At 43.3% G+C, this 279,949-nt stretch overlaps 4 protein-coding genes and 2 long non-coding RNA genes across 51 annotated transcripts; 2 read left to right on the top strand and 4 right to left on the bottom strand.

Moving 5' to 3' along the window:
- Positions 1-50,708: 50,708 nt before the first annotated feature.
- Positions 50,709-53,430, bottom strand: LOC310690050. 2 transcript variants are annotated; one of them, XR_014517842.1, is made up of 2 exons: positions 53,313-53,430; positions 50,709-51,061 (listed from the first exon to the last, which is right to left on the bottom strand). It is a non-coding gene; the product is annotated as an uncharacterized lncRNA (long non-coding RNA). The 2 variants fall into 2 exon arrangements; XR_014517843.1 differs by lacking the exon at positions 53,313-53,430 and adding an exon at positions 52,506-52,628.
- A 74-nt stretch (positions 53,431-53,504) lies between these two features.
- PALS2 (protein associated with LIN7 2, MAGUK p55 family member) lies at positions 53,505-94,670 on the top strand. 30 transcript variants are annotated; one of them, XR_014517682.1, is made up of 14 exons: positions 53,505-53,981; positions 56,390-56,463; positions 73,824-73,927; positions 75,511-75,663; positions 76,148-76,300; positions 76,889-77,116; positions 79,101-79,232; positions 83,457-83,556; positions 83,927-83,995; positions 84,851-85,012; positions 85,607-85,809; positions 86,275-86,403; positions 87,806-91,245; positions 91,639-94,670. XR_014517682.1 is itself a non-coding variant. In XM_083468287.1 (13 exons), exons 3-13 carry the CDS (start codon positions 73,829-73,831, stop codon positions 87,980-87,982), a joined length of 1,605 nt encoding a protein of 534 aa, XP_083324413.1. In that variant the 5' UTR covers positions 53,679-53,981; positions 56,390-56,463; positions 73,824-73,828; the 3' UTR covers positions 87,983-94,670. The 30 variants fall into 30 exon arrangements, 15 of the variants coding, with proteins under 15 accessions (XP_083324413.1, XP_083324412.1, XP_083324418.1 ...); XR_014517683.1 differs by having other exon boundaries at positions 53,532-53,981; positions 73,827-73,945; positions 87,806-91,190; positions 91,622-94,670; XR_014517684.1 differs by having other exon boundaries at positions 53,538-53,981; positions 73,824-73,945.
- Positions 94,671-95,418: 748 nt separating this feature from the next.
- On the bottom strand, positions 95,419-121,714 carry GSDME (gasdermin E). 2 transcript variants are annotated; one of them, XM_083468353.1, is made up of 11 exons: positions 121,552-121,714; positions 119,721-119,758; positions 112,730-112,969; positions 111,728-111,920; positions 108,963-109,134; positions 106,732-106,852; positions 100,462-100,638; positions 97,677-97,804; positions 97,331-97,526; positions 96,602-96,675; positions 95,419-95,895 (listed from the first exon to the last, which is right to left on the bottom strand). In XM_083468353.1, exons 3-11 carry the CDS (start codon positions 112,938-112,940, stop codon positions 95,656-95,658), a joined length of 1,512 nt encoding a protein of 503 aa, XP_083324479.1. In that variant the 5' UTR covers positions 112,941-112,969; positions 119,721-119,758; positions 121,552-121,714; the 3' UTR covers positions 95,419-95,655. The 2 variants fall into 2 exon arrangements, with proteins under 2 accessions (XP_083324479.1, XP_083324478.1); XM_083468352.1 differs by lacking the exon at positions 119,721-119,758 and having other exon boundaries at positions 121,552-121,682.
- A 718-nt stretch (positions 121,715-122,432) lies between these two features.
- LOC310689970 (uncharacterized protein) lies at positions 122,433-136,864 on the bottom strand. Of its 5 annotated transcripts, none has more exons than XM_083468602.1 (14): positions 136,757-136,864; positions 135,443-135,478; positions 133,317-133,365; positions 133,155-133,221; positions 132,114-132,164; positions 129,415-129,442; positions 129,118-129,148; positions 128,597-128,654; positions 127,713-127,743; positions 126,073-126,109; positions 125,681-125,716; positions 124,079-124,114; positions 123,232-123,259; positions 122,433-122,578 (listed from the first exon to the last, which is right to left on the bottom strand). In XM_083468602.1, exons 1-14 carry the CDS (start codon positions 136,839-136,841, stop codon positions 122,564-122,566), a joined length of 588 nt encoding a protein of 195 aa, XP_083324728.1. In that variant the 5' UTR covers positions 136,842-136,864; the 3' UTR covers positions 122,433-122,563. The 5 variants fall into 5 exon arrangements, with proteins under 5 accessions (XP_083324728.1, XP_083324731.1, XP_083324730.1 ...); XM_083468605.1 differs by having other exon boundaries at positions 136,601-136,819; XM_083468604.1 differs by having other exon boundaries at positions 135,443-135,516; positions 136,601-136,802.
- A 6,116-nt stretch (positions 136,865-142,980) lies between these two features.
- Positions 142,981-242,173, bottom strand: OSBPL3 (oxysterol binding protein like 3). Of its 9 annotated transcripts, XM_083467934.1 has the most exons (25): positions 242,037-242,121; positions 240,677-240,809; positions 205,922-206,139; positions 191,521-191,637; positions 191,317-191,370; positions 190,996-191,109; positions 189,120-189,293; positions 187,868-187,994; positions 184,779-184,882; positions 184,574-184,666; positions 182,981-183,079; positions 181,647-181,803; positions 178,484-178,614; positions 169,981-170,088; positions 162,252-162,386; positions 161,646-161,739; positions 159,978-160,228; positions 158,205-158,342; positions 157,011-157,074; positions 154,720-154,798; positions 153,302-153,446; positions 152,931-153,075; positions 152,203-152,329; positions 151,679-151,801; positions 142,981-149,842 (listed from the first exon to the last, which is right to left on the bottom strand). In XM_083467934.1, the coding sequence occupies exons 3-25, from the start codon at positions 206,012-206,014 to the stop codon at positions 149,746-149,748; spliced, it is 2,769 nt and encodes a 922-aa protein (XP_083324060.1). In that variant the 5' UTR covers positions 206,015-206,139; positions 240,677-240,809; positions 242,037-242,121; the 3' UTR covers positions 142,981-149,745. The 9 variants fall into 9 exon arrangements, with proteins under 9 accessions (XP_083324060.1, XP_083324061.1, XP_083324065.1 ...); XM_083467935.1 differs by lacking the exon at positions 240,677-240,809 and having other exon boundaries at positions 242,037-242,173; XM_083467939.1 differs by lacking the exon at positions 182,981-183,079 and having other exon boundaries at positions 242,037-242,120.
- A 27,352-nt stretch (positions 242,174-269,525) lies between these two features.
- LOC310690025 lies at positions 269,526-275,244 on the top strand. 3 transcript variants are annotated; one of them, XR_014517800.1, is made up of 3 exons: positions 269,526-269,759; positions 271,244-271,307; positions 275,022-275,244. It is a non-coding gene; the product is annotated as an uncharacterized lncRNA (long non-coding RNA). The 3 variants fall into 3 exon arrangements; XR_014517801.1 differs by lacking the exon at positions 271,244-271,307; XR_014517802.1 differs by lacking the exon at positions 271,244-271,307 and having other exon boundaries at positions 275,026-275,244.
- The last annotated feature ends 4,705 nt before the right edge of the window (positions 275,245-279,949 follow it).

A 279,949-nucleotide genomic window follows, 5' to 3' on the forward strand; every position in this document is an offset into this window, starting at 1 on the left:
ATGGTATAAAGGATGTCGGGGGTGGCGGAGGGAAGCCACACGGGTGTAAATTATAGTTTTTTTATTCTGGTGTATACGGGTTTGCGTTTGTGAAGTACGGTACATAAAGTGTAATTATGTTTTTTCTTTTTTGAACAATAAAAAACATTATTGTTGCAAAAATTAAAAAATTAAAAGTAATTCAACAGCATTTTAGGGCACATTTCTGTGAATATACACATTTTTGCCTAATATACACATAATATACACATATATACACGTGAGCGATTTCCCCCTAATATAATGCATGTTTGTATTTTCACAAATATATGTGTGTTCATGCATGCTTTCCCTAGCACAGGCATGTCCAACCAGTCAATCACGATCTAGTGGTTGATCCTGGTCGATCTTTGGGATCTGAATGTTCTCAACCAACACCCCCCCCCTCAAAAAAAGCTCAACAACTCTGGTCAATCATCCAATGACAATGGGTAGATCACTGGCAGTTCTTTTATACTGGGAGCAGATCACAGTCTGAATGTGCCTGCCTAGCTTATGCATTTTTGTAACATTACATGACTGGAGAACTACACTACAAAATTCAGAGAAATACGATTTTTGAAAGACGGCTGTGTTTTCATTGACATATTGTTTCAGGAATGTTCCCGCTATCTTTTGCTCTTAATTTCATGAGGACTAGAAGCATGCCTCAAAATCATTCCTGAGATTCTCAAGGGAGGTAGGGAGCATGAAACAGCACCTACCTCAGTTGGCTAGAGCGTGGTGCTGATCATGCCAAGGTTGTGGGTTTGATCCCCGTATGGGGCAGCTGCATATTCCTGTTTTGCAGGGGATTGGAACAGATGATCCTCAGGGTCCCTTCCAACTCTACAATTCTACAATTCTACGATTCTATATTCACAACTAACAGTTAGGCCTTGCATATATTTAACTGCAAGATGTAAACAGATGGTGTACCTATTTGGTCAAAACAGAGCAGAATATGACAACGATTACACTCCTAATGGGCGGCTACAGAGGAAAAACGATTGTAGTGCAAAGAGAAAATGAGATGCGCACACAGACAAAAACAGGAAACCTTTCAAAAGCATTGTGATCTGTTGGTTACACGTTCAAAGTAAAAGTCAGCAACAAATAAGCAGACTAGACTTTATGTGGATTTGATGGGCTTAGAAGATTGCTAGTGCTTTTGTCTTTCTGTTTTCCTGTTTTGGATCTATTCCCGAAAAAGTAATGACTATAGGTTTTCACCAAGCGCTGGCTGTTTAGAGGTGTCTGAAAATGACTGGGAGGGGGTCTATCTAGAGTATTGCTGTCACTGAGTCACACTTTGCCATTTTGTGACATCTCGTTCCTAAATGGGAAACAGGAGAAGAAATTGAAAGCAGAGCATTTCCTTAACTCCTGCGATCATTTCTACAGCATGAGATGCCTGCAAGGAGATGACTAACCTGGCTGTACACTCCATGGACATTGAGCTGCAAACCATCCCATGTATCAGGGTTTCTTGGCAGCGAAGGAAAAGCGCTCTCTGCACTAAAGCTGTGCACCTGTGTTTGGGTGAGACCTAGAATACCTTGGAAGTTGAACGGAATCCATTCCGGAAGTCCGTTCGATTTCCAAAACATTTGAAAACCAGAGCGTGGCTTCTTTGGTTTGAAAACCAAAGCGTGGCCAATCGGAAGCCCCGATGGACATTCGGCTTCCAAAAACCATTCAAAAACCGGAACACTCACTTCCGGGTTTTGATTGTTTGGGAGCTGATTTGTTCGGGAGCCAAGGCGTTCGAGATCCAAGGTATGACTGTACATTAAACTGGCAACACTTTGTAGGGATGGGGAAAATGTAGCCCTTCAGAGGTTGTTGGATCCCATCGTTAGCCTCAGCTAGTATGGCTAACAGACTGGGATGCTTAAGTTGGGAGAAGTTGCACACAGCTAGTATGGCTAACAGACTGGGATGATCTAAGTTGGGAGAAGTTGCACACAGCACCCATTAATGTGAGGAAAAGATGGCAAAGGCTCCAAGGAGGAGAAAAAGACCACAAGGGGAAGGGCAGAGGGGCGGGGGGGGAGTGAGGGAAGAAGACGAGACCCCCATTGGCTGAAGCCATCATGCAGTTGACAAGCTCCACACAACCCCAGCCTGCCTCACATAGTTTATACATCATAGAACTGTAGAGTTATGAGAGACCCTGTGGGTCATCTAGTCCAACCCCAAAAGTCACGTTCCCTGATTTTCATCAGAGGAATGTTGGAGGGTATGAGGATACGAGACAGCAGATAAGTAGAGGCATCAGGCTGTGCTCGAGATAAGAACCAGCATGAAGGCCAAGAAGGGACTGACCAGCAAACCTACTCTACCCATGAGCAGGATCTGAATCCTACACCTCATTGCACAGCCTCATGAGTCAGGATGTACTCAGAGGCATTTTGTTCTTTACCAACATTTCTTCCATCCAAAGTCTGAGCCCTGGTATTGAGAAAAGAATCAGGAAATGAGCTCTGGTGAATATTAAGTTCGGCATGTCTGGAAATAACTGGAGAGCTTTGACTCAGACAGGCATTAATTCTCCACATCCTGATTTGAAAAAGTGCTACATTAGCAGGATCCATTAATCAGTAGTATCAAGGAGATTTCTCCATGTTTACTGGATGTGTTCTACTGCCTGGGAACCTGGAATGAGAAGAAGTTTCTGGAAGGCAATCATCTGTGTATTGTTTTGGGCAACGCCACACAGGGAGAAGCATTTCCTGCTACCTGTAACAACAATATATATATATATATATATATATATATATATATATATATATATATATATATATTGTTTTGGCAACAGAAGAGGTATTATGGTTTGGGGTATAGAGTTAAAAACAGTTTTTATCTCTTTAATGCCATTAATTGTTCTGCTGTATGACCGATGATGAATACAGAGTATTGTTTCTATAAATAGGATCTGTGTGACCATGCTGTTCCTCCTCCCAGAACATGTCCCCACAATATCAAAGAAAGTAAGCAACAGAGAACAAGGAGCAATAATCCTTCGTGCGCAGAATGCTGGACTAGAGAGTGCGGACATAGTCAAAGAGATATGGTATTGTGCTCTTTTAACAGAGGCCAGGCCTTGTGGGAGCTTGTCATTTTGTCAAAGGTGCCTGTAAGCCAAGAACAGTGTCAAAGTAAGAAGCTTTCATTAGCATGTAGTATCTATTGTGTGCAAAAATTCTGTTCCCTGCAAAATGACAGAATTAATGTTTGGCTAGGAAGCAGGCTACTAAGGATAGCAAAGTGCTGTTAATGAACATTTTTTAGCATTTGAGAGTTTGGTTTGGACTGCATAACCATCTAAGGTTGCCCTCCATCCTTAGAAAAATGGGATCTCTCCGATTTTGGGCAAAAGTGTCCCCTGTCTCGTTTGGACTTCTTCCCGTATTTGAGCTCGGCCTGCCCAAAATGGCGGTTGCATCGCTGTTGCTGCGGCTGATGAGGAACCTGGCCCAAAGCAAGCGACCATAGAGAGAAGAAGAAAGGAACGACCTCCTCTGTCTCTCTCACCCCTTCCCTCCTTCCCTCTCGCTGGTGCTCCTCCTCAGCCACTGCCCACCAATCTAGCATGGTGCAGATCTGCCACCGCTTGGCCCCTTCCTCCACCCCAACCTGACCTCTCCTCCTCCTCCATGCTCAAGTCTCTTCCGACTTGATGTAGCCTGATGTTTTTGGACTACAACTCCCATAAACGCCAGCCAGCGTGATCAATGGCCAGTGATGATGAGAGTTGTGGTCCAAAAGATCTGAAGGGCTGTGTTTTGGAGAAAGCTGGTTTACACACTCAGTGAAGGTGGCAAGTACAAGGGGAATCACCAGGCTGTGACATGGAAACTCTCTTGACAGGTATTCTGGTTTTGCTCCTCTTTTTTTGCAATGAAACCAGAGCACCCAGCCTATATGAAAGCGTCTCATCAGCTCCTACAACAACAGATAATTTTAATGGAGTTTGTAGCTCAGTGGCAGAGCACATCTTTTTTTGTATGCAGGTCCCATGCTTAGTCTTCAGTGGGGAAGACCTCCGCCTGATATCTTAGGAAGCTTTTGTAAGTCAAAGTAGACAACGCTAGACCAGAAAAACCAATCATCTGACTCAGGATAATGCACCTTCATATGCTGTGTCTCATAAATCAAGCCTGAGTAATTATATTAGACCCTCAATAACATTTGCATAATTGATGTCATTTTTCTCATTTACTCCGCATGCGGCGAAACTGCACAATTTGTCTTTCTCGGTTGCGGATCTTTGGTTTGTGACGTGCAGTAAACCAGCAGTGTGGAGCGTTGCCGGTTACAAAATGAGATCACGGTGAATGAAAAGCAGGGCAAAAGCAGGACAATAAGTATTCCAGTCAGGCATAAGTGTTTCGTGGGTTGTGGTTGTTTTTGGGTGGAGGGGTAGGAAAGCGTAAAGAGAGGTCAATAAAAATGACAGCAACAAAATGTAGGCGCCACGTCCTACCTGGAACAGAAATGTCAAATAAAATGGAGAAAGCAGGTGTCTTCATGATGAGGGTCCATCTTTGTGAGGAGATGCCTCTGTGGAGATTAAGTGTGTGAGAGAAACATAAATGTTGCTGAATATACAGGCCGGCCAGGGAACGAGTCAGCCTCCCACAGCAATCTTGAGGAAAATTGCCACCGTAGATCTTGAGCCGCTTGCCTCAAGCTCCCCAGAGCTTAAAGGACACATGGCAGCAAACACTGCAGTGCGGAAATGGTTTGTACACAATGCGTAACCAAACCATGATGGGGGGGGGCTCACTGTAGGTTAGATAACCACAAGGACCTAAGTGCAGCGACATTACCTCTCAGATTATATCTCTCTCATATCACTTCTCCCACTGCAAATACAGTGCTCCAGATGCCAGGGGATCAGGGAAATGTGATTTTCCCAGGGGTCCTAGTCCTGGTGCCAGGGAAAGAAATGGGAGTGGAGGGGAAGAGAGCAAGGGAGGGGAAAGGGAGACTTACCTCATGGCTGTGTTTGCTGTTTCTGTAGTAAACAGCCACAGTCAGTGGGTAACGGCTGGAGGGAAGAACAACTCATTCTTCCCCTTAATTCTTCTCTGGTTTATATTATAATCCAAGCCAGAGAAGAACTATGGAAGACATATTCTCTATTCAGAACATAAATGTGCATTACAGGAGTGCCCAATTCATATTCTGAATCTGAAAAATAGATCAGCGTCTGTAGTCAACAGATATAGAGACCTCTTAATCTACTGTATCACCCCAGAATCCAGGTGGGGGGGATTTATTTCCTTTTTTTGGTAGAAATCACACATATCAGGAAGACGTCTTCTGGACCAATTAAAACGTTTTTGAAGAATACGTGGTACAGTCCTCACAGACCAGTATCACCTTGCAGTATATTGCATAAAGGGGATAACAGATTTGAAAGTGTCTTGATGTCACGGTCCATGTGGAAAGTACCATCCCATGGTCTCCTTCTAAGAGGTTGAACTCGCTTTCCAGCCGTTGCATTCCAAGCAATATTTTACACTTGGAGCTTCCTGGAGACAAGTCATCCTCACAGGTCTTCCAGGGTGACTGAGAGGACCGTGCCACTTAAGTTAAGTGCTGGCAGGTTTGATTTGACTCTAAGCCTAGCTGGAATTAGAAGCTGTTGTTGATGCCAGCGAGCTGAGGCAAGGGTGTTTTGTCAACCTGTGCAATCGACTCCAAATTGCTTCCCAGCAGATCTCTAGAGGCCAAAGAAGAGCTCAGGCCAACTGCGATGGCTGCCACAACTGTCGACGAATGTGCTCGGATAGAGCCTCTCTCATGACAGTCCTGTCAAAAGATAACAACCAGCCCTGTTTGGCTATATATCCTTTAGGCACCGACAACCCTAATAGGTTGGTATGAAAAAGAAATGAAAAGCTCAGCTGTTCATAAAATGTCTGGTCAGCTTATAAACAAAATCAATCCAAACCAAGCAAGGAGAAAGTGAATGTGGGGAAGGGGGGAGTTTGACATCTGGAACTGCTGAGTTGCCCTGCCTGCACAACAGGCACAAATTTAACTCGGGCAGTTTATTTTCTCATTCAGTTCATTTCCATGCTGGGGAAAGCCGCATGCTGAATTTCTATACATTATGCAGTTATTAAAGGCACATGAGTCCTGGAAGACACGAGAGAGAGAAAGGAAGCAGATTAGATAGCTATGCTTGGCATTAACTCGTTTTTTTAAATGCCAATTCAAGGTGAATTGATGGCTAGAATAACAGGCTGAATGATTTAATGAGCCCAGGCTATTGGCACACTGCCTTAAATATCTACCTTCAGGGTACAAATCAATCAATCAGTCAATCATATGGGTAGGGAGATGTTCAGTCAAAACCACATTATTTGTCTGTGATGATCTTGGTTTCTTTATTGGCATGTGGTTTCATAAAGCCAGAACTATGTAAAATTTACAACTTTTAATCGACACCATCATTCCCTTGTAAATTATTGCTGCCTTTTATGTTTTTTTCCTTCTCTTCTGGTCTATGACCGTAATAAATTTATTCATTCAGTTTTCTGCCACAGAGATAGACTTTGGGTAATAAATGTGCCCAGGTAGCTTATATTTGCATTACATGAAATACAGGCTGTCCTTGACTTGAGAAAGTCTGCTGGATGTGAAGTGAATATCATTCAGCGTCATGTACTGTGCAGCTTTGGGTCTTCCTTTCCCATACGCTGTTAAAGTGTTAAAAACTCCCCTAACTAGAGAGAGGAAGGCGTCCTGTTCTGGATTCAACTCAGGTGTGCAGTCTGATGGAACTACTGCAGTTGCCAGCAGAAAATTAAAACAACTTTGGCTTGGCTAATAAAAGCTGTGGGCATTAACGTGTTTCTTTCACGCTGTCAGAAGCATTGAATGTTCAACGTACTGTAGGCAGAGCATGTAGAGATGGGGTACAGAAAGACGGATGGTGCCGTGAGTTTGGTTTTATTATGCAAGAGGCATGTTTTAGAGTTCCCTCCCCCTCCCCTGGGGGTTGCTTTGAGATTTGGTAAACAGTAATTAGAAAGGGATGCAGGTTTGTCTGTTACCTTTGCAAACAGGTTAACGGCACGATCAAAATCCAAGAGCATCAGGGAGGATGAGCGAGTGGGCTGTCCTGGCTAAGACAGCATAACTCCTTCAACCTGGCTTAGCCAGGGCTATGCCAGGGGGGCTTACTTTGTTGTTGTTGTTTAGTCGTTTAGTCGTGTCTGACTATTTGTGACCCCATGGACCAGAGCATGCTAGGCACTCCTGTCTTCCACTGCCTCCCGCAGTTTGGTCAAACTCATGCTGGTAGCTTCGAGAACACTGCCCAACCATCTCCTCCTCTGTCGTCCCCTTCTCCTTCTGCCCTCCATCTTTCCCAACATCAGGGTCTTTTCCAGGGAGTCTTCTCTTCTCATGAGGTGGCCAAAGTATTGGAGCCTCAGCTTCAGGATCTGTCCTTCCAGTGAGCACTCAGGGCTGATTTCCTTAAGAATTGATAGGTTTGATCTTTTTCCAGTCCATGGGACTCTCAAGAGTCTCCTCCAGCACCATAATTCAAAAGCATCAATTCTTTGGCGATCAGCCTTCTTTAGATGTATGGCAGGAGCAAAATGGGTCAAGGAGGGGCTTATGACCCAGCAGCCCTGCAGAACCTACACTAACAAAACGGATGGCGTAAGCCTAGCTCTGTTTCAAAGGTTTGTTTTCCCTCTGCCACACAGGCTGGCTCAGCCGGCAGCAGCCCAGCTCCTGAATGGAGTTCAGAATAGGGGTGACTTAAACGGGCTTAACATAAGCTAGTGTTAAGTTCCACTAACTTCCTATACTTTGCATTGCTCTGTCAGACTGGTATCTGAGGGTACCAGAAATAAAAATGAATGGCAGTCTGAACAGGAACACACACAAAAAGGAGGGGGGGGCTTAATGTAGGTCTACACTGAGAACCTCAAGGGCAGGTTCAGATACAAAACTGGGTGTTTTCAAATGACCACACTGCAAATTAATTAATTAATCAATCAATCATACTTTTCTTTTTGTATTAAAATGCAAGTGAGCACATTAAAATCAGAAGAAACTTTGGGATATCTCCGGGTTGACAACAGTAAAAACAACGCGTAAACTGCATTGAATTCACTTTAAAATGTAGTGTGTACACAGCTTCGCCTCATCTGAAAATTATTGGTTCAGGTGGCAGAAGAGACTCCTTGAGTGAAATACCTACAAGTCAAAGGAATAAAAATAACGGTGCCTTCCTGGCCTGTTTTTTTCAAGAACTGCTGAACGCTCGTGGAAGGCAATCATCATGACAGATTTTCATCCTATTGCTCCTCTGCTTTCATAGCTATGATATGGATGACTATAATAATACATTTTCTTTATCTTGCCTATCTGCCTGGCATACTAAATCCTTTGGAGGAATGATGGATGGCAGCCACTTGACAGGCTCTGGCAGTCGTTCAGGAACAGAGCTGGCCCGGCCACAATGTGTTGCCCCCAGATGAGGCTCTACACTCCACAGAAGGGGCGTTGGAGATAACCGGCCAATCTGCTTCCCCCTATCTGAAATCCAGAGCCACAAGGGGCTGCTCTCCATCCCTGAGTGCCAGCCTTCCAGCCCATCTGCTCTTCCTTCCTCCTCCTCTTTCAGCCAAATCAGGCTGATGGAGCAGAAACCACCCATGACAGCATACCTTTTTAATCTGTAGTAAGGATAATTGCGTGGACAGACGGAGTCCCCCCAACTCCAGGCAACTCCCGAGTGGAATAACGACTTCAAGACAATGTGCTATGGGATTAAAATTGGCCAAAACTTTATTAAAGTTTCAGATGTAGGGAGACCTTGGCTTAGACATTGGGCGTTTATCCCTCCCAGTCCCCAGCCGGGGAGCTGGGGAACATCAGGGTTGTCCAGAGTGTGTGGGGATTGGGCTGGCTCTGGAGAACATATGTTAAAGCAGAGAGCCTGCCCCCCATTTTGCCGCCGTCGCAGGAGAGAGCAATGACAACCTATCAGCGTATGGCCAGTGCCTCCCCTCAAAACAGCCCCTTTAACGGGGAACCCTGGGATCTCCACCGCAACGGGGGCATGGGTCACAGCTTCATGCCCCCCCCCATTAAGGGAAGATAGACTAAAGAAGAAGAAGTTTGGATTCGATATCCCACTTTATCACTACCCGAAGGAGTCTCAAAGTGGCTAACATTCTCCTTTCCCTTCCTCCCACACAACAAACACTCTGTGAGGTGACTGAGGCTGAGAGACTTCAGAGAAGTGTGACTAGCCCAAGGTCACCCAGCAACTGCATGTGGAGGAGCGGAGACACGAACCCAGTTCCCCAGATTATGAGTCTACCGCTCTTAACCACTACACCACACTGGCTCTCAAAGGATTCCGCCCAATGTCTGAAACCGCCAAATTTGTGACATTTTGCTATAGGGAAGGCAAAACCTGCCAATGCAGGGGAATTCCCTTCCAGCCCTTCAACAGCAACCATGACATAGCAGCGCCTGCGTACCTGTGGAGAACATGTTAACCTGCAAAGGAAGGCTTAACTGAGGGAGGGCAGGTGGGAGAAGCTCTGGAGCCAACTGACGATTCCCAGGTAAGATCCACCCTCCATTGTGTGGGTGTGGTGGTCCCTCCCCATACCTGTCCAGGTCCCCTGGCAACGCCTCCCCAGGTGGGATTGGGTAACTGCTTGAGGTAGGCGGAGACCTCCAGATATCCAGCCTGGGGAGGGCAAAGCCAGGCTATATGGCCAGGAAATGCATAGGATCCCGGGGGCTACGCGCCATTTGATGTGGGGAGTGGTCATTGTTTTAAAATTATCAATTTTATTCTATATATTGACGATTTGTGTAACTTAAATAAAATGCTTGATTTTATTGGTATTTGTAAAAGAATCTTTTAGATGGTCTTTTTTCAAAATGCTTAGAGGTCTCCAGATTGACAAAGCAGTATATAAGTTTTCAAATAACTAAATAAGTTAGTTCAAGGACAAATAACACAGGATGTTAAACCCACTGTAGCAAGTGCTGCAGGTGTGTGCATGTGTGTGCATGTGTGTGTGCGCACACACATATGTATATAATTTATTTGATTAATAATAATAACAATTTTATTACTTATACCCCGTCCATCTGGTTAGGGCTCCCCAGCCACTCTGGGCGGCTCCCAACAGAATATAAAAAATAGAATCAAACATTAAAAACTTCCCTAAACAGGACTGTCTTCTAGAAGTCAGATAGTTGTTTATTTCCTTGACATCTGATGGGAGGGTGTTCCACAGGGCGGGTGCCACTACCGAGAAGGGCCTCTGCCTCGTTCCCTGTAACCTCACTTCTTGCAGTGAGGGAACTGCCAGAAGGCGCTCAGAGCTGGACTTCTTTGTCTGGGCTGAAAGATGGGGGTGGAGACGCTCCTTCAGGTATCTGGGCCAAGGCCGTTGAGGACTTTAAAGGTCAGCACCAACACTTTGTATTGTGCCCGGAAAGCTTCATCATAAGATCCCAGGGTTGTTCTCAGAAATACAGGATAAAAACAAAGTAAAGCGAAACAGCAAAACAATAACCTCCCTTTCCCACAGACAAATTTAATAGGCTGTAGAATATTAATTAGCCAAAGACCTGGTTGAAAAGGAATGTTTTCACCTGGCACCTAAAAATATATAATGAAGGTGCCAGGTGAACCTTTCTGGGGAGACCATTTCACAAATGATGTACAGTGGTACCCCGGGTTAAGTATTTAATTCGTTCCGGAGGTCCGTTCTTAACCTGAAACTGTTCTTAACCTGAAGCACCACTTTAGCTAATGGGGCCTCCTGCTGCTGCCGTGCTGCCGGAGCACGATTTCTGTTCTCATCCTGAAGCAAAGTTCTTAACCCAAGGTACTATTTCTGGGTTAGCAGAGTCTGTAACCTGAAGCGTATGTAACCCGAGGTACCACTGTAGATGTATCTGCACACACATGACATTAAACAGTTTCACATGCAAGCCCTGATCAGCATCATGTGTGTGATTCCTGCCGCTGTCCTGATGACAATCCTCCCCCCACCTTCTCATTGAAAGTCTACTCAAAATTGATCCGGAGTAGATTCCAATGTATAGTTAGCAGAGTAAAAACTTAAACACGGTGCAGTATTTCCCAAAAATAGACCAGAGGCAATTGTATTTCATCCAGCAGAGCTTTACTGCTACTGAAGGTAAATGAGCATAATAGTCACAAATCCAATACAATCAGGATTGGCACTGCCCATAAAAAATCCAGTTGCAGCAGATTTAACTTAAACTTACAATACCGTATAATAAGTCTAAATCTCAACACTATATACAGAACACCTCACCAGAAGGAAAAGAGATAGAAAAAGAAAGAGTGAAACCCAGGCTCCTTCTGGCCTTACTTTTATAGTCAGCATGACCTTGACAGAAAGAGATGACAGAACCGGTTTAAACCAGCTATATTCAGCTTCTCTGAAGCTATAACCCAATCATGAACCTTCTGCTTTCTTCTTTCACACAGAGAAGCTTCCAGAAGCTTCCAGAACCCTCTTGAATTGAGTAGAATAGGAAAGATCTCTACACATCAGATCAATACTTTCTGCACTAAGAAATGCAAACTGACACACCTTTGCTGTTAACCCTTGACTGGAAGTGCTTGTTGGCATCTCGGTGTTGTGATTAGCAATAACAGGATGGACTTGTGTTAGCTCAAGCTATCCTAACCATGCCTTTCCATCACCCCCATGGTCCCAAAGACATCTTGCTGAGTGCAAGATTGCACAGGCCATGCAATCCTATATGTGCTAACTCAGAAGGAAATCCCACCATGTTCAAAGAGCAATCGCTCCCAGGTAGAGATGTGGGGAAATTGGAGGGAGGTGAGGATTCAGTTCCGTTCAGATTTGAAGACACATTAGTAGCACTTTCGTCTCAGGCAACACAGTTGGGGGGAAGAAGATGGGGGGGGGGCAGAGGAACTACTTCAAACGGCTTGCAGGACCTGATCCAGACAGTGGGCCACCCCTGATCTAAAGGATTAGAGAATAAAAAGCCTAGAAGCTGACCGTCGAGGAGCCCTGACGGACAGAAGAAAGGAAAAGGAGAATGAATTATTGATGGTGGGAAAGCATGGTAACTATGGTAGAAATATAGTGTGAATTTCACAGGAGTACTAAAACTAGAGTATACAAAAAAAGAGAAAAGAATGATCGACTGTGTCAAAGACACTGAATATGAAGAAGCATCTGCTTCTTAGACAGTTGAATACAATTAAACCAAAAGAGTAACCAGTTTAGAAAAGATCGAAAAAGAGTTCAAGGCAGACAGCAAAACAGACAGTATTAGCAGAACGTTGGGAGTGTGGGAACTTCTGAGCATGGGCAGAGGGATAAATGAAGTTGCCCTATTAGGAATAGCAAAGGGAAATAGGAGTACACACAAGAAAGAAAAACAATAGCAGAGGGTTTGGGCAAAGGAAAGCAGAGCAACGTGTTTGACACCAGCTTGGCTGCAGGAGTTGCTGGAAGGAGGCATACAAGACGCTGTCATGGGGCCTCCACTCTAGATTTGTGTAGGATTTACTCCTTAGCCTTTTCTTCTTCCGAAGAGATCGCACAAGGCAGCAGAGGTTTAGGATCAGAGTTTTCTTTCCCCCTAGATGGGCTACCTTCCCAGGTTGACGAGCCCCAACTGTGATGTACCGTTGGTATCTAACACCAAGTAAAATTGCTAAAATGTAGAAAAACAAGTTCAAAATTGTGTTGGAAATGTAAAGAGAAGGAGGGTACTTTTTATCATATGTGGTGGACATGTACATTGGTAAAGGCTTTCTGGGAAATGATATATAATGAATTAAAGAAAATGCTCTAGAATACTTTTGTTAAAAAACCAGAAGCCTTTTTACTAGGTACTGTATAACAGGAGAAGAACTACCAAGAGAAGACAAAAGACTTTTTATGTATGCAATAATGGCAGCGAGAATGCTACTAGCCCAGAGATGGAAAGAAGGAGAAGTACCAACAAAAGAAGAATGGCAGATGAAACTGATGGAGTACGTGGAGATGGAGAAACTGATGGGGCAAACCCAAAACCAGGAAGATCAAGTATTTTCTAAAGACTGAATATGTAACTTATTTAAAAGACCACTGTAACAGTTAAAATCTTTGGCAAGGATGTAATGACGCTTGTAATGTGCAATTATTTATGATAATTATGGTTATATAACAGATGGATAATGGTAAGAGATGTAGCAAATTTAAACTTAAATATGGAACCCATGGAGGGAGGCAAGGAGGTCCAAAAGAACCTTGTATTTTAATGTTTGAAATGGTAATGTTTTATATGTATAAAATTATCGAAACCCCTACACACACACACACACACACACACACACACACACACACACACGATGAGCCCCAACCCTAACCCTAACCCACACTTCTCTCTACAGCATGTGCAGAAACCGCCTTTTTGACCATTGGACCCACTATTGGTCTTGTCCGCTCAATCCTCCAGAGCCTGTCTTCACATGCAGGGGGAGTCCCTAACTCACTGAGGGTTTGAGATCCGTCAGCTGCCCTCACCTGGTTTGGCCGACCAATGGAAGTCGTTTCCGGGGTGCGCTGTCTCATGCTGACAGCTTCTAGGAGCTACAGGTGGGAGCAGAGGGCAGGTTGGGGACCAAAGGTGGACAAACTACTCCAGAAGGAATATGACGTGTTCCTTCTCCCCCAGAAGTACTACCCCTCTCTTAACACCCCACACACCCTGGAGGAAATAATATAGCACAATGATATAAGACAGATAACACTCCATAGAGAATGAAAAAATTACACGCAGAGAAAGAGAAAGCTAGCAAAATTATAGAAAGAAATAGATATGGAAACACAAGGGCCTGGCAGTTAGAAAACCATAGATAAGATATCCGTGTTAGGAAAGAAGCAATTATAAAAAGTTGGGAAATAAATTATAGGAGCTTAAACAAGAAGGAGAAATGCAAATGTGTCTGCTAAAATTGAAATCCTGTGGGGGGGGGGAGGAACTACTTTGTGGAAGAAAAGGAGCACCCAGCTGTTTAGAAGGTTAACTCAGTGCGGGGGAAATAGTATTTTTTTATTAAAAAAAATAACCAGGGTGTTCATATACTTCATTCCTTCCAAAGGCAGGAAGATATAGAGGCAATAAAAATAAGTGGGGGAATCATAGGATTCAATTTAAGCTACATTCATGGTTTTTAGAAATTAATAATAGCATAAAATAGACTGGCATAAATGTGAGCAGAAAAAAGACATGTGCAGAGAAAAAATAAGAAAGTTTCTGGAATAGACTAAAGTGTTTATAATTATATTGTCAAACCAAGAATAACTCCCCACAACAATGAATAATAAGAATGAGCGGCTCTTTTTCTGCTGACTGCTTACAGATCTGCATTCCCTCTTTTTAATATCACATTTTTACAATGTTTCTTTGTTGAAATGAAGTTAAGCAGAAAAAAACTGTGGGGAAGCTGAATGCAGCATTTTATTATTAAAACATTTTGTTAAAAAGAGGTGCTAAAATAGTAGAGAGGGGGAGAAATTAGATTCAGTTTGCATTTAAAGGTGAATCTACCAAATTCACACTTTTTGAAACAATGCACAAAGCAAAGCAAAACCATTCTCCAAAATTCACACTTTTGAGAATTTTGCATTGAAGTTCTCCAGTCAAGTCATGTGTACAAAAATACATCTGATAAGTGCATTAAAATGCATGTACTGGTGAAAATAACATATGAAATACAAAAATACGTTTTATAAGGGGGGGAATTACTTGCAAAAAATATGTATATTAGTCAAAATTGCATACAGAGAAGAAATTTGCACTAAAATGCTGGTGAATTTTCACCAGCATTTTATAAAATAACTACAACAACTTGCATATTGTTGCAGAAATACTGTAAAGGGAAATAAATTCAAGATTGGAAATAAGGAGAAACTTGGAGAACCAAAACTGACAGATTTGTTTAGCCACAGTGAGAAGCCATAAACGCATTAAAAGAGTTATTTTCATTTCTCCTCATCAAACATGGGATAACAGAGCAATTCAAACCACCAGATCCACAGGCTGAGAGAGGTGATGATGTGGTGGATCACTCACACATCTGATGGAGAGATCATGCTGACAGAAAACCCACACACCAATGGAATCATATCTGCCCACCAAGGGAGAGCATGGCGTGTGGAAGTTTTGCCTAGTGGGAGCCACATCAACGGAAAGGTCAAAAATAGTGCTGAATCTTGGATGCCAAGATCCAAGTACGCTTTGGTGAGAGAACCCCAGCAGAGATTTAACATTGCAAAACACGCAGCAAAGAAAAATGTAGAAATATAGGCTGTAAAACCTTTTAAATATGTCCTTCCCTTGAGTCTCAAAATATCCCCCTTTAAAGTCTCTTTCCAAGCTACCCCACTTCTCTAGCGTAGAAAGAGACCACATGTTTGGCGATAAAATACCTACAAAACTCTTCAAAGGTCAGATTCATGGGCTTTTCCATACAGCAGTCAGAAAAGTTGCACAGGCAGTCAAAATTTGCTTAGTTACAAAATGTAAAAATGCCCAACTATTGGTATAGAAAAAAACCCCCACTCGTTCTGGACTCTGTTCTGGTCTTAACCAAAGAGGCTGGTTAAAGCCATGCTCAGAGCTCCTTACATATTGAAATCCACACACACATACACACCCACCCACCCACACACCCACCCACACACACACAGAGAGAGAGAGAGAGAGAGAGAGAGAGAGAGAGAGATCTCAAAGACTTGATGACTCATTTCTTCTCAAGGTGGGAAACGGTGACATAGGCGAAGCCTGGCAGGACAACCTACTCTATGGCTTAACCCCTTCGTGCACTAATTAGATTCAAACATGAGGCTGGAATCCTACAAATGGGGTTACTGAGGGTTGGGAGTGGGCATGGTCAAAGCTAGTAGGCCAAATCTTCCACAGCCAAATCTTGTCAAGTAGTTACTGCTTCCTCAGAACCTGGCAGGACTTCCAAAAGGCCATTCAAAAGGGCAGGTGTAAATAAATCCAACCCACAGGAGAAAATGGAAGGGAGGAAATTAATTTCACAGAGTGCCTCCCCGCACTTCCCCATCTCATCCATGTAATGTTAAACTATGGTTACCATTACGTGGATAATGCATAACCACAGATTTCAGTGTCTGTTTTCAGAAACCCAATGGAAGCTCCAATAGTTCGATGAACATGCAGGACAGGGGAGTACTGTATTTTTCACCCTATAGGACGCACTTTTCCCCCTCCAAAAATGAAGGGGAAATGTGTGTGTGTCCTATGGGGCGAATGCAGGCTTCAGGAAGCTATCCGCAAGCCGTGGGAGCCCGCGGGAGTCCCCCCGGGCTCCCATGGCTTGCGCAGCGCTGCCTGCACCCCGAAGCCCTGGCGCGCTGAGCAGTCACACCGGGGCTTCGGGTAGCTCTGCGCAAGCCGCTGGGGCTTGCGGAGAGCAGCCTGTTCTGGGGGCTGGGGTTGGGGGAAGCTCGGGCTTCCCCCGCCCCAGCCTAGCACCTTGGGGGGGGGGAATAAAATTCATTTTCTTTATTTCCCCCCCAAAAAACTAGGTGCATCTTATGGGCCGGTGCGCCCTATGGGGCAAAAAATACGGTAGGTAAAATTGCTGCACCAAAAGATTCTACCTTGCCTTATATGCTTTCCAAAATACATCTGCCTGCGGTGCAGGGTCGTAATGCGGCATTTAAAACATGGCTTAGCATCGCTATATAATTTAAGTAAAAAGTCAAATTTTTCTGCAAATGAAGCACACATTTCTGCATGCGAAATCCATTATGTTATTGCTCAAACTCTTGTAAATAAAAATTGGAAGCAACACCTCCGCTCTGTCCTGGAGAGGTTCATTCTAAGGAGTTTCAGCACTCAGCGACTGCCAGGAATGCCTTTGGCAAACAACAGCCTCTTTCGCAGATGAACCAAGGGAGATTATGTGTTTAATGAGGATAATGATACATTTTTGTTGCGTTGTGCCCATCTGAATAGTTCTGAGAAGGCTTCCCGGTGTGCCTAGATTACTTTTTTAAAAAGTAAATTAAATCATGTAAAATATGAGAGATATATGAATTACAGAGCCTGGGGTAGTCAAGTAATTATTTTCAAACGCCATGACAACAAAAGAAATGACTTGTGCACCCTGTAACTATCCTTCCTCTGCAGAAATCTGATCTTTGCTGACATCAGTCCAACACAGAGTCCAAACCACAACCACCCCCGCAACGCATGTATTGCAACGAAAGCATTCATGACTGATGGCCATCCAACCTCTGCTTAAAAACCTCCAATGAAGGAGAGTCCTGAATCTGTCTTCTGCAACATTAACCACCCTTCCCAGTTTGGCATCATCTGCAGATTTGACAAGCATCCCCTCAATTCCTTCAAGTCATTTAGAAACACACTGAACAACAATGGGCCCTAGGCAGAACCCTGTAGCACTCCAATGGTCAATTATCCCAGGATAATAAGGAACCATTAATGAGCACTCATTGGATTCAGTCAGTCAACCAGATACAAATCCACCTAACAGTTACCTTGTCCAGTCCATATTTTACCACAGGTGAGAGCTGAGTGCTGGGTGGGGACCAAAGGTGGGTAAACAACCCCAGAAGGAGCATTATGTGTCCCTTACCAGTATAAGATTATTGTATAATCTTAGAAGTGACATGGCTTTTAGAAGTGGCATGGCTATGAGGGGGCATGGTTGTGACTATCATGAAGAGACCCTATCCTTCTGAATTTGCTACTACACCACTGTGTACAATGCAGTTAGATGAACCAATAGCGTGAATAAGCACAAGTCAATTCCTATGTTCTTATTTCTCCACCTGCTTACAGAAACCAAATGGGGCATAGTTTGTCCCTCTTCAGAAATGCCTTGTGCTCTTGCCACACCCCTTTTCTCCCTCCTGGTGCTACCACAGGAAGAGCCTTGTAAGTAAGCCCCAGTGCTGGATTTATGTATAGGCTAAGTAGGTTGAAGCCTAGGGCCTCTAAATCTAGGGGGAATCGTACGGCGGCAGTGGGAGGCCCCATTAGCTAAAGTGATACCTCAGGTTAAGAAGAGTTTCAGGTTAAGAACAGACCCCCGGAACAAATTAAGTTCGTAACCAGAGGTACCACTGTACTCACCAGCACCTCTTTTTTTAATTCATGGCTTCCCACAATGTGGAATGAAAACATACACCGTCGTGTGATATAAACAATCTCATGACTGCAACACGGGAAAAGAATCCTAACATGGGGATGGGGAGGGGCCTCACAAGTGGAGTAGCCTGGGGCCTCTCTTCATCTAAATCTGGCCCTGGTAAGCACTAGAGATCCATTTAATTTTCTTAAAGGCTAGTTCCTGGCACTATAAAATATGATCAGAGTGCAATCTGAGGAAATAACAACCTCTGCAAATTTTGTGGGAGAAGAGACAGTTAAAGGCTCTGACAGAGACAATTTTTAAGCTCAAGGGTGGAAGTCTAAGAATAATGATGATGATTAATATCGTTGAATTAAATCTTTATAGCCTATTAAAGGGGCTCTGGTTTTTTAAGTTAAGTTCATTATCTAGGGCATCTTTGTCCATTAGATTGCTTAGATGGAGTCAACTGTAGCCTATGGACTATGATAAAATCCCTAATTCCTGCATTTTCTCCCTGCCTTTGGAATATCCTTGCCTCTTGGATTTTGAGAACCAAGAGGCAAAGATATTCCAAAGACAGGAAGAAGATGCAGAAATTAGGGATTTTATCATAGTTTATCATACATTGCATAGGAGACCATTCCTAAATTAATTTTTTTCCAACTTTTATTGCCTAAAACGAAAATACCACTGGGCTCTACTGAAGCACAATAGATTGGATGACCAGCATCTAACACAAGTCACATCCATACTATACAAAGAATCTTAGCAACTATAGTTAACCCTCCCCAGGGCTACAATTCGCAGCACTCTTAACAAATGACAGTTCCCAGAATTCTTTGGAACAACCCATGTGCTTAAAATGTATGGTGTGTTTATGACCCAGGACTGTATTGTACCACTTCAGGTTCTAGTTTTGTTTTTCATTTTTCAACGCTTCATAATATATAAATTTGATGCATCCATGTCACAAACTGATATATTAAAGAGAGAAGTTTAGCATAGCCCTCTCCTTGATAGGGACGTGGGTGGCGCTGTGGGTTAAACCACAGAGCCTAGGACTTGCCGATCAGAAGGTCACCGGTTCGCATCCCCGTGACAGGGTGAGCTCCCATTGCTTGGTCCCAGCTCCTGCCAACCTAGCAATTCAAAAGCACGTCAAACTGCAAGTAGATAAATAGGTACCGCTCCGGCGGGAAGGTAAACGGCGTTTCAGTGTGCTGCTCTGGTTCACCAGAAGCGGCTTAGTCATGCTTGCCACATGACCCGGAAGCTGTACGCCGGCTCCCTCGGCCAATAAAGCGAGATGAGCGCCGCAACCCCAGAGTCAGCCATGACTGGACCTAATGGTCAGGGCTCCCTTTACCTTTTACTCCTTGATATAATAGGAAGAAAGTGTTCTATTGCAAGGCCACATTCAAAAATATGTCCCCTTCTACCTGCATCCTGAAGTAGCACAGGGTTAACTGTACAGCATGCCAACAAGTACCCTTTAGCTTATGAATTGGGCATTAATAGAATTGGTTATGCTTCTCACACCTTCCATGAGAAATGTTTCTTTATGAATGATTGCATTTTGAGAGACGTTTTCTCGTTTCTTCAGAGGACCCGAAATACTGTGTGCAGCAGGAAGGATACTGCTAAAATCAGAATACTTGGTTCAGAGAAATGTAGGTTGTATTGCCTTTGAAATACATTAGAAGTCCCATAGAGCCACATTGCTCACTCCAGGCTACTCCAACTGTTATACATACAAATGTGAAAGCACAGCAATGGAAATTATATTCCAATTTGATGGGCTGCTGAGTATGTCCTCTGATCTTGCAGGTCAGCGACCATGCTGTCACTTTGCCTTGTGGGCAAGTTTTAAAACATTAATCACTTAAAAGTATTAAGCTGTGGATGGGGGTGGGGATTGCAGGGCAAGAGCCACCCAAAGTTGAGCACTTTTCAGTCTCGTTGATTCAGATCTAGGCTTCCGATCTAAATTTACCTGAGAGTAGATCCCATTGAACTCAGTAAGATTTACTTCTGAGTAGAAGTAGAAAGACGTAGGATTGCACTGTTAAGCACCAGGTTACTGTCTTTCTGCAATTAGCTGAAAGTGGAATTAGAGCTTCTACAAAGCACTGAATTATCTCAACAGTCAAGTTCCTTCAAGAATTCCTATTCACGTGTAAATTCCATTGAGCAAAGATCCTTTCTTTTTTTTAATATATATTTTATTAAGGATTTTCTTGTTTTACAGAAGTGTAGTGCCTCGTATTTTTTTTTTTATGTAACATTTTTACAAGTCTGTTTCATTTGTTAAGGCATTAGGGGGAGAAGAAAAGAAAAAAGAAAGGGGGGTGGAGAGAGGGAAGATGTATAGGGGTGGGGTCGGGTGGCGGTGTTTCTATTATGTTTAATGTATGTAGAGTTTGGTGTCAGCGTTGCTTGTGTTGTTCACTTGTGTTCCTTTGGTGGTGAGAGAGGTTGGGGTTGGCCTAGGGTGTGATTGTTTGCTGTGGTGATCTTTGTTTTCGTGTGTGAGTGAGGTGGGTGGGTGTTAAGATCCTTTCTAAAGCTGACTGAAAGCTCCCAATTTGCAGATTCTGTTTGTTTTATTGATTCTTGTTGAACCAGCCTAGGGGATTAGCAAGGAATATCTGCTGCTTTGCCCCTTGTATAGCCCAAGTCTGTCCTGTTATATCCTTTAAGTAAGTCACACTGAAATCAAATATTTCTGATTTATTTTTATTTTTACTTTTCTTTGTTTATTTGTTTGCTTATTGCACAAGAAAAGCCTCAATAGAAACCAATTCAAAAATAATAATAATTCAGAGTAACAAAAGAAAGCTCAAACACTTCTTTACTCATTCATTCATTTGTTCGTTCGTTCGTTCGTTCGTTCATTCTAGGGTCCTGTTTGCAAATCACTCTCCTCACTAACATCAGAAGCGCCTTTCAGTTCTGCATTTATAGCAACAAGGGCAGTGCCTACTTGCACATCTTCCTCATCTGACTGGACCACAGGTGATTCTCCGTCACTGGAATCTTGGCTGGCAGAATCAGTCCAGGCTGATGTTGTGGAAGACAACTTTCTTAATGCGATTGAGTAGGAACTTGAAGGCTGATTTCATTTTGACCAGTTCTACAGTCTGATCCAAAGGGACGCGGGTGGCGCTGTGGGTTAAACCACAGAGCCTAGGACTTGCCGATCAGAAGGTCGGCGGTTCGAATCCCCGCAATGGGGTGAGCTCCTGTTGCTCAGTCTCTGCTCCTGCCCACCTAGCAATTCGAAAGCACATCAAAGTGCAAGTAGATAAATAGGTAACACTCCGGTGGGGAGGTAAACGACGTTTCCGTGTGCTGCTCCGGTTCGCCAGAAGTGGCTTAGCGAGATGAGCGCCACAACCCCAGAGTTGGTCACGACTGGACCTAATGGTCCTTTACCTTTTTTACAGTCTGATAGGAGATGGCATAGTACTGTCCTCTCCTCCTGAATTAAGGAAGATATCTAAGGCTTCTTGGTCACACATATCCACAAGGTCCATTTGTTCCAACGTGTCCATATTTACTTCCATAGAAGCAATACTATTTTTCTAGAAACAGAGGTGCCAGAACTCACCATGAACGCCTCCCTCGTTTTCTTAGCATGGCAGTGGTGCCCACCTGAGAGGTACCAGAACCGAGAAGCCCTGCATAGAATACATGCTTCTGATCTGACAGGCATCATAGTGTGCTGCAATTCCCTCAATGTCAGTTTCTGCTGGGGTGTAGGGAGGAAATTGTAATACAGTGGTACCTCAGGTTACATACGCTTCAGGTTACAGACTCCGCTAACCCAGAAATAGTGCTTCAGGTTAAGAACTTTGCTTCAGGATGAGAACAGAAATCGTGCTCTGGCGGCGTGGCAGCAGCAGGAGGCCCCATTAGCTAAAGTGGTGCTTCAGGTTAAGAACAGTTTCAGGTTAAGAACGGACCTCCGGAACGACTTAAGTACTTAACCTGATGTACCACTGTAATGTAATAACTGATATCATGACATGTTTTTTTTATGGTGAATAGAAAAGTTGGAATGAGTAATTAAAGCTTTCCACCCCTGTGGGAAGAGAAACTGACAATGAAGCCACTTAGAGAAGCAAACAAAATGATTATATATATATATATATATATATATATATATATATATATATATATGAACATTTTGTTTGCCTCTCTATTTCTTTAAAATTTCTTTAAGAATTTTCTTTAAAAATTCATAGATAGATAGAATAAAGAATTTTTAAAGAAAATATGAATACATCTAACAAATCACACGTTGACTGTATTTTAATTCAATACCTTTGAAATATGTTTTAAGTATGTTTTCTTGTGTGACGATGCAAGAGAATATATGGATAGTACCACATCCATAAGGGAACTGCAATAGTTCCCTCTGTATGCAATTTAAATAAATAGAGTAAGAAGAGAGACAGGCTATCAGTGTTTTGAAATACTGACTGTGAAGTACAAAAGATGCTGAAATGAACCTCCATAAAGGGTGATGGGAGTTGGAGTTCACCAGCAATTGATGGACCACAGCCCCCCACCCCACCTCCGCTTCCTAAATCTTAGGCAGCACGGATGCTGTTCCTCAGCCACAATGTTTCCTTTCTAGAAAAGAAATGTGCCAGTACTCACTATGAAGTTGTTACAGTAAGTGCCACAGTTTTAAATCAGTACTTTACTTCTAGAAAAATGAGGTGCCAGTACTGCACCAAAAACTTAGGAAAGTTTTTAATGCTTGATATTTTATCGTATTATTATTATTATTATCATCATCATCATCATCATCATCATCATCATCATTACCATCATCATCATTATTGATACAGTGGTGCCTCGCAAGACGAAAATAATCCGTTCCGCGAGTCTCTTCGTCTATCGGTTTTTTCGTCTTGCGAAGCAACCCTATTAGCGGCTTAGCGGATTAGCGCTATTAGCAGTTTAGCGGATTAGCGGCTATTAAAGGCTTAGCGGCTTAGCAGCTAAAAGGCTATTAGCGGCTTAGTGGCTTAGAAAAAGGGGGGGAGCGGAAAAAAATCGGAACACTCGCAAGACGTTTTCGTCTTGCGAAGCAAGCCCATAGGGAAAATCATCTTGCGAAGCAGCTCAAAAATGGAAAACCCTTTCGTCTAGCGGGTTTTCCGTCTTGCGAGGCATTCGTCTTGCGGGGCACCACTGTATTCTGTCGGGAGCTGCCCAGAGTGGCTGGGGAAACTCAGCCAGATGGGCAGGTTATAAGCAATTATTATTATTATTATTATTATTATTATTATTATTATTATTATTATTACTAAGTACCCCCAGAAAAGAAGCACAGGTTATACCTGCCCTCTGTTTCTGACCCTACAAATCTTAAGCTCCTCAACCTTACGTTGCAAAAGGAAGTCTCTACAATGATCTCATTGCACCAGCTTTTAGAAACAGCCACACTATAACTTAAGTGCAATAGAAACAACAGAATGGAAGTAACAATAAAAATGGAAGATGATTGGCATACCAGGTTGAGTTCTAAGATGTCCAAGGGCATTCAGTTTCTTATAGCAATATCCTCAGCTCCCTCCCCCCCCCCCCCGCATTGAAAAACAGTTCCAGGGCAATGCTAAGCTGTGGCTGAATGATGCTATGGACTCCTTTTTGTATCTTGCTGTCACACCTGACCCTTCAACGAAAGAGGGTGGAGCATCACTCCCAGCTAAAGAAGATAATCAAAGCATTGCTCAAGGAGCCGTGCAAGCTCAGGGCGATGTCATGGAGCAGAAATAGCAATTCTAAGAATCAAAATGACCTCAGGTTCATGCCTAAGCATGAATCACCTTATCTCTGGCCTCCATCTTACTTTCTGAGGAAAGCCAAAATTACAATGGGAAAGCATAGCTATTCCGAGGACTGTAAACAGGCTGAAATGTCTGCCAGGGGCAACACAATGGAGTCTACAGACTAGGACTGGGACGTAGCGCCAAGTCAGCAATGCTGCAAAGAAGCGGGAGGTTTGTTAGAAGGAAAAGAGTGCTCTGACTCATTCTGTACTCTTGATTCCTGTGAATCAGTAGTCACGGACTTGACTAAGCAATGTTAATCTTTCTTAATGTCTGTGGATGACTTCCTCCGGGCATTCCAGCTGCAAGGGCGGGGTCCGAAATGAATGTCTCTTGGGTGTGTCTACATACCTTCCAACATTTCCCCGATGAAAATGGGGACGTCCTATTTCATGATAATATTAATATTAATAATACCCCGCCCACCTAACTGAGTTGCCCCAGCCACTCTGGGCAGCTTCCAACATATATAAAAACATAATAGAACATTTAACATTAAAACCTTCCCTATACAGGGCTGCCTTCAGGTGCCTTCTAAAGTTTGTATATCTACTGAACTCCTTGGCTCAGGGGGTCGCAGAACTCCATACCCTCCAACATTTCTCCGATGAAAATAGGGACATCCTAAGGAAAAGCGGGACATTCCGGGATCAAATCAGAAACGGGGACAGCTTCTGTAAATCTGGGACTGTCCCTGGGAAATAGAGACACTTGGAGGGTTTATGGCATCCTTTCTCAACCTGTGGGTCCCCAGATGTTGTTGAACTACAACTCCCATCACCTCTAGCTAGCAAGGCCAGAGCTCAGGGATGATGGGAGTTGTAGCCCCACAACATCTGGAGACCCACAGGTTGAGAACCGCTGGTCTATGGGATTTCTAATTCTTACATAGGAGAGTGTGTGGGAGGGCTGGCTTGGGAAACTCTGTCAATATCCAGTGTGGTCAATGGAGGTGCCTGTCTTCCATACTGCAAAGTAAGCAGAACCAATTATTGTCTACCTGCTGCTGTCCTTGAAACCCTACTGAGGAGAGGCAGGTTGTCACTCCACTAAGGTGGAACTGGTATAAATTAATGCTGACAATGTTGGAAAAGCGCACCTGTAACACTGCAGTGGCTGAGCTCTCCTGCTAGCATCCCTTCCTCGTGCTCCCCTCCCTCAGCCTGCCAGCATCTATTCCCTTGCCTGGATCAGCAGTTTCTTCTCTTCCATTTGGAGCGGCTAAGAAAAGCGTGTGGCTTCACACACATCCATCTATGCTCCCGCTGTCCTTTCCTGTTGACAGTGAAACAATCAACTGTAGCCTGTGTGTGTTAAAAACCCTTGCCATCTTCCGTTTTGCTTTGCATGGCTCTATGAGCTTGTATATCAACTGGGGAGTGGGGGGGTGGAATTTGTTTGAATACTGAAGAAGGCATGACTCAGAAGGATATGCAAAGCTGTCTAATTTAAATCACTGTCCCAACAGGTAAATAAAATCCCACTTCTTAACATGGATTGCTCATACTGAAAGGGCAACCAAAGGATACGTACGATTTGCTAAAGTCAGCATTGACATTTTTCAGGGGATGTAAAAGGGCCTGAATTTTCATAGCACGGCTAGGCATATGCAAATAGGCAATTAGTACACCACTCAGAGGACTGAAGCTATGTACTCTGCACACAGAAATCGCATGTTAATAGGCCATTAATGTATGTCCTGTTGAGCTTCATGGCAGAAGTAATGTACTGCAAAATGTGCCGAGACCATTTATTGAGCAAACCAAGTGATACCTCAAGCTCAATCCTATGTTCATGGGCAGAGGTGCAATAGGTTCCAGGTGTATGAATTCTACAAAGGTGACCTGGAAACTACAACTAATCCACAATGTGGCAGCCAGACTGGTGACTGGGAGTGGCCGCCAAGACCATATTACACTGGTTCTGAAAGATCTTCATTGGCTCCCAGTACATTTTCGAGCACAGTTTAGTGTTGGTGCTGACCTTTAAAGCTCTAAATAGAAGTTCCCTCACTGCAAGAAGTGAGGTTACAGGGAACCAGGAAGAGAGACTTCTCGGTGGTCATCAGGACAGCGGCAGGAGTCACACCCATGTTGCTGATCAGGGCTTGCATGTGAAACTGTTTAATGTAATGTGTGCGCAGATACATCTACATCATTTGTGAAATGGTCTCCCCAGAGAGGTTCACCTGGCACCTTCATTATATATATTTTAGGTGCCAGGTGAAAACTTTCCTTTTCAACCAGGTCTTTGGCTAATTAATATTCTAAAAGGTAAAGGTACCCCTGCCCGTACGGGCCAGTCTTGACAGACTCTAGGGTTGTGCGCTCATCTCACTCTAGAGGCCGGGAGCCAGCGCTGTCCGCAGACACTTCCGGGTCACGTGGCCAGCATGACAAGCTGCATCTGGTGAGCCTGCGCAGCACACGGAACGCCGTTTACCTTCCCGCTGGTAAGCGGTCCCTATTTATCTACTTGCACCCGAGGGTGCTTTCAAACTGCTAGGTTGGCCGGTGCTGGGACCGAATGACAGGAGCGCACCCCGCCGTGGGGATTTGAACCACCGACCATGCGATCGGCAAGTCCTAGGCGCTGAGGTTTTACCCACAGCGCCAGCCGCGTCCCTGATTAATATTCTACAGCCTATTAAATGTGTCTGTGGGAAGGGAGAGGTTATTGTTTTGCTGTTTCATTTTACTTTGTTTTTATCCTGTATTTTATTCTGTGAACAACCCTGGGATCTTATGATGAAGGGTGGTGTCAGGGCTGCCCGAGGTCCCAGCTCACAAAGGACCAACGCCACTCCGTTGTTATGTACAAAAGTTTTTATTGAAGTTCATTTTCGTTTCCACAGCCGCAGCGTGCAGCTCTACGTCTGAAACTCTAGACCGTTGAAGCTCCGTCTGAGTCCCCTCCCCCCAGACACCAGTTTAAGACTCTAGCCTTGCTCCACCTCCTCCTTTGCTCTCTCTTCCTCTGGGTCCGCCTGTCCTCTGGGGTTTCGCCCTTCCTAGATTCTTCTGACGCTGATTCCCCTGATTGTTCCCCCTCCCTCCGGCAGGCTTTAGGACCTGGTTCCGAATCCGGGCTTTCTGCTGTCCCGCGCGCCAGTACATTTGAACTTGGCGCGCGCGCCCAGCCCCCAACCTTCCTTCTGACCGTTACACTGCTCCTGTCGCTGCTTTCCTCCTCTTCGGGGAGGTTAGCTGGCTCTGACCTCCCCTCCATTCCCCCTCTCTCCGATGGAGGCGTGGTCAGCCCTGACTCATCTCCTCTCCCTGCTGGAGGAGACGCTGGCCCTGACACACGGGAATCTTCTCCCCCCCCCGCTACGCTCTGGTGGGGAAGCTGGTCCTGATCTCCAGCTGCTGCTTTGGGAGTCCCCGCTGGCCCCTTGCTTCTGGTGCGTCCCCCCTGGGACCCCCCTAGTCCTGACCACCGGCGCCCCCTTCTGGGAATCCTCTGATTCGCTGGAGAGGCTCATGGAATCTCTCGGGTCACTGTCATTCTCTCCCCCCCCCCGCTGCCCTCAGATTCTTCCCATTCGCTCTCCATCTCCTGTCTCCGCTGTGCCTCTGCCCCTGAACCCCTGACAGGTGGTATATAAAATACGTTTCCCAGTACGTTTCTGAGCACAATTCAAAGTGTTGGTACTGACCTTTAAAGCCCTAAACGGCCTCGGCCCAGTATACCTGAAGGAGTGTCTCCACCCCCATCATTCTGCCTGGACACTGAGGTCCCACTCCGAGGGCCTTCTGGCGATTCCCTCACTGCGAGAAGTGAGGTTACAGGGAACCAGGCAGAGGGCCTTCTCGGAAGTGGCGCCCAACCTGTGGAACGCCCTCCCATCAGATGTCAAGGAAATAAACAACTACCTGACTTTAGAAAAGATCTGAAGGCAGCCCTGTTTTAATGTTTGATATTTTATCGCTTTTTTAATATTCTGTTGGGAGCCTCCTGAGTGGCTGGGGAGGCCCAGCCAGATGGATGGGGTATAAATACAGTGGTACTTCGGGTTACAGACACTTCAGGTTACATACGCTTCAGGTTACAGACTCCGCTAACCCAGAAATAGTACCTCGGGTTAAGAACTTTGCTTCAGGATGAGAACAGAAATAGGGCTCCGGCGGCATGGCGGCAGCAGGAGGCCCCATTAGCTAAAGTGGTGCTTCAGGTTAAGAACAGTTTCATGTTAAGAACGGACCTCCGGAACGAATTAAGTACGTAACCAGAGGTACCACTGTTATTTTATTTTGCACATTTAAAAAAAACCCAAACTGTTAATTTTATTGATTTTTAAAATCATTTGTATTATGCCTACTGTGTTGAAAGTCTGCTTTTATTGCTATTTTTAATGAATATTCTATACGATTTTATGTCAACTGCTTACATTTTTTAAAATTTAGTGGCATATACATTTTGTTCAACAAACAAATAAATAATTCATTCCTAGCCTCAGCTGAACATACATTTCATGATAGGACTCAGATGTTGCACCTACTGTGGCTCCAGAGGTTTCAGCTGTAAATGGAAATGGAAATATCCCCCAAATGGATTTTCCCTTTAGAGTTTGCAAAGTCTTGAGTGCTTTTCAGAAAGAAAGGAAAAAGTTTTCATTTGTATGGGTCTCTCTGGCTCTGTGTAAAATGGGATAGAGAAGAAATTACCAGCAGAGTGTTGCTAAGAGGTTTTAGCAGTGAACACTCTCAGCAAAATAATGATAGTAAGAAAAAAGGATGGATTATACACATTGCCCCACTTCTGTGAACAGCGAGAAGTTCCACGATGGCTGTTGCAACACTTAGTTTTCTTTGGATTAAGGGGGGGAGTACTGAAAACTTATAGTGCTTTTTGCTATTGTTGCTTTATTTACAAAGATGCATACAGAGCCCACTCAAAACAAACAGACTGATAAAAACAAGCAGCAGGTCTCCCAGGAGCAATTTGTGCAACCTCCCCAAAGTTGCGCCCTGAGTTTCAGTAACCTCTAGATAGAAACTCTCCGCTCCTGCTGTCTCTAGGCCAGGGGTCAGCAAGGTTTACCAGCCATGGGCCAGATTCTTCCCATGGAGATCGTCCGTGGGCTGGACTGGTGCAGCGTGATGCCAGAAATCGTGTCTGCATATGTCTGCAGTGCCGGAAATCGCTTCTGTGCATGCCCCGATGCCGAAAATCGCACCTGCGCAGGCGCGATTTTTGGCGCCACTCAGTGAGCAGGTGGCTCAGTTTGGGGGCAGCTCGTGGGCTGGTAAAATGGTCTTCGTGGGCCGCATGTGGCCCATGGGCCGCACGTTGCCAACCCCTGCTCTAGGCCAAGGATCTCTGCAAAGCAGATGCTGTTATCATATATGTTTTTCCTATTAGGGCAAACACCAGTTTCAGAAGGGGTATGTAAATTAGTAAATAAAGAAAACACATGACTTTTTCTGTCTGCCATTTTTAAACTTTGATCTGCCCGCTTCTCACAGATCCTATTTTGCAGGATTTACAGAAGCCGTCCAGGTTTCTGATTTGATCCTGGAACGATTCACAAATAGGGTCCTTTCAGGCATCTTCTTCTTCTTATTATTGTGCATTCATGATTATTTGTGCCAGTGATGATGGTATCCCACAAAAGTTATGGGGTGGATGTACTGCGTTGCTCACAATCAAGTCATGGTGACTTCCAACTCTGCAGTTTTATGATTCCAGTCTGGCCCAAGCCTCTTTTTTAGGTTATGTCCGCCAACACCACAGAATTTTATTTACAGATCACTCATAAGTGGTACCTCATATCTCGTAAAATGCCTCTGGTGGTTCCTGAGTCCCCACTAGACTAGAGAGGATGTCATCTTATTGGTTGATATATGATTATGGCGGGAATGGGGCAAAGTGCAAAGTTTATGGGAACTAGTATTCAGAGCAATTGGATGAATTGCGAAACTATCAATCTTGCCCTCTCCACAATCGGCATTATTGAACTCTTTTTTTTGGAACAATATGCTGATTTTGAAACCACTTCTTGCAGCAACGGCTGTTGCTGCCAGACTTATGAAGAACATCAGCATTACTACATTGAAATCTTGTTTCCAAAGGTCTAACAGGTAGCGCTTCAGGAAAAAAATTATCAACAAAATGAAAATATTAAAATGGCCAAAGTTAACAATATATTTTTGTTAGAACCTGCTTGGATTTTACTAAACGTACCAGTGGAAGTGGTCCTTTTCCAGAGTATGCCCATTTATGGACCTGGTAGTGAAGTAGGATTGTTTTCCTCTTTTTGTAATTAAATATGAATTCGGATGCAAATAAAAAAAAAGGGGTAGTGATATATGTAAAAGAGAAGTGGGACCCCGTACAAATTTGCAAAGACGAGGAAGGAAGAATTTTAGGGATCCAACTAAATTTTAGAGGGGAAAAAATTAATGTAGTGACGGTCTACGCCCCAAATAAAAACAGAGCAGAATTTTATGAGAAGCTTGAAGGAATCCTACTAGAATTGGAAATACATAAATTAATCCTGCTTGGGGATATGAATGGTGTGCCAGTACCGGAGTTGGACAGGAGCGTAAAAAGGGGGAAACCTAATAGAGGAAAATTGCCGAAATCTTTCAAGGACTTAGAGGATAATCTAGATTTAGTTGATGCCTGGAGACACAAAAACCCTACTTCTAAACAATTCACTCATTATTCAGAACCACACCAAAGTTGGGGTCGAATTGACCAAATTTGGGTAACGAGAAACCTTACCTTAAGGGTGAAAAGATGTGAAATTCTACCCAGGACACTTTCTGATCACTGCGCGCTGGTAATGGAAATTAAGGGTGGGCTTAAGGGACAATATAGATGGAGGATGGAGGAAAATCTACTGGACAATGAGGATGTGAAAGAAAAGGTTAAAGGCTCCTTAAAAGATTATTTGGATTTGAATTTGAAGGGGGAACCCACTATAGATATTGTATGGGATGCCAGTAAGTCAGTCATGAGGGGGGTCTTGATTCAACAGAATAATCTTAGGAGGAAACTAAGAGAACAAAAGAAAGAAGGAATCCTCACACAATTGAGAAATTACGAGAGGAAATTGACTACAAATCCAGCAGATGTTGAGGTCACTCGTGCCTTAAAGGTGTTACAGGCCCAATATTCAGCAATACTAAATCAAGAAATAGATTGGAGAATCAAATATATGAAGCAGAGGTTTTTTGAATCGGCAAATAAAATGGGGAAGTTACTCGCGTGGCAGCTGAGAAAGAGGAAAAAGCAAAATGTGATAAGTAAAATAATAATAGAAGATAACATCATAGAAGCCCCAGATGAAATAGAAAAAAGGTTCGTTCAGTTTTTTGAAAAGTTATATGAAAGAGGAACTGAAGACAGATCAGAAATTGAAAGATATTTGGAGCAGGAAAGAGGAAAATATATATCGGAAGAGGATAGAGTAAGTTTAAATAAGGAAATTACTGTAAATGAAGTGAAGGAAGCTATTAATAGGATGAAAAATGGAAAGGCCCCAGGGCCGGATGGTTTGCCCGCAAAATACTATAAAATATTAGAAGAACTCCTTGCTCCAGTACTCAGAGATGTTATCAATAACATCCTCCAGGGAGGGGAAATTCCCGGCTCCTGGAAGGAGGCATTCATAACTCTAGTTCCAAAATCAGAAACTGAGAAAACTGATATAAAAAATTATAGGCCAATCTCTTTGCTTAACAACGACTATAAGATCTTCGCCGATATAATGGCAAGCAGACTCAAGAAGTTATTAATGAAATATATTCATAAAGACCAAGCGGGATTCCTCCCTAATCGACAGCAGAAAGATAATGTGCGTCATATATTAAACATCATTGAATATTTAGATACAAGGATAGACATCCCAGCCGCACTAATCTTTATAGACGCCGAGAAGGCTTTTGATAATGTTTCCTGGGAATTCTTATCATTATGCTTGGAAAAGGCAGGTATAGAAGGCCCATACTTGAGAGGAATTAAAGCAATTTATTCGGAACAACAGGCTATGCTGATTATGAATAACAGCCTAACAAAATCATTCAAGATTGGGAAAGGTACAAGGCAGGGTGTGATGGCCTGGGATTCCGATTCGGAGGATGAAACAGAGGAATCCCAGCCTGCACAAGAGTCCCCGCCTCCAGGGCCGGCTGAACTGGGGCAAGGCCTAGATGCTGAAGAACCTGCACCTGTGGCAGTGCATCAGGAGCTGGCCCCAGGTGAAACCCTTCTGGCCCCAGAGAGGCTTGACGACTCAGTGGCCACAGGTGAGCCTCCTCCAGGGCCCAGTAACCCTTCGGCCTCTCCTGATCTGCAGAGGCTTAGGGCAGAGAGGCGAAGGGAACTGGTTGCCCCCAGGAGGAGTGCTCGCCTTAAGGCCAGAGGAGGCGGGGCTCCTGGGGGCCGGGACCGCCCCTGGCCTTAGAAGAGGATAAAAGCCCAGTCAGCCTGGCCCCAGGTTGCGGGAGCAACGTCGTTGTTGGCTTCGGACCTTCCTGTGTTCCTGATCCCTGCCCGGCCTCCTGTTCCTGACTATCCGGTACTCCTGTTCCCTGCTCGGCTTCCTGTTCCCGACCATCCGGTGTTCCTGTTCCCTGCACAGCCTCCTGTTCCAGCGTTCCTGTTCCCCGCCCAGCTCTCTGCCTCGGACCTTGCCCCTCTTCGGGTGGACTCTGCTACACCCAAGGTACCTTACCCCCGGGACCAGCACAGTTTGCTCCCGCCACACCCGCACTCCCCCTTCGTAGGGGTGCGTTCGGGAAGAGCCAGAGGCCATGGCTGAACAGGCGGCTGCACTGGTGGCTTTGGCCCAGGAGAACCAGGCCTTGACTCACACCGTGCAGCAGCTCAGCGACGCGGTTGTGGCACTTCAGCAACGCTTGGAAGCCCTACCGGCTCCTGGGGCCGACGCCCCGGCTCCGGGCAAGTACCCAGTGGCTTTGCCTGAGAAATTTGATGGAGCCCCGGCCAGCTTTCCCATGTTCCTGGCCCAGGCCAAGCTGTATATTCAGGGGCGAGCCCGGAACTTTCCTGACGACCGCACCAAGGTGCACTTTTTGATTAGTTTGTTAAAGGACCAGGCGGCCAAATGGGCGTTGCCACTACTCAGGCAAGACTCCCCCTTGCTGGCAGACTATACGGGGTTTTGCAATCGTTTGGAGGCCGCGTTCGGCAACCCCCAGAGAGAGAGCCAAGCCAACCGGGCGATTCGGCGTTTGAAACAGGGCAAGTCCACGGTGGCCACATATACCACGGAGTTTCGGCTGTTGGCACAGGACTTGACCTGGAATGACTCGGCACTGCGGGACCAGTATCTCGAAGGGCTTTCGGACGAGGTACTGGACCAGTTGGCCACAATGGAACGCCCCACCACGCTGGACACTCTCATTCAACGGAGTCTACAAATAGACGACCGGTTGGAGGATCGTCGTCAGTCCCGGGGTCGCCGACACTTCCAGTTCACGGCACCAGCTTTTTCCGGCAGCCCCACGGTCACAACTGATTTAACGGAGGAGCCTATGCAGCTTGGGGCAGTGCGGCCACACCTTTCCCCCGCAGAGAAGGCGCGGCGTCGGGAGGGAAACCTCTGTCTTTACTGTGGCGGAAGTGGACACTTCGCTCGGTCCTGCCCTGAGAAACGCCAGCCGCAGGGAAACCGCCAACCCCAGTAGCTGATGGCCCTAGCTACCGGGGGTCCCAAACCGTACAGAATGGGCCCGCACCAATGGACTTGCAACATCTTATGGTTTCGGTACGTTTATACCCTCCAGGTGGGCCCTGGATCCTCACCCATGCTTTGGTAGATTCAGGGGCAACCCGCTCCTATATGGACGCTGCTTTTGCCGCCCAACATCAGGTGCCACTTCGGAACAAGCCAGTACCGGTCCAGGTGGAAGCGATTGACGGACGACTTCTGCGTTCAGGTGCCGTTACTCAGGAGACCCAGCCCCTGATCCTGTGTCTCCAGCAGCACCGGGAGTTGCGAACTTTGGACATTGCCTCTATGCCCCGCTTCCCCCTGGTGCTTGGGATGGACTGGCTGGAAGCCCACAACGTTCAGATTGACTGGGTCAAACGGACCGTGCACTTCCCAGACCCATGTTCCCATGCTCAATCCGGAACGCTGGCGGCCGCGCCCTCAGAGGAGGCAGCACCCACGCTCCCAGCCGTGTACCAGGACTACCAGGACGTGTTCGAGGAACGGGGGGCAGACCAGCTGCCGCCGCATCGGCCTTTTGACTGCGGCATAGACCTCCAACCCGGAGCGCCTTTACCAGTGAGTCGCTTATATTCCCTAACAGAGCCAGAGCGCGAGGCTTTGCAGGACTTCTTGCGCAAGAACCTGGAGCGTGGGTTCATTAGGCCTTCCACCTCGCCTACCGTGGCACCAGTGCTTTTCGTTAAGAAGAAATGTGGGGAACTCCGCCCTTGCCATGATTACCGAGCCCTGAACAAAATTACCGTCCCAGACCGGTACCCCTTGCCCCTTATCTCGGAGCTGCTGGAGCGGGTGCAAGGGGCACAGGTGTTCACCAAGCTGGACCTCCGGGGGGCCTACAACTTGATTCGGATCCGAGCCGGGGATGAGTGGAAGACAGCGTTTGGGACCCGGTACGGGCAGTTCGAATATTTGGTTATGCCTTTCGGTTTGTGCAACGCGCCTGCTGTGTTTCAACGCTACATCAACCACGTGTTTCAGGACTTGTTAGACAAGTACGTGGTGGTGTATTTGGATGACATACTGATTTACTCCCGTGACCCGGCTCGCCATGAGGGACATGTCCGGACCGTGCTGCAGCGCTTGCGTGAGCACCGTTTGTACGCAAAGCTCAGCAAGTGCGAGTTCCATCAGCGGACTGTGGACTTCCTTGGTCACCGGCTCTCTCCAGATGGGGTGCAAATGGACCCGGGGAAGGTGACAGCGGTTCAAGAATGGGCGGCACCCCGGAACCGCAAGGACCTACAGCGTTTCCTGGGGTTCGCCAATTACTACCGGACCTTCATCGCTGATTATGCTCATCGCACCACCCCGTTGACCCGGCTACTGCGCCCAAAGACGCCGTTTTCCTGGGACAAGGAGGCAGAGGAGGCGTTTCAGGGGTTGAAGGCCTGTTTCCAGAGGGCACCAATCTTACAACATCCTGACCCCTCTCGACCCTTTGTGGTGGAGACCGACGCTTCCAGTACGGCTCTCGGTGCCGTCTTGTCTCAACAGATTGGTCCTGAAGCGCCACTCTTACCCTGTGCCTTCTATTCCCGCCAGCTCCTACCAGCGGAGCGTAACTATACTGTGTGGGAGCGGGAACTACTGGCCATCAAGGTAGCCTTTGAGGTCTGGCGCCACCATCTTGAGGGGGCACGACATCCGGTGGAGGTGAGAACCGACCACCGGAACCTGGAGTACCTCCAGACCACCCGCAAGCTGAACCAAAGACAGATCCGGTGGGCGTTGTTCTTTTCCAGGTTCCAGTTCCGGATCCGCTACATCCCTAGCTCTCAGAATCAGAAGGCGGATGCCCTGTCCCGGAAGCCTGAAGACAACACAGACACGGTACAGCAAGCAGAACCCACCACGATCCTACCTCCGGCTGCATTCCTGGCCACCCAGGAGGCGCAGCCACTGCAGGTTCGGGTGCGGGAACAGCAGCGGGTCGACGCTTGGGCCCAGGAACGACTCCGGGAGCTGGCTGAAGGGTCCAGCCCACAGTATCCGGGGCTGGTCCTGCATCAGGGCCTTCTGCTGCACCACGGTCGTCTGTACATCCCGCCAGGGCCACTACGGCTGGAGGTTCTCCGGATGGCCCATGATGCCCCAGCAGCGGGGCACTTTGGACGGTATCGGACCACCCATCTGGTCAGTCGAGAGTTTTGGTGGCCCCGCCTGAAGGCTGACGTGGCTCGCTACGTTGCTGGTTGTGATGTCTGCCGGCGCGCCAAGGGACCTACCGGGCGACCCCCCGGCCTACTTCAGCCATTGCCAGTTCCACCGCGCCCTTGGCACACGGTTTCGTTGGACTTTGTAGTGGACTTACCTTCGTCTCGTGGCTGTACCTGCCTTCTGGTTTTCTCCGACCACTTCACCAAGATGGTGCACTGCGCTCCCTGTCCATCTGCACCCACAGCCAAGGAAACTGCTCAGCTGTACCTTCAGCATGTCTTCCGCCTGCATGGCCTACCTGAGCGCGTGGTGTCCGACCGGGGCGTTCAGTTCACATCCCGGTTCTGGCGAGCATTACACCAGACCCTCGGGACAGAGGTCTGCCTCTCGTCAGCCTACCACCCACAGACCGATGGCCAGACGGAACGGGCGAACGCGGTGCTGGAGCAGTACCTCCGGTGTTACTGCAGCTACCAGCAGGATGACTGGGTCGACCACCTGGCATTGGCAGAGTTCGCGTATAACAACGCGGTGAATGCGTCCACCCAGCAGACCCCGTTCCAGGCCAGTTATGGTTATCATCCACGGCTGTTTCCAGAGGTGCTGCCGGCGTCCGCGGTCCCGGCGGTGACGGAGTGGCTTCAAGAGCTCCAGTCCCAGCAACAGCTTTTGGTGGAGCAACTGCACCAGGCCAAGGAAGCGTACAAAGCCCAGGCCGACCGCCACCGCCAGGTGGGGCCGGAACTTCGCGTCGGTGACCTGGTTTGGCTCTCCACTCGCCACCTCCACCCCTCTCGACCTTCGCGGAAGTTGGACGCCCGCTTCACCGGCCCGTTCCCTATCGTAGACCAAGTCTCTCCTGTGGCATTTCGTCTCCAGTTACCCGCAACCCTGAAGGTTCACCCGGTCTTCCACAGGTCCCTTTTGAGTCCGGTGGCCCCACCCGACGAGTTCCACCCGAACCGTCCCCAACCGCAGCCAGTGTTGGTTCGGGGAGAGCCTGAGTACGAGGTGGAACGCATCCTGGACTCCCGATACCGCAGGGGAAAGCTGCAGTATCTCATTGACTGGAAGGGGTACGGACCGGAGGACCGTTCCTGGGAACCAGCGGCCAACGTCCACGCACCTGCCTGCCTCCGAGAGTTCCATGCGACGTACCCCGGCAAGCCGGGTCCGGACCCTCGGTTGAGGGGGGGGCCTGGGAGGGGGGATGGTGTGATGGCCTGGGATTCTGATTCGGAGGATGAAACAGAGGAATCCCAGCCTGCACAAGAGTCCCCGCCTCCAGGGCCGGCTGAACTGGGGCAAGGCCTAGATGCTGAAGAACCTGCACCTGTGGCAGTGCATCAGGAGCTGGCCCCAGGTGAAACCCTTCTGGCCCCAGAGAGGCTTGACGACTCAGTGGCCACAGGTGAGCCTCCTCCAGGGCCCAGTAACCCTTCGGCCTCTCCTGATCTGCAGAGGCTTAGGGCAGAGAGGCGAAGGGAACTGGTTGCCCCCAGGAGGAGTGCTCGCCTTAAGGCCAGAGGAGGCGGGGCTCCTGGGGGCCGGGACCGCCCCTGGCCTTAGAAGAGGATAAAAGCCCAGTCAGCCTGGCCCCAGGTTGCGGGAGCAACGTCGTTGTTGGCTTCGGACCTTCCTGTGTTCCTGATCCCTGCCCGGCCTCCTGTTCCTGACTATCCGGTACTCCTGTTCCCTGCTCGGCTTCCTGTTCCCGACCATCCGGTGTTCCTGTTCCCTGCACAGCCTCCTGTTCCAGCGTTCCTGTTCCCCGCCCGGCTCTCTGCCTCGGACCTTGCCCCTCTTCGGGTGGACTCTGCTACACCCAAGGTACCTTACCCCCGGGACCAGCACACAGGGCTGCCCCTTATCCCCCCTGCTCTTTATAATGGTTTTGGAAGTTATTGCAAATAGAATAAGAGATGCAGTGGGTGTGAAGGGGATAAGAATTGGAAAGAAAGAATTTAAGCTAAAGGCATATGCCGACGACCTAGTCCTATCCCTGGAAGATCCAGTGGACAGTGTATGTAAGGTGATAGAATTATTAGAGGAATTCGGCAGACTGTCAGGATTTAGATTAAACAGGAAGAAAACAAAAATTATGATAAAGAATTTGGCTATTGAGGACAAAATTCAATTGGAACAAAGGACTGGTATAAAAATAGTGAATAAGGTAAAATATTTGGGAATTTGGCTATCTCCAAAAAATATAAATTTGGTCGAAGACAATTATGATAAGACCTGGCAGGAAATAAAAAAAGATTTGGACATCTGGCAGAGGCTGAAGCTTTCTTGGACGGGGAGGATGGCGGCGATTAAAATGTGCATCCTCCCAAGGTTATTATTTTTGTTCCAAAATATCCCGATAATCAAAGGTACTACCCGTTTTAGGAATTGGCAAAGAATTATGACTAAGTTCATTTGGCAGGGGAAGAGAGCCAGGATAAAGCTCAAATACCTGACAGATGCAAGAGAGAGGGGCGGATTTGCGGTACCGAATATAAGGTTATACTATGAGGCAGCTTGTTTAAGCTGGTTAAAGGAATGGGCCACCCTTAGAAATACTGATCTATTGGATCTGGAGGGTTTTGATATTAGGTTCGGGTGGCATGCCTATCTGTGGCAGGGGAAAGGGGAGATTCACAGAGGGTTTTCTAGTCACATAATCAGAGGTTCACTATTGGAGGTGTGGAATAGATATAAAAAGCTGATTGAAAAAGGGACCCCTTGGTGGCTCTCCCCAGTGGATATTGTTAAAATAAAAAAACCGAATATGTTGGGAGAAAGATGGACTTATGAAGATCTGTTAACTAAGACAGAAGAGGGGTGGAAGATGAAGTCCTATGACGAGTTGAAAGATAAGATAAAAGAATGGTTTCACTTCCACCAGATTAATGCACTGTGGAGTGAGCATAAGAAACAGGGGATGAGCGATAAAAAATCAAGATTTCAGATAGAAATTTTAGAGAGCAATGATAAACACCTCTCCAAATTATATAAACAATTATTGGAATGGGACACAAGAGAGGATTTGGTGAAGGGCGTGATGGTGAAGTGGGATGGAGACCTTGGATATAATATTGATTACAATAGATGGCAGACACTCTGGAGGAAGGGCATAAAATTCACAGCGTGTGCAACCCTCAGAGAGAACCTAGAGAAGATGATGTACCGCTGGTACTTGACCCCAGTTAGGCTGGGAAAGATGTATAAAAATGCCGATAATAGTTGTTGGAGATGCAAAGAGAAGGTTGGGACCTTTTTCCACATGTGGTGGACATGTGAGGTAGTGAAGGAATTCTGGGGAAAGATCTATGATGAGCTGAAAAAAATTTTAAAATATAATTTCCCCAAGATACCTGAGTTGTTCCTGCTAGGTATGATTGGTGAGGAAATAAAAAAACCAGATCAAACCTTTTTCCAATATGCGACAGCCGCGGCGAGAATCCTAATTGCACAAAAATGGAAATCCCCCGACATGCCTACGACTGGAGAGTGGCAAGTGAAATTATATCAATATATAGAACTAGCGAGATTAACACAGAAACTCAGGCAAAATAATACAGCGAAACTTAAAGATGAATGGAAGAAATTTTTAATTTATGTTGAGAACAATATGGGTATTAGTAATATAACAGCAGAAGATAATTAAACCGCTGATGTATAAACGCTACTGTATGTTCTACTGCAAAGTATATTCAATGATTGTGTATTCCTGGACCAAGCCGAACGGAAGTCTGTCTTTTTTATCGTTTTTCCTTTTTTCTCGTTCTTTTCTTCTTTGTTTTTTTTTTCCTTTGAATGTTTTCTTATTTGTAATTTTCTTTTTTCAAGATTGTTTACTTTCTCTTTTTCTACTTTTTAATGATATGTATATATGTATCTGAAGTTTGTCATGTAAAGTGAATTCTTTTTCTAATAAAACTTTAATAATAATAATAATAAAAAATCTTGCCCTCTCCACAATCGGCATTATTGAACTCTTTTTTTTGGAACAATATGCTGATTTTGAAACCACTTCTTGCAGCAACGGCTGTTGCTGCCAGACTTATGAAGAACATCAGCATTACTACATTGAAATCTTGTTTCCAAAGGTCTAACAGGTAGCGCTTCAGGAAAAAAATTATCAACAAAATGAAAATATTAAAATGGCCAAAGTTAACAATATATTTTTGTTAGAACCTGCTTGGATTTTACTAAATGTACCAGTGGAAGTGGTCCTTTTCCAGAGTATGCCCATTTATGGACCTGGTAGTGAAGTAGGATTGTTTTCCTCTTTTTGTAATTAAATATGAATATAACAAAAACATGACTGAGGAATGTGTTTATATGCATTCCCTCCTCCTTTCCATGTAGCTCATTTAAACTTAATTTAAACTGCTTGTTGTATATTCTGATGAAACTTTATCAAAATAAACCTAATAATAACCTGCTACTTCTGTTTCCTGCCACACCAGAATGGTGGATACAGAAGGTGCAGTCACAGTTAACTTGTTACCAACGGTAAGAAAAAGTATCGATTTCTCTCTCGCACACACCAGTTGCCATCAGAAATAATTGTAATATGAATGCTGCTGCGTTTGTTATTTTTAAACTTTCCATGGCTCGTGTGTCTGCAGGCGCATTCCTTAGACCAAAAATCGAGCCCACATAGAAAAATAAGCAGATAGTTCCCACAATGACTTCCTAATGTAGAAGCACTCTGGGGATCGCTTGTGTTAGATGGTATGACACTATTTCAGAGTAAGTTACTCATACTTTTAGAACTCTCTAGAGGACTAAGAGAAGATCTGCGAATGCAGAGTTTCCTGCAGTTATTCAACTGCACTCAAAATACCGTGTACCTCAAAAAGGATATTGCAGAGATGGAAGAGTTGAGGGAAAGAACAATCGAAATGATCAAGGGAGTGAAGCAACTCCCCTCTGAAGAAAGGCTGAGTTTGGGAAATTTTATTTTATTTATTTTAAAGTGAGTAAGAAGGGTATAAAATGGATGTGAAGAAAATGGGTAGCAGTAGTAGTAGTAGTAATAATATATTTATTTATAATAATAATTATTATTATTTATACCCTGCCCATCTGGCTGGGTTTCCCCAGCCACTCTGGGCTGCTCCCAACAGAATATTAAAAACATGATAAAACAACAAACATTAAAACAGGGCTGCCTTCAGATGTCTTCTAAAAGTCGGATAGTTGTTTATTTCCTTGGCATCTAATGGGAGGGAGCTCGCCTTCTGCCTGGTTCCCTGTAACCTCACTTCTTGCAGTGAGGGAACCGCCAGAAGGCCCTTGGAGCTGGACCTCAGTGTCTGGGCTGAACGATGGGGGTGGAGATGTTCCTTCAGGTATACTGGGCCGAGGCCGTAGTTCTTCTCCCTCTTTTACAAATTTAGAATTTAGGGCCATCCGATGAAACTGAATGTTGCAAGATTAAGGACCAAATTAAATCCTCACCTGGTGCTCAGCTAACTGTGGAACCTCATACCCTCCAACATTTCTCCGATGAAAATAGGAATGTCCCATTCCATACCAACAACAACAATTTTGTTATTTATACCCTGCCCATCTGACTAGGCTGCCCCAGTCACTCTGGGCAGCTTCCAACATATGTAAAAGGAGAATAAAACATTAAACATTTTTTTAAAAAACCTCCCCCTAAGGGCAGCCTTCAGATGTCTTCTAAAGGTTCTATGGTTACTTATCTCCTTGGCTATTGGGTCACACAACTCCATACCCTCCAACATTTCTCTGGTGAAAATAGGAACATCCTAAGGAAAAGTGGGACATTCCAGGATCAAATCCTGGGAGCAGTCTCCCTCAGGAGGTTGTGGACTCTCCTTCCTTGGAGGTTTTTAAGCAGAGGTTGGCTGGCCATCTGCCATGTTTGTTTAAGCTGAGATTCTTGCATTGCAGGGGGTTGCACTAGAAAGATGATCATTGGGGTCCCTTCCAACTCGACAGTTCTTTGAAATCAGAAACCAGGGTGGCGTCTGTATATCCAAGACTGTCCCTGGAAAATAGGAACACTTGGAGGATCTGGTCAACCTGCTTCCTTGGGATGTAGTGATGGCATCCAACTCAAAGGCTCCGAAGGGAGATTCGGCAAATTCATGTAGGATGAGGTTACCACCCCGATGGTTGTGCACTGCCAGTGTTGAAGGCAATTTGCCTCTGAATACCAGTTGCTGGGAATTGTGAGTGGGAAGATGAGTGCTGTTGTGCTTAGGTCCTGCCTGTGGGCTCCCCATAAGTCCGCTGTGAGAAACAGGATGCTGGCCCAATTAGGAATTCTGTCTGATCCATTTGAGCTTCTCATGCATATATATTTCTCCTGATTCAGAGACTCTTGTCTACTATGATACACACAATGAACTCCTTCCATGTTGTGAGTCATTATTCGCATGATCTGGCTTAGCTTTTGGGTCGCTTATAACAAGGCACTGCTGTTCACTTTCAGTTCCTTGCGAAAAACCATTCAGTTAAAGAAGTGTTTAATTTGTTAGATTTACAGTAGCTCGTCTCCAGGAAGAATAAAAATCCTGCTTGACACAGCCACAGATGAATGGCACACAGCTAAAAAGCCACCGGCAGTCTCTCTTTCTTTCTCTCTCTATATATAAAAAAGACTTTCATCCTACCTTTTGAAGGTAGGAGGTCAACTGTGGCTTTCAGACAATATTCCCCTACCTTGACTCTAGTTGGCAACTTTCCTGCTTTTTTATTTTCCAAAAAGAAACCAGCCCCTTAAGCTTTAAACACCTCTCACAAGTTGCCTTTTATGTTTCACCCAAAGGTTTCAAAGTGCCTCGGTTGTTGGTAAAATGCATTTTAACATTTTTGTTTTTAAAAAAATTACTGTGTGTGTGTGTGTCTCCATGATTAGGGAAATGGAAAAAAAGGTAAGGAAAGAAATTATGTGACAGGCCAAAAAGGAAAAAAAGAGGGGGGACGAGAATGAACATTCAAAAAGGAATCCTGTCGTTTTGCTCTAATCATTTGAAAGCATCCTCAGTGTTTCTAACAGAGACTGGCAAGCACAAGTGAGCACGTTTTGGACCAGGCAAGGAGATCAAGGGCCTGTTGGCAGGTTGCACGCGGCTTCCCAGGAAGAACATTTGGCAGCAACGAAGCTGTTGCTGGAGGGTGTTTGCTTCCCCCTCTCTGCCAGTTGCCCTGGGACTGATAAGGCTGTTCACACACCATCCATTTATAGTGCATTTTAAGCATGAAACTTCTTCCCAAAGAATCCTGGGGTCTGCTGTTTATTCCTCGCAGGGCTACAATTCCAAGCGCTCTTAACAAATGGCAGCTCCCGGGATTCTGGGTGGGAAGACACGTCCTTCAAATGTGCTTTGCGGCATACAGTATTCATCCTACAACACACATGTTGACCTGCATGGAAATTCCAAATGGAAATGCTCTCTGTGTGGGAAGTTAGTCATACGGGCCCTGGCAGTGCTTTTTTTCTGGGGGTACTCAAGAGTATGCAATACCGAGAAGCTTCTCCGTTAGGTATAACAGGTGAAGAGATACCAAAAGAGGATAAAATACTTTTTATTTGTGCAACGACGGTGGCGAGAATGCTTCTAGCCCAGAGATGGAGGGAAGGAGAAGTACCAACAAGAGAAGAGTGGCAGACAAAACTGATGGACTATGCAGAGATGGTGAAGATCAGAAACCAGGAAGATCAAGTATTCTTAAAAGACTGGAGTAAATATTTAATTTATTTAAAAGACCACTGTAAACAGTTCAAATCACTGGCAGGGATGTAATGTCACTTGTAATGTGGAACTAACTATAGTAACTATGGATATATAACAGATGGATAATGGTAAAAGATGCAGAAAACTTTATTTTAAATATGGAACCCATCGAGGGAGGGAGGGAGGTCCAAAGGTTCAAAAAAGGAACCTTTCAATTTAATGTTTGAAATGGTTAAAGTTAGAATGCATAAAATTAGGTAAACCCCCCCCCCCCTCTCTCTCTCTCTCTGCAGTACCGGTACATTTTCTTCTTTTTTCTTTTAAAAAAGCACTGTCCTGTCCTTGAGAATCATTCATGTGAAGGCAGGTTGAAGGAGCTGGGTATGTTTAGCCTGGAGAAGAGGTAATTAAGAGTGGATATGATTGCCAAATGTTTTAAGGACCGACACACAGAAGATGGAGCAAATTAGTTTTCTACCACAACAGAGGGTGGGACATGAACCAACAACTAAACATTGGAATGAACTTCCTGATACGTTGCAAGCTATTTGGCAGTGGAACTAGAGATGAGGAAATATACCAATTTTGTTTTCTCATTTCTCCAGTCATAAGTTTGATTTTCCACATCTGCATCAGTTTTCATTTTTTAAAAGTCCCCGTGATATTTCAGCAGCATTTTAATATGAATTTTGCATGCATTTTTGCCTAATATACATATTTCTGCAATTGGCCCTTGAATAATGCATCTCTGAACATTACTTCCACTAATATTTGTGTTTTTTATGCCACACTACTCTAGCTTCTGCATTTTTGCACACATTACTTGGCTGGAGAACATCACTGCAAAATTCAGATAATTGCAAATTTTGAAGGATGGCCATGTTTCGATTTGTGTAATTTTTTGGAAAGTCAAATTAGTGATCCAAACTGGATTTATCTCCTATCTTGAAGTGTAGCAGACTGCCCTGGCAGGTGGTGGAATCTCATTCTTTAGGAGGTTTCAGGCAGCAGCTAGATTGTCACTTCTACCAAGGGGAGAATTACTAATGGACTTCCTGCATGATCAGAGAGTTGGATGAAATAGCCTTTGAAATCCCTCCAAACGCTATGATCTTATTATCTTTGGCATGGCCTAAGTCCAAAGTGTGCAGGATTGGGATTGCAGGGAGGTGAACGCATGCTGTGCAGGTCTTGAAGAAGCACCAGTCTTAGTGGTGTGCTGACCACAAACGAACTCCTCAACTACCTATTCAACTGCTGAAACAAATAGCACCAACAGTTCATCTTCCTTTGTAAAACTGGCGGCGCTTGTGCTGTGTTAACAGTAGGGTTCCCCTCCCCCTTTATTCATGAGAAAATTCACAGTTCAACGAAGAGTGTGCATGTGAACAATTGTGATCAGATCCACGCATGGACATTTATCGTCTTATATGGTGATGTATGGAAGTGAGAGCTGGACCATAAAGAAGGCTGATCGCCGAAGAATTGATGCTTTTGAATTATGGTCTGGAGGAGACTCTTGAGAGTCCCATGGACTGATCAAACCTATCCATTCTGAAGATCAAACCTATCCATTCTGAAGGAAATCAGCCCTGAGTGCTCACTGGAAGGACAGATCCTAAAGCTTTGGCCACCTCATGAGAAGAGAAAACTCCCTGGAAAAGACCCTGATGTTGGTAAAGATGGAGGGCAAAAGGAGAAAGGGACGACAGAGGACAAGATGGTTGGACAGTGCTCTCGAAGCTACCAGCATTCGTTTGACCAAGCTGCGGGAGGCAGGGGTAGACAGGAGTGCCTGCTGTACGCTGGTCCATGGGGTCATGAAGAGTGACTAAACAACAACAACAATGGTGACAGGAATAAATTGTGCATCAAATTCAGGAAATGGGAAATAAAAAAAGAGAGCAGAAGGCTTGTTCATCATGTGCTGTACCATTTGGCCAAGGGCCAGTCCTGCAAGTACACTCCCTTCAATCAACCTTGCATCTAAAAACAAAGAGCAGATTTATTTGTATGCCCTCCAAGTGTCCTTATTTTCCAGGGACAGTCCTTGAATTAAGAAAGTATCCCAGCTTCTGATTTGATCCCGGAATGTCCCCCCACTGCCAGTGCCAGCACCACTCAGCTCAGGGAGGAAGACCTGGCACTTGTCCTAAGCTGCACCACCAGTGGTGGTTGTGAGGCAGCTTCCCATGGCTTCTCCATGGCCACTGCTGGATGCCACCCTTGGGCTGCTGGAGAGCTGGCAAGGAGGAGGAGAGGCTGCCACTGATGAGGTCCAACCCCATGTGATGCTTCATGTGCAGCCTTTCAGCCATGTATGGTGAGCGCTCAACAGCTCCCTCCCTCTTTCGATTACCCCATGCAGGCACCAAAAGCTGGACTTTTCTCAAGCCGCTGCTGCATGTTGCTGACGTGCTACATTTGGGTCAGCGGTAAGGATGGGGGAGAAAGTCAGTTTTGTTTGCACTTTAACGAGAAACAACAGCCTCATTCTCACCCCAATGTGAGAACTGAAACACAGCGGGCCGTCGAAGTTTGCACTTATCCAAATTTTGTGATGCAATTGGAGAAAGCGTGCATAATAATGAATGCATTCAGGAAAATATTGTTTTTTAAAAAATATTGCATGGCGAAATTGCTTGAAAAAAATGTGTATATTAGCCAAACTGCATGGGGAAAGTGTTGATTGGGGGAAATTCCCACTACGCTGCTGTGAAATTTTCCTGTGAAAGTGGTGCTCTCCGGATGATTTAGGCTACAATTCCCATCAGCCTCAGTACGACTCTTCCTGACACAGAAATGAAAGTTTTCTATAGATGGCAAAGCTTAATTCCCTGGGCTTTGTACAGGAGGGGGAATGCAAAATAACCAAATCAAACCAAACTACCAGGATCTTAATGCCCGAGTGTGAAAGAAAAATCTAGTTTCTGTGCTGTTAGTTTGAGACATGTGAAGCATGAATACTTGACAGGATGCCTACAAAAATGTCTATCATAGGAATTTTTTTGTGTATTTTTTATTTTGTAAAGGCCCCTCATATGTGCATCTGGCCTTGGTGGAGGGTGTTCAATGGATAAAATACCATTTTAGGTTGTGTGTGGCAATATCTGACCACACCCAATGAGTGAAAGGCGTTTAGCTCACCACACAGTTATAAAACCATGAATAGCAGGGTTTGTGAAAGCTTTCTTTGGTATATGCACAGGATTACTGTTCAGAGACACTCCTGTTGGCTCATAACACTTATACAATTTCATTCAGATTTAGATCCTAGCAAGGGACCCTTGTGTGTATTTTCTGAACTGGCCTTTATGAAATTATTGGCTTCCATGTAAACTGTTCTCGAAGGGGAAAACATGGAGGTGTTATTAAAGAGATCAAGGCTGCAATCCTATACAGACTTACCTTGGCTGTAACTTCTATCGAACTCAATAGTTTTACTTCTGAGTCAAGTGGGCAGGCTTGTATTATGAAGTATTGCATCTTATCCCAGTCCCCAATTTCTTTATCAGACTTGTCTGAATTTCTTTTTTCTTTTTTGCACTGGCATATTCCCATGGTCCCAGAACATGCTCTGAAGACCCGTGATACAGCAGCCTTGATGAAACCAAGCAGATCTTGTTCCAGTCAGTACCTAGATGGGTGACTGCCTTGGAACTTTATGTATACTGTCTTGAGATACAAAGGAAGATGAGAAATACAGTGGTACCTCGAGTTACAGACGCTTCAGGTTACAGACTCCGCTAACCCAGAAATAGTACCTTGGATTAAGAACTTTGCTTCAGGATGAGAACAGAAATCGTGCGGCGGCAGCAGGAGGCCCCATTAGCTAAAGTGGTCCCTCAGGTTAAGAACAGTTTCAGGTTAAGAATGGACCTCCGGAATGAATTAAGTTCTTAACCCGAGGTACCACTGTAGATGTGTTTTATGATGTTTGTCATGGTTAACTTAATCCTGTTGATATGCCTGGTGCGTAAGAACATAGGAAGAATCCTATTAGATAATAACATCTGGCTCAGTATCCTGTTCCCACAGTGGCCAACCAAATGCTTATGGGAAATTCACTGCAAGAAGAAAAAGTTACAGGGAACCAGGCAGAGAGCCTTCTCAGTAGTGGCGCCTGTGCCCTCCCATCTGAGGTTAAACAGATAAATAACTATCTGACTTTGAGAAGGCATCTGAAGGCAGCCCTGTATAGGGATGTTTATAATGTCTGGTGTTTTATTGTGGTTTTTATATTTTGCTGGAAGCTCCCCAGGGTGGCTGGGGCAACCCAGTCAGATGGGCAATATATAAATAATAAAATTATTATTAAGCCTGTAAGCAGGACGCGAGCACAATAGCACTATTGCCACTTGTGGGGATAGTATTTGGGTATGTACAGCCATTATGACTAGTGGTCCTTGGTAGCTTAATCCTCCATAAATATGCTTAATTACCCTTTTAAAGCCATCCAAGTTGGCAAGCATCACAATATCTAGTGAGAACAAATTCTGTTAGTTAACCATGCACTGTGTGAAAAGAATGTTATTTCTTCTGTCCCAAATCTTCCCTGTGTGAGGGAAGGGGGGGGGGGGAAAGCTTCTCTTTATCCACTTTCCCCACAACATGCATAGCCTTATAGACAGTTTTTGGGTTCTCTGTTGACTCTTTTTCAAAGCTAAAAAGCTCCAGTGTTGTAACCTTTTCTCAGAGAGGAGCTTGAACATTTTGGTTGCTCTATTCAGCACCTTTTCCAGCTCTACAATATCCGTTTTGAGGAGAAGCCACCAGAAAGGTAAATGGTTTTCCGAGTGTGGTTGCGGCCTGCTTGCCAAGGACTCCCTTAAGACTCTCATTGGTTTCTTTGCCTCAGTGTCTTTACCTGCCCCACACATATAACATCATGTGTAGCAATAGGTGAGCATGGTTGGTGGGGGAATGTCTGATGGGCTTGATTTGGTTTGTGGTCTGGAGGTTGCCCACCGCTGCTTTAATGGGAATGTTTGCTATGGACTTACAGGCAGTGAAAATTTTGTGTGGGGGTTTCATTCCTGGCCTTCACATGTGTTGGCAAAGTGCACATAAGTGCCCTCCGCCCTGTTACGCCCCACTCCACCCTTGTGCTGCCTTCTTCCAGGTCCAAAAGGGCCCACACATTGGCAATTGCACATGAATTGGGTGAACCTAAAATGGTCACCGCCTGTATTTAGAAAATTTACCGTATTTTTCGCTCTAGACCACAAGACGCACCTAGTTTTTGGAGGAGGAAAACAAGAAAAAAAATCTGAATCTCAGAAACCAGAACAGTGAAAGCAGCAATCCCTCTTGCTGTTCTGGCTTCTGGGATAGCTGCGCAGCCTGCATTCACTCCATAAGACGCACACACATTTCCCCTTACTTTTTAGGAGGGAAAAAGTGAGTCTTATAGAGCAAAAAATACGGTATATACAGTGGTACCTCGGGATGTGAACGGGATCTGTTCCGGAGCCCCGTTTGCATCCTGAAGCGAACGTAACAAAAGATGGCGCATCTGCGTGTGTGCGGATCGCATTTTGCCGCTTCCGCGCATGCGCGTGATGTCATTTTGAGCGTCTGTGCATGCACGAGCGGCGAAACCCGGAAGTAATGCACTCCATTACTTCCGGGTTGCCGTGGAGCGCAACTTGAACACGCTCAACCCGAAGTACATTTAACCCAAGGTATGACTGTACTGTGTAACGTTTTTGGCAGGGACATGGGTGGTGCTGTGGTCTAAACCACAGAGCCTAGGGCTTGCCGATCAGAAGGTCGGCGGTTTGAATCCCTGCGACAGGGTGAGCTCCCATTGCTCGGTCCCTGCTTCTGCCAACCTAGCAGTTTGAAAGCACGTCAAAGTGCAAGTAGATAAATAGGTATTGCTCCAGTTGGAAGGTAAACGGTGTTTCTGTGCGCTGCACTGGTTCGCCAGAAGCGGCTTAGTCATGCTGGCCACATGACCCGGAAGCTGTATGCTGGCTCCCTCGGCCAGTAAAGCGAGATGAGCGCCACAACCCCAGAGTCGTCCACGACTGGACCTAATGGTCAGGGGTCCCTTTACTTTTAACATTTTTGGCAAAAATCCCTTGGTGATTCAAGCCCCTAAATAATTGATGTTTGAAAAGTTGTTTGATATTTCTTTAAAAAAGCAACTCACGCTTGATTTCTTTTTACAAAAATATGGTTAAAAGAATGTTGCTTGTTTTACTAAAAAATCATTATTTTTCCTTGTCTGCATCCCATGCTCCTCGTTTCCCCTGATGTTCTGGGCTGGCAGAGCCTTCCAGTGGATTTGGTACAGTCACAATATCAGAGCACAGATCATGGAGCCACAGTTGCTACTGTAATTCAAGCAATTGCCACATAGGCAATTTTTCAGTCCCTTGACACAGGCCTCACTCACGTGCAGCAAGGCTTTATATTCCTGGTTTTCGAATCTACAAAAGGGTTGTTAAGGGTTGTTTACCGTTTCAATTTCTTCTGGTAGGTCAAATGTAAATCTGTACCTTTTGGGACTCCAGGTATGTGAAATTCAGCTTGTTTGTTGTCAGGTGGAAAGGGCTACTGCTGCCTAGCAAATTAAAATCAATATGTAATAAATTTTGTTTGCAAGTGAACTTTAATCCCGAATGGCTGTGTTCCTGCACCTCATTATTCTCCCCCTGCCACACTTTCTGAGTTCCAGTCTGTCAATATGTATCATCCTCTTTGACTGCAATATGAAGGCTAAGTAAGGATGCATTCAAGTTCAGCTCATTTAACAGCACAATCCTCACCTCTTCGGCTCCGAAATAGGTCCTAAGGGGGCTTACTTCCCGGTAAACAAGGTTAGGACTACAGCCATAGGCTCATAGATTTTGGTGGGAGAACATGCAGGTGTGTTTTTTATTAACTCAGCTATCAAAATTAATGAGAGTTGTTCAAACTGCTTACATTTGGGTGCATTTAGCCCCATATGTTCACTGTGATCTCGTTCTCTCAATAAAGTTCATTACCATGTCTATGTGCATTCCTAAATGCCATCACAAGAGCCAACGACAGTGGCGTTTTGGCATGGAAATAGAAACATGAAACAACATCTGATTTTATTTTTGCTCACTTGACAGTTTAGATTTTCTCTTGATGGATCAAACTCGTTCCCGAGCCATGAATGCTGCGCTGTGGCCATTTGTTTGGATGATTAGCTCCTTTCTTCTGCTTGGATACTTTCCTTGGTACCATTACTGTTGGTCACTGGCTCTGCCTTTTCTCTAGTACAGTGTGTTGATACTGCTGTTAGTGTCAGCATAAACGATGCGGTAGGGCACACACTTGCGCTTGGTTATTCTCAAATGCCGCCAAATTTTGCAGAGAAATGCAAGAGAGTAAAAGGCAAATGAGTGCACTTGGCTGCAGTCCATAATCTAATTGTCGCAGAGTAGTCCTATTAAGGCAAATATAATGAATACCACAATGAGTGCATAACAACAACAACAACAATAAAAGTCCTTGAGTCTCAGTTCTTTCTAAAAACTTCATCTATGCAATGGGCATTTTAGTATCTCAAAACATTTTGCTAAAATATTATATAATAGAAATGACTCTCAGTATGGCCATTCCCAAAGGCAAAAGTAGGGAAGATCGGTTTTGTTAATTTCAGCAAAGGTCAGTGTCATCCTAACTAACTTGTGCCCACTGGGTAGGATTAAGACTCCAAATCTCTGTGTCAGGAAGGCACAGCACTAAACCAGGTAAAAAAAGGTAAAAGGTAAAGGACCCCTGGACAGTTGAGTCCAGTCAAAGGTGACTATGGGGTTGTGGTGCTCATCTCGCTTTCAGGCCGAGGGAGCCGGCATTTGTCCACAGACAGCTTTCTGGGTCATGTGGTCAGCATGACTAAACCACTTCTGGAGCAACGGGACACCGTGATGGAAACCAGAGCGCACAGAAACACTGTTTACTTCCCCGCTGCAGCAGTACCTATTTATCTACTTATACTGTTGCTTGAGGTGTGGCTAGGCGGGTCTCACGTTGCTACACCTTCTCTTCCAGCAAGACAACCATCTTGCACTTGCTACAAGTGTACTGTTGCTTGTTCTCTGACAGAATGGCAAACATGGCAACAGTGTTACAGGTCACTGCAGCAGCTCCCTTGCCCTCCATGTCTCTGGTCCTATGCACACCGAGAGACAGAGCTAATAGTTTTGGATAGTGTACAGCAGCCACCCTCTCATTTGCTTTAAATCTGGGTTGCAAACTGTATCTGTTACAAGGAACATTTTGTTTTTGTCTTTTATTGTTGTTTGGGAATTACTGTGTATTGTATTTTTAACATTGCCTTGCTCATAAGTTGCTATGGGGATATTTATTGATGAGATGGTTACATGCATTTTGTAAATAAATAAATTCTGTTTCTTGAATGAGCCTTATGCCATGCACACACTCAGGAGTGTATGCCTGCACACACTCAGGAAAAAGCCACATTGAAATCAGTTGTACTAGGCTGCCAAATCCTTTCTTCAGTACATAGAAATGCACAGAGGCTCACAGCACAAGAGCTTTTCATCAAATTTCCCTCTAAGCCCTTAACTTTGTTTCCCTCAAGATTTCTGTTGAGGTTATCAGGTTAAGATATGCACTAAAACACACATATTGGGCCCCCAGATCAATAACTAAGCACACCTGTCTGCCATTTTAGTAGAAGTGTCAATCTGAGATTGGCACACAGGCCTGGGGCGTGGACTTCACTGAACAAGAAAAAAGGGGGAGAACAATATATTTGTGACTGTTCAGTCAGAAAACATGTTGAAGCCAGTCTGTAGTATACAATGATATAGGAACAGGAAGTATAGCTATACTGTACTAAAACAGAAAAAGTACTCTGCTACCTCATGGTTGTTTCCTGATTTTAAGAACGGCCTCTTTCCCTGCTTTTAATACCATTTCCATAGATTATGAAAATCCTCCTGGATCTTTAAACGAGGGAAACAAAGCCTCATATTTGTTATTCATAATTCATGTAGCCTAGGGTTTTCCATTTGGATTTTGTTTGTTATACAGTAACATTATAACACATTGTTATTATCATGGCTATTAATGCTAATATTGCTATTATTAATTATTATTATTATTAAACAAACAGGCTGTATTGCAAGATCATCCACACAAACTATGAACAAGTGATTATCCATTTGAAGGTCAACTGTATGGAAATCAATAGAGCTTATTGTCAAGAGTATACGTTCGGTCTTGGGTGTAAAAAAAAGTACTGCATGAACAACAGGAGCACATTCTCACTTAGCTCAGATAAAAAGAAGAAACAATCATTTTAATTTTTCATTTTATTTTTAGTATTACACCATTTATGTCCTAACAACAGGTTCAAGGTGGTTCCCTCTTCCTCCTTTTATTCTCACAGCAACTCTGTGAGGGGGGGGGGGGGTTAAGCTGCCTATGCACCATGCATTTAAAGCACAGTCTCTCCCTTTAGCATCCTGGGAACTGTAGTTTAAAGGTGTTGGGAACTGTAGTTCTGTGAGGGGGGCACAAACTACGACCCCCAGCATTCCTTGGGAGAAGCCATGCGCTTTAAATGCACGGTGTGCCCGCAGCCTACATAAACCCGAGCTACCTTTCCCCCACATCGCGCCCTGCAGTGGGGGGGGGGGGAGCCTCAGATAAGAAATCCTATTTACAGTGAAATTCTTGCGACGTTTACTTAGATATTAAAACCTGAAGCGCTTTACTTCTTCAATCAGGCAACCCTTTGCTCCCAAGAGAAGGGAGGCTGGATCCAACCCACACCAAAACGAGTTGTTAAAAATAAATAAATAAGGGGTTAAAAGGGGAGGAGCCATAGAAGAAAAGGGGTGGGGTTTCCCCGTCCTTCCCGCGCGCTCGCTCGCTCCCAGCAAGATCAATTGGCGAGCCGAGCGGGAGGGAAAACTTTCGCGCGCGCGTCTCCATCGGGGCGCGCGCGCGAGAGAGCGCGAGGGCTTCCCGCTTTCTCCTCTGTGCGTGTATTGTGGGAGTGCGCGCGCGCGCTCGCGCTCTCACAGAGCCCACACACGCGACAGATACGGTGCCTCTCTCAAGAGGCAGGGAGCGCTCTACGCGCGCGCGTGCGCCCTGCTGCCGCTGCTGCTGCTGCCGGCGGTAGTGGCGGTGGCGGTTTCGCGGGCTCCTGGCTGGAGACTTCCAGAGCGTTAGATGGGGCTGAGGCAGAGCGGCGCCCACTGAGGAGGAGGAGGCGGAGGGTGCGCGCGCGCGCGCGAGGGAGACGAGGCCAAGGCAGCCGACCGACCAACGTTCCAACCAACGTTCCAACCAACGAACCAACCAACCAACCAACGGCCGCCTCGCCGGTAACTGCCCCAACAGCAGCAACTGCCTTCTCAACAGTCCCGGCGCGAGCTGGGCGGGCGGGCGCCTGCGCCTCTCCACGCGGAGGGGCGGTGCGGCGGTCCTGTTGCTCTCCCCCCCCCCCCCGGGGTGTGGGTGGGTGTTTGTGTGTGTGGAGCCGGGAGTTTCTCTACTATTCGGGCTGAGGAAAGAGAGGCTCATGTGGGACTAGGAGGAGGAGGAGGCGGCAACTGCCCCGTGACTCTCCTCTCAGCGCGAAGGGAGCCATGGGGCGGCCTCCTCGCCTCGCCAGCCTTGTGCTGAGAGGGGCTCCCTCAGGTAGAGAGACGACCCTTTCTTCCCCCTCCTCCCCGTTGTGCCATAGGGGCTCCTGGCGCCTCTCTTTTGCCCCCCCCCGCCCTTTTTGTCGGGCCTCGTATGGCCCCTTCCTCTCCTAGCGCTCCCCTGGATTATCCCCGGTGGTGGAGCAGGAGGAGGAGGAGAAAATACTTGCCGGGGGAGGGAGGGGAGATAATCTTTTCCCTCCCGCCCGGGATTATCTCCCCGCCCTCTGCGGGATTATCCTGTCCGCCCTCCCTCCCTCTCCCCCCCTTCCCTCGCTCACCCCGCCTCCTCCAGCAAATCCTCGGGGCGGCGTGGGGACAAATCCCACCCACCCAAGAGTCGCTCCCGCGCGCTCTTCTTTCCCTTCCCCAAAAATCTTGGCTTCTTCCACCAGGTGAAAGGCACGTATTTTGTTGGGCTGTTTGTTATTAATTTATTTTTTTTTGGTTGGTGGTGGTGGTGGGGAAACCGGTGGCTGCGATCCGCATTGAAACTGAAGGTGGAAAGGGAGAGAAAAAGGGTGGTGGGTGGGCTGCGATTGCCACGGCGGTGCTGTCACCTCGCTGGATTTGGAGCTCAGGAGGGCGGGAGGCAGGGCGAGCGCGTGGATTGGCCGCGGGGGAAGGGAGGCTGGGGGGGGGGGAAGAAGGTAGGTAAGTGTTGCAATCCGCCACTAATGCAGCGAGGTGGGGGGTTGCGGGTGGCAACGTGCCGGCGGCCCCCCCTCCCACGGTAGCATTTCTTGAGTGCCCAGGGTGTTGCTATACGGAGGGGGGGGGGCGGAAGGGAGCCAGTCGGTTCTTTGGCTTGATCATGCTTTCTTGGTGTGATCGGCTTCGTCCTTACGAAACTGTAGAGCGAAGCTTTCTCCCACCCACTAACCCACCCCCGCCCCCCAATTTTTTTGGATTTTAACTCTTCGAAATGCCTTGGGTGCCTCGCACGCCACAGCAGTTGAAATAGTTTTACTTAAGGCACAAAATGTGAATGGGGGAAAAACCCCCCGCATGGATGTCATTTGTTGTAAGTTGGGCTGGGCTCTGAATGGAGTGGACTTGCTTCTGGCTTTCCGCCAATTGGTTGTGGCTATTGCTGACAGAAGGAAGGGCGGGCGTCATTTAAATTAATGCTCTGACGACACAGCAGTATAAGATAATCACGTTTGGCTCGTGGTAGAACCAGTGGTGGTGATCTGGTTATGTGGTTCCTTTTCACCTGTTTGAGCTAGGTGCAGCGATCTGGATGACTGGTGCTGCAGAGCTTCTTTTCAATTCTGCTGCACAGAGCTCAGGATTACATCCATCCATTAAACTTCATTTTATTGGCTTTGGGAAGAGGAGGGGCCTTTGGAAACTGAACAGAGGCAGGGTAACTATAAATAGACCTTTGGACTAGAGGAAGCTTTGAGCAAATTCTGGTATATTGTATTTGAACCACTAGTATCTGTTTATTGGATGACTGTCATAATGTTCTTATTATGGCTGATGGCTTCTATCATGTCAGTGAGGGGTTGTTTCTAAAAGGCCAGCTACTGTTCTCTGTCATTATAATAATCTTGTACTTGATATATAAGCTGATAAAATGGTAGACGGTTCAACCATCTCCTTTTTGCTGTTTGTGGACTACTTGGAAATTATTAATTAGAGCTAGATGTTTATTGCAGCAGGGCATTGTGCCCTGAATGATAATGGAGTTTGTTTTTGGATATATAGGCCACTTAATTTTGTTAAATGTTCCTTTTAGTAACTGTCTTTTGTATATTAATATTACAGTGACATCTCAATATTTCACTGTATGTACACTGTCTCATCTGAGCCTTGATCATATCTAGAGTTTTACTCTTGGATCGTTATTCTGACCATATTTATGTTGTCAATAATTTAATATGGAGACTGACAGAACCCTGAAGAAGTGACTGTCTGCTGTACTGGGACAAATTTTGCAAGCCAAAAATCTTTATGAAAAGCCTGAATAGCTCTTGTAAAATTGGTACAATAGTGTTTCTTCTAAATGAAGCAGCTGTATTTACAAATGGCAATAAATTAGTATCATGTATTAATTAACTTCCTATTCCCTTTCATTAAAGGGAATGGCTGTGTGGAAGAAAAAATGATGTCTCACGTATTAGCCTAAAATCCTGATGAAGACGTGTCTAAGCAGGTGTGTTGCAAGCTTTATTAATGAATTGCAGTGTTAGATATGTATTCATATATAATTTTTTGATATTATTTAACAGCTCATTGAAAATAATTCCTTGTCAGAAAACATTGATAAGAGGAAGTCGTTTTATGCAAACTGCTTAGAGGGTTGAAAAAAAAATTATGCTGTATATAAATACTGTTGAAATAAATAAATGACATATGTGGAAAGCTGTGCATGTAGGGATGAATTTTATTTTCACAATGATTTCCAGGTTTCAGTGCATGCTCAGGTACATTTGGATAAGATTTAAATTATCAAAGCAACTTGTAGATCATAGCACATTATTAGTATGCAGCTGTTGATTGCTGCTAAAAGGACAAGTGAATATTATGTTTGGAGAGAAAGTATTTTCAGATAGCATGAATATGGAATTTGAAGTATCTAGGGGGCTGTTGGATAAGCCGATTTTAGACCTTAGACTTCTTCTTGTGTCTTGTTTGCTTTCTCAATCATTTTTAGCCTACTTCGGGAGGGTGCACTGTGTATGTATGATAAGTAAAAACATGTAAATATGGAATATGATATCCGTTCGGTGTCATAGTTTCGAGTTTTGAGAAAAAGGCATAGCGGGATCTAGTGGGGGGTCTCAAGGGTATGAACACTTTTAAATGTTGTAAACTGACAAATGATATATTGACTTGTATGGTAATAGTGTGTTGGGGGGATTGAAATGCTACCAGAACATGTTGCAATCCCCAGAATCATTGCCTTATGATGGTGTTCCTTTCTTAAACTTGAAAGCTGGAGCCATAGTGCAATATAGTGCCTATGAAAGTGGATGTTAGTAAAGACTAGTACTTCTGCAAATTGGCATTGCATTGATACAATGCCCTGTGGTGTGTTTGCCAATCGTATATCTTTGTCAAATGTGTGATGTGTTTGTCTGATTGTCTTTTGTCACACAAAATCCAATTGAATAAGTCATTCTCTTATGTCACTGGCCTGTGAGTTTTGTACACACATGGTAATACAATGGCCTGAATCTATACATAGTAGACAATCAATAGGGCTCTTGAAAAACATTTCATTGGAATGCTGATGTTAATAAATGAAATGGAATAGATACAATAATAAAGTCACAAAATCTCATCAAATGTTTTATATCAATTTTAAAAATATTAACTTTAAATAGTGTACTTGAAATAAGTGTGTTTCACTGGAACTTCTTATGTGTCCTTCGGTGCATATCCTGAAATTAAATCTTAAGTTGACATTCTCTCTGTGTTAATCATCAGTTTAAAGCAAGGATTGGGAACTGGGTGACTTCCAGATGTTGCTGAACTATAACTCACATCATTTCCACCCAGCACCAGCAATGATGGGAGTTACAGTCCAACTATCTGGCAGTCACCAGGGTCCCCTTCCCTTCTTTAAAGCAGTGAAATACTTTTGGAGGGTTAGAAAAGGCCGTTGTAACTTGACATTGCCCACCTGGATTGGGTTAGACCAGAAGTTGTTTTCACGGCCATGCTAAGTGACTATACATCTAAACCAGGGTTTCCCAAATTTGGGCCTCCAGTTGTTGTTGGACTACAATTCCCATCAGCCCTAGCTAGCATGAACAGTGGTCAGGGATGATGGAAATTGTAGTCCAAAAGCAGCTGGAGACCCAAGTTTGGGAAGTCCTGATCTAAAGATATTCTGGATGGCAATAATTAGCTTGACAGCCTTTCCTATTACAGTAGCAAGTAGTGTAGCATTGAAGTAGTTTCAGCATTCCAAATAATAAAGGAAACTAAAAACTGACTTTAGCTAATTCAGTAGGACTCTTATAAACCCACCTTACTTGCCAGGCACTGTGAACCTGTGTTCCTCCAGATGTTGGCTGGACTACAACTGGAGATCACCTGGAGAAGGCTGGGCTACATGTTACTCTGGGGTTATCCAAACACTAGTTACTGACAACCCTTACAAATGTTCAGTCAGCCAAGATTCTGCTAATTTAAGGCACTCCATACACCCAGTCAGTCCAAATGATGAAAGTAACAGCAGTTAACAAACCTACTAAGGACATGCCTTTAATTGTTAGACAGATCTTATATAGATATGGCTGACTCAGATAATCATTCTCTGATATATATATATATATATATATATATATATATATATATATATATATATCAGATGGCTGCTGGTTCTTTGGTGAGAGGCTTTTCATGAATGAATACATCAGATGATATCAAGGCGCAGTGTATATAAGAGAGCCTTTGATGTAAGAGCTGGCAATAAAGCTTGCATAGAATACCAACCTTATTCAGTGGTTCGTACCACAGATCAGTCTTGTAATGTAAAGGGAAGTTTGGTCGAAATGTATCTCAGAGAAACAAATGTACTGAGTTGTCTTACAGAAGATCTTGATTACTAGGAGCTGACTTATTGCCTAGCACAATGACCTAGAAACTACTATTAGAAGCAGGAGTGATGACCTTTGCTCTGCATTGTTTTGGTTGAAAGAACTTTATTACACTTGGCATGGGGGATATCAGTTTTTCCTATCATCATGTTAAATCTTGCTGTGGAGGATGCAAAACCTTCAGGAGCAGCTTTCAGGGGTGAACTATATGCCATTGGAAGATAAGGTGCTGGAAAACTACACCCATAAATGGTATTTGGCTCTTGGCCTCTGTTTTAGTTTTCTCTTCCTCTTAATTATTTTGCATACCAAGCAGAGTCAGCAGCATCTAATGGGGCTCACATATTCCCCAAATGCAAATAATAATTCAGTCAAACTTAGAGGAGTTATGCATGTATTGTGAACAAAGGAACTGTACAAAGCCTCCAAAACATGCAGAAAAAACAATGTTAGAGTAAAATGTTAAGGGTTGTGGATTAAAATGCTTTTGGCTACACCCAAACTGCACTGGAAATTATTTGTTTAGAAGGACTTTTCATAAAAAAATATTCTGAAAAACCCAGTATATGGAGTTCCTTTTGCTGAAACCCTTGGAGAATTCAGATAGTTTGGTGGGATGTTACTTACTTTGCTGAAGCTGTGCTGACACTTCTATGCATGGCATGTACATCTATTTTGAACAATTCTTGCCTTGGTGGTTTCCCCCATAATGCTTGTCAAATGTTTGGTTGATGTCCTGTGTACTGGTAGCTCCCTGGGTTCTTTTTGAAAGTTTTGTGCTGGCTACCTTCTATTATCTGATAGGGGCTAAGATTTTGTTAAAAGTTAAATTGCCTTGTCATTTCAGATTTTAAGTGACACCTGATTCTTATGCTTTCTTACAGTTTAATTGATTTTCCTTTCCTTTCCCTTTATTCCCTCTACATGAATGTATGATTCTGTTGTATTGACAAAGTTGTAGCTTAGGTGGTTATTTTTCTTCAGTAGTGTCTGTGATGAAGCAAATAGAATTTTTAAATTAAGGTTTTTCAGGGTTGCTTTTATGACCTTCATCTAATCCTTTCTGTGTCCTGAGTTAGTGCTGCTACTGAGTGTTCTTAAACAGACATCTTGGTGCCCTTTAAAATATAGTTACCTTGCTAGAGTTGTGTTCTTCCGTTTCATCAATTTGGAGAAGGTTTTTCCTTCTATAAAGTCTTCCTTTGCTTTGTAGCTCTTCCTTGGCTCTGTTTAATTACCGGTATATTGGTATTTTCTGGCATTTGTCCTTCGTCAACTGAGGTCTTGATTTTCCAGAATGCATGACATTTGCACCAGTGATACAGATGCAGGTTTGCCTGGGGTACCTGGTCTAGCAAGTGAATATGGATCTTCATAATTTGATTGGATACGTGTATTTCTTTTCCTTTGCATCAATCTTCAGTTTTATTATTTATTTATTAAATTTGTATACCGCCCTTCATTTGTAGATCTTGAGGCGGTTCACAGCATAAAAATACAAGATAAAATATATAATACATAACAAGCACAAAACAAACCAGTAACCCCCCTCCCACAAACACATTTAAAAGGGCATAAGATGTTAATCATCTTATGGTTGAAGAGCTATATAATGAAAGTGCCAGCTGAACCTCCCTGGGGAGAGCATTCCACAAATGGAAAGCCACTGCAGAAAAGGCCTTTTTTCACATTGCCACCTCCACACCTCTCATGGAGAAGACACATGAAGAAGGGCCTCCTATTTAATCCTTTAGTAATTCCCATGCTCTCTGCAGTAATCTGATTCTCAACTGTGCATATTTAGGTTGTTTTTTTAAGCCAATTCTCTTTCTTTCTGGTGCTGTTCTCCTTGAAATTGAATGACTGATACCCTGCCCACATACATGTTGAACTAAATAGTATTATTGTTGTTGCTAGGAGACTTAAGCTGCAATCCTAAACTTACTTGCTTCTTTTGGAGTAAGTACCATTGAAATATTTCTGAGCAAACATGATTAGGATTGGACTGTTAGCAGATTCTCGGCACTATTTGAGTTATTTCTGGTTTGGTTGACTTTCTATTTGTGCCTATCATGAGTTGCCATATGAATGTGTTAAGTTACTCTCTTGTTTGTGTAGCATTTCTGATTTGTTCCATTTCAGTTCACTATAACCATATGACTGAATTGGTTACAAGATTGTAGCCAGATCTTTCTGTTTATGATACAAATTTGTCTCCTCCTCCTGTTCCAAATGACCCAGCCTCTGAAGTTCCCTTAACTTAACTTCCCTTAACTCCCTTCTCAGTTCATTCACATAATTTTCTTGGTTAATGGGGTCTGGGCAGCCATGTATTTTACTTCTGCCTGGTTCTGGAAATGAGAGCCCAAACCATTTGAAGGTACAATAAAGGTTTACATTTGTGTGGTGTGTGCTCCTTGTTCAGACCTCAACTACATCAGGTACTCTTGTCAAAAAATTGGTCTAGGCTACAAGCTACCCCACAAGTATGAGTGAGCAAGACACCAGTTTCTAGAAGATGCTTGAAAAGCAAGTGATTTAAGCAAGCAGACTTAACTGCTAGAGTGAAGGCAGAAAGCCTGGAACAAAACTAGGGAGAATGCAGGAAATCAACCAAGTGCTCTTACTTATTTAATGGCTTTGTATGAATGACATTGTTTACTCGGAAGTCCTATTGAGTTAATGAGGCTACCAGGTAATTGGGGTTACGAATGCAGCTTTAGATTGTTTGGGATGTAATTAGACAAGAAATATGAAAATATTTAAGACTGAACTAACACAAAACAGGATGCTGCTAATCAGTCTTACATAGTAGCTCAGTCAACAGTTGCCACATGACACACTTTCATCAACCTGTGTAGGCAGGGTTTGGCAGAAAAGCCATCCTATGTTGGATGACACAAGCTTCAGCTATAGCTCTTGCTGGATTCTTTCCTCTGAGGAGCTTACGACAGTGTTTAAGCCAGACTTGTCCAGTGTATTAATTGAGCTTCTTAGCTGAACAGTGGTTCATTTTTGGGATTCCTACAGCTAAACTGATGACTATGCCAGGTATACAAGACTGGCTGTTTTCCACCACCTGAGAAATCTGAGTTTGATACAAATTAAATGTACAAATTGTCTGACACACCCTAATCTGCCTTTCAGATAATTGCTTTAACAAACTAAATGTGGATATCTGTTTTCCAGCACAGGGAAGCTTTACAGTGGATGCTCGGGTTGCGAACGTGATCCATGCAGGATGCAAGTTCGCAACCCACAGCGTTTGCAATCCACAGCAGCACGTCTGTGCACACACGGGTTGTGATTCGGCGCTTCTGTGCATGTGCAAAGTGTGATTTAGCGCTTCTGTGCATGCATGACTGCCGAAACCAGGAAGTAACCCATTCCGGTACTTCCAGATTTCAGCGATTCTGTAACCAGAAAAAATGCAACCTGAAGCCTCTGTAACCCGGGGTTTTAATACTGAAAAAGCCCAAACAGTTTGATTTAAATAGTAAACTTTAGACCATTTCCCTCATCAGCAGTTTTTGACGATTGTAAGTTAATTGATGTGGCTAAATACAAGAAACAGCATGTTTTGTTTTGTTTTTAAAATACTCATGTCTGATGTCCCATTATGTATCATACTGAGACAACAAAAGACATGAACCCCACTTCTTACAAGTGGTAGATTGAGATGAGAAAATTAATTTTAAAGGAATGTGGATTCATTGAAAAATTGTCAAAATGTCTTCCTTTTCAGAAGCACTTCAACTTTCTTTAGTACGTTCACTTCCTCAGTTGGCAGTCTCTTGGAAGTAAGCACTGCTATTGTTCTTTCCAATAAAATTTATTTAATAATAATCAAAATATTACATGCATTTGCAGCTCTCAGTTTGAAATTTGGAAGGAAAAAAGTTTTCCCCCTGAAAAAGGATGGAGATAGCCAAGTTTTTAGACATCTAAATTTAGCCACTGATGATGACATACCACTTACATCTGTACAGATTGAAAATCTGTTGTGCTGCTCATCTGAAAGATTGTAGTCACATTTTTGGTTGGACCTATCTTTTCCTTCAGACATTAGCAGTTACTTAGTCACACACAACATAATCAGGAATATTGTTAAAGTTTTGGCTGTTAAATTAGAAAGCCTGGCCATTAATATATATTAATACACACACACACACACACACACACACACACACACACAGAATTGCTTCCTGCATAGGTACTTTTGTACCTAAGATTAGAATAAATTTGTCTTCTTGTACAGTCTTCTGACTATGCAACTATAATAAGTGTGGTTAGAAAGTATCAATTAAAAACAATACAGTGTTCAAAGGTTTTTTGGCAGGGTGCTGAAATTAGACTTGAATACATTGATGCAATCTTTTATATACCTTGATTTATTCTTGATGAGCTGCATAATTTTTGGCAAAAGATTCACTATCATTCCTAACAAAGGGTTTACAGTCTTCTGGATAATGTTCAAATGGATTTTAGAACATTATTGGTGTTTTCAGCAAGAACCAATTTGGCATGTGGGTCTTGGAAGTGGCATACAATTCACTAGTAAAGCAATTAGCATGATAAGTAACTGAGTAACTGAATGTTAATACAGGATCAGGTGAATTGAATAAGGGTGATTCTTAGTATTAGATGACGCATTTCCTCTGCCCTAATAGGAAGCTTTGTTGTTCAGTGTTTTAGATTTAGCATTGGAAGAGTGTATTTTAAGTGTTGAAAACCCCGCTCCAGGTTTTGTGAGGAAACTCATTTAGATCTTGAAATCTGTTTTTTGCACTTACTTTGAAACTGAAATTGCCTTAGTTGCCCTTGCAGATTATCAGTGCTAGGAGATGAGCAGGAGGAACATGACCCTATTATCTTTTTTCTTTTGTAACCTATCAGTATCTTATCTTTCTGGACTGCCTAACTGGGATATTAGTGGCACAGGTCACAATGTCCCTGCATCTTGGCTACCACTGAGTCTTCTGTTTGCTTTAGGGAGGAGAGACTTCTGTGTGAACTGCATCATGGTTTGTAAAGCTTCTGGGAGGAATCAGTCAAGTGTCAATCTGTCAGTGCTCTTATTACTAGAATTGAAACTCTTGAGGCTGATGCTCCTTTTCAGGCATTGTAATATTTCATTTCCTTTCTTTTCCGCTGTAACTATAGGCTTTTTGCAGCTCAGATCTTCTCTCTGTTTATCAGCATGGATTTTCAATAGGTCTGAATCTTACTGCATAATCAGTGACTCCACCAACCCAACCAGCATAATTAAAGTCAGAAACAGGACATGGCTTCCATTGTCATTGTGTGTTCTCTTCCTTCTCCTTGTTTTCCATCCATAATAAGCTTCTTTATGTGATGTAGCCTTGGGATTCTCAATCTCTGTTATTTAGGCTCTTTATCAGGAGAGTAAAATCACCCAAGAAGCCCAGATGCAGCTTTATTTCCTCTCCTGTCACTGTAATTGTGCGCTCCATATCAGTTGCTAATAAGGCACACGTGCAACCAGAGTGCAAACTAATATTTTTCTAGTTATGTTTATTGAATTATTTAGAACTTACTGAACTTGCTGCCCTGTTAGATTTCTTTTGGGATAGTGGTACAGCTTTGATATCTTTTTAGCAACTTTCAGTAGATTTGGCTTCAAATGACTAAAGGTAGAGTTCTAGTAGCAGTGCAGCCTACTTCTGTGGTCATTTCATCTTATACATGCAGCTATACAGCGATTGAAATCGCCTATGGCCCTTTGATTACTCCTATTGCTGTGATCATGCCCCTTCCATTTCATAAGCCATAGAAAAACTTTTACAGCTTCAGGCAGTTTTTAACACTTTAATGTATTATTGGAGCATGCATTAAATCAATAGTCTTAGAAGCAGGAGGAAAGAAAAACTACGGCAGTAGGTGATGGCAAAAGCAGATGCTGAAAGTTAAATTGTAAAAATGGCCATTTAAACACTGAAAGCAAGGCTTAAATTTTTCCTCGGAGGACAATTCAGAAAACTTTAAAATGTCATGGATTTTTAGCAATTGCTCAGCTTGTGAATGTGTCAAATAAGGAATACACACACCTAATAAGGAACACACACACTAAGTTGGACATACACACTTCATTCCAGAGCCTTTCATAATGATAGCATGGATAAGGGGTTCCCTAGACAATAAGCAGTTTGCTCGGGGAGAGCCCCAGTTTGCATTCTGTATAAGCTGATCATTTCTGTCTCCGACAATGATTTTTCTTGCATGACAGGTCCTTTTGGCTCTACTCTTTGCACACACACCCCTTTGTACCCATGTGTGCACATACATCTGCGTCCTGAGAACACTTCATGGCATGCATCTGACAGAGTCGGCTCTAATCCATGAAACCTTATGCTACCACAAATCTGTTGCTCTTGAAGGTGCCAGAAGACTCATTAAATGTTCACAGGAGTCATCTAAAACACTTGAGGCAATCACTTAACATTTTTGTAACCCCCAAAAGGCATCAGCTAGTATCAGCTTTGCATCTTTCATGGAAAAAAGACCCCTGTGGTGGTTGTTTGTATCCATATATTCATCCCTAGGATCTCCACATAGCTGCTATATATTCCTCAAAATTACTAGAGGCTCTAACCACAATGTAACATTATCTGAAATATAGGGAACTAAACCTTAACTCACCCAGTCCTCTTGGGTACAATTGCAAAATAGAGAAATAGTTGTGGGTAACACATAATCTATGTTGGCTACAATGGGATGCTGCTTTCAAGCTTATAATGTGGGGAGAGGACCCTGCAGGCACTATGTTGGTAATCCCTGCCTTAGGAGAATCAATATAGCTGAGTCGTAGAACACATTCTTGGCATGAAAAGGTCCTAGGTGCAACCTGGCATCTCAAGGCTAAGAACATAAAGAGACCTGCTGGGTCAGACCAAAGGTCCAGTATTCTGTTCCCACAGTGGCCAACCAAATGCCTATGGGAAGCCCACAAACAGAAAATGAATGCAATAGCACTCATGTACTATAGAGAGGGCTGGAAAAGGCTGACCTATAGGAAAGCAAAGTCTGAAACCCTGGAGAGCTGATGCCAGTCAGTGCAAACACTGAAATAGATTGGCCTGTGGCAACTTGGTATAAGGCAACTTCCTGTGTTCTTCCTTAACTGAATCAAACTGTAATACTTGAGGTGATTCCACTTAGACCGAAGCCCTGGTTTTGAATGATCAATAAACTGTGATACTTGCATGCAGATCAAGGGTCAGCTTGCACTCTGGCGCAGCATGTGCTCTATGTTCATGGTAGGGTGCCAGGAACAAGTCAGATGTGCCCTACTCTCCAAGTTTGGATGTGGATTTATTCTGTGTATACATATGCTCAGTCAACTTATTTGCCCACTTTTCTGCCTGTCAAACCTGATGTGGCACATTAACATGTTTGTATGCCACACTAATGTGTGAACTGCTGTGAAACAGCGTGGTGGGTGGGAACAAGCCTGGAAGACCATTCTAACATTTGTGACATTTTCAAACTGAAGGCTTGTATTTGTATGATAGGAGCTGTTGTAACCCAGTTAGGGACCCAATTGGAAATCTAGCAGATAACAAATAATGTTACCGCATCTGTGTTGCTTTCTGATGGGAGTCACTGCTTGTATTGAATTATAAGATTGTTTTCTGTCCTTCAGATGTTCAGTTTTCTCCAGTAGCCTACAAAAGCCATAAATGTCACAGTTGATGTAGAATTGTGGCTGTGATAACAACTGTTGGGAGAACTACATACATGATAAATAGTACGGGCAGATTACTAATGGCAAGCATATTCTAAATATCATGGAGTCCTAATCTATATAGAACATAGTTTTGTAGCTAGGGTGGGAAAATAGAAAGATGTAATCTGTTTAAAGCTTCATTCCTAAGTGCACTTACTTAGAAGCAAGTCTCATTATACTCAGTGGGATTTTGGAGTAAGCATGCCTGGAATTGCATTGGGAATTTTGACACTCCATAGCTGCTGTGGATTATGAATAGGTAACTATGCGAGCTTGGAATAAGCAAAGGAGTGGCCTAATTTTGGAAAGCATTTTTTAAAAGAATGGCATTGGCTATACTTGTATTAATGCGTAAGAAACAATATTTAAGACTTTAATATATCCACCGTTCTTTACACGGCTTCTGCTGGAAGCATTGAATTGAAGCTACTCTTGATGGAAAAAATGTATCATTTCCTTCAAAATTGTAGAGTAATAGTGTGTGTGTGTGTGTGTGTGTGTGTGAGAGAGGGAGAGAGAGAGAGAGAGAGAGAGAGACCCTGAAATGAGAAACAGTTGCCTTCAACCTTTTACATTGTACCTTAAGATGAAGAATGTTTGAAATTTCCTATGTTTTGCTGTGCCTCTAAAATATGTGGGGAAGTGCCATACCTCAGTGGTACCACGTCTGCTTTGAATGCTGTAAGTTCCAGGTTCAATTCCTGGCATATCCAGGTAGGAATGGGAAAGACTCCTTCTCTGAAATCCTGGCGAGCTGCTGCCAGTCAGTATTGAGATAGATAGACCAGGGCCATTTTCCTAAGACGTGTGTAGCTTTCAGATTAGATGTTATAGTATCACATGCAATCACATGTAAAGGCTTAGGGTTTATAACCTTGATAAATGTGAATTGGTGTTCATGTGGAATATGATGGGCATAATTCATGATGATAAGTAATTGGTTTCTTTAAAGATAACTTGTTTCAAGAGAATTGTATAATTTGTATATTTACTTTAAAGAAAAGGCCTTCATGCATGGTAGTAAGGAGCTATTGATTAATTGCTGAAGGATATTATCATGGCCAATAGCATGACTGGGTTCAGAAAAAGATTAGACATATCTAAACTGGTAATCCTGACTTATAGCTATTAACCAGTATGATGAAGCTCATTTGTATGATGCCATTAAAACATTGTCTTCCTTAAGCTTAGAGGGAATTACAGTTCCATATAACTTTTCTTGTAATACATGCCCTTAGAAAGAAATTAGTATACTGGCCACCACAGTTGAATATTACATTCTGGGCTGGACGGACATTAACCTAACCTGTTAGGATCATTTATATCCTGTTGAGGAAGTCTGTGCTTCCTCACAAAGATAAATGTCAGCCACTGCATTTTAATAGTATAGAGTAATATAATTTATACAAGACTGATAGTATTGTTGGATACACCACCACTGCTTGAAAATGGTTGAGATAGTCTTAATTGCCTGTATGTGGAGCTTTATATGAACAACTGTTGATAGAAGTCTAATATGAAGTTGTTTTTTAGAATGGTGGACATGAACATAATGGATTGGGCTGGTTGCCATCTATCTCTGGATTTTGAATAAACGGAATCAACATTCATTAAAATTGCAGACCTATTCACACACTAAATTATTCTTTTATATAATCCAAATGACAGTGTGTTAAAATAAAGGACAAATGTCTGTTGAGCAAATGAGTTTTGAAGAGCCAGCCAATCTACACACAGCAGAGAAAGTCAAAATAACTCTAGAGATACCATGGTGTCTTTCCTTGTTCCAGCTATAGCAACTGGACAGAGCTGAAATGAGAAGCTGTTGCTCCTCAGACTTCCAGTGGAGTGGCGAGGATATGAGGCAAGATATGAGCAAGCCTGGTGGTAGTGGTATGAATGTGCAGAATTTGTGGATCTGTCCCTGAGATGGGATGGGATGGGATGTTGGGAAAAGAAGCCGTGGTGATTCACTGCCAGTCACACTGTAATAGGTTATGTTCTAGCCATGGAATTAATTGGGTCATCTTGGGCCAGTCTCATTTCTCAGAATATCTTCTACCTTACAGGGTTGTTTGGATTAAATAATTGGAATAGAGAGGCGGTGTCATGCACATGCTTCCAAATTTATTAGAAGGAAGTTGTCCCAGCCCACTTTGAGACATCTTCTAAAAACCAAACTGTTTAGATAGGCTTTCACAATATGAGTTTTTCTTTAAACCAACCAGTATCTGCTGATGCTTTATTCAGTCTATAGGTATCTATTAAACATAATTAAAGACTGATTTTATTGCTACTATTATGTTGTAAGCAGCCTTGTTACATTTTATGAAAGAGCATATTATTCATTTTCTAATAATAATTCATTTGCTTTTATAACAGTTAACAGTTATAATGTGGGCTCATGTTGCAAGATGTGTACCTGAAATGGGCCATATCAAATAAATTACAACAGCAAGACTGATTGTGTTTTGTACAATTGGCACAATATAAATTTTCAAGAGCTACTATATATATTGATTAGGATGTGAGCCTTGGGTTTAGTGAAGTAGAATTTTTTAGCCCCCCCCCGGTATATTCTCAATTATTATACAAATTGGTTCCAGTAATAGGTATTATACAAACATCATTTGTCCCTACCACATGACTCCCTAAGACAATGGCAACTTCAGGTACTTGGTGAAATATAGCCATTAAGAGACATTTTAGCTGTGAGCCCAGTGAAGAATTACTTTCTTTTGTCTGTCCTGAACTGTCCTTGCAATATTCAGCTTCTCTGGATGGCCCCTGTTCTAGTATGTCTGTTTTTGTTCACACCATGCATAATTTTACACACGTCTGTCACGTCCTTCCCCTTCCTTTTTCTTGTTTTCTAAACTAAAAAGCTCCCGATAGTGTAACCTTTCATCATAGGGGAGTGGATCATTTGGTTGTCCTTTTCCAGGTGTATAATACCTTTTTCTGAGGTGTAGAGACTAGAATTGAACACTACAGTGGTGCCCCGCAAGACGAATGCCTTGCAAGACGGAAAACTCGCTAGACGAAAGAGTTTTCCGTTTTGGAGGTGCTTTGCAAAACGAATCTCCTATGGGCTTGCTTCGCAAGACGAAAATGTCTTGCGAGTTCCTGCGGGTTTTTTCCCCTTCCCCCCTTTTTCTAAGCCGCTAAGCCGCTTATCAGCTGATCCGATAAGCCGCTAATAGCCGCTAATAGCGCTAATCCGCTAATCCGTCAATGGGCTTGCTTCTCAAGACGAAGAAACCGCTAGACGAAGAGAATCACAGAACAGATTCTTTTCGTCTTGCGAGGCACCACTGTATGTAGCTTATACATTTGTCTCAAGCATGTAGAAAACCTGTGGGTATACACAGACATATTAGATGTGAGAAAAATTTCTGTGCATCTTTCAAGATCTTTGGGTTTAAACAAGGTGGCAGCTTACACTGGTTGTCTTGGTTTCTTTAGGCAGAACTGGAAAAATATTTTAGATGGCTAGGTGTTAGTATCTGTTTCTTCAAGTTCCAGAACAGCCTGGATTATTAACTTGAATTTTCTGCTATGCCTGCGTTGCTCCCCCTAATTTTTATGTTAACTAGCACAACTGCATTATGTTTCAGAAACCTTAAGAGTGATTGGCAACAACCTTGGTTTATCCACTAAAGAAAAAAATCCCCGTTGCTGTCAGAATTTCTGAAAGCATAATGTGACTGTCATTAGCCTCCTACACATGCTTTCAGTGAGAACTTGTTTGCTAGGAAGAAATGGGATGCATTTATTAGAAAGTGTGGGTATAGCAGCTATTCCTTTAAACCCAACTCCATTTCACTTTGAGAATGGTACTATATGGCTGAAAAATTGTACTTAGTACAACTGGCTAGAAAAAGAAATAGTTTTTTTGAAGAAGGGGCTATTAAGAGTGTCTTCTGTTCATCTTATACAATAAAGGCAACTGGATTACAACAGTGCAGAATCTATTGGAATTTTCTCAAATGAGATTCGTGTTCTTAACAGACTTTTTGATTGTGTTTTTGTGGTTTTGAAAGGGGTAGCTGCTTTTTCTTCTCAGCTTATTTCTGAATACAGTGGTGCCTCGCAAGACGAAATTAATTCGTTCCGCAAGTTTTTTCTTCTTGCGAGTTTTTCGTCTTGCGAAGCACGGTTTCCCATAGGAATGCATTGAAAATCAATTAATGCGTTCCTATGGAGACCGCCTTCAGACCAGGTCCGGGGACAGTCTGTCCCCAGACCTCTTCTGAAGGCTGGCAGGGGAAGAAGGACTTTTCTCCCCACCGCCAGCCTTCAGAACAGCCTTCTGAAGGCTGGCGGTGGGAAGAAAAGCCCTTCTCCCGCCGCCAGCCTTCAGAAGAGTTCCCGGAGGGCTGCCTAGGCTGCAGATAGCAGCCTGCTGCCCGGTGCGAGGCAGACATCTGCAGCTTGGGGTGCCCTGCAGGACTTCCCCGCAGGGCTCTCCAAGCTGCGGATAGCAGCCTGCTGCCCCGCACGAGGGGCGCTCTTTAGCAGAGCACCCCTCGCGTGGGGCAGACATTCGCAGCTTGGGGAGCCCTGCAGGACTTCCCCGCAGGGCTCTCCAAGCTGCGGATAGCAGCCTGCTGCCCCGCACGAGGGGCGATCTTAAGCAGAGCGCCCCTCGTGCGGGGCAGACATCTGCAGCTTGGGGAGCCCTGCAGGACTTCCCCGCAGGGCTCTCCAAGCTGCAGATAGCAGCCTGCTGCCCCGCACGAGGGGCGCTCTTTAGCAGAGCGCCCCTCGCGCGGGGCAGACATTCGCAGCTTGGGGAGCCCTGCAGGACTTCCCCGCGGGGCTCTCCAAGCTGCGGATAGCAGCCTGCTGCCCCGCACGAGGGGCGCTCTTTAGCAGAGCACCCCTCGCGTGGGGCAGACATTCGCAGCTTGGGGAGCCCTGCAGGACTTCCCCGCAGGGCTCTCCAAGCTGCGGATAGCAGCCTGCTGCCCCGCACGAGGGGCGATCTTAAGCAGAGCGCCCCTCGCGCGGGGCAGACATCTGCAGCTTGGGGAGCCCTGCAGGACTTCTCCGCAGGGCTCTCCAAGCTGCGGATAGCAGCCTGCTGCCCCGCACGAGGGGCGCTCTTTAGCAGAGCGCCCCTCGCGCGGGGCAGACATTCGCAGCTTGGGGAGCCCTGCAGGACTTCCCCGCAGGGCTCTCCAAGCTGCGGATAGCAGCCTGCTGCCCCGCACGAGGGGCGCTCTTTAGCAGAGCACCCCTCGCGTGGGGCAGACATTCGCAGCTTGGGGAGCCCTGCAGGACTTCCCCGCAGGGCTCTCCAAGCTGCGGATAGCAGCCTGCTGCCCCGCACGAGGGGCGCTCTTAAGCAGAGCGCCCCTCGCGCGGGGCAGACATCTGCAGCTTGGGGAGCCCTGCAGGACTTCCCCGCAGGGCTCTCCAAGCTGCGGATAGCAGCCTGCTGCCCCGCACGAGGGGCGCTCTTTAGCAGAGCGCCCCTCGCGCGGGGCAGACATTCGCAGCTTGGGGAGCCCTGCAGGACTTCCCCGCAGGGCTCTCCAAGCTGCGGATAGCAGCCTGCTGCCCCGCACAAGGGGCGCTGTTAAGCAGAGGTTTAAGCGAGGGGCAGCAGGCTGCTATCCGCAGCTTGCAGAGCCCTGCGGGGAAGTCCTGCAGGGCTCCCCAAGCTGTGAATGTCTGCCCCGCGCGAGGGGCGCTCTGCTAAAGAGCGCCCCTCGTGCGGGGCAGCAGGCTGCTATCCGCAGCTTGGAGAGCCCTGCGGGGAAGTCCTGCAGGGCTCCCCAAGCTGTGAATGTCTGCCCCGCGCGAGGGGCGCTCTGCTTAAGATCGCCCCTCGTGCGGGGCAGCAGGCTGCTATCCGCAGCTTGGAGAGCCCTGCGGGGAAGTCCTGCAGGGCTCCCCAAGCTGCGAATGTCTGCCCCACACGAGGGGCAGCAGGCTGCTATCCGCAGCTTGGAGAGCCCTGCGGGGAAGTCCTGCAGGGCTCCCCAAGCTGCGAATGTCTGCCCCACACGAGGGGCGCTCTGCTAAAGAGCGCCCCTCGTGCGGGGCAGCAGGCTGCTATCCGCAGCTTGCAGAGCCCTGCGGGGAAGTCCTGCAGGGCTCCCCAAGCTGCGAATGTCTGCCCCGCGCGAGGGGCGCTCTGCTTAAGAGCGCCCCTTGCGCGGGGCAGCATGCTGCTATCCGCAGCCTAGGCAGCCCTCCGGGAACTCTTCTGAAGGCTGGCGGCGGGAGAAGGGCTTTTCTTCCCACTGCCAGCCTTCAGAACAGCCTTCTGAATGTTGGTGGTGGGGAGGAAAACCTTCCTCCCACCGCAAGTCTTCAAAACAGGTCCGGGAACAGAGGAGAAGCGCTGCGTGCCTTCCCCTCTGTTCCCGGACCTGTCCTGAAGGCTTGCGGTGGGAGGGAGGGCTTTCCTCCCCACCGCCAACATTCAGAATGCTGTTCTGAATGTTGGCGGTGGGGAGGAAAAACCCTCCTCCCACCGCAAGCCCCGGGAACAGAGGAGAAGCGCTGCCGCCTTCTCCTCTGTTCCCGGACCTCCCACCACAAGCCTTCAGGACAGGTCTGGGAACAGAGGAGAAGGTGCGCTGCGCTTCCCCGCTGTCCCAGGAGATTTCCCTATGGGCTTTCGTCTTGCGAAGCAAGCCCATAGGGAAATTCGTCTTGCGAAGCCTCTAAAAGTCGGAAAACCCTTTCGTCTTGCGGGTTTTTCGTTTAGCGAGGCATTCGTCTTGCGGAGTACCACTGTACCGCCATACCTCCTTTTCTCAATATTATGCACTTAAGATGTTTTGTTTAATGGTGGTGGGATTTTGATCAGCTAAAATTTAATGCAACTGTGAGTGTATACTTGTGCCTTCAAATACAATTGTGGGCCAGTAATTACATCCATTTAGGTTCAGCACTACTGACCATGTCTTTTATATCTCTGTTCTAAGCATACAGATCGGTCCACTTACAACAAAATACACAGTAACTGGGTTTGAACTGTGCCATAAGCACTAATGATGAGTTTTTTACACACTTATATGTAAACTGTTGAAATGCTTCTTTAAAAAATAATCAGATGACGTGAAAACAGTGTGCTTGGGCCTTAAATAGTTTAATGACAGTTTAAAAGGAAAAATCGGCATGCTAAATTTATTTGATTAAGCCTAACTTTTAAAAAAATGATCTCTTGCTCAACTTCTCCCTTTTCATCTTTGTTTTCAGCAGCAATGCAGCAAGTTTTGGACAACCTTACGGACTTGCCTCCATCAGCAGGAGCTGAAGAAATAGACCTTATTTTCTTGAAAGGAATTATGGAGAATCCTATTGTAAGATCGCTTGCTAAGGTGACAGTGTTGTTTAAATATATATAAATAAATATATATTTAATATATATATTAATATTAACTTCAGAATTTAGCATGAAGGTGGGGCTGGAAAGAGCTCAGTATATGGAGAGTTGCTGGACTTTATCATGTGTGCAGTGGGGTCTAGATTTCTGCCTCTATAACCCTCTTGGTATGGACTAGCAAGATTCTGCAGGGCAATGAGTGTGAATGAGTGTGAAGAACTTGCCTCACACTCACACCTGAATATGCTTCAAGTCCCTGTGTACAAAGTGTTGTCATCCAGCATAGAAAGGGGATTGTAATGTTTTAGTACTGGATTGTAGTATTTAATGTTTTAATGTGTTGAAAACCGATTTCAGATTATTTTTCCTTAATAATACAAAGTGATATAGAAACGAAATGAACTATAATTATAAGCCTTTTGAAAGGCCTGAGCATTTCGGGGGGATTTTGTCTGCTCCTTTCAACCCGGTGTTCTACTCTTCCCACAGACACTCTAGATATGTTTTTGGTGACTGAGTTCACTGACAACTATTACTTAAGGCAGTTTCCCATATTATAAACAGTTAGGATCACAAAATTGTATACATAATTTCAGTAAAGGAACGCTGATCTGTTTTTCTAAAACTTACAATGGTTGAGGATACATCTATACTTGTGCCAAAAAAGAAAAAATGAATCGAGTAGAGAATCTGATGGCTGCTTAAAGAGAGAAACTAAATATATGAGTTTAAAGTTTCCATATCAGAATTCTTCAATGCACTGTTAACAGACTTTTAAAGATAAAATATGTATATGCTGGAAATCTGGATATCCAGATTACACTTTGCTAGCAACACTTTCCTTGAATCAAGATCTCAAGGATTGTGATTACAATTTATTTGTATGCTGGTTTTTTAGCTCAAAGGCACTCATAGCAATGAAGAGCAGACTAAAGTAATAAAGTGCCATAAATAGATCAGTGAGCAAAACAGTATACAAGACAGCAGCATCACAATTCAGGAAGGCCAGAGAAAACCCTTCCCAATGAGGATTTATGATAGCTCAGTTGGGTAGTGCATGGTGCTGATAACACCAAGATCTCAGGTTCGATCCCCAGACAAGACAGCTGCATACTCCTGCATTGCAGAGGGTTGGTCTAGATGATCCTCAGGGTCCCAGCTCTACAATTTTGGGTAAAAGGTGCTTTCACTAACCATATATCACCTACAGCTGCCAACTTGGTTGGCCTATTTATGCTTTAAGAAATCAGTTTCGCATGTATGATGGTGGTGCACAGAATTAAGTGAACACTAGTCACCATAACAGTTGCCAAGGTGAGGAAAAAACCTGCTAACCTTGTTTCTGTGGCTAGATACATTTTATTGCTCCCACAGAGCTGTATGCTAGCCATAGTATCTTGCTTGTATTGCTAGAGGTAGGGGAACCAAATAACTATTCAGAAGATAGAGTTGTATGCTAGACTATCTGAACAAGCAACCAGAGGCAATGCAGTTGGAGAAGCAGAGTTGTTAATCAAAAATTTTCCAGTCAATCTAAGGTCTATTTTCCGATCTTCACAGGCTCATGAACGACTGGAAGATTCTAAGCTTGAGGCTGTCAGTGACAACAATCTGGAATTGGTAAATGAGATTCTTGAAGACATCAGTCCATTAATAAACAAAGATGAAAACATTGCAGAGTTGGTTGGTATACTGAAGGAACCACACTTTTTGGTAAGATTACTTCATTCTTAACAATAAAAAATACTTTTGTTCACTTACTATAATGTATCAAAATCAATTTTCATCTAATTAAAGATAAAACACTGTGTCCTTTATCTAGAGAGTTAGTTATGTTTTGTGTCCTGCTGAAATGGAAGAAACCTCTGTTGATCTTAAACAATTTGTTGCTCTAGTTTAAATGAGATTTAAGCACCACTTTCTAAACTGCAGAACATGCATAGGAAGAATTACCTTAAAATGAAAACTAGTAAAAAAGGATTAACTAGAAGCTTACTGTCTTGCTCTTTTGACATGCGAATTGAGCTTATGAAATTTTGCAGTGTCCACTTGTTCACAGAAATGTTGAGGAGTTATTACATTTCTCCTTTTCTGACTGTTGGGGCAATTATCACTTAGATAGAAACAAATGTAACTTTAGTAATTACACTGCTACACTCCATTACATATGTATGTATGTATGTTTTGTTTTTTGCAGTCACTCTTGGAAGCCCATGATATTGTGGCATCGAAGTGTTATGAATCTCCTCCCTCAAGCCCAGAAATCAATAATTCTTCAGTGAATAATCAGATAGTGCCCGTGGATGCCATCCGTATACTTGGCATTCACAAAAGAGCAGGGGAGCCGCTGGTAAGTAAATTGTGAAAGAACATTCCGTTTTCCCACCTTCCCTACATACAGAGGGGAGGGATATTCGACATGTCTGTGTGTATTGACTTTCTTGCTTCTCTTAACCTATGTTGTAAGAAGATAAATCCATTCTCAACTGAAGCTATAGCCTAAGGTGGAACAGAAGTAGGGAAAGGAAAACTTCCTAAGTGCATCTGAGTAGTTCAGAGTTTTCAAGAGCTGTTGAAACCTTTAGCTATGTTGGGTAAAATAATGCCATTTACCAGAAACTCCTCAGGGGCCTTGGTAACTACAAGCTTGATTTTATATATGTTAACTGGGTAGCATACATTCTTGCTACCTACACCGTGGAATAAACCTTAATGAACTCAGAATTGTCTGGAATCATTCCTGTCAGCTGAAAGCCTGACAAATAGATTTTTGTTAGTCAGTTCCTTATTTGAAGTACTTTTCATTTTTTGGATTTCAGGAACATAAAAGTTTTAACAACTCTCATGTGATACACAATCACAGTATTAAGAGTCTAGTTTTAAAATGTGGATATATGTTGCAGAGATAAACTCTGATGCCCTCCCACTGTTCATTTAGGGTGTGACATTTAGGGTGGAGAATAACGATCTGGTAATTGCAAGAATCCTTCATGGAGGAATGATAGATCGACAAGGTCTTCTACATGTGGGTGATATTATTAAAGAGGTTAATGGTCATGAAGTTGGAAACAATCCAAAAGAGTTGCAAGAACTTCTGAAAAGTATTAGTGGAAGTGTCACTCTGAAGATTCTTCCTAGCTACAGAGATAATATTATTCCCCAACAGGTGAGTAGTACTATGTTTCACTTGAAGGGACTTCATTTGTTTCCTTTCCTTTACTCTAATGTTAATTAAATCAACTATTGCAGGGGATAAATTTGGTTATATGTTTTATTTTTTCTTTATATTTGTGTGTGTGTGTGTGTGTATTCCCATAACTATAGTAATCAGTTGTCTACAGTCAGTGGCTCACCAATGGCCACTTGATGGAATATAAAATCCTTATGTAGAGTGTATACTATGCAGAATTAATATGACTCTCTTGTTAGATTATAATCTAACATAATTGCACAAGGTTTTCTTTCACTTAGAGTACATACGTTGTCAGTGTATCAACAGAGCAGGAGATCACCTCTGAAGCTGCTCTTTACTGTCTACAAAAGGGCTTTATATTACTTTCCTGAAGGAGTTAAGTTTTTGTGAATTCCTCTTAAATGAGAAAAAGTATATCATTTACTTTGATACTTTTGTGTCCAACATATGCTTAAACTATATACAGTTTATAGTTAAAACAAAAAATGAGCTACATTCAGTCTTCTTTTATAAATTCTTAAGTTAGCATTTTGTTTTTGCTCAAGATTACAACTTTCTATATTTAAAAAGTTTATGAAAAATATTAAGTCTACACAGTACTAACATGTTGTGAAGCTACATTTGGCTGGCTGGGCTCTGATCCAGTTCTCAAATATGCAGAGTAGAAAAGAAAAACTCATTGCATAAGAAGTGAGCCCATCTTTACAGAAGAAGGATTTGCTGGATCAATTTGTTATGTCGAAAGGGATATTTTTCTTTGAAAAGCACAGAACAAACTATACTGATGAAATGTTTGGAAAGTATTAGTTTGGTCATCAAATGTAAGTTGTTGGTAGACATTCAAAGTGTTCTCAATTCTTCAGTAATGTGTATCTGACTAGTGTTTACATTTTGGTTTTGATTTTTCCCTAGTATTTTCTCTAAAAAGGCTCTTGGCAGTTTGCATTTTATAAAAAAATTAATAACGCAATATGCGGCATAAAGTATAGAACCACCCATATATGCTCTGCTGACCTGCAGAAAAACTGGAATAAGGCACACCACATAAATTTAAACTTTAAATGCATTCAAAAATAAGTCTCTTAAGGCTTACTATTCCATTGATAACTGAGGTGGTTGTAGTAGGAGGAGGAAGGAAGCCATATTAGCTGAGCATGTAAAGAGTACATTCCCTCATTCCATTGGTCAACTGCAGTCTTTCTGCACTTGGAACTAAGGAGCAGGTTTCTTTTCATGGTAGATAGCAGGGATTGCCACACAAGTTTCAGTCTTGCACCCTTCTTAATTAAAAATTAAGCATTGCTCTCACCTCCTATGATTATTCTTAGCTAATGTTTGGGAAATATTTTAAACACTTTAAAACATAGTTTATGCAGCCACTAAGTTTAATGCCCTCATTCATACATCACACAAGTCAAATGTGCATGAGTGAATGTGTGGGCACTCAGAGGGGAAATTGTAGCTGCTGTGCTGCTCCCCAGTTTCATTAATGTGCTTTGCTAAAACAAGTTCATGGTTTGGCTTAGTGTGTTTGAGCCCAGGCTTGTGCGTCAGCTCTTTCTAGACAAGCCACAATCTTTAACCACTGTTTACCCTATGGTGTACAGCTTGTGATTTGCTTGGAGTGAGCTAAAGCGCAAGTTTGGGTTCAGACAACAAGTTCAGCAAAACAATGGCTTAGCAAAACACAACAACAAAACAACCAGGGAGGACCAAGCTGGTTGTGTTCTGCTCTCTGGGAGCCCACACGCTCACTCATTTGGGCTAAGCCATGATTAGCCATGGTCGGGGCAAGTGTGATGTGAAAAGCAGACCAATGTCAGTAATTTGTGCCCATTTGGGCTAACTGCTTTTATACTTGCTAGAAACTTAATTGTCTTCTTAAAAATGTGCATTGTCTGGAGTTAAGCAGTAAGCATCATGTGAACTTGCTAAGCCCTTTCATTATTTGTTACAGGTATTTGTTAAGTGTCACTTCGATTATAATCCATATAACGACAACCTGATTCCATGCAAAGAAGCAGGGCTCAAGTTTTCTAAAGGAGAAATTCTTCAAATTGTGAATCGTGAAGACCCAAACTGGTGGCAGGTTAGAAGACAATAAGTTTAATTCAATCTTCTCTAGACTTGTCATTTCCTCAGCTTTATTCATTTATTTGTTGCATATTTTATCGTTGTGCAAAGTCTTCCTATTCAAATGCACATAGACAGACTGATCTGCCTATGATTCAGTGTCATAAGGGATTGCTTTCAAACTTCAATTGTAGGCAGCTATTTTTAATGTACATCCCCTCGTGGTCAGAATTAGTTCATTCCAAATGGTTGCAATGAATTTTTATATCAAGAAAAATAATGGAATGAGAGAGACAGGAATGTTTTAAATTGGTCCACTGCTGATTACTAGGGAGCCAGGTTACCTGAGGCTGCTTGATTCAATCGGAATATAGCATGAATGTTTTACAGAAAACCTAGTGAGGAACAATGTGTGAGGTGGTAGGTTTCTTATATAACTTTAGGCTAGCGAGGTTGGCAGATTTTGTGTATTTATTGAGCAAAAAAGGATGTGATAGAACTTTGATATTACCTTGGCTCTATGATTCAAAGCATCTTATTTCACTAGGCTCACGGCTGGCCATGCTCTAGAAGCTGTGGTTCATCCTAGCATTCTGTCCACTGCATTCTAGGTTTTTTTCTAGTTTTCTTTCCAGAGCTTGACTGGGAATCCTGCTGTGTAAGTGGAGATCAACCCAGATATTTCAAGAGAAATGGAGGTGGAAGAAACACTTCCTATGGAATTATTTGCCTTATTTCCATATAGCTTAGTACTATAAGCAGCTTTGCTCTGTTTTTGCTCCATTTTTCCTCACTCTCTCACCCCTTGCCAGAATATGAATTTCATGTGAATATTGTGATTTTATTCAAGTTGATTGGATTAGATTGGTTTGCATTTTCTTACATTATTTACGGGCTGTTGGCAACTTATGCAAGTTTTTGAATTTGAACTGGATTTAAGTTTATACACCAGTATTAGGAATAAGTATAAGGAGAAAGAACGACACCTGCTATCTTCAACACTTATGGTTGGGTTACAAAAGTCAAGCTTGTTTATCTTTCTAAGAACACATTCTACTGAAATTAGAGGAAATAGTTGTGGTTTGTGTTGCTTTCTGTTCCAAATAAATTGGTAGAAATCTTTATTAAATATGATTTTGTCAAGCATATAGAAGAACTATAAAGAAGAATCTGCATGGGTTCTGCAAAGGGAGTCATTCACTAAACTTTCATAGTTACAGATAGGTAGCCGTGTTGGTCTGCCATAGTCAAAACAAAAAAATTCCTTCCAGTAGCACCTTAAAGACCAACTAAGTTAGTTCTTGGTATGAGCTTTCGTGTGCAAGCACACTTCTTCAGATATAGTTCTTAGTGTCAAGCATGTGGATAGGGGTGATCACGTAGACAGTGCTGTACATGGATTTCCAAAAGGCCTTTGATTTAGTCTTCATCAGTGTCTCCTGAGTAAACTTTAGCACTCATGGAATAAGAGATTCATAACTGGTTAAACACAGAAAGCGAAGAGTAGAAATAAATTGAATGTTTACCATAGAGAGATAATAAGAAGGATTCTCCAGGGATCATTGTTGGAACTGATGCTTCTTAAGTTGCTGGTAAGTGATCTCAAGCTAGGGGTGGGCAGTGAAGTGAGAAATGACACAAAATTACTTAGCATTATATTTAAAAAAGCAGAATGAAGAGCTTTAAATGGAACTCTCCACACTAGATGAATGGGAAACACATGCCATTGGAAGTTACAGCATTCCAAAGAACATTGGGATTTTCTGGTTGGCATGTTTAGTGCTTCTGTCAATACCTTGGCCACTCTGTGGAGTTATTAGGCACTTGGCACAATTGTTCCTAAGCACCATTTTTCTACTAAGAATTACTTCAGTTCCTTAGTATTCAGGGGAGCTGACGACAGTGAAGCAATTATGAAGACTTGTGGAGGGGGTGGAAGACTTCCAGTGAATCTGATCACTGGTTGGAGCTCATTATAGATTAAACCCTAACCCATGGCTGGAATGTCAGTAAAGAAGCAGTTCTTTTTTCAACAATGTTTTATCTTCAGGGTGTTTTCCAATGGAACTTTTCTGTGTGGTTCAAGGTCTGCAATTTGTCCCATATGGTGATGATAAGGAATCCAGTGGGACTTGTATGCAAAGCACTCCAATGATAAGGGCACTTGTGTCTGCTGTCTATCAGATGCAACAATTTAAATCATGTCAGTCTATGAAGTGATTAGAACATTACTTGATCCTGTGGTCTTGATTCAGTTGGATTCAGTTTTTGAGGTTGAGGAATATGGACTAGCTGCTTGGACAAGTACAGCCCACTTTGTATCTTTTCAACCCTTGCCCATCTTGATTCATTACAAACAGCAAGGGATTCATCAGCTGTGTCCAGGAAGGTGTTAAACATCTGCTTGATAGTCAAAGTGGCCCACTTTTAAAAGTGACAGTGGCGTGACTACTTCTGAATAAGCCTACTCTGGGCCCAGAAGTTCTTAATTATTGCTTTGTTGCTGATACTCCTGTTCCGGGCTGAATATACAAGCACAAAGTTGCTATAGAACTCCAGGCACATGGATCAGGCAGAGTTTCTAGATCTTCTTCAGTCAGGGTTCAGGTCTGGCTTTTGAAGTATGGGCAGGCTATTGAGACTGCTTTGTCCTTCCTAGGCTGGGAGAAAAACAGAAGGAGAGCAAACCATTCTAGACCTCTCAGTGGCTTTTGATAACTTGACCACGGTTTCTTTCTGTATAGGCTTTATGATATAGGCATTAAGAGGGTTTTGCAGTGGTTCACAAAGGGGCTGTAGAAGGGGGCTCTGGCCGTTACTGTCTGATTCCTTGTGGGTAATGCTATCAGATCCTGCAGGCTTTTGTGTTGTCTCTCCTGCCATGCACACGAGGCAGAAAATCATACCTTCACATCAGGGTCTGAACTAGTGGTGGCTAACCGGGAAAGACATTTTTGTTATGGTGGATAGCTCCTAAAGAAGCTGTGGTGTGCAGCAGCTGTGAAAAAAGTGAATTCCATGCTACGAATGGTTAGGAAAGAGGTCCAAAATAAAACCTCCATCATTGTAGTGCCTTTATACAAATCTATGATGTGCTCTGTTGGTCCATCTGTACTTGGAATATTTTGTGCAGTTCTGGATGCTGCACCTCAGAAAAGGATACCCCACAGCTGGAAAAGGTGTAGAAAAAGCCAGTCGAAATGAACAGGGATTGGCTGTAACTTGCAAGAAAAGGCTACAACATCGGGGGCTTTTTAGTTTAGAAAAAGGGTGAGTAAGGGGAGGGGGGAGATGAACAAAGGAACATTATGTCTAAGGTGGAAAAAATGGTCAAAGGATTCTCTCCCTCTCCCGTGATACTTGTACTCTGAAGTAATTTAATGAAGCTGATTGAAAAGAGATAAAGGAGAGACAAGAAAAAAGGAAGGACTCCATACAGTGCTCAGTTAATTTGTGAAATTTGCTGCCACAAGTTCTGGAGATGACCTCTAGATAGATGGTCTCTAGCTTCTTAGAGAATAGACAAATTCATGGAGGATAAGTCTAGTATGGAGTACTAGGCATGATGCAATTTACAGGATCAGAGACAATATGCCACAGCAGCTGATTTTGACAGCAGAAGAAGGCTATGGCTTTCATTTCTTGCTTGTGGGCTTTCAAATGCATCTCCTGGGTCACAGCAAAAAGCAGGATGCTGTAATAGATGGATCTTTGATCTGTTTCTGCAAAGCTCTTCCTTGTGTTGGAATGACATTTTAGTTTGCAAAACAACAACAAATGAAGTTCTTGGGAGATTTCTGAAGAAATTGGAAGATTCATGTAGACCTCAGTCTAAATCTGGCTATAAAATGTTTGAGATTGTTTATGAACCACTTGAGTCAACATTTCATACTAGAAATAAGACTATGAAACAAATGCTTAAACATTTAACTGGTAATAAACCAGCAAAACTACACTCTGGGCATGTTCAATGAAGAGTAAGTTGTAGTTGGGTTTTTTGGGTGGAGTGTGGGGGAGAAAATTCAAATCACTGTTTCAGAAGACCCATCTATTCTGACACCCACATTGAACTAAATGTTCTAGTTATTACCTAGTAGCAGTATGTGGTATTGCTTTAAATCCAAACATGTTGATGTAGCTAAACTGCAGCATATTAAATAATATCTTTGTTACATTAGTAGTAGTAGTTGTTGTTGTTTTACTATGGGTTGGTGCCAAAACATGTTTAATTTGATTCCAGGCTAGCCATGTCAAAGAAGGAGGAAGTGCAGGACTTATTCCTAGCCAGTTCTTGGAAGAAAAGAGGAAAGCATTTGTTCGACGGGATTGGGACAATTCAGGTAAGGAGCACAGCAGTGTAGTTCTTTGCATCACTTCTGAATCTGCAAGATCAAGAAGGTATGAATAATGGAAGTGCATCAGTGATTTTGACAATTACAAATTATTTGACCCGAGATAAAATAAAAAGCAAGAATTAAAATACTCACTCCCTTGCAAATTTGAGGCCTTTCTGCCACCTGCTGGTACACAGGCAATATTAAGTAGAAAGCAAACTGACTTTATAAACACAGGTATTTGCATAAACCCAGTTTACTCAAGGGTAGCATAGCTTTTGCTTGTAAAAGATCATTCCAATCTTTCCTAGCATTGATGAAGGTTTATTCTGAGTTGCCATGGAGTATATTTTTACTTTTCCCCATTTATTTTCAGGTCCTTTTTGTGGAACAATAAGTAGTAAAAAGAAGAAAAAGATGATGTATCTCACAACTAGAAATGCAGGTATATGAACTTTTAGCATTAAATACTGCATCACAACAGAACAAACCCAGCAGGAACATTTTGAATTGTGCTTGACTTGTATTTTGTTTTTTAATTTATAATTTTCAACACAAGGAGAATATTAATTTGAAAAAAGCGCTTTTATCTTCATTTTCTCCTGTTATGATACTTCTATATTGAGCACCTGTTCTTATCCATACCAGTCCAGAAAATGGCTCCTGGTGAAATTTAGCTTTTCTCTATTTCCATTTGTATATTCTTGCAATCTAACGTAATGTTTTCCAAATCATATTTAGAATATTTTATATTCTTGAAATTTACAATATTTATATGTTGCTTTTTATGATAGCTGTCTTCCCAGTGGCTTCTATGTAGTATTAAAATACAGGACATAACAAAGTAAATGCAGAACCCATAGTAAAAACAATAAACTCCAAAGTGTTTCCCCCATATTGTTTAGTGTTGTGGTGTGCAAGCAGCTCCATGTATATGCAATAAATGTAGGGAGTGGGAGTATACCCACTGGCTCTGCTCTGTGTCTGTATTCAGCACTAGTGAGCAAGGAGTCCCATGTGCATAGGTTCCTCCATTCTATTGGGAACCATGGGGTCATTATTATTCCCAATTTGTGTGAAGGAGTGAACCCCTTTCACAATGCATGGATGTTATGATTCAGTATGTGTATGTAGAGAACATCCGTATACCGCCAAAAGCCCAGCAAGGATGTTAGCATCCTTGGGAATGTTCTGTCCTGGAGGAAATTGTCTGTATCCTAAGGTATAGTAAGAGTGCTGAACAGTGTTGAAACTGTATCATGTTCCACTGTCTTGTTTTTATTATGTTAAATGTGTCCAGAATTTGACCGCCATGAAATTCAGATATATGAGGAAGTAGCCAAAATGCCTCCGTTTCAAAGAAAGACATTGGTGTTAATAGGAGCCCAGGGAGTGGGCAGAAGAAGTTTGAAAAACAGGTTTATTGTACTAAATCCCACAAAGTTTGGAACCACAGTGCCATGTAAGTTGTATGTACCCTTGATTCTGATCTTTCCCTTCTTTCTCTCTGATGATGTTAGATTCAGGCTGGTATTTTATATTGTGATGCAAGAAGAAAGCTAGAGTAACTGCAGATTAAAACACTAGAAATAAACTTGGCTCATATTTTGTAAGTAAACATTTTTACAGTGCTTTTGGGGTGGTGGTGTAGCTTTGTCTGACTAGCAGTAATTGAGTGCCAGCAAACTGCATACCAAAACACACTCGCTTGGGGAGAATAAGCTGCATGGAGCTTGGATTTATTTCTGATTCAACATTGGGCTGTATGTTATGTAAGAATGTCTGCAGTTCCGGTTTAAAAATACCTTGACAATTTTGTTTATAATTTTAAGAGTGACATTTGATGTTCCTGTTCAGGAACTTCTCAGGTTTTTGGTGCCAACATTTGAGAATACAAATTGGTAAAAAATGGGACCCCACCCTTGGATTGAAATGCCATTCTGCTCATGTAGGACCCGTTTTGGATCTGAGCCCTGTAAGATCCAATTGCATGAATACACAAGTGGCAATGTCAGTCTAACTTTTGATGTGTTGTGCATTTGTCAAACTTATCTAGTTACATCACGAAAGCCAAGGGATGATGAAAAAGATGGTCAAGCCTACAGGTTTGTGTCCCGAGTTGAAATGGAGGCAGATGTTAAAGCTGGAAGATACTTGGAACATGGAGAATATGAAGGAAACCTTTATGGCACCAAAATAGATTCTATCCTTGAAGTGGTTCAGACTGGAAGGACATGCATCTTGGATGTAAATCCGCAGGTATGCTGGAGTAATACTATATTCAAATAGAAGCATCGAAAGGAAAGATTGTATAGCTGACCATATGAAGGCAGTGACTATAATCCCATATAGTGACTATAATCCCATTAACTAAGCAGTGAAGAGAACATGATTTGCAGGTGCCAAAGCATAGCAGAACCCTTCTCATTAAAAGTGCAGCTAAAGATACTTTACTCCAGGACTGCAGCCTTTGGTCATCATTAGAGAAGCAAGTAACACTCAGTTATGACGTTACATAATTTCTTCTCACTATTTGCTAATTTATTTGAATCGTCCAGGGCTGAATTTTAATATTTTAAATGGGGAAGGTGGAGATTATATATTTTGCACGCTGCCATCCTCTTAAAGTTTCCTGCTTTTAGTGTATGAAGTTGTTTGCAATAATGCTTCTTTCTAATTAATCTCAGCATGTTGTGTGATCTAGCTGATGCTCTCTTTCTCTAGGCACTTAAAATATTACGGACTTCAGAGTTTATGCCCTACGTAGTGTTCATTGCTGCTCCAGAACTTGAGACATTGCGTGCCATGCACAAAGCCGTGGTAGATGCGGGGATTACAACCAAACTTCTTACAGTAAGGCAAATCTAACTTTTAAAAATGTATATATGAACAAACTTCATTGCATCAACACTAGCATTTCTGTGCCTTGTGTACTTGGTGGCCACCTTCAATCTCTAAGTTTCTTACCTTTCCTGGGTTTTTACACCATGAACTCTTCCATACATTGCTGCAGGTGGTACTTTTCCTTCACCTTGATAACTGCTGCCTTACAGAAGGTCTAGGTAGGCAGATGGCTTTCCTAAGTGATGTTCATAATAGTTTGTTTTTTTAACCTCCCAATGCATGAGGATTGGGGTGTGTGGATATGATGCAGCAAGTAAAGTTAATGTGGCATTTCCAAGAAATGTGGCTGTTTAACTGAAAGATGGCTATACACCTTGTTTCTGTGAAAGGTTGTGATCTTAAAGATGCATTATATTATCTACTTATCATAGCATGGCACCTGGTTTTTTCCCTGCCATCCTTCAGTAAAATTACTTGGGGTAGAATGCATTAAAACAATGAAAGCAGAAAGTATATAGAAGCTGCATAATGAAACATCAGGAGGAACAATGAAAGCAACCAATAAATTCACCAGTGTGAGTAAAACCATAAACAGGATGACTTGCTTTACATGTTAAAAACAGCTAGGCAAATTAAAAGGCATTTCCTTGGTGATGAAATTACATAAAAAGAACTTAAAGAGTAAAGTCTCCCTGGGAAGCGTATTTCTCAGGTGAGGCATCTCCCAAGTCACCACTCATATATAACTTCAGATAGAGGAGGGCCTTAGATGATGATCCCAGAATTTGAGCAGATTTGTGTGGTAGAATGCTGTCCTTCAGGTACTCAGGTCCAAGGCTTTTTAGAGCTTTATATATAATCACTAGCTCTTTGAAATGTCTTTGGCAACAAACTGGCATCATTTGTAGGGTTAGGGTTAGGGTTAGTGGTGAGATATGTTGGTATGGATGCAGCTGCTTCACTGTGTTACTAAAATTTTCTAGGGCTTTTTCAAATTCACGTACATTGTATTGCTGTAATCTGATCTGGAGACAATAGTGCTACTTGGAAAAAAATATTTTCAGAGTTGGCTGATGCAGAGCTATTGTCAATTTACTAATGTGCAAATATTATTCTAGAGTGTTTATATGTAATTATGGGCATCAAGGATTTTAGACCTTATATAACAAATAGAGTATTTTCATGCATTGAATAAAACTTGTACTATTTAGGATATCATTGCATTTCTAAGCCTGTCTCTACCACGTTTTGCTAGGAAGCAGTTCCCACTGAGATCCTCAAGAATGTCTTCTGAATAAATTAGGTTTAAAATCTGGCTGCCAGTTTTAAAACCTTAACTGAAGTAAAACAAAAGCAGAATTTATAGTTTGCTTTTCAGATCATGTTTTTATTTGTTTCAATCTTCAAACAGGACACTGATTTGAAGAAAACAGTTGATGAGAGTGCACGGATTCAGAGAGCTTACAGCCACTATTTTGATCTGATCATTGTGAATGACAATCTAGACAAAGCCTTTGAAAAGTTGCAAACCGCTACAGAGAAGCTGAGGACGGAACCACAGTGGGTTCCAATTAGCTGGGTATACTGACAGTTCTTTTTGAAGACTGGTGTAAGCACCAAACTAGGGTTTCTGCACATCACAAACATTATACCGATAACACATTGTACAGAGGTGCCAGTCACTAACAGCACCTGATGCATTTGTATTCTGTGTATATTTAGATAATGGTATGCTATTCCAAGTTTTTATACAATATATTGAAGGGAAAGTGTACTTAATATGTAATTTATTTTAATTTTTCTAACTTTTTACAAATCTTTCTATTCATACCACATGAAGGAAATGCGTTGAAGCATTTTTATAAATGTTTTGATTTACTACTTTGCCTTTTACTCATCTAAGGAACATTCACTTCTACATCTGGTCTTACATTTTCACTGTGATAAGGAGAAAAATACTTGAAAAAATGTTGTTGTTTTTTTGTAAAACTCTGTTTAAATCAAGTGTTTTATCTGGCTGGTTTTTTTCTTATTTAGAAGAAGACACTAATCCTTATCCTAATAAACATGTATCTCTCCTTGACGTGATCAGAATTTTCAATACTTAAGCAACCAGCACTGAGCCATGTTACTGACACCTTTTTGCTTAATGTTTATAGACATGTTTTGCAGTTGTCTTGTCTTAGGCAGATGTACTGTAGACTTCCCTGTATATCTTTTTACTGAAAGTAAAAGCAATACCTTGAACTTTCCCTAGGAGGCTGCTCTGATGGGCCAACATTTCTACCCATTAGAAACAAGTATTACTGTCTGAGTTATGTAATGTAATTCATTGTGTTTGGGATCATGGTGAAATAGCCTAAGAGAGCCTTACAACACAGAACCTTGCAGTGAGGCTCAGCATGTAGGATGTTTGTTCTCACTTGTGAAAAACCATTGCTTTAAAATAACAGAACCTGCTCCTTTACAATGACTTTGCTCTGTATTTCTATATTGTTCTGTGACGCGCTTTTATTTTACGCCAGAATATTATGAGTGATTATGTGTGTTATGAAATATGATGTGATGGGACTTCTGAGCTACATGTTACCTTGTGTTATTCACCAAATAGCTTGTGAACCTAAAATTATTGTCAGTTCCTAAAAATCAATGTTATTTATAAGTGGGTTTATTTATGTTTTACAATCATGTTTCTTTTTCTTCCAGTGTTCATAGTAACTCCTCTCTTTCGGCAAAATTAATTCATCTACTAACTTAGGTTCATATTCACTTAAATACTTTTGCTGATGTATATTCTGTTTAATGAATATAAATGCAGATTGTCACTTAGACAGACTAGTCTAGTGACCATAGTTTATATTATGCTTGCTGTTGTAAATACGCCCATTCATCACTAACATGCTAGGTGCCTGAATTGGTTGTCATCTGCCATTTCATTTATTTTTTCCATGTGAAGGCAGGCACTTAGCTTCAGATTTTATTTTCAACACCAAAGTTCCATACATAGGATGCCAACAAAGGAGAAGCTTGGAAAAGGCTGAGACAGTGCAAACAAGTTCTTAAAATGTTTTATAATTTTTTTTTGATTGTGCACAAGAAAACAGGGTTTGGATAGTTTTTACCTTATACAGAGACACGATGAGACACCAAAAAGGTATTATTATATATTTAAAACCTTTAAGGTATTTTTTTAAATACTTCAGTATATTTTGTAAATGTTATGCAGATTATTGCATACCTTTGTCTTAATTGCTGTTGCTACTTAAAATTTTAGCTTTTAACAATATAACATATTTTTTAAGAACTTCTATTATGTTAAATCTCTAGGCTACGTATTTGAAAAATGTATTCAGCTGAGACTGTGGAAAGATTATATTCCTGTGTGGTACCCAGAATGACACTTTAAAAGAGTATGTCTGCAGTTTTGATGCTGTTGTAGGATTAAAGGATGAGGCACAATGTGATGATTACTTTTGGTGGACAAAGCTGTGTTTAAATGGAAACTTGCAAGAGGTCAGTGAATCCTAACCTCAGATGTTAGCTTCTGCTCCTTTGTTTTCCAGTGCTTCAGTAGGTTTGGTGCATCATCTTTGGACCAACTTGAGCAAAGGAAGCCTGGGCTTTGGGGCTCTTCTTGCTCAGATTCCAAACATGAACTATTTTTGAGAGAGAGAATCCTAAGACTGAATCGCCACATAATCTGCTCCCTATCCTCTTAGCGTTCTGTTCTGCTTTTAGCACAGTGGATGGGTATGGCTCACTTGGGTTGGAAAGCAGGAAGAGCTACTAGCAAATAGGTCAGAGTTTCATGAAAAATTAACAGGAATTAGATGTTGGTTATAAGTCCCACAAACTCTGAAAATGGATAGTGCTGCCCAGGGGCAGTAGACGAAAAGAAAAGTGATAGGAAACACTAATGTTTGTCTTAACGGCTGCCTCTAAAGTCAGGCACATTGAGAGAGAGAGCTAGCGAGCTCTCTGGCCATGCAATTTTTATACTGCTACTGTGAAGATTTTGGAAGAACTGGTTAAACTGTGTCATTAGGAGCAGTAGCCAAGCCATGGGTTGATCCTTTGAGTCCAACCATGGTCTGGTGTGTGTTTGAAACAACATGTGTCATTGCCATTCTCCAGCAGGAAACAGATCTAGGAACAACTGTGTTTAACATGAAATCATGCCTTTTCACAAGATGGCAGAATAAACTGACTTTTTGAACTGTGATGCCAAAGGAGGGTTGAGCTAGCTCCTCCCTAATTAATATTCAAAAAGTGATTTTACTTTCCACACCACAGTGCCACTAAATCAACTTTTGCTGTACTTGTACTTGAAAATGCTGAGCTTGCAGCATTTTCAACTGTTGAGCCCGTGTATTGTTATCATACGTTTGGAGGGGAGAGGCAGATAACAGCAGCCAAAATTCCAGTCCTTCTGCTGAGGACAGTGCCATGGCGATGTGCTCAGTATTGTACTGTTGTTGTATCAAGACTTTTTAAAGAGAGGGGCCACAGCTCATCGGCTGAGAATCTGCTTTGCATGTAAATGTACCACGTTCAGTCCCTGGCACCTCCAGGTAGTCCTGGAAAGAATTTTGTCTGAACTCTCAGAGAACTGTTGCCAGTGTAGCTATAGTCCAAGGCAGATGACCATTTGCCTCTGCAGTTTCCAGTGCATAATGACCCCAAACGATACTGGAAAGAGCACTTGCTACATTATGTGCTTTTAGGGGCTCAAGCTGGGTTTTTAAAAAATTGCTTCCCTCCCTTCTAAAGTGAGAAGAATGCAGGCAACTTCACATGTATTTTCCATTACCTGAGAGTAAGCACCAGTGAACTCAACTGATACATACATACATGGTTGTGCTCTACAGTGGTACCTCGGGTTACATACACTTCAGGTTACATATGCTTCAGGTTACATGCGCATCAGGTTACACACTCCGCTAACCCAGAAATAGTGCTTCAGGTTAAGAACTTTGCTTCAGGATAAGAACAGAAATTGGGCTCCGGCGGCGCGGTGGCAGCAGGAGGCCCCATTAGTTAAAGTGGTGCTTCAGGTTAAGAACAGTTTCAGGTTATGAACGGACCTCCAGAACGAATGAAGTACTTAACCCGAGGTACCACTGTACACTCTAATTACCGAATGAAGCCACTTGTCACTTCTGCCAAAACACAATTGTTTGCTGTCAATGAGGCTTTTTGTCTCATTTACTGAACTGCACGTGATTAGCTGTGTGCCACCTATACAATAAAAATAGCATTGGTTTATCCCACTGCCTCTATTGGACATAGTCTAAAGTCACACTGATCAGCAGGAATTAGAAAGATGGGTGGAGATGTCCTACAGTAGTAGGTAAGTCTGATAGAAAACAAATGGAACACCTTTAAAAGTGCATTGGTCATTTTACTACCCACCTTCAAAGAAATATGTGCTCAGTGTCTCTTGAGATAGCTTTTTATTGAGGGATAAAAATCTTCTAAAAGTGAACTGTAGATCTTAAGCCAACTTATATGGCTGTGTTTTTTTTAAGGAAATATTTTATTTTGAATTCCTTGGGTACTATGCAGTTCATTGAGCGATAAAGAGTTTAATACTTGTACATAAGCTTAGAATGAGAATACTGGAATTTTGCTTGCAGTTTTTTCACTTGAAAAATTCACACCAAAATGTTGAGGATTGCAGACAATATGGATGAGGCTGATTCAGGGCTACTCAAAGTTAAGTTTAGCTTATATACGGCTTATTTGTATGTATCCGGTTACTTGATCTTTTGAACAACAGAGCTGCTATAGTGTTAAAATATTCTCATCAAGTAATTTGTAAATATATTGCCTGGGCCGTTTTCATATTATACTGTAACAAAAGGAGTAGAAGGTATCTAGTGATGGACTATAAGTCTGCAATGTAGAACTACAAGGGTGGAAGTAGAGCCAGGGCAGGGCAAAAGGCATGGGAAATTGAGACTAGGGGTTTTTGGTGAGCAAGTGTTTCCTTTCTGCTTCACATCATGCAGTGATGCCTTAGAGATACATGTATCTCTCTGTCATCCATGCAGAACCTGGAAACTTACTGGGTGTGTATGCCAAAAACACAAATCCCTTTGCTTAAGTGTGAGGCCCTGTTTGTCTTGTGCTAACAACTTTGCTACAGTTGTAATGAACTCTCTTTTTAGAAAATCTATGAATAAACTGAAGCCATTTAACCTTGGAGAAAACTACAGGAAGGTTGCTAAATCTTGCTTTAGGGGTCACAGATTTCCAAGCATGAGTTTTTCCTGGGAACTTTTTTTTTAAGAAAAGAAAACCCAGCAACTTAAGGCTTCATAAAATAAAATAAAAATCAAGTCTGAGTGAAATGTATGGACTAGAAATCTCAAAAGGAAGATGCGGTGGTATATCCAGGGTTTCAGTGCTTTGTTTTTATACTGTCTACAGATGCAGAAGAAGCTATATGTCGGTTTGGGTACTGTATTTTATATAGGCTGTAGAATCTTTGGGAGGGTAGTGGCAGCTGCTTTCAAGAACTCCAGTGGAGTCTTGTGAGCAAGGGAGAAAGATGATCAAATGGCACAGATGTGCACAGAGTTGGGTATCAACTAGGAAGTCCATATTGGTTTTCACCCTGGGAATGATGATACTAGACGGAAGCAAAATTTGTTGATGTAATTAAATAGTATGAAACTTGCTGATTTGAGATCTTGAGTATTTTTTTATAACCTCGGAGCAAGGTACAGCATTCCATAAGCCGTAAGAAAGTTGTGTGGTCTAGCTGGGAGAAGTTAATCACAGTTTTGGTATCATTGAACCAAATTTTTAAATATTTTCCCAAATTTAAATCAGAAGTTTTTGTCTTGGCTGTAAACTACTTTGGCTAACATTTTAAATTACAGTTCAGTGTTATGACTATAGCTGCTAATGAGGAACTTTGTCATTATAAAAACTAAGTAAACAACAGCTATGAAGAGGATAAAACAGTTGGCCACAATCTAGTTATACCGGCAAGTGCTTTTTTTGTATTTAAAAGATCTATAAAAAAGTATTGAAGGGCTTTGCCTTCTATGGGTTTATTCTGTAGAATGCTATAGTGCAGCTTCTGTAGTAGACAAACAAATAGTTTATTGCAGCTAGGAGAGTAATCTCCCCTTAATTTTCCCTACTGAATAGGCACAGGTTGGATCTGTTGTTTTGGCAGCACTGTGGCAGAAAACTTTGATCAGTCTTCCATGAATTAATTTTAACCTGCTTCTTTCAGTTTAAAGACAGGAGAAATGTGTCATTGAGGCTGTCCTAAAATAGCCATTCTTACATGCTACTAGAAAATTGGTAAGCTTTATCAAATGGGCAGTGCACTGATCAGGAAAAACAAACCTTTGTACAGGCATCAGTATTCAAACTAACGTAGCATATCAACTGCCACTAACATGCATTTTTTATATTCAAGTTCTACACAACTGTACATTGTTATTATTATTTGTATTTTATAAGGATAGATTCCAAAACTTTGAATTATGTCAAGGTTATACAATTCATAATTTAGATTGCTGGTACTTTTTAGGTTTTTGTGAAGCATCTATCACTTATTATTTGGTTTCTGTATGTGCACTGAAGTTGATATGTATTATTTGTGCAATCTGATTAAACCTTGGACTTTAGTCCTCTCCAGGCCTTATTGCCCTAAGAGACAGCATTGGTAGAGGAAGGCTGTGTGTAGTTTAAGTAAACTTCTGTGGTGAGGAGACTTGAACCTACCTGGAGGCTTCCTATACAACTGAGAACCAGGAAAGTCAATGTTTGCAGTATCATGGGGAGCTTCCATGGAACGAACAAGGCTCCTCGCTGCAGAAGTTTATTTCAATTGTGCAAAGGGCTGGAAGGATTTGCATGGCCTCGAGAGACAGAGCTAAGTGCACAGCCTTGCGGCTTTATTCTGTTCATGTTGCCTCACTGGGCAGTTACACCCGAAGAGGACTTTCGTTGATAAGAATTGTAAGATGTCCCTTGATAGCCTAATCCCAGAAAAATATTGTCTGGTGCATTGATCAATTTAGATTATTCTGATGGACCACGGGGAAATTGATTAACTGCTAAAGTAGTTCCATAGAACAAGGCTAAGTGCTACTCAGCTAAACTACAGTAACTTTTTTTAAAAACCCTCAATGTTTTCACGCTAAAGGCATATGTTGTTCTGTATAATTGTTGAAATGTACAAAGCTGTGAAATCCTGTTAACTCCTAATAAAGTATTTTTGTATATATGAAATAAATTTAATATTGGAAAAAGGGTTGCCTCGCAAGTTTTCCTAGCCCTTTCCTGAGTGCCTCTGACGGAATGTTGCTGAACATCATTTTGTAAGGTAAATGTCACCACTGAACATCACTGCTTTGCTGAGAAAATGGGGGAAGCAAAGAGGGGCCAGACAGAAATGTATAGATTAGCCATGCTAGTGAATTCCCTCTTTTATTGAGTAAAACATTGAATACGCCATCCCAGTTAATATAGGGCATGTTTCAAAACCTGATTGCTTTTTCCAAAGGTCTAAACCATTTCAAAGGAAGCGGTGGAACCCAGATGAGCAGGATGAATACACAATGCTTCCTTATACTATGCCCACTTAGCAAAGACTTCTCCTTGCACCCCTAGATTTCTGCTAACACCTACATGATGTCAGAGATTAAGCCAAGGGTCTTTTGCACTCAAAGCATGTGTGGCTACAACCTCTTCCTCAAGGAAAGGGAATTGGGTCAGATTTGAAATGACTCCTTCCACAAAGATGTTTTGGATAACAAAACTCTCTAGTACAGGGATTTTCAACCTATTCAGACCCGAGATTCACTTTTAACTGAAACATGCATTTGGAGACGCCTTTCTTACTCTTTCACCATATATTTGCAATGCCAGTAGATCAGGCTGAGACCCACTAGTTGGTCCCAAGTCACTGAAGACCTCTGCTCTAGTATATACAAATGCTAACAAAGCAATAAAGCAAAGACTGCTTATAGAACAAATAAATGCTTCTGAAGTAATCTCTGAGGAGACAAAAACTGAAGATGTGTTTTAATATGTGCATTGCAGATGAAGCGCCCTTGCATGGCTCTTCAGTATTTTCATTTATACACTCCATTTCAACTTCTGCCATGCTCCAGTGGCACAGCCAATTTGCCCATGTTCCCATTGTAATGATGCAAATCAGCCAGGTCCAACTCTATTATGACAGATATTAAATACTGCCGTTAGTTATCCTATTAAACCACCCAGGCCGCTGCTTCAAGCCTGAGCTGTTTTACAGCCTAATGCATGAAGTCCATACAATGCTATATAGAGAATGATTGGGGAAAATCTGGGTTTCTTCATGGTTACAGCTTTTATGCAAGACTCGGTCATCTCAAGGTTAATGTTTGATAAAGCAAACAGCCTTTGTACTATCTGAAACCTTTGGGTGTCAGCAAGGGGAGCTAGCACTGGATCTGCAAGTGTTAGCGTGCCATCCGCTGAGGTCCTGTTAGGCTGTTCAGAGATAGAGAGAAAGAAAGGTTAAGAGGCATTTACAACGAAGTTTCAAGTGAACCCCTTCAGTAGCGAGGGTGAACTTAAAATATTTAGGAAGTGTCTAGAGAGAGTGCTGAACAAGGGTAAAGGTAAAGGGACCCCTGACCATTAGGTCCAGTCGTGGCCGATTCTGGGGTTGCGGCGCTCATCTCACTTTATTGGCCGAGGGAGCCGGCGTACAGCTTCCAGGTCATGTGGCCAGCATGACTAAGCCACTTCTGGCAAACTAGAGCAGCACACGGAAAGGCCATTTACCTTCCCGCTGGAGCGGTACCTATTTATCTACTTGCACTTTGACATGCTTTCGAACTGCTAGGTGGGCAGGAGCAGGGACCGAGCAACTGGAGCTCACCCCTTCGTGGGGATTCGAACCGCCAACCTTCTGATCGGCAAGTCCTAGGCTCTGTGGTTTAACACACACCTGAGTTCAAGTCCCCGCTTGGGCAGGAAATTCACTAGATGACCTTGCCAGTCAGTATCAGCCTATCCTAGGGCTCATGTGAGGCTATAATGGGGGTGGGGCCATATGTGCCTCTGGCCATCCACATGCTACTGATGACAATTGTCAACATCCTTGATTACTGGCCATGCCAGCCGCGGATGATGCAAGGGGCAAAGCCACGCTGCTGTCGTGACTTTGCACACTTGCGATTGCAGGACTTACCAAGCAACATAGAGCAGGGACAACGTGGAGTTCACAGCAGGCGCGAAGCAGGACAAGCGCATAATCAGACAGTTCTGTAGCAAGGAAATAAGAGGCAAACCGAAACTTTCAGAAGCATGAAACTGAAAATTTGTACATATCAGTGAAACAAGCCTATATGGAAACCTTAACAACGTAAACTCATGAAATCTAGAATTGGGGGACAGGGGGGAGGCAATGAGAAAAAAATCCTAAAAAATAATAATCAAGTAGCAGAACAGACATCGCTATTCTTCAGGAACCAGCAATAGCTTAACAAGTTTCCCAGCAGAAGCGAACATCTCTCTTCCCAGCCTCAATTTACCAGCCATCAACTTCACAGAATGTAGCAAACTGGCTTCTTGAACCAGGCAACTGAGCTTTGCACTCACAATGCTACTGTTCAAGACTGCATGCTATTTCTATCACAGGAGAAAGCAAAATTGCTCAGTCAGCAGAGCATGAGACTTTTAATCTCAGGGTTGAGGGTTCAAGCCCCACGTTGGGCAAAATATTCCTTCATCGCAGGGAGTTGGAATAGAGTAGACAAATGTCACGGAAGGGAAGAAATGGCAACTGCTTCACACAAAATTTTGCCATTGACCCAATCTAGCCTACAGCTGTGGTCCGTTTTCCAAAGTCTTTCAAGGTGGGTGTTTCTTTCCCAGTTCTAGAACCACCAAGCAGCTAATTTCTTTTTTCTTACTGTACCTGCTATAGCACTGAGGAGGATGTGAGCCGCTAAGAGGAGCTCCTTGTTGGAAAGTGGGTCCTTCTGCAGGAACTGTTTGTTCCGTAAACGGATTCCAACAAGCTGTAAGAAATCCTCTATGTTTTTCTGCTCTGGTGGCTTGGACTCCACAATTACAAGGAGTTCTGGTTTGTCTTCTGTACATATATGGTCCAGCTGTAAAGAACAGACAATGTTGATGGGATGCTAAATATGGGACCAGAAATACATCAGCCCATGGGGGGGGGGTGGTTTGAAAATCAGCTATTATTGCTTATAAATAAAAAGGAGAACGTTTGTGTATTTGGAAAGAAAGAAAAAGATTACCACATCCTCCAGCTCAGTCACCATTTCTTCCTGAAGCAGAAAATCACAGAGTAGTTGATATAAAGTTCCCTGCTTTTCCTCCGTTAGCTTCATGAAGGGCTGGAAATGGGTCTTGAACTTCAAGGCATCTTTCAGAGACAAAAGGGGACACACATTAAGCAACCACTTAATAGAAACCACACTGAAAGGGATTTGAAGGGGCAACACTTTCAACAGCATCTCAACCAAAGGTTACCAGTTCAAGGAAACATTTTTAAAAGCAGGGATGCAGCACCAGATGTTATTGGACTGCAACTCCCATCATTTCTGACCATTGGCCATGCTGGCTGGGGCTGGGGCTTGCAGTTTGGGGGACGACGGGACAAGATCTCCATTTCTGAATTAGAGCATTACTAAATATGTTTTCAAGGCGTAATAATACAATCTTTCCTGGGATAGAAATCACAGCGCGGTGCCAAATTTGCCTTCCATTTGTTAACTACTTTGCACTCCACTTCTGGGATTTATTGCAGGAAAGCTTGCACTGAACTAGAGAGGTAAAACTCTGCAAATGGTTTAGGGGTGCGGGGGGCCGGTGCCGCTCCAGAAGTTGGACTTCAACTCCCATTGGCCATGTTGGCTGGACCTGATGGGAATTGGAGTTCAACAACATCTGGAGGGCTGCAGGTTCCTCACCTTTTTTTTTAAACAGCATATCTGTTCCTAGTTATTGTTGTGCCTCTTCTTCATTAACAGAAACTTTTTTTTTTTAATGCTGAATTTGCCCTTTTTCACCCAATGCACCACTTATTTATTGGTTTTTTGTTTCATTTTAATAAATGCTACATCTATATAAAAATACTGTACATGTTTTACTCCATTATGATTTATCAGGGTGTTTATGGGGCAACTCTACAAATGCAGCATTTATTTTGAAAACTGATTTCTTTTTTAAAACAACAACCTGCAATTCTAGAAAGAGGAAGCTTTTATGTGCAGAAAATGTATGAAGAGTAGCTAGCAAAGTGACTGCCCGGAACTCAAACATAACTCAAACTGCAACATAAATGCTTTTTCTGGATGCAATCAGCCCGTAAAAAAGAAAAACCCATAGTACATTCATGTACTATTCATTTATAGAGCAGATAATAAAACCTGGGATTGAATGGCAAATGAGGCCTAAATTTGGATCAGTTGCAAATACGTTTAAGGATTGCTTGAACTGGGTAGAGTAAGCCAATGAAATCAAGAAGCAGCCACAAGCCTTTGAAATAGTCACATAGTGCAGCAAACAAACAAAAAAAGTCGTGGGGAGACTTTCAACAAAAATCACTTCAATTTCAGCAATACAAAGAGATTCATTTTTTTCAATCAATTTACCTGTTCCAGAGAAAGTCCTATTTTGTTTCATTGATTGAAAAATGGCTGATTTTTATCATAGCTCTGGAACTTGGGAACTTGGGGAAAAGACCACATTCAGAGGCCTTATGCAAAAGGTGTTATGGAAACGCTTTGATGAAGCAGGAAAAGCAGCTACAAAGCTGTAAGGCAAAGCAAGCTGCAACCTGCTCTCCCCTGTCCTGCAAAAACTAATTCTTTTTCTTGTCACAACTTTGTCTGACTAGACCTTAATTGGGCAAGATACAGCAAGCACACACCAGCAACCAATTTTCGCTGCCCTAAATCTCAATTTGACCCTCATTTACAGCTTCTGCATCTACCTCTCTCATGGCTTTGTCGAGTAAGGCAGTGCTTCCTGAGCAAAAACAAGGTTCTGCAGGGTCAAGGTGCTAAGTAAGCCTCTGCTGGGGAATTTAATTAAGAAAATGTTTCCATGCTGTGCAACAAATGCTCTGCAAAAAATTGCTATTCCATGCGTGCATCCTAAAACATTAATTTGGAACAGTTTGGAAGGGGCACAGCATAGCCAAAATAGTTCGCAATTAAGTTCACGGCAAGGGATGATCTACCTTCCAAGCAGAACAGGAAGCACACGTGCCAAAGCACCACATTTTGATGTTTGGTACCTTCACATGCCGTAACGGTTGTCCAGGAGAGGAGCCTATAGACCAATAGCATGCTATGTAAAAGGAAACTAAACCTTGAAAAATGTGTGCATAGAAAACGCTCCAGAAATATGCAATTGTACACAGCAACTTGGAGGTGGACAAAGGGGAAGATATAATTCGTTCCTCCTCCCATTTTGGGGTGGGGGAGGGAATCCAAAGCAAACCCACATACGTACTTTGAGGGGAAGAGTGGTATAAATGTATCCAATGGTGAACACCAATCTCAAATCCATTGAGAGGATCTCAATTCATTCATAACAAAAAAAATCCTTGCCCAAATCCAAAACACAACCTCTTTATTTTGTGCATATCAACACGTGGAGCAAGTGGCCTTTTCTACTCGGAGGGATGAGAATTTTATGAAACAGCAGCTGACACCAGTGTTTTCCTCTCCATTTAACAGTAAGTTGTACAACACTGTCTTGCTCAGGCTAAGGGCTGGGTGTGAAGTTTGCTGCAATGCCAATATAATTGTCTATTTCTTAGGTCCAAGAGCTGGAAATACAGACCGGGAGGGGAATTTCAAACCCCTCTTTCCATTCTGCAGCAATCAGGTTGGCAGATGTATCTCCAACACTCTTCTCCCCCACACACCCCAACATTCCTTTGTGTACCCTGATATCTAAGAGCTTTTCAGAAGACCTATTTAAAACTGAAAACAGGTTGATCTCCCATTTTGTTCTTAATGTGAGCCAGGTTTTCTTTTGTACTTCTTAACACTTTCCGCTCAGTCCTACCTTTGCTCAAAACACTTAATGGGGCGTCACTGGGGACAGGGCCTGGCGGATTCTCGCTATCGACAGCATCCAGAAGATGGGGGAAGAAAGAATATCGGAAAGCTGTAGAGTGGTAAGCTGGTCCTTCCATGCTCTCCCTTTCAAAGCCACCCTCTTGGTCATGTAGCAGGCAGAATTCTGTCAAACAGAAAGGGCTTGGTTGAGTTATCCAGAAAGACTTTGGAAACACAGCAACAAAAAATTTCCCAGCAGATGCCTTTTGATTACATGTTAGCCTGCCAAACACACACACACAATTTAAATTTTTCTTCCTGTGGACCTGAACTTTTAGAGAGAAAAAGAAAACTGCTAAATTACTGCCCAGCAAGTTAAACTATACAAGCCACCTGGAGTGTCTTTAACTGGTTGGGAAGGAGGGCTACACAATCGTAGCTAATTAGCAAGTTTGCTAAAACATGGTATGTTTAGTTTACAGTTCCTCAAAGATATAAATGAGAATTGAATCCAAGTACCATGTTTAATTTTTTTTAACTAGTGAAGGTTGCCATGAGAAAAAAATCCCCCCTGTCATGTTACGGTAAATACCATATCACACCACGAGACCCACAGTTATGTGAAAGAGATTGTATCTAACTGTCCATTTACTCAGCTGTCCATTCATCAAAATACACATTTGCGAATAGAAGCAAACTACTAGGATGAATACCGTTAACCGTTTTTCTGCTGTCACCCAAAGGAACTTAAGTCCTAGCGATTCAGGATTCATACTCCCTCTTTGTCCCATTTGTACAGAAAGAGAGTGGAATGAAAACCTAAATATTGTGTGGCTTGCTATCGTTAAGTACCATTCTCATAGGATGGTCTACTTGACTACACACCTTTGGGTTAAGTTTGCTCTGCGTGGCCCACACAGAAATATGTGCAGATTTGCTTTTGACAAAGGATGGAACTGGTTAGATTTGGATCTGGCTCCACCACTCCCCCTAGTGGACATCAGGCCACACATACAGCCCAGCCAGGAAAGGACTTTGAGTCAAGGAGGTCCTGACTTTTCAGAGAACTCTTATGGAATCTTGAAGAGGCAGCAGCTAAACGACCCACCTGTTTCTATTCAAGGTGTGATCTTTTTTGAAAAAAGGGGGGGGGGCAAGCACTTTTGATTATCACCATCAATTCACTCTATGCTTTATAAGCTTTTAGAAAATACATATAGCAGTCAGATTGCAGCATTCTCATTTTGCAGAAGGAAAGACTACAATAATATTATATGCTTTGTTTCTGGAAGCAGCTGCACCATACATTGCCTCTTCCAAAGATTCCTGTAGTTTGCCCCAGCACCCTCAACAAACTATAGTTCCCAAGATTCTCTGGGGGATGGGGGTGGAAGCCATGCTCTTTTGATTTGTAGTGTGGATGTGAACGTTCTAAAAGAGTGGGAGTGGTTTTTGGAGGCCCTCTACTTCAGTGATGGCCAAACTTGGCCCTCCAGTTGTTTTTGGACTACAACTCCCATCATCCCTAGCTAAAAGGACCAGTGGTCAGGGATGATGGGAACTGTAGTCCCAAAAATAGTTGGAGGGCCATGTTTGGCCATCACTGCTCTAGTTCAACTCCTTCCTCTGAAAAAACTCAAGAGCTGGAAGATCCCTCGACAGATGATAGCTTTCCACTGTCTCTGTTTAAAGACCCCTAGTGAGGGAGAGTCCATCATTCATCTAGGTAACTGATTCCATGTCAATTGCGTAGAAAACAAATTCTCATCAGAGCCAGAGTTAACAACACGGATGTTTTGAGAAACAGATCTATGAGAAAATGGAAGAGATTTCACTTTCCCCAGCACTCTTGCAAAACTGTAATGAAATCTGCATGAAGAGAACAGCCGACTTAAGGATAAATGTGAGACGGGAGGAGCAACGCTGTCAACTTCACAGCCCATGTTCGGAATTTAAATATAACTGTTCCACATCCATATCCCTTCTCACTGAATTGAGGACATGTATAAAAAGGAAAATACAAACAGAGCACCAGGAAAGAAGCCTTTCCAACAAAGATAAAAAGGCCGCGGCCGTGCAAACCTCTGCGCTGGAGAATGAGATGAAGGAAGCAATTGTTTGTGGAGCTGTTGGCATATTAAAAACCCTTTGAGACCCATGCAAGCAACACGGCAAGATGGGGGGGGGAGGGAGAGAGAGCAATACAAATTAAAGCTATTCCCAAGAGTAATGAGACTCTTCCATGGCGCTCCTCGTGCCTCTGTTAAAGCTAATAAGAGCTGGCTGCGAACACTGGAAAGAAGAGATATTGGTAACACTATTGAATTAACTTCTGTTCCCAGGGCAATCTTATCTAATAATGTCCCAAGTGAGTTTGTCTGGAAGCCTGCGTTATCCCTCTGAACTCCAGGATCAGGCAGGAGGAAAAGATATCTTCATAAGCCAGATAGGAAGAAGCCAGGAGTAAGTGGCATCTGGACCTGTGAGCCAGATATGCACCATACGGAAAGCAAATTTAAAACTTATTGCCTACCCAAGAATTCTGGGAACTGCAATTTACCTCTCACAGAGCTGCAGTTTCCAGGACCTTTAACAAACCGCAGTTCCCAATATTCTTTTTTTTTTAGGGGTGACAATGAAATGTGCTTGGCAGGGGGTTGGACTCGATGGCCCTTGTGGTCTCTTCCAACTCTATGATTCTATGATTCTTTGATTCTATGTGCTTTAAATGCAGAGTGTACATACAGCCAAAGGACCTCCCCCCAAATATTAATGTGGACAAACTATATCATAGCTGGTCAACTGTCCAAGCTTCACAGCTATGTGATATCAGTGGCTGTTAGAGCACTGCCCTTCCCACTCTTCCTAAAGCCTATTTGCATGATTACAGTTCCCTAATTCTAGCTGGCAAAAAGGCACTGTGTATTCCATGCTGGCAAAGCCACGAAGAAATATGGGCTGTGGTTTGCTAAGAGTTATAAAGAGCCACATGTGCTACCAATACTACCAGATGCATTCCCAGAAAGAGCACTGGAAATTAAGGAAAACATAGAAGCATAAAGCAAAGCACCCCCTTGTGAGCAGATAAGAGCTACCCTGAAATTATGTGGCAAGGATTTACTTCTACCCCACTTCAATATATCAATTTGCAACCAGAGGCTCACTGTGGATGCAAAGTGAGCAAGAATCTGAGATGGGGACCGTATGTGAGCCGAGACTGTGTTCATACACATTCTGGCCATTTGGAGGACATCTTAATGGGCAGGGCTATAGAGAGACAAACTTACTGTGAAATTTAAATATAGCAAACAGAAGAAGTATTCCAAGAGCATCACAACAGTATAAAGGAGATGATATACCAAGGGTACAGATGGTGCTAATCCAGAACTCTAGACTTGGTCCTTTTTGCAATTCAATGGGAAGAAACAGAATACAGTGGTACCTCGGGTTACATATGCTTCAGGTTACCGCCTCCGCTAACCCAGAAATAGTATCTCGGGTTAAGAACTTTGCTTCAGGATGAGAACAGAAATCATGCTCCAGCGGCATGGCAGCAGCAGGAGGCCCCATTAGCTAAAGTGGTGCTTCAGGTTAAGAACAGTTTCAGGTTAAGAACGGACCTCCGGATCGAATTAAGTATTTAACCCAAGGTACCATTGTATGGAAAACTGATCGAGCATCATGCATGCAATAATCCCTTGTGATTTGCTGCCATAAAACTTTACTACACAAGTCAATAAAACTTTTATGGGCCCAATTTAAAGGGAGTTATTCTTTGCTCAAGTTGCTGGGCACCAAGGAAAGAGATCAGGAACGCCCTTCTACTATAGCATATTCTCCCTGAAGAGTGGAAGCAGCTTGCCTTGCAGCATCTACGTTCCCATGCTGACATACTTATTTCACTAGCTCCTGTAGGAAGAGTGACTAACTGGGTATTAGAGGAAATATGCTTTGCTTGGTGACACACTTCGTTCACTGGGCCTCCCCTCATGAGGTAGGGTTGTGGACTCTTGTTTTGCGGCAGACCCCACATAAAAACATAATAAAACATTAAAAACTTTCCCTATACATAAACTGAGATAGTGGAGATATCCATCTTATATGACGCCTGAGAGATAAGATCACCAAATACCAAAAAGGGCAGGGCAGCAACAAAGAGGACAGAAGTTGATAAACCCAAGGGTGTTGCACTTGTTATCTCGATCAAACAAACCATTCCAACAGGGAGAAGATACAGAGGCTGGAAATGTTAATATTTTATAATTAATGTTCATGCTTAGTTGTCATCTTAAGATCTGTGCATACACACAAGCACTCTATCAAATTATATCCATAGTGTTAAAAATTGATATGTGGAGATGAACCAGGATATTGTGACAACTACAGCAACAATAATATCTGCCCCGTTCTCTTATATCAGCCAAAAAACCTCATATTCTACCACCCATGAACACTGCAAACAAATGAGGTGCTTGAAGGCTTTGCATTTAACCTGCCCCTCAGATGGATCTTTTCACTGGCCTTTTTGCCAATGTCAAATGAGTTCCAGGCAAGCCTACACAATACTCTTGCATTGCTGAGAAGGATGAGCAAGTGGAAGAGGATCATAAATGGTAGAAAAGAAATTCTGTCTGAAATCACTGCAAACTAGATACCCAGCAGGCAAGGGTCAATTCAGCCATCAGGTCCTTCGAACATCAATTCCGACATGGACACATATAAGTCTGAGGCACTGCAGGTCACCAACTCTGGAGGGGCGTAATGAGGAAACCTTTGATTCCTCTCACTGGTTCAGGGGTGGGGAATGGGGAACGTCTTGCCCACAGGCCAAACTCTGCCTGCCCACAAAGCCATTTTGGGCAAGCCACACCTACTCACCCATCCTACACCTACAAAGCCCCTTGGGCAGCTTCTGAAGTGCCCAACCACCACTTGGTTGTCGGGAGCTTCTAAAGCATTGTACAAAGCAGAATTGGCCAGGGAGGTCAATCCTGCATTGTTCGGGTGAACCCAGTGTTAAGTAGGATAGAAACCTCTGCTAAAATGAAGTGCTCCCCTTTGTTTCAAGCAGTGGTTTCAATGCAACCCCCGTCCTGAATCCTGCTCAGTTTGAATGTGCTGTGAAGCCCTCAAGTTGGGGCTACAAAGCACCTTCACAAGCAGTAAAGTGATGCTAAAATAGCTTTTTCCTTCCTTGTATCAGCACAGCACAGCAGCAGCTAAAATGAAGGGAAAGACCTTCATTATAGCCACACCTTGCTGCATGCAAGGTGCTTCAAAGTCCTGACTTTGGAACGTCAAAGTGCCAAACCACCTGACACCATTATGAGAGCCAGCCCACCCATGGGGGAAGGTGGCACAGCTGATCTTCCTTCTCCTCCCGTTGTTCCTGATGTAGATCTTCCCTGATAGGGAGAGTGCTATTCTGGGGTCCGCCTCAGATACCCAAATTGGGCTACCCCTGACCATTATGATGTCAGTTGTTTGACAGGCAGGTGGTCCCACCCATTTGACAAATTGGTTCCCCTGCACTAGTCAGATCATCCTTTGCAGGTCAAATAAGGCAACCCTCACTGGATGATGTTGACTGCAAAGCTGTGAATTTCCCTTTCAAGAACTCCTTTAACTGTATCCTGCCTGATGCTTTGAGTCCCGTGGGAGGCTTGGGAGGCAGAGGCAGTGAACAGAGTGGAAGAAGTTTTCTCTGCTTCCATTTTTGTGTTGCACATCCATAAATTGCTGAAACTTCCACCAAAAAATATACAAAACCCTGCAGGGTGCTTATGAAGTACTATAGAGGTTCAGCAGGAGGGGAATGATTGGGGGGAAAAGGCTAGGAGAAACTCTACTGTAAAAGCAGATGGTGTATGAGCAACAATGGATTATAGCAGCTGAATGAGTTAGCAAAAGAACAAGACCGACTCTGACAGATGGATCTGTTGGGGAGTAAGACTCTTGTGTCACTAATACGTTTGCTCATTTACGATAACAGAAAGACTCTTTTGTAATACACCCAAGACAACACAATGTGGACAGAGTCCCTCTTAAATGTAAAAGTGCATTTTCAAATTCAGAAAAGGCAAGAATGGCTTTAAGCATCTGTGTACACTTCCAAATCCTTGTATTATTTCTCCCCTCTAACTCTATTCAAAAGTTATCGGACAGTGAACAACTTGATTGACTGTATCATGTCCTAATCCTAGCAAAAATGCATCGCTCATCAAGCTACAGAGCTTGGTAATGCTGCTCAAGGGAAGAAGATGAACATATTACTTACCAAATTGTCCGTCACGCTTTACATAAAGTTCTATTACACCATAAGCAATAGCTGTGGGAGCAGGGATCTCCAAGATCACATTAGAATCCTTTATCACATTCCCATTTTCACTCACTGATACCTGAGGGAGATATTAATCCGCTCTTTAATTTACACTGGCTTAATTCAGTGCCAGTAATAACTTGCAGACAAAATGAATGTCAAGATAAACAACATACTTAGTTATGTAGCACTACAAAAAACAACCACCACAAAAAAGGCTCTCTCCATCCTTTCTAAGCCAATTACACAAGTTGATGAAACAGAAAACAAAAAAAGAGTTCTTTTTCACAGGGTGCAGATGTTACAGAATTTGCTTCCACAAGGTTGGCCACAAGTAGTTGCTGGTGCCCATTAGAGAAGCCTTAGATGAAACCAGTGTCAAGGACAGGCAGAGCTCTGCCTGATGCAGAAGTAAGAGGGTAGGTAGATGAGGAACGTCAGAGGGCAAGCTGAGTTTGGCAGGACAGTGCCCCGTTTGTCCTAATATACCAACCTCTGCTAGTTGGCTGTGCCCAAACATCTTAAATTGGTTTTTAAACCATTATCGGAATTGCCCACAGGTGTACCATAAGAATGATCCTCCATGGCTATATAATGATCGTCCAGCAATAGAGGCAGTATATAACTTTCTGCTTACCAGGGTACAAGAGACACAGCCATGTGGGACCATCTCTGTAACACTGCTTGTGAGCTTCTACACCAGTAGACTTAATAGGACTTCAGTCCAACGCAAGTGTTTTATATTGTTAGCCTGAGTCTGTGACATAGGCTTGGCAAAGCACCTCTATGCTGATATATAGCTTCCAACCTGGACAGGAATATTTCCACACTGAGAAGATGGTGCGCCACTTTTGCAGTGTCTTAAGTACACGTTTAGGAAAACCATCCTGACAAACGTCCCTCAGATCGCTCAGGGTTCACTCTTAAAAGAGCAGTCTCAAAATCTGGAGCAGATCAGAGGCCAGCATTACTGAGCAGCTGGGTACAAAGCTTTGTAAGAGACCAGCTACTGACTTCCTGAGCTTCGTGGCCCTTCTGCTCCCCTTCCTTTCTTTGGCTGCCTCCCTTGCCCAAGCAGGGCGAGAATAAAGCAATGCTCTCCACTTGCTTTGCACTCTCCCTCTGGGTGGTCCTGCACATTGCACTCAGAAGGAGAGGGCAAAGCAAATGGCAGTGGCAAGGTGGAGATGGGTGCAGAGAGTGGAGCCTGTTGAATGTATCTTGCCCAAAGGCACCCCTGCTCTAGAGTAATCCTGCCATAGGGAAATGGTTTTTTCTTTTCACAGGCACCAATATTCTTAAACACCTGCCAGCAACTAGTCGTGGGGCTGGGGGGTGAGCAGGCACAAACATGTATACAGAATGTTGGATGTTGTTGGCCTCCAGCTCCCCCAGCCCCAGCCATCGGGACCCAAGGTTACAGATGGTGGGGGGTAGTGGTCCAAAAGAATCTGGAGGGCCAAAGGTTTTCCCACCCCTGATTAGACTTAGGGGACAATCCATAAGGAGCTTCCCAAGCATGTGCCGAAATGAAATGAGGAAATTAAAGGAATGTATTATTGCAAAGCTTTCCTTGCAACTGAGCTTCCATAGGAGAATGTCCCACAGAGCTGCACCTCGGCATGTGGAATCGCTGCATACTTGTGCAGAGGACTGTTCAGAAGCAGGAAAGCTAGAGGGGCCTAGAGCAGCACAGATAATCTTAAAACGCTAAATGGAACATGTCACAGTTTACTTTAGGAAAACACAGTCAAACTGCAACTTACGCAGGGGTTATGTTCCGGGGATCGTGCATAAAGCCAAAATCGTGTATAGTCAAAACAACCCTGGAATGTATCCCATGCAAGCATCCCTACCTTTTTGAAGTTGGTGTGCCGAGCAGATCTTGCCCCTCGCAAGGTGCTTTCCGCCTTGCTTACTGGGCTCTGGGGAGGTTTTCCCCAGATCTTGCAGGGCTGTCCGAGATCTCATGACAGCCTCCCAGAGACCACACAAGAGCTTCCCAAAGCCTGGCAAGCCATTCTGAGAGTTCTTCAGCTCTCTGCCTTGCGTGCATTTAATTTGTACGATTTCAGCTGACCAGCCGCCAAGTACGTAAAGCTGAAATCACTCAAGTTAAATGTGTGCAAGGTGCAATTCAACAGTACGTATCTATAATGAGCTGCATTCAATTTTTCCCCAGTTCTTACCTTGATAACTTTTGTCTTTATCCCCACCATACTAGCCATTTTTTCTTCTGTCTGAATATGTTCTGATATTAAACATTTTTGGGTTGTTACTATTCTTTTTGTCAGGATACAAAGAACTTCATGCTTTCTTTCAAGCACTTGTTGCAGCAATGTACTGTGCAGATTAACAGCCCTGAAGAAGGAGTATGAAACAGACAAAAATTGCTACCCAGAAAAAAAATTATTTTTATTAACTACACCAGGGGTTGTCAACCTTTTTATACCTACCGCCCACTAATGCATCTTTCTTGATGGTAAAAATCTCCTTACTGCCCATCAGTGCTTGATGGAAGGAGGATTCAGCTTGTGTTGTAGAATTCCCTACCACCCACCTAGAATCCTGAAACGCCCACTAGTGGTCGGGAGGGACCAGGTTGACAACCCATGAACTACATGCAGAGCACTGATCTGTAAGAGGTTGATAAAGTGTTCATTCTTTGGTGGCAAACAGCAAACAAGAGAGGCACAAACAAGAGTTTTGCAAGCAGATGTTCCTTGCTAGTTTGTCAGTGTCTGGTAAATCAATCTGAGGATGCAATTCCATAGCTGGGGCATCGCCCTATGCCTGGCAACCAGCCATGTCACGTGAGCAAGCAGAGGCATTCACGAGAAGAACCTCCGATGAAAGTCTCAACAAGGCTGGTTTGTATGGGAGCAGGCAATCCTTTCAAAAATCTAATGATATTAATAGGTAATCATGTCCCAATGTGCCAAGAGAATGGAAAAACGTATTTCCCCAAAGAAGATTGTAGACTTCCGTAATAATCTCCAGAGAGCAGGATTCATTATAGTCAAAGAAACCTGTTAATGGCACACCGTTAAGCTAATAACGTCAATTACAGCAAGCTTTTACAAGCTAGCTATTACAGTGCCTAGAAAATGCATCCTAATATCAATTAACAGGTAAATCTAAGAGGATAGCAATTAAGGAGATATTCATTCTTTTGCACAGTTAAGTGCAAAAGTTCTTGCTCCTTCCTCTGTTTCAAGGAGACTCAATACCTGAACTAGATGTTACATGCAAACATTTCTAACAAATCCCAGATGGTCCTCCAAGGAAAAGCCACTTAAGGAGGTTGTATTTGAAGCAGAAGGTTTGTGTACACAGGTGAGAAGCAGGATCTAGTACTCGGTCCTTTCACTATCCCCTTTTGTTGTTGTTGTTGTTGTTGCTAGCTACTGCCCTGCCTTGTGCGATTCCAAATATGCATTCTCTGCATAGGAACCCAAACACGTTGCTGTTGTCTCTCTTCTTAAAGGTTGTATAAATGCTATTTATAATCTATAGTATGCACTCTACCTATCCCCTCTTGACTTCACCTAACTGACTAATCAGCACCAAGGATAATTCATTCTATGGCCATTCAATTCCATAGGAAGCAGTAGGTTTCTACAGATGTTGATCAGGAGTAGCACAAGTATACACAAAGGAGTTGGGGGTGGGAAGAATTATTGTTTTGGTGAAAAAAATCCCCATAGCATATAGTTATGAAATTGCAAAGGGGTTTGAACTCTGAATCTTGTTTCTTGTCTCTCCTCAGCGTGCTGGAGCAATAAACCACCACCTCATTCCCTCTACCCAAATCACCGCCTGCAATTGTATAAAGCCAAGTTTTATCCCCTTGGAAGGGAGCTAACTAGACCAGCACACACTAATCTAATCCTCTGTCACATTCCACCAAGCAGAGCCCCATGTTAGTTCGTCTATTAATCCAATTCAAAATACAGCTTTCCAGTGGATTAATTTCAGGCATGCTTACAAAGCTATAAAGCTTCAGTTTGGCTCAACAGCTTTCCAGGTTGTGGCAGTACCTTGTTCTGTATCTTCCTCAATTAAAAACTATTTAAAAGCCACACCCAGTTGGGTGGTTACTTAGCTCACTGCAATTATGGAAAGATCAGTAAAGGCACCAACGATCATGCTACCGTAATTATGATGGCATAAGGTTTTTGGGTTTTTAAGGTTTTATGTGCTAGAAGACCCTTTGTTGCCTTTGCCATAACAGACTAGGTAAAGGTAAAGGTACCCCTGCCTGTACGGGCCAGTCGTGTCCGACTCTAGGGTTGTGCGCCCAACATGTCATAACAGACTAACTCAGCTAATAAAAATATTATTTTTTGTATCCCAGCCATCTGACTGGGTTGCCTCAGCCACTCTGCACAGCTTCCAACATAATATACAGCAGAGCTTTCCAAACTTTCCATGTTGGTGTCACACTTTTTAGATATGCATCATTTTGCGACATAGTCAGTTTTACTAGCAAATTGGAGGTTAAACTAACCCCTTCTCAGACCCAGAAGAAGCGCGGAGAGCATTCGTGCAACGCACCTACACACTACAGCCAACACTCTAACATGTCACAACAAGCATTTTGGAAATCTCTGATGTACAGAAACCCAACAACAACGCAGCAGAACATCACACATTAAATGTGTCCTGAAATAATAATAATTACCCCTTAGAAGTTATGGACATTTTTAAAAAAATAGCTTACCTTGAGAGCTTCCATCAGGGCAAAATGGGAAACATATTGCAAAGTCAGTTAATTCTGATTTTAAGTATGCAGATTGTTTCATAACAAATACATACTTATTATATAAAAAAAATAATCACAATTTTGGAAAGTACGATGGAAATATTGCACCTTCAACTACACTGCCTTAATATTAAGTGCATTTAAAAAAAAAACTTCACAAGGATACCAGCTTTGAAGCTGAATACCTACTTTCCCTTGACATCCTTCATAAGCTTCTGTAAGTCAGCTTCTTGCTTTTTCAGATTTCCAAATGACGACTGGCTTTCCACAACACCTCTTCCTCCAGCTCCTAGATTAATTGTCCCAAATGAAGTTTCAATGTTTCCTTTGACATAGTCTTCAAACTTCCCCTCGTACTTCACAAAATCAGACTCCACAACCACTTGGAAAACAAGCAAAAACATAGAAGTAGCTTAGCCATCAAAACATTAGGTTGGAAACACAAGCAGAAATCACAGAATGCTTTAATTCTACGATTCTATGTTCTGCTAAAGTTGCTTCATCCTGACTGCACCTGATGATGAAGTGGACTATAGCTCACAGAAACTTGCATCACAATAAATCTTATATGTCTGCGAGGCGTCACAAGACTCTGCTACCCCCAATGTTATTTAATATATGGAAACATTGGGAGCGAAGTGCCATCAGTATTACATTTAGTATTATTTGTGTGTGTCAACAGGACTTTTCAGTTGGATGAATATTATGTGATTGGCCATTTCCTTGTAATTTTTTTGCTTTCCCCTTTTTCTTGTGTTTCCTGTGGGTTTTATATTTGCTGTACATGTTTTCTATAAAGTTAGTGGTATATACATATTTTTATCAATAAGCAAATACATATAAAAATGCTGTGGGTTTTTCTTCTGAAACAGACTTACTCCTCTGAAAGTTACCAGCTTGATGATGTGTATCTGAAATACAGAAAAGCCTGAGAGCCACTTAAGAACATCAGTGCAATAAAATTCCACTTGTGTTTGCATTGGAAAAATTATTAGTATCTTATATATACTTTAAAAGGACATGTTAAAATGCATTAACATGGCAACATCTGCCTTTACGAAACTGAATATTTAAAAGTCTTCAAAAATTAAAGTGGGCAAATCTTTTGCAGTCTGATTTGAAATACTTTTTTATTAACGGCTTGGACTTTATACTTTCTTATCTCCTGTGGCAACGTGTAACTAATTTTACCTGGTTTTATGGGTTCATCTTTAGCAAGCACATCATTCAATGTGACTGATAAGAGGTGATACTTGGGTTTCTGCCAGCACCAGGTTTTCTTCTTCTTTGTCACTATGTTCAGGAACTGTAATTTGTCCAAGTTATTGAGCTGAGATACGGGGATCAAGTCTCCTCCACAGTCAATTTCTCTCACAAAATTCTTCGTTGCTTTTGCAAACATCCTGGTTTTGTTTTAACTTTCTTAAATACCTGAAAGGGGAAAATCAAGACATGAATTGAGATGGCTGCAGGCATTGATAGGTGATTTCCTGGGGAAATTTTAATCGCAACAGTGCAGGTATACTGCAATATATGAGAAAGGAAAAAAGTTGCTTCCCTGGGTGATGTTTTTTACCTCCATTGCCAGTATCAAAGTTTACACTGCAGGTGTTACCTTGGGCCCTATTGGGAGCAAGGGTGGGATACAAATTTAACCAATAAATAAATAATGTTGCGAATTGTACTGATGTTGTATTTTGCAAGGCTTTATATTGTTAATTTCTGGTTTTAAATATTTATGTATGTTCCACACTGGGACCTTTGAATAAACAGCAGACTACAAATGGTCACAATAAACGAAAAACAATATGTGCACATGTAAATTCTTACTTTTCATTCCAAAAAACATGTTCTTGATGACTGGGAAAGGAGTTTCTGCATAAATAAACCTATTTTAAAGCGAAAGTGTCCATTTCATACATAAGCACTCTTTATATCTGATAGGGTGTGTATGCTTGGGTGCCACTACCAAGTACAAACTTCCATGCAGCAAGAAGAATGATTGCACCAAGGCCAGAGTGCCTATCAAGCAAGCCGTGACTCCTAATCTCAGGGTTGTGGGTTCGAGCCCCACGTTGGGCAAAAGATTCCAGCATTGCAGGGGGTTGGACTAGATGACCTCACAGTCCCTTCCAACTCTACAATTCTATGATTCTATGAGGGAAAGATTTTGGAACATTCAGGGGAAAGAACAGAGCCCCAAACCACCAACATCTGTAAAGCATTTGCGAATACATTTCTGTAAAGTAGTTTGAAATTTGTTTTATTCAATTTGTAAACAACTTATATTAATGTAACTGCCAGTTATAATTGATGCGCACAACTTTGAGTTTAATTGATGAATCTGCTGTTTTTATACAACCACAATTTGACTGGAACATGTGACTAAATACTGAACCAAGAAAGCCACAAGGCAGCATGTATTAGAACAGGCAACATATAATCCTTAAAACTGGAACTAATTAGTGTTAACTAATGTAGCAATCAACTCACTTTGCTGAAGACACAACATGTGTCTTTGTAACACAAAAAGTGTCAGATGCAAGTGCCAGACCTCCTTGACAGACTAGTGGTCTAGATTCAATTCTAAGCAAAAATATTAAGAGATAGTTTTCAGCTAAAAAGAGTTCTTCAGAGTGCCAGAAGTGAAGTAGAAATGCCATCCAATTATCCCTTGTTCTTTCGTATACTAGAAAGACATCAGGGCTGACTCAGATATAAAGTGCTTGGGAGTTTCCCTGTAGATACAGTGGTACCTCAGGCTAAGAACTTAATTTGTTCTGGAGGTCCATTCTCAACCTGAAACTGTTCTTAACCTGAAGCACCACTTTAGCTAATGGGGCCTCCTGCTGCTGCCGCACCGCCGGAGCATGATTTCTGTTCTCACCCTGAAGCAAAGTTCTTAACCCGAGGTACTATTTCTGGGTTAGCGGAGTCTGTAACCTGAGGTACCACTGTACTTATAAGAAGGATAAAGAGGAGATTACACCAAAGGTACAGTTTACCTGTACAGATTACAGTGGTATCTCAGGTTATACAGACATCCAGAACGAATTAAGTTCTTAACCCGAGGTACCACTGTATATAGACACTCCCACAGTCAGAGTTCAGGCAAAAAAATTTTTTGTTCCTGCACTGGTCAGCTAGAATTCCTAAAAAAGAACATAAAATGAAAGCCTCTCTCTCAGACTCTGGCCGTGATTTTTCTATATATTCCTTTGAGGTTACATAAAAGTGATTTATTTATTTTTTAAAAAAAAGTAAAAGTATTTCCTGCCCCATCCCTTTTAAGGGTTTCTTTTAAGAAAAGTTTGGTAATCCTCAGAACAACTAGCTATTTACAACCAGTGTTTTCTAAAACTAGAAATTAAAGATTCCCCCACACCAAAATTCATGCATGTAGCAATGGGCAAGCTATTAATTTTTATCTCTATTTTGGTAGGCAAGTAACTGTTGTGAAATGAACTGAATAGCTGCAGCACATTGACAACAAATGGATGGGGGGGGGTTCCTTTCTGACAGGATTCTTCTGACAGAGATGAGATTTATTAAAAAGCATGCTATTTGCCAAACATTAATAGCATGATAGTTATTTAACTGTCATAAATCAAAACACCTAACTTTTCTGAATTTAAATGAAGCGTGAAGCAAATGTTCTTCTCTGAACTGTAGCATGTAAGATCTACTGCCTAAAGCCAAGTTTTGAAACTTAATCATTTTTAAAACATTTTTAAAATCATTAAAAAAAATATAATGTGAGTAAACACCATCACCTTCATTCAAAACAGATTCAGACCAGCAGATGGATAGTTTTTCTAGAACAGGGCCTGCATTAGACTGTGATAAAGTGGGGCAGGGCATTCGGCATCTCAGCGAAAGACTCTTGTGGAATGGAGAATGCTTTTTGCTCTAGATGGTTGGCACTCCCTGCTCTAATCATCTGTTTCGGGCGGAAGACCAATTCCAAATACACCCCCGCCCAAATGTCTGATCAGCGCTGCCAAAGCTAGCAGTGCCAACCATCTGTTTTGTGGAGGAACCCTTGTGTGCAGGAATGAATATCCAAGCTGCTGCACTAGAATATTTCTGTGTGGGAATTATAGTGAAAGTCTGCCCCACCCTCAACAATCATTTGGGCTTTCCAGATATCATTCTAACACACACTAAACTACTTGCTAAAGGAAGGCTGGAAATTCCTTACGACGATGACGACTACTACTACTACTACTACTACTACCATTATTTCAATCTATATGTACTTGCTCAGAATGGTAAACACATAAATAATGTCAGCACGAGGCCCTCAGCTGTAGCTCACAATGGTCAGTTGGGTATATTAATGGGGGAGCAGTGTTAGAAACGCTGATATGTAAACCAGGCACCAAATGGCTCCTTAAACCAGGGTTAAAAAGGGACCCCTGACCATTAGGTCCAGTCGTGGCCGACTCTGGGGTTGCAACGCTCATCTCACTTTATTGGCCAAGGGAGCCGGCGTACAGCTTCCGGGTCATGTGGCCAGCATGACTAAGCCGCTTCTGGCGAACCAGAGCAGTGCACGGAAACGCCGTTTACCTTCCCGCCAGAGGGGTACCTATTTATCTACTTGTACTTTTATGTGCTTTCGAACTGCTAGGTTGGCTGGAGCTGGGACTGAGCAACGGGAGCTCACCCCATCACGAGGATTTGAACCGCGACCTTCTGATCGGCAAGTCCTAGGCTCTGTGGTATAACCCACAGCACCACCCACGTCCCTAAAACCAGGGTTACAAGTGGCCAAAAAGGAATGTCTAGTTGCTGTTTGCGGGCCAGACAGCTCAAAGGTTCTATTTTTCAATATGATCTTTTGGTTGCTGAAATTCGTTCTGATCGTGCAGACAAAATATCACAGATAGAATTCTACAGGATGTGTTGTTAGTATGTGAAAACAGACAAGATCCAAGGATCCCCAGGCACACACCTCCAGATGGTGGAGATGTCAGGCATCATCCTGGCACCCGAGCATCTTCACTTGGTTGCAAGTGGCCAATAGCCAATTGCAAAATGCACCTGACAAATTTCGACAATCTTTCCTGTATCCTGGTCCCAAGCTGTATAGGACTCTATACACCAAAACCTAAACTTTGTCTACTTGCTAACTAGCAGAGGAATTATTTCAGCAATGACGTACTAAGGCAGTGACCAGTGAGCAGCTGAACTTCCATAGTTTGCAGTAGTTGTCATTTCCGAACCAACGTCAGGAGGAGTCCCACACAGAGCACATTGCAGTAATCCTGGAGTTTAGCAGCACACAGGCAACAGTGGACAGTGAATGCGGTCCAGAAATGGCTGCAGCTGTCTTATGGACACAGGAGCACCCCAGACTACAAACCTGCTATTGCAGGGTGAGTATGACCCCATCCAAAGCAGGCAACTGACCAGTTATCTGGACTTGAGGATCACCAACACACCATGCCTCTGTCTTGCCAGGATTCAGAGTCAAGTTTGTTGGCCCTCATCCAGTCCACCACCACTCCCAACAGCTTCATATAGATGTTAATCAACATTGGGTACACGATGGTACCTTGATGAAACTTACAGCACTACTGCTAAAAGACAATCACCCAATAATTTGACTCTGGAAATAAGATTGTGGCTGCTGTAAAGCAGTGCCTCCAAAAACCATTTCACTAAGTCAATTCCAACTTTCACTTAAAAACATAGAATCATAGAATCATAGAGTTGGAAGAGACCACAAGGGCCATCGAGTCCAACCCCCTGCCAAGCAGGAAACACCATCAGAGCACTCCTGACATATGGTTGTCAAGCCTCTGCTTAAAGACCTCCAAAGTAGGAGACTCCACCACACTCCTTGGCAGCAAATTCCACTGTCGAACAGCTCTTACTGTCAGGAAGTTCTTCCTAATGTTTAGGTGGAATCTTCTTTCTTGTAGTTTGGATCCATTGCTCCGTGTCCGCTTCTCTGGAGCAGCAGAAAACAACCTTTCTCCCTCCTCTATGTGACATCCTTTTATATATTTGAACATGGCTGTCATATCACTCCTTAACCTCCTCTTCTCCAGGCTAAACATGCCCAGCTCCCTTAACCGTTCCTCATAAGGCATCGTTTCCAGGCCTTTGACCATTTTGGTTGCCCTCCTCTGGACACGTTCCAGTTTGTCAGTGTCCTTCTTGAACTGTGGTGCCCAGAACTGGACACAGTACTCCAGGTGAGGTCTGACCAGAGCAGAATACAGTGGCACTATTACGTCCCTTGATCTAGATGCTATACTCCTATTGATGCAGCCCAGAATTGCATTGGCTTTTTTAGCTGCTGCGTCACACTGTTGGCTCATGTCAAGTTTGTGGTCAACCAAGACTCCTAGATCCTTTTCACATGTACTGCTCTCAAGCCAGGTGTCACCCATCTTGTATTTGTGCCTCTCATTTTTTTTGCCCAAGTGCAATACTTTACATTTCTCCCTGTTAAAATTCATCTTGTTTGTTTTTGCCCAGTTCTCTAATCTGTCAAGGTCGTTTTGAAGTGTGATCCTGTCCTCTGGGGTGTTAGCCACCCCTCCCAGTTTGGTGTCATCTGCAAATTTGATCAGGATGCCCTTGAGTCCATCATCCAAGTCGTTGATAAAGATCTGTCCCTCCCCAAAAAATTACTAATTTAAATTAAATTCTACCTTTAAAAAAACACAAGACACATAATCTTACTGCAAGGAAGACTATATTTGTCCATTTGGCCTAGTATTGTCAACTCTGATTCACTAGGCCAGCCATAGGCAAACTCAGCCCTCCAGATGTTTTGGGACTACAGCTCCCACCATCCCTGACCACTGGTCCTGCTAGCTGGGGATGATGGGAGTTGTAGTCCCAAAACATCTGGAGGGCCAAGTTTGCCTGTGCCTTGCACTAGACCAAGGTCTCAGGGAGAATGTACTTCACTTCACCAGCTGCCAGGTGGTTTTAAATGGAGAGGCCAGGATTTCAAACCCTTTGCACTCTACTATGGAGTTGTTGTCCCTTCCAAGAGCACATACCAACTAAACTCAAATATTTTTTATTTCAGTGGGAGAATTATATGGGTACCAAATTCCCCATTATAATGGAAAGTGGTTAGTCATCAGTAGGTTGTGCCCACATTTTTGAGTTAAAATTATATCTTTTAAATGCAAACAAAGTAAGCTGTGGGCAGATCCACACCATACATTAAAAGTGTATTCGATGCACATTTAAAGTACATTGCTTTTCCCCTAATCCTGGGAACTGTAGTTACTCCCTTTGCAGCATTCATAACAAACTACAGTTCCCAGGATGCCTTGCATTCTCCTTATTTTAAAATGCAGTGGAGGGCCCTGGATATGTTCTTCCAAGTCAAACATAGGAACAATTCACATAACTACTTTGAAGTTGCAACACCCTTGTGTGATGGCCTCGTACTTTTTATTTTCACACAGGGAGCCATTTGTGCAAAATTCCCTACAGCTGAAAAGCTGCAGTAGTCCTGAATGAAATAACTGTTTTTTAATTGACGTAATACACTCGTGCTCTTAGGAACAGTTTATTTTTCACACAAACTGCTCCTTATTTTCAGAGGTGAAAATGAAGTGGTCAAGACATCACATGAACTTTACTGCACCTCAAAAATAAATGTATGAATTGGTTCCAAATTTTACAGACATTTCAAATGATTTGCACAGTGAGAGAAGGCTTTAACAGATGAAGACTTCTCTCATTTTGAATGGTAGAACTGTAAAGTTGGAAGGGGCACATCTAGTTCAACCCCCTGCAATGTCACTGCTAAACAATCACAGCTAAAGAATCTTTGATAGATGGTCATCCAAACACTTTTTAAAAACCTCAAATGAAGGAGAGTCCACCTTACCTGGGAATAAGCCCCATTGGACTAAGTGGAGCTTACTTTTGAGTAATCATATGTAGGATCTTGTGGCGCAGGGGAGGAGAGGATAGTAAAACACTTATCCAAGTCCCAGTAATGCCAGCCAAACTGCTAAACTTAAAAATGTGGTAACAAGTGATTGAAACCTACCAATACTTAATGCAGTTGCATTTACAAGGAAACCTGAAGTGGAAATGCATTGATGGCAGAAGACAAAAGAAAGACTAATCAGAGCAGAGTATATTGTTGGGCAATTGTAATGAAAACTGCATCCACAACTTCAGTCATGAAATTCACCTGGTAACTTTGGGGCCGTCACTATCTCTCAGACCTCACTGTGTCATTGTGAAGAACAAACGCGGAGTGAATGAAATGCAAAGAGAGAAATTAACTTGGCCAAGAAAGGCAACAGATAAGTATTTAAATAAACAAAACTGTGTATACCGCCTTGAGCTGTTTGAAGAAAGGCAGGATACAGATAAATGTAAATTGTTTACATCACTGCTATACAGTTATGTATGGGGAAGAGGCCAACACTGTTGTGTGGCTACAAACCATGCCTGAAAAATCAGCATGGCTGTGTATAAATAAGACCCATGAAAACATATCACTGGTATACAATATGTGGGTGGAAGAGGGAATGGTGCATGTGTGTGTGAAGGCTGGTGTGTTTTTTTACAGCAATTCTATTTTAAGAGTGTGTATAAAAGAAAAGGGTGAAGCAACTCAATATGGAATATAGTATATAGTGTCCACAGCGCACAAAAATGTAAGTTTTTAAACTAGCTAAAACATTTTAAAATGATTTTAGGGATGCTGTGACATTATAGAATTATGTATAGTAAAGAGAACATGGATAAAGAGGATCCTCGTCTTCCTCTTTCAATACTAGTGTCTTGCAGGGCGAGTAGCAGACAGGATGAAATTACATCACAGAAGTTCCAGGAAGGACAAAGGGAAGTAGCTCTTCAGAGTATTCATAACTAATATTGGGAATTGACCATTGCACGATGTGGCAATGGCTGCTGGCCTTGGATGACTTTAAAAGGAAATGGAAAGCCTAAAAGCAAGTTTATCAATGGCTACTGCAACATGATCTGGAGACACGCGAGGCCACCAGCTCCGTGAAGCTAAACCAGTCTGTGTACAGTACCGTAGCTACTGGGGGTGGACTAGCTGGGTTTTTTGTCTCCATAGGGGCGCCGTTGAGGCTTTCATCCTGTGTGTGTGTGTACACAAATGCATGTGGGGTTGGGGGAGAGTTGCCAAGCTGAACCCAGGAGAAGTAAAGTCTAGTTTTGGCCCTGCTGTGTAGGTTAATGCCCGGATGGGGGACCACCTGGGAACCACACAAACACTACCTCAGGGGATAATAATGCTGATGATTTTATTATTTGTACCCTGCCCACTGGGACTGGGTTGCCCCAGCAACTCTGGCAGAAGATAGGCAAGAAAATAAGAGGAGGAAAACAAACAATGTATTAGCCAATATTACTCAATATACATCATCAGTTGTTGGGCAGCAAACAAGGAAGGAACATAAGAAGAGCCTGCTGGATGAGTCCAGCATCCCGTCCCCACGGTGGCCAACCAGATGCTGGATGGAAAAGTGCAAGCAGGATTTGAGCACAAACGAGAGCCCTCGCGCCTCCTGTGGTTTCCAGCCGTGGAGGCAGAGTCTAGCCATAGTGGCCAGTAGTGGCCCTCTACAGCCGTCTCCTCCACTGCTGCCTTTATGCCTGCTCGTGGACTTCCCTTGCCTGGCCACTTGTGGGGAACTGGAGGTTGCAGCGTGAAGCCCCTTGACCTGGGAGGAAGGCTTCCCTCTGAGGAGACAAGGTCCAAGGGCTGCAGTCTCGGCAGCCTTGCCCTTCAAACGGCGGGGCTCTTTTGCGTTCTTATTGCGCGAGCCCTGAGGAAAAGCAGATTCTTCGGTGCAAGAGAGACGGACCCAATTCCAGAATTTGTCGCCGTTTTCCTTTTTTAAGGCGAGGCTTTCGAGAGGGAGGGAGGGCTGTGGGGAGCACAGGCGAGAAAGCAAGGCAGAACTCCGCGAGCGACGGAAGAGGCGAAGTGGGGGGGGGGGAGCTGTGGAGACTTTTCGCGCGGAGGAGGGCCCTTTACTCACGGCTGCTCCGCGTTCGCCCGCGCGCCGCCGCTCGCGAACCCGACGTCTGCGCGACCCTCTTCGGCGCAGCTGGACTGCAACTCATTGTTTGCGCCTGCCTCTCACTCCAGGCCGCGACGCCCAGTCCGGCGGGGGCCACGCCCTTTTCTCCCCCCCCCGCCCCGCCCAGTATGCCGCTGGCTAGGAAAAGGGAAGAGCGCGTGTAGGGACAAAGGGCGGGCGTAGAGATAGGGAAAGGGTGCATTTGCTCCGATTTCTTGGGGTTAACTAAGGCTACTTCCTGCGATGGTAAATTAAATTAAATAGGGTGGGGTGGGGAGACAGGCTGGCATTTGATGGCAACAATATGCGCTATAAAAGATGCGCACGTTTGAGGCGCGCCCATTCTACAATAAACACCCATTAGGAAGCACCCTAAAAATAGTTGTCAGTCTGGCCAGCATGGAATGGGAAGGGGCTACTCATATGCGAGGGAGGGGGAAATACTCAGATGATGTCAAAAGCAATCCTAACTCTCCTGTTTGACCTCGAATAGACACAATGGCTCCCTGAATCCACTATTAACCTATTGCAATTAGAATTGTTAGTAATCAAAGTGCCTACTCTGCATGTATTTCAATGCAGTCACAGACAGTACGTTTTGCATTTCAGTCTTTAGGAGTGGCTTTCACTAGAACAAGCAGCTGCTGCCCCTATCCACATGTGGTAGAGATCATGCATAGCCCCTATGGACCCAATGCCTATGTGATGCTTTACTGTATTGATAAACAATCTCTAAACTGCACCGGAAGAAATGCAATTTTGTCCAAGTGAAGACAGATACCTTTGATGCTTTTCACACCAACAATTTATTAATAATAACTATACTAACTCAAACTATAGCAGGATTAAAATATCTTTATTTGGCATATAGCTATAAATATTTTAATATGGTTCACCAAAATTTAAAATGTCAAACATGAAAGCTCTCCAGCACTCAAATAGGTTATTGTTACACCACACTGGACTTCTGCTATTCAAACTCATCCTGCAAAGAGAATATTAGATGAAAAGGTTTTTAAAAAATATATTCTAAGCATCTCTACAAAAAAAGTCCACTTCAACCAATAAACACCTAGATTAAGCAGCTGTTGTGATTCCCACCCCCCAAAATATACTGGGTTTTATCAACTTAAGTCATATGACATGTTGAAATCAATTGATTTAAGTTAGTCATATGCACTGATTTCAGAAGGTTTACTCTGAGTATGAGTTAGTTGGATACAATTCACTATTTGGATTTACTAACTAATTTTAATAGTTGGATAAATAGGCATCAAGGGGGAATACATAAAATATGAGTACAATAAACTATAGTGAATAAAATGTGAAATACTCAATCCTGTGTTTGCTTCATATTGTTAATATAGGTGAGGACTCTTCTACAGGCAGTGACAAACACAACAGAAACACAGAAACACTGCAAGTACAAGATTCCAGCTTGCTGCCACCACAGGAGGTTGCAAAAACAGCTAAATTTTCAAGCTGACTGGTATGGCTGTAAAAAGTGGGCAGATCAGATTTTAGATTCAAGAAATTGTTCGGCAGAGAATCAGCATGACTTTCTATGTCCAATGTGTTGGATTTAAGGTATAAGAATTGCACAGCAGCTGCCCACTTAGCCCCAGACACTTTGCTTACCTGTGATAATGAGTCTTCAACAACATAGCTAAATCGGGGGAAATAATAACAGATCAGGTTCATAATCTGTGATCATAGAATCATAGAATCATAGAGTTGGAAGAGACCACAAGGGCCATCGAGTCCAACCCCCTGCCAAGCAGGAAACACCATCAGAGCACTCCTGACATATGGTTGTCAAGCCTCTGCTTAAAGACCTCCAAAGAAGGAGACTCCACCACACTCCTTGGCAGCAAATTCCACTGTCGAACAGCTGTTACTGTATAAGTGGGCCACCACTTTATGACTGCAATTCTATGCATACTCGCTGGAGAGTCAGTCTTGAATTCCAGATTGTGGATTGTGTTGTATGGAACATGCAACTGTGGACTACAGTCTGCCCATCCCTTTAAGGTTGTAGGAGTCTTCGGGACAATGAAGTAAAAGGTAGAAAGTGGGAGTGATAAGAGGTGTCCTGTTCTCCTATTCAGGTCAGAGCACACTTGTGGCCATGTAAGGATTGCTGCAAAATCCTTAAGGCCTCAACATTTAGCTGGTTTTGGATGCCCCACACCACAATAGCTACACTGTATCATCACATTATTGTCACTAAAGTTGCCTGTCCACAGCGACCATTCTCTGACTTGAATATGAAAGTCTCAGAAATTTTGCCAAACTAAGTCAGTGGGTAGCAACTTGTCCTTAAAATCCACCAAGGATAATCCTTGTCACCCTCACGGAAAATCCAAAGAGTTACTATTCGCAAAGTACTTGAATTATTTAGTGAACCCCTCGCTTCATTAATTTTAAGTACACAGAGAATCAAATTAATGTTTTAAAGAAGAATTAATTTTTCACTGTATGATACCTAGAGCCATCTTCTCCAGTCTGAGTTTCAACAGTTCTGTGGGATGGAATAAAAGCAAAATTAACCTTCAAGTGAGTGAGTTTTATCATGACTACAACAGGAGGAAAGATTTAATCTTTCTTCCTCATATACTACAGTCCCCAAATGAACAAGGGGTCAATCCTGCAGTTATAGCACAATTCCATACATATCAAACCAGAATTAAGTCCTGTTGAGGCATACTATCAGGTAAATTGGTACAGGATTGCAGCCTATACCAATTTCATATCTGGTATGATTCTAAGCATTTCATTGTGTAAGTTTGTTACATATTCCTTACATCAAAAGAGTGCAATTCATTGTCTTGGTTATTACTTACCAAGCCCTAAATAGCATGGGGTCAAGCTGCTTAACTGTCTCCTCTTTTGTGAACTTGTCTGTCATTTAAGATCAGCTGTTTTACCCATGTCTGGGTGAAACTTGGCTCCCTGGTGCCCTTGGCAAGGAGCTGTATCAGTGCTCCCCCGCTCTGTCCCTTGTGCCCTTGCCTGAGGAGCCTGCGCGCCTCATCTGGCCACGCAGAGCAGCAAAGGAGTGGCCCTGGAAGTGTACAGACAGGCGAGCAGCCTGACTTCACTCTATGCCTGGGCCCTTGGCAGGAGCCAATCTAACCACCCCTGCCTCTTACATGTGTTCTAAGACAAAATTGATCACCATATGCAAGAGGCCTTTCTCTGTGGTGGTACCTCATATGTGGAAATCCCTGTGGTCAATAAGTTAGGTTGTAGTCATATATTTATATCCCACCAGCATTGAAAACACTCTTTTTTAAAGCAATATGTTGTTTTTGGTTCTATGTTAGTGCTGTTCCTTATGTCATTTTTTGCTGATGTTTTAATTTGATAATTTGTATCTTAACGGTTGAATCACTCTTGCTTTTGTACTTCTTAGCTGATTTGACTGACTGCTTTTTGAAGGAAAAAAAGCAGGTGATACAATTCTGAAAATTAAAAAAAAACCTTAGTCTTTGGTACCTCTATATTTATACTCTGAAGAATTGTAGAGTAGCAGTTGGCAATCGCTTGTGTTTAGGTACTTTGAGGAACTGGCATTGGCAACAGAGGCCTCTTAAGAAAATTATTTTGATGTTATTGTTCATTAAACAAGAACTAACCAAATGAGACAAGTAATTGCTATAGCAATTGGCTATATAAAATGCCTCAAGAAGCTTGTAAGCACCGATGTCAGTCAGCCAAAAACAAATAAATGTAGTGATTCTGTATCCCACATAGTCATAAATGTGCATCTACTTCATAGGAGAATGTGAAACTGCATGTACCCTGCCATTACCTGGAATGGTATTTAAATAGAAGCTGTGTTATTTTCAGGTTCCTAAACCATTCCCTGTTAGTTACTAAATATTCCAGTAGAACATGCTAGTGCATTTGTACATATACACTCTGCACTATGCGAAAGTGGCAAATGCGTAGCATGCTTCTAAACAGGAATCATCTTATTCTTTTTAGTCAAACTAGCATTAATTCCTTGGGAAAACTCCACCAGGGATATGCCTCTCACTTACAAGCAATTTCAAAACAAACTAAATTATGCAGTTGCCCTTACCTCTTCTCCAGCACAAAAGCACCCTCTGTCTGAGTGCTGTGGATATTCAAATGAAAATCTTATCATTTAAAAAGTCACAGATATTGATTTACATGTAAAAAATAGCAGATAGTTTATTCAGGTACATAGCTCAAGGGGAAAAGAGCTCAAAGGGAAAAGGCATTTTCTAATTAAAACTGTGTTTCAATTAGGCACATATGAAAAATATTTCCACAGACAAGTGAGAAGTCACTGAATATTTTTTATAGTCTTATGCTAAGCAGTGTGGCTGCAGAATTTTAGCTAAAATAACCGAATTTTAAAGAAAATATATTACCAGACTTCATACACAGTCAATCACTTAGAACAACTTTCTGTAAGTAGATAATGGGGTGAAAAAGTCAAGCCCTCACCCGACATGTTTTCTAGGTTCACTTAGAATTCTTTTATCTGTAAAATTGAATATTATGTTATACACATGCACATCTGGGAATCTTTCAATATCTCTTTGCTTGGTCTAACAGTCTAAAACTTGCTGTATCAGCCAGCAAGTGCATAAGATGGAGGATACTTCTAGCATCTAACATTAGAAAAGATGGAAAGAATTCCAGGGATCTTAACCAATGCCAAAGACTTTATTTTATTTATTAAATTTGTTAGTCACTTTATCTTGCCCTAGACAAAATATATAATGCGGCACCAAGCAAGCCTCCTTGAGGAAAGCATTCCACAGACAGGAAGCCACTTCAGGAAAGGATCATTCTTGTGTTGCCACCTTCTGGACCTCTTGTGGAGGGACACATAAAGAACATCCTAAGATGATGATCACAGGGTCCAGGTTGGCTCATATGGGGAGAGGCAGTCCTTGAGGTATTGCGGTCCTGAGCCATTTAAGGCCTTCTAAGTCAAAACCAAGACTCTGAATTGGGCCTAGAAAGTAACTGATGCCCAGTTCAGTCAGGCTAGGATTGGTGTTATATGTTCAAACTGTGTTGCCACTGGCTACTGAATTCTGCACCAGCTGCAGTTTTAAACTGTCTTCAGAAGCAGCCCCACATATAACACATTGCAATGATCTAACCTAGAGATTACCAGAGCATAAAATTTAGGCTACCCCTGTCCCGATAGGGGCAACGCTGGACTACCGGCTGAAGCTGATGGAAGGCACTGTTCACCACTGAGGCCACCTGGGTCTCAAGTGACAGCAATGGATCCAGACGTACCTCTAACCTGCATACCTGCTCCTTCAGAGGGACTGTTTAGGGAAGTTTTTAATGTGTGAGGTTTTATTCTGTTTTTAATCTGTTGGGAGCCACCCAGAGTGGCTGGGGAGGCCCAGTTGGATGGGTGGGGGTATAAATAAATTATTATTATTACTACTACTACTACTACAGTGGTGCCTCGCAAGACGAAAAGAATCCGTTCCGCGAGTCTCTTCGTCTTGCGGTTTTTTCGTCTTGCGAAGCAAGCCCATTAGCGGATTAGCGGCTTAGCGCTATTAGCGGCTTAGCGGGCTTAGCGCATCAGCTGATAAGCGGCTTAGCGCATCAGCTGATAAGCGGCTTAGCGGATCAGCTGTTAAGCGGCTTAGCGGATCAGCTGATAAGCGGTTTAGTGGCTTAGGATCAGCTGATAAGCGGCAGCGGCTTGGGGAAAAGGGGGGGGAGGGGAAAAAAACGCAGGAACTCGCAATACATTTTCGTCTTGCGAAGCAAGCCCATAGGAAATTCGTTTTGCAAAGCACCTCCAAAATGGAAAACCCTTTCGTCTAGCGGGTTTTCCGTCTTGCGAGGCATTCGTCTTGCGGGGCACCACTGTACTACTGTAAATCACTGTAGTTCAGAATCAAGGTTTAGCCTTCATATCATATGAAGGTTCAGTTTGAATTTCCCCTCTTATTGCTGATTACAATGCATCAAAATATTTAGTATAGTAATGTGAAATTTTGGCACCTTACACAGTAGGATCACTAGGAAGGACATACAGACTAATATAAAAGTAAGCAGATGTATAATAAACATCAATGTCATTTACAATCACTAAAACAACATACCTTGGCTGTTGAGAAGCTCAGACTCTTCATACTAAAAAAAGAAAGACACAATCTAACTGATATTTCAGCAAACCAAGCAAAACGTCTTTATAATGCAAAGTGTAATGGAAAGTGATATATGACATGTCACTCCCCCAACCTTTCCAATCCTAGTTTTATTTGTTTATTAGATTGTGGAAGGTTTGTTTGTTTGTTTGTTTTGTTTTTTGCAGGACACCCTTCAGTAAGAAATCAAACACATACAAAACTATTAGGATGGAATACAATAACAAAACATAAAAATGTCACTATCCATGTATGAACACACATACACAAAGCAGAACAACATAGAAAAAAATTCAGCATAAAAAATTCAGCAGAGAGCATAAAATAAGCCAAGAACAAATGTTGCATTTGGAGAATTAAACTTCAAAACATTTTCTAATACTGTATCTGTAAAGAGCAACAAATGTATATAATTCATGGCCAGGGCTTCTGCCATTCTTTAGATTCAACAAGCTAAAAGTAGTCATGATTAAGTACTATGGAAAGCCCATAGTTATTATTACTTGCTCCCTTGCTTTTAATGAGTTACTTTAGCTAAATTGGACCAGTCTATTGGCTGTATCCAATGCTATAGCTCCAGTGAGGCAAGGAATTTTCATGCAAACAAAGGAACCTTCTTTCCCTTTCCTGCCCTCCGTGCACTCTCAAAATTAGGTTGGGAGACCTTCTGGAGCAGATTTGGGGAGAGGGACAAGGAGAGAAGAGCAAACAGAAGTCCTATTGCATCACTGGAACTCTGATGGCACAGCAGTGGATACAACCCAATGACTTGCTATTTATGTACCAGATACCACTTTTTCAGAAGCATATATACCACTCCTGAAATAATTTATACTCACCCAGAAGTTTGTGACATTCAAGTAATTTGATATCTCACCCGAAAGCCTCTCAATCTCACTTTGAAAGTAAATCAAAATACAAACACAAATTCATATTCATATGTTTACATTTAAGATAAGCTACTCTTTATTATGTGAAGGATGCTAACCAAAATGGTTAGCAAATATAAAATGTGCATTCACAAGCTGCTAGCCTATTGGTGGAGGCTGACAGACCACAAGCCCATTTGTGTGATCTTGTGTGATCTTTCTGTTCTGAAATGCACAGAAGTTCTATGATATTGTTCATTGTCAGTGTTATCCCACAAAGATCCATACATTTCCCTGTCACTTATCACAAAAAATCCAGAGTATTTTTTTTCGGGGGGGGGGGATGTGGTTGTTGTGCAAGAATGCTAAATTTACTTCAACTGTGCAACCTAAATTTCCAGGTGTATTGAATCATATCCACAAAATAGTGGAAGTTTAGATACGACCACAGTCTGTTGTTTAAAATGTTGTGTTAACATATCATGTCTTACTTTTCATATTCTTCTTTCTTTAGGGCCCAATCTAAGAAGAAAGAAAAAATATAATTCTGCTCCTTGCAAGTGGAATTTTAGTTGCTATTTTAAGATAAATGTACCCCTTCCAACATTGTATTGCAATAATCACTACAAATTTTACCTGTTCTCTTACCCACAACCCCCCTACTCTTTGAAACCTACTTACTTGTTTGAATATATCTTCATCCTTATCGCCTTATTGCCTGTCACAAAATAAAATATGCTGCTTCCCTAAGAATGCTCCTCAATGGGTTTACTTTTGTAAATACATACCTTTTGTTTTATAACGCAGCCGGGAGTTCTAATGTGGAAAAGAATTAGAACAGTATTAGATCAAAATGTTGACATATTATTTTATCTATTTTAAATATTTTAAGCCACTTCCTTTAAGAGGAAAAACTCACCAAGGCCACATACAACTAAAATACAATACAGTAGAACAAAATAATTAACCACTAAAAAATCAACAAGCATCCCATCCCACAAAGTACAGTAAATAACTACATCAAAAGCCATCCACAGATCACAACTCAAGAAAAAGCAGACAAAACCAAGTGGGTCTGAGGACTTTCCCGAATTCCTGAAGTGATCAGCTAGTAAATATGGTAATTTCAGCAATATGGGTCACAGCATAAAAGACCCTTTCCCTCGTGCTTACAAACCTAATTGCTCTCAGAGGTGGGTAGGTAAGAATATCAAATTACAAGCAGACTGGTATGGGGGGAGGAAATCCTTCAGATAACTTGGACACAATTCATTTTGGGCTTTAATGGTTAAAACAGAACTCTAAATTGAGCTCCTAAACACACCAGCAATTAGTGCAACTAGTACAGTATTGGTATCACATGTTCCACATGATGCATTCTGTATCAGCTGAAGTTTCCGAACTGTATTTTAAGGTAGCTCCACACAGAGTGCATTGCAGTAGTCCAGCCAGAACACGGCTAGCACATGGATAACCGAGGTAATGTCTAACCTCTCCAGATAAAGCTGCAGTTAGCAAACCAGTCTAAGCTGCAAAAAAGCACTCCTGGCTACCACCACCAGCTGAGCTTATCCTGTTAGTGCTGAGTCCAAGAGAACTACCAAACTGCACACTTGCTCTTTAAAGGAGACTGCAACCCCATCAAAGATAAACTGTAAACCTCATTCCAGAGTAGTACCAAAATGCCTCCATTTTATCTGGATTAAGCCTCAGGTCAGAGCCAGTTCACCCATGAGGCACCCCTCATGCCCCACAGCTTCTGCCAGCAGCAGAGAAGTAGTGCTGGCACTGGAATCAATTTATGTCGAGATGATGCTATACAACCTAGGTAAGGAATGCTTCAGTGAGGTGGTGTGGCGGCAGTAGGATGGGGAGGCACTCCCAGTTTTGTTTCAAGCTGCAAAATGGGACATGCCATCCCACCTCAGGTTGTTTGCCCTCATCCCCACCAAAACTGCTTCTAGAAACCCATTCAAGAGCTCACAGCCTTCCTGGGATTAGAAGATAGAAATGAGATGCAGAGCTGGGTGTCATCCACACACTGATGACACTTCAAACCTCTAGATGACTTCCTGCAAGAGTTAAAAAAGCATCAGCCTTGCGGCTCCTCAATGGCCATGGAGTGGAACAGTAGCTCCCCAACCGCACCTTCTATGGCTGCTTATCTAGGAAGGACTGGAAGCATAACATGCATCCTAAATTCAACCCATATAAACAATGACTTCAAGTGTTACTGAGAGGTCCAAAAGAACTAACAGGGTAGCACTTTCTGCATCTATTTCCCAGCAGAAGTCACCCACCAGCCTGACCAAATCTGCTTCCATCCCCAATGCAGACTGGAATCATCCAAAACTACCTGAAGTCGAGAAGCCACCACATGCTCCAACATCTTGCCCAAAACCGACAGATTTGAGGTGTAGGATATATTTCCTCTTAGATCAGGGGTTCCAAAACTGTGGTCCATGGACCATCAGTAGTCCACGAGCTTCATTCAGGGGGTGTGTGGCATGTTAACTGATTTGTAGTTGAAAACAGTACATGGCACATCAATTGCATTACATATTCATTTTGATTTTTAATTGATTTATTAAAAAAATTCTTATATTTTGTATTACAATTTGGATTTTATGGAATTCAAATTGTAATACACTAAAATACAATAAGTAAGAAATAAAAGCAATTAAAATGCAATTAAAAATCAGACAGCACTTGGCAAAGTGCATTACAATGGCTACAACAGGCAGAAAAGTCATTAAGTGGTCCGCCAAGTTGTTGCTGTTGTTGTTTAGTCGTGTCCGACTCTTTGTGACCCCATGGACCAGAGCATGCCAGGCACTCCTGTCTTCCACTGCTTCCCACAGTTTGGTCAGACTCATGTTTGTAGCTTCGAGAACACTGTCCAACCATCTCGTATTCTGCCGTCCCTTCTCCTTGTGCCCTCAATCTTTCCCAACATCAGGGTCTTTTCCAGGGAGTCTTCTCTTCTCATAAGGTGGCCAACGTATTGGAGCCTCAGCTTCACAATCTGTCCTTCCAGTGAGCACTCAGGGCTGATTTCCTTAAGAATGGATACGTTTGATCTTCTTGCAGTCCATGGGACTCTCAAGAGTCTCCTCCAGCACCATAATTCAAAAGCATCAATTCTTCGGCGATCAGCCTTCTTTATGGTCCAGCTCTCACTTCCATACATCACTACTGGGAAAACCATGGCTTAACTATACAGTCTGCCAAGTACCTCAGCTATTTTCAAGAGGTCTGTTGGGTGGGGGATTGGGAACTACAGCCTTAGATCCTATGAACTGGCATAATTACCTCTGGAGCTAATATTTAATTCAGAACTCAAGCAAGGGATTATTTCTGGCCACCAAACCCATGCCATCAAATGGAGTAAAGTTCTGATTAAAACAACCACCTCCAACCCTGGCACTGAAGCATAGGAACAGGCTTTAAGCCAGCCATAAATGTATATAAAATGTCAGATAGGTACCGCATTTTTTAGCTTCCTATTTTCTGTTCTCAGAGCATCAATCTCCTGGACCTAAACAAACAAACAAAAACACAACCAAACAAAACATTATTGTTGCAGTCCAAGTAACATATCTCAAAGCTCAGGTTTGCTTTTCTCAGATAATTGTTGTATTTCCAAAGGCTTTAATGGTTGCTCTTTGCTTTATACGTGGAATTTGGCGGTTCCAAACTTGCTTCTGACATATCACAATTCTGAGAAACATCCACTGCTTAGGCTTTCAACTGATATATAGGTACATGTGGCCAAGCATGTAGATTATTATTATCTTCTCTCTCTTTTTTTTTGCAGGCACTTAAATATTTTTACTTTTTAAAACTAAATTCTGAAAAAGTTGTGGAATAATTTAGGTTGCAACACTAACCCCCCTTACTAGGGACTTAGCTCCATTTAATTCAACAGGGCTTGCTTGTGAGTAGACATGGTTAGGATTGCTTTAAGTAGCAATGTTGCTTAATTTGTTTAGTATTGGCCATAGCCTTCCAAAACAGACACGATCCACTTCCCCAAAAGTCCAAATTTTATGGCAGCTTTAAAATGTCGCCCATTGACTCTTTACCGCAAGGAAGCCATAGGCAGCTCCAATGGCTCAGTTTGAGCCAGGACTCATGAGCACACAGTCCTGGACTATGTAGTGCAATAATAGTATCTCAAGTATATGCCAAACGTATTACGCTAATAATGGAGTAACTGTATGTACAGTAAAACCCAGTGGGTAAAAGTTCTTGGCAGAATCTATATTTTGAAAAGAGATGCAAGTGGGCTTTACCAACTATTTCAAAGAAGTGTTACTTTTACTCAGAGTAGACCCACTGAAATTAACAGACATTATTAACTTTCGCATCTACTCTGAGCAGACACTACCCTATCACACACAACACAAAGACACGGGGAAAATTAAAGCGCACCCATAAAATTAAGCATTGCTACACAAGACAGTCCTCACCTGCATATACACAGTTTTCATTTTCATGGGCAAGATTTGTTTCATGAATTACTTACAGATTGGCTGCTGTCCAAAAAGGTGCAGATTTCATGTACAAGCCTCTTTCTCTGGTCCTTGTTTTTTCTTAAATAAAAAAATTCCATTTTTATAATGAATTTTAATTTACATACAATTTAATTTTTAAAAGTCACATCAATCTTTCAAATGGGAGTACTTACAAAATCTGCAGATAGGTTTCATTTTTCACTAGCATCTGCTCACTATTTTCTATGGTTAAACATGCAGAGATGGTAGGTTATACTATCACAAACAGGTAATTAGAGACAAATATATTTGTGTCTGTACTACTTGCTTACATAAGTTAGTTCATCACTGCATCTGCATATAATACTGAATGTATATTAACCCCCACTCAGATCTATGGGATAGAGTGGAGTTTACAAGATAAAAACATTTAAGAATATCAGTGAGGGCAAAGTGCTAATAAAGAATTATATTTGTGGGAATGGTGGCAAAATGTCACGGAAGGAGGCCAGGATGTTAAGAAACAGTTGCAGAATGTTGATGATTAGCATGATGAGAAATTACCAGCATGAATCAGACCATTTTATGCCAAATACAATTGAAATTCAGAAGCTCTGCTTGCAGAAAATTGCAAAGGGACGTGCTTGGTTTGATGCACAATACTTCCTGTGGGGGGAAGAATGTCATCTATTTGATTAATTCTGTTCTACAGTGTATTTCAGTTTATAGTATCTGCTAGTTTTGATACTAGTTGCTTTGACATTTTCAAATAATAATACACACACACCTTAGCAATTTTATGGAACCAGGTCATATGGATCATTTTGCAAGTTCCTTTGAACATGATCATTCAATGTTACATTTATTTCTGTGAAAAATTTATAGACCACCATTAAGAAGAGATTCTAGGGCAGTTTACATACAGAGCACCCTTTCCTTAAATTATCATATCTAGAAGAACCAACACTTGGAATACATTTCCACTTACTATTAGGATCAATAGATTTTAAAATAGGAAGACAGATTGCAGGATGGACCTTTATAGCTGAGCTGCAATTATCCCTCATCTCCAGAGACTGTACAGTGTGACCCATCATTTGCAGAAGTAGCATGTGGTACTGTCTTAGATTGTTCTACTTCAAAATGCAGGAAAATGACAAAAATCTGATAATTTCCATGCATAAAGCATACATGGAATGTTTTATGGCTAGGCTAAAACTTTGGTCCCTAATGCACTAGTTTTTCACATGCAGTGAGGTGCTAACATGGGGTATCATTCAAATCTGTATCGCAAATGGTTCCACTCAGAATAGACTTTCAGAATGTGCTCTTTCTCTGCATCTTGTGAAATTGGGTCATAGAGGTCAAAAGTGTCTGATATTAATATGAAACCCCAATTGTGAATGACTTTGAGACACCTAGTTAACCACCATTAGCAGACTTGTTATTGTGCTGCTGTTGCTGCTGTTGTGTTAATAGATCACTGCCATGGGCCAGTATGTTCTAAATACAATATTTTCAGCTAGACTTACAATTCCTTATCACTCAGTCAAATTTATTTGCTAAAAGCTATTGATCATCACAAAAATACAGTGTTAGTTGAGGTACATTTTGGCATAACCAGTCCCTAGCACACTGGAACCTATGCTGTAAAATGAAATTTTGTTTAATCTGTTGTGCTCTTAAAGGAAATATAGAAACCTTATATGTAGTATATCCATCAGCAAGTGCAATTTTTCTTCCTACCATTCAAAAAGGAAATTCTGAAGATTCACACTGAGAAATCTATCCCTAGGACAATTATACATGGAGTAATAAATACATACTTAACAGTATTTTCCACCTCTCCCTGGCCACAAATACATAAAGAGGACATCTCGGGGTGCCCTGCACACAGTGCGTCTTCCAAATAAGATCTCTTTTACAGAAATCCTTCACAATACCTGGCAACAGGCTTAAGGGTTACCCAAGGGGAGCTTTAAAAGATGCCTATAAATGAGAAGATATCATACACACAAATAAAATAGCTCTTAAAATTATTGCCAGAGCTGTTAATCAACTAGCAAAACACTCACCACAGTACAATTCTATATTTATAAACACTCTTTGCTTGCAACAGTGGCCCTTCTTATGGTGAATATACATGGAACAACAGATATTATCTGATGGTATCACATTTTGCCCTGCAAAAGTACCTTCCACTGGGACATAACTAGAGTGGAGAAATCAACCATTTTAAGAAATTAACAGTTCATGATGCATATCTGATCACTTTAGTATTCACCACACTAAAAAGTAGCATTAAATAAGTCTCTCTTACCTTGTTTCTCAAGTAGTGGCATTTTAAAAGAAAAACCTGGAACCAGGAATAAACATGAAGCCATCAGGTCAAACCTGATAAGACACAACCTACAGCTAAAGACTATTATTGTTCACACATCTTGCAATCCTTAAAATGCTTGCAAGATGTGCATTGATACCCTAATTTATATATAGTCAAGACAAGTTATTAACTGCACTTGGAGGGGGGGGGGTGGAATAGCAACTTTATAACTAAGCTGAACAATGGGCAGTGAGCAACAAAGAAGAAGAAACTATCTCCATGTACAGAATCCGGATTAGATATCAGATAACATTGTCTCTGTATATGGTGATACAATTACAAAAAGGTCACAGCCCCATGCACTCTGCAAATTAATCTGGAATAAATCCCTCTCCCCTCATTTACAATCACTAATTTCAGTTGTGAACTGCCCCGAGATCTACTGATGAAGGGAGCTATACAAATTTAATAAACAAATAAACCCCTACTTCACCATAAATAAGCACGCATCAAAAGTAGGGGGAAGGAGAGAACTTTGTCTTAAATTTAGTATACTGCTTTGTCACTTATAACAATAATTTCATTATATATACACTCCACCCACCAGGCTGAGTTGCCCCAACCACTCTTCATGCCGGCTGCCTTGGAGGCCTGTTGGCAGGTGGCAAGTTGGGGCTGAAACCTTTTAAATCCATAAAGGTGAGGTGAACTGAATGAGGTATGATATGCCCTTCTCCCCAGCTCCAGGAAAGTGAGGGCAGAATCATTTCATGTACCTCAGGGTGTTTTCTTCTTTTTGGGGTATGTGTGCATAAAAATGCAGCCCCATTTAGCCCTAAGGATTTCACCCTCTCTCTCTCTCTCTCTCTCTCTCTATATATATATATATATATGTAAAGTTTTCCATTTTAACAATCCAACAAAATCCACATTAAAACATTCCAAATTATTATACAATAAAAAAGCCAAATTTTATGCCAAATTCTATCTCTTTGGGTGACTTCCCAGGCTCTGAAGTTCGGGGCGTTATGATCTCATATTGTACTGCATTCCTTAATCGATTTTACCTCCTTTTTTGCCTAAACAAGCCCATATAGAGAAAGTTAATAAGGGGGAATCCATGCGTTATAATAACAATAATAAATTTCCTCTCACCCTCCATATCCCCCCTACCACCCTCTATTTCGAAAGCTCTCTCTGCCCTTCTGAAAGTGTCTTGTAAAATAAAGTAAGGGGACCATAAAAATAAATAAGGGGACCATGAAGTGGAAGAGCGTGGATTAGCTGCTGCTACTATTCACTTCCACCCACCCGGACAGTGTATCGCTCTTTCTTTGCCCCGCCCACCAGCCTCTCCACCGCGCCTTCCCGCGCCTCTCAAGCAAGAAGTGCGCATGCGCGCGGGGCGGAGCGGAGCCGGGCCAGGCGAGCCTTAAACGCCCGTTGGTAGCCGGATGGGGGAGGGACGCCAGGATCCAACGGTCGCCCTGGGGCTCGCGCGCTGCCATACCCACTGCGCACGCGCAGCCGCGCACCTGGCAGCAGGGTTTCCTAGGTCAGTCTGGGGAAGCCCTGTTGAAATCAGTGCCTCCTTACCTGCCACTGAATATCGTTGGGGATTTTGACTGGTGGATTTGAACGGACTGCGAGTTAGATCACAAATGCCTGAATCACAAGCGGCCTTGGATTTATTATCATCTTCTTCCCGAATGTTTGGAAGGAAAAAACAACAAAACCCTCTTGATATTCATTTTTTTGTAAAGGAATCACCCCCAAAGGAATCTTTCTTACTTGCACCTCAGATATACAGTACAACCAATGGTTTTTTTCCCCTTAAAAAAAATGTTTAGGGGTACTCGCATTTCGACTCAATAAAATTACCATTTTATAGTTGAGATCGGGGGAAATAAATACAGTAAATGGACAAAAGTACAAAGATTCACAAAAATGTTAGGGGTATGTGTCCCCCCCCCCCCAGAAAAAAGCACTGGATACATACAACCCAATGGGTTCTGTCGTTTCAGCATTCCAGGAAGGTTTAGCTAAAGCAATAACATCAATGGACTATGATAATACAGTAATGGGAGATTTGGTAGAGATTTGGTTGCTTGCTGCAAGATCTACTCACGAACAAAATTCAGAACTTTGTGTCAGTTATTTATTTCAGCCACCAGGTGTCATAGTCCAAGAGGCTAATTTACCAAAGTAATATCTACCAACTATTGCAACAGATCAGCCTTTTTTGCTCATGTATACAAAAAGCATGAATCCTTGCAGAAGGTTATGGGCATATAGTATAGATAGAGGGACCACTCCCCAAAAATTTCAGAAAGGATGTACACGGCTTAAACTTAACACAGTTATGCAGGATCATTTTTTCTGTACAATAACTATTTAAGTGAGAGGGAACAACACTGGAACAGATTTGTATTTTTGTACAACTCACATTCATGAGGGAATTATTTTGCAGGATGAGTATTGTGCCTGTGAGCAATAGGCACCACAGGGCACACAAATACAGAGATAATATAGTTGCACCTTTATAATCTAAGTGGTTACCACCTGCATGTTATGAAGATCAAACAAATTGCTCTCTCATTTCTTGATTGTTCACTTTTGTGAATTTCAGATAAAATTTGAACAATAGTCCCTGATATATCTTAAAAGATTTGCCTCAGCAGTACTTTGTTAAGAGCCATCTGGCCTCATTCATGTTTTATTAGGAACCATCTGGATCTGTATTTTTCAAACACTTGCTGCCTTAGGGCTTAGTCATAAAAAAGATTTTTTAAAAAACCATCCGATAAACCATTGTTTCATGCATGTTATGTTACCATGTAACTTGACTTCAGTATAAATATTTGCTTTAGATGATGGTGAATGTCAAACAAACTTCCTTTCCCAGCTCCCCACCCCAATTAAAAACCAACCCAAAATAATCCAGGGCTATTTTTCAACCTAGCTAAAGGCTACACTCTTGAAAATCCATTTGTCAATTTGGCTTTCACTGATTTCTCACTTCATCCTTGCTTATATTGGTTGCAACCAGCCCGTGTTAGTTGTGCTTCGCTTCCATTGAAATCAATGGGACTTATCAAGTCATGTATAGCTTGTTCCATTAAACTTGGATGCCACTGAAATCAATGGGACAAATAAGTAATGATTTAACAAACCCTCTTAAATTAAACAGGAATTGAGTTCGTCTGAACCCAGCTCAAAATTTCTCAACCAGTCCCTAGAACCACAACCAGCCATCCCACCTGCAACTGTAAGATAGCTTTGTTCACATTGCTTTCCAAAATTTTCTCCTCCCCTTTCCCAGGTGAAGGGACAGGATATGCAAATCCTGTCTGTGAAATCACCCCGGGCCTCAAAACTGTCCAAAATTCCCTTTCTCTCTCCTAAAATCCACAACTACAGTTTTTCTGTGGATTCTCACAAGATGCTGGTACATAGGAAAAACCGTTACTTTTATCAGCACGAGAAGGCTTCAAAAGGCTAATGAATAGGCTCTGTCATTGCCAAGAATACTCAGGCCTGAGAACTGACTTTTATCTCATTCGGTTGCAACATCTTGGACATGCTGAACCACCAGGGCTCCTCGACCCCTTGGCTCTCACCCCCCCTTTCCTGGGAAGGGTGCCAAGAGTCCAAGAGTCCCAAGACAGCTTTCTGTTCATGCTCAGAGAAACTCATGGGCAGGACTCTGGAAGGAGGAGGAGAAAGGGGGAGGGAACTGGAAGGGTATATATGTTTGTGCACATGACTGTGAACTCGTGCGTGCTTTTTGTGAGTTATCACACTTGCTCCTTCTACCAGTTCATGAATGGTAGAAATAAAAGCTTTTTCTCTGAAACTATTCCTTGAGTTCTGTTGACTCCCATTTTCCCTTTCCCAGGTGCAATATTTTTCGCACCCGAGGGCAAAGCCTCATAAGGCTACACAGGCAGTCATGGGACTCTTCTTTCTGAGCAATGGTGTTGATTCTGGGATTCCCTGACTCCAGTCAGCTGCAGCATGGGATGCATAAAGAATCCTAGTGCACTTATATTCTTGCCCTGGAGATGATGAACAGAGCAGGGATCATTCATTCCCGAGGTCTCCTTGCCTATCAGCAGCAGTTTATTTAATCCAGTTTATTTAATAAAATAATAATAATAATTTTTTATTTATACCCTGCCCTCCCCAGCCAAGGCCGGGCTCAGAGCGGCTTACAAGCAGTAATAAAAACAAGTTGAATGATTACAACTTAAAAACAAAATTAAAATACAACATTAAAATATTGAAACATTAAAATATTAAAATGTAGCCTCATCGCAGGAGGAGAAGGAAAGGAAAAAAGAAAGAGAGGGAGGGAATCAAATTGGTTCCAAGCCAAAGGCCAGGCGGAACTACTTTGTCTTACAGTCCCTGCGGAAAGAAATCAGATCCTGCAGGGCCCTGGTCTCATGAGGCAGAGTGTTCCACCAGGCCAGAGTTGAAAAGGTCCTGGCTCTGGTTGAAGCCAATCTAACTTCCTTAGGGCCCAGGACCACTAGGGTGTTGCTATTTATGGACCTTGAGGCTCTCCGTGGGAGATTTCATGGATTGCCCAAGCCAAACAGCAGCTGCTTGACCTATCTTCTAAAGGCAGAACAGGACAACAGCAAGCTCTCCTAGGGAGTTTTACAGACCACATGCTATCTCAAGTATGTTGCATTGAAGGATCTGTGTCTTCACTGAAAGTGGGAGCCAGTAATTTCTCCCCAATTAAATCTGATTCTATTACTTGGGCTAGGTCTCCTCACTTCTTCCAAAGGGCATCGATTGTTGTTTCAAATTTGAATGCACTCTTCAGATCTCTCTCAACTCAGCAGGTGTACCTTGACCTCTAACTTGGGAGCTGCTGATCTAAGGATTTCTGTAACATTAGTAATGATTCCCAAATGAGCTTGTAACTCAGGTGAATGAAGACTGACTTGGGATTGAATTACTTTAAGGCTTCCATGGTGCTCAATTTTAACTCTCAATATAGAATACACTCCAATGATATACCATATACGGTACTTGACTCTTGCCCCACCAAAAACTGCATAATTTTAAGGTCATTTATTTCTTCTTCTACAAAAGCAATACACTTTATGTGATTTCTGGTGACATCTAGTGGCTACATATGGGCATTCAAAAAAAATTATAATATTTTAATAGCACTGCAGGCCACACATAAGCCAAAGCCAACCTGGAAGCAATCTGCAAAGTATCTGGCATTTGCAGCCCCTTCATAGGTTATGCCTGCCTCTGGAATATTCTAAAAGGCTTGGGTCTCAAACTCTTAAGGAATGCTTCTTCCCATATCAACCTGCTTGTGCACCAAGATCAGCAGAGGAGACCCTTTTCCATGTTTCATCTGTTGGGGCTGCCATATGTCTGGATTCTCCAGGATATTATTGGGACTTCAAAGGCAGAAATGACATCCAAGGAAGGACTTCCAAAAGGTGGCTCTTTGGCCTGGAAAAAAAAGCTCAACAATTTACTTTTCTACAAATTTGAGCCCTAAAAGAAGCTTAACAACTTTTGGGGTGTCCTGGTTTTTACTTTTTGAAATATGGCAACCCAACACTGTCAAAGGGCTAAATAAATGGCAGATATTTTATTAGCCCAGTTTTGAAATGAATAGGGTGAAATACAGTAGCATGATCTCTCGACTTTATTTTGGGATATGGCAGCATGTCAAAGCTGCTGCCAAGCTGACAGCAGAGCAAGCAAAATAGCAAACCTGTACTCTTTCCACTAGCAATAAGTTCACTATCTTTTGTTGCTTTAAACCCAGAGGTTCTCATAAAACAAACAAACAAACACACACACACACACACACATACACACACACACACACGAGGAATGTGGTTTCTGGTAGCACCTTAATAGTTGTTTTTTAAACTCATTTCCATTTCATGTCATTTTTACATCATACAGATAAAACCAATAACACAAAAAAGTTTCAGGATGCAGTAAACACCTCTGAGCTGCAAGTCACATGAGGAGACATCAATGACCATCCTTGTGTGCTTCAAATTGCCCACTTTGGACATCTGGGAGACTGGCATAGGGTAAAGTTGTTGCACAGTAAACTATTGGTAAAGGAGGAAGGTGGGGCAATAGAGGATGTAGGGAGTGGATAAATGTAATCCTGAATACATTTTTTTATATCACTGAGGCAATTTTCTTGGTGCTGGTACCACAATACTTTGTCCAGCAAGAGCTGTGCCATGTGATCTTTGGCTCAATATGGTCAACCCTTCAGGCACAAATAGAATTCCAGATCACCACACGAAGCACAGAAGATGGACAGAGATGAGAGAAGCACATTTTTGCACGCAACGTGAAAATTAGGTGTGGCGGCCTAGCCAGTTTGTAATGGTTTCCATCTGCCAAGGAGCCTACTAGGTGCCATCTTAGGTAAGTGGTGGCGAACCTTTTAGAGACCAAGTGCCCAAACTGCAACCCCAAACCCACTTATTTATCACAAAGTGCCAACAGGGCAATTTACGCTCCTGTGTCCAAGACTAAGAATTTGGGGACTCAAATTTTAGAGAATGGGGGGAGATGGCCCAGAGTTGTTGAGCTTTTGGGGGGAAGATTGCCCAAAACTGTTGAGCTTTTTATGGGGGAGGGAATTGCACAGCGTTCTGCAGCTTTTTTTTTTTTTTTTTTTTAGGGGAAGAATACAGAAAATCACTAAGCACTCTTAGAAAAGCGGAAATCCCTCATGTCAACGCAGCCAGCATGCGCCTGCCCACCCACCAACAGCAGACTGCCAGCTGGTTGGCGGGTGTGCAACTCCTCCCAATGCCACTGCGGTCGAAGCGTTTCCGGATCACAGAAGTGGGGGGCACGCAACGTCCACCAATGACCCTGTGGCCGGAACACACTCTAGGGAGCGTTTCCCGCCAGCACTGGTGTGTGTGGGGGGAGCAGCTGGTCACTTTGTCTGCTGGGGCGATGGCACACATGCCCACAGATGGGTCTGAGTGCCCACTCTGGCACGATTGCCATAGGTTCGCCACCACTGTCTTAGGTTGATCTATTTGTTCTGGATTATGGAGACTGGGAACATTGAGCAAACCAGAAGCTCCATTAATAGCTGTCTATTTCCCCAGAATTGCTTATCTAAGGAATAAAACGAACAGAAGTGTCTCATTTGAAGGGCCTGCTTACCTGGGCCTGCAGATTGAGCAAGTTCTAGTGTGCGTCATATTCAGGGTTTCTTTCCAACTTAATTAAGCCTGTGTGCATTCTTACACTCCATGAAATCTGTATTTTTTCTGATCTGTGCTGTGGCATGGGATTTCTATGGCATGTTCTTTCATTCGCCTCATTAATCTGGAGAGCGCGCAGATGTTACAGCAAACCGTTGAGGATTTTTGCCTGGCAAAATGTACAATGGTGATATCCTGGGGCGAGTATAAATATGACGCATCAGGCTTCCAACTGCCTACTTGGAAGGCAGACTGCAATGGAATTTTAAAAACCGAAACACAAAACACCAGGATGTGTGATGGTATTTGAGATGTAAAATTTATTAACATCTAACTAAACTAGTTACAGGGGATCAAATACATAATATGATACACAGTAAGATGAGCCAGAACTTTTATAGCAAGTTCATGGTATAAAAAGAAAAAACAAAGAAAACTGGAAGACAATAATATTGCAACAGTGAAAACACCCATTGTATAATGATACAGTCCATCAGCAGGTTAAAGTAAGTACCTTCCCAATCCAAATGAGATTATCATTTGAACAATGAAATATTTGTAGCAATCAAGCGTTCATGTGAAGTAGAATAACCTCTGAACAGTAACTTGAAAACCAAAATGTTAAAGGATCAGCCTGATTCTGAAATGATAACAATTTCACCTAGTTTCTACTGAAGGAGGCCAGGATTGTTGTTGGTTTTTGTGTGTGTGTTTTTTGCAAGGAGTCTAACAAGATCGTGTGGAAAAAATCAAAACAATATTAAAGAATTTGGAAATATATTAATGTGGCAGCTAAATAGGGAGAAAAGTAGAGAAGAGCGATAGCTTTATTGTCCTTAGATTTAGGTGAAAAAATAGTTGCTTTAAGTAAAAAAAGATATGCAGTAATACTGATTATGTTTTATTGACAAGAGAAAGCTAGCTTATTTTCCTTCTTTATTTCCCAAAGACCTTCAGTATGGAGAGACCATCCAATCCACCTTCTTCACAGCACCCTAAACTGTTATTTTTCTCCTTCCAACTACTTCAGACGGTTTAGAGAATACAAGAAATTCCCTTATATATTTTTCCCAAACAAAAACAACTTTCACTGTTCTGTATATTTATGTATTATAGGGTAACAGAGAACAGAAAAAAAAATGTAGACCAGTAGAAAAAGCAGCTAATTTTACTCATCCAATATATCAAATCTGCACCAGCCCCAAACTGAGGAGATTCGGTGCTTGGTACATTTGAACCAAGCATAGAATGAACATGACAAAATAATGACAAAGGTGGAACAATTTAATTCAAAAATAAGAGTTGGGATAGATGGATACATGATTGCACCCCACCTGATTGTAGCCATGGTCAGTTAGCATACCCCAGACAAGGTTACCAATGATATGGTCTTATCCTGGCACTAGGGTGCCCTATTTCTCAAAAGGAAACCCTCTATTTGAAGGACTGTCAGATTCAAGTCTGGTTTATAGATTTAGGAACCACAAGAAGGGAGAGCAGAGAAGACCTTGAAGTTGCTTATCAACGATTAATACCTGGACAGCAGGATAGCTCACCTGGTCACAGTCTTCTCCACTATAAGATGTACTGACTTTCTAATTAAATTATAGTACTTATTTCTAAATTTGCATAACCAAATCTGTATCATCTTTAAACTCGTTCCTTTAGTGATGCAATGCAATGGTGGTTCTGCCCGGAGCAAGCTAGAGTAATTCTGGCCCCGGATAGTTGCTTCAACTTGTCCTGCCCCAGCAGACATTTTGCAGAGAAAGTTCCTTTGGATCCAACCTCATATACTTGTACGTATGTTATTATTGGCTCCTTCCTTGATGTCCTTCCACTGGCAGGTGAAAACTGTTTTATTCCTCCAGTTCTTTTGGGAATTGACTGCATATAAGGAAACAGTGATGTACTGTGTCCCCTCCTCCCACTGCCTGCATTTTAATGGATACAGTTTCAACATAGTTTAACTGCTTTTTAACCATAACCTTTAATATGCTTTTAGCTATATGTGTGCTTCATTTGTATTTAATTTTTGTGATTCCCAGTTATGGGAGAAAGGTGGGATATAAATATAGTGCTAATAATATTAATAATAATAATAATAATAATAATAATAATAATAATAATAATGGTATCTAGATGTATGTTTAATTGATAAGATACTAAGGGTGCTTCCAGATGGTAGTTTGTGGTATCAAAAACAGAAAAGAACTAAAAAAAAAAAAAAACCCTTAGCAGCCTAATAGAATAGTCTGAAGCTTCCACCCCTGGTTTGGTGCTTCATTGCTTCTTAAATTGTGGTGCCCAGAATCGGACACAGTATTCCAGGTGTGGTCTGACCATAGCAGAAGAGAGTGCGGCTAATGCTTTCCTTGATCTGCTGTTCCTCCTGCGCCAATGCTGCAAATCAGTGTGGAGCAGCTGAAACCAGCAAGGAAACAGACAGCCCTGCCAGTGCCAGAGTGCAGTTGTCAGGTACCTGACAGAAACCTTCCACTTGTAAGTGCCCTCAAATAATATCAGCTATGTATAGAATGAGTTGGTATGGAGATGCAGCCAGGTCCCAGCAATTGCTGAAGCAATTGCCTTTCCTCTTCCGTGGCACGTAAATCATGCAGGTTTACACCTAATTACACCTTTAGAGTGAATTACAGTAATCGAATTGTTTAGGTGGTGATTGCAGGTAATAATATGAACATGCAAAATTTCAGTGGAGTGGGACCAGTCCAATTACATAACTGGATCCGAATGGCTAAGACAACACAAAGTGATGTGTGCATGCCCTTGCACCACACTTGAGTATCCTCCCCCAAATATTGGAAAACCAGGCTGCCTAATATCCAGAATTACGTACTATGGTGGTGGTGATCATTGGCATATTTACCTGCCACGTTTTGCTCTAGTGAGGTGGGCTGGTAATTCCTCTTACCATATGCATATACTCAGGAGAATAAGAGGTGATCAGGCTGGAAATATTTAAAAGATCACAAAAATACGTGATTAAACCCTTAATTTCAATTGCTGCATTCATGGGCTCGGCCCTCCCTTGAAAAAGAAAAGCTATGGGTTTTGCAGAAGATTGGGATGATGTGTGTGTAAAAGGTGAAATTACGGCCCTGTGTCAATGTGATAAATGTCAGATGAAATGATGCTAAGCTATCTGTCATAAGTGATGCAATGTGTGTGATGAACTGGCCATATGCCTGTTTCATCATGCATCCAGTTCCCCATTCTATGTATGTGAAATCGAGAAAACAGCGAAATGAACATGCTGACCCACAGGGCGTGCAAATCTTTCTTTTTAAAAACCAAAACAAAATCTAGCAAACAAAAATTGAAGCAATGCACAGAGCAATGCTCCTTTTCGAATTGGAGCCTAGAGTTCTATCCCAGCATTAACTGACTAATGCACGCATTACGGTAAGCTCTTGGCTCATGAACAATGATTGCATCTGTTTCTTTAAAAGCTGCATTAAATGTTTTGGTTTTTTAAAAACTGCATTTCAACTGTACAAAGCAATAAAAGACAAAAGGAAACAAGCGTTTCCAAGGACAGCAGCAGCTAAGCATCCAAAGCAGTAACATTTCTGAAAGTGCAAGGCAAAATTAAATACCTAAATATTAACTGACTGTAAGCACGGAATATGATTTATGCCAGAGATGATATACAAATAAATGGATTGTAAATGAAAGAGTGAACCTGTCCAAAATGGAACAAACTTTGTCTGGAAAATAATTACATTTTTTAGAAGGAATTGTCCCAAAGAAAATTACAAGTTACAAGAAATCTCAATTAGTGCAAAAAATATATAATGTGTGATATTGCCAAATAGTGAGCCCCCGCAAGTGAATTGCTATGTGGATGCAAGGGCGTGGGGAAGAAAAGTTAGAATAACTGTCATTGCTTTATATGAATGAAAAACTAGGTATGTTATCTCCATATTGATCTAGGGTCCCAAACTCACACTGGGACTCTAGTATAGGAGGGGGGACATTACCGGTTACCAGATGTCCCCGTTTCCCGGGGAAAGTCCCCAGATTTATAAATCAGTCCCCTGACAAAATCAATCTATTTAGTAGGGAATTGAAAAGTGTCCCCGGATTCATTGAAAAAAATCTGGTAACCTTATTTACCTCGCTCTCCATAATCCTAATCTGAACTGCCCACACCAGGAACTTGCCTATAAAAAAGAGCTTCCATTGAGATGAATGAGAACATTTTTTTCTTATGCACATCGCTGGTGTGGACCGCCCAGATCCTAACCAGGACTGTAGCAGGGGGCAACGGCTGAAAGCCTTGAACCCTCAATGCTAAGGTCCTAGTTCAGAGTCGGCACCCCACACTACCAATTTGTATAAAAAACAACACCACCATTGCAGTTAAGGGCACAAATATGGGGTGAACATAGTGCCCAGTTAGACCCTGAGTGTTTAATGAGGCAGCAAGCAATTGTTGTGCTGAGTGACAGACATGATCTTATTGTAATGGAAGATCTTATAAATAAATGAATGGAAAAGTTATTAACTGATGTCTGAGGGGTTCTCGCCACCCCCACTTCAGTTGGAAAGTTTATGCAGTTTTGCTAAAATCTGGTTTCCCTTGAGACTGCTTAGGCATATATAAATGGGAGAGTTCAGAAGGTCATTAACGTTTTCTATTTCGCCACTCCATCAATGTGCATCTGCAGAACAAGCTGGTAAACTACGTTAGCTTTAGTTTTGTACGGTGGTGTGCTTGTGCCGTTGCGAACGCTCATCCTCATGCATCTTGTGTCTAGCTAAATTAGTTGTGATCTAGTTGTGCGCTATACAGTTTGCAGGAAAAAACCTGCCTGAACCTGTTTGCTTATTAGAAGGAACAGCTCTAAACCAGGTGGGACAAAATGCTTGTATGGAGCTGCTCCCTTTGCCACAAGTGATTTGGGGCAGCTCACGCAGGGAAAAGCTCCGCACGCATATTCAAATTAATGTATTTTACTTCTGTTCACAGCACTTGGATGCAAGACATGTACTACATACTAAGATGAAGAAAGAATGCTTTACTAATTTACAGAAAGTACCATTCAACACTGTAATCCAGGACCACTCTCCCACCAGTTTGTAGGCAATGGACCTGAAAGCTTATAGAAGTATGTGTTTCAGACTCTAATTTTCTGCACACACGTTTCCTGTTTAGCATGATATTATATTAAAACTGTGATTTAACAAAAGAAAAACAAACAAGACTGCCACCTACATTCCAAAGTGCTGTTTTGTCTACTTTGGATTCCTTCTTCAACATGCTAAAGATGCTCATGAAGATATTAGAATACATAGAGAGGATATAGGAAAAACATAACCATTTTAGTGCAAGACAAATATTTACCTTAAAACACTAAACAGGTAAAGGAAGATCATATATTCCATACATTGTATCTAAGGCAGATGGTTTTTTTTTTTAATAATACAAGATAATAAATGTGCTGCTCAGAAGAGGTAGAAAATACCGAAATCTTATTTCAGAAAACACCTGTCTCTTAACCACATTTAGCTACTTTGCAAATAGTTAAAAAGGAGGGCTTTTAAAAAAATTGTCTAGCAGGATCTTCTTATTAAAAACAAACCAGAATCGTGAAATAAAGAGTCCATGCTCTGTAAAGATATCGCCAGCCCCAAAGAAAACCGTGTTTCTTTTCCATTTGGTCATTATTTTTTTACCCACAAGCTCTGTTTAGGAGTACCACTAAATTGCATTTAACCAAATGGTACTTTCTAGGAAAAGGTAGCTGCTCGCAACAAACAGCTTTTCTATTGGATTTTAATATGAATTAAGCCATCGCTAACTTTGGTTGGACTGTGCCTCAAAAGTTCAGTCTACACAGCATGATTCATATATGCCAACTGTACAAATCTGGGACACATTCCACTTGGAACTTCCACTGTGCGAGCCCTGCTGAAGTCTGCGGTGGTCCAGCTTCCGTAAAGGTCAACAAGGCATAAGAGAAGTTCCTAGGTGTCTGTGTCCTTTTGCTTGCTTGTAAGGCAGTAGAACCATCAATGCTACTACCGCTTAGTACTACTTTCTTGGAATGGGTTAGCTAATGGAATAAAAAGAACAGGAGCAATCCAGACCGCCAGCAGGCTGCAATGGAAGGGCTAAACAGAGCAGTGAAGACCGACCGCTGCATCCCAGAGCCCAATGGCAGCTAGGGTAGGGACAACAACCATTTTGCTTCCTTATTATACCAGCTCCAGGCTGGTACAGCAGAGAGGCCCAGATTGGGCCCGTTTCCACAAGTAACTGGTGGCTGGACTGGCTGAGGATCCAAGCAAACTTTAGCTTATGCAGCTCTGCTCCCGATTTGGGGATATATAGCAGCTACTGCCAGCAGGGATTCCACAGGAGTGCCTTCCGCTCATCCACAGTTGAGGTGGGTGCAGCTAGCCGCTCCATGGTAGCAGTGCCCAGCACAGCTAGGCAGAACTGGGTGAAGAAACATCGCCATCTCATCCAACCCCGATTGGTGGCATTATGCATTGATCTGCCCATGTGCTCAAAAACAAAGCAAATCCAAACCACAAAAAAGATTCCCAAAAGATCAGTAACTGAGATGGAATCTCAGGCAAGAGACAGAAACACACTCACTCTGGCTTTGGTTAGCTTACTGACATCTTGTGGGGTGGGATCAGCTGCCTCCATTCAGTTACTGTAGTGCGGCTGAAGGTTCCTGGCCAATACTGTTTATCACAGAACTCAATAAGGCATTAAATCTGAACTTGCATCATCCTTTGGAAAAAATAGTGTTAAAGCTTCTCTCCTCCCCACCCCACCCCACCCTTTCAGAGATAACATTCAACAATCATTTATTAAATATATATGTCAAGAAAATTAGAGTTTTTTGTACATTCAAATAAATCATGGTTACTATCAAAATAGCAAAAGACAAACAGAGTAACACAAATGTGCTTGTCAAAAATCTAAATCAAGCAGGAGTCTAGAAGGTTATGGTGATACGCAGCATTTCCATTCTTATAATCAGAGAAACAGCAGCTACAATGTCCTTTTCGTTTGTTTTTGTTTTTTCACCATAAGACAGCATTATCCACCTTGGAAAAGCCAGGGTTTTTTCTAAGTTCTAGATAAGTTCCATTGCTGACCCAGGAGTCATCTTCAGATTTCCTGTCAAACAATCAACAGAGCTTTTTTTTATTCTCCTGTGAAACATGTATGTTTTATGCCACTCAGTGTGGCATTCATATTCCTCCCACACCCCATTTAATCATCAGAACCACCCTGCAAAGTAAGACTAGACATCTAACCAGCTTCAGGTTGAGTGAGGATTTTAACTGGAATTTCCCTGGTCTGAGTCTGACATTTCACACACTCAGCAGTGGCTAATGATGAATAATTATGCTTCCCTAAAAGTGGTAGCAGTTGGCAGATCAAGCTATATTGCCAAAACTGAACTCCTGGGCACAGCTGCCACTGGAGATTTCAGAAGCATGGGAACTGGCTGCAAGTGTAACCCCATCCAGAGTGTAACCCAGATCCACTTCCAGATCAATTGGACCTTTGGATCCACTTCCAGATCAATTGGACCTTTCACACTGCACACCTTTGCCACATCTGCTTCAGTTTATTAATCTCACTGGATCCCACACTATATCTCAAATTCATTTAAGACATACAATGCTTCACCTGGAATACTGAAATGAAGTATAGGGTTGTATATGCTGATGATAAGGTAAAGGTAAAGGGACCCCTGACCATTAGGCCCAGTCGCGGACGACTCTGGGGTTGCGGCGCTCATCTTGCTTTACTGGCTGAGGGAGCTGGCGTACAGCTTCCGGGTCATGTAGCCAGCTTGACTAAGCCACTTCTGGCGAGCCAGAGCAGCGCACGGAAACGCTGTTTATCTTCCCGCCGGAGCGGTACCTATTTATCTACTTGCACTTTGACGTGCTTTCGAACTACTTGGTTGGCAGGAGCAGGGACCGAGGAACGGGAGCTCACCCCATTGCGGGGATTCGAACCACGACCTTCTGATCAGCAAGTCCTAGGCTCTGTGGTTTAACCTACAGCGCCACCCACATCCCTTATGCTGATGATACTTTATGCCAAATCCCTTTCCCCAGAGGTTTCATGTAGATACTGAAAAGCACAGGGGATAAGACTGAATCTTGTGGCACACCACAGAATAAACCTCATGAAGTAGAACAGTAATCCCCTATGATCACCTTCTGATAGCTAGAACTGAAACCACCATCACAGTACAGTGGTACCTCGGAATTCATTCCAGAAGTCTGTTCCGGAAGTCCATTCGACTTCCAAAACGTTCAGAAACCAAGGTGTGGCTTCCGATTGGCTGCAGGAAGCTCCTGTAGCCAATCGGAAGCTGCGGACATTGCGTCCGACGTTCAGGTTCTAAAGAACGTTTGCAAACCGGAACACACACTTCTGGGTTTGCGGTGTTTGGGAGCCAAAATGTTCGACTTGCAAGGCATTCGGGATCCAAGTTACAACTGTATGCCAACTCCCAAACAAGCTAGGCAACTCAAAAATGCCATCATGTATGGCAGTGATGAGGAACCAACGTTTCTGCAGGAAAAATCCATGAGTAGGATATTGGGAGCTGTGTCCTGGACCTTGAGCTGTTATTCAACTCCATCTCCAATCAGCCTCAGCCAACATGGCCAATGGTCATGAATGACTGGAGTTGTAGTCCAACAACATCTAGAGAGCCACAGGATTCCCCATTTATTCCTTGATTCCTCACTTCTCCCAACATGTTTCCGAGTTAGCTTCCAGCCACCCCACCGCAAGAAAACAATTTCTTTGGTTTTCCTAGCCCATTGTTTTAACCACAAGACATAAATAAAATTATGGCTTTAGCAATTAGGTAAGTATTCTGAGAAATGAACCATGAAGTGGGATCTTGTGGATCACTTTCTGTGCCACTCTTCTAGCATATTAGCAGACATTTCAGCAAAAAAATCTGCTATGTTAAAAAAATACCTGAAAAATCTAGGCTGATGCTCCATATTGTTTTCTTCTAGAACTTTCCGCCGCTCTCTCTGTAGCTGCTCAATCCTTTGTTTTTGCATTTCTGCTCCTTCAATATTCCCTTCCTCTAGGAGCCTGCCATAAGCAACGATAAAAGAACAAAGCATTATTGGCATTTTATTTTGTGGCTCCCTTAGCTTAGTATCTGCAAACCATGAAGTAGCTAGAGCTTTTAACCAACAACCAGATAATTGTCCCAGGTTACAGATTGGGAAAACAACCAGTGAACTGATTCTAGAACTCAACAAAAAATGGGAGGGAAGGGACCCTGACATTTCAGAGGCAGGTAATGATCTCTACTCTCTTTTTGTCTTTCCCAAAAAACTGACCAGTAAGAACTGATTTTCCTTGATGATGAGCACAACACATGCACATCCTGCCTCTGAAGGGTACAAGATAAGAAGTGCTGCCTCAGTATGTATTCAGCTACAGGAAACTTAATTATATAATAATAATAATAATAATAATAATAATACCTTTGGTCTGGTCTAAATCGGGTATCAGTAGATGGTAACAGAGGCCTAGTGAGCGGGTCCAATTCATTTAATTCTAATGCAAACTGTGTGAAACCATACCACTGTTCATAATCTTTTGGCATTGGATCTGCAAATAAAAATGGATTTGATTATTTTCTCCAGCCCAAATCTATTCATAATTTCATGACTTAAGAGCAATGATTACATACATAATATCTGTGGCAACACCCCAGTCTCTGAACTCCCTCCATAGGGATGTTTGCCAGGCAAAATTGGTTACGGTAATTTAGACATCAAGAGGACTTCCTACATGTTTTTAACAACAATGGATTTTATGTGTCTCTGTGGTTTTATTCTATGCCACTTTTTAAACCCATTTTTATTTTTTGTTTTCTACTCCCGTTTTGTTTTCAACTGCTCTGCTTTGGTTTGAAGATAACCCTTAACCATGCATTCAGTTGAACTATTTGCCATGGTTGAGCATTATCTGCATATGGCCAATGTCTTAAGTGTGACCTATCTAGACAGTCATTTATAGTGAATTATTATGGATTTCTCCATTACAAGATTCCATCCATAGTATATAGCATGGTAAAGAACTATAGTAAAATGTACTGAAACTTAAGATGTCTAGATTGTGGCAGGTGGCAGTCAATGGAAGAGCATAGGTAGGGAGTGCAAATGCTTTATATGTGCATAAAAAAAAAAATAGTTGATTGGTCACTAACTTGCTCTCCAGATGCACTTTGGCGAAGATGGTGTTCCGCAGTATATATTCTCATGCCATTTCCCAAAAATACGATGTACTACTTTCCCATTTTTGTCCAAAACATTTCCTTCAATCTCATGTACATTGTGATTCCAGTATTTTGTCTGGAGATAAAATGAGCAAAACCAAAATCACTTCAAAAGATCAGAAAAAAATATATGTGAATTAGCTTGCTCCTATAGATATGCCCAGAAATGACTATGTAAGCTTACAACCTCAGGATATTATTCAACATCCTCATTGCCCAGGAAATTCTGTTAGTAAACTTACTGGCTTTTTAAATGAAATGGCACAGACTCTTGAGAACATCCAAGGTAATGTTAATATTACCTTTACAAAAGTAAGTTTGCAGAGACAGCTGTGGTCATTCAGATTCTTGATTATGATCTCCCCATAGTGTTCTATCCACCGCTGTCCACTTAATATATTATGAATGCACGATGTCACCTTATTCCATTCATAATGGTCCTTATAGCTAGGAGAAAACAGAGGACTGTGATTTCATGTTGTAATAAACTATTAGTTAATAAAATCAATGGTTTTACTTAAAACATTCATCTATCTCAAACACCCTGAATATCCAGTTTTGATTCCTTTCAAGACAAACAGAGACAAAGCAAAGAGAGAAAATATCTCACCAAGATAGAAAACTTGCACTTGGGGATAGCAAATTTATTTATCTTATTTAGCAAAATTTATATACCGCTTGATTCTAAGAAAACCTGGTTTGCAAAAATATGAAACATTAGATTTCTCAATAAAAACAGAACAGGTATTTTTAAAAATCCAAAAGATTAATAAAATCAACAGATGCTAAATCGAGGCAAAACACGTGGCTCTGTATTGCCTTTTGAAGCATCTGAATTCTATTGTATTCCTGGAGGAATCCTCCTTAGAACTGACTCATGCTTGTGTCAGTGCAGGAGCACAGGGAATGGCAGTGCAAGTGGGCAGTGGGGTTATGATGAAGGTCACAGCGTGTTCACGTGTTGGGAGTTGTGGTACGTGATGCCCACAACAGTTTTTTAGATTTCCAATTGTGCACATGGTTAGCGACTGCATCTCCTAATCATTACAGCACACTGCCATACACAAAAAGGAATAGGCATGAAAGGAATAGGCATTGCACACGGCATCCACACGGTGGCGCTCTCAGCAAATACTGGGAGTGCTAGCAGAATTTCCCCTTCGGAACTGAACCCCTTATTTTGTATGTAGTTGCTGCCATAAGCTTTAACAACTTTTCAACAGCTGCACAGATCTTCACCATACCAATGAGAAATGGCTTTCCTCAATAAACCTCAATAAAGTGCATTTATAGTTTTCATCAAAATTGGAAAGAAATATACGATAAGCTTGTTTTAAAAAGGGTGAATGGGTCAATTTGTAGCCATTTTAAAACTGATAAACCCGTTGCAATCAGATCAGTCTGAATTTGCCACATTCACAAGCTTTGATCATGGGATGATAAATTGTTGGCTCAACAGGTGAAATTTTTATAAGCGACAGAATGTTGAGCCCATAATGGTATGTCCCAGGTTCAGTCCAAAGCTATCCCTAGTTAAAAGAATTTCTGATAGCAGGTATCTTGTATATATGTTATGCACATAATTCTCTCTCTGTGGCACCCTATGATTTGCTAGGTTATGGAAAGCAAAAAAATATGGAGATTTTTGTGCCAAAGAAGTTTTGACAACCCCAGAGCCGCAAAAAGTGAACTACAGTCTCCATACAATTACAGAACTTACGCTGGCAAAATTACATGTGTTGTACCAACTGGCACAATTTCCATGGATTTCCCCCAGAATTTGTTTTTCCATCTGATATCTGAAATTAAAAAAAATTAAAATAAAAATCAGTAATAAACTAAGTACATCCTTAACACCAAACACAAATTGCTATTGTTGAGCTGAATTGTTTACTAAGTGTTATACTTTAAGCCTGAGACCATCAATAAATTGACAAAGGTATTGAATAGTGGCTGTGTTTGAATGTCATGCTAAACCATGGTTTAGTGGCATGTGGGCAATCACACTAAACATGGAGCTCATGCATTCTCTCTTATGCTCCCAGTCACCCATGAGGATGACTTGGGAAGCTTTTGTGTTCACTTTTAGTTAACTACAGCTTGGTGCAGCCCTGAAACTGTGGCTGACAATAACAATGGTTACTTTAAACAAGAAGCTTCAGAAAACATGGTTGGAAGTGACCTGTTTGAAATGAATCATAACTAAAGCGAACCACACAGACAACACAACAGACTATGGTTCACCCAAATCTGAACAAGCCACACTAAAGAAGGATAGAGGAGTGCATGAGCCTGAAATTTGCTGTGGCTCATTCACTTTGCACAAAACTATGGCTAGTATACATTCCACTGCTCATTTACAGATTTGCAATCAGATGTAACTCTATAGTGAAATCTCGTATTTCACTTATCACAGCTCCTAAGCTTCAAATGGTGCTGAATATAACCAGGGCAAAACTCAGCCTGGTGACTAATAGTTATACTGACTTAAGATCCTTAAAGCAAACATATCATGATTCCTAAATCATGGCAGCTCGTATAACCACAGCATATTTTGCTAGATGCTTTAATTTTTCCTCTTTGGAGATTGGAACCAGACTCTTGTTTTAGACAATGAAGTCATCTGAAACATTTATGACAAGCAGAGAATACAATACTTCAGTGTCCTGAATAGTGGAGGTTTCCAGAAGAATTAAGCATAAGCCAACTGTCCTTGCATTCGTTTCCCTGAGTGCAACCCACTCAGTGCTGCTCAAATGTAAACTCAATAGGGCTTAGCGTGTAGCAGTTTAACTGTGCCCTTGCTTTCAATTCAAATGTTTGGAGAAACAGGCAAGAATTTGTTTTCCTATTGGTTTGTTCAAAAAATGTTGTATTATTACATTGTTTCTCTGTGTTTTTAAAAAGACACACAGACACACACACACACACACACACACACACACACTCCACTTATACAGTGGTACCTCGGGTTAAGTACTTAATTCGTTCCAGAGGTCCGTTCTTAACCTGAAACTGTTCTTAACCTGAAGCACCACTTTAGCTAATGGGGCCTCCTGCTGCCGCCGAAGCACGTTTTCTGTTCTTATCCTGAAACTAAGTTCTTAACCTGAAGCACTATTTCTGGGTTAGTGGAGTCTGTAACCTGAAGCGTATGTAACCTGAGGTACCACTGTATATGCTATTATTGTAGAGTAGTATTGATACCACAGACCAGTTTCAGGTCTATGGCAGCAAGATGATATCAATTGCCTTGCGTGCCCAGCTACAGAGTCCCCTTGCCCGGAAGCACCCGACTAGAGAGGGCTAAATGAATTAACACTACAAATGTGATGCTCCTGGCTGACTGCGCTGCTGCAAGCAGGACCAGCCAAGATAAATAGGTGGGAAGTGGACCTGAGTGAAGCCTGCTTCAGCCAGGTCTACTCCCCAAGCCCTGCCCCCCTGAGATGCCGCAGATTGGCCTACTTGAATTGAGGGTCCTCGTGGGAACCCATGGGCCCGCACACCTTACGAGGGGACGCAGCAACGGCTGCAAAGATGGCATCGTGCAGCAAGGGGACTCGGGTGGAGCCACAACCACCGTTTACTGGGAAGGCAGTAAGCAGCCATTTCTAAAACAGCACCCTCCTCCAAACTGGCTACATCAAGCTGTTTCAATTACAGATGGTTCACTAAATCCTAAGGTCCAAGGATCTTCACCAACCTTATGTCCTCCAGATGTTCTGGGCTACAACTTCCATGATCCCCACCAGCATCGCTGATGGGAGCTACAGCCCAGAACATCTGGAAGACACCAAGTTGGTGAAGGCTGGTTGAGGGTAGCCGAGGTTGAGGATACGTATGTTTGTTATGCCAATGTCTGTGTTTCCCCATAATGCCATACAAACAGATTCTTTGGCACAGGCAGCACAATCTCTGAAGCTGCACTAACATCTGCCACTAACGTTTGAGCTTATAGATTTCCTTCACCTTCAAGTAAAAACTAGAGACAATAAGCTGAAGAGTTACCTTGCCAAAACACAAAGTTATCAGATTCAGCGTGACATGCAGATATAGGTGGGTGATGACTGACCTAAGAGGAAGGGAAAAGTAACCGTTACAGCTACAGTTTTTTTTTTTTTTAATGACTTCCATTCCTCTCTCATGAATTATTTTAATAGTTTCATTTTATTTCCAGCACAGCACTGACCACAAGAGGGAGCTTGTGATAGCAAAACCAGCATTGGATATGGATAACGAAACATTAAAAAAAATGTTTAAAAACAACAACCCAGAACAGCAGGTGTAAAGCGATTAATACTAATTTGTATTCCGTTCCCATTTGAATGGGAAGTTAATGAGGACTGTTAATTTTAAAAAAATTAATAATAAAAACAAGTAAATGTCGGTATATAAACTGTCTTAAATCAAGTCACTTGCAAAGAAATAAAATCCAAAACATAAAATAAATCCAAAAATAAAATAAAAGATAGATATAGGGAAACACAAATACCAGAAAAAGGCAGTTAAACGTCAAGTTTGGTTTCCAGTCAGAGCTATTGTTAGAGAGTGTTATTTAGTACAGGATAAGGATCAGGCCTGAGAAAAAGTGAAGTATTTCCTGTTGAGTAATAATGTGCCCTTTTTAAGTTCATTTCTGTCTCACCTTAGAGAAATATAGTCTCTAGACTGAGAAGTGTTTAATTGGGTTGGAGTGGTTTACGGAAATTTGCTACAGATTTAAATAACGGAAAAGAAACAGTAACATTTCTGAGGTACAAGAAATAGCAACCAAGCTCAGCATAAAGTAACCATACAAGCTAACGTAACCATCTATTTATACTGTAGTCATTTAAAATATAATTAATTTTGCTTTTCACTTTAAAGTGGAACCTGTGCTGTTTTGTATCAAGTTTATGTATAGTTACTGCCAGGAAACTATGGGATATAATTCACTTGCCATCTGGATACACAGGGCAGTGGTAAAAGTAAAATATTTTAGCGAGTGTAAAGAAAACACTAAGGTGCAAGGCACCCACTCTAAAATATATGGATTTGGAGGTGGTTCCTCAAAGTAACCATTCTATTCCACAGCTTTCAACAATCTCAGTTCAAGCTATGTATGCAAAAGTCAACTGAAGCAATTCAGTATAAAATTAACCTACTGCCACATAATCAGAACTAGCAAATTTTTCAGCCTGGACCACAACAGAAAAGTAGTACCTGTTCAGCAAAAAACTGAAAGCCTTTATCTTCTCGGATACATTCGTAGGTTTCTCCAAGCACAGGATTAAAAGGCTTGCTTCCAGCTCTGTAGTAACTGGATGCATAAGCAGATACAGCAAAAGCAGCCACATATACCTACAAACAGAAGACATCAGGTTACGTTGGTCATTAATAAAGGGGTATGTGTCATGTCTTGCTGCATTTTAATTTTTTAAAAATCTGATTTTTGCGGGGAGGATGTTCTGATCTCACACTGACTGCAGACACCATTTTTTCTCCACTTTGCAATTTTAATATTTGCAGATATGTTTCCTGAAATCTGGAACAATATCTTTAGCATGGGAACATGACTCAGTATTTACAGAATGACACTAAAGTTCCTGAATTGCAATAGACTCTAAGAAGAAAACAAAAATTAAATGGCTGTTTTGAACTAAATTCCATTGCAATGAATAAAATGACTACTGGATTTTTATTATGGCTCCATTCTCATTAAAAGCACAATAAGCACCTCCAGATCAGTTCATAGAAATAGCAGAGGTAGACTCCCATGACAAACCATGTCAAAGCTCCATCGAGGGCAGATGGAGCTGTCAGCGTGAATTTTTCTGAATGGCAGCCAGAATGTTTGCTTCTTGCACAGAATGAACGGGGTGCCAAAACAGATTATTGTGCTTTTCATGGGGGGTCCAGGCACCCTGCAGTCATAACACCACCAAATAGCTTCCAGAAGGCAAATACAAAGAAACAGAGGGAAACTTGCTGGTTGTTTTTTAAGTGACAGTTTATACGTTACTGTATCCAACACACTCGGGATTCATCTCAATGGGTGGTGGGATGATGATGAGTAGACAGGGAGAGAAGAGGGAGCAGACTGGGAAGGGGAGGTGTCAGAGGCTGAACAGGTAAGCAGGGTTTAGTGAGCTGGGAGAGTCTGTGGCAGAGAGATGTCCAGAATCCGAGGCAGAAGTTGAAGCAGGCGAGTGGGAAGAGGGAGGCCAAGAGGAAGAGATGAGTCAGGCTGGTGAAAAGGTATGGGTGTCTCCCTGTCCTGCTGTGCCAAGCTCCCCTCACCTCTAGTTTCCCAGAACCAGGAGAGAGATGAAGGGGAAGGAGCAGAGGCAGGCACACAGACACAGCCTTCGATTGCTTGGGAAAAGCCCTGGAGAGGAGGTAAAGGGACCCCTGACCATTAGGTCCAGTCGCAGACGACTCTGGGGTTGCGGCGCTCATCTTGCTTTACTGGCCGAGGGAGCCAGCGTACAGCTTCCGGGTCATGTGGCCAGCATGACTAAGCCACTTCTGGCGAACCAGAGCAGTGCATGGAAACGCCGTTTACCTTCCCGCCAGAGCGATACCTATTTATCTACTCGCACTTGACGTGCTTTCGAACTGCTAGGTTAGCAGGAGCTGGGACTGAACAATGGGAGCTCACCCTGTTGCGGGGATTCGAACCGCCGACCTTCTGATTGGCAACCCCTAAGCTCAGTGGTTTAGACCACAGCGCCACCCGCAGACAAAGACAATTGTGGGAAGGCAGGAATCTCCAGTCTCCGCAACTGCTTCATAGGGGCAAGACCTACCGAAGAAGAGTTCCTGTGCTCATCTCCTGTTTCTTCTGGTCAAGCGTTAACTCCACTTACTTTGTGTGATTTACTGTTGGCCAGCTCGCTCCTGACAGCTGATGCACGAACCATCACATGCCTGCGGACATGCAAAAGAGAACTCACTTTCCTTCTAGAGCTGCCGAGGGACCCAATTTCCTCTTACCATCCTCTCAAACAGGTTGGGCGTACGTGCCGCTTTATCCAACAACTCGCTGTACTCCAATTCCTCGCAGAGGCGCTGCAAAGTGTTCAGCGGTTCGTTCAGCTCCACTGGCATGGCCACCTTGGAGAGGTCTTTCCCAATGTTGTTCCGCAAAATGTTCCAGAGGCTGATGTTACTAGTGTTGGGACACGGAGCCGGCAGACACGTCCTCCGCTTGGAATGGCATTCCAAGCTGTCGTCGGGAACACTGTCTAGAAGACAAGAGGCCAGGATTAAATTTGGCAACATCCCATGGTTAATATCCACACTTTTGCAGTTGTAGCAAACCACAAAGAGGCTTCCTTTCAACACAGTCCTGAAGAGGATGTAGGTTATGCCAAGACGCTGTGGCTTGCCCAAGAGCAACCAGCAAAGTTTCATAGCTTTGAGACTCCTTGCACCAAATTAGCTCTCTATCCCCCCCATCTGTTTCCCTGAAACCGAATTGCTCCCCATTTTAAGCAAGTGTTTAATTTTGCCTGAATTGGGAAGATCATCTCTGTGTATTCAAGTAGGAAATTAGTTTTCAAATTCCAGCACCAACGATGTGCAACGTGGGACCAGTGCAGCTAATTGCCAGCCCAGAACCATGCAGAAGAATCCCAAAGGTGCTGTATGTTTTATCAGCCACACTTTTTAAAAAACAACAACACCCTGCCACATTTTAAGCAGGACTTTTTATTCCAGGGAAAGCATATATGTTTGATAGCTATGGACCAATCTGTTTGCTCTGCCTCCTTTGTGAAGAAAGAGAAAACAACAACCAGTAAATCTAGTGCATAAGTACCAACTCCTAAGGGCTGAGGTCCTTTTGCCCCCCACCCCAATTAAATATTTGAGAGGGCCGGGCCTCCCCAAAGTTGATGGGTATTGCCATTAAAATATTGTGCGTGTGCCAAGCCTTGAGATCCATCTTGGGGGGGGGGGGGCTTACCTGCCCCGCCATATTTTATTGTAGTTGGCACCTCTCGATCAAGCGGAAGGGGAAAGAAATATCACTTCAGCAAGAGGACAGCCTGGAATGGGAACACCTGGGCCTTGTGTGACAAAAGTGGGTAACTGCTGCATGCTTATTGGACGAAGGCCTTGGGGCACAATCCATCCTCACCTAAGTGCTGTGCATTTGGAAGCAAGGTCATGGGAGTCAATGGAGCTATGTTCCTCCCCTCACCCTCTTTGACGTTGTGTGCTGCAGCGCATCAGGCCATTACTAGGGATGAAGGATTTGTGTATGACTGTACAGGCTCCAAAACCTATACAGAGGGGATGGGAAAGGGAGGGCAAGAACCTCTGAGCTCTGTGGTTCTTGTTTTCATTCATATTATGTATTTTGTGCATTTGTATTGTGATTTTATGTTGTGAACCGCCCTGAGACCTGCGGGTATAGGGTGGTATATTACTACTACTACTATTATTATTATTATTATTATTATTATTATTATTATTATACAGGTGGTTTCTCCTACAAGGGAGAGATCACTGTATGCCATTTCACTGTTGCAAAAATAACCCTTTAAAAGGAAACACAATCCTGAACGTGTCTGCATCTTCATTTCTGCACTACAAGTTTCTGGTAAAGAGAAAGCAGAAACCCTCAGGACAGACCACAAAGAAATTTGTAACTCCTACCGAGGGTTTGCCTTTCATTCTCTATGTCGTTACTTAGGTTGTCTTCGGAGATGTTATCACTCACATCACTGGCGTATGAATCATCATCAGATACCTGAGGCGGAAGGAAATATGCTTTCATTTTGATTAAAAGGAACATGCAGAACACCACAGTATTTGGGAAACTGAAAAAGTGGATAAAAAGAGGCCATGAAGTTTGAAATGGATATTGCAACGGCAAAACCCTGTTAGGGACTCTACTTGTGTGTGTCAAGAGCAAAACCAAAACCTAAATACACATCCCAATGTTTAATACCCACACACCCACAAATCTTTGTAACATTTGTCAGACGGACAAATAATATTTGAACATATGCTTTTTTAAAAAACAAAACAAAACAAAACAACATCGGTAACATCTATAAGCAGCATTTCCTGCAAACCCCTCCTCCCCCTTTTTCAAACTGCTTTTTAAACCTAGTAGTGATAAATAATTGTGTATTCTGAATGGTACATAACATGTCGCTTGCTGCCCTGGGTTTGCAATTAGTGTGCCGAGACAGTAAAGGTCAAACAGCTTTGAAACAAGCGACATGAGACCATTGCTTCCGACGCCGGTGCCCAGACCTCGTTTTCTGAAGAGCTGGCAGACAGCAAGACTTCCTGAGCATCAAAAAACTCGGTGAGCGAATCCGTTATAGACAGCCGACTTTCGTTGGAAAGCTGGTGAACTAGACCCCTGTTCTCGTCGTCTGAGTTTTCCTGCAAATGAGAGACAGAAAAGAGCCTTGAGCGAAAGTGTCATTGTTAACAACGGAGGGAGTTGCCCTATGTCTACATTGACTGTCAGAGACTCTCAGGGGTCGCATCTTGGACCTTCTGCATTCAAAGTGGATGCCCTACCCTTGAGTTTCAACCCCAAAGATACCAAAAGCCACATACAGTGGTATCTTGGGTTCTCAAACTTAATCCGTTCTGGAAATCCGTTCCAAAACCAAAGCGTTCCAAAACCAAGGAGCGCTTTCCCATAGAAAGTAATGCAAAATGGATTAATTCATTCCAGACTTTTAAAAGCAACCCCTAAAGCAGCAATTTAACATGAATTTTACTATCTAACGAGACCATTGATCCATAAAATAAAAGCAATAAATAATGCGCTGCAGTCACACAATCAATCAGCAGCTGAACTGGGTTCCACACAGTCACAAATACAAAACAAAAAGAGCTGCAAAAACAAAAATGCAAAATAAATAGCAAAAACAGACAGACCTCAGTGTAACACTCAAAACGGAAGTGTGGCACTTAAATCAGAAGCGTAACACTCAAAACGGAGCACGTTTGCCTTCTGAAAAAAGTTTGCCAACCAGAACACTTCCCAGTTTACAGCGTTTGGGTTCCAAGTTGTTTGAGTACCGAGGCATTTGAGAACCAAGGTACCACTGTACTATTTGCTCAAACAAGCTTATAGGGTGAGCAGAGGAAGCAAGGCAGCCCCAGGATTCATTCTGTCACACTTCATAGCGTTCCGTTTACTTTGTTTAAAAGTGCTGCTTGCTGCTAGTGGGGTCCACTAGTGATCTGGCAGAAGACACATTTCCCTATATGTAAAATCCAGCATAATAAAAAGAATGGTGGATGTGAACAGAGTATCCACTGTCACCGCAACCATAGAGAAACGTGGATTGGGGATAATTCAGACGGAAATTCCCAGGTGTCAAAAAAGGTTATTTACATATGCTGCCACTGTGGCCCGTGTTTTGTCAGCCCCAAAATGGAAAACGAGCGAGGTCCCAACTAAAGAAGAACGGCAACTTAAGTTGATGGAATATGCGCAGCTTGCGAACTTAACATGTAGAATAAGAGAACAAGAAGAAAATAAGGGAATACTGGAAAACGTTTATTGAATATATGGGGGAAATTGTGTACACCTGAAAACGTTGGCAGCATTAAGATAAATTCAACAGTGTAAATAAGTTTTGGTGGATGTAATAATGAAATATGTAAAATATGCAGGGATTTATGATATGCAGAATGAACCATGGAAAGAGAAGAAGGGAAGTCACTGATATTTGAAGGATGTTTAAATGAGTATTCTAAATTGTAAAACAGAAAATTAAATAATGATTATCTATCTATCTATCTATCTATCTATCTATCTATGAGAGAAATGCAGAGAAATTGGGAAGGGAAGAGAATCTCCATGTCGCCAAACCTCATATGGAAAAAAAGAACATTGACCAGGAGCATTAGATTGTTACTGAAAAACTGAAGTACAGGCTGCAAAACAGGGGTAGCTAATCTGTTGCTCTCCAGATGATGTGGGGCTCCAACTCACAATAGTCCCAGCTAGCATTGCCAAAGGCCGGCATCTGGAAAGCAGCACCTTGAATACTCCCTGCAGTAAAAAGAACTGAGGGCAGCATGCACTTTAGAAAGGACACAAGGAGCAAAAGCATAGAAGGATGCAGCAAAATGTCAAATAAAGACAGGCATTATGTACTTCGTATAATTCTTTTCCGCCCTCACATCTTGTTTTGCGCCGCCTGAAAGACAGTTGCTAGAACGCTCCTTATCAGCTTCTTCTTCCCCACAATAAATCAACAGGCTTAAGCTCTGACTAAGATCACTTTCAAGCTATTACTACTGTTTTTTTTAATGGATGAGACACAGTCATACGTATGACAAGTTTGGATCGAAGAGTTAAAGCAGATTGTGAAACAAACCTGCTTTGAGAAAGGGGGCTTTTTGTGTTAAGTTAGTGCGAATGTGCACTGGGAAGAATGAGGAAACAATCGCTTGATGCAAATATCCTACAAGCTCCCCACAAGCAAATCAGAATAAATGCTTGATGAACCACAGGCTCTGAATAACTTTCTGCACGTCCCTTGTGAAAATAAAGCAGGACAGGAAAGTGGTAGTGCCCCCGACACTTCATCAAATCAGGCTAATTGCTTGGTTTTACAAAACAAAAAGAAAACAGAAGGAGGGAGGTAGGGTGGCAGCTCCAATTTTAATCCTTTTTAAAAAACCTTTTCCTGTTGTCCACCACAGAGAACTGGGCAGGTGTATCAATACCCCTCAATACACTTGTGTTGACTTGTCGAAATGCAACATCAGCAAGCATGGCCGATGGTTGGGGATGATGGGAGCTGTAATCCAACAACATTTGTATGGGGAAGGCTACTTCATAATTTCATTTTACACAGACTTTACCCATGCCAATGAAAGGTTCTTTAACCCCCCCAAGGGATCTGTCGGAGGTCCCTTCCAACTCTATAATTCTATGCTGCATTTTATAGATTTTGATTGGGAAGTAAGCAGCACACTTGGCTAATTGAAACTGACGTCCTTAGCTTATCCACAAGCTGATCTGTAATGTGTTTTTTCTATTAAAAAAAGGCATTTACAAGAGTGTTTTCCACTCGACAGCTTTGCTGTTTTAGTTCTGATAATTTGGTCACTTAACTATCAAGAGCTATTTGATGTGTCAGGCCTTGGCACTACACATATTATTAAAATAACTCATTAAAGTCAACTGTACGTGGAACACTCGTCTCCATGAGCCTTAGCTACATCACTGATAGTTTTTTGTGGGCTTTCAAGTCAGTTACTAGGATTCTTAGATTTGGCCTTAGGCAAGAGAAGCTCAGCATCAATAAGTAAGAAAGTAAATAGGTAAAGGACCCCTGGACAGTTAAGTCCCGTCAAAGGTGACAACCAGGTTGCGGCGCTCATCTTGCTTTCAGGCCAAGGGAGCCAGTGTTTGTCCACAGACAGCTTTCCGGGTCATGTGGCCAGCATGACTAAACCGCTTCTGGCGCAATGGAACACCGTGATGGAAACCAGAGTGCACGGAAACTCTGTTTACCTTCCTGCTGCAGTGGTACCTATTTATCTACTTGCGCTGGTGTGCTTTTGAACTGCTAGGTTTACCTTTATCAATAAATACACCATGATGGATCAAAGCATTCATGAAAGGAGAAGAGGTGCTGTTACCAAAGTAGGATGGGTAAAAACATATGTTTCTTGTTTGTTTGACAAGCTTAATATGGTTCTATTTAATGGGAAAATCAATCAACCAATAGATTTGGTGTAATGCAATACACAGCAGTTACAGCCACGATTATGCCATAGAAAACATCACTACAACTCCTCATTTTTCCATTTCTTCACTGTTTGTGACCCAAAGGTTCTGTGGAATCCATGTTAGTATAGCCCAGCTGTTAACAAAAAAACAAACACACAACTCCCAATATTAAACCTCAGCTCCATCATGTAAAAAGGTTTCATGTCCCATTCACTGCTGCCATTTATATCCAGACTCAATGCAAAGAGGCTTTCCATGGCGGGGGGGAAGGACACCACAAATAGTTGTTGTGAGCTGCTCTATGCTTCATTGCAAGGGTAGGAAGCCTGTGGATCTCCATGTTGCAAGAGTACAACTCCCTTCATCCTTGACCATAGGCCATGCTGGGGCGGGTTGGAGTTGGAGTCCAACTAGATCTGGAGAACCCATAAGCTCCCTACTTCTGCTTTACAACCACTAGCAGAGAGGTCTGGGGAGTAGGCAAGTTAAATTCTCACCAATGGCCTTCCTCAATCTGCTGCTCTCCAGATGTTTTGTACTATTATCAGTCCTAGCTAGAAAGGGAATTGACCATGGATGGTGAGAGTTATAGTCCAAAACATCTGGAGGGTTCTAGGTTAGACAAGACTGGCACAGTGGAACCTCAGTTTTTGAGCATCTCGGAAGCCAAATGATTTGGAACCTGAACGCCGAAAACCTAGAAGTACGGTTGCTTCCGTTTTCGAACATGCCTCAGAAGTTGAACGGCTTCCGAGGCGCATTTTCCATTTCCCCCCATTGACGTTGCAGCTAGCCCATTGCTCCTTGGGTTTTCGAACGTTTCAGAAGTCGAACGGTCTTCCAGAACGGAAAACCGAGGTTCCACTGTATAGGATGAGAAACAAACGATGTAAAGAAGTTGCATTTAATGATCCAGCACTGGGATTCTTTAACATTTTCTGTGCACCAGACTCAGCTCTCAGCTTCTGCACAGCCAATGGTAAGGGGAGAGGCAAGAAAGGAAGTCTGTAAATAGTAAGAGCTTGTCACTTTATAACTTAACAGTCCTGAACCAGAAGATTTTACAGCGCTAATGGAGCATCAGCAGACCAGTTCTGCCCCACCAGTGCAAGGGAAACTTCCTTGGCAGATGAGGCTTATTTCCTGAAGCTCTCTGCTTTCAACAGAGCTCAGTGGTGGTGCACAAGTTAAGCCACTGCCTGATATCCCTCAGGCTTTCAGTTCAAAACTGATGGGAGGCTAAAGTCCTGATACTGCGCCTAAGAACACAGCTCAGCCGTTCCTGCAGCTCAAGGAAGACAACTAATCTTTAGCAATCAGAAATATACGGTTGTGAAGGATAATTCACCAACAACATTCCATCCAAAACAGATCAATTGCATCTCTTGAAACTGAAAAATCAATGCATCCTCAAAACCCATTTTGCAAAACCTGGGCTTGGAACATCGTATTACAAACTCTAATATAATGTCATATGGTTCAGCTGCAAAATGAAATACATCCAGACAAAGGGTGGGCTAAAGTTTACTGGCTTCTCTAAAAGTAATTGAGCATTGTCTCTTCAAATGTCTTTTGCAGGCATGCATTATGAAAATAATGGATAAAAAAACCCAGCCACTGTTGGTAACATCTTTTAATTCTAAACAGTGAACTCCCACTTCTTCCCCTCCAGCCTCACTGCAACCCCAATACCTAAAGGATCATCTCTTTTCCTGCTTAGACTCTGTGCTCGTCATCTGAGACACACCTTTTGCTGTGTCCAAAATAAGTATGGAGAATGGGTAACTAGAGAATATGCCTTCTCTGTCTTTTCAATGAGCTTCCCAGATAGGAATGCTCCTATCCCAGATAGGAGTCTACTTTACTATGATTTCAGGGCTGCATAAAAATGTTTTTAGCATCCTGGGCAGCTTCAGTGATATTGTTATTACAGTCACTCAATCCCTGGCCTTCCCAGGTAGGGCTGGGAAAGACTCCTGGGAGCCAGTGTGGTATAGTGGTTAAGAGTGGTAGACTCGTAATCTGGTGAACCGGGTTCGCATCCCCGCTCCTCCACATGCAGCTGCTGGGTGACCTTGGGCTAGTCACACTTCTCTGAAGTCTCTCAGCCCCACTCACCTCACAGAGTGTTTGCTGTGGGGGAGGAAGGGAAAGGAGAATGTTAGCCGCTTTGAGACTCCTTCGGGTAGTGATAAAGCGGGATATCAAATCCAAATCCAAACTCTTCCTGCTGGAGAGCTGCTGCCAGTCAGTGTAGACAACAGTGAACTACACGGACCATTGGTCTGAGTCTGTAGGCGGCAGTTTCCTATGTTAATATGTTTTATCATGCTTCGGTGTATTAAAAATATCGTACATCATTTTAATACTTTTTTTAAAAAAAGTATAAATTAATATACAAGTCTAATAAATCAAATCACTTGTTCAGAACTGAAGTCTATGCCGATCATCCTGATCAACAATCAGAGTAGGTTCTGGAATTGCCACTTTGATGACAGCATCACACAGACAGCCCCTAAAAAGTGAGCAAACAGTTGTTCTCCTGCCTGTTTCTTTTGAACATTCACAAACGCCGACTTAAAAATAATAAAAAATGGAACAGTAGCAGAGTTTCTGCAAATGAAGAAGCTAGTGCAAACGCTTCCATCTTTTTTAAACTTTTCATCAGGTTGAGCCCTATTTTCCACGTCTCTCCTCTTCACGCACCTCCATTATAATTCTTTATGGATAGTGCTGTTTTAAAAAGATGTGTTTTGTTTTTTAAAGATTTTAAAATCCGCACGAAATCAAAGAAGCATTTTGGCAGGAATCTAAAAAATATATATTTAAAGAATTAACTCACAGCTAAAACTGTGTCCTTGCGTGTATTTTTATTCCCCCACCCCCAAAATACGGTTATGTTATGCCTACTACTGTGGACAGAAAGTAGTGGGGGGTGTAAGAACACACAAAGCATGATATTCAGAGTGTGGAAAAGATGCCCATGGGAAGCCCACAAGCTGAACCTAAGCAAAATGGTAATCCTGTCCCTGTCATTTCCAGCAAATAGTATTCAAAGACATCCTGCCTCTGAGGTACACCGTAGCCACTACTGCCAGCAGCCATTAGGGCTAACACCATTGATAGTTTTGTCCAGCATGAATTTGTATAATCCTCTTTTAAAACCATCTATCTAAGTTGGCGGCTGTTGCAGCCCTTGCATGCATTCTCTGCTGCCTCTTGTGATTGTGGTGTTATTGTGAGTCTCTGTGTTATCAGCAAACAAAGTACATAGGAGGCACTACTGGCCCAGCACTACGTGCAAACAAGGTCATTAATTTTCAATCTTGCCTCCCTTCCAAGTCATAACAAGGTACGTTCCAGAGTTTAATCGCGAGGTGCTCACCGGCACCACCTGTTTACTCAAAACGTCAGTCAATGTTAAATCAGCCTACCATTTTCTATTTGGCTTCTCAAAAAGTATTATATAAGACCAGACTAAGTTATTGTGCTAGTCAAAATTTAGAGAGCATGTTGTTAGCAACACAGCCCTGCTTCCTTCATAGCCGCCATCTACCTGCTACGATTTATAAATATATTTCTGCTCAGCTTTATGGAAATCGCAGTTGCAAGTGCCAGAAAGACGTTCAAGCAAAAAGGTAAACTTGGCTACTGGCAGGGAGACTCTGCAGCTCCAGCGATGCTTTGCGATTTCACCTTATTCTTCCAAATATCAAGAACCTGGCATGATGATGGCGCATTGGCATATTATAGCACTTTTCCCCCCAGTAGCTTTTGAGAGATGTGCTTTTCAGGCTGATGAGCAGTGTTGAAATATTCTACTTCGGCTATTTACAAAACAGAATGCAAGTTGTGTCTCATGACACGTGGTGTGTGTGTGTGTGTGTGTACACACGCGCAAAAGCTGTAATGGAAGGAACTATAGAAAACTAGTTAGAGACACAAAACTGTTCAGCGACACCAAAGAAAAGGACAGGACAACTTTTGCTAACAAAACTCTAGCAGCGGAAGGGCAGCAACTCGGCTGTCAGCAAAAAGCACCAAAAACATGCTTGGAAATAAAACTGTTCTATGGGAAGTATGCACAATAATTCATGTCACAACAGATGAGTCATAAGCACAGGAAAAGGAGCAGCTGAATGGGGTGGAAAAAAGAAGCAGGGTATTGGTTGGGCTGAGGTGGGGGAGAGAAGCAGCAAGCAGCTTTGCAGAAGGACAGGGAATCTATACCCACCTTTGCCAAACCAGGGCAGAAAAATCTATACCCACCTTTGCCAAATCAGGGCTGGATTTTGCATTAGCTGCTGAATCAAGAAGCACAGATTCGGCATGTATTCTGCGTAACCGGTCTTTAAGATCTGTGTTTTGTGCTATGGCCTGAAATGTTTAAGACAAAAAAAAAAAAAAGTACATTTGGGCTATTAAGGTGTCTCAGCTGATCTTATATGGTTGCCTTTATGGTTCAAAACACAGACAGTTTAGTGCTCTAAAAATATTTGAAAGGGGGGAAAAACAACCCCACATGTTTCTTTATGGGTCTTTTTGCACCGTCAATTAATTCAAAGAGTTTCTCCTTTCCTCTAAAGTAAAGAGTAGATTTAGGTGACGGGAAGTTGCACTTTAGCTGCTTAGAAACTTACTGTGCTACATATTTCATACTAATTTCTAGACACAAAAAGTGTGGTTAACATTGGGCTTAAGCGAAACTATTGTATTCCTATTGCACACTGTAACATTTAAAGTGGTTCTTGTGTGCTCTGTCTCACCTGAAGACATTGAAATTCGCCTTTGGAATGTACGAAGGTAGGAGACATAGCAAGTGACTTCAGATTAGGCCCTTCATTAGATACTTGGTAAACACACACACACATTTTTCTGGGTTATATCTTCGTCTCAAACCATTGCAACACCCATTTCCTCACATTCCTTTGCTTCCTTAGAATGGAATATGACTAACTACTTTGGAATTTACATTGGCTATTTATTTTCTACACAGGGTTCTCTGTTGCAGATCACCACACACCAAATAACCAAACATCTACCAGTGAGCACTTACCGTGCTTTGCATTAGAAAACTGTAATGGGCATTATAGCGTCTGGGTGAAAATGTCACTTACAAGGTGACTTTTCTCCTGTCAATCTTCAAATTTAGACCAGTTAAAGGAGACCGGAGAAGACAATGGGTTAAAAGCATGAGGCCAACTAATGTCTAAACCAGCCCTGCTTCTATAGAAAAGTTCTAGTGGCCTTGGCATGTAGCCAAACCCATTACAAAGCCCGTGAAAGACAGGAAAAGCACTCTCAGATGGCAATAACGAACTGACATTAAAACTGATTTATGAATAACCAGGGCAAGATCAAACATGCCTCTTCAGCAAGTGGGAGTAAACACTTGCTTTCCTCAAACAGAATATGTTTTTTAGGGCAAGCATGACGAATCACTTGAGAATTTATATTTTTAAATTATTCTACTTAGCTTTAAAAAGAAAGAAAGACATATTTTGAATGAAACTAAGGGCTCGCCCACACTTCTGCTTCTGGACAAGTAGCGTTAATTCAGCTGGCTAGAGATTAATGCTGATCATGCCAAGGTTGTGGGTTCGATCCCCGTACGGGGCAGCTGCATATTCCTGCACTGCAGGGGTTTGGATTAGACGATCATTGGGGTCCCTTTCTACTCTAGGATTCTATGAGCCAATGTAGTTCTATGAGTAGGTACAAGCGGTTTTGACGTTCCCCCAGAAAGCCTGCTCTTTAGTGCTAAATCGAAACCAACAGCAACCCACAGAAAACCCGGTTGCCATTTGCTCCGATTCAACGAAAAACCACTTTGTCCCCAGAATGGCAAATGTCCTGAGATCTTCAGAGCTAGGATGATACCTCAAACTTGATGGAAAAGTTGAAAACATCTGAATTTTCCAAGTGTGTATGTCTGCCCCTCCTTTATTGATAAAATCAGGGGAGGCAAAAATTGGTTAATTAAGACTTTTGCTCTGATCTTTAAGGGGTCATTTCGAGCCCAAATGCATCTAGATAAAAAGGTACCAGTTCCCTTTAGGATTGGAGCTTAACTGTAATATCAAGTTGTTGTTTTTAAAAATAAGCCCGATCCCTGGATTTTCATTGGTACTCCAGTGCATGAGGAGGTCAAGTTTAATCCTACTTGATGAAAAGTGACCCATGTGCTGCAAGAGGCAATGGAAAAATCTCCCACAGGCACTAGGAAGACTTTCCCCCTTCAGACTCACTGCCACAACAGGATCACATCGGCAGGGTCCTGGCTGGGGAGAGAAGGGTTAAACCTTTTCTCCCTGGGCACTAGTCCTGATGCAAATCACTCCCCCCCCCCCACAGATTAAATTTTAAAAAAACCCAACCTGTTTCAGCTGCAAGCTATGTTATTAACCAATGTGTAGTCCTAAAATCCCCTGGGCTCTCAAGTTGGTCAGTTTAGGACCTGGCAACCTTAAATGGCCCATTAATGTGGTCTGATCTATATTCAGCTACAGACTAATCTTAGCTCAGGGGAAATGTGTCAGGGGCTGGATCCCAGGGTGGAGTCAAATGTGGGCATCTCTCACATTCACAAGCACCATCCCTATCAATCTGTCTCAAGAAGAACACCCCCTTGATCCACCAGCTACTCCCGTGGTTCCCAACGTGGGGCACACACCCCACAGGGGGTCAATTTGATTTTTTGGGGGGTGGCAATTTGAGAATGACTTATTAACAGTTAATGGTCTTTTAAGCTTCCTCCACGTGGATAGGAATTCACTTTTTGAATAATAAGAATTATATGTCACCGGGGAGGGGGTGGGAATCAGGATTTTAGAGATGCTTAAGTCGGGCATGGCCAAAAAAAGGTTGGGAATCCTTGATCTACTCAGTCTCCTTTATGCACACACACACAATTCTCTGTCTGTCTGTCTCTCTGTGCATCCATCCATCCATCCATCCATCCATCCATCCATCCAACTAGCCATCCATGTACCTTCATACCTACTTACCTAAACACACAAAATACACACACTGCAATTGGAGTTTTTCCACATAACAGATCCAGAATGATCCCCAGGCCTTGCATTGGCAAAAAGGGAATTGAGCTGTGGGATCCCTTTCATCATGGGGTTGTTTTTTGACAATGCAAATCCGCAGGCGTGGGGCCCCCCTAATCTGGACTGAGATCCTAGCAGAGAGGAAAGGTTTAGAGCCCTTCTCTCACCTACCTCAGCTTCCCAGTCCACATCTGGTTTACTACTACTATTATGTCCCTGCTTTTCCTTTCTCTCAGTAGCCAGAAGGGAGTTGAGTCCTGGTGGCTGGGTGGAAAGCATTCCACTCACGGGTCAAAGGATCCCCATCCTGTCTCCATATTTTATTTTATTTTTGAGATAGTTGGAGATGCTCCATGCTCTTCTCAAAATAATAAATTTTACTCTTTCGCCCATTCTATCTCATGTCCCATCTTTAGGCACTTTTACATATACAGAATGAAATTTCAAAGGAACTCGATGTTGCTATTAAAGAAGCGGCAAAGGAAAATGCCATGGCATTTGTTGTTTCAGGCTTTTAATAACCTTAGATGTCAACAAGAAGCTATGAATGTGGAGGCAATGCCGAAGCCCTCCTTTAACACTTGTAAATCAAGATACCGCATTCTTCTATCAATACCCGCCGCTGCCCCCCAGACACACACAATTTAAAATATGTTTTAAAATCTGTCAAAACTGTCCAGCAATAAACAGGGACTTTGGCTCCCTGTCTGGTGCCGGTTCTATTTACTGAACTGTGATAGTTCTTTGGGGAGAAAGAGCTCAAAGTACACCTAACATTTACCAGAGTATTAGAATTATTGAGCGCCCAACATGAAACCCAACACACTCCATTTTCCTGAGCAAAATCACAGCCCTTCCTTCTGTGGCCTTCGAAACCAGTTAGTAGTTAAGGGGGATGGGTCTCCTTCCCTACGCCGGTAATCCAAGCATCCATTTCTCATCAGGCATCAATTCTTTCCTATGTGGCTGGGAGTAATGCCAGAGGACCACTTTCATTAACTGCTTTTGAATTGTATCCTCTCGTTCCTGGGGGCATTTGGCAGGGTCAATCGTGTTTACACCTTTTTTGCCAAGTGCTTCCTCCCCAGCATTTCCTGGAGACGTTTAGCTATAGTCAATATTTCTTCTAGGAATACATCCAGGTGTTTCAAGGCCATTTCTCGTCTGTGACTTGTCAGACCAAACACTGTCTGCATGTGTTTACATGGCCAAAAAACAAGCTGCAATAAGGCACGTTCAGCAGCTTGAAACAGTATTCCAAGGCCTGTTTCGGACTCCCAAACCATTTCGGAGGTAAACCATTGTTGATGGTAACTGATCTGCTCGCACTGACAAGCTATAGCTACTGTGAACCAAGGAGAAAGGAGTGAATACGAGTGAACTTTGTGTATATTTGTGTGCAGGGTAGAGTGTTCAGGATCAGCACCAACAGGTATCTGGCAAGGTTTCCAGTCACTACTGTCTCAATAATGGCAGACTTTGTTTGTGAAAGAGTAAGAGAAGGAAGAATACAATACTCTTTTCTGAGATAAGAAAGAAAAAGAAGGTGCTCATCTTCCCTCCCATTATGTTTGGACAGAGAAAAGCAAACCAACGAAATCTGCTTGACCCGAGTGTCTTAAATAGACAGCACCAAACACCAAGTGTTAAAACATTCAGGAAAAATATGTAGTATGAAACAACATTTACTGGTAGGAATTCATCACTGTGCCTCGTGGCTGTGAATTCTGTTAAGTTACATGACGTGTTGCAGGAAAAAATGTCTGCAGTATTGCTTCATAACACTGCCTGAACTCATTTTTCTTGCGCAGAAAGGCGCATGAGAGAGGAAATAACTCCAGAGCATGTCCAATTGCAACAAACGGCAGGGAAGAGAGTGATAACTGCTCGGGGTTCGAAATCCACCCATGCCTTGTGCCTGCTTTGTTGTCCGGAGAATATTCTCACCTCACATCACTAGTTGTCCTTGGGCCTAGGCAAATCATATCTAGTTCCACGCTCACTGTTGCTCCTCTCTGCAGACATAATGCCCCTGATCTTGGAAGCTCAATTTAGTTATTATGGCTGATAGAATCTACCTGTGGGTGGAGATTTTAGTAGAGAGGCTTTTGATAAGACGGAGCAGAAAGAAGTTTCTTAAGAAGTCTGTGTGGGACTTGCAGCATTCCTGCTTTGGGGGGAGAAACCATCTGCCACTGACAACCCCTGTGCATTTTGCTGGTTCGGGCACAAATACCAGCTTGCCAAGGCTGGGCAGAGCTGAAAGGAGAAACAGGCAGCTGAAAGGTTGTACTTCCAACAGAGTTCTGTAAAATATGGCTGAATAGTTTGGCACTCAGCCTGAGTTTTTATTCTAGGAAAAATCCCCGAAAAAAAGCCAAGGTATTGTATCCAGAACAAGAGTGTACAGCAATCAAGAGCTGCAGGATGCAGAATATTTAAGCCAGAAAAATGGGACGCAGCATTAGCGCACGATTACTGTGCCGTGAATTTAATAGTACTGTGTTTTAAAATGATTTTATAACTCCATTTCGTGGGACCTTTGGAGAACAGTAATCTTCCTGTACATACAGTAACACTTTTATGCACTCTGTGGCTGTTTTTATTCTAGAAAGCGAGTAAAATTCTAATGTTGCTTGTTGCCGTTTTCTCATCCATCTTTACAAAAGTCAGTGGCTAAAATGGCTAAGAAACTGAACTAGTGCTAGGAAGTGATGCTCTCCGATTCATGCCTGGCCTATAAATGCGGCAGCCTAAAGAGGGAATAAGAGTCATGAAGTGGTAGATGCACAGCATCCCTTCAGATAGGGAGTGCTATCTTTTAAAAAATGTTCTTCTCTGCACAACCATTTCCAAGCCAGCAGAAAACTAGAGGACTGGTCTAGAACCCCTTTTCCTGGAGCATGTAAAAGGGCTCACCCCCTTCAAACTGGATCTACAGGATCCTACCAGTTCATCCTGCTCCATGCAAAGGCCTAAGGTGCAGATAAATCCAAATGCTTGCAACCTTAAAAGTGTTCAGAAAGCAACTACCAAATGAGCAGTAGCTGCCACTCTGCATCTACTCCAGCTGAATATGCATTTCTGTCAAGTTAACCGGTCCTTGATTCATTCCTGCCTTCCAACTACAAGTGCACTCCATATGTTCTAACCTAGGAGAGCAGCAGATGCCGTTCTTTCCCCTGTCAAAGCTAACAACCCTTAACCTGATGACTCACATCACAGACAGCCCAAGCAGAAGGTATTCTGAAGCCAAACTTCACTGCTAATCACTTCGAGATGCCTCCTGGGAAGAAAGCCACGCACGTAATAAAAATACATAAAACAGTAAGTCATCTTCTCATATTCCCCAGGTCTCAGGCTGGTTTCCAACGCAGGACCTAAGCTGTAAGCCAATATCGTAGGTTTGCCAAGAGAACAGAGCAAGGAGAGCAGGTGAATGCTGGAATGTCATTGAGCATCTAAGGAAGAAGAGTAATCTGGTTTTAAGCTTCAGCTTGTTTAGCGGCAGTAGCATCAAGTTAGCAAAAACCTCGCCTGATTTTGTTATCACAAAAAGAAAGAAAGTGTGAAATGCCTTCTACCCAACACATAGCATCGCAGACAGGGCACATACTAAAAAATCTTCACAATAAAAGTAAAACAGCCTTTTAAAGCCCTAAACGGCCTCGGTCCTGTATACCTGAAGGAGCGTCTCCACCTCCATCATCCAGCCCGGACACTGAGGTCCAGCGGTGAGGGCCTTCTGGCGGTTCCCTCGCTGCAAGAAGTGAGGCTACAGGGAACCAGACAGAGGGCCTTCTCGGTAGTGGCGCCTGCCCTGTGGAACGCCCTCCCAGCAGATGTCAAGGCAATAAACAACTATTTTACTTTTAAAAGACAACTGTTTAGGGAAGTTTTCAATGTCTGATGCTGTATTGTTTTTAATATTCAGTTGGAAGCTGCCCAGAGTGGCTGGGGAAACCCAGCCAGATGGGCAGGGTATGAATAATAAATTATTATTATATTATTATTTTAAAAATGAACTACACCTACATGGACTTTGAGAAATACTCAGTTTAATCTGTTGTTGACTAATTCCCCACAATTTCTAAAAACTACTTTATAGGTACTGAGTAAGTTTATTAATATTTATACAATGCCCACATATTGCTTGCCTAGAGTCTTTGAGTTATAGGGGGCCTCTAGTGCTCAATGCAGAAAATCCAGAGTTTGTGTTTCCTCCATAATCCAGCCTCTGCACGAAGACTGTGGAAGAGTGAGCAAGAGCCCACCACCCATCTTGGTCATGGGCCCTATTGCCGAACAAGTAAGAAAGTAACGCTGAAAAATCCATCACTGATACACCTGATATCAGGGAGGAGAAGGAGAACTCTGAACCTAAACCTCCACTTGCTTTGCAGCTATACTCATTGGTGAGAAAGGCTTTGGGAGCAAACCCCAAGGAAAAATCCCTACCCATTGCCTTGTGGGATATTTTGGGGAGACGAAAGGGTTAAGGAGTAAACCCTACACAAATCTGGAGTGGAGTCCCTAAGATGGTTGGATGGTGCCTTGTACGTCTCCTTCTTCCAACTCCTATAGCCAAGTGGTTGCAAATGTATTGCTCTGCTTTCCTTTGGCCCACAAGCAAAGCTGGGGTGGGTGGGTCTTGCCATCTGGACAGCCCAGGACCTCCATACACTCTGCCCAGGCTTGTGCTCACTTCAGTGCTGCTAACACAGCAAAAACAATGCTGGAGGCAGAAGTTATGAGTAACTGGTCTCTGCAGCCACAACAGGCGCTGTGATTCTCCAGCAGTTTAACTTCAGCCCTGGAGGTGCACTCCATTGTCTCTCGAGACAGATGGATTCCAACAATGGACATACTTGGTTTAGTCTACTTTACCCCCCCCCCAAAAAAAAATCTCCCTGTGCATTATAAAGCTGCCTTGAGTTCTGTCACCTGATCCCATGGCCCAGAAAAATAGCAGACTCAGCCAAGAAGCAGAACACAGACCAGAGCTATGCAGATAGTTCTCAGTATCTCTCAATGAACTATATAAAGCAAAGGAAAAAGGGCTAAAATCCGAGCCGCGGTTAAGTGTGTTGGGAACACACTCTGGACATAATCAGATTCATGTCTCAAGTAGCCCATATTGTTGCTTTCAACTACTCTACTTCTCATTCCGCCATGTAGCAGAAAGGCTATCGTTCATTCCCACGACGAAAAAGGAAAGAACTTGGGACACAACATTGCTGAAGATGCAAGACCTGCCCACACGATGCGTAGAGGAGTCTTTCCCAACCAGGTGCCCTCAAGTTGTTTTGGACCACAACTCCCATGATCCTCAACTATTAGCTGTGCTGGCATGATTTGTAGTCCAAAATCTCTCAAGGACCCCAAGTTGGGGAAGGTTGGTTTAGGGGTTTGCAACATAAATCTGTATGTTCAGCACACAGACAAACATCGTGTCTCCTTTGAACACCCCTTAGACATACAACGTTGTTCATATGCAACCTGGCACTCCAATGATTGACAACTCATGACCGAAAGAAATGAATATGCACACATCAAAAGGTTCAGGTCACGAAAGGCTCCTCATGCATTCGATGGCATTCCATCAGTCTTATTTCAGTGAGTTGTAAACACAGGCAAAGATCAAACCAAGACGAGATAAGCAAGTGATTTATGAGGCATGCCTCTGAACATCAGAGCAATCAATGTGGGTCACTTACAGATGATAAGGCATTCTTCAGTCCAGCTATTTGCGCAGATGGAGATGAGGCTGAATCATGTTCAAACATCTGCTGCAGCTTCTCTCTCTCCGTCGAGATCGTACTGAAAGCCGACTTTAAGGTGAAGTACACTACAGAAAATAGTCAAAGTTATAGAAATGACACAAGGGCAAGATGTGTGCAGAAGAGCAGCTGGAGAGACAAACACAGCATGGCAAAAAGCGAGAATAAAAACATTTCTATTGCTGATTACAGAAGTGCTTTGCAAGATTTTAATGTAAAAGGGGTTGGGGAAATACAGATTCATAAAATAAACACACACACACAAAATCCACAATGTAATGCAACTGTGGGCAATGATTATGATTATTTGCTCATGACCAGATAAGCCTTGTATTTCATTACTCACTTGGCAGCTTTAATGAATTTCATGCAGGTGAGTGAGCAGGCTGGCAGAGAAGCAACAAATCGCTCCAGCCCACCAGCCTGTTCCCTCGGTGGTCAATAGGGAAATGCAAGAGCTGACACAAGAGACAGAGCAATCCCGCCCTCCTTTGCAATTGGTAGCTCAAGTTTCCATGCTGGCTAGAGAAGAGGTGGTTTTCCGTCTTCTACGGACAGTATGGAAATGCAACCTACTACTGTATTTATTTATCTTGCTGCTTCACACAATTTTCAAAACAGCGGGAAATCCACAATTTAAAAACCTCAGAGCATGAGAAGAGCTCTCTCTGCTGGATCAGACCAAAGGCCCGTCTAGTCCAGCACAAGATACCAGCCTATGGGACCTGGGTGCAAACAGGACCTGGGTGCAACAGTGCTTTCACCCCTTTGTGAATCCCAGCAACTGATTTACAGAGGCCTGCTGCCCCCGACACACCACTAGGCACGAGGCTTCTTAGCAGGCTAATAGAAGTCCTGCAGCTTAGTAACTTTTGTGGGCTTGTTTGCAAGGCTTCCCTACTGATCTAATAACTTTTGTATCTGTATTTGGCACTATATTTGGAGTTATCCCACTCTATCCTCTGTGGGATAGGGTTAAGCTGAGATATCGCAGCCGAGTGGGGATTGGAGCCTAGGTCCAACACGAACTGCTGCGCCAGGCTGCTTCTCAGCAATATAAAAAACAGTGAAAATGAATTTTAAGAGCACTGAGCTTCGGTGTGTTCATTTTCTAAACAACAGAATACAAATGAACAGGAAGTAAGGAATGCAAAGCTCAGGGTTAGGTTAGTTATTTTCATGTTATGTACATCTGCAGCCTTGAGCAAAAAATAACTTGACATGTTATCACTGCAAGATACCAGGAAATATGTAACACCAGCTAATGGTGGGCTTGCACGATGTTACTACCGATTGCTTAATTGTAACCTTGTCATTGGGCACTTTTCCCAGCTGAAGTCAATGTTCAAAGTCACCATGTAATGACAGCTACAGGGCTCTAGGTCACAGTTTCAGTCCTTATATGAATGTGTTAACCTGAATCCTTTGTAAGAGGGACAGACTACAAATGCATACTAACGACGATACAGGGAGGGATGGCAGCAGGAGGAACCAAGATACCTCTGAGGCACGGCTTCTCTGGGTGCATAATTAAGTATTTCATCATTATGCTGATGGCAAGTAAAGGTAAAGGACCCCTGGACGGTTAAGTCCAGTCAAAGGCGACTATGAGGTGCGACACTCATCTCGCTTTTCAGGCCGAGGGAGCCGGCGTTTGTCCACAGACAGCTTTCTGGGTCATGTGGCCAACATGATTAAACCGCTTCTGGTGCAACGGAACACCGTGACAGAAACCAGAGCGCACAGAAACGCCGTTTACCTTCCCGCCACAGCGGTACCTATTTATCTACTTGCACTGGTGTGCTTTCAAACTTCTAGGTTGGCAGGAGCTGGGACAGAGCAACGGGAGCTCACTCTGTTGCGAGGATTTGAACCACCAACCTTCTGATTGGCAAGCCCAAGAGGCTCAGTGGTTTAGACCATAGCGCCACCCATGTTCCCCTATGCTGGGATAGCTCAATTGGTAGAGCAAGAGACTCTTGATCTCTAGGCGGTAGTTTTGAGTCCCATGTTGGGGGGAAATATTCCTGCACTGCAGGGAGTTGGACTTGATCATCCTTGGGGTTCCCTTCCAACTCTACAGTTCTGTGATTCTGCACAAAGACAGCTTCACCACCTAACCCTGAGCAAAGCCTGAACTAAATAATGGATTTAATAATACATAGCAACATGGGGATTTAAAGCAGCTTCAAAAGCCAGAGTTTTACCTACAAAAAAGATGGTGTGAGGTGTGAGGTCACGGAATATTTTCTGTGATTAATGAAATGTGTTTTTTTAAAAAAATCCTTTTTATAAAAGACTTGAATAATTATCTCTGTCATTTCCAAAGTTCCCTTTCCCTTTACAACTAGAACACTGTTAAAATGAATGCAGGTGCTATGATTTAGCAGACATACTAATAACATGTGAGCTGCTGGTTTATTTATTAATCTTGCAAAAGAGCTGACTAGTGCCAGCTTGAGCTGGCCTCATAGCGCCTTAAAATGATTTCCCCCCCTCTCTTCGGCATCCACTAAAAATAGGTTACTACCATAGCAACCCCCTTACATCACAAATGCCAACTATAAAATTCAGGAAGCTGCATTCAACATCTGTACACATAAACCAGATGCAATATACAGCTGCATTTTCAGATAAAGACTTTCGCAACTGCTCTTCAGGTTAGAAGATTCCCTAGACTTACATAAACAGTTCAAAAATGGATTAGATTGCCACAAATATTCATGAGGGGTGTTGGATGAAGGCCAGCTTCAGAGAATTATGATGAATGGGGAGGATTTGCAAAATGGACCTGAGCGTTCTTTTATAGATGCCTCCTTAATATGCACGCATACATAAAGTTATGCATTAATTCAGATAAGGCTGAAAGAAACAATAATTAGTCTGGTTCAAGCTGTTCAAAGGAAGGTCCAAAGCTCAAATCACAATTCCATACTTCGACAACTCTTTCATTGTGCAAGAGGCATTTTAAAAGCAACTGAATTCTTACAACATTAACTGCACATCACTTTTTTACTGGATTTATCACAAACCCCACCTCTAACTTCCATGTTGTTGTGGGTTTTTAAAAAAAATTGTCACTGAGCAAAATCCCATTTACCTTTGTGTGCTATGTGACACAAGTCCTCTTGCATTTTAGAGAATTCCGATGTGGTTTCGGAACCATTAGAGTAAATTTTCTCTTCGCCAAAATCTAATGTGGATAAATTGGGGTTGGAAGCGTGCAGTCTCAATGGAGCAGAAAGAACAGTTGGTACCTATAAGGAACACACACCGGTGGTGCGATATTAGTACAAAAGGTTGCAGGTTGCCAGCAACTTACATTCAAGATTCAGAAAGGAAGGGAAAGACATTGATCTGAAGCAGACCATTGCCACTCGCAAACCAGAAGAACCCCCCCATACCCTACTGCACCCCCATTTTATGCCACAGATTTGTCCATGTAGCTTACCCAAACCCTTAGTTAAGGGTTTTGAAGTTTCGCTTGAGCATTTCAAGTGGTGCTCTTCATCTCTGCACCTTCCGCATTGAAGCTTTCCTTCCTGCTGTTTCTCTTCTCACTTCAGATTGCTCAGAAAATCGATGCTGAGCTACTCTCTTCCCATTAAGTTACCCCCTCTATCCTGAATCCTCTGCTCCAGTTTCCTTCCCTAGACCTCACCCTGAAAACTCTCCTGCTCCCTATTCGCAATTATAGTTCCTTCACTTGCTCACTCTATTCTACCCAGAGTCATTTGCCAACAATTTCCTTCTGCCTCCTTCGCCTGGGAACTTCCTTATTCCTTGCACATAATCACTTTCTCCTCCCTCAATACCCACATTTTCAAGCAAAACCATGGTTGAACAATCCCAGTATCACTGGGAACGGCGGCTATACCACGCCTCGCTTTCCCCTTTACTTAACCTCACTACTTACTTACCACCCCTAGATCTCTTCCTTCCCTTCTCCTTATTTCTTGATTTAACAAAATGTATTCCCCACTTCACAAGCAGATGCCCACAGCAGCTTACAATTGAAACATGAAATGCCAAGCCATGTGCTTGGGCCTAATGCGATCCTTTCTATGTTCTTTACAGACTCTTTGCAAAAGAACCCCACGAAAGCCCAAATGTTATATTCTTAGCAAAAACAACATTAAATAAATGTAAGTACTGTGGGATTTGCTTGTGCATGGGGGTGGGACCTGAGGTTAATTTGAGGCCATGCCAATACCCATCACAAATGTCAATTAACTCGTGGTTAAAAGGTGACTACAGAGTACACCATTCAACTCTCTTTTCTGGTCCAGGATTCGATCCTCCCCTCCTCTGTCAATCTATGCAATCCCCCCCCCCCCCCAGTTCAACTGTCTCCTTTCCTAGCTTTATTCAAGCTTCCTGCTCTCTTTCAGAAAGTCCCCACCTAAGCTGCGGAGGAAGTTGTCAATCACTCACCTGAAAGGATGTGCTCATGCTCCTCATTAAATGCCTTGCTGAATTCAGAGGATTGGAGGTATGGGGAAGGAAAAGGTAAGGGGTGGTGGGATTGCTAGGCTGGAGTATGGACATGGCAGAAAGCGCATTGGCCAGTATATTAGGGGGGTGGTATTTGACCGGTCAAGAACATAAAAAAAAATGAAACAAAAACATAAAACTTGGTCAATTGACTGGCCAAATAATAGACAAGCATTTAAACACTTATGCTATAAAGAGAATTTGCTAGTTGCCCAAAGAACTAGGGGACCTCCCAGAAGCCTTATAGAGCACTATGAAAGAACACTCGAAGCCCTTCCTCCCCACAGGAAATGCAAACAATTCAAAGGAATAATGGCTTATGAAACTGATGGACTAGGCTGAAACGGCGAAATTAACTGCCAAACTAAGAGGACATCATGACTAAGGAGGAATTGGGACTATCTATCAAAGTATCACCCAGACATGAAGTTGTGGGCAGGATCTGAAATATAAGCAGTGGATTCCCGAAAGACCTAATGATAGTGAAGTTTAGATAATAAAAACAGATCTATTGTTGTGCCATGGTGTGTGGGTCTGGTCCCACCTGCTACTGGAATGTCCTCTTCCCCCAACAGACTGCCATGGGGTGATGAGGATCTTGGCCTGAAAAGGTTTCTTCATCCCTATGCTACAGGGTCAATTTCTGGCTAGCCAGTAAGCTTAGACCAGTGTCTCTTCCATGAGGACTGTTTGTGTATGTTTCCTTGATGCTTCCTGACCTGAAGTTTGAGTTCCTGTTCAAATATGGCTGTGGTTACAATACGTGAGTAGAAGGAGAAGCTGGCCCATGCTGCTTAAAAGTGAGGGAGAAGGCAGGAAGTCAAGGAATAGTTGTTCCAAAAAGTGAGGAGTGGACTCCCATGCGCAGCCCTGATTCCTTCAGGGCTGCACAGCAAGGGACTCTCACTGTTTGTATTGCTGTCAAATGACACTGGGATGCAACAGAAAGCTGTTAGTCACACAGGGTGCTCCTAACATGTTGGACTGCAGCCAATTAATCGTATTTGACCAATCAATTGACCAGCATGACAACCGTACAGTATGCATAACTCTACCCTCATCTGCGACAGACCAATACTAGCCTAGTTTCCCTACCCCAAAATGACAACAGCTTTCTACGGCTTAAGAAACCACTTCCAGATATTCTTTAATGGGAAATGTTTGGCATTGGCGTGAGATATTATGCATGCAAAGTGTGTACTCTTACGACTGCACTACCCCTTTCACCCTTCCGCAGCCCCCTGTAAACTCAGCAACCCAAATAAATGTGCATTCTCCAGATGGATGGAGCCAATCTTGGATATAAATGTTATTTATTATGCTGTCAAAAGTTCAGCGAACGAAAGGCTCAATAGATTAGTGAATGCAGCACCCTCTGCTTATATCACACCAGCAGAACAGAATCACCATCTGTCACCGAGAGCAATTACTAAGACCATCAATTATACTGGAGAAAATGAGTTTTCACCAGATCATCCACACTACCTTTTTCGGCTAAACCTGGAAGGGGATGGGTGAAGAGAGGCTGGTTACCTGCAACATTCCTTTCGCATCTTTACTAAGACCTCGGGAACGCCACCTCCTGTGTGTTCTTTTTTCCTTTTTAGGACTTTCAAAGGGGATGCCCTTTAGAACAGCATACGGGAAAGAGAAGAACGGCATTTATCACAAATCTAGGAAGAAAGCTGACACGAGCTAGCAGCATGACCGAACAGAGGTAGCAATTTCCACAACTAACCTGCATGGCATTTATGGCGGGTGCTGAGTATGTCCTGTGGAGAACTTCCATGCTTTGCAGAAGCTGGCTCATTTCCAGCAGATAGTTATGACAGTGGGAGAGGTCTGTTGGGAAGAAAGAAACGATTTTCGGTGCTTTGTAAAAGAGAGGGGCAGGGGAGAGGGAGGAAGAGGTTATCCACCCCTCCATTTATCTAGTGTATGCGCAAAGTATCTTTCAGCAGAACTCTAATGGTAACTGATTACTAGGTAATTCAGAAGATTATGAAGGATGTGTCTGGCTGTCGGTTACATTCTGATTATGTGGTTATTCTTCCAGGATTTGTTGAAACAGCTATTAAAAGTGAAGCTTACGAATAGGCGGGTAGAATTTTAGCACATGCAAAGCAGTGGCGCAAAAACATACCACCTATGAAATATATGATCCATGTTCAAAAGGGCTGTGTCAGGGGTCTGCGTTCAGGGGAGGGGGGAGAGACGGGAACGTACAGACAGCCTCCTCCTCTGTTGAGCAGCTGCACTTCGTCAGAGTCGGGGGAGGGGGAGCCTTCAGGAGACACAGACGAGGAGAGAAAGGGGGGCGGGACAAGGCAAAGGGTCAGTCAGGCGGAGGGGAGCCAAGACACTACTCCCAGGGAAGTGGATGTGCCTTCCGTCGCATAGTTTTCGCCAGAGAATTTCACGTAAGGAAAAGAGGAGGTTTCCCCGGGCTTTTATGCTGGAGGGCAAACAGGAAGAAGGCACTTCCGGAATCTGCTAGCGATGAAGGCAGACATGGTTTTTGGACTTCTGCACTGTACTTCTGCACTGAGGGACACGGGTGGCGCTGTGGGTAAAACCTCAGCGCCTAGGGCTTGCCGATCGTCAGGTCGGTAGTTCGAATCCCTGCGGCAGGGTGCGCTCCCATTGCTCAGTCCCAGCACCTGCCAACCTAGCAGTTCGAAAGCACCCCTAAGTGCAAGTAGATAAATAGGGACCACTTTATAGCGGGAAGGTAAACGGCGTTTCCGTGTGCTGCGCTGACTCGCCACAGCAGCTTTGTCACGCTGGCCACGTGACCCGGAAGTGTCTCCGGACAGCGCTGGCCCCCGGCCTCTTAAGTGAGATGGGCGCACAACCCTAGAGTCGGACACAACTGGCCCGTACGGGCAGGGGTACCTTTACCTTTTGACTGTACATAAGTTTTGCACTCAATAAAACCTGTAAAGACAGGCTGGAGTCCTGGCTGTTATCTTTGTGAGCAACCACACTCTCACCTCACAGGTTGCATTAATGTTTCCAGGGAGAAAAGAGTTTAAGCAGCGTCTTTGAGCATACGGTCATAGCGTTGGAAGGGATCCCCCCAGTCCAACCCCCTGACAGATGGCCATCCAACCTCTACTTTAAAACCTTCAAGGAAGGAGAGTCCACCACCTTCGGAGGGAGTCCTGACCCTCCTTTATTCCATTTCTTTAGACTAATAGCACCATAAAGCATTGTTCTCCTTGTAATTATTAGCTTCCTCGAGGGACTGGATGAGATTGTCTAATTCTTAATATGCAGCTAAGTTAGCACTCTCTTACAAGAATGTGACTTGAAACAGCCCTATCAAAAACCGAAGCAGTAAAACTGAGTGACGTGTAAACAAGCCTGGAGAAGATGTTCCACATAAACTAGGCTCTGGGGGCTAGTCTTTCTTGAACGGTTGAATTTCCCCCTCCCTCTCCATCCACACCAAAAAAACCCCCCAAACAAACCCATACACACTCCATTAGAAAACAGAGGCTAGGAGAAAAAGGTATTTTAAAGGTAGCTCACATGCCTGACCCAGTTGCTTTCTCAAAGAGAGCTCTCCTGAGAGAGTTTTGGGTAGGAAAGCAGAGAGGAACACAATAACAGAAGATGCTAGTATGCTGGCAGTACTCAGAAGCGAGGAAGATCCCAGTCACAGGAAGGAAAATGGAGTATACCCCGAAGTACATAGGAAAAGGATTTATTAGGCTCAATGTGTTTTGGAACAAATCTTTTTTTCAAGGGCATTCTAATCGCCTTCCATCTGTTCTTCTCCAACCAAGGAAGGGCTGTAGCTCACTGGCTTGACTCACTAGAAGGCTGCTGCCCATGTTCCTAATCTGCTCTGAAATCAAGTTTCAGTTCCTATGCACCTGCACGTCCTCTCTGCCTTTCTCCCCATGCTGAGAGTACTCAACCGCACGTTCCTCATTCCTTCCTAGCCTAAAAAGGACACTAGCAGCAAACAGGGCTTGTTTGTTTTTTAAACAGTGTGGTGTAGTGGTTAAGAGCAGTAGACTCGTAATCTGGTGAACCGGGTTCGCATCTCCGCTCCTCCACATGCAGCTGCTGGTGACCTTGGGCCAGTCACACTTCTGTGAAGTCTCTCAGCCCCACTCACCTCACAGAGTGTTTGTTGTGGGGGAGGAAGGGAAAAGGAGAATGTTAGCCGCTTTGAGACTCCTTTAGGTAGTGATAAAGTGGGATATCAAATCCAAACTCTTCTTCTTCTTCTAAAAAAGAAGTTTCACAGTGAGGAGTCCTGCAGCTGGGGTGAGCAGGAGCATAGTGCTAGGACAATGATTTACACCCGGGTCGGGGATCCTGCAGTTCTCACCAACCCTGATCATTAGCTATGCTGCCTAACTTATGTTTTGTAACACCTCTGACAATATCACCTTTAGCCCAAGGAACTCCAGCCCAAAAAGGCTGTAAAGGAACCAACCCCCCACCGCCGTTTTCATTCCCAGGGGGTACACACACACACACACGCTTTACACATCTTTCCACCACCCATCTATGTCCCACCTAGGAACAAGTTATTTCAAACTCTCCATTTGAACTTCAGTCACCTGTTATTTGGAGTCCTGTCCTTTTTAGAGGCTGAAGCAATTGACAAGGCAGGTGACAGGCTCTTGACATGGAGAGGAGGAGAAGTAACCCTAACTTCAGAGTCACATGATCTATTATAAAAGCTTGCTTTAAAAATTGCTTTCCGAGACTTTAAGGCGGATGTTGCATCAGGACAGAGAACCATGAAGAAAGTCCTGTAAACGTTAAGTAACTTAGAAGTCTGAATTTCTACCAGAGAAAAGTTACCTTTTGAACATCTTTCCATATCCTCTGAAGACTGCAGCCAAGGGGGGATCCTTGAGTCATTGTTTGAGCAGGAGAATGACAAACTACTTCCAGTCTGCAATGAATTCTGCTGAGTCATGCTGCCTCGCTGTTGCGTGGAAACAGGATCACATCATCAATAAAAAATATTCCAGTAAGGGGAGAAATACATTGCATGGTTTGTTATGGTGAATGACACTTAAAAGCAAGTACAGACGTTTAACTTCAGGTGGGAAAGGCTTTGCAAAAGCAATTTCCCCAAATATTAAAGCAGGGATGGGAAACCTGAGGCAGGGGCTGATGGGAGTTGGAGTCCAACATCTGGGCAGCCACAGGTTCTCCATCCCTGAAGTAAAACTCAACCTGTACCATTCCTAGTCTGCAGGTTGGCTGAAAGATAAAGTACACTCAGAGGCCTTGCCCCACTAAAATTACTGAATTTCAAGCTAAAATCTTACATACTAGTAAAGACCCATTAATGCTGTCATTTCCACAACCCAAAAATGCAAATACTTCCCAACTGCTTCACCACTGACATTTTCTATCAATGGCCATCAGGCCATTACAGACATTTGGGCAAAGAAAATCCATGGTCTGTCAGGAAGGCAACTGGACAGTTTCTCTACCTAAATGACCAGGTTGTTGCCAGAACAAAAGGAAGTGAGGAAAGTGAACAACAAGAATGAGACGGGCTATACTGCACTTTGTATCCTCCCAAATGCCACAGAACAAGGCTAGCCAAATTGGTGTGTTCCAGATGTTCTGCACTCCAGCTCTCATTAGTTTCAATTAGCCAGGACAATGGGCAGGGATGATGGGAGTTGTAGTCTGACAATGTCTGAAGGGCACCAAGTTGCTTATCCATATAAATACTCATCAGGTCACACAGCACATAAAGAGAGCATGAAAAGTGGCCCTTTCTTCAGTTAATGTAAACTTAAACTATGCTGCTTAGTATCAATTGACTTGGATGAAGCTTTTTTTTATTTCTTTATGTTTTATTTTGAAGCCACCAAATTCCCGAATCGTCACAAAGCTCTCAACTTTTCTTGACATTCATTTTTTACCTCCACTGGTACTGGAAAAAGAATGAGCACTACAGTGGTTTTTTGAAAGAAATATTGCGTTTATTCCTCAAATGTCAGCTCTATTCCTTGTTTTATTCTGCACACAGAGGTCAGACCAAATTAAGCCCCAAGGGAAGCCCATCATCTGCCATTCCTGTGGTTTCTACCTTTCTGCTTGCCGTGGATTCCAGAAAGCCAGTTACGGAGTCTGTAACAGAAGCTGATGCTGGAAAGAAATGGTTGTTGATGTCATGCGGAAACATGGAAATTTCATTTTGACGATACATTCTATGATGGCGTAGCTTTGCTACCCATTCATCAAAGACTTCCTGAGATTTTGCCTAGAGGAAAACGGAGGTTATAAAAACAAGAGTTATATTTTTCCACATTAGTACTACCCAGCGTAAGTGGGATGAAAGATCTCATTTATCTCCCCTCAATTGCTTCAAAGTCTTTACTAAATGAATAATTCTGCAGTCCAGGACTGCTTTGCCACCTGGAAAACCTACATAGGAAGCAACCTGCTGGGCCACACCTATCAAGGCCCAACTAGTCTAGCATTCTGTTCTCACAGTGGCCAGAAACAGGACATGAGTGCAACACCAGTCTTCCTACACTGCTCATTTGAAATGAATGACAGAGGAGGTTTTGCTGCAGCAGATGGATGGGAATTGTCCTAGTGAGGTCCTGGTAACTTGTTTCTACTTCTCAGCCTAGTGATGAAGGGGATGCTGAGCTGCAGGGTGGACGAAAAGCAGCGAACACAGTGCGCTATGGTAGCAAACAGGGCCTGGCCCAGGCATCTACAGAACAAAGGGAAAGCTATAGGCTAAGTGTAGAAAGCAAGGGGTGACATAGAGACCATGGGCAGCCTGTCCTGTTCCAAATAACCAATCAGACCAGCGAACCAAAGTTAAAGTAGCAATGGATTCTACACCATAATACTCAGCTCCTATTGCATTTATTTTTGTTTGCCGCATATGCAAGTTGCATTCTGTGCTGATCAACACAAATTCTTTGAACTGAAGTTCGAGTCTGAAGTTCCAGGGCAGCAATTTGGATCCCAAGTCCAACTTAATTATATAAGTTTATAATGATTTAAAACATATTAAATACATCACACTCTAGTCACGCATAAAACAAAAACAAATCAATGTCTGTCTTAAGGCAGAGTTTCTTATATGCACCCCCCATCAGCCAATTTTGTTTTCTATGGCTTGTGACTCAGTTGCGGCTCCACTTCAAATCATTATTCCTTTTCTATGGGTTCATCTGGAGTCAACGCTAAATACAAATTCCAGCTTCAGGTTCTATCCCCCAGGGTTGCTCTGATCAAAAGGCTTTTAAGACATACCCTACAGCTAAAATTGATAACATAAAGTTAAACTGTATATGTATCTTTGAAAGCAGAGTACTGAACACCATGGGAAAACAGCGGTGGCAATTGCAGAAGCGTGATTTCCCTTAGCTACACACATATTACTGACAGGCAAAAGAGGTTCTAGTTCACTCGGTCCAATCACCCCTCTGAAGATTAAAAGCAGATCTTCTATAACTCTGATTTTCTGATGCACCGTGCTGCAGCATACTACACTATGCCCATATCCTTTGATATATAACATCCTTTGATATTAACATGCAAAATCACGATCGTTCACACTAAAAAGCATATAATAAGTTTTAGCCTATTAATAATAAATCTTTGGCACCATTGCATACGGTACTTTAAATGTATATTAAGCATCAAAATAATATTAAGTAGTTAAAACTATGCTATTCTTCAAACTTTCTTCCCATGTGTGGGAATTCAAGTTAAACTATTGCTTTCAAAGCCACATATGACACCTTCGGTTCAAGCTTAGAGTAAGATATGACCTTGCAGCAAGTTGAGAGTAAGATTGCATTTTAAGCGAACTGGGCAAAACAGGGCAAAATATAGCAAATTCAACTGGATTCTGGGGAAACAGATGGAGATCTCTAGGTTGAATGCAATCTTTTCCAGCACCAGAATGACACTCTGATATTACTTAACAACAGGATTACCTTTAAATGATAAATGTGTTCTTCTGTATCCAAATCTATACATTTTGTTGACTTCTTCACAGACATCACTGAAAGCCCAACGTCTATACACCCATGCAGCTTCCCTCGCGCTATCTGTCAAGAGTCGTTGAAAAATAACTATTTCAATTCAGGGAGAGGACAGCAAACACACACACACACACAAAACCCCCGACTTTCAGGATTACCTCTTTCTGCCTACTGATCTCCTTTCAAACAATCACTGATTTCTTTCACAAAAACCTAAGCAGACATCAAATTAATTCACGCAACATTTGCACAATGTGTCTTTGAGGTACTTACGTCAGCTGGGCTCTTTGCATACTTCAAAATCCCTTTATCCAGAAAGAAGCATCTCTGTAATGCAGAGAAAACTCTTTTAGTCAGGAAGCGTAAGACTGTTCCTTGAGGAGCTGTAATACTCCTTCACCCAGCCTTTCAACAAGGGCACCAGACTAAGTGACTTAAATGTTAATGGGAACAAACAACAATGACAGATGTCCTCACCTTGTGCCAACCTTTCAGAGGCCATTTCCTCTTTTTCAGCAGGTAGCCTTCCTGTTTCGGTGGTTCCTGCGTGTAATTCATGGCTCCCCGCAGTCCTTCTACAATTTCCCAGCTGTCCTGTTCAGAAACAAGGCCCAGAATATATAACAGTGTCTTTTTTCTCCTTCGTCAAATGAGAGGACAGTGACAAAAGCAGCAATTTTAACATGCTAACAGCAGGCCAAAATCCCAACCAAGTAAATTTTATGTGAAAATGGTTTTGGAAAACCGCTACAATGATTTATATGGAAACTCAGCCAGGGGGACTGGAGGAAGTCACCCAACAATGTTAACAAAAGTGGAATTATTACAGTTAGGATAAATGTTTGTTTGTTTTTTGGTGTTTTCTTTCTATTTGTTTGTTATAAATTTGGAAAACTAATAAAACAAATTTTGGAGAAAAAAATCCCAACCCAAGCAGACTGGGGTCACTTGGGTTTAAGATGGCCACCCCACTGGGTTTCCAGATTGAGTGCAGCTAATTCAGGCGAAGTGGGCTGTGAGTTGAACTGCCATTAAGGACAGAATACAAAAAGGCGCCTATAAATCCATTTGTTTGGAGGAGTCTTTGCCATCCTGGTGTTCTGAACTACAATTCCCATCTACCAGCATGCCAAGTAAATTAAACACTTTTTAATATGCAATAGCTGCATTCAGATGAAACAATAAACTATATTGAATGGTTATGGGAGCAAGTCTAAGTAAGCCTTGGAATAGGGCATCCTTTTACGCCTCAGGCACAACCAGGAGGGAAAGTCTGGAAGTTTTTGCTTCTGTTTTCACTTCTGCACAGTTCAGTGAAATGTGAGAACTTATGGGCCTTTCCGCACTTATTCTTTGTGGTGGTCTAGTTCAGGAATAGGCAAACTCAGCCCTCCAGATGTTTTGGGACTACAATTCCCATCACCCCTGCCCACTGATCCTGTTAGCTAGGGATCATGGGAGTTCTAGTCCCAAAACATCTAGAGGGCCGAGTTTGCCTATGCCTGGTCTAGTTGCTGTTTGGTCCAATGTTTTTAAGAGTGAATTTGTAGCTGATGGTCTGCACCTTTGACCATATGTTGTTGTTATTAGAAAGGGACGAGTAAAGATTTTCTTTCTACAATAGTAGGTTGTACCTGAATTGAAAAAAGTTCTGTGGCTCCAGTCACACCCCTTACGTACTCTCATATTCCTCTGGTAAATGTCAGAATTATGAACATGTCCAAGGAATATCACTTTTGTGGCTCTTTTTTGTATTTAATTCACTGTTGTCTGGAATTCTAATAGTATAGCAGATAAGAAGAGGAACTACTGTGTCTGGTGAACCTAGCTATTGTGAGGAATATTGTCCGCAGCTAATTTTTGCTGTCATGGGTGAAACTCTGAATCATTATCACCATCTCAGTCTGCAATCTCTCTCCTCTGAACTGAGCTCGCAAACTGACAGCTTGCACAGTCATAACGAAGTGGAGTGAAACAGATGTTTCACAAACCATGCTCACCAACCTTACCTCCACACAAAAACTGGGGCAATACTTGTACACAAATGGAAACTATTAAGAATCAGAAGAACAAAGAGGTCTTTGTTCCAGAACACTAGATGAATAATGATGTCATGTGGCAGTTTGCTAAAAAATCTGGAGAGAACAGCAAGTATACCACTAGAACTGCAGAAAAACCCCTGTGTCTAATCTAGTTGTGGTCTATTAAAACGAACAGGCTTCATAAACCATGGTTTGACATTTCTTTATGTTTGGAAATTGTTTCAATGGAGCATGATTAAGACTAACCATGGTTTGTCCAAATCCTGACATTCTCCAAGTTCATAATGGTAAACTGTGGTTTGTCAAAAAAGAAGAAGCAAAAGCTTCTGATCTGCCTCTCGTAGTTGCACCATAGAAAGAGAGCCTGCAACCCTAAAACTCCCAGACTCATTTCCATAATGAATGTACAAACACAGACACAGTATCATGAAGTACATTAATACTGCAATACACAGGAATATTTTCAATGTTTTTATCAATACAACAATGATCATTGTATGCTCTCATGGTAGTGTGAATATTCCATACTAAACTACCACTTGTAATCTCATCTGCTCCTACCATATGTGATATTTTGTGCCCAGAAGATCCTTGTAAATTTTTGAACGTTTATTACCAATTTCCCTTCCCCCATTTCTGAATAATGAAACAGAGATCTTAACAACAAAGCCTAAAATGCTCTGTTGCCTCAAATGAAATATGCATGCAGAAAATTAACTGCTTATTCCACATTTTAGAGCTGCAAAACAGCAGGAAAATGCATGTGACAACATTCAGAGCCCAAATCAAACCCAACAAGTGAGAAAGCAATGAGCAATAGGAGTTACTGAACTCATCACATTTCAAATTGGCAACAAAGTTTGCGAAAATGTCAGTGGAATAACTCCTACAAGTTAAAAATTAGTCATTTGAAACCATCTCAACCCGGGCAAACGGTCCATTTTTAAAATATCATTGATTTGCTGTAGTGTTTTAACACTGCAAACCACAGTATATAAACACATTAAGAAGGAGTAACGAAAGAATGCTAACATTAATTTCACAAGATAGGAGGGAACATATTCATCATGGAAAACAGGGACCAATCACTGAAAGTGGTTCGGAAACTGCAAGGCCAAAGGCAAATCCCCCTCGGCCACCTGTCCTTGCCTTCTTCCAAATTGTAATTTAATCTTGCAAAGGATTTGATAAAGCGAAATGAAATGGCACAAATGCTTTGTTTGGAGTTCATGAGAATCAAAGAGTCTCAGGCCTGCAGGCCCAGTCCCCACGAGAGAGGCAGATAGGCCTTCTGGAAAGGAGCTTCCTAGGATGGGTTAAAGGGGAATAGGAAACATTTCCATTCCAGAAGCTGCCATGTATGAGGGACACAAACCTTTTAAAAGCCAGGAAGACCACAACATTTTGAGCAACATGTGTTCCACCGCCTGAAGTCTAACCTTTTAATAATGCCTTTGAGAAACTCCTCTAATCTCACTAGGTCGCCTGGACCAGCAGAACAGCCTGTGAGCAGCAAATTAAAAGCAAAGAACAGCGAGAACGGCTTCACATCCGAAACATGTTCTTGGGGGACTGTTTTCTCATTTTTGCGCTTTTATAGTCTGGACCAGGTAGCGGAGCACAAAACAGATTCTCTTATCTTCTGTAGGGAACGGTGCATGTACGCTTAAAATCAGGGCTTTCCTCGGCGAAATTGCAAAGAATGGCTTTGCGCGGGGGCGAAAGTAGCAATATAAATGCATGCATTTTCAACGGACATGAGGGTTTGGCTGTCAGATACCTGTACCAGAAAACAAAATGAACGTGTGGGACGTGGCCTTCAGAACTAAATGGCTATAGTTCAGAGAAGGATGTTTTGCCTTCCCCATCAACTATTTTGCTGTGGAAGGAGGGGAAAAGGGAAAAAAGACTACAACTCAAGAGTCTTTGCGGATGCTTGAAGGTTCATATTTCATCAGATTTCCTGCCAATGAGCCTTTTCATTAAAACTGACAATACCTAATTAAAATGGGACTGAGGGGGCAGATTACCAATTCTCAGCAGACAAAAGGTATGGCGTCTGTCACTTGGAACCTGAAGTCTCAGTCATCACAGAGACAAAAGATATCTAGGTATCTGAAAACATGCGTTATATAGAGCAGAAGAGGACTATTATAAAAGTAGATCTGTCCTTTAACAAAAACAGGAAAGAAAGAAAGAAAGTCACAAAACTAGGCTCCGTTTCGGTTAAAGATAGAGTTGTTCTGCATGAAAGTATTCTCTTGAAACCTAAAATTCCGCAGTTAAAGACTGACTAAATAATGCTTGACCTTAACAGGGTAGTTCTACCCTGGAGTGCAAGATTTTGCACACACATATACAGTGATTCCCTTTCTCACTAAGCATTTAAATCAGTGTCATATCATGTTAAACAATTCTCCCCCACCACAAAACATCATGGGAACAGAAATTTGTTAAGGATGATGTAAGTTGCAGGGAGACCTCTATTCCTCTCAAAGAGCTACAATTCCCAGAGGAGCTTAAAAATCAATCCCTTTTCTGGGAGGACTCTGGCAACCAGCTCACTGAAGGGAATAGAGGTCTCCTAACATTTCCCCACATAAATATATATAATATTTAGACTAGGACCAGTGTACGAAACCTGTGATTACCTGTACAACAACTGAATACATTAAAAAGAGCACAATTGCACCAAATTGTTTGTTGTGGGAATAGAAGTGCTTCGCTGTTTAGATGGATTTCTCCATTAAAATTAGCCAATATGATGCATTATAAATTGCCTCTTCAGATTTTGAGTTCATCTACTAGCTGAGTGCCCCATACAATCGATTTAATCTCACACTGAATGCAGTGGATCTAATTGCTGCTACTAGGCAGCAAGGCTGTAGGAATATTCCTGGCTCCTGGATGCAAGATAGTGGAAATGGTGCCACACATCCCAGATGAACTGATCAGAAAATCAAAACCCTGTCATTAAAAATATTCATTTAGCAGCATGTGGGATTCTAGGACAACAAGTAAGGTTCATGAAATAGATACTAGCACTTCACGATGAGGATTTCAGTTCATGTCAGATTTCTGCCGGGAAAATTCTCATCTTGCAATATGCAATTTGTGGCCAGTTCACATTCCAGAAACATATCTAATCACAGCCCAACATTATACAACCTCTGGAAAGGTCGGGCTGAAGCCCGGAGGAAAGTAAACATTGCTCCAGCCTTTCTTCTTTCAAATACCATAGCCTCTTCTTTGAAACACCAGGATCATCACCGGCCTTCTGCTCCCTTCACCATACATATTTGATGTATTAGGAGACAGAGCAGATACCATGTGGATAATTCTATAACTGCAACACCCAGTCAGTCCAATGCTGGACCAGAATGACCAAATTGTATTGTTGTTATAAGGAAACACTACGAACTGTTGAAATAATTTCCTGCCATGAGACGAGCTGATGGCCCAAAAAGGCAATGGCCAGAAACTCAATGGCTTTTAAAAGGATTGTACAAATTAATGGATAACACATCTATCAATGCTCATTAGTCATTATAATTAAGGTGGAACGTTCATGTCCTGAAGGATACTGGGAGCCAGCCCATTCCCCATATCTCCATCATGTCCTATGTGTTAGCTTATGTAGGCATTTAGCCAAAGAGACAGAATGCTAGACAAGATGGATTGCTGGAGTGATCTAGTAAGACAATTATAGCCCATTTCTAAAAGCCCTGGATGCTAAAATGCTATTAAATGCAAAAAGCTAGAAGCCACCCATTTTCCAATGCACAGTATGCATATTGTGTAGAAGCCATATTGAAAGAATGAAGCGATGAACCAGACTATCAGGCTGAAATTTGTTCTTATAGCTCCTCGAACGTACCAGATGACAGCGCCAGACTTCTGTCTAAAATAAAACGCAGTCTGTTGTAGTGAATATTTGCAAGTGCCAAAAATAGAAAGCATCTTTGCGGGGGAAGACAGGGTTTTACATCAGCAGCACCAACATTTGTTACAGTTCATAAAATTGGAACAAATGATTTTAAATTTAAATTTTCTTTTTTTACTCCCACCAGAGCCATTGCTACGCTTTCTCTCTGGTACCACACATGACCCAAATATTCTCAATATTGTTCTTTTTTGTCATTAGTATACATTCTTAAGCATCTATGCCTGTAAGAACACTTACTTGGAAGTAACCCCATAGAACTCACTGGGATTTAGTTTTGAAGAAAAGAGCACAGGACTGATTTGATACTTTTCATTCTGCAGCTTAGCAAAGTCACTGACTCTTAAATTCAGAATACAGGGGCGGTAGCAAATATTGCCTTGCATTAGTAGCTACTGTTACAGTGAACTATACTAAAAAAAATGGAATCCACCCTCAGAGCCTTCCAAGTGATACAAAGAGTTTAGTCACCATGATGGGGGCAGAAGCCAAAGTTGGTTTTATGAGTAGCCAAGGTGGAAGGGGGGGGGAGGTAATAAATGGAGACCCAAAGAGTAATAATTTGAACAGGGTCTTGCTCCCTTCCAGTATCCTGACAACAGTAATTCCTCCAATTCACATCTAGCACATTTCTGGAATATAAAAACATCAGCAGACAGCCACAATTGTTGCATGTTGCAAGGTAAGAATTCTCCCCAGACAAAACATATAACACAATAAAGCTAAAGATGTCTGCAAGTTCAGCTGAAATAAATCCCAGCGTAACCAGATGCAAATCCCTTGGGTTTCATATTTACAGTCCAGACAGTGTTCAAGTTCTATAGAAAATCTAAAGCAGATCGAGAGATACTCCAGTTACAAAAGATGAGGCTGCTGAAGAGGCCAGAGACCATCTTGGCTGTGAGTCCTGGAAGACCTGCTCCCTGCCTTGCAGGCCTTTTCCCACCTGACCAGGGAGGGACTCACTCCAACTACAGTGGTACCCCGCAAGACGAATGCCTCGCAAGACGGAAAACCCGCAAGACGAAAGGGTTTTCTGTTTTGGAGGCGCTTCGCAAGACGAATTTCCCTATGGGCTTGCATCGCAAGACGAAAGCCCATAGGGAAATGCTAGCGGTCGGGAGCAAAGACTTTCGCCCACAGCCGGCCTTCAGAAGAGGACCTCTTCTGAAGGCCGGCGGGGGGCAAAAGTCTTTGCTCCCCCCCCCCGCCTGCCCCGGGCGATCTTAAAATGCTGGCGGGCGGGAGCGAAGCGCTTCGCTCCCGACCCCCAGCATTTTAAAACCTCCCCGGGACACGGGGAGATTTTAAAATGCTGGGGGTCGGCAGCGAACGCTTCGCTCCCGACCCCCAGCATTTTAAAACGATGTTCCGAAGGGGGGGCGGGGACACCTGCCCCAGCCGCCCCACTTCGGAAAGCTGTTCCGAAGTGGGGCGGGGGGGGCGGGGACACCTGCCCCAGCCGCCCCACTTCGGAAAGCTGTTCCGAAGTGAGGCGGGGGGGCGGGGACACCTGCCCCAGCCGCCCCACTTCGGAAAGCTGTTCCGAAGTGGGGCGGGGGGGCGGGGACACCTGCCCCAGCCGCCCCACTTCGGAAAGCTGTTCTGAAGGGGGGAGGGGGGACGGGGACACCTGCCCCAGCCGCCCCACTTCAGAAAGCTGTTCCGAAGCGGGGCGGGGGGCGGGAACACCTTCTGAAGGCGGGCAGGGGGCGAAAGTCTTTGTCCCCCCTGCCTGCCTTCCCAGGGGCTTTTAAATCGCCCCGGACAGCGGAGAAGTCCTCCGCTGTCCGGGGCGATTTTAAAATGCCGCCCGCCAGCATTTTAAGATCGCCCCGGACAGCGGAGAAGTCCTCCGCTGTCCCAGGGTTTTTTAAAATGCTGGGGGTGGGAAGAAAAGCCCTTGTCCCCCCCCCCCCCCAGCCTTCAGAAGAGGTCCGGGGACAGACTGTCCCCGGACCTGGTCTGAAGGCGGTTTCCCTAGGAACGCATTAATTGATTTTCAATGCATTCCTATGGGAAACCGTGCATCGCAAGACGAAAAAACCGCAAGATGAAGAGAATTGCGGAACGAATTAATTTCGTCTTGCGAGGCACCACTGTACAAAAGCTGAGGCTCCTTAACAGACCATTGGGCTATTGTTGCCATTATTGATATTAATTTTTTGTCTCTTTATTTTAGATCTTATGACTTATGTGGAAATGATTCAATTTGGTTGTGCACTTTTTGATGTTTGTATTTATTGTTTACGTCTAATTACGTATTTTGTAATACGTTGTAAGCCGCCTTGAGCGTGGTTTTAACTTTGGAAAGTCGACATACAAATAAAATGATTGGTTACTTGCTTGTTCCTGAGTGACAAGAAACAAACTCTGTAATCCACCTTCTATAGGAGGGGGGGGGGTACATCTGTTTTGGATTAGGCCAAATATTGTACTGAAGAGGGTCATGTTGGAGGCATTTGGACTTCTGCTGAAGTGAAGTAGGTTGTCTCTGAAGCAATCAGCAGCAAAGTGGGCCGTGCCCAAAGCTTTGAATCAATTTCAGAACTTAGGATATTGGGCAGCTATCAAAGAAGAAGAAGAAGAGTTTGGATTTGATATCCCGCTTTATCACTACCCGAAGGAGTCTCAAAGCGGCTAACATTCTCCTTTCCCTTCCTCCCCCACAACAAACACTCTGTGAGGTGAGTGGGGCTGGGAGACTTCAAAGAAGTGTGACTGGCCCAAGGTCACCCAGCCCTGCATGTGGAGGAGCGGAGACGCGAACCCGGTTCCCCAGATTATGAATCTGCCGCTCTTAACCACTGCACCACACTGGCCCTCAGCCCCAATATAGGAAGACATACATGGGGGCATGTGATGAAGAGGGGGGAAACAGTTGCACCTAAACAAATGATTGTAGGGAAGCCCAACACACAACATGAACCCCACTGCCCAAGGATCCTTGCTGGGGAGTTAGCTTTCCCCAGCTCCAGCCATTTACAGCGATGTAGCCTATATCATGGATAACTGCCTTGTTGTGGCGAAGGGGCTTGAATAATTCCCAAAAGCTATGAGCTATGCCGTGCAGGGCCACCCAAGACGGACAGATCATAGCCAAGAGTTTAGACTAAATATGATCCACCTGGAGAAGGAACTGGCAAACCACTCCAGTATTTTTCCAAGAAAACTCCATGGATATAAAAAAGGAGAAGCTTTGAGAAGAAAGCGAGTTTCTCCAAGGCATGCTCTGGTTCATGGGGTCACGGAGAGTCGAACACGACTAAGACGACTAAACAACAACAAGCCTGTATTTTCCTGTTTTGTGACTTCGGGGCAGCTCCTACTTGATCTCACACTGGCTACTCTCATAGTAGTGGGGAGACATCTGAAGTTTGGGGATACCAGAGCAAAGCTTTGCCTTGGGTTCAAAGCAAAGTGGGGCATCTCAAATGTGGGCCGAAACAAAGAAGCCTCCGATCAAAGAAGTGATTTTAAGAGATTTTTCTTCCCTATGCCCAAACCCTATCTTATGCCTACAAAACGGTATCAATAATCACCATCAAAGAAACTTATTATTTCATACCCATGAAAGATTCTTCTAGCAACTCACACGGTTGTGGCCACAGTCCAAAGTCATCAGTTATGCACTAGCAAAAGAATAGCGTCATCAAATGATGGCTTGAAAACAATGGCTTCCCTCTAAAAATGGGAGCTAAAGCGGCGGTGGAGGTGGTGGTAAACTAAACTAAAAGAAGTCTTCAGCTGTACCTGTAATCCCTTGCTTGCTCATAAATATTGCAATAGAAACATGACCTTGAGCTAAAAGAGCAGGAACGCCACGGGAGGACCAAGAGCTAAGGTTTGGTTAGTTAGAGCAGAGGTTTTCAACTTGACCAACTACAGTGGTACCTTGGGTTAAGTACTTAATTCGTTCTGGAGGTCCGTTCTTAACCTGAAACTGTTCTTAATCTGAAGCAACACTTTAGCTAATGGGGCCTCCTGCTGCCGCCACACCGCCGGAGCACAATTTCTGTTCTCATCCTGAAGCAAAGTTCTTAACCTGAAGCACTATTTCTGGGTTAGCGGAGTCTGTCACCTGAAGCGTATGTCACCTGAAGTACCAATGTACTTGGTAGTGGCACCCAAGCATACACACCCCATCAGATATAAAGAGTGCTTATGTATGAAATGGACACTTTCTCTTTAAAATAGGTTTAAGCAGAGGCTCCTTTCCCAGTCATCAAGAACATGTATTTTGGAATGTGCACGTTGTTTGTTTATTGTGACCATTTATAGTGTGGAACATACATAAATATTTTAAACCAGAAATTAACAGTATAAAGCAAAGTTCTTAACCTGAAGCACTATATCTGGGTTAGCGGAGTCTGTAACTTGAAGCGTATGTAACCTTAAGCATATGTAACCCGAGGTACCACTGTACATTCTTTCTGCGGCACCCCTGTGGGGCTCAGGAGCCCAGTTATGTCACCTCTTGCCTGCAGAGCTGGCAGCCTCTCAACCTTTTTTGAACACCCTCCCTTGTGGAGCATTCTCTCCTCTCCTCTCCCCTCTCCTTCAGAGTCCTCTGGGCAGCCGCAGCTGCTGCCCCTGGTCTCTGAACTGCCCCCCCCCCGGCCCCAAAGAGAAGTGCCTTCTTACTCTGCCCCACAGGGGCCTAGGAAACCAGCCCCAGAAGTACCCGTTGCCTTGGGAAGCTTGTAGCCAGGGCCACTGCAACAAACAGCTGTGCAAGCCTTTGGGGGGCAGAGATGCAAGAGGGCATCAGAGAGAGGGAAAGAAAGAGAGACAGAGGCCAGTGTTGCCCACTGCACACTGGGTGAAAACCAATGAGCTAGAGGAAATGAAAAACAGCCATTCTGCCAGATTGCAATTCTTTTAACAACAAGAAGACATGCACACATTTTTTTTAAAAGCAAGTAAAAATTCTTTGCAGAACTTGGTATCCACACATTAATGTTTTGTGCCCATTCCCTATTATTTTGCACTCTCAAGGGAAGTAAAATCTCCATGAACCTCATCGCATGGATAGTGCGCACCCCGGAAATGATCTCTTCCAGCTTCTGCCTTCTGGAAGAAGGTACAGGGTTATAAAGTCTAGGACTAGCCGCCTGAGAAACAGTTTCTATTCAAATGCGATTTTGGTTTTAAATGCAGTGTAAGGTAGTCTCTATAGGAGTATACTGTATTTAATTATGGGGTATCAGAGTTTTTAGGGGGTTAACCAGGCTGGGATAGCTGGGATAGCAGGCTTTTGAATGTCTGATGTAGAGTTTTTCAATTAAGTTGTTCTGTATGGGACAATGACAATAAAGACTATCGTATCGTATTATCGTATTGTAACGCATTAGGAGTTTGTAGCTTCTCTTTTGTTGTCTTGTAAAAGCATGCATCATACACCCGTCTTCCTATTTTCCCCTTGTGACCAAGGAATATGCTTACTTTTGTTAATTAACATTAATTAATTAATTAATTAATTTTTTGTGCCTCCCTATACCTGTAGATCTCAGGGCGGCTCACAGCATAAAATTACAATATTTTTTTAAAAAAGATACATGCTAAAAATAAGAACAAAGACAATATAACAACCCCCACCAAACAACACATTTAAAAGGACTGAACTGGAAAGAGATGTGAGAAATCTCTCTGCAACCAACAAATCTTAGTAGGGATGTGGCATGGGGACGTTTCAGAGGTTCTTCGTTCTGGGACAGAAAAAGAGTAGGCATGCCTGGTTTGTTCTGGTTACCTCCGCCATGTACTGCGAACAATGCTCAGCACCCAAGTTATGTTGAGAGACCGTGCTATGCCAAAACTAAAGTGCCAATCAATAGTCTCCTATAACTTTATTTAACACCACACTTCCGTGCTTGAAACTTAATTCATGAACACTCCAGACGTGTTTGGGGGTATCCACCGCTGGCTGAAGATTTGCTACACATGTTCTGCACTTTGTCCAATAAAACTAAACAAGTTGGGAAGCCAGTTTGGAAAAGTTACCAAAAAGGTATGCTTTGTCCTGGAGTTCAAAGATAGCGGCTCTCAGCTATTCTTTTCCTGATTGTGTTGGAAGCCTACTGAAATATACTCGGAGTTGAGAGTGGATTTCATGCTCTTTATTCAGCTCATAGTGGTGAGGAGGAATGAAAGTCCCCCCAAAATATCTGCTTTATATACATTATTTACACAATGGGCTGGATGTGACTGGCTAATTCCGAGATTCTCCTGCAGGCCAATCAGGTTGTGGATTCACTTCCATCTGGAGCTGGATTGGGTGGCTCCTGCGGACCAATCATACTGCTGCATTGTTCTAGAACCAATCAGACTGCTGCATTCTGAATCCTATTGTTCTAGGACCAATCAGACTGCTGCATTTTGGATCCTATTCAACTCAGTACATAACACCTATGCAGAAGCAGATGATCGCAGTGGTGGTTGGTCCTCAATTGGGACTGATAGGGCAGACGGCAGGAAGACCAACAGTAGGGGGAGCCAAAGCCAACAACAGGAAGAGACATCCTGTGACAGGATGCACCGTATTTTTCGCTCTATAAGACGCACCAGACCATAAGACGCACCTAGTTTTTGGAGGAGGAAAACAAGAAAAAAAATATTCTGAATCTCAGAAGCCAGAACAGCAAGTGGGATCACTGCGCAGTGTAAGCAGCAATCCCTCTTGCTGTTCTGGCTTCTGGGATAGCTGCGCAGCCTGCATTCGCTCCATAAGATGCACACACATTTTCCCTTACTTTTTAGGAGGGAAAAAGTGAGTCTTATAGAGCAAAAAAATACTGTAAGTAAGAAGGCAAGCAGGTGTAGGCTGGTTGAGGTTGGTAAGGCAGTGCCCCATTTATCTCAATTGGCCAGCCTCAATGGCTACTTGTGCATGGGCTTCTTCATTACAGACAACCACACTAAAATATGGATGTCTCCAGCAGAGACAGGCAGCATGGGGACCAGGAGTGCACCCCAACTCCCCAATAATCACGTGGTGCCCCCTTCATCCAGACAACATAGGAAGGTGGTTAATAAAGTGACCAAATCCAACCGCAGACAGATTGGGCTTCAGCCAAGGATAGATCCCACATCCTGGTTGCCCTGGCAACCCAAACAGCAAAGATATATGCTTGCGCTCAACCACTGGAAAGGGATGCCTTGAAACATAAACAAAATGTCTGCCCACTTCCTGTTATCCCTTGAAGCTGTTTATACAGTCTTCTTCCACATAATCTGATTTACTTAATCTGATCAACGGCACAGACAGTGTGAAAAAGTGGGAAATGTTCCCAGACAACTTGGCAGGTTAATAAGAAAGCAGAAAGTCCGGCTAAAACCAGTATTTGTATGTGCTTGAAATGGGGGGGGGGGCAACTACACCAAATGGAACAGAAGAGAAAAAGTGCAACTCTTGCTAAATCTCTAAATATTCATAAATAAGGACTTGCATTGGGGTGGGTGGGTTCTTGCACTGATTTTGATTCAAAATTATATGCGTGTGTATTTTTACTTTATAAACATTCAGAAATGTATTTGAGAATCTCAGCTTTCACTTTAATATGAGATCTTTGTGCCCAGAATCTCCCTCTCTGTCTCTCTTTTAAGTAACAGATGCTGGGGGCAAACAAGAGTGAACTTATAAGCTTCCCAGAAGCATTTGGATGGCTAGCATTTAGAAACAAAACGCCGGATGATACAGATCTTTGGTTAATCCATCATACCTCTCCTCTTCTGCCTCTTTTGATTGTTAAAAAAGGTTCCAGTCCTTAGGATTGCAAGTGTGTGACCAAGTTCTGAACGTCCACTCAAGTGTGGATGTGTGGTAAAAGTGCCATGGATTTTAGTGGATCTTTACAACAAAAGCCAGTATCAACATGCTCTTGGTTTTCTAAAGGAATTTGCAAGGGCCATGATAACATGAAACCATATTATCTGGAACCTGCAGGAGAGAAGATTGCTTTTTGCACTAACTCAGGCCCTGCTTGCAGGTTTCCCACAGGAAACGGGTTGGTCTCAGAGAAAACAGGATGCTGGACTAGATGTGCCACTGGCCTGATCCAGCACGCTCTTATGTCCTTGCATAATCAACTTTCCTTATCTGGTCTGCAATTATCTATACCATGCATACATGGCCAATTTTTTTATACGTCTCCGCTCAACCACACACAGCCTAAGAATGTGGCATCATGTTCTCTTTACTACAAATGAACTTTCTGGCACAATTGAAAATGAAATATTACTATTGAAATCCACGGGGGGCGGGAACCAGCAGTGCCAATTAAAACATTACTGAAAGCCAGGTTGTGAACTTGGCCTGTTGCTTGAAACCAAGGCAGAACCAACTCACTACAGATCTACTCAACCCACATATTCAGAACACCAGCTTGGTCATGTGAATTAATCCTAAGTACCAGAAACAGTGAAAAAGGGCAAGCAATCAGGAAGTGAATCATCTGCAACAGGAGTGGGGAAACAGTGGTACCTCCAGAGGTTGTTGGACTACAACTCCCATCATCCCTGACCATTGGTCATACCAACAACAGCTGGAGGGCCACAGGCTTCCAACCTTGATCTATATTTCTACACAGATCTTGATCTATATTTTTCAATCAATGTGGTGTTAAACAAAGAAGAGTTGGGACTTGATATCCTGCCTTTCACTCCCCTTAAGGAGTCTCAAAGTGGCTAACAATCCCCTTTCCCTTCCTCTCCCACAACAAACATTCTGTGAGGTGAGTGAGGCTGAGAGACTTCAAAGAAGTATGACTAGTCTAAGGTCACCCAGCAGCTGCATGTGGAGGAGCGGAGACGTGAACCCGGTTCACCAGATTACGAGTCTACTGCTCTTAACCACTACACCACACTGGGGATGATAAAAACACTTTATATTTACCTGTCTACTCCCCTGCTTAGAGGAGCAGCTACTGGTACTTCTTGAAGGCGACAAGACTTTCTGAGACACACCAAGATTCTTTTCTTCAGTCATGGTCTCCGAAAGAGTTTCTTCTGTACCAATTCAACGACAAAACGAGAAGACATGGGAGAGAAAGGCAAGAGTCATCGCATCTCCAAATGCATTCCAGCGGTGCTCGTGGTGCTCAAAGGAAATTCCTAAAAGACAGAGCAGGAGGGTGAGGGGAGGAAAAGGAGACAACAAGCGCACCATCAATTTTAGACAAGAGCAATTCTAACAACAATAAAGAGTTCAAATTTTCCGCAATGCAATGTGACACCATTGCTATAAAATTAGCAAACCAATAAGCTATAAAGGGTAACAATCAAGACTTGATGAGTAGTGTTGAAATAGGTCTCAAAAGATTGGCAAGGCAGATGGACACGAAGGATGATTTAGCGTAATGTTCTGCTTTTTTCGGAGGCATTCAAAAAGAAACTGAATAGGAACCAGGTAATATTAGGGATACATACGGCCTTTGATTACTGTGAAACAACCTGCTAACCTCACTTCTCGGACAGTTTATAGAAGTGGTCGGAAAATAAAGACTGGCAGGATTTTCTTTCTTTTTCACTTTAAGGTTTATTACCTGCTGAAGTTTTAATTCTTGTACATGTCTTTATCATGAAATATCATTTCATCTTTTATTCACGAGGATCATTGAGAGAGCTTGCTCTGAAAGGGGGGAGGGATTAAATAATTAACAATAGAATAATAATTTACATAGTGCCAGAGTGTATGTCATAATACTTCATATTGAGGCTTATTCATACTTTCCTCCACTCTTTCCAGGCATGGTCCACAATTTAAAACTCCATGGCTGAGCATTCCTGGCCACCCCCCCCAAACTTTCCCCACTTTAAAGAACATTTTTTTGTGGGGAAAGCTCTGGAGCAAAAGAAAGGGCACTCAGACATAAAGCTTTAAAGGACAGACCAGGTCTCAATAGTGCCGAGGAAAAGTTAAGCGTAGGTAAGCCCTTGTTAATTGCAGCAAGCCCCATTGTGTTAATTTTTGTCCAAAGCTAAGATCTGAACCAGGGTCTTCGAACCCACATGCTTAAGCCAGTACGCTATGCCAGCCCTCAACTATGTTTTAGGCATGGGGCAGAGGTGGAATGATTTGTGGGAACGCTTCCCAGCTCTTGGATCTGCATGGATTCCATGTGCAGAGATGTTCAGGTGAGAGATTTTGACCTTCTGATGCAGGCATCCCCAAACTCGACCCTCCAGATGTCTTGGGACTACAACTCCCATCATCCCTGACCACTGGTCCTGTTAGCTAGGGATGATGGGAGTTGTAGTCCCAAAACATCTGGAGGGCCGAGTTTGGGGATGCCTGTCCTGATGTATCCATACAGATACACAGAGCTCACAGACCATACAAACCATACCTCTACCAGAAGACAATACTTCTAGGACCACCTTATCTTTATAGGTGATCAGGTGAGTCATTTTCACCTTTTAAACACATCCAAGTTGTTGTTTAAAAATGTTGTGTTTTTTGCCCAATTATTGAAGCAGCACTTAAAGGTGTGGGCATTTAAAAACCTGTCAGCTGTGCATAGATGAACAACAGAAAATACCCATAGGGAATGATTAGAGAGCAATAACTGACCTCCGTAGAGAAGGAGGCAAAGGTATTAACAATGTCAATATGATTGGTGGAAAACCCATTTATGGAAATTGCCGCCCCGAAGAACACAACACCTTTAACTGCCGCACAATAGCAATCCCAGTGCATGATGAGGTCAGGTATTTAAGTAGGCATCTGTTGTCAAGTCTGGCAAAAACAATATTTAATAACAGCACCAAGGTAGCAGTCTGCATCGAGAACCTCGCTGGTAGACCCAGTGACAATGTAGAAAACGTGAGCTAGAGTAACCATGGCAACAGATTCTTCCCACTTCACAAAAGCTAGACTAAAAGGCAGCACCTTTCACAAACTTGAGGGTAAGAAAGTCTTACCGTACAATTACACAAAATATTGTATTATTCAACAGTGGTCAAAATCCGTAATGTAATATGTAACATGTAATACGTGGGGGAGGGTTCAGAATACTGATCAATATTTAACTTTCATCTTGTCCTCTTGGACTCTAAGTAGTGCTGACAATATATAAGCTGACAATATATAAGCAATCTAAGCAAAGCATTTCTTATGTCTTGCCAACAACTCTTTTCAGGATATGAAATCCAATCATTTTAATACCGTGCATCAATGTCTAGCTTATAGATTATAGAGTTTGCTTTTTAAAAAATGCCCGGATACCGCCGCTGGAGTTTTTCCTGTTCTTTGTGTCTGCACAACGGCCACAGAATATGCTCTTGCTAAAATCAGTTTTATGGTCTTATGCCTCATGCAGTATGTTCTACTAACTTGCTCCCCAGACAACCCCAGTTCACCTTGGGTTTTTTTGTCTGCAGCAAGCAAGTGTTGCATTACATGCCTGGCTACTTGGTGCTGAATTAAGAACCATGGCTATGTTTATTCACCCAAGCTGCCTGAGTGACAACATATGGCAAGGTCTGCTTCAGTGAATCCGGCGCCAGTTCTGTCATCATTCCCTCCAACAGTGAACTCAGGTGGTTGAGTGCCAACAGCACTGGCGTCGAAATGTGGATTACTGAGAAACAAGGAAGAGAAAGCAGCATGTTCCGCTGAACCCCGAGGTATGAGGAAGTACAAAAACATCTGAACACCTTCAGAAACAGTCCAGTGAAGATTGAGTATTGCTCATGCATTCCAGGGACCATGGAATGTTGGCAATTGGAAAAGAAAACCAACTGGTAGATAGAGATGAATGAATTGGCCTGCTTTAGCCTTACCACACCTTATAGGAGTCCAGCCATTGGGAAAGGGGAAAGAATGCAACTACAAGATTTTGTTGAAGGCCCCATTTGTCTTCTTCCTATTCAGTGGGATATGGAAAGGAGAAGGCATCTCATTGTAAGTGCTGGGATCTAAACACTACATATCACACTCGTTCTTCTATTTAAAAAAACCAACAACATCTCAAGTGCCTTTGTGAATGGCTGCCAATAGCTTGTATGCAGCAACCAACATTTAAGAAGCACCACTGGGATATTTTAAAACTCTGCTATAAAGTTGCCTAATGTGATTGCAATACGGTGGTACCTTGGTTGTCAAACTTAATCCGGAACACTTACTTCCGGGTTTGCAGTGTTCGGGAGCCGATTTGTTCGACAACCAAGGTACCACTGTACTCAACAGCTCAAAAACTACAGACACCCACAGTTATGCACTGATGCATCTGTATGGCCAGCTACAGATCTCTTGAATTGATTATTTTTGCCCAAGATCCTGACACCACGAGTCCAAGTGGTGGACTCTCGGGCATGGGCATAGCCATATGTGCAGATCCTGAGCTTATTCTCGGTTAGCAGAATAAGGTTCTTCCATTATGATTCAAGGTTTACTTTTAAAGCACCAATTCCTCTCTTTTTAGAGGTTCTAAAAAGGAACTCTCCGTTTGTTCCCAAGAGCTCTTTTGGAAGAGCCAATCCTCTAATTACCTATTTCAACTGTCAAGGCCTGGTGAAACCCATTTCACTTTCTGTTACCATGATACAGTACCTCCTGCATCAACAAAACTCAGCAGCATCTTCAGCTGCAAGAATTTAGTCTTGGGGCAGAGGTACAATCATGCTCTGCTGTCTGAATTTATTATTGCTTAGGCGTTTCATATGGAAAACTGCACAAATGCCTCCTAGAGGTTAATGAGCTCTGCCTTTCTATTTTCAACACTCCTTCTAATGGTTCTGGAAACAAGAAAGGGGGAGGGGGGGAAACCACGCAGCAGAGAACTTTATAGCATAAAGCATCTCTCAGGATAAAGAAGGCAGACATATGCCTATGCAGGTGTTTCAGACAGTTCTTGAAATCATTAAGCAGCAGCAAGGCCACAGAATTCGCTCCAGAGAATTGTTTCAGCAATCTTCAAATTTCTGCTCAACACACTTTCAGTTTTCACCTGCATGTGACCACAAGTTCTTTACGGAAGCGGGTCATGTGATGTGGCAGGTTATTTGCATCATACTTCAAGTTTATTGAATGGTTGCCTTGGTGGGTTTTTTTGTGTGGAGGGGGTCCTAATAAAATGTTCCTAATTGAAGCAGCATGCAAGTTGAAAAAACAGCAAAAATATCTGAACAGCTACCACCCCCTCCCTGGTCGATACACTCAAGTTCCAAATATATCTAAAAATTTCAATAATTTCAACAAGACACAAACTATTTTGGTATGCCTTTGCATTCATGGTCACAATGCTTCACTGTTACAATCTGTTGTACTATTATTACATAGCAATGCGTGACTTTGCTCTCAGATCCTCTGAAAGAAATATTAGAGGGGAAAGCTGGCGGTGGAGTTGCCATGGAGCAGTTATAATTTTTTGTTGTTGCTTAGCACTTTCTACAGCTCTTTAGAAATTATGGCTCATCTCTAACCCAGTAGTTATCCACTGTATTTTTAGAATATACAAAACTGTATCTATAAATACAACCTGCTTGATCATTCATGCAATTCTTCCTTAAATAACAAAGAATACACACTCATTTTCAGGTCTTGTCTACACAGAGTATTTTAAGTAGCTAAAAGGAGAGTAGTAACGGATTCCCAATGTGACCAGCTCCAGGACACCCACAAAAATCAAGTCAGTTATGTTCCATCAGGTTGCTCATTTCAAGATTTTGACAGAAGACCTCACAAGGACAAAGGAAACAAAATGGATTTCTCTCTCTTTAAATAAAAAAAATCATTTAAACGGGTTGGTTAGCAACACCACATTTTGTATTGGTTTACTTATAATCTATTAACAGCCCCTGAGCACCAGCTGACCAGCATTTCCTTCCCCCTCCCCTTTTGATTTTTTTATTCCTTAAATACCCTGGACACCCCACCCTTTTGCCAGCCATATGGGATCTATTATGCAGAACTGATGAGCTTTCCCAAAATGCACCACACATGCTGAACTCTCCAAGCAGGTAAGAAACTAAAAATAGACATTCAAGTACGATTTGGCTACAACTGGTGTGTTCTGCTAGCATCTGCTCTTACCCTGGTCATTCCAAGCAAGAGAGGAAAAACAGAACAGTCTATTTTTTATTTTAAACCCCCTGTGTACTAGATGTGCTTTTCTTCCCAGTAAACCAGGGTTGCAGAATCTCTCTTAGCCCAAGGTTTCCATATTCCCTTCGGAACAAAATCCTGTGGTGGGTGGGGCCCAAGGGGAAAGTGGGTGGACCTGGGAATAAGAATAAGAATATCTTTATTGTCATTGCCCCCTTCGGGGACAACGAAATTACTTGACTGCTCCATAAAAACACTAATTAAACAATACAGTATAAAACAGCAAGGGAGATTAGATGACTTTCAAAGTCCGGGCTTCCCATTCAGGGCCGAGATTGCTCTGGAGAAGAAGCTGTTCTTAAGACGGCTCGTTCTTGTCTTCATCGTCCTGTATCTCCGTCCCGACGGCAAGAGCTCGAAGAGACAGTGACCAGGATGCGATGGATCTTTTACTATGTCCAATGCCTTCCTATGGCACCTTGTGGCATAAATCTGCTCTAAGGTGGAGAGTGGGCAGCCAACAATGCTCTCTGCTGCCTTAACCACCCTGCACAACCCCATCCTGTCCTGGGCAGTACAGCTTCCATACCACACACATAAGCCATAAGTGAGCACGCTCTCAATGGCACAGTGATAGAAGGCTGGAGGCTACTGTCGAGATGGCTTGCAGAATGAATGAAAGGACACACAAAAGCCCTGAGGACATCACACCAGTAAGGTAGGCGCAACCAAAATCCCACACGCCCACTTATGAGAACTTCATTAAAAAAACAAAAATCTCTCCCTTCTGATAATTTTTGAAGGCAATTTATTTTCTTGTCGATTGATGCAGAATGGTTACAAAGAAAAGAAACTACCAGAAAATTTTTTAGCAAGGCACTAGCTCATACATGGCTTCAGGTAATCATAATGGCTTGATCACCATGCTGCTCATAATAATAGCAGCTTATCAATCAGTGTGTGGGGTTCATCTGGACGCAAGGTCTTTTGAGTCCTGGAAATGACTGCCCCCCCCCCCGGACTCACGGGGAATAGTTCTGCACCATAAGATTCCACGTTTCTACCACTGCTGAGTCTTGGCAACCATTTGCAAGCTCTCTTTTGAAACAGCCATAGCTATAGGTACAATATGCTTTTGAATTATGGTACTGGAGGAGACTCTTGAGAGTCCCATGGACTGCAAGAAGATCAAACCTATCCATTCTTAAGGAAATCACCCCTGAGTGCTCACTGGAAGGACAGATCCTGAAGCTGAGGCTCCAATACTTTGGCCACCTCATGAGAAGAGAAGACTCCCTGGAAAAGACCCTGATGTTGGGAAAGATGGAGGGCAAAGGAGAAGGGGACGACAGAGGACGAGATGGTTGGACAGTGTTCTCGAAGCTACCAGCATGAGTTTGACCAAACTGCAGGAGGCTGTGGAAGACAGGAGTGCCTGGCGTGCTCTGGTCCATGGGGTCATGAAGAATCGGACATGACTAAACGACTAAACAAGAACAACATAGGTACAATGATCACCTTCGTGTGCCTTTCTTGCCCCACAGGCTCAGAAATTCCCCACCCACCCTGAGTCTCTGTGCTACTTTGCTGCCTTACTTCCCTAAGCAGAAAGTTCTCTTTGGCTGTGTTGGGTTCTCTTCCCAGGAACAAGAGCATTAGCTGCATCCATCATCACTTCCAGTTACAAACGCATGCCTCTTTTGTTGCTGCCATTCTGCTCCTTTGGTCCATAGTCTCCTCTCTTGTTGGGCCCAATCATTCCTTCTCGATGCCTTAGTCTGCTACTCTGCACAGCGACCTCATCTTTCATCTTGCTTTAACTCAGGGAGGCTCTGGCCCACCTGATGTTGTTGGAATCCAAATTCCATTAGCCTGCATGGTCAATGATGATGGGAGTTGTAATTCAGCAACACCTGGAGGACCAGAGATTCCCCATATTGGGTTCCATGCCTCTGCTAGCCCACTGGGACCCATCCTGCCTTACCATCTCCTCCTGTGCCAATTTCATCTTCAGTTTCTCTGCCTGAGATACCTAACGGCGAAATGTGAGCAGTCCACGCTGCTAGCATCCTGCAGTGGGTTTCCTTACCAGCTTATCAGATTGTACTCATCCTTGCAGTGCGTCTAAGTTAGCACAACTGCCAGAAGGTGCTTTTATACAGCTTAGACTGAGGAAGAACGGCTTGTGTGTTGCAAGCACAACCATCTGCCCCCATTAACCTCCAATATATTCCACATTCATAAAAATAACTTGGATTTTCGAAACATAGCTTGTCCGTTTCCGATTAACACCCTAAACGAAGTGCGCTTCCCCATTGGGCCGATAGCGTTCATACATCACTCCTCTTTGAGCAAGCATGCTTCTTCAAAACACACAAATGCTGCCTTTCAGACTTGAAGAGCGTCAATTTGAAAACACTTTGCAGCCTTTACCACACTTGAACAAAGTGATCAGCCCTTTCTTTTATTTAGTGCATGGCTGTTATGTCCTTTTGCTAGGGCTCTTAAATATTTTATAGCCTGCTGTCCTCCCTTGTTAGTCTGAAAGGCATAAAAGCTCAGGTATCATCACTTTCCAGTACTAATTGGATTCTGGAATCCAGACAGAGACAATATGGCAGACCAACTTACAAATGAATTAGCTGCCATTTATTGACGGGCAAACACATTGCACTCCAGCGCATGTTTCCTTGATTTTTAAATGAAAAGCAAGCTTTGGGAGGGACAATGCTGAGGAGTGGAGACATGGGCATAGCCAGGATATTTTTTTTTTTTGGGGGGGGAGGCCTTTTGTGGGGGAGGGGGCAGAACCTGTTTGCTATTTTTTTATTGAATTTTATTGATTGGGAGTGGGGAGCTGCCCCTCCCTGCCTCCCCTGGCTATGCCCATGAGCAGAGAGGCAACTAGAGCATTGGGGAGTGGGGGATGACAACTTGGGAGTGATCTGGATGGGTAAAACAGCAGGCAGGCAAAAGGGGTAAGGCAAGCACTACCTCTCCTAACCAATTCTTTGCTCAAAATGACATATACGGAGTGACTCTCAGCTTCTAATCATGTCCTAGAGGACCCTCCTTCTCCTGACTCCCCCTTGATCACTCAGGTCTCCTGCTTCTATCAACTCCCAGCTCATCCCTTCTGCCAACTGCTCCTCGATGTCCTACCACCAGGCTCCGGGCTCTAGGGTGTCGTCTTTGGAGTCCTCCTTGGGGGGCTCTTGGGCTGGGAGCTCCATCACTCCTCCTCATCCAGCCTGTCCCTGACAAACAACATCTGGAGAGCAACAGGTTAGTTGTTGCTGCTCCAGGGGTTTCCCCCAAAGGCTTCATGGAGAAGGTAGTGTTTTGGAATGCATTCCTCTAGGATAAAATCATAGCACATGAATGATGCAGCCAAACTTAAGAGCCCTTGCTGAGTACATGCTTAGTTCTTCTAGTGCATTCTTTTTTGTTTCTCTTGCATGTCAGCCACACAGGTAAGCCGAAAGCTTTTTACCAGCTCCCAAAATTTTTGTCTGGCTCAGTCCTCCCCACCATGGCACACGGAATAATGGAGCTGGCTACTCAGAGGAGCTTTGCTGTTCTCGGCTGGGGAACTAATTACAGGGCCGCATTATCTCATTTTTCTACTTGCCAATACACTCAACGTGTAATGCAGTCCCTTTTGAAAAAGGAACAGCGTGTGGTTAATGCTATAAATTCTGGCAGTCGTAAGCATGGAACACTCTTGGCATCAATTTGCAAATACATTTATCTGTCTTTTATGAGGATATTATCTCTTGATCAGTTTTAGTTCTCCTTCCCATGCCTAATAAGGAGAAAAGAAAGCTGTCAGTAACACAGCACAGAGATTCCACAGATTTATGCTTGTCTAACAAGCCACAACATTACTCATCCCTACAGCAGACTGAATAGGTATTCATTATAGTGCAATTTACTGACACAAAACTGTGCTAACAAGGAGTTAAGCTGAACTACGCCTCAAGAGAAACATTGCAAAGGGAATTCGGGGGAATGCGGCTTCTGATTTGAGAAAGAAAGAATATTGTAGATTACCACTGGCAATTTACTCTTGCAAATTTATTTATCTTTTGGTGGCTATGGAGATAATCTCCTTAATATTCACCAGACAAGCATTATTCAGGGATCTTTGATCTGGTTTGATTGGCTCCTAACCACTGGGTTAGGAAACGGAGGTAATTACTTGTTCACAGTTCTGCTGCAGAGTCTTCATAATTTTTATTCTCTTCTGAACCATTAAAGTGTAAGAAAGCATGACTGGCACCTCCATGGCCAGAAACCATCTGCAACACTCGAGTACTCGGCAACGAAGTACAGATTTGTAATGAAAAACCTATCTGGAATATCCCAGGCAAAAACAGGAGACCAGTGCAGTCAAAGTTACCCAGCTATGACCTTCTCTTTCAGTACAGCTCACTCGCTGTGTCCTGGGGAGGATAATGTAGCAGCTGACTACTGCCTGAAGGAAGCATGCATATAAACTGAATCAACGCAACTTGACAGAAGGGAGGCAGAAGAGGTTCTCCCACTGCAGTTTGGGCTCTGCTACTTTAGTTTCAGCTACTGGAGTTCATATTGCAGCTCCTATCAGCTTCACATGGGGTTGGACAACAACTTCCATCATCCCCCTCGCCACTGGCCACACAGCCTGTGGCGGATGGGAAGCAGCATTAGAAATTCGCCAGGAGCTAAGCGCATTTTGCACCTGGCTATTGACCACTCGTGGACGAGTGAAGATGCCAAGCCTGAGGCCTCCACCATCTGGAGATGCAGGCCTGGGGATCCTTGGATCTTGACTGTTTTCACACACCAGCAATGCATCCTGTGGAATTCTCTCTGTGATAGTTTATCCGCACAATCAGAATGAATTTCAGGAACCAAAAAGCCATATTGAAATATACGACTGTCTGGCCCCAAAATGGCAAACTAGGCATTCCATTTTGGCGACTGTAACCCTGGTTTAAGGAGCCATTTGGTGTCTAGCTTATATATCTGAGTTTCTAGCACTGATGGGAGACGGAGTCCACAGTTTCCATACCCCATAACCTAGCACAGAGAGAATCATAGCTGTCAACCTTCCTTTTTTTTTGCGGGAAATTCCCTTATTCCAGCGCCATTTCCCGCTGCTATCCCGGATTGTTAGATATCCCGTAGACTGTCCCTGGGATAGGTGAGGCTGCTGATCCCTTATTTTCAAATCTGAAAGTTGACAGCTATGGAGAGAATTTGTAATGAAGTTTCTTTAAAGGCCTTAATCTCAACCCTTTCTGTGAGCTGGAAGTGCAAAGCCCTGTCCAGTCATTCTTAAGCGAATAACAAGTTGCAGGAGCCGGGAGTTGATTGGTATTCACTGATCCTACACCCCATTCATTTATCGAGGCAGCATGTCTACAAAGCAGAGCCTGATCTATGTATACAGGCCCTTCCCAAGATGTAGAACCCAGATTGATTTGGGTTCCACGTCATTTGGTGGGGGGCACATAGCAGAAACAGCAGGCTCATCTCTACACATGTTGCCCATGCCATCCACACGCTAGCAGTTACTGGGCATGGTCTCATTTCCACCTCTTGCAGAATGAGCTCATTACTCAACTTAAAGTCTCAAATTAGCAGGAAAACTATAAACTGAAACCCCGGTTCGCATGTAACACAAAGTCAAACAACAGCTGGCACACAAATGCACGAGTGTGTGGGTTCCTAGAAGCTGTAACCAAGGTTTGATCTTGGTTCACAGCTCATGGTTTGTTTGGAGGAGACAAACCATGAGCCCAGGTTTGGACAACATGCTAAACCAAACCATGGATTAGCTTCATGTAGCGTGGCATCACAGACCCAGAAGAAAAGCACAGGGGCTGCCATCGCCTTTCCAGGAGCCCACATGCTCATGCTAGGCCATGGTTTGTCTTAGCAGTGCATCTGAACTGTGCCAGAGAATGGCTAAGAAAATGGACTTGTAAGTTCTCCTGTAGCCAACCTACTCGGAAGTATAGCTGCAGCTACACAGTAGGAAATTGGATCGGAGGCCTCCAATTGAAACTAGTTGCCCACCAGGACTTATATACAGTGGTACCCCGCAAGACGAACGCCTCGCGAGACGAAAAACTCACAAAACGAAAGGTTTTTTCGTTTTCGAGTTGCCTCGCAAGACGAATTTCCCTATGGGCTTGCTTCGCAAAACGAAGCTTGCCCCGGGGACAGCGGGTCTTTTCTTTTGAAGCAAGGGGCGGCGGGGAGAAGCGATCTTCTCCCCGCAGCCCCAGGTCCGGGGACAGCGGGAAGCGCTTCCCGCTGCCCACGGACCTCTTTTGAAGCAAGGGGCTGCGGGGAGATCTGCCCCAGCACCTGCCCCAGCCGCCCCACTTCGGAACACTGCTCCGAAGCGGGGCGGGGGGGCGGGAACACCTGCCCCAGCCGCCCCGCTTCGGAACGCTGCTCCGAAGCGGGGCGGGGGGGCGGGAACACCTGCCCCAGCCGCCCCGCTTCGGAACGCTGCTCCGAAGCGGGGCGGGGGGGGGCGGGAACACCTGCCCCAGCCGCCCCGCTTCGGAACGCTGCTCCGAAGCGGGGCGGGGGGCGGGAACACCTTCTGAAGGCGGGCGGGGGGCGAAAGTCTTTGCTCCCCCCTGCCTGCCTGTCCCGGAGGGCTTTTGAAGGCAGGCGGGGGGAGCAAAGACTTTCGCCCCCCCTGCCTGCCTTCCCAGGGGCTTTTAAATCACCCCGGACAGCGGAGAAGTCCTCCGCTGTCCCGGGGCGATTTTAAAATGCCGCCCGCCAGCATTTTAAGATCGCCCAGACAGCGGAGAAGTCCTCCGCTGTCCCAGGGTTTTTTAAAATGCTGGGGGTGGGAAGAAAAGCCCTTGTTCCCCCCCCCCCAGCCTTCAGAAGAGGTCCGGGGACAGACTGTCCCCGGACCTGGTCTGAAGGCGGTTTCCCTAGGAACGCATTAATTGATTTTCAATGCATTCCTATGGGAAACCGTGCATCGCAAGACGAAAAACTCGCAAGACGAAGAGACTTGCGGAACGAATTAATTTCGTCTTGCGAGGCACCACTGTACAAAGCAACTCGCTGATTTGGCAGCATGCCTAATTTTTCAACCATCTGGTCAAGAAGCAGCATAATAATATAATAAAATTTCATTTGCTCTAAACAAACAGTACTCCAGTTTATTAGAATATTTATATGTTTGTTACCCAGGCAATCTTTTTTTTAAAAAAACCTGAACCATACCTGCTTGCCCTGCTATCAACAGTTGCGATGAAAACAGTGCAGCTATTAAGACATCAATCCTGAAGATGACTTACAGAGACTAAAGAAAGTTCATGCACCCTGTATTATGGTTAGGGTTGCTCAATCACATTGTGTTCCAGCAAGAATATTTCCATAGTAAAAACAGCTCCACTTAAATAGTGTTTTAAAATCTGTTTGCAACATGGACATTTTCACCCAGATATGTTTATTTATGCAAGTCAAAATGTCAAATAGCATGTTCTAATCCAGGCATAGGCAAACTCCGGCCCTCCAGATGTTTGGGACTTCAATTCCCATCATTCCTAGCTAACAGGACCAGTGGTCAGGGATGATGGGAATTGTAGTCCCAAACATCTGGAGGGCCGGAGTTTGTCTATGTCTGTTCTAATCCCATTAAACCTGGATAATATTCCCAGCATTCTGTCTTAAGACAAACAGAAGACTTTGGTGTGTCCCCCCCCATCTTTACCAGGTTTTTTTGTCGTCCTCACATTATTGATTGCTTAATATCCATATTGAAGATGTGGCTTCCACAGCTCAAAAGCCTTCTCGCTACTCTGAGACTCGTAGTAGGGCCTAATAAAGGCATTGCCCTACTGTTGATTTTGAACTATTCCCCAATGGACTGACATAGCTGCCTACAATTTGGGCGTATTTAAAGGTTGGAAGTCTATGGTAAGATGTTCCGAATCTACACATTGACTCAGGACACCACTGCCTCCATACTGGTACAATGCACACGTCAGCAACTCGATTGTCTCAGGGATGCACTCTGAGGAAGAAGTGGGGAGGAGGTTCCCCCACCCCTTGTAAAATGGCCACTTGCAAGTCATTTCCTTCTCAGAGAGGAAGAATTGACTCCTCTGCCCCATACACTTTCCAATTAATTTTCAGACATAAGACATAATCTTCACGGCCATTTATTCACAATAGTATCATCTACTGAAATGTCACTTCCTCTTCCTTGCACACAATTGAAGAGAAACACTGAGAAAGTACCTTCTCGCCCGGTCTACCTTCCTTTGCTGCTGTGTGACTCTCTCTTCCACCTCGTCTATCAGAATGAAGCGAGGAGGCAAGATCAGCTTTCGTGATTTTTTATCTCCTTTCCTTGCAAGCTCATTTCTTTCGGGCAACAGCAGGGAGAGAAAGGAGGACACAGAGGTGAACGTGAGCGAACTTTTTTAAAAGGCAAAAATATTTAGCCAACCTTGCCCAGGTTGCCTCCTGCCAAATAGATTACTTGCTGGAAAATACTCTAGCCAAATTCTTAGCAGGCCACATTAACAGTGCAGTCCTATACAAACCTGCTAAGACTTCAGTCCCATGAGTTCAATGGGGTTTAGTCCCACATAAGTGATACAGGACTGCAGGCTAAATAGTCTTAATCACTTATAAGGAGACATCCTTCCATGCTAATCTGAGCAGCAAGCTAATGGGGACTACTTTCTCTAGAAATAATGAGCAACATCATTAAAGTAGTGCCAGTGTTTCAACAACAAAGCTAGGAAACCAGACTCCTTACCGAAAACATTACCAGGACCATGTGCAGATTTTACAGGCATTTTGATTGTGCATTGGGACACCCCAGCGCAGACATACTGATAATTGGCTGAGCAGGCTGCCACCACCCATAAAGGGGAGCCAAGGTTTCAGTCAGATCACTCCTGCTCTGCTCTTCCCCAGCAACAGGGAAACATACCAGGAAGGGGAGTAGCTTAGAATTACACCCAAACCTGGCATCATGGTTTCTTTTGTCCTAACAAACCAGAATCACTAGGCAGCCTTAAATCATGATTAGTTATTGGTTTATTGATCTGCGCTTTGCTAGGGTGAAATGAACTTTGATCCCGGGGGGTTGCTAAGCTAGCCCTTTCCTGATTGGTTTATCCCAGGGGTAGGGAACCTGAGGACGTCCTGCTGCTGGGCTACAACTCGGCTTGCTGACCACTGACCATGCTGGCTGGGGTTGATGGGAACTGGAGTTCAAGAGCATCTGCAGTGCTACAAGTTCCATGCACCTGGTATATCCAGGAGAGAATCAGATCAGTAGCATGAAGCTTGTGCACATTATGATTCATTAAGCTTGCCTGCCATGGCGCTGCCAGGCAAGGAATGTCCAGAGTGAGGAAGTAACTGTTGACTGTTAAAAGTACACTTACAACTTAGAAAAAGCCATGTCCACCGACCCAACACCTTTCAGCTACTCCTATCCAATGAGGCAGTGGCAGCAACAGAGACCTGAGCTGCACACAAGCAGGTGAAAACCGTGCCTGTGTGTAACCTATTTCTGCTGCTCCCTCTTCAATCCTCAACTGGTCCTAGGAGACAGTGGAGCAGGAGAGTTGGGAGCAGAAGGTAGATGTGTGGAAGCCTTTGACTCTACACCAGCCTGACCTATCACCTCTTCTTCAGGCTACAGGTCACTGATCCCTTCCTTCCAAGTCAGACTCCAGTCCCCTTTCTCCCGGTATAAGTATCCAGCCATCACTCACTCCAGACCAGCCCCTAACATTGCCATTGCATGCAAATGCAGCATTCTGAAGCTCGCAGGAAGCCAAGTGAAATCTGCCGCGGCCGCTGAACTCAGAGACTTTGTGTGCTAAGAACTATATAAGCGATCTTTTAGCACAGGCTGTATATCCTGGGTCACAGGATGCATGTTCTGCTTGGAATAAAATACCACCAAGTATGACATTTACTCCCTCATAAACTTGATTAGGATTGCAGCCTCAAAACATCAACTCAGGGGCAAAAACAGGCTTCCATTCATCACCCAAGCTGCGGCCTCACAAGGAGGCCAAAATATGCATTCAGAATTACATTATTACACCTGTCATCATAGGATGCCTTTGTTTGCCAGTTTGGAAATCCATAATGCTACGAACAAGTAAATAAACTAAACCTCACCTTCCTGTGTGATAGGAACTTAAAAAGTTGCTAGTAGTCTCCTCTTCAATCAACCCCACCCCAAAAGTGCCCTTCTCATCGGCTATTGACTGTGGGCCATCCAACACTGAGCACTGAAAGCCAGGTCACAAGTATGCAAATATCTTCTCTTTCACCCCTCCACTGGTCCCTGGCAGTTGACAGGCTAGGAAAGGGCAGAATAATGGCAAGGAGGAGGGCAATGAATTAAAAGTATTGTTTTGCAAGTCTATAAACGCTGTTCAGGACAGGACATGTTTTTATCCCCAAAATCTGATATTGGCAAGCACACACCCCGCCGCAGATTTAGTGCTGCAAAATCCCTATCCATCTTTGTGCGCTTTGGAAATTTTTTGGCACATCCCTATGACTTGCCCAGCTCCACCAAATGCTTTCTTTCAGCCAGTTGACAGTTTTCATAGCACTGTTGCCAACATTCAGGGGTGAGTAAACAGGAGTGTTCCTTTTGTTTTTAATCTTGCAGTCAAAGCAGGAAGATGGGAAAAGGGGGGGGGGGACACGTAATTCAGAGGAAGCATTGTACAAGAGACAGGGCTAAGGCATGAAGCAAGAAATTGTGGGTAGTGCGGGGGGGGGGAATTAATGCGATTTAAGAAAGCACACTCCTCCCCTGAAATCTGTATTAGCTGTAATTATACCCTCTTGAGATTTTTTTTATCCTCTTTGAATAAGAGTCATTGCTTGCAACACTCATTTTTTCTATGTACCAGCAGGATAACATGTTAAAGATCTGTAGTCCTGTATTCTGCTGTTAACAATTTTCACTTGATGGGTGGGCAACAGGTTTGTTATTACATAAAGCTATGTATGCACAATAACATACAAAGCATGTTCTCCCTTAAAAAATAATAATAATCTTAGAAACTGTAGTGTGTTAAGAATGCTGGGAATTATGCCTCTGCTAGGTGTACACTACAGTTCCCAAGATCCTTGGGTGTCAGCATGCTTTAAATGTATGTAGGTAGCCTAAAACAGTGTTTCCCAACCTTGGGCCTCCAGCTGTTTTGGGACTACAACTCTCATCATCCCTAGCTAGCAAGACAAGTGGTCAGGGATGATGGGAATTGTAGTTCAAAAACAGCTGGAGGCCCAAGGTTGGGAAACACTGGCCTAAAACACAATAAATTAAAAGATACTGTGCACATTTTCAGCTCTGCAGTTATCTTCTTACAGGAAGCCTATGCATTCAGTAGGTAGCTTTCCAAATCTGTGACTGCAATAATTCAAAGTTCAGTTTCTAACAGTAAATTTGGATCTTCATCCAAATAGGAGGATCTCTATCTGAGAAGTGGGACACTGTTTTCAGGTTTATACTGGAAATGTTTAGGTGAGGAGGAGTTGCAAGACAATGCCATCCAGTGGCGTAGCGTGGGTTGTCAGCACCCGGGGCAAGGCAAGTAATTTGCGCCCCCTAACCCGTGGATTTGCGCCCCCTAACCCTAACCCCCAGATGTTGCACCCGGTGCGGCCGGCCCCCCTGCACCCTCCACGCTATGCCACTGATGCCATCCTAAGAACCACTTTATTCTGGTCCCTTCTACATTCTAAAATGAAAGGAAGAGGAAAATGGTTATTGCTCGTTAACTGCTCTGCGGTCTTACTGAAGAGAGGTCCAGGAATATCACCAAAAAGAAAATTTCAGTTGGGTACTTTTTATTTTGTCTTTCGTTTCCAACTTCTGGAAGCAATATAGCCAAAGCACAGCAAACCACAAACTCTTAACTGAAATGGGATTTTAAACTACGCTGCAAGAGCACTGGCACAACCAGCCACAGGCATGTGAAATACTTGTGTTCTCCTCCACCGCCAAGTACAGTTCTAGCCTTCGTTTATAGTCAGGAGTCTCAGGACGGAATGTTAGAATAGGCTTTGCCAGATTCCACACAGCACACAGGCATCATACATACTTTCCTAACAGAAAATAGATGGGTCTTTGGCATAAAAACCAGCTCCTTATCTTCAGACTTTTGAAACTTGGGAAAAACTGTGGAGTACCTGTGAGTCACCCAGGGTGAAAAATGTTTTTTTTAATTAACCTTCTCGGCTTGTGCCTCACCTCAGTCTGTTTCCAGTAATGATTGTGTTCCTGAACAGAGGTGATAGGTTCAGTAGCAACAACACAAAATGGATTGTTATTTGGGAAGGGCAATGGGAAAGATCTCCTTTCACCCGAGTAACATGGCTTTTGTATTATCACACACCTTTATTTATTTATTTTTTAAAAAGGCAAAGAAGCAAAGGTCCATATGAAAAAACTCAGAAATCAGAGTTGGGCTTCATATACCGTTGTATGAAAGATGCAGGATTTTGTAAACAGCCAGTCAACAGCTATAAGTGATGTTGCACAGGTGAAAGGATACAACTCCATCTCTACCTAGTAAACAAATCTAATTGGTATTAAAAATGGAAGAAAACATGGGCAAAGTAGGCTCACAACACAAAAAAATGCCACAGAAAAGCCTAGTGAAGGGAGATGTGTCAGACTTCCTTCCCTGTGTTCACAGAGACAGAACCAGACTTGTCTTTGTTGACTCACCGAAGTGAAGTCTATGGCTTATAGAAATACAAACCAGAAGGTCACAGCTCTTCATGTCCAGTATGAATATCACAGAGACATACTGTACATATTATCTGCCCTAGGAAAGCAGTGAAGGATATCAAAGTAAACCATTCCATATTATGAGGAAACACCAAAGATGTAATCCAAAGGGCCCATAATTCCATCTCTAGACACTATTTTCCCAAAACATCTTTGCAAACCTATGAATTTTAGTAAGTTTTTTGTGTCATCAATAATGTACAGATGCTATGAATACATTCACATGGTTCGTATGAATGTATGAACTGATTAGGCACAGAAACTCACTGAATCCAAGTCCTAAGTAATCTCAAGTGTATATTCAGAATAAAAAAAGGTGTGTATTCATTGTCACTTACATCCAACTATTTCATTTTTAATTTGCAGACCTCCTTCCTATCTTACCGTACCCAAGGCAGCTTACAGTATAGGGTTCCAGAAAACAATGAAGCTAACATGTTACTTCACATCTATAGACCTGTTTTCACCTCCAGTGAAGAAGCTGCCTCACATCTTCACTAGTCTCACTAGAAACTCAGTTGAAGATTACTTCTGTTTAATTTTGGATTAAGGTGATGCTGCATACTGCGTTCACCAAATATCCACTGATGTTTTTTCTGACCATGCACACACGTACACACACACACATTTAAAGAGACAAAGCTGGTCTCTTTTCTGGAAGGGAAGGTGACAACATTAATCCCCTTTACTTGCCACACCCTACAAAAGTTGCCAAACAAGTTCTCCAGTGCTAGTTTCACAGAAACTATACGTTAGTCGAATTTGGGAGCCAGTATTAGGTTGTTTTGATATTCCAGTTAGGAGAGGAGAAGGAAGAAAAGGTAGCTTCCTCTTCCTCTTCTTATGCTCCCTTAGAATGGCTAGTGGAGAGTCCATGCACAGTGGTACCTGGGGTTAAGAACTTAACTCGTTCTGGAGGTCCGTTCTTAACCTGAAACTGTTCTTAACCTGAGACACCACTTTAGCTAATGGGGCCTCCCACTGCCGCTGTGCCGCCGCCGTACGGTTTCTGTTCTCATCCTGAAGCAAAGTTCTTAACCCGAGGTACTATTTCTGGGTTAGCAGAGTCTGTAACCTGAAGTGTCTGTAACCTGAAACGTCTGTAATCCGAGGTACCACTGTATCACCAATCACAAGGAAAATAGCACATCCTCAAATGGGGACCCAGCACACACATTTCCTCAAGATGATGATGCAATAAAACCATGAAGAACCCTACTGCCTTACAAATCTCATTTATCTTAATGGAAGAGAAATATTTTCAGGTTAAAACGCAAATTTTCCAGCCTGTGCTCTTAATCTGGATATATTCATCTTCCATTATTCTAATAGCAAATGCAGCTGGCAAGCACCTCTGCCAGGCTTGGACAGGTAACTCACAACTTGTGCACATTTAACTTTTGCGTGTTCAGCTTTGTGCACTTGGTAAAAAGAAAAATTAAAAAGGAGGCAGAAAGAAGGCAGGTGTCCGGGGTGAAATACTTTTGCTAGCTGCCCTGAGCCCGGCTTCGGCTGGGGAGGGCGGGATATAAATAAAATTTATTATTATTATTATTACTTTGGCAATCCCACCCACCACTGAACCCAACGTGCTTTGACTGTACGTGATTTATGCTCTATCCCCGGAGTATAACCCTAGTGTAAGTTGAGAATTGCTTGTACAGAAAACAAGGGAACACTGAGAAAGAAGAGGGAAGTATCAACATGCTTGGTGGAACCTCAAGGTTTGCAGAAGTACTTCTTTTTTGGGGGGGAAGGTAATTCCCCCTGCAAACAACCCAAAGAGCATGCCCGGTCCAAGGCTCATGATCTAACCACTGCACCACATCAACCATGGGACAGCTCCAGTGGTTAAAGGACCTAGCCAAGTTAAGATGCCAGGGGAAAAGAGGGAAGTGCTCTCAGAGTTGGAGAAACGAAGGAACAACCTCCTTCCCCATACTTGCATTTTAACTCTATAACATACTGTACTATAAACCTATAGTTAAATTGCTATAATGAACTTGTTTCTTTTTCAACACAAGGGAATTTTAAAAGGAGGGACTATGACTGCGGTCCATTTGTGTGTAAAGAAAAGCTTTGTTCTTGCATCTCGGTGCTTTCAAAGAGCAGTCAAGTATCAGCATTAGCCATGCACTTATAAATTATACCTGCTGCTCACTACTATATTTCTAGAAGTCAATTAGGAAAACACTTAAGAATTGTGTCTGGGCTTCCCTCCCCATACACACATATTTATTTATTTTTTTAAAAAGAAAGGAACTGATGCAATCAAGGAGTGCGCATTTTGTTTTGGGGCAAGGCAGAAGATAAGCTATTTTAAACCAAGGAGAAATATTATGACATACAAATAAGCTTCCTGGAATTGGGAAAAGATTTCACAAACCAGGCTGAGACTTAGGTGGACTTTGCTCTCCATTTCTACATGCTGTATAAGGTAGTTATTAAAAGCAGTTTGACCAATGAATTACTTAATAGGTTACCTGAAACCCATTAAAAAATTGCACAAACAAGACATTAACCTACATGGCAAGGCTTTGGAGTCTCGTTCGATATTGTCACTCTATGTCCTACGTTGGACTGATAATCTGATAATCTCATAATGCCAAATGTTATTCCTCTTGTAAAGTATTCCTCATCCATAACCCAAAGCACATTTTAAGATTAGCAATTTCTTCAGTAGCCATCTGTATTGATCAGCTGCTGAAATCCTCCTTTCCCCTAAGCTAAATTCATACTAACATTGTACTTCATTTCAACAGATCCTTAATTAACTTTTAGTCCAGGGTGACAAGGTGTCCTGTTTTACAGAGGGCACACCTCTCTCCGAAGAAGTAAAGGGCTGCCTGGTTCAAGCCGGGTTAAAATGTTTTTAAAAACCCGAAGCAGCTAAGTCTTGAGATTCTCATCAGCAGTTAGCACCTGGATAGCATAGAATTGTAGAGTTGGAAGGGACCACGAGGGTCATCTAGTCCCTACAATACAGGAATCTTTTGCCTAACGTGGGGCTCAAACCCACAACCCTGAGATTAAGAATCTCAAGCTCTGCTGACTGAGCTATGCAGGCAGATCAACTTTCTGCAACCTTCCCCACTATGGTAAAGTGTATGGCATTGCTATTTAAGTTATAGTAAAGGTAAAAGTAAAGGGACCCCTGAACATTAGGTCCAGTCGTGACCGACTCTGGGGTTGCGGCACTCATCTCGCTTTACTGGCCGAGGGAGCCGGCGTACAGATTCCGGGTCATGTGGCCAGCATGACTAAGCCGCTTCTGGCGAACCAGAGCAGCGCACAGAAATGCCGTTTACCTTCCCACCAGAGTGGTACCTATTTATCTACTTGTACTTTGGCGTGCTTTCGAACTGCTAGGTTGTCAGGAGCAGGGACCGAACAACGGACGCTCACCCCGTCGCGGGGATTTGAACCGCCTACCTTCTGATCGGCAAGTCCTAGGCTCTGTGGTTTAACTCTCAGCGCCACCCGCGTCCCTTAAGTTATAGTAATCATCCCTAATTCCCGTCAAAACATAGCCAAAGTTTTATGTAAATCTGTGCCATCTTTCTGTTTCTATGTAAATCACCTGTTTAGCACCTGCTCCTTTCCCTCTAGGAAGGAGGGAAGCCAGTTATGAACATATCTGAAGAAAAATATATGCCCCTAATCCTAAACCTTTTGTTTATGGCAATATTACCTGATGAAGAGATTTTATGCTGGCATCATTATTTTATAATAGAAATGAGGATCTGGAGAATTCAGTTGGTTAGAGTGTGGTGCTGATAATGCCAAGGCTGCAGTTTCGATCCCCCTGTGGACCAGCTGCATATTCCTGCATTGCAGGGGATTACACTACAGATGACCCTCAAAGTCCCTTCAATTCCAAGATTCTACAAAAGCAGCACACAATGTAACTGTGGGATGTTTCCAAGCGATCTAGATGAGAAATCTGCCGCAAGCAGAAATCCACTAGTGTGAACAATGACAATTTCTCCTAATTCCAAAACCTAATTTTCAGCTGCGCGCAACAAACGTTGGTCTCTGCGCACGTTGCATCTTCAAAAGGCCGGAGCCTGCTTACTTGGTACGATGAAATATAGCCTGGAGAGGAGAAATTTAATGGGAGACATAATTGCGGCCTTCAAATACCTGAAGGGCTGTGATGCAGAAGATGGAGCAGGCTTCTTCTCTGCTGCTTCAGAGGGCAGGAGCAGAGCTAATGGGTGGAAATTGAAGGGAAGCAGATCCCATTAGGAGAGACTGCAGACTGCCTCAAGAGGTAATGGGCTCTCTTTACCTGGAGAGATTCATACAAGAGAGGCTGGACAACTGTATGCCAAGGACACAGTAGCTGCAATACACACTCCATAATAATAATAATAATAATAATAATAATAATAATAATAATAATAATAATAATAATAATTTATTTATACCCCGCCTCCTGGCTGGGTTTCCCCAGCCATTCTGGGCGGCTCCCAATCGAATATTAAAAACACAATACACAATTAAACATTAAAAATTTCCCTAGAAGTTCCCTAAAAACTGCAGATTCAGCACTGAAAAAGAGGATTGGGCTAAGTGACTTTCAAGGTCCCTTCCAACTCTTATGATTCTAGGCTTGGTGATGGGTTTGAAAATGTCATGGTCTGAAACTGTTCTCAAAAGCGGGCCTTTTAAATGAGTCCTTAGTGCCTTTCCTCTGCTTAACTTCTGAAGCAGGAGGCTGAGGCAGAAGACCCTGGAAAAGGGACAGAAATGCACAGCTTTCGTATTTTTATATAGCCCAGTCTGCATGCAACCGATTTTGTAGCTGAAATGAGTTACTGAACTGAGTAGCACAGCACTACCACATCCTAGCATCACAAAAAGGCATTTCCCATCATATCAGTTGCCAGTTGGGAGAATGGGTATTTTCGTGTGTGTGTGTGTGTGTGTGTGTGTGTGTGTGAGAGAGAGAGAGAGAGAGAGAGCGCGCGCGCACTACTGTGTGACAGAAACTGCCTATGGCTGTTTTCTGTCTGTGAAGTGCTTTGCAAATTCCCTTGTTCCCCTTTGCTATCTGTCCGGTAAGTCGGTAAGTAGACAGAGACAACCCCCAGCCAGATTCATGAGTCTGTAGGAATTTGGGTATGGATACTTCACAAACAATTGGAACATTTTTATCCAGCACCCTACATTGGCCAGCGTCTCTGACACATGCAAACACACGCGTGCACATACTAACAGTAGGAGGAAAGGTTAATAAATGTGCCCAAACAAGTTCGTTACCTGATGGCAAGAAGACTGCAAAACAGCCCCTGTTGCCAGAATGCATCCAACAGTTGCTTACAATGCAAACCTGAGTGTCTACTCAGAATTCAGTGAGGTTTTCTCCCAGGTAACGGGGGCTGGGACTGCAGACTAAGCCCCTTCCTTGTGCGCTAGCACACTGCTTCCAAGAGCAGCAACAGGTTGAACGACAAAAGGGAGAAGAAAGATGCTTATCTTAAAATTAATATTGTGTCCATTCAACAGCCAAGCGGATAAAGGACTGACCCAAAACCTCAAGAACATTATATACAAGGGTGAGCCTCCAAGATTAAGCCCAGTTTCGCAGGATGCAACCGTCCTTCCAAACCACGCCACCCAGATAATCCTGGTTTCAGTAAATAAGGCATGTTTGCGTAGCAATCAACATTGGGTAATGCAACACAACTATATTACCAGAAGCAAGATTACATCAAGTCGCAAGAGGGAGATGCAATTTACCTTCTCTTTAAATAAATAAATAAAACATCGTACTAGACATCCATACTTTCAAGGAGGTTTCGAGTTTCCAATTAAGTACCGGAACATTTCCAACAGGGAGGAGGGAGAGCAGGTGGGCGGATAGATACAGCCATTGACCATGCAGCACTGTCAACAATACCTCGCATCTGGTGAAACTGCTGCAACGCATTATATGCAGGGCTGCCTCTGAAGATGGTTCGGAAACTCCAGCTAGTGCAGAATTCAGCGGCGGTCTGATCCTGGCCTGACTGCACTGGCTGCCAATTAGTTTCTAGGCCCAGTTCAAACTTAATAAATAATAATAATAGCAAGGAGTAAGAAAACACTATGTATATAGATGTACTTGTGTATATACATACACTCAAGAAAAAACTAGATGGATAAAATTATGTCTAAATTGCACATAGGTGCTCTTAAAGGTAAAGGGACCCCTGACCATTAGGTCCAGTCGAGGCCAACTCGGGTTGCGGTGCTCATCTCGCTTTATTGGCCGAGGGAGCCGGCGTACAGCTTCCAGGTCATGTGGCCAGCATGACTAAGCCGCTTCTGGTGAACCAGAGCAGCGCACGGAAACGCCGTTTAGCTTCCCACCGGAGCGGTACCTATTTACCTACTTGCACTTTGGCGTGCTTTCGAACTGCTAGGTTGTCAGGAGCAGGGGCCGAGCAACGGGAGCTCACCCTGTCGTGGGGATTCAAACCGCCGACCTTCTAATCGGCAAGCCCCAGGCTCTGTGGTTTAACACACAGCGGCACCCGTATCCCGATAGGTGCCCTTGCTTCCCTGCTAAAACCATATCAGCAGGCCTTTTTTCAGCAGGAACTCCCTGCAATTCAATTCTGGCACCTCTCAGGTGGGCACCAATGCCATTCTAAGAGAATGGGGTAGGTTTTCCTGGTGAGTTCGAGCACCTCTTTTTCTAGAAAAATAGCATTGCACATCATGATATACTGAGAAGGAGCTTACTTAAATCTCAGCTAATAAAAATAAGCACTTTTAGATGTACAAAATCCAAACTAAAAGTATACAGTAGCTGGGATTTTATCTTCCCCATTGATGGTCTCTTCCCAGAAGCATGATGCACATGAGAGAATGAAGGTATCACCGGCACTGATAATCTTGCCATCACCACCCTATTTAATGTGATTTTGGAGAAGATGTCTGCTGGAAAGCTAAGTTTTTCTTTTTAAACAAGCTCTAAACTGAAATGTTTAAAACAAGGTGCCTGGCAAGACTGTCACAATATTGAGCGAAGTCAGCCGTGATGTTCAGCACAAACTAAAGCTGTGAAACACATTAATGCATCTTAAAATTAATCAGAGTGTGAACACAATGACACTCCCACAAATTTTACAGCCTATAAAATACAGGCAGATACTATCAACCAATCACTTTTATATTCTTTCTCCCTCTCCCTCCATCCCTGCCACAAGATGTCTATTTATACAGCAGAGAGATGGTCTTTCATCAGACAAACAGGGGAACTCACCACCTCAATAAATAAAACTGAACTGCCAGACTAATTGTAAGTGGGAATGAGCAGTCCATCAATGTTGCCTCCCCTTTAACATGTCAACATTATTCTTCTTCAGCTGACTACTCTGGCTCTGTGGAAAAACTAATGAAGTGGGGTGGGGAACTGGGGCAGAATTAAATAGTTTGCTAGAATCTGTCTGATACCCTTTGTAAAGGAAGATGGCCGCAAGGCAAACTTACCTGAGAGCAAGCACCAATTAACACGGTGGGACTCCTTCCCAGTGGGATGCTCGCTTTCACATAGTTTATTTTTATTACCTAAAATATTTTAATGGGGTTTTTCATACAGTGGCCTCGGAGAATTCTTCCCTTTTCCTCTCTCCTTCTCATGCCAGAGATGCAAAAGCAACACATACATCTGCAGACATAGGTATTCTGAAGTCCACCTCCAGGGGCGTTCTGCTGGTTCCCTCACTGCAAAAAGTGAAGTTACAGGGAACCAGGCAGAGGGCCTTCTTGGCAGTAGCACCCTCAATATGGAACGCCTTCCCATCAGATGTCAAGGAAATAAACAACTATCTGACTTTTAGAAGACATCTGAAGGCAGCCCTGTATAGGGAAGTTTTAAAAGTTTTTATTGTGTTTTTAATATTGTTGGGAGCTGCCCAGAATGGCTGAGGCAGCCCAGTCAGATGGGTAGCATATACATAGTAAAATCATTATTATTATTAAGCTTTAAAAGGGTAATTGGTTAAATTCATCAGCTAGGGTTCCTATCAGCTTTTAAGCAAGCACGAGCAGGCTCTTATAGTCAAAATAATTTGACTAGGACAGGACAATACTTGTTGCAAGAAAATCCTCTGGAGTGAAAACAATAAACCTGTTTTACTGAATCATAGCTGCCTCCTGAAAAGCAGGGATGCCGCAAGGTAGATTCTTTCTTGCATTTATGCATTCCTCCAGTACAGTAATCCCTCAGAAATTGGAATTCATCTTTCAAGCTTAAAAACATAAAAGCGGCCTTGCTGGAGCAGACACAAGGCCTATGAAGTCCAGCACCCTATATCTTACAGTGGTCAATGAGATGCATTTCTCCAAATTATGCCCTTTCTTCAGTTAAAGGGGCAGCTGCTGGAGCTCACAAGAATGTGCAAAACCTTTAGATACTGTTCCCACCTGAAGACAGTTGCTAAAGTTATTGTGCAAAAAGCTCAACTCTTGATCTCTCAAAAGCAGACCAAAGGCATGCAAAGATCTTTAGCTGACCTCTCTCACACACAGGCAACAAAACCTTGCCAAGGCTTCCTAATTCAAGGTAGATCAGGCTTCAGCCACAGTAAGAGTCTAACAATGCAATGTGCCTGCAGGCTGACAAATTGCCTTCTTCAACTGTTTAGAAGACAAGCAATCCTTTCCTATGTCAGCTTCTAAATCCACTATGCTGCTACAGCTTTGAGAATTCGAAAAGTCGCTCAATCCAGGGACAGTCCACATATATATTGGCCTATTCCTACCTCTTTTTCTTAATGGTGACACGGACCATTCATACTGTAAGAATACAGTGGTACCTCGCAAGACAAATGCCTTGCAAGACGAAAAACGCCCAAGACAAAAGAGTTTTCCGTTTTTTTAGTCACTCCGCAAGACGAATTTCCCTATGGGCTTGCTTCGCAAGACGAAAGGTCTTGCGAGTTCTTGCGAGTTTGTTTCCTTTTTCTTAAAGCCGCTAAGCCGTTAATAGCCTAAGCCGTTAATAGCCGCTAATAGCCGTGCTTCACAAGACGAAAAAACCGCAAGACGAAGAGATTCGCGGAACGGATTAATTTCATCTTGCGAGGCACCACTGTAGTCTTCACAACTTGTGAGCAGAGTGGTGGGGTGAAGGGGTGAAGACAAGCTACAACAATTAGCTGTAACGTTGTTCACTGATCCTGCTCAGGCTGCACAGAAAAAGCATTTTGGTTCCTGAAATTCATTCTGATGGTGCAGATAAAATATGGTGGATAGAATTCTACAGGATGTGTTGCTAGTGTGTGAAAACGGTCCAGATCCAATGATCCCCAGGCATGCACCTCCAGATGGTGGAGATGTTAGGTGCAATCCTGTGGCACCTAGCTAATTTCGAACACTGCCAGAGACATATGGCTTTGGCTCATTGGCTTATCAGAGAATGTTGGCTTTACTGTAGCAGCACAAACTGCTGTTGTGCTCCAGAAATCTAAGCAGCTCCAGAAAACTGGGCTGTAATTGACAACCCATTTACTCCAGAGCAGTTCAATTAAAGTCGCTGGGATTGCACTAAGCGGCTGCAGATTGTTGCCTTAAGCATGTGCAATTTAGGGAATATATCTATGGTGATATATTCAAGTGAGAGTTTTCATTCAGAAGTTTTAGCTGCATTTTGAAGTGTAGCCACAAATTGAGGAGATAACCGCAAATTAAGGAAATACACACTGGATGTTACGTTGCCTACCTCAAATGACAGATTTTCACTGCAATTTATCTAATCGCCGCTATTCCCGTGTTTACACATATCCCATAACCAAACACCTGGCTGGCAAGATAAAGACCAAGCAGATTTTAAAACTAACAACTGCATTAACAAGAAACAAGCTTACAGTTTAAATATAAACTATGTGCATTATGGAGGTGCCCTTCAGCTGCCAACCTCAGCCACGCAGGAGCTGATTTTCACAGCACCATCGCACAAGGACAAAGCAAATCACATGGGGACACATCATGGAAAAAGTGGGTCCCATGTACCCAAGGACCATAACTGAAGGGCACCTGAGAAAATGTACTTATCAGCAAGCAAGTCCTGGAATCGTAAGACTGAAACACCAGGCTAGTTCTAGTCAAGTTCTCTGAGCTACGACAAATATTTGTGACGTGCTAGACTGGCTATGATTCAGACTTGGAAAGAGACTTGATACGCATCACACATCTAAAGCACATGACTTCCCCCAAAGAATCCTGGGAACTGTGTTTGTTAAGGGTGCTGGAGATCTGCAAGAGTTAAACTATGATTCCCAGGATTATTGCAGGGAAGCCATTTTCCCCCAATGTATGATAAGTATCAAAGCAAGGGCTGGAGAACCACCTATTAAGGATGCTGAAACAGTGGGTTTTCTGTATCTGAAGGCTGCTGAGGTCTGTTCCAGGTCTATGACTCGAAACTCCTGCTCAGCCATGAAGCTCACTGGGCAAAGTCACTATCTCTCACCCTACCTTAATCCAATAGTCCTATGATTCAAGTTAATTTAAAAGGAAAGCATCCAAAAGCCTTTGAGAGTCTCCCTCATACACACACGTTTTAAGATCAGGGTGAAACTGGGGATTTAGAACAGAAGTGGGGAGACTCCAAAGGCTTTTGCAAGCCTCTGCCAACTCTCCTTTTAAGTCTCTGAGTTTGGGAATTTGGAAGGGAAGAGGCTTGCATGGGAAGTCTTTGAGAGTTTCGCCTACTCCCTTCTAAATTCCCAATCTCATGCTGATCTTTAATCTCCCCTCATCAGCTGATGCCCAGAGATTCGATCCTGCTGCCTAGGCTGCATGATCCTGTTCCCTGCTGGGAAATGGGCAGAGCAGCAGATGCAGGATTAAACCCCGTCCTCTCATCCATCCATAGAGATGTCAGCTGATAGGTGGGTGAGTGTGGTTTGGTGAAAACTGCCTGGCAGGCCAAATTGGAGCCCCTGGCAAGCCATGACTGGCTCGTGGGTCAGAGGTTCCCTACCCCTGGCATAACTACTTGAATGCCTACGATCGTTGGAGAAATTATAGGATTCAGATGTTTGACTGAAGCAAAATCACCATGACCCTCAGTAGAATCAGAATCTGTCTGTAGACTGAATGCATAACAAAGTGTCACTCATGCTATCTTCCATTATAGCACCCTGAAAATGGAGATTAAATACTGTGTATGTGTGTGTACATGCATATTCTCCTTTAAAATCAATTTATAGTATATGAATGCAATTCTTTTTGGACAACTGGGGTTGTTACAGTTGCTGTAAAAATCTAAATCATTTTCCATGACTCTCAGAAAGTATGCATTCAAATTTTAAAAACACACACATTACTATTCTATTTTTACACGCATTCTTGAAGCTTCAACTGAGGCAACAAAGCGTTATTTTTATAACTAAAAAGACACATACACACACCAACAACCCTTAAGTACTCACAAATAGTACTCTAATTTCCAAGCTGTTTCACAAAAGTGTTAGCAGAATGTGCTAAGCATTTTTTTAAAGACACCAACCTCATCCATATTTCCTGTACTTTGAAAGTAGCCGGAAACCAAGGATTTACCACGGCTGCAAAGTCCCTCCCGCCCAATCTCCTCTTCCTTGCATCCATTCATATTGAGAGTAACAGGGGGTTTTTATTTCTCAACCTACACACATTGAAGCCTGCCAAGATACCACACAGCGCCACAAAGCAGGAGCTGGGGCTATAAAAGACTATCCCAAAAAAGGGTAATTTTTAACGGATGAAAAATGGCAGATTCATACAGCGCTGGAACAAGTACGGCCTGAAATTACCGTATTTTTCCATGTATAAGACTAGGCCCCCCCTAAAAATAATGTCAAAAATTAGGGGGCGTCTTATACTCTGGGCCATCTCCTCACATTTTCTTAAATCTGAGTCCCCCAAAATAGGGGGTGCCTTATACATGGGGGCGTCTTATTTCCAGGTCTAAGACAAGGGGTATATTTCTCCTTCAGTGTATCAGGTGCATCTCCACTTATTTAGGACACAATTTCAGTGTTAAGCAGAGTAAGACATTCACCTCAGGCAGTTGTTTGGGGTGTCAGAAAGGGCAGCGCACAGTTCGTTATTCAATTTATTATCGTCATCTTTTCTTGCCAAAGAAGCGGGGAAGGTGCTTGTGGGATTTTCAGCCTCAGGCACCAAAACAACTTCCCTGGCCTTGGTGAGGCACAATTGCCAGCTCTACCTCAGGGAGCCTATTATCTTTGGTTTGTCCTGCAAAATGGGGTTCCTGAAACCTGTGTCTGGGGGCCATGATGAGGGAGAGAAGCACCCAGCACAGCCCAGTGAAGGAGATGGAGAACAGGTTGGAGAAAATGACCCAGCAGCCAACTTTTTAAAGAAAGTGTACAAGTGAAACAGGTAATGGAGGACAAGGTAAAAAAGACCTTGGCTGTGCAAGGTTTTTCTGCCTTGAGGTAGAAATGTTTCTGAGAACTTGAGTGGAGAGCCTTGGCCAAAATCAATAAAACAGAGCTCTTTGGCCAGTTACACTGTGCTGCTGAGCTTATATAGAAAACCAAACAAACAAACAAACAAACAAACAAACAGAGTAAACCTGGTAATGTGGAGAATACTATAATTGGGGCGCTACTGTATTGGTTTCAGCGTTAAATAGTTCCAAGCACAACTAGAAATAGATTCAAGATCGCCACAGGCTTTATGCTTTGTTAAGTCATTGCTCATGCATTAAATACAGAACTTAGTTTACAAGATCTGCTAAAATGCAGTGTAGTGTCAGCAGCAGGACTTTTTTTAAGTTCCTGCACCTCTCAGGTGGGTGCCATTGCCATTATAAGAGAACAAGGTGAGTTCCAGCACCTCTTTTTCTAGAAAAATAGCACTATCAGACTCTTCATTCTGAAAAGTTGCGGGCTAGCCATGAAAAGCGCACAAGCATATGTGATTGAATCATCATCATCATCATCATCATATTTGTACCCCTGCTCATCTGACTGGGTTGCCCCAGCCACTCTGCACGGCTCCCAGCATATACAAAAACATAATGAAATATTAAACATTAAAAACTTCCCTATACAGGGCTGCCTCCAGGTGTTATGCTACTACAACATCAAGATCCATCCAGCTTGCAAGGAAAAGGCCTTGAATTAAGGAATTCAGAACCCAGTAATTTGTGATGCATAAACTGAGCTCATAGTCCTTCCACACATACACCCAATCCTGATTATTCCAGGCTTTTTTCATTTTAGTAGTATAATTTAGGGCAGGGGAAATGCTACTGCTACTGCTGTTAAAGCCATCAGGGACCTAAAATCCTTGCCAGTCTACTACAGATCACCCAGAGATCTGCCTGTAAATCCCAATCTACCTTCTACCCACCTTGGCTATTTTCACCTCTCTCTCTGTTGTAAGATGTCGCATTCCCACATGCATAGGGCTCTTCAGGGAGCCATTCAGTGAGGGATGCTAATTTCCCACAACTTCATATACAGTAGTTCACAATCCAGAGCATGGGTAGGCAAACTAAGGCCCGGGGGCCGGATCCGGCCCAATCACCTTCTAAATCCGGCCTGCAGATGGTCAGGGAATCAGTGTGTTTTTACACGAGTAGAATGTGTCCTTTTATTTAAAATGCATCTCTGGGTTATTTGTGGGGCATAGGAATTCGTTCATTCCCCCCCCCCCAAAAATATAGTCTGCCCCCCCCCCAAGATCTGAGGGACAGTGGACCGGCCCCCTGCTAAAAAAGTTTGCTGACCCCTGATTCATAGCACGTGTGAGCCAACTACTTACAGGAAAACCACCAGCACCCATTCTTTGTGAGCTGCAGATTTGAGGCAGGCAATTGTTTCCAAGGTTGCCAACTGCCAGGAATCCTGGCACCACTTTCTCTTGGTGCGGGGAGCAAATATTTAAAAATGATAGCGAGAAACAGTCTGGAACCATTGTGGGAACGGCTAATTGTAGTACACGGTTGCTACTAGCACCACTGTGGTTGGTGTCAAATTTTCAGCACTAATAAGAACATCAGAAATGTTATTTCCGCTTCTCTCTCAATGAATGAGAGAAGAAACTGCAATTGAAAATGCTTGAAGTGTGTGTGTGTGTGTGTGTGTGTGTGTGTGTGTGTATGAGAGAGAAAGAAATTCAGTGGGTGGAGTACAGGGCTTATCTCATACCACCTGTAATTCTGAGGTGGTCCAAAGGAGTGTCCTTTCTTACATTCTACAAATTTCACGGAGGGTCTGCACTATACGTCCTTCTTGGGTGCCCACACTCAGACCATTGGGTTCATCTATCTCAGTATTGTCTACTCTGACTGGCAGTGCTTCTTCAAGGTTTCAGACAGGGGGCTCTGCTTGGAGATGCCTGGGGCCTTCTGCATGCAAAGCAGATGTTCTACCACTTAGCCCTTCCTCAACCGAAGCTCAAGAGAAGACATCATGAGGCAAATCCTCCATTAGAGATTGTTGAGATCAGAAAGTGTGGGCAATCAGGGAAGCTGCAGAGCACTAGAGAAAGGTGAACACACACACCACCCTCAGCCAGCTCAAAAGCTACACCCGAAACAAATTCATGAAGTGCCCATGAAATGAAACAGAAAAATGGAAGCCCCATTTGCAGAAGAAGAAAACTTTTGAGATACCAGAGGACCAGTTTGGGCCTAGCATTAAAATTGCTAGTCCCTTGCTGACAGTTTGACACCAATGTGTTTGCATCACTGCATGCAGAGGTACAGCAGTGACCATATTGTCCTGGCCATGAGCTCAGGCTGCTTTCTCTGAACCCAATAAACAGGAAATCAGTAGCAATGTGTCTAGAAGAAACTAGATTTAATTACTCCCCTCTCTTTTAAATGATCAAGAAAGGAGAAAAGAGAAATTTTCCATTGATGCAAACTGGGTGGGTGGGGGTTAAAGAGGCCACAAGCTATTTCTGCAAAAGTGCAGATATTCTCAGGATCTCTGAGCTTACATTCAACAGCCAGCTGGTTGTCTATTGCCATTTCCAAGGCACACAGCAAGAAGGCAAGATTTGTGGTAGTTCCCTGCTGAAGAGCCTCCCAGAAATTCAGCCTTCAACCCCCAGATGTAGTAAGCAATACATGATGAATGCATCAATTAATCCAGAATTAGATATGTTTCAGTGCACAAAGTAAACTCTTACAATTAAACAAAACAAAACAAAAGAATTGTATTAAAAATCCTCAACATTGCAGTTCCATTTCAAGCTGCTACAGACGTATTCTTGAAGGGATAAAAACAAATACAGGAACATCAAATACTGCTCTCTAACAGCACCACTGAGGGTTGCAATAGATTTTATGAGAGATGACTAGACTGATGTTCAGAATCTGAATCGTTTCAGAGAATGCAAGCAAACTAGGACATCTGCTCATGCCTATTCAGGCTAATGAGTTTATTTCCAGTTAACAGCTAACAGGGGAACCATGCAGCTGCACTCTACATTTCCGAAGATCTGAGCTCATTTATGCTTGCTGCACAGCATCACAATGAAAGATAAGAAAGCAATGATTAGGCTGCATCCAAATGGCAGTTTGAACCACAGTTGGATGTGGTTTATTGCTACTACTCCTCATAAATACTACCAGTGGGCCTGGAGAGTTCATGTTACAATACCCAACATGGAAAGTGCCAACCTTATTGTGATCCTGATAGCCCCAGTGTATTATTTGGGGCAGCAGGAATCAGTATGGGGAACTCCTGTGTATCTTACAGATGGCAGAGGCATTGAACTTCCAGCTTGATACTTTGAATGCCTTTATATGGAGCGACTCTTATTTAAATCACCCAGACCAGAGCCTCTCATGCTATCATCACAGACTCCCAAATTCTGCACAGGGAACCAGCTGCCCAACACCAAGCCTGCTGTGGGAGAAAATAGGTACTTTCTCGACACAGAGTGATATTACTGTATTGGTCTGAGATGCTGAGAACCACAGGAACTATACCAGTACACACAAAAAAAAAAAACTCCTAAGAACTACGGAAATAATACAAGCTCTTTTGAAGGGCCAACTACCATCGGTGGAAAAAGTACTCAAGCTTTCAACAAATCAATCCACAGAACTCTGGCAAAATAAAAAGTAGCAGCCAGATATTGAGCAAAGACTTCTCTCAGATATTTCTCTAATTTAGCTCAGTACTGGAAGAAACAATGCAAGTATTTCTCATGCCACGTATAACTTCACAGACAAATTATCAAGCTCTTTTAAAAAAAACTTTTGCAAACCTTTCCAGTAACCAAGTGAAAAAATTGTGCACAGAATATAAGATTTGCAGAATATAAGAGTTTTGCAAGGTAGCATACAGCTCCCCAAACCTAGTAAGATACCACCATTGGGTGAAGATGGGGAAAGGAAAGGGTAGGGATGTCCTTGCTGGATTGACCCACCCAAAGAGTCTCCTTAACCCAGTACTGTATTCTGGCAGTTAGCAGCCAGAAGATAGTAGAAGCTCACAAAACAATAATGAGAGTCCTTTTATTTGCATCACTAATCTTCCCAAACCAACTTGGCATACACCCTTCTCTTTCTCTCCTCCCCAGTGGCATATTTATGGCTAAAAGTGTCAATGCATGTAGTTATAAAACGAAGCTACATAACAGCTGAGCGTTCACACAAGCCAAATTGCAGAGGAAAACCAGAGAGGGACAGAAAATAAGGAGCAGTAAATCGATATATGCAATTGGAAAGTTGCTTACTCTCCCGCCCCTCAAAGAAAACCCAGGGGGAAACTACATCAGAACAAGTAACAAGCTTTCTGGAAACTCAGCCCTCTTCCTACCTGGGAACTGACAGCGACCGCAAGCATCAGTCGGGCTATAAAGTAAGCTCTTCCGAGCCGCGGTTGTGCCCCCACCGCAGGCAGGGCTTGGAGGGAGCGAGATCCAAGCGGCTTTTCCTCACCTCTGAGCAACCTGCCAAAGCACAGCCAGGAGTCAAAGAAACCACTGACAGGCAGACGGCCGCGACAACGAAGCGGGCGGGAGCGACAAGCACAAAGATGCACCCTCTAAGCAGCTCTACCTGCCTGCTCCCTGCTACTCCCTTCGGCGGCGAGAAAGGGGCGGAGCCTCTCGGCCAGACCCAGCTTGGTTCCTCCCAGGGAGGTTCCGGAGAGGGCAAAGAATCGTCTTGGTTGATTGACAGCGGCGCTGACCAAGGGGAATCTCCAGACGGATCAGCGCCAAGGCGGCGTTCGCTCGCGCTTTCGCGGGCAGCCGTCGGGTGTTTCCATGATGTCAGCGAGCCATGTTTCTCGGACAGGTAGGAAGAGGAGATGCGGCGCGGGCGGGCACCGAGGAGAGCGAGTCGAGGCACCCGTCACCCTGGGGGCAAGACTTTCGCGTGCGATCGCAGTTCACCCGGATGAACAGAGGCAAAGGTGCTTAACCCAAAAGGTGGGTTTAAACTGGCCAAGGCGAAGAGGCATGGTTTAGAGTCGGGAGAACGCTTCCCTGTTACAGCACAGAGTCAGGATTTCAGTGCAACAAACTAATCCCGAACCAGCTTTACTGCACCTCTTCCTGAGCTTAGCGATTTACAGTTTCCATAATTACTTCGGATTTGCACCACAAAACGCATGCAATATTTCCCATTCTTTGCAGTGCGGCTCGGTCGGATGAATACACCATTCTAGAATAACCCCCGCTTCTGCAATCGCGCGTCCTGCCAAAGTGTCCCCCCACCAAAAAAAATGCCCATTTCGCCAGCGAGGAATGCGCAGCACCATTAAAAACCATTCAAGCCGTCGTTCCGTGGCCGGGGACGGCGTCCGAAGAAAGCAAAGGCATTTTAAGTTAAGGAACATTTGCAACACACGAGCCCAGCTTTGAAAACTCAGCTGGAAAAGCTTGGAGTAAGCTGCTGCAAAGAAGCCCAACCACTTCCACAACTTAGCTAAAAGAACTCGCAGCCTGTACACATAATTAAAGCAGAGCTACGAAACCTTTAAGAAATAGCCCCTCGCTATCATGAAACCATCCGAGTGAGAAATCAAACTCCACAAAGATTGAAGGACAGAACGCAAAATGCAGAAAGGCTCTCAGGATTATTAATTTGCATATAGAAATTAAAAAGCTGGAAGCATCCCCAGGCATATTCAAACTGCCCCAGCCATAGATTTCAGAGTTGCGGACACTTGCCTCTCGAGAAGACTCCTTCCCTTCCCATTCTGTGAGTTCTCTCAATGCAGCGACAAAGGAAAGAGTCCGCCAGTCCCACCCAGATTCCGCCCAGGCGGCGGGTTTTACTGGCTGCTTTCAAGGAGGCGGGGTTTCGCCTTGCATTCTTCCAGCGGCGTAGCGTGAGTTGTCAGCACCCGGGGCAACGCAAGTAATTTGCGCCCCCTAACCCGGGGCAAGGCAAGTAATTTGCGCCCCCCGCTGCTGCCCAAACGACGCCGCTTGCCCGGAGGAGGAGGGGGGCAGAGAGGCGAGGAAAATGCAACTGCCCAGCAGCTGCAGCAGCACCGGCGGAGGCGGGGCTGTGAAGAGGGGCTGCCTGGCGCGTCCTCCGCGGCCAGCGCTGAGAGCCGCTGCCTGCCGGGCGCCTTCAGCCCGGACGCGCGCACAGCTCGGCGGTTCCGCGAGACATGCGGCTCCGCTACAGCCTGCGCCTGAGGCTCTTTGGTGACTCCGGAGGCAGCGAGCGCGCCCCTCCCAGATGTTGCGCCCGGTGCGGCTGGCACCCCTGGCACCCCCCACGCTACGCCACTGCATTCTTCAAGTAATCTCATCAACGCCTTGGCACCATTCAGGATTTGGGCTGACGAGGAGCCAACTGTGGCGCTTCTCGCCCCGGAAGAACAGACAGCTCATTAGGGCGCTGCCCCGTCAACACCCAGTTCTGGGCTGAGATGGGCTCCCACATTCCACTGCCGCATGCGAGGGACGCCGTTGGTTCCGATTAGAGCACTTTCTGCCCCAACCGCGCAAAATAGAAACCCATTGCAATGTTAAAATTAGCAGGAGGTTTGGGGTTTGGGTTGTTTTTCGAAAAAGGAATCAAGCAGAGGGCGGCGAGGTATTTTTGCTACTGAAGATGCAAATATCCAAATGAAAGCTTCTCACAGCCTTTAACGTGGGCATTCTAAAAATATTACATTTGCAGTTTGCGTGGGTGTAAGCGAAGAACGGATTGCATGCTACTTCGGGCTCAAGCCACGCTGCTTACCGTTCTGAAAGCTACTGTTCAAAGTTCCTTCCGTCTGTTTTTGCCCTGGTACAGTTAAAATGACACGGAGCGTGCTTCCGGGTTAGGGTGCAGAAAACCAGGATAACTGTTATGAAGGAGGAAAATAAACGTCAGAAAATACAGCTGTAATTATCGCAGAATTGACCTGCGGAACTCATTGTCACCAGCATTGCTACTGGGCAATAATAGAATGGCCTCCAAAACAGAAATCTAATGGAAAACCTGACAATAAGCTAAGAAACCTAGTGAGGATTCTTAAAGAAGGTAATGGAGGATGAAACACATTTTCTCTCCCTGCATTCTTGGGAGGGATATTGACTACTCATCTGTGCTATTCTAAGTTTCTATAAGCACCAAAATCTGAATCAGTGGCCCTTAGAATGAAAAATATTTCTCGCCCATGCCCAGTTGTAACTAAACCTAAGTACAGTGGTACCTCAGGTTAAATACTTAATTCGTTCCGGAGGTCTGTTCTTAACCTGAAACTGTTCTTAACCTGAAACACCACTTTAGCTAATGGGGCCTCCTGCTGCTGCCACGCCGCCAGAGCACGATTTCTGTTATCATCCTGAAGCAAAGTTCTTAACCCGAGGTACTATTTCTGGGTTAGCGGAATGTGTAACCTGAAGCGTATGTAACCCAAGGTACCACTGTATGCACAACCGAAATAGCCAATATTTTTTCCCCTGCTTCCCCCTGCCTCCCCCCCCCCGCTGTAAATTATCATCTGTCAAGTTATAGATCTAAGCAACACACACACACACACACACACACACGGCACTGGCATCTACATGATCGCAAGCATTTTGTGCCATCCATTTCAGTGGGGCCTAGTTTTCTGCAGCATTCTTAAGAGTGGGTTGCAATGCATAGAATTCAGGATGAATACTATTTGCACTCCCTAGGGAATAGCGGATGCCTGGAAGGCACCATTTGCATACGGAGAAAAGGGAGATTCAGTTGTGCAGAGCACTACAATGGTCTTTGCTCCAGAGCCCTGACAATGAGGGGGATGGCTGACTAAGAGCCGAGATGTAAGAGCAGCGAAGTGGGCTGGTTTAATTACTGCTAATTTCGAAGCATTTGCACAATGTCTTTTTATAGCCTTACTCAAGGGCAAGGAGCTGCAATGTCACTGTAGCAACTGGACTCTGACCCAAATGCTGAAACCAAGCAAAAAGGACACTTAAATAATAGTCACTCATTATTGTGGGACTTTAGCTATGCAGAACTATCAGAAACCAGTGGTAAGAAATATATAATTTGGTTAGAACAGTTACACACAGGAGGAAACTCAGGCATTGACTGCTTGCACCAGTATTCTGGAATCCATGCAAGTGCAGCTCCTGACATAATGCAAACTTTGATCCTCTAGATCACAGATTCAGCAGGAAATGAATCTACTGGGAGCAAAAGGGATGCTAATAGGAATATCCTTTAAGCCAGTATTTTTCAAACATTCTTTCTAGGAAGTGGTAGTTCTCTTTGATATGGCGTATGGGGCTGGTTTCTCCTGTTCTTCTTTTGACATGTTTCACAATATACTCATTCACCTTGCATTGAACTTTATCGCAGAACTTCAATGTCCCAAGAGCAGCGTTTATTTCCATTATAGAACCCCTTTCACTCAACATCAAAGCCATACAGAAAAGCAGAGCTTCCCCATCAGTTTCTCATGCCTGCTGTTCTTCAGAGCCTTGCCTATGCAGCTCTGAGTCCCAGTATTTTTGGTGTTGATGGAAGGAAACAACAAGATGCTCTTCACATCAAAGGAAATTTAGCATTCTTCCTTGCCCTCAGAAAAAAGGTTGAAATATTGGGAAATATTGCATGGTGTCCAGCAAAATCAAACCACCAGTGCAAGAATTTTTGGCTGTGCAAAGGAACATCCTTCCCCTCTCCTCTCACCACATGCCCCCCCCAATCTGTTTTTTTTTTTGGGGGGGGGTTCTCCCAACTCTCCACAGTCAATTTTAATTAAACATTTAAAAAACCTTCCCTATATAGGGCTGCCTTCAGATGGTTGGGGGTTGGATAACTCCATACCGTCTAACATTTCTCTGGGGAAACGCAAGACATTCCAGCATCAAATCAGAAACGGATGGCTTCTGCAAATGTAGGACTATCAGACTACAGAGACACTGAGTTGGATAACCACTCTTTCTAGAATGAAACTGCGTTTCATTTTTCTTTCTAAACACAAGTGAACAAACTGATGGAATTGGATTGAGAACAAATCTCATGATTCTGCAACTTACTGACAAGGGTCAAGCATGTTAGAAACTCCTGAGCAAGTAGGGACGGAGCCATGGTCAAAGTGGTCCAACAGGATGACTTCAGAAAAGCTGGTAGGCCCTGGAAGAAGGAGCAGAGAGGAAGGGAGCCCTGTTCCAGTTTTTCATCTGACATCCCAGTAGTGGAAGCCGACACCCAGAACCAATTTATAAGCATCGATGCAAGAGTGCAGCTGAGCTTTTGATTGTTGCCTCTGGCCTCTAGTCTGAACGAGAAGTCCCCATTATTCTTTGATAGTCATTATTGAATTACATTAGCTACAACATTAAATTCCAAGATCACAAAGGCAAATCGTTCTCTGAAATAAAAGCTAGGCTATCACAGCCATCTAAGCGCAGTTTGCCTTTCATAAATTAGCATGTCATTTAACAGTCATGGTTTGTTTGATGGCACCAATTTACGGAGAGCCAGGCATTGCTATGGAACTATCTAAACGGACCCAGTTCAAAGGGCTGGTTATGACCAAACAGTTTGGACATCCTAATTAGCACAATGGATCCCATGGTGTGACTGGGGTTGCCAGCTGAAATCTAGGACAGTAGAATATGTATTATTGATCATTACTGTAAAAGTAGACCAGTATACCTAGGTAAAAGCATATCTATGTATACAATATCTACTATTATATACAGACACATATGAAGACACAGAGCCTTCTCTCTCTCTCTCTCTCTCTCTCTCTCTCTCTCTCTGTGTGTGTGTGTGTGTGTGTGTGTGTGTGTGTGTATCTCCTACGATGTGTTCTGAAGGGACATCATTTTCTGCATGGTAGGCTGCTGGGAAATCTATGCTGCCTGGATTTCCATACTATGAAAAGGGTTTTATATAAATGAAATAAATAATACGAACACATATGAGGATAAAGCTGCATTTGTCCAAAACCCAAATGACCACTTCTTATAGGGAAAAACAACTTACGGAAAAGGCATTTTGGAGAAGAGGAAATAAACCTTTCTCCTTCCTAACCCATTTTTTTCTTTTTTAAAATGGCCTTCTGTCCCGCACCCCCAATTCCTGCTAGGTTGGGAAGGCTTCTAAATACACATTTACTTTCTCAGTCATGCACCCAGGAGAACACTGATGGCAGGAGAACATTAAAGAAGTGAAGATGAATAAACATGCGTATATACAAGTGAGGCTGAGGAAACCTGGTACCCCTGACTGGCCTGATGAGCAAATAGTCTGAGCTGCTATAGGGCAGCTTCCTAAGTTCATTCATGAGTCTTTGCTGTCAGGGTTCAGGATTCCAAGTCCTCACCCCTCACCTTCCTCCTCCCTGAACAATAATTGCCATCTAGATGGAAAGGCAGAAGTGAAAATATCAGAACCGCAAAACCCTCTATCTGTGCATAAGAATATTTTTGAGTGGGAAGAAAGCAATAATATTGCAAGTGATCCCTTCCAGAATCTAAGAAGATCAACCAATATTGTGAACACAGATGCAAAAGCCTCCCACATGTTTCTGCCTCTAGCACAGTATGTGGGCAAGGAAAACAAAGAAGAGGCGAGAGGAAGATGGAAAGCTCTGACTTGCAGTCTCCGTGCAGGCTTGAGTGCCATTCATTAACCTAGGACCAAGCTGTCCATCATTAACCAAAACCAAGTAGCTGGCTTGGGTACCACTGTCAATCTGATCAGCTCCCTTCATCTCTAACTCCAGAACACGAGGCAGGCTAATTGGGAGCAAATGCAGAACGGTTTGATGCAAATCAGTTGCCTCACACAATATTTCTCATGCTCATATGCTCTTCCTGAGCACGAGATGTGTGTATCAATGTCTGTCTTGTTAGGTGTCAAATGAGCTGATTGCCCAAAAGACAGCTTCTTTTGTCATTTCCCCCGCCACTCAGAAAAAGCTGATTGCTTTTGCAATGCAACAGTCTGAAGAGACAAAGAAACAGCAGCTCAGCGTGGTGAGGGATGTTCAACTTCTTGAAAAGGCCAAATCAGATGTAGAACCGTAGAGTTGGAAGCACCTCAAGGGTCATCTAGCCCAACCCCCTGCAATGCAGGAATCTCAGCTAAAGCATCCATGACAGATGGCCATCCAAGCTCTGCTTAAAAACATCCAAGGAAAGAGAGTCTACAGTCTCCTGAGGGAGTCTGTTCAACTGTCAGACGGCTATTACTGTCAGAAAGTTCTTCCTGATGTTTAGTTGGAATCTCCTTTCTTGTAACTTGAATCCATTGATATGGGTCCTACTCTCTAGAGCAGGAGAAAACAAGCTTGCTCCATATTCCATGTGACAGCCCTTTAGATATTTGAAGGTGGCTATCATATATCCTCCCAGTCTCCTCTTTTCCAGGCTAAACATACCCAGCTCATTCAACCGTTCTTCACAAGGCTTGGTTTCCAGACCCTTCATCACCTTGGTTGTCCTCCTCTGCACACGTTCCAGATTGTCAATATCCTTCTTAAATTGTGCCACCCAGAACTGGACACAGGATTCCACGTGCGGTCTGACCAAGGCAGATTAGAGTGGAACTAAACTTCCCTTGATCTGGACACTATACTTCCGTTGATTCAGCCTAGAATAGCATTAGCCCTTTTTTGCTGCTGCATCACGCTGTTTTTACCAATATTATTCTGCGAGCAGAATTTAGAAAGCTCACAATTCCTGCATCTAATAAGACAGTCCTACACATATCAAAAAGCACATGCAACAATGTGGGTTGTTTCACATTACAACTTACATGCGGAAATGATGTCACTTCCTACATGGAAATGACATCTTTAGAAAAGTTTACCCATGCAGTTTCCACATTTAGGGAATCAGAAAACTTTTGACTCACCCATTTTAAGAAAACCTATCAGGGTCAAACTTAATAAGATGCTTGCTGGAGGACAAAAATGCAAGCAGCTGTGTTTTAAAAACACCCCTCCTCAGCTGGGGTTGGGGGCAGATAGTTTTTTCCCATAAAATGTGCCACATCTAAGCAAATCAAGGCACAACAAAGACCCCAAACAGTAGGCAAAGGAGAATGAAAGGATATAATTTCTATAGGTTTTCAAAAGGCTCTTGACTAAAGCCTGCTCAGAGGAAACTTGATGACTTGGTCTAGGAAAGTCATGAATTAAAAACTAGTAAGAAGATAGGGGACAAAGAGTAGAAATAAATTACCTGTTTTCAGCATGGGAGGAAGTTAACAGAGGAGCGTCCAATGGCTCAGAGTTGGAACCAGTGTTCCACGCCAATATTCAATATATTATTAATAGCTGAGAATGGATTGGTAGAATACAAGGTGATAAAGTTTCTGGATAGACCAGAATGACCTGTCAGAAAGCCGCTGTAATCTTGTTGCTGGATAACACATAGTGTGGTCGGCTCCTGACATCGAGAATTCTGGTAGCAGACACAGCCTTGCAATTTGCTTGCAGGGGCCCAGCAGGAATGTCAGCTATTTTAAGGTTTACAGCATTTTTATTTAAAAAAACCAAACACCTGATATAATATTTTTGTTTATTTACTGTATTTTTTGCACCATAACACTCACTTTTTTCCTCCTAGAAAGTAAGGGGAAATGTCTGTGCGTGTTATGGAGGGAATGCCTACGGGTGGCGGGGGGGGGGGATCTGCTGCAGTCGTGAGCCGAGGATCCATGGTTCCCCTTCCTTCCCTCCTCCGAGGCTCGCTTTGAAACAGCAAAGCAGGAGAAGAGCTGCTGAGTGGGGAGGAGAGAGGGACAGAGAGCCTGCTTCTTTAAAGGAGCAAAGCGGGAGAGGAGAGGAGCCTTCTCCCCTTATACCCGTCTTCTGCATTATTAGAAGCATCCTTCTTCACACACCCCACGCGTGCTCCTTCTCCCCTTAAACCCCTCTTCTGCATTATTAGCAGCATCCTTCTCCACCCACCCCACGCGTGTTCCTTGTCCCTTGAGTGCTTTTCCTTCCCTCCCCACTTAAAACATGGTTACAAAGCACGGATCCACATGGAACCTCAGGATTTTTGCACTGGGTCACCGCAAATTCACCATCAGATCACATAGCATGTCCATGGCTACATCTTGCACCAAAAAAATCACGCACCCACTGTTGCCTGGGGCCGCAGTGGTGCAAAAACGTGGTTACAAAGCATGGATCCACATGGATCCTCAGGATTTTTGCATTGGGCTACTCCAACCTCACTGTCAGATCACATGTCTGTGGTCACAGCATGAACGACAAAAATCATACATCCACTGTTTCATTTAGAATATTTTTTTCCTTGTTTTCCTCCTCTAAAAACTACGTGCGTGTTATGGTCGGATGCGTGTTATAGAGCGAAAAATACGGTAGTTGCTTTTCTAAAGGAAATGAAGGAAATAAAAAACAGATGGAAAACACTTCCAGCCTGCTGAAAAAATTTGGCATATAGTGATCTCAAATAAACTTCACAACCTAGGAAACCTTTAAGGTCAAATTCTTCTCATGTAATGACAACATCCACTGACAACATCCACCCACTTTCTGCTCTGCATAACAAGGTCAGAGGGTAGAACCACAGAGACATACAAATCAAGGGCACAGCAGTGCTGAAGCCAAGTTTTGTGTGAGGGACAGCTTGGGAAATACATTTAGTGTCGCCCCTCTCACTGGGCCTTCTCCTCAACATTTTTGCTGGTGGCTTCCAGCAGCTATGAGTAAGCAGGTGGGTGGCAGCAACTACTCCTGGCCCTTGCAGGGGTCGCCACCAGTGGTATAGTGTGGTTTGCAAGTGTCCAGGGCCACACAGAGGGGAGGGAGGGAAATGGATGGAGTATGCATTCTCATTCAACTGCCTAACAGCGTCCGCATCGCCCAGGAGATTGCAGCCACAGAAATAAAAAAAGAAGAGTTGTTCTGTTGTCTAGAGAGGTCACTTCCTGGTTTGCATGGAGAATCTGTTTTCAACGGAGCCCAATGACGGAAGTACAGTGGTACCTCAGGTTAAGAACTTAATTCATTCCGGAGGTTCGTTCTTAACCTGAAACTGTCTTTAGCTAATGGGGTCTCCCGCTGCTGCTGCGCTGCACTACTGCCACACAATTTCTGTTCTCATCCTGAAGCAAAGTTCTTAACCTGAGGTACTATTTCTGGGTTAGCGGAGTCTGTAACCTGAAGCGTCTGTAACCTGAGGTACCACTGTACAAAACTGTGCATTTTTGTACCCAGGACGACCGCCCCTGTGGCCCCCCTCCACACTACGCCACTGGTCACCACTTACATGCCCATTCTCTCTGGGCCAAAGGATGGAGTAAGCAATAAGTGGCAACAGTAAAGAGGAAGAGCCTCAGGGCTAGCAGACTCTTAGCAACGGGTCCCATCCCAGGGCATGGGCCTCAGTGAGTACCTGGTGTTAAATTCCCAGTGTGAGGGCAGTGTCAGCAGCCCCTCCTTGACAACCTCGTGAGGGCCATATGCCACTAGTGAGGACCAAAGACTGAAGTGGGTGGAGAACAAATGTAAACAGTAGACTGGTTTCCACACGTGCTCACGTGCCCCTCCGAATCCTCCCATCTAAAGAAGCAAGAGGCATGATCAGAATTCAAGAAGACGTTCCAACCAAGCAAGAATCCTCTGGGTGCAAAACAGAGCCAGTGAATGGTTTGACCTGGAGCAGGGGTCAGCAAACTTTTTCAGCAGGGGGCCGGTCCACTGTCTCTCAGACCTTGTGGGGGGCCAGACTATATTTTGAAAAAAAATAAAATGAATGAATTCCTATGCCCCACAAATAACCCAGAGATGCATTTTAAATAAAAGCACACATTCTACTCATGTAAAAACACACTGATTCCCGGACTGTCCACAGGCTGGATTTAGAAGCTGATTGGGCCGGATCCGGCCCCCGGGTCTTAGTTTGCCTACCCATGACCTGGTGGGTAGGGCAGGATGTGACCTAGATAGGCCTAAAGGTAAAGGGACCCCTGGCCGTTAAGTCTAGTCGCGGACGACTCTGGGTTGCGGCGCTCATCTTGCTTTACTGGCCGAGGGAGCTGCTGTTTGTCCGCAGACAGCTTCCGGGTCATGTGGCCAGCATGACTAAGCTGCTTCTGGCGAACCAGAGCAGTGCACGGAAACGCCGTTTACCTTACCGCCGGAGCAGTACCTATTTATCTACTTTCATTTTGACATGGTTTCGAACTGCTAGGTGGGCAGGAGCAGGGACTGAGCAACGGGAGCTCACCCCGTCACGAGGATTCAAACCGCCGACCTTCCGGTCGGCAAGCCCTAGGCTCAGTGGTTTAGATTTGCCCCCAGAGCCTGAGGTTCCTCATCCCTGGTCAACAGCATCATCCGGGCTCCTTACTTCCCCACACATTCACTGTATCCTCAGAAGAAGACTGAAAGGGGTTTAAGTTTGGCTCATGTCACATCCCGTTCGCCGCCTATACACCCTGCCCACACCCCTTTCATCTGAACTCTCTCCCACTCGTCAGTGCCTTGCAAAATGAATCCGCCCGAGCCTCATGAGCGGTCTTTTCTATCGATACTGAGTACTCATTTGTCTTTCCACATTGTGAAATATTTTTACAAGCTGCCTTAAATAGCTGCAGATTCCTAGAAGTTGTGTTCTCGCTGCCAAGTCAGGTTTCCCTCCCAGAGCTAAAGTTGGTTTAAAACTCTGGAATCTGTAACTCTGTGAAGGGGAGGGAGAGATAGATAGATAGATAGATAGATAGATAGATAGATAGATAGAGAGAGAGAGAGAGAGAGAGAGAATGCGCTTATGCAAATAGCACAGACAGAAAGTTGGGTGTAATATTGTGGCTGAATTCATGCAATTAGCTCAGTGGAAATTTCATTTGGTTAATTACATGTAGGGGCTTTAAAAATGGCTGCATGGGGCTGCAATCCTATGCACATTTGTTTATTATTATTTTATTTACTAGATTTATATACCGCCCTTCAGTGCTATTTTTCTAGAAAAACAGCAGGTGCTGGAACTCACCATAAACACATCCCTAATTCTCTTAGCCTTAAGCAATGGCAATAGTGCCCAGTTGAGAGGTGCTGGAACTCTTTTCAGGACGGTTCACAAGATAAAAACATTTACGAGGGAGTAAGCCCATCTGAACTGATGGCTCTAGTATTTCATGCCAATACTGTATAGTGTGGTTGCTCAGTACACTTAACCAGTCCATTAATCACTGGATTTAATAGCACTTTGGCTTCAGTCCAACTCAAAATCAACATATTTGAACAACTCTCTGAAATTCCTTAGGAAAAAAAAAGTGGCGGAATAATTTCGTTATCAAACTAATTAAAGTGTCTTCAAAAGCTTGCAGCATATTTGATTAAATATGCTCTTTTTATATTCCAAGGTTTAATTAACTAGTGGGTTACGATATGCTCATGTAGTTCCTCCCACCCTCCGCCACTTTCTAAAGCAGTGTTTCCCAACCTTTTTTGGGCAAAGGCACACTTGTTTCATGAAAAAAATCTCGAGGCACACCACCATTACAGCCCCGTGACGTCAGCGCGCAGCGTCACGCCGGGAGGAACATGAATTGCTAGCAAATTACATAATCACCTCCTTGAGGGCTGGCTCATCTTCTCCGAAGGCAGAACCCCATTAATTAACAGCACAGACTCACACCATAGCCAAGACGAGGGGGGAAAACCTCAGTCATGCACAGTCATGCACATGTGGGGGCTAAATGAGGACGAAGACCGGGCAGAGAGCAGGGTTCAAATCACCCCACCTGGCCAGGACAATCCCTGGGTGCTCCCTTGGGCCACTCGCCTGACCCACCTCGCAGGGCTGTTGTTGCGAGGATAACACGGGGAGAACCACGCGCGCCCCCGGGAGCTCCTAGGAGGAGAAAGCGGGCGATGAATGCAATGCACGAAATATATGAGAGGCGACCAGGTTTTGCAGGTGAGGGGCTTCCAACACCCGGCGCAACGACGCCGAAGTTTCCCCCCGGGCTCGGCTTGGGGAGCAGCGCTGCTCCCCCCCGGCTCCCCTTCGCCCTCCCGGCTCTCTCTGCCGCCCACTGGGGACCCCCCTCACCTGCCAAGTCCGGAGCAGCCCTACCTGGGGGGCAGCCTCCGCCTCCACGGGGATCCCCGGGCTCCATCCTGCCGCCCGATCTCCGCGGGGGCGCAGGCAGGCTGCGCGGGGTCTGCGCGGAAGAGCCCCTGCCCGCCCGGCCGCCGCTGCGCTCATTCCATGGCCGGGAGAAGAGCGCTTCAAACAAAACGCCCGGCCCGCCAGGCCACGCTGGGAAACGTAGTTCGCGCACCCCGCGCGGGCGCAGAGCCCAAGGGCGAGGGGACTACGGATCCCGGCAGCCCCCGCGCCGGGGACGGAGGGGGAGAGGCCGGGTGCAGGGATGGAGGGACGGGTGGGCGAGCGAGTGAGTGAGTGGCAGCCGCCAAGCCTTGGCCGAGAGCCAGGAAGGGCCTCCCCGGAGGAGGAGGAGGAGGGAGGCGCAGAGCGGGAGGGAGGGAGGGAACCCCAGGGGTCATCTAGTGACGGCACCCCAATCGAAAATTTGACTTAAAAAAAAAAATCTTTCGGATTTTTTAATTTTTCCCGCGGCACACCAGGCAACATCTCGCGGCACACTAGTGTGCCGCGGAACAGTGGTTGGGAAACACTGTTCTAAAGGACCCCAAGCCGTCCTGTAGCGGGTTCTTCCCCAAACATCCTTCCCTTCATTTGTTGAAATTTGTCCTTGTGTGTTTAGTTGCCGAATAAACAGGTGACCTATAAATGGTGAGGCAGAAGGAGGAGAGAGAGAAAGTGAAATAATTACTTATTTATTTCTTGGATTTCTCTCCCACCCTACCTCCTCAAGGAGTCCAGGGTTGCAAACAGATATAAGATATAAAAACAAAAACATGCTAAAACAGATCAAAACTTTCCAACAACAATTACAGTTAAAAACATGCCTCCGCACAGTGATCTCAAAGCTACCAGAAACAGTATTCTTCAGCCACCCAATAAATAGGAATGTTTTTCAAATTCCTCCCAAAAGAAATTCAAAATAATGATGGAGACAGGCGTAGAAGGGTGGGAGGAGAGAGTTTTTTATGTTTGCATCCGATCTTGTAAATACAAAATTATTGACTAAAATATAAATTTTAAATAGATGGGGGGAGAAGTTACACCTAAAATGGTTCATGGAATTCACTAATGTCCATTTATCTTTAGATTGTTCTTTAAAAAGCACTATACTGCCATGCCTGTGTGTTAAGATGTGCACTACTCATGGTTCCCTGGTAGGTGAAATTCAGGGAACGGTGGCTCATGAAAGAGCTTACTCTGCAGCCAATTTCTGGAATGATACTGTTGTCACTGGTTGTCAGATTCCTCCTCCCCAATTGCTCTTGTAGAATTCAGCAGTTTGGATGGAGGCAAAATTACAATTAGTCGGCTCTGCCTGTCCTTTGATCCAGCGCCACCTGCTGTTGGGATCCCTGTCAGGAGTTCAGCCTACACTCGAGTAGGACCCTGGCAGAGACACATGCCCGACTGGCATGATCTCTCCCTCCTGGTTGATCATTCGGGAGCTTCAAAAGCTTTCTTCAGCCCAAACATCACAGCGACCGATGCCGACTGACACCGGCACACTTAGGGATTCACAGTTTGCAGAGCATTGCGTGACAGACCTCAGCAACTCAGCATTTTGGCTAATCTACTTTATTTACATATAAACGCACACGGAGCACTGCAACATGGCTCCCTCTCTCTCTAGCATCAGACAGCAAAGAGAAAAAGAACAAAGGACAATAGTCCCACTTCACGGAACACAGTAACACAAACATCCTGTCTCCGTCACTTCCCACTCTGTGGAGTCAAAACATATACCGTCATGTGATAGGCAACAATCCTATGACTGCAGTCATAGAGCAGGAATTCTAACAGTCCCTACCTTTTGTCCTACCTGCTTCCATGGGTATCAGCCACTGCAGACTTTCTCTTATGGCTGCCCATTCTATCTCAGGAAGTGAGTGCACAGTGAGAAGGCCTGGCAGGAGTGCTCTCCTGGTGGAACATAAGCCACTGTATTCTCTTTCATTAAATATAATGGTAATTTTAATGCAGGTTCCAATCCCTGAAAGGGCTCTCAGGGCTGGCCTAAGATATCTTCCTGCAGGACAAGATGGGGCCTCCCTCGGTTCCATGTGCAGATGCTGACCAGAAAGTCAGTTGAATCTTGTTTCTGCGCTGGCAACAGGATAGTTTCCTCCACTGCGTATGAGAAAAGCAAGCTAAATTAGGGAGCACAGAATGCGTTGGACAACACACACAATTGCCACCTGAAGAAGCCACCTCACTCTTTCTAATGATCCTAATCCCAAAGAGCTTTACCCAACCCCACATATGATCTTGTGCATTCCCTCAAAACCTGCTTCTCTGGGCTATGCTGTGGGGTGTTTTTATTCAGCTGCTACTGACTCCTTTGAAACCTGCTTCCTTGAATACATCAGGACAGTATATCCCGCATGCAGGTAGCCTCTTAAACTTCCCCTTCCTCTCAGATCTGTAATGTCACCAACTAATTAATAAGCATGTTTGTGTGGATTTAGAAATTTCAGAGGCAACCTGTCTAGAACACAATGTGTTGATAAGGCGTAGAAAAATGAAAATAGGCAACAGCAGCCAAAAAGAGAGTAAAGTTACTTCTGTCCTTTCCACCAGCTGTAGTACTGTGCTGTTTCTAAAAGTGAGCAAGTTACCAGGGTAAAATTCCAGTACTCACAACTCGTTAACAGGATGGACAGCAGTTCCCACAAATGGACAGTGATCTGACATTTACCCATCAGTAGCTGCCAAACCTTTTTCAAAGTGGGTGCTAGAGAAGGAGGGATTTAACTTCTAGACAACTGGTTCCAATCAACTCTCAGGATCTGAGCCAATGTAGGATGCTGATCAGTGTTCACAAGACCCTCACAGCCAGGTGCACTGACAATAATTTATTTGAAGTTGGATTTAATATGCTAAAAAGATTCCTCAGCTGCTGTTCCTTTACAAGATTAAAGGCTTACAGAGTTTATTAGTTCAATTATCACCAGTTACTACCGTTGGATATGGTCACGGTGCTTAGAAAGTATACATTTAAGCTTTACATAGAATGGTAGTCATTAATAATGATGTATTATTTTTGCTGTATTTTGTCTCCACTGTTTACCATTTTATATAGGGGCAGGCAGACAGACGTCAGACCTAACTGGAGATAGCTTTTCATGCTTCTGATCATTGAATCTGGTCTTTGTAAATTTATGCCACAATAAGAAATCTGTTAAGGTGTTTCTAGATTCTTTGTTATTTTATCCCTTCAAAGCCATGGAAAAGACTTTATGATAAGGAAAAAATGTAATGTTTCGGCAAGGGACATTTTGCATTTGATGAGCACCTCAAGCAAGTGATTTCCAGAGCAAAGGAAAAAGCAGTATAATTGCCAGGGAATCCACATTTTAAAAGAATTATTTATTTATTTTCTTATTATTAAATTTGTATCTCAAACAATAGTTAGAAAAAGGTGGATATAATTATAGGGAAGCTTTTAATGTTTGATGTATCATAGTATTTTAATATTCTTTTGGAAGCAGCCCAGAGTGGCTGGGGAAACCCAGCCAGATGGGCGGGGTATAAATAATAAATTATTATTATTATATTCTTATTATTATCCCCTTGCCTGTTTTCAGTCAAAACAGAATTGTAGCAACCACCTTCCAACAGGACCTAAATAAAACCTCTAATATTTCCCCTCCAATAGGTCTCAAACAACCTCTCTGTCTTCTTCTGCTAAAGTTGATTCCATATATCTAGACCTGGAGATATCTCATTCTGGGTCTTGAATGAGAGGGTTTGGGAATTATGTCCCAAACCATAAAAGCTGTTGAGCAAAATATTATTATTTCTGAATTTCCAAGAGAAAGTTTCTGTGTAGCAACCAGTATGTAGGACACCCTAGAAATTTAGTCACAATTTCAGTCATAGAAACTGCCTAAACGTTGGGAGTTTAACTGATCTGTTAACTCTTTCTTCCATGAACTTTGGGATCAGTTCAATCTAGCCTTCCATTTCTGGATGGAATATGTGAGAAACCTCTTGAATGAGGCAATATTTGTTGTATGTCAACTTCGACTACTTCTTCAGTGACGAATGTGGTGAACCACAAGTAGTTCTCAAGAAAACAGCCTTGCTATTCATACATTGCATCTGGGGCATTGCTTGTATACCCCACTTCTTGCAGGTTAAGAAAGCCCAGGGAGAGTTCATGACTTGAAGATAAAGGATATAAAAGATCTTAGAAGCTGGCCCCATGCTCAGATTTTGCTACAGCGAGATTCTGTCGCCAGATGAACCCACAACATGCATGGGGAATCAGCGTCCCTTCAGTCGGTCTCCTCAGATAATAGCTGCACTAGTATTTTCACACTGCTTAGCTTCTCTCATAGCAAGATACCACCCCATATGGCCTGGTATGATTTAGCAGCATTAACAGCAAAGCTTTGACAGATGCCGCTCATCCATTATTACCATCTCCAGAGAGCATCTGTTTTCTGGGCAAGAAACTGATTCACTGTGGCAAATCCCTTTGGAGGGGATGTGGCATTAACAAGATTCAAGAGAAGCTTAGGTCATTTATATTAACTGGTGAAATACCTGCAAAAAAAAAAAAAAAAAAATTGGTGACAGAACCAGCATGGCTGACATCTTTATCCTGGCCTTTGACACATGAGGTGTGTGTTCTCAGGGCCTACTCTATTCCTGTGACTATTATCTGTTTTAACTGCTTTTCATTTTTAAATCTTAAATTGTTGCAGCCTGCCCTGGGACCTGCTGGTGAAGGGCACATAATCAACTGAATGATGATGATGAAATTATAATAATAATTGTGATGTACTGAAGTTCTCACCCTGGGCCAGCAAGGGGATACTGTAGATAGTTTTCACTCAGGTCCACATATGCGAATAAGGGATTGAAAGTGATGTTCAGTGATTGGATGGTTACAGAAAGTGGTTACTGTTGCATTGTAGTGGAGCTCTATATAAGCAGGCTGGCTGAACCCTTCAGTTCAGTCCTGTTCTGGCCTGTGAATAAACAAGAGAAGAGAAGAAGAGAAGAGTTTGGATTTGATATCCTGCCTTTCACTCCCCTTCAGGAGTCTCAAAGTGGCTAACATTCTCCTTTCTCTTCCTCCCCCACAACAAACACTCTGTGAGGTGAGTGGGGCTGAGAGACTTCAAAGAAGTGTGACTGGCCCAAGGTCACCCAGCAGCTGCATGTGGAGGAGCGGAGACGTGAACCCGGTTCCCCAGATTACGAGACTACCGCTCTTACACTACACCACACTGGCTCTCTGTTTGAAGAATCGCTGTGCCGTCTGATATGTTCACCCACAACTTAACAACAATAATAATAATCTGATATTATATTATAATTTACTATTATTATTATTAGCCTTGCAGGCCACTCCAACAAGGGTTCTAAAACTTTCAGTTTCAGGCCCCCCCCCCAATCTCTGAAAATCTGACTCCATTATCTATAGCCATATCTGACATCTACCCACTAGCTTTCCATAAATAAACTGATAATCAGTCATGCCCTTGAAATTTCTTTCTATCGATCACTTTCATCTCTCTAAATCTAGTGATCAAATTAGGAGAGCTGACACACTCCTGTTTGAAATATGTTAACAACAGAACCCTGCCTTTAGCTGCCTTCCCCGATGTGACGCTCTCCGGATACTTGGGACTGTGTCTCCCATCAGCCCCAGCAAGCGTGGCCTGTGGTCTGGGATGAAGAAAGTTATAGTCCAGAAAATCTGGAAGACACAAGACTAGGGGAGGCTGATCTATTGGGCACAATTCAACTAGATTTGTGCACTAACACAATGATTTGCACTAGTGCAGGGGGATGTTCCAGGAAAGATTAGGGGGATACCAAGAGCAGACCTGGGAGGTGCCATTCCATTGACTACAACCTGTTGTCAGAACTTGTGTTGTTGTGTAATGTATAAAACCAGGTCAAACATATGTTGGAAATGTAAAGAAAAGGAAGGGACCTTTTACCATATGTGGTGGGAATGCAGAGAAATAAAAAAATTCTGGGGAATGAAATATAATGAGTTGAAGAAGATGTTCAAAATAACATTTAAAAAAAAAACACAGAAGCATTTTTGTTAGGGATTGTAGGACAAGACCTGCCAAGGAAAAGAAGGAACTTATTTATGTATGCTACAACAGAGGCAAGAGTCTTGATTGCACAAGGATGGAAGAATGAGGAAACCCCAACATAAGAACAGTGGCAAGAGAAATCGATGAACTATGCAGAACTGGCAAAATTGACATGCAAATTACGAGACAAGGACAACTGTGACTTCAAAGATGAATGGGAACCCTTTACAAATTATTTAAAAAGACAACAAAATGAATTGGACTCCTTGGCAGGTTTTGAATAAACATACACAAATTTATTGAGGGATAACATACAGAAGATAGATAATATAAGGATGTATACAGTTTTATAATATGCAGAACGTTGGATGAGAAATCAGAGAGAGGAGCTGAGGGAAGTCGTAGGGTGGAGGGAGGGAGGGTTTGTTGGGGAGGTGGGAGGGGAAAAATGGGGTGGGGAAATAATGAAGATGATTAGTTTTGATAATTTGCTATGTTGAAATTGTTAATAATAATAAAAAGAACTTGTGTCGTGTACTGCATAAAGTACAAGGGAGAAGACAGGAACTTCCTCCTCCTCCTCCTCCTCTTCTTCTTCTTCTTCTTCTTCTTCTTCTTCTTCTTCTTCTTCTTCTTTCTTCTTCCATACTATACCTGGAGGTCTCAAGGCAGTTCACAGAATAAAATCAAAATACAGTGGCACCTCAGGTTAAGTACTTAATTTGTTCTGGAGTTCTGCCCTTAACCTGAAACTGTTCTTAACCTGAAGCACCACTTTAGCTAATGGGGGCCTCCTGCTGCTGCCGCGCCGCCAGAGCACGGTTTCTGTTCTCGTCCTGAAGCAAAGTTCTTAACTCGAGGTACTATTTCTGGGTTAGCGGAGTCTGTAACCTGAAGCGTATGTAACCTGAAGCGTATGTAACCCGAGGTACCACTGTATAAAACCACAAAATACATAATCAAAATAAAAACAACAACCCAATAACCCCCCCCAAAAGAAAGCTAATATAATGAGATCTCTTTAGAATTCTTTTTTCTGAAGCATTTGAAAATGACTTGATACTTAGTGGCCGCCAAGTCCCTCTGAACTCATTTGGGCTTACTTCCAAGTAAACATATTTAGGATCCAGCTATCAGAGTCCAGTTAATGTTATGTTGGTGTGTGGAACTGTTGAAGGTAGCTGGCAGGCTAATGCCTAGCATATTTCTTGGGAGTCAGTTGCACTGATTTTAATAGGTCTTAGATCCCAGTAAGTAAGATTAGGAGGCGACTGGGATGCCAGTCTAAAGAGACAGAATCCTGGCTTAAAACAATGGAAATTCTGAGCTAAGACCTTGCAAGTGACATTTTGAAGTGCATGACCATCTTATGACCTCAGAAATTAACATTAAAGATGATGTTTGAGATTTCTGGAGGTGAGAATATGTAAATATTCTAAAAGAATGCAAAAGGACTTCTGTTAAGTACAGTGGTACCTCAGGTTAAGTACTTAATTCGTTCTGGAGGTCCGTTCTTAACCTGAAACTGTTCTTAACCTGAAGCACCACTTTAGCTAATGGGGCCTCCTGCTGCTGCCGCGCTGCCGGAGCACGATTTCTGTTCTCATCCTGAAGCAAAGTTCTTAACCCAAGATACTATTTCTGGGTTAGCGGAGTCTGTAACCTGAAGTGTATGTAACCTGAAGTGTATGTAACCTGAAGCGTATGTAACCCGAGGTACCACTGTAACTCCGAACGTTATTAAAACTTTTTCTTTTCTATTTTGGCAGGGACCTTCTCTGTTTTCATTAAGGCTAATCCTGCTTGTTCTCTCTGGCATTCCACTTACAAACCCTGGGTGTGCACTGCAATACATGAGGAACCTTCTATTTCTCATTTGTCTTTGGAGTAATCAAGCCATTGCTTGGGACTCTGATATCTGTGGCACAGAGCAGTCGAGCACCAAGGCAACCGTCCTTTCTCAATATTTGTCCAAGAGCCTTATACCAAATGAAGTCCTGATTACGGAGCTCAAATATAATTTGTCCCATATATAATTCAGCTATCCTCTCCCAGCTACCACTCCTGCCCCCAAATCCATGGGAATTGACCATGGGGATTTAGAACAGGAGTAGCTTGTGTTGGTGCCGTCCAGAGATTTGAATTCTGGAAACCAGAGGAAGGAAGAGTGAGTGATGCTGTGCTCAGGTCCTGTTTGCCGGTTTCCCACAGGCATCTGATTGGTCAATGTGTGAATAGGATGCTGGACTAGAAGGGCCAATGGCCTGATCCTCGAGGCTCTCCCTGCCTCACACTCCCACACGCATCATCCCTGAACATTGGCCATGCTAGCTGGGACTAGGTATGGACAAATCTGGCAATATCAGTTTTTCAATTTTTTCCAGTTTTAAGTTTCGTTCTCTACATTTCCACATCCTATTTTTCCTTTATATATATATATAAATTATTTATTTGGTTTTTCAGATTAAAGTTTTACAGTCACATATCCAACATACAAGATAGAAACAAGATTCCAAGGAATCTCTTGGACTTCCCTCCTCCCCTTTGTGGGTCCTATTGTCAATCATTTCCTCCTGCATCTTTTGTAATAATCCAAATATTTTACCGCTCCATTGTGTCCAAAATTCATCATTAAACTACATTGGTACCTTGGTTTATGAACTTAATCCATCCCGTAAGTCCGTTCTTAAACCGAAACCGTTCTTAAACCAAGGCGTGCTTTCCCAAATGAGGCCTTCCGCCTCCGGTGCCCTTCCACCATTCGGATTCCGTTCTTAGACCAAGGTAAAGTTCGCAAACCAGGACACTATTTCCGGTTTTGAGGAGTTTGTAAACCGAATCGTTCTTAAACAGGACTGTTCATAAACTGAGGTCCCACTGTACAAGTTTTATTCCAATCCTACTAATGGTTTTAACTGTTTACAATGGCTTTTAAGATAAATTATAAATTTTCTCCATTCCTTATTAAAATTTTGGTCTTCCTGATTCCTGATTCTTCCGGCCATTTTAGCCATTTCGACATAATCCATCAACTTGATCTGCCATTCTTCTCTGGTAGGGACTTTATCTTATTTCCATCTCTGGGCCAATAACATCTGCACGGCTGTGGTCGCTTACATAAATAGTCTGTTCTGCTGCCTTGGGATTTCCACCTCCTATTTTTCATTCATTTGGTAGGTTCGTATTTAAATGAGGACAGAACAGAATTTCTGCCTCATCCCTAGCTGATAGTGGGGTTGTGTAATACTGTACTGCTTTTGAGTGAGTTTGAGAGCCAGTGTGGTGTTTGAGAGCCAGTGTGGTATAGTGGTTAAGAGCGGTGGACTCATAATCTGGTAAGCCGGGTTTGTGTCTCCGCTCCTCCACATGCAGCTGCTGGGTGACCTTGGGCCAGTCACACTTCTTTGAAGTCTCTCAGCCCCACTCACCTCACAGAGTGTTTGTTGTGGGGGAGGAAGGGAAAGGAGAATGTTAGCCGCTTTGAGACTCTTTAAAGGAAGCGAAAGGCGGGGTATCAAATCCAAACTCCTCCTCCTCCTCCTCCTCCTCCTCCTCCTCCTCCTCCTCCTCCTCCTCCTCCTCTTCTTCTTCTTCTTCTTCTTCTTCTTCTTCTTCTTCTTCTTCTCCTCCTTCTTCTCCTTCTCCTCCTCCTTCTTCTTCTTCTTCTTCTTCTTCTTCTTCTTCTTCTTCTTCTTCTTCTTCCTTTGGTGCACAGTCAACAATTCTCAGTCCCAGCCACCTCTCCAGATCCCCTAATTTATCAGCCCTTTAAAATGAAAAATGAGGACGGAATGAGGACAGAAACCTGACATCTAGTCACTGATACCAATGTGCAGCTGAATGGAAAAGAAGAGATATGCCTGTCCTTAAAGGATGATTGCTGTCCAAGGGGCCCTTAGTCTAGGACTTTAGGGCAGAAGTCCAGGGCCTCACTCAGCAGATGGAGCAAGCAGAGTAGGGACCTCTTACCGCATGTTGAAGTAAGTTAAAAACTACATAATGCCATCCTAAAAGGTGAGGGAGTGTCTGATTTCATTTTGACTGGTCGGAAGGGAAATCTCACAATCTGCGCTGGCTTTGTGCAGCATCACAAATGCAACCTTGATAGGAACCCAAGGACTGCATTTCAGACTAGCAAAAAAATGCCCTTTCGCCCTTTGAGCCCAACACTCGGTAGTCATCACAGAAGGGTGCCACAATCACTAATCTTCAAAGTGGACAGAGCAGCCTTGGAGGGAGCTTGCACTTTGTTGGGGCTGGAGAGAGTTGAGCCGGGAGGCCAGACAGCACTGCAGGAAAGAAGAGGAAGGAATTATATAAGCAGTTTGCAAAGAGAAGCCAGTAACGGTACTTTGATCAGGGCGGAGGGAGGTCTATCCATAGCAATGCCTGAGAAGTCAAGAAGTACAGCAATCCACCAGCAAATGAGGCTCCTCCAGATTGGTGCTTTTTATGGGCGCATTCTGCAACATGTCGTTGATGCATTAATAGCCCATTAGTGGTGCTGTGGGTTAAACCACAGAGCCTAGGACTTGCCGATCAGAAGGTCAGCGGTTCGAATCCCCGGGACGGGGTGAGCTCCTGTTGCTTAGTCCCTGCTCCTGCCAACCTAGCAGTTCGAAAGCACGTCAAAGTGCAAGTAGATAAATAGGTATCCAGCGGTAAGGTAAACAGCGTTTCCGTGTGCTACTCTGGTTTGCCAGAAAGTGGCTTAGTCATGCTGGCCACATGACCCGGAAGCTGTACGTCGGCTCCCTCGGCCAATAAAGCAAGATGAGCACCGCAACCCCAGAGTCGGCCATGACTGGACCCAATGGTCAGGGGTGCCTTTACCTTTACCTTTTAGTGGTGGGTTTATCCTGGACTGACCACATGCAATCCATCTTTATTTGTTGTTCTGCAATGCTTCTCAAGTGTGGCTACTTTAATGCCCTCTGGAGGGGCGCTCTGACACTATCACACAGCAAAAGTGGGGCACATACAACAATCCAGAGCATTTGTGGGATGAGAAGTTATAGGATTTCAGCAGGAAGCTATGGGGCATGCACCAGTTGGAGACAAAGCAGTATGTCCACCCTGAGAGCCTTCAAATGCAAACAGTATTGAAAGCATGATTGCATTTATTAACATCCTGAAAGCATCATGAGTCCAAACCATCATGAATGTCCAGCACAAAGGACATCTGGAGAAGCCTTCAGGCAGGCAGAAGTTCATTGGCTGCAAATGGCTTTAAGTAAATCTCTGTCTCTAAATTTGACTGGGAATTTTGTCTTTCTCTTCATCTTTATTGCTGCATTCCAACATTGAGATGTTTGGGTATAGAAAGCCCACCCAAATAAACTCTATATGTTCTATACTGGAGCTCTAACATGAAAGAGGTGAAAGAAATTATGGTTTCAAGATGATGCCGCCTCTTGTAATTTTTTTTTTTTAAATAACCAGCAGCTCAGTCACATTTGCCAATCTCATTCTTGCCTTCCTGTAAATACTAACTTTTTAATGCCTTGAAATGCAGTAATGCCTTGCTAATGCACTTTCAATCTGATTCTCCAGCCAACTTTGTCTTCCAGTGGAATCTATATCTTTCTGTTCCAACACTGTGCTTAAATTTTAGATCAGCCATTAAACCCGAATGCCGCAGAGTGCCCTAGGAGAACGGCAACAGTGTGTTCCTTCTATTTAATTGCAAATGCCATTATTCCTGATATACTTGACAGAGGAGCAGAGGGCATTAAGCACCACTCAAGTCCAAGTTATTTTTCAAATGTGCTGGAAAGGAAGTTTGCTAAACTGGAGTAAAGGATTCTAAATGGAGTGACAGCAGCAGGGTACCAACTGATTCATGCATCAAGCACGTTGCTTCTCAAAGCCAACTTAACAGTAGCCACTTTGGAGTAAAAGTGCGGACTTTTTATTGTTAAAAATTTAAATATCAACTTTTGTCATTAGCATATTAAATTCTGATCTTCAACACACCTAAAGGAGAAGATGGAATGCCAACCAGGGTCACAGAACAGATTTTTATTTTCGCAAAGTCAGGATTCATAGATGCCTATTTTAGGGATGCTACCCTTTGATAGAACTCACCTACACAAACAGAAATTTCCATGAGATTGAATCATTTTCATGAGTCCTATGGAAGTGTCACAGGGGGGTGATCTGATCCCAAGGAAGTAGATAAATAGGTACCACTGCAGCAGGAAGGTAAATGGCATTTCTGTGTGCTCTGGTTTCCGTCATGGTATTCTATTGCTCCAGAAGCAGTTTAGTCAAGCTGGCCACATGACCTGGAAAGCTGTCTGTGGACAAACGCCGGCTCCCTTGGCCTGAAGCGAGATGAGCACTGCAACCCAATTTGACTGGACTTAACCGTCCAGGTGTCCTTCTTTTACCTTAACTCACCAGGGCAAACAGAACCATGTATCATGATCTATCAGGCGCTCACTCGTTTGTTTTGCTCCTTGCTTGGCACTATAGAATAGGAGGTTCTTTGGACACCTGGCAAGCCCACGGTACATGAATCGTGGGCTCTGCATTCACCATTGCAGGTCACATCTTGCACAGGCATAGAGATTTCACAGGCTGGGTAACATTGTGTTTTTAAAAAGTCATTTTATTGGCTTTTTAAAATGCCAATAAAATGTCATTCATTGTGAATAAAAAAAACCAAAACAGACTTTCTACGCATCACTCCTTTTTATTCATTCTTCTGTGATGCTTCCCCAACATTGCTGCACTGTTGACATCTGGAGGGGAATTCTTGCGCTATAGTGTACCAAAGCAATACATCCCACCCACCGCACCTGCTCCCGAACATTTGTGATTTTATCAGGAAATTATGGGGCATGTGCCTGATGCAAATGAAGCAGTACGACTGCTGCAAAACAGGTGAAAAGGGTATTCAAAGTGGGGTTGTGTATAACTGCCCCAATAACATCATGATCACAAATTGTGATGAATGCTCTGATTACGCAGGTGTCTGGAGGGACCTACGGTTTTGATTGTTTTGTAAACTACCTTGGGCATCCTTTGGGGATGGATAGCACAGGATCTTAACCATTGTAATAGTAATGACCACTCCCCACCTCAAATGGGAGGTGCTTTGGGGGGGGGGTTGCACACAGCCCCTTGATCCTACACAATCCCTGGCAATGTAGCCTGTCTTCGCCTCCCCAAGCTGGATACCTGGAGGTTCCCGCCCAACCTCAGACAGTTAGCCATCCCCAGCTGGGGAGGTGTTGCCAGCGGAGTTGACCAGGTAGGGTTAGGACCTCCCTGCACACACAATAGAGGGTGGAACTTACCTGGGAGTCCTCTGTCGGCTCCAGAGCTTCTCCCACCCTGCCCTCCCTCAGTTTACACCTTCCTTTTGCAGGTTAACCTCTTATTTACAGGTGTGCGGGTGCTGCTATGGTCATTGATGGTTGCTGTTGAAGGATCGGGAAAACGTTTCCCTGCATTGGCAGGTTTTGCCTTCCCCGTAGCAAAACGTCACAACTTTGGCGGTTTCAGGCTTTGGGCAGAATCCTTTAGTCTATCTTCCCTAAATGTGTGTGTGTGTGAGAAGCAGTGACCCACGCCCCCCATGTGGCGGCGATCCCAGGATTCCCCGTTAAAGGGGTTGTGTGGAAGGGAGTCACAGGCCATACACCCTTAGGTTGACAGTGCTCTCCCCTGCGACAGCGGCGAAACAGGGGGCGGGCTCTCTGCTTGAACAGATGTTCTCCAGAGCCAGCCCAATCCACTCCTTCTGCATAACCCTGATGTTCCCCAGATCCCCAGCTGGGGACGGGGAGAGATAAACGCCCCATGCCTAAGCCAAGGTCTCCCTACATCTGAAAGTTTAATAAAGTTGTGGTCAATTTTAATCCCATAACACGTTGTCATGAGTCATTATTCCTCATGGGGGTCGCCTGGGGTCGGGGGTGTGTGTCTCCGCCTGGCCATGCAATGATTAAAAAATTTGTTTACAAGGATCTCTGGCTTGGGTCTGACTTCAATGAAAGCACATGGCTATGTGTCTCCCTACAGGGTAAGTTGCTACTACTGCTGTTCTTGTTTTCCCTGCTGGCACTGAGTTTCTGGGCCATGCCAAGCTCAGCAAAGCATCACGGAGCAGTTCTTAGAACTGTGCACCATTGGATGACTCAGTAAACAGGTTTCTAGGTCTTTTCCTCACGACTGCTCAGGAAGTACAACTCAGCTAAGTCACTGAGTGTTCTGGGTCACAGAGAAGATTTGCTGCTGTGCAGAAGCAAGCAATAGAAAAACACACACCTGACTTACTCCACCAGAGTGCTTTATCTTTTTAATTACAAAGGTCATGTTTCTTGGCTCTGAATCTGACCTCCCAGCCTCACCTGCTTTCCAAGACTGGACTGGAACATCTAGGTCTAGGAAGTTAAATGGATAAGCCTGGGCAAATGAACCTGACAATAGTTTTGCTGGAAGACATAAGGGTTTCTATTGCAAACCTTGAGGCTGAGAGCAGTTATAATGCTACCTGGTCCTCTCATCATAGTTAAGAAAGTGAGGGCTTTGGTACTTACTACTCCTGCTTTATCTTCTCCCTTTCATTTTCAAAGCTAACCATGGATAGCATAAAGGTGAAGGGACCCCTGAGCATTAGGTCCAGTCGTGGCCGACTCTGGGGTTGCGGCGCTCATCTCGCTTTATTGGCCAAGGGAGCCAGCATACAGCTTCTGGGTCATGTGGCCAGCATGACAAAGCCGCTTCTGGAGAACCAGAGCAGTGCACTGAAATGCTGTTTACCTTCCCGACGGAGTGGTACCTATTTATCTACTTGCACTTTGACGTGCTTTCGAACTGCTAGGTTGGCAGGAGCAGGGACCGAACAACGGGAGCTCACCCCGTCCCAGGGATTCGAACCGCCGACCTTCTGATCGGCAAGTCCTAGGCTCTGTGGTTTAACCCACAGCACCACCCACGTCCCAATATGGATAGCATAACAGGTATCTAAATGTGGTTAGTTGCAAACTATGGTTAGAAGTAGATGCTTAAAATTAAAATCATGATTCATAAGCTCCAGTGCAAAGATAATAGTCGGTAACCACAGTTTGCACCAAAAATGAAGGGGAGAGTGGGATTCATCCCCAAGCATGGATGAAGCAGAGGCATAAAAGTCCACAAGGCATTTCTCACATTCTAATGCTTATTTTAATGGTTTAGGTAGGAGATTGGGCATTGTTGTAGCTGTACTGGAACTGTGGCATAGTGTGGGTTGCCAGCGCCTGGGGCCATGCAGATGGGGGGGGGGAGGGAAATCGATGGAGTGCACATGCACATTCAACTGCCTAATGGCATCCATGTCACCCAGGAGATGGCAGCTGCAGAGATAAAAAGAGTCATTCTTTGCTCTGTCATATGCTGGTTTGCATCTTGGCAACAGCTCCTGACTCCACTCTTGACAGATGCCCATAGCTCATGTGCAGGTACCGTATCTTTAGTAAGGTACATTTGTATTGCTATGAACGTTGTGATGGCTTTAAACAGAGACTGGAATGTAAGCCGTTAGCTGTGGGAAGAGGAATCATCTTCTACAGATACAGGGTATATGAGGCCTGTCACTTGGCAGTTAAACTGCCACAGTTGTTCACTGTTGCTAAGGTGATGGATTGGTTTGGCCTTTCATACACAGAACCCAAAAACGGTCAGTCTGGTTGGTCATTTGGTGGACATTCCATCCCAAGCTATTGGTCCATAATTGTAGGCCAACAAAGGTTTGGAATTTAAAATTCCATCAGATACAAATTGATTGGCTGGAGGTCCCAGCTGAGGGGAATATAAAGCCGGGATCAGCACTGTTTGAGGGGTCAGATGAACAGTCGTCGGTGGACAGTGAAGAGAATGGGCAAAGCAGTGGCGTAGCGTGGGGGGTGCAGGGGGGCCGGCTGCACCGGGCGCAACATCTGGGGGGCGCTCGCTCGCACTCGCAGCTCTCTGCCCCTACTAAAATCCACTAGTTAGGGGGTGCAAATTACTTGCCTTGCCCCGGGTGCTGACAACCCACGCTACGCCACTGGGGCAAAGAAACCTCGAAAGCCAAAAGGAAGCCGAGAGATTGAGCCCAAAGCAAACTGAAGAAAATGGAGAACCTCTGCTGGATGCTGAAATGATTTGAGGTGAGAACTAAGGAGGATTGTGAGAGAGGCTTGGAAGACTCTGGCAGCATTGGAGGAAACTGAGGTCAGATTAACAACAGGTAGAATCTGACCAGAGTGAAGACTTTAGATGACGATCTTGGTAAAGCTGGAATGGAAAGGTACCCTAGAGCAATGAATCCTGAGCCACACTTCTAGGAATGCACTCCAGATAAGCCTATAAGTTAACTGGCAGAGTTTGTGCGTGTGATTGGAGTTGGAGAGTAATTGGCTAAGGAGGTTATCATACACAGAGAGGTACTAGAGCAGGCCTCTAGCTATCTTCTTTAAGGAGTAGCAAAACCATTAAGTACTACTAACGCATTGTACCTAATAATAAACCAAGTTTTCTTTTTCAACTTACCTCCAAGTAAATAAGTTATACAGTTATTAAGCTTTCATATACAGTGGTACCTTGGTTCTCAAATGCCTTGGTTCCCAAACACCAAAAACCCGGAAGTAAGTGTTCCGGTTTTCAAACGTTTTCGGGAGCCGAATGTCCAATGCAGTTGTCAGCTATTGTTTCTGGGGCGCCTGCACCAATCAGAAGTTGCACCTGGGTTTTCGAAATTTCGGAAATCAAACGGACTTCCGGAACAGATTAAGTTTTGCGCTTTTGTTTTTGCTATTTATTTTGCGTTTTCGTTTTTGAGACTTTTTGGTTAATTTTTTGTGTGTCTGTGTGGAACCAAGTTCAGCTACTGATTGATTGATTGATTGTGTGACTGCGGAAATGGATAAAGCCCCCCCCCCCATCCAAACAATGACTATCATCAGTACAGGTAAGAAAATAGAATAATTTTAATTTTTATCATTTACACTATTGTCTTATTTATTTTATAGTACAGTACATTGATTATTGCTTTCATTTTATGGATCAATGGTCTCGTTAGATAGTAAAATTCATGTTAAATTGCTGTTTTAGGGGTTGTTCGGCTGTGCAAAGCAGGTGCTTGGCACACATCGTGCTGCCGCTTTTATACTTTCCCCCACAATCACCCTTCAGAATGATTGGGCAATAGCCCTGGGTGATTGTGGTGCCACCCCGGCGTAAGGGTGATAGTTCCACCCATGCCAGGGTGGGGTGGGGGGAACCAGTTTGAGGGCCTGCCCGCAACCAGGACCATCTATTAAGATGATCCCATTTGTGAGAGAGAGGGAGGAGAGGCTCTGTGAGCAACAGAAGCCCTTGGGGTGCCTTTGCACCCATGGGTGCCACATTGAAGCAGCTATGACTAGGGTCACCAAAGTCCTGTGTGTGATACTAAAAGCATACAGCGTCCTTTGGTATTCAAGAGATCTGTGGATCATGGCACATCTTCAGAACTGGTCATATTTTCCTATGGGAAAAAGCACGTTCAGTGCCAACTTAAGTATTTTTGCTGCCTGAAGCAGAGCTGAAATGCTATTCATCTAGGGCTAACACTTTGAATAATACAGGAAGGCGTTGTTTATACACCAGTTCTTGCCTTCGTTTGTTCCCTTTGAAACTACCACCAGAAGCAGGTCAGTCTACTCTGCTGCATAACAGGGCTGGCAACGTATTTAATAAACAAAAACAGTAGTTGAAACTAATATTTTCTGCCAATCTTTGTACATAATCCAGCACAGAATCAGAACCTAACACTTTGGTTGTGACCATCTACTTTGTCCTCGCAAACCAATGGAAGGTAAGACTAATGCCATCTGCAAAATTTTAAGTAGTCGCCAGAAACCATCCCTAGGAATCCAGAGATAGTAACTTAATCTACCGTGTGTGTGTGTGTGTGTGTGTGTGTGTGTGTGTAATGTTCTTATGTACAGATGAAAATGAACACAGGTGCTCTTTGAGGGCATCAAATTTTGCAAATAATGCTTTCTCCTCCCCAAGATTTGAACTAACAATAGTGTGTTATAGAACACTGCATGTCTTCTTTGCTTCAGTGTTCTGACACTTATTACGTTGGACACCATATGAAATGTCATTTTTATTTTACTTTTGGAACAGACTGAATGAATATCAGTTATCAGTTGTGTCAAGACATCCGCTTTGAAAATCTGGTTGACCGATCTGTTTATATTGCGTCTGAATTTAATGAAAAAAGAGAGAGGAAGATTTCCCTCTGGTGGCTAGACTAGGGCATTGGAGAAACTGAGAAAAGTGGTTAAAATGCAAATTTATTTGGTTTGACTATTGGCTTGAGGAGCAGATTACATTATTTTGCAATTTTTAAGACTCATCAGGCTACATTAAAATTCCATAACAGCAATTATTATTCTTGTTATTTATTGAATTTATGTACCACCCTATACCTGGGGGGCAAAATATGGTCTGAAGCTCAACATCAAAAAAACTAAGATCATGATCACTGGTCCCATCACCTCCTGGCAAATAGAAGGGGAAGAAATGGAGGCAGTGAGAGATTTTACTTTCTTGGGCTCCATGATCACTGCAGATGGTGACAGCAGTCATGAAATTAAAAAACACCTGCTTCTTAGGAGAAAAGCAATGACAAAAATAGACAGCATCTCAAAAAGCAGAGACATCACCTTGCCAACAAAGGTCCGTATTGTTAAAGCCATGGTTTTCCCAGTAGTGCTGTATGGAAGTAAGAGCTGGACCATAAAGAAGGCTGATCGCCGAAGAATCGATGCTTTTGCATTATGGTGCTGGGGAGACTCTTGAGAGTCGCATGGACTGCAAGAAGATCAAACCTATCCATTCTTAAGGAAATCAGCCCTGAGTGCTCACTGGAAGGACAGATCCTGAAGCTGAGGCTCCAATACTTTGGCCACCTCATGAGAAGAGAAGACTTCCTGGAAAAGACCCTGATGTTGGGAAAGATGGAGGGCACAAGGAGAAGGGGACGACAGAGGACGAGATGGTTGGACAGTGTTCTCGAAGCTACCAACATGAGTTTGACCAAGCTGCGGGAGGCAGTGGAAGACAGGAGTGCCTGGTGTGCTCTGGCCCATGGGGTCACGAAGAGTCGGACATGACTAAACAACAACAAAATACCTGGGGGCAGAATGGTAAAGACCCACTAGGATCCAAGGATTCCATGAGGAGTCAGTCCAACAGGGCCAAGACAGGAAACCAGGCTAGGACAGGCATCGGGTAACAGGCAGGTCCAGCAAGCAGCAATGTTGTTCCCACAACCTGGGGCAGGGTCCGGCAGCCTTTTATCTCTGACGGGATAACGGCCGGTCCTGATCCCCCGGTGACTCACCTCCCTGTCTTGCCCAAAGGCGAGCACTCCTCCTGCGAGTACTCAGGTCTCTCCTTCTCTCAGACCTGAGTCTCTGCAGCTCGGGCGATGTCGGTGGGTTACTAGACCCAGAGGCTGCCTCAGCCTCTCCTGACCAAACTGGTAGTGGAGCAGCTGTACGTGATTGCACAGCAGAGGGCAACGAGGTAATCCTCACATCTGGATCCAGGGCAGGCTCAGGCTCCTGACTCGGCCCTGCTGGTGCTTGTTGCAGGGGAACCTGTGCAGACTGGGGCTCTTCAGAATCAGGCCCCAGACTTGGTTCAGATGCCGCCTGAAGCAGAGGATCCGGTGTGGACCGAGACTCCTCCAGTTCCGAGCCCGAGCCCGAGTCCCAGGCCATCACAGCACCAATGTAGCAACCTTTTGTGTTGAATCAAGAGCACAAGTCCATCTTGCTGTGATGTGATGTTTGTCAAGTGATTGAATTCAAATAGAAAATATTAGTACCAAATATTCAGAACATAATTGTGTCATAGTGATGGCTGAAATGCCACTATGTATTTGCTTTTTTGGTTCAGTTCATTCTTAACTCCCTTATCCATGTCTTGTTTCTCTTCATCCCCTGACATTCCCACTGACTTCCGTCACCTTCCATTGCCTCATTCCTGCATCCTGGGGCCTCTGTGATGTGGGGCTATTCCCTCACCCCACTTGTATTACATCTCCTCGTAATATGTTATATAACAGCAAAGATATGATTTGAATTTCCAGCTCCTTACAAAATAGCAGAGAGCAGCGTTAAATCATAATTAAAAAAAAACAGATTCAGAGAAAACCCTTACAACGGAAGTCTTTCATCTTCATTGCCACAGTTGAAAGCATATATTACAGGAATTCTTAGAATTATCTCTCCCAGAAGTAAGAGCTTAGGGAGTTTTATTAGAAAATGTGTATTTTCTAGTTCTTTTGGAAGCAATTATGCAGCCTCACTATGCACATTCATCTCCGAGTCAGAGAATTTAAATTATTTTGACTTCATCAGCAGAGTTCAATAACTCTTGCATAGCAGGAGTCTATTAAGGAAAAGCTTGCAAGACAGTTTATATGGAGTGAATTTGCTGAGAGAGCCACTCCTGGGTGGTGAGCTTGCTCCTCAACCCTGATTTATCTGTTTGTCTTGATTTGCTCTTCAATCCCAGCTTCTGGCTTGTCACAAACAACTGCTGCCCTCACATATTGGTAGAAGGGCCAGCCTCAGACCCTGTGCTGCTCCAGCTCCTGCCACCTTCACTCTCCACCTCCAAAACACCCAGTTGCATGCGTTACCACCAGCAGTAACTTCTACCTGGTTTGGCAGGTGTATTGGGGCTCTCTGTGGGGGTTGTGAAGTATAGTACAGTGGTACAGTGGTGCCCTGCAAGACGAATGCCTCGCAAGATGGAAAACTCACTAGACGAGTTTTCCGTTTTGGAGGTGCTTCACAAAACGAATTTCCTATGGGCTTGCTTCGCAAGACGACAATGTCTTGCAAGTTCCTGCTGGTTTTTTTTCCCTTTCCCCCCCTTTTTTCTAAGCCGCTAAGCCGCTTATCAGCTGATCCGATCAGCAGATAAGCCGCTAAAAGCCGCTAAAAGCGCTAATAGCGCTAATCCTTTAATCCTTCAATGGGCTTGCTTTGCAAGACGAAAAAACCGCTAGACGAAGAGAATCACAGAACGGATTCTTTTCATCTTGCGAGGCACCACTGTACCTTGGTTCTCAAACTTAATCCATTCCATAAGTCCGTTCGACTCCTGAAACCATTCGAAAACTAAGGTGCTGCTTCTGATTGGCTGCAAGAGCTTCCTGCACTCAAGTGGAAGTTGTGCCGGACATTTGGCTTCCAAAAAAGTTTGAAAACTGGAACACTTATTTCTGGGTTTTCGGCATCCAGGAGCCGATTTGTTCGTCAACTGAGCCATTCACGAACCAAGGTACCACTGTAATTTAATTGAGTGAGATTCTAAATACTTTTATGTATGACTATGATTGGTTGGTAACTGAATTCTAGTGAGTTCTCTAGTGGTCACATGGGAGGTATCTAGTGAATGAGAGACTCCATTTAATGTCAGGCAAGATGACTGTGTTTTAGAATCCACTGTGAATACTGCTAAGTTGAATAGAATGTTTGAGTGCTTCTTCTTTGCTTGAAAGACAGAAAAGCAGAAGGAAAAGGTAAAAGTGGAAATCTCTCATAGAAGTTGCAAGGCATGGCCTGAGATACAGAAGGCTTAGTACTGAGCTCTGGAAAGGGAGGAAAATACAGTTTGTTTGGAAGTTAGAAGAAGCCCATGCTTGGAGAAGCACGTGACTGTAAATATTCTGTTTTAATTCATTTACAACTAAGTTTCTGCAAGTAAAGTTTTTGAATGTTGAAGTATTGACATTGGTTTAATTTCCAAAGAAGGGTGTCAGTCACATATACGATTTGAGCTTCTTAGCTGAAATTTCACTAACTTCAACAGGGGTTCCCATCTCCCAGAGTTTGGCAGGTCTGGGTGTGAAACATCTCAACTGCATCCAAACCCCCTCCAGCGTTGCAGACCAGAAGTTTGGCTTGCTCTGTTCAGAGGCATTCTGGATTATTTATCCCGTGAATGTTAAAGTGAGCCACAAGTGCAATCCATAGCGGCAGTCTCCGTTTTCTCTCCTTTGTTTGCCTGCCTGCTGCTCAACGCAATAAGCTAATGCAGACACTGTGCCGCGCAGGTAAATACTTGATCCCAAGCAGAAATCAAAGGATAACACTGAGTGTTCTGAAATTCAATCATACCATCTAATGGAGGACCCAAGAGTCTAGCATTTCACAAGAGGGATCAGAGTCTGAACTCCACAAAGCCGCCATTTGATACATGCAGCAAGCGACACTGTTGTTTCGCCAGCCACTTATGAATAGGCAACAAAAATGAACACAGGAGGATATAAAAAACTACGGAATAAAAGAAAAGGCAGGAGTGTAAGATGGATTCTTTGTAGCTGCGGCAGAATGCTTCCCTGCAGGGTGAATTTTATCTCATGTTTTGGCTGCGTAAGTAGAGTTCTTGGTAGTACATTTCTGTTGAAGCTTCTGGAACATGTGCTGAACTGGCTGCACTCGCTTAAGAACCACTGAAATATACTCGGAGTCGAGAGTGGATTTCATGCTCTTTATCCAGCTCATAGTGGTGAGGACGAATGGAAGTTCCCCCAGAATGTCTGCTTTATATACATTATTTACACAATGGACCCCAGGTGATTGGCTAATTCCGGGATTCTCCTGTAGGCCAATCAGGTTGCGGATTCACTTCCACCTGGAGCTGGATTGGGTGGCTCCTGTGGACCAATCAGACTGCTGTATTCTGGGTCCTATTGTTCTAGGACCAATCAGACTACTGCATTCTGAATCCTATTGTTCTAGGACCAATCAGACTGCTGCATTTTGGATCCTATTCAACTCAGTACATAACAACCACCCTGCTGGATTAGTCCAAAGGCCCATCTAGTCCTTTGTCCTTTCCCACACAGTGGTCAGCCAGACACCTAGCGGAAGATCACAAGGAGGCATGAAGGCAACAGATGCCTGACACTATTGCCAGTTGTCTTAACTCTCCCTGTCAGATGAGGGACTGGAACTCGTGACTCCGGTTTTGCTTTGAATTTCAGATTAGAATGGTACGAAAAGTAAATCACAGGTTGCAAGGCTCAGCAGCTGTATGAGAAGCATGAGCTAAGATGTTGAAGCAACAAGTGACACCCCCTCTGCCCCCTCCCAGGGATGGACTTTGGTCTATAAAATTTCAGAGGCGCCCAGTGTAGAGATGTAAAATTTTGAAGCCATGAGGGAAAAAAGTCGTCCCCCCCTTTTCCCCTAGGAAAAAATGGAAATTTTGGAAAAATTGAAAAAAAGGTCAGTGTGGAGTGGTTTTACAAATTGCATGAAACACAGTGTAGATAAAAGTATTATGCTTGCAATAAAACATGTAATCACCCCCCCTTTCCCTCAAAAGCAGCAAAAAAAGCAAGAAACCATCAACATAAAAAATAATCAATTTGCCCTTTAGCACCAACAGCAAATAAAGTTAAGGTCCACTTCAATATTTAAGCTCCAAAGAAGGTCTACTCTTTGAGTAGTGCTTTTTTAAAAGCACAAAAAACACACAAAAAAAGAAGACACAACATATACATGCAGTTTATTCTATCTCATTTTCTGAACTACTGCTATCATTTTCCATTTCTTCTTGTTTTTGCTCTTTGTCATTTTTCTCATGGACTTCTAAAAAATGGCTTGGGGGGGGGGAAGAGGGGGAACCTGTCCCCCCCCCCCAATTTTCTGTTCTCCCCTCCCCAGCCTTTCCAAATCTACATGACGATAGCCAGGGCAAAGCATAAGGCAATTTTTTTTGTATGCCAGGCCCAGAAGTACGGTAACCAACATCCAGTTACTGAATAGTATGTACCGTATTTTTCGCACCATAGGGCGCACCGGACCATAGGGCGCACCCAGTTTTTAGGGGGGGGGGGGAATCAAGAAAAAAAATCTCCCCCCCCCAGCCCCAAAGAGCAGCGTACAGGCTGCGCACAACCTCTCCCTGCCGGGCACAAGCCAAGGCAGCGAGCAGGATGGATCCTGCTCGCTGTTTTGGCTTCCTCTTTAGCCCCGCGCAACCTCTCCTTGCCGGGAGATGCTGCGCAGGGCTATAGAAACCATAGCCTCGTGCAGCCTCTCCCTGCCGGAGGGGTTGCGCGCAGCTATGGAGCAAGCCAAGGCAGTGAGCGGGATGGATCCCACTCGCTGTTTTGGCTTCCCCTTTAGCCCCGTGCAGCCTCTCCTTGCCGGGAGACGCTGCGCAGGGCTTCTCCTGGCTTTCCTGGGAGGTGGTTGGATTTCCTCACCTCTCCCAAAAGCCCGCAGAAGCCGCACAACCCCTTTAAAGAGATCGCGGCTTCTCCTGGCTTTCCTGGGAGGTGGGGGGATTCCCTCACCTCTCACAAAAGCCCGCAGAAGCCACACAACCCCTTTAAAGAGATTGCAGCTTCTCCTGGCTTTTCTGGGAGGTGGGGGAATTCCCCCACCTCCCGCAAAACCGGCAGAAGCTGCGCGCACTTTAAAAGGGCTGCACGGCTTCTCCTGGCTTTCCTGGGAGGTGGGGGGGATTCCCTCACCTCTCGCAAAAGCCCGCAGAAGCCGCGCAACCCCTTGAAAGAGATCACGGCTTCTCCTGGCTTTCCTGGGAGGTGGGAGAAGGGACTGATGCGGCCAGTCAGTCCCTTCTCCCTCCTGTGGAAAAGCCCGCAAGAGCGCACGGAGCTTGTGTGCGACTCTTGGGGGCTTTTCCTGCCTGCCTCCCCCCTGCATTCGCTCCATAGGACGCACAGACATTTCCCCTTGCTTTTTAGGAGGGAAAAAGTGCGTCCTATGGTGCGAAAAATACGATAATAGTAAGGCTCAAACTCTGTTTGAAAGGAAAATAAGTGTGTGTTTTTAAATTGAATTTGTTATATTATAAACCACATGATGGTAAGAGAGCTTTCTGAACAGTTTACAAAAATATACAAAAGAAAATTAAAATGATTGATAAAACAAAGTCAAAAGCAGGTATTTAAAGAGTATTCAATAGATGATTAAAGTCAGCAGTGGTTGAAAGGAAGTCCTGGCTTCAGCAAAAGGGACCCGAAGCCTTTGGAGCACAGCGCGAGGTCCCGCTGTGCTCCAAAGGCTTCAGGCGGCTATCCCTGCGACCCCTCTCACTCTCCAGGCTTCAGCAAAAGCAACATGTAGCCTCCGGAGCGTTCCCTCTGCGCTTTGGAGGCTTTGCGTTGCTTTCGCTGAAGCCAAGGAGCCTGCATTCGCTCCATAGGAAGCACAAACATTTCCCCTTCATTTTTGGAGAGGAAAAAGTGTGTCCTATAGAGCGAAAAATACGGTATTTCATAGAACTGTAGAGTTGGAAGGGACAACAGGAGCCAGTCAAACTCTCTGCAGTGCAGGAATATTTTGCCCAATGTTGGGCTCAAACACACGACCCTGGGATTTAGTCCTATGCTTGACTGACTGAGCTATCCCAGCTATTTGAAGATGGCTATAATATCTCCTCCCAGTCTCCTTTTTACCAGGCTAAACATACCCAACTCCCTCATCCGTTCCTCATAAGTTTGGTTTCCAGACCCTTGATCATCTTGGTTGCCCTCCTCTGCACATATTCCAGCTTGTCAACATCCTTCTTAACTTAAAAATGTTTTTTTAATTATTATTTTTAAAAAACAGAAGCATTTTTACTTGGCATTATAGGTCAGGACATAAATAGGCAAGATGTTCAATTGTTTTTATATGCAACAACTGCGGCAAGAGTATTGTTACCAAGAAGAAATCCCGACGAAAGAAGAATGGCAGACGAAATTAATGGACTATGCAGAATTGGACAAAATGACAGGAAGGATTCGAAACCTGCGGGACCAGAGATTTACAGAAGATTGGAAGAAGTATATGAATTATTGGAAGAGCAACTGTAATCAACAAATTACGCTAGTAAGGAGAAATATACAAAGTGTTACAAAGTAGAAAGAGATATTGGTTATGAGTTTGAAATGTAATAGGGAAGATAAGAAATGCATACTGAGAGATTAGATTGGAAAATTTTCAGACAGGATTGATGGATGTCAAAAATTTGAATAAGATGTAAAAGTATGTTTAATTACTGCTGAAAATGATATGTTAAAAAATCTAATAAAAATTATATATATATATTAAAAAATCCTTCTTAACTTGTGGCGTCCAGAACTGGACACAGTACTCCAGGGTGGCCTGATCAAGGCAGAACAGAGCGGTATTGACTTCCCTTGATCAGGTATGGTAGTTTAATCTGGTTTGAGTATGTCTTACCTCTAAGCTATATAAAGAAGTCAATGAACCTTTCAACTCAATTATGATGAGTTCAGTGATAAGGAAAAAGAATTTGGAAGTAAAATGGTTGTGTTAGTTCAGAGGTGAGGCACCTGTGGCCTCCAGCTGCTGATCTGTAATTTCCTTCATCCCTAACCGTTGGCTAGAATGGCTGTGGTTAATGCTGGTATAATTACTACATTGCAACAAGCACTTATCTTGT

The sequence above is a fragment of the Podarcis liolepis genome (genome assembly GCF_965112155.1).
Source record: "Podarcis liolepis genome assembly, chromosome: 12".
Lineage (NCBI taxonomy): Eukaryota > Metazoa > Chordata > Lepidosauria > Squamata > Lacertidae > Podarcis > Podarcis liolepis.

Excerpts from the sequence above, each read along its gene's own strand:
- PALS2 (XM_083468286.1), top strand. The coding sequence starts at position 73,829 with ATGCAGCAAGTTTTGGACAACCTTACGGACTTGCCTCCATCAGCAGGA. Across the intron at positions 73,946-75,510 it reads TTGTAAGATCGCTTGCTAAG|GCTCATGAACGACTGGAAGA; the intron begins GTGACAGTGTTG and ends CGATCTTCACAG. Across the intron at positions 79,233-83,456 it reads AAGACCCAAACTGGTGGCAG|GCTAGCCATGTCAAAGAAGG; the intron begins GTTAGAAGACAA and ends ATTTGATTCCAG.
- GSDME (XM_083468353.1), bottom strand. The coding sequence starts at position 112,940 with ATGTTTGCAAAAGCAACGAAGAATTTTGTGAGAGAAATTGACTGTGGA. Across the intron at positions 111,921-112,729 it reads AGATGAACCCATAAAACCAG|TGGTTGTGGAGTCTGATTTT; the intron begins GTAAAATTAGTT and ends TTGTTTTCCAAG. Across the intron at positions 97,805-100,461 it reads ATTAAGTGTTTTGAGCAAAG|ATGCCTTGAAGTTCAAGACC; the intron begins GTAGGACTGAGC and ends TGTCTCTGAAAG.
- LOC310689970 (XM_083468602.1), bottom strand. The coding sequence starts at position 136,841 with ATGCGCACTTCTTGCTTGAGAGGCGCGGGAAGGCGCGGTGGAGAGGCT. Across the intron at positions 133,366-135,442 it reads GCCACTACTTGAGAAACAAG|AAAATAGTGAGCAGATGCTA; the intron begins GTAAGAGAGACT and ends GTTTAACCATAG. Across the intron at positions 125,717-126,072 it reads GAACCTAGAAAACATGTCGG|CACTCAGACAGAGGGTGCTT; the intron begins GTGAGGGCTTGA and ends GAATATCCACAG.
- OSBPL3 (XM_083467935.1), bottom strand. The coding sequence starts at position 206,014 with ATGACTGAAGAAAAGAATCTTGGTGTGTCTCAGAAAGTCTTGTCGCCT. Across the intron at positions 160,229-161,645 it reads GAATGAAAGGCAAACCCTCG|ACAGTGTTCCCGACGACAGC; the intron begins GTAGGAGTTACA and ends CTTGTCTTCTAG. Across the intron at positions 157,075-158,204 it reads TTCAGTTTTTTGCTGAACAG|GTCAGTCATCACCCACCTAT; the intron begins GTACTACTTTTC and ends CCTTCCTCTTAG.